The 288,358-nt window shown below is 42.6% G+C and overlaps 5 protein-coding genes and 1 long non-coding RNA gene across 17 annotated transcripts in view; 3 read left to right on the top strand and 3 right to left on the bottom strand.

The window, feature by feature from the left end:
- Positions 1-8,632: 8,632 nt before the first annotated feature.
- Positions 8,633-39,793, bottom strand: PLA2G15 (phospholipase A2 group XV). The gene is made up of 6 exons (XM_034425442.3): positions 39,554-39,793; positions 27,273-27,429; positions 24,627-24,745; positions 23,671-23,769; positions 12,853-13,077; positions 8,633-10,648 (listed from the first exon to the last, which is right to left on the bottom strand). The coding sequence occupies exons 1-6, from the start codon at positions 39,759-39,761 to the stop codon at positions 10,137-10,139; spliced, it is 1,320 nt and encodes a 439-aa protein (XP_034281333.1). The 5' UTR covers positions 39,762-39,793; the 3' UTR covers positions 8,633-10,136.
- Positions 39,794-49,106: 9,313 nt separating this feature from the next.
- On the top strand, positions 49,107-54,002 carry LOC117670335 (uncharacterized). The gene is made up of 3 exons (XR_004592624.3): positions 49,107-49,202; positions 53,693-53,781; positions 53,884-54,002. It is a non-coding gene; the product is annotated as an uncharacterized LOC117670335 (long non-coding RNA).
- Positions 54,003-79,277: 25,275 nt separating this feature from the next.
- On the top strand, positions 79,278-81,377 carry LOC117670334 (leukotriene B4 receptor 1-like). Its single transcript, XM_034425403.3, has one exon. It carries the CDS (start codon positions 79,343-79,345, stop codon positions 80,381-80,383), a length of 1,041 nt encoding a protein of 346 aa, XP_034281294.1. The 5' UTR covers positions 79,278-79,342; the 3' UTR covers positions 80,384-81,377.
- A 6,406-nt stretch (positions 81,378-87,783) lies between these two features.
- ESRP2 (epithelial splicing regulatory protein 2) lies at positions 87,784-193,811 on the top strand. 9 transcript variants are annotated; one of them, XM_087876980.1, is made up of 19 exons: positions 87,784-87,907; positions 89,186-89,352; positions 100,597-100,991; positions 108,338-108,462; positions 113,561-113,660; positions 115,289-115,417; positions 147,119-147,232; positions 149,841-149,955; positions 151,131-151,229; positions 151,348-151,402; positions 153,308-153,418; positions 155,236-155,368; positions 156,555-156,597; positions 157,513-157,814; positions 162,793-163,014; positions 164,474-164,672; positions 167,721-167,940; positions 170,713-170,890; positions 183,510-183,818. In XM_087876980.1, the coding sequence occupies exons 1-19, from the start codon at positions 87,894-87,896 to the stop codon at positions 183,666-183,668; spliced, it is 2,880 nt and encodes a 959-aa protein (XP_087733106.1). In that variant the 5' UTR covers positions 87,784-87,893; the 3' UTR covers positions 183,669-183,818. The 9 variants fall into 9 exon arrangements, with proteins under 9 accessions (XP_087733106.1, XP_087733110.1, XP_087733109.1 ...); XM_087876983.1 differs by lacking the exons at positions 100,597-100,991; positions 108,338-108,462 and adding an exon at positions 113,982-114,144 and having other exon boundaries at positions 87,848-87,907; XM_087876982.1 differs by lacking the exons at positions 87,784-87,907; positions 89,186-89,352; positions 100,597-100,991; positions 183,510-183,818 and adding exons at positions 178,331-178,445; positions 193,473-193,491 and having other exon boundaries at positions 108,444-108,462.
- NFATC3 (nuclear factor of activated T cells 3) lies at positions 193,184-249,884 on the bottom strand. Of its 3 annotated transcripts, XM_087876979.1 has the most exons (11): positions 249,445-249,882; positions 238,165-239,287; positions 224,935-225,097; positions 209,171-209,370; positions 206,863-207,035; positions 204,796-204,936; positions 203,034-203,089; positions 202,098-202,224; positions 200,030-200,737; positions 199,682-199,920; positions 193,184-193,733 (listed from the first exon to the last, which is right to left on the bottom strand). In XM_087876979.1, exons 1-10 carry the CDS (start codon positions 249,572-249,574, stop codon positions 199,724-199,726), a joined length of 3,018 nt encoding a protein of 1,005 aa, XP_087733105.1. In that variant the 5' UTR covers positions 249,575-249,882; the 3' UTR covers positions 193,184-193,733; positions 199,682-199,723. The 3 variants fall into 3 exon arrangements, with proteins under 3 accessions (XP_087733105.1, XP_034281328.2, XP_034281330.2); XM_034425437.3 differs by having other exon boundaries at positions 199,682-200,737; positions 249,445-249,884; XM_034425439.3 differs by lacking the exon at positions 199,682-199,920 and having other exon boundaries at positions 193,428-193,733.
- A 6,213-nt stretch (positions 249,885-256,097) lies between these two features.
- Positions 256,098-288,358, bottom strand: part of DUS2 (dihydrouridine synthase 2) — a 63,401-nt gene continuing 31,140 nt past the window's right edge. Inside the window, exon 16 of one of the 2 annotated variants that reach the window (XM_060681575.2) lies at positions 256,098-256,218. In XM_060681575.2, coding sequence (XP_060537558.1) covers positions 256,176-256,218 — 43 coding nt within the window. In that variant the 3' untranslated portion in view covers positions 256,098-256,175. Of the gene's footprint in view, positions 256,219-275,545; positions 275,569-288,358 lie in introns of those variants that run through there. The other variant, XM_087877122.1, reaches the window with a different exon arrangement.

Genomic DNA, 288,358 nt, shown 5'->3' with positions numbered 1-288,358 from the left:
AAATGGGATAGAACAGATTACCAGAACTTTTACAATATAAAGTATCCCTCTAAAGCTGCAAAATAAAATGTGATTTCTTTTAAGTACATGACATAAACTAAGATTCTAAGACGGGAGTAGGCAAAAAGTATTATCAATCTATAAGTAACAGTTTTGCTCTAGAAATGTTCTTTGATTTAAAGCCAGACACTTAAGAAAGGATTGTTTAATGATAGCCTGGGCAAAATACTTTGGACATTCAATTGAATTGGATAAATGGCAACAATTATGGGAAAGAAATTATGAATTAACAATGTCCACTGCATGTAAGGAAAATCTATATGAAATGTTTTATAGATGGTATATGCCCCCTGAGAAACTGGCAAAAATGTTTACAGATAAATCAGCTAAATGTTAGAAATGCCACCAGTTACCAGGTTCATATTAGCACATGTGGTGGACATGTCCTGAAGTGAAAAACTATTGGAATAAAATTAAATTATGGGTGGAGGAAATGATACAGCAATGTATAGATTTAAAACCAGAGCTATTCCTATTGGGTATCTTACCAGAGAAAACTAGTAAAGATAATATATATTTGATTATACATGTAATAACAGCAGCAAGGATTGTTTATGCACAAAAGTGGAAAGCAGAGAATATATCTTCGGAGGGAGAAGAAATAAAAAAAAAATTTAGATTGTGCAGAAATAAATAGATTAACTATAATGATAAAGGAAAGAGAAGATACAGAATATTTTAAGACATGGAATAAATTTTATTATTGGTTAGAAAAGAGATACAAATAAGTTTTTTAAAGAGATTTTTAAAAAAATTTGGTGGTAATTAGAATAATATATTAGTGGAAAATCTTTGTAATGGATTTGGTGAGCTTGAAGACAGAAGAGAAGAAACTTTTGAAGAGAACACCGAAATGTCATATGGAAAAAATGAATGATGTACTGAATGTTTGTTGTCTTAAAAAAGAAAAGAAAAGAAAAGAAAAGAAAAGAAAAGAAAAGAAAAGAAAAGAAAAGAAAAGAAGAGGAAAGGATTGTTTAGGGTTTAACCTTATTCCTTGATGATAAGATACCAGAGTGTGACCCCAGAAAAACTAGTTTGGAATTCAAAAGATCATTATGATAGGATGATCTGTGCTTTTCAGATCTTCATATAATCACTGAAATGTGATGGCCATTGCTAAATGCAAGTGTGTTTATTTGTAGCTCTATCTGCAGTTAACACAGATGTTCTGTCCCCCAACAATATATGGAGAGAACACTAACCCTAACCCATCTTCTGAGGATTGTCATGCATGATCTCAGTATCCATGTATGAAAGGTATTTTATATTCTGGTACACATTTTTATGTGCTGTTGTTCTGAGTTTTCTGCATTCATGCTGTTTTCTGTTTTGCCATATGAAATAATAATAATCTGAATAAATATTAGCTTCTGGACTGGAGTGGGACAGTTTTGAGAGAGAGGGGGGGAAGAGAGAGAGAGAGAGGAAAGAGAGAAGGAAGGAAGGAAAGAGAGAAAGAAAGAGAGAGAGAGAGAGAGAGAGAGAGAAGGAAGGAAGGAAGGAAAAAGAAAGGAAAAAGAGAGAGAGAGAGAAAGAAGGAAGGAAAGAAAGAAGAAAGAGAGAGAAAGAGAGAGAGAAAGAAAGGAAAGAAAGGAAGAAAGAAAGAAAGAAAGAAAGAAAGAAAGAAAGAAAGAAAGAAAGAAAGAAAGAAAGAAAGAAGGAAGGAAAGAAGGAAAGAAGGAAAGAAGGAAAAAGAAAGAGAAAGAAAGACAGTTGTAGCCTTTCCAATGTGTTTGGAGCCGATTGTGGGCGTACAAATATGCCTCCATCTCCTTTTGTCTCTTGAAAAAGGAAGGCTATGAAATATGTTGCTCAGTCATTATTTTTTTAGCCTTCTGACATGCTGGGTCTTTTCCCAATGTTTGATTTTACACTTTTGTCAGAATCACTGAGCCAGAAGGAGCAGAAACAGACGCTGATTGGAAGAGAAACTTCCCGGAGGACCAACCCTCCTAGTTGGTCTGTTGGACTATGTAACGTTTGCCTTTTGTAGCAGTTTTATTTTTAAAAAATACCCCTGAGCTGTAAAAAAAAAAAAAAAAAAAAAAAAAAACAGGTTTGGTTTTGTTTTTTTCACAAGAAAAATGCTGGAGGGCTGCGATCTGGTGCTTTCTGGGAAACGTCGCCCATTTTCCTGGAAGAAAAGTCCAAAAATAAACCAGAATAACTGTGGACATTGTAGAGTCCTAGGCGCCCTCTGATCTCGGTTGTTTGCTTGCAGGTCGTTACCCAACTGGGTATCATCTTCATCTTTGTTTACCCTAGTTGAGTAATGGAATGTCTGCAAGAGAACCAAGGACTCCACAGTTCAACCCTGAGTTAACATCAAGATCGCGAGAAAGCTGTAGTACCGGCTTTATACTGCGCTACTGAGACTACGCTCGGAATACTCCATCCCAAAATGAGGACCCAGATTGTTAGGGGGAATACACGGACTCTGTAAACTGCTTAGAGAGGGATGTAAAGGACTGTCAGCAGTATATAAGTCTAAGTGCTAGTGCTAAGAGAAATTTGGAAGAAATTACTAAACACACTGAGAATATGGATAGGCTGAGAGGGAAGGACGCCCCCAAAAAATCAGCTTCCATGGTTGAGCAGACTTGAATCTGAGTCTCTGCGGCCCCAGTTCAACACTTTAACCCTTAGGCAACATCTGCTGTTACCTAGGGTGCAAATTCAGGAAATCAGTAAGAAATTAGGCTTTTTTAAAAAAAATACAAAGAATCTGAAAGCAAAACTATGGAGTTAAACATAATTCTTGACTTATGACCATTTGTTTGGTGAACGTCAGGAGTGGGCTCCTACGGGTTCGGCAAGGTTCGCGGGATCCGCTAACCAAGGATCGCTAGGGTTCAGCGAACCCCCAAATGCCACCCAGGCTAGCCACACCCACTCCACCTTTCCCAGGAGTCCCCAAGCGGCCTGTTCATCATTCCAGGTAAGTGCAGGGGCTGCGTGGAGGGTCTGGGAGAATGAAAAATGGGCCTCCAAAGGTTCCAGAAGTCCAGAAACGGGCCTGTTTCCAGCCTCCGGAGGGCCTCCAGACCCCAGGGAAGGAGTTTTCGCCCTTCCGGAGACTCGAGGAAAGCCTCCAGAGCCTGGGGAGGGTGAAAAACACCCCCTTCCGCCATGGTGCAGCCGGCCGACTAGGCCACACCCACTATGGCCACGCCCACCCAGCAACAGGGCAGCAAACCCATTGCTAAAGGATCTGAAGCCCTGAATCCTGGTGAACCTTCAAGTTTACAATGGTACTAAAAATAGGTCCGGTCTTACGACCAGTCTTGGTACATATGACCGTTGCAAAGTTGTTGCAAGCAAAGTTAGCAGGTGGATTCGCTTAACGACAGTGGCACAAAAAAAAAAGTTGTAAAATTGAATACGGTTATGTGATGACTTATTTAACAACCTCATCATATGAAGATTGGCTTTTTGTATTCTAGAATTTGGAATCTAGAATTCTTTCTTTCTTGTGGTTTCTCTCATGGGGCATTCTTTCTGAAAGGACATGTCTACAGTTGAGGCATGCATTTATTAATTTTTGGACGGAAGAAAGCGGTAGGCACAACATAGATAATATAAGCAGTAATCTCATCTTGACACTTTTCACAGCTGAAGGTTGAAAAAGTGAGTTCAGTTTGGATAGCAAACATTCCAGGAGAAGCCCTACCCTCTGCTGGCTAGAGAAGGAAATTCATTTTAGCTACTGATTAAACCAAGTTTAATTCTCTCGGTTTATTTCCAGAAGAGAGAAAAAAAATCCCAGATCAAATATAGCTCTTTAGGATCAGAGCTATGATCACGTCTCCGTGGTCATGTGGCCGGCATGACTCAATGCCAAAGGGGCACGGAACGCTGTTACCTTCCCACCAAAGGTGGTCCCTATTTTTCTACTTGCATTTTTTACGTGCTTTTGAACTGCTAAGATTGGCAGAAGCTGGGACAAGTAACAGGAGCTCACCCCATTACGCGGCACTAGGGATTCGAACCGCTGAACTGCTGACCTTTCGATCGACAATCTCAGTGTCTTAGCCACTGAGCCACCGCGTCCCTGCACTTTCAGATTAGTTCCATTATTGTTAGTAGGAAAGAGGGCATATTTCCTCTTCTTTGGTGATGCATAAGAAGTCACTGTTGTTATTGTTGCACAACCAGGTGTCGAGTGTGAATCCAAAGAGATTTCAGCCGATCAAAAACTGTAATCTCCTCTTGGAGAGGTTCCTAAGAAACGGGAGAGTGTAACACAAGCTTGACACACCCCATAAGAAAGTGAGAACATTGCATAAAACAATTATGGATGTTGGGCAGGTGTTGTTGTGGCCCGTCAGTGGCCTGTGCAGTTTGTAGCTGAATCTGACAACGAGGAGGCTGGTGTGGTGCTGCACCAGCAGCCTGTGCAGCTGGCACTCAAGTCAGACAATGAGGAGGCTGGAGAAGATGTGGTGCCAGAGGCAGGGACTCAGCCAGGGCCTTCAGAACCTCCAGAAGCTCCTTTAAGTGAAGAGGATGAAGAGGAGGAACCTCTTCTCAATGCATGGGTGCACAGAGCTGCCAAAAGGCAGGAGTGGTTCCTCAGGAGGAGGTCTCCTCGAGAGTAAGGCTTGGGGCCAATTGGCCACTCCCTTAGCCTATTTAAGGAGGAATGCTATCTGAAGCAATTTGTAGGGAATAACTTTAGTTCACTCTCCTTCGTGTCTGGATTCTCTGCAAACTGCTTCTGGGCTTTCTGCCAACCATAGTAAGATTGTGATTACTTTATCTTTGGTTTCTTGTAGGCTGTTAAGAAAGTTTATTAACAGCCTTTGTTTGAAAAAGACTGAGTTATTTTAGTAAATTAAGTTTTATACAGACTTTGTGTGTGCTGCATTCTTTGGGGTCCGTAGCTGGGGCAGAACAGGTGTTGTGAGGTTCTTGCAAGATTTCCCCACTTTACATAGATGCCACATTGATGTCTGGAATCATGGAGATTTGTCACACTAAGCCAGAGAAGATCTTTAGCTGGATTGAGGTTCTACTCAAGTCCTTGTGTCTAATCGAAGAACTTCATGTCTACCAATTTCAGTGAATTACACACACAAACCCTTTATTTGGCCAACCCAGGGGAGGTCCACTCGGTTGCTTATCTCATCTGAAATTTGATTTTAGTTGTTTATCACAGGTCAATCCTCTACTACACCCAGGCCCTCCATATTCACTTTACATCCAAACACAAGAAAGCCATAGCGAGTTATCATCCTTGAAAATCAAAACACATTGGTGTTATCTGTAGCACTTCATCAACTTTTATTAAGTTATTAAAATACGACAAATGTGGAAAAAAGAAATCTACTCGTTTATACACAAAAAGAAATGGTTTATAAAAACAAGGAGCCTTGGCAGACAGCGTTCTGTACAAAATACTGTTAAACCGAAGAGCAACGTGGTTACTCTGCTTCTGAAACTCTCGAGTGTCTCAACACACCCAACTCAAACAAGCTTAATAGCAAGAACTCTCTCAATTTGCACTTATTGCTTCTTACACGGAGTGACCTCTGAACTTTGCTGCAGCAGCAACACCTTAAGTGAGGGATCAACTCCCATTTAGCATCTGCACAGTTATGGTATATACCAGTGATGACTAACCTTTTTGCCATCACGTGCCAAAAGCGGGGGTAGCGCCGTGGGGGGCCACATGTGAGTGTGCCCAGCCCCATAATTCAATGCGCCCACCCCCCTGCACCTGTGTGACCCTCCCCCGAGCTCCCAGCGTTTTTGGCATGTGATGGCACAGTGGGCCTGGTAGGGCTGTTTTTTGCTCTCGGAGTGGGGCGGGGAAGGCGGAAACGGCCTTCCCCGCTCCTCCGGAGGCCAGAAACAGCCTGTTTCCCAACTTCCGGTGGGCCCGGAAGGCCCAAAAATCAGCTGGCCGGCACACGCATGCACACTGGAGCTGACCTAGGGCAACATTCACGTGCCCACAGATATGGCTCTGTGTGCCACCTGTGGCATGCGTGCCATAGGTTCGCCATCATGGGTATATACATTCATACATCTACATACATACATGTGGGTATATGTACATATATATATATATATATATATACATACATACATACATATGTACACACATACATATACATACATACACACACATACACATATATACATATACAGACACATACATACATACATACATACATACATACATATATACATATATATATATATATACCAGGAGTGGGATTCAGCTGTTTTGGGCAAACCGTTAGTGCCGATGATCAGCTGAGAGCGAACCGGCTCGCTCCAATGATCAGCTGGGCCTGCCGCCTGCCCCTGCATTATACTGACCTATATTTCCTGTGTTTGGAGCCCAGCTGATAGGCGCGGCAGAGCGGATTTCCACGCCTCAGCTGTTTTACTCACCGGGGCTGCAGTAGAAGATAAGTGTTAGAGCTGTTTCCAAACATACTGCGCACGCGCGGAATGTGTGTTTGGCGCGTGTGCTTAGCGAACCAATTTTTGCACCGGTTGAATCCCACCATTGATATATTCATATATATATATATATATCTATAAACACACATACACACTCGTTCATTCACACACACATACAGATGCTGGATTATATATATAATCTCAGTACTATATTTGGTCCTCAGAAAGTATTTGGGTTTTCAAAAAGCCAAATATCTGTGTGGATTAAAAACTGTTTATAAGCACTTGTGATTTGCAAGACACACCTTGAGCCTAGCGAGGGAACCCAACCCTCAGATGCTCTTGGTAACTAATAAAACCAAGAAATACATCCTAGGGCGGGGCCTCCAGCCAAAATCATCTTTAGCCAGTGAAAAACATGATTCTTGAGTACTTAATTCCATAAGCTATTAAAAAAGCCATTGTGGCTGTTAACACTTGGTTCGGAAAAGCAAGTTTTGTACAACTAATCCTCTACTTGAGGTTCATTTGTGGCCGTGACTCACTGATAAATTAAGACACGGGGCAAGTTGGAATCTACTTAGAGGTTACAAGCCAACATAATTCTCAATATTAAGTGGTAAGGACAAACACTTTTTCATTGATCCTGGATGGCCGCATGTATAAACTGTGGGTTGTCAGAGTAAGAAAGACCACACAAATGGTCCAAAGATGAATTTTCAGAGGATGACACCAAAAAGGCACCACATTGACAAGAGTAAAATTTCTTGAAAGAACAAAAAAAAAAAACCAACAACAAACATTTATAGAAGCACCAACAAGATAGCTAAGGAAGTTTTGCCTAATCGTATTTGACAGCTAGCAGTGGATACAAACATTGATATGAAAACTGTCACTTACCTGGCAGGGCAGTGCCCAACCTTGGCCACTTTCAAAACCTGTGGACTTTCAACTTCCAAAATTCCACAGCCAGCATGTTGGGAAATTCTGGGAGTTGAAGTCCATAGGTCTTAAAGTGGCCAAGGTTGGACAGCTCTAGCCTATATGGATCGAGGATCAGAGGGGAAAATTCTGACAGCACGATGAAATTGGATTGAGGCACGCACAGAAGTGTCGCTTGGTCTACCGAGCAACCGATTCCTCTATGGACGTGTGTGCAATCACTGGATTAATATTAGGATTTAAGTATCAACTGAGATTAGCGGTGGGCATCTGCACATTTGGGGAGGGAGAGCCACTTAGATGCCCGCTTCCTGCGCCATGCATCTTGTAAACAGTGTCAAGAGAGGCAAACACTGAAGGAAATTTCGCATCCTTCTGCCAACATGGAGTTTCATATCCCATTCTCGGCACCAACGAGCTCAGCAGAATTTGCTATCGAGGCCAAACGAAGGATCTACCCTTAAAAGGAGCTTAGAAAAGTGCTTTTTTTTGGCCCCAGTGCTTCACCTACCACTTAATGGTACCTTGAGGCTTTAAATGTAGGCTAGACACGATGCAATGATTCCTATGAAACATTTCACTCTCTAATCAAGGCCACGGGAAGGTGGCTTTTCAGGTTAAAGGGCCACTGTGATCCCAAAGAACCAACAATTATAACTATATTAAAAAAAGAGAAATTTCCTGACAATGTCGAGAGGCGTGGCTTCGCAGAGTTCTCCTCACAGAAGAAAGTGGTGGAAAGTTCGAGAAGTTGTAAACCGGTTCACCGCGATGCTCAGCAACCTTTCAACAAAGTACGGGCATGATTGAACAAAGAAACCAACACCGATTCGATGCTAAAAATGCTTTTCTCGACTTGGATAATAGGATGGGTTATAAACCCTGATCCCCTTTGCAGGCAATCGGCTTGCGAGTCCGTCCTAAAAACATAATGAACTGAACAGCGCAAAATTTTACAATCTAGGAAAAAGAGGCAGAAACATATTACATGTTAGTGACGGAGCAGATGTTTTCTGCCGATTCCATGGGTGTGTTTTCTCAGGCCCCGCAGGCCAAGGTCTTAGAATCAGGAACAATAATACCATTTGCTCAAGGAGTCTTCAAGTGGTGCTCCGCATTCCGGTCAGAGAAGGCCTGATTTGAAATCACGACGTGGAAACATTACAGATTTGTTCTGATATTCCAGCTGGGAGGTTTGGCACAGATCTCAAGGTTTTTGTTTTTGGGGGTTTGTTTTTGTTTTTGTTTTTGGTTTTTTTTGCATTCAAAGCATTCGATGAAACCACCAATTTGGAAAAGGTCCAATTTATCATTCAAACGTCCGCAACTACATTCAACAGACAGGAAGTCTGGGTGGAATAGGACAATGCAAGCTGAAATCAGCAACAGGCTGCATTCCTCTAAAGCAAGAATTCAACTTCGGCAGTTTGTGGACTTCCAGCTCCCAGAATTCCACAACCAGCACGGCCGGCTGAAGAATTCTGGAAGTTGAAGTCCACAGGTCTTAAAACTGCCAAAGTTGGACGCTCCTGTTGTATAAAGAGACTCAGGTTATTTGCTATCGATCAGATGACTGCAGATGACTACAGCTAGGAATACCAAATGGCAGCCTTTGAAACATTCGTCTTCTCCAGCTCCAGATAATTTTAGGTGTTGTTTCTTCAAAGGACTCCCTCACAAGCGCTTGCTGCAGATCCGAGGGATGCCCTTCTATTTTATTTTATTTTATTTGAGCTTTATGCAAGACGATACAATCAAAGGAATAGGCTGGAGAATTGACACCCCCAGGAGAAACACCAGAAGAAGAGAAAACATGTGTATCGAGTGTACATCTGGATTTGAGGAGAGATGCTACTGAAACCGACTCCAGTGGCAATATGTGCAACAGCAAAAAATAATGGGATTAGTATCTCACTTCAAAAAAAAAACAAAAAACACAAAACGGGTTGTTAAGAGAATCCCTCCAGATCTCAAAAGCGAAAGGCATCTGGCTAAAATAATTCTTATCTGAACACTGGCCCTTTGTGACCATATTGACGCCGTCAAAAAGTATTGAAGTCGCAGCTCCTGTAATTGATGATCTAGATCACCGGCTTAAAATATAATGTGAAAGTCATTGATGGCGAGCAACTTTGGCCTTCCTCTTGTCAAGTAGGAATCAAATGAAAACACTCGTCTCATTTTAGGAAACCTTGTTAAGTTCCTGCGTTGCCTTCAAGAACGGTTCACATTTGGGCTGGTGAGGCTAATCTAAGGTTAAACCCATGCCTGTCTAGTCAAACACCCTTTGCAGGGGGGGGCTTCACAATTCCCAGGTTTATACTGGCAACAACGACCCAGTATTGGTGACCTTTTGGCGAGGACATCCTAAGGCCCTGTCCGTGACATTCTAGCTCAATAAATATAGAAAGAGGAACGTTGTTCTCTGCATCCCAGAGAAGTGGCACACCGCCTTCATACAGATGGGCACCGAGACGTGGCACCTTGTGCATTTTGTCAGGCCTGTTACCAATGTTACTCTAAAAAAACAAGTAACCCTTAACTGATTTCCAACGAGATTCGATAAGCCCGAGGGAAAAGAAAAAAAAAAAGAAACAGCAGCAGCTTTAAAAATAGAATTCCAAAACATTCTTTTGTGCTTCCCCGTTGGAAAAGGAAAAAAAAAAAAGGGAAGAGTCTTCAATCCTCTTGGAGGAAAAAGTGAAACTCTTACTGCATCATGAGCCGAAAAGAACTTTTTTAACGTAGGAAATGGTTAAGTTATTATAGAGCATCTCGATATGTTCACTTCCTGGCAGCTCGTAAAGCATCACCTTTTGTTCCTGCTGACCTATCCACTTCTGGCACTGTAAGGCACTTTCTAAGTTTACTGTTCCGTCTCCGTTCCCGTAAAAGATCTTCGGCTCTTTATCTGGTAAACTGTCGTAGAAAAACGAATCCGGGGTATTGACCCCAGTGCCGTAAAGGCAGTGCGTGCGTACGCCCGGGGGATTCATGCTGTAAATCAACGCTTCCGTAGCTTTTCTCATCAGCCAACCGTCTTCGAAACCGATGTCCGTGTAAAACTTCTGGAAATCCCGAATCGTGTAGTTTGCGGAAGGCGTGCTGACGAAGATCTTCCCCGGGGACCAGGTGTAATTGTAAGGAAGCAACCAGTTGGTGGAAACGGCGGATCTCTGCTGGTCCCTGATCTTGAAGGAGCTGATCACGGGGATCCGGTTGTTGTCCCCTGTGACATTAAAGCAAGGACTCGTTAGGAATTCAACTGATCATATAAACACGTTAATTCCAGTTTAAGCAACCAGAAAAGAGAAGGGAAAAAAAGCACAACTTGGAACTTAAGAGTATTTTCTAAGAAATTACATAAGGACCCTTTTCCTCAACAAATAATGTGGAGAGGAGTACTCATATTGCAAAAGTTGGAAATAACAGCTTGAAGCATGTTAAGAAAAGCAGCTCTCCTTCAGTAACAGAATTGGAAGGGACCCTGGAGGTCATCAAATCCAACCCCCTGCTCACGCGGGAGACCTGTACTAGGGATTCGAACCACCAAACCGCCCACCTTTCTGATCGACAAGCTCAGAGAGATTATATCAGATGAGTTTTGAAGATATTGTTTGATAGCGTCTTATCGAGACCATTTCTCAACACGGACAGGGCAAGCCATTAGTACATAAAATGAGAGGGAAACCCCACCCCCTTCTAGTACTGACGATGTTGCCTAGTGTGCTAATAAAACGTCTGCAAGAAAACAACCAAATGAGAGAGCCCCAAGGATCCCACATGATGTTACCTATGTTTCCTAATCTCTTAAAATTAGGAAAAGCACCAATGGACCTTTAATTATCAGTCAACTTCTCACAATTACGGAATCCATCAAGAAAAACTCAAAAGCATTTTTGTTCTCTTGAGATCCATTCATTCTTTTCATGGGTGTTTCTGGGCAGTCATGGAAGTTGCTTTTTCGTACACAGCTAATTTCCATCTCTGAGGTACAGATAGTTCTCAATTTACAACAGTTCACTTAGTGACTGCTTGAAATGGTGGCTTCCATTTTCAGTACATGAAACACTATTCCAGGCACAGGACATTCTGGTTTAATTCTGAATCATACTTATGTTCTGGTGGTACTCCACACATCAATTTACTGTATTTTTCGGAGTATAAGACGCACCTTCCCCCCCTCCAACCCAAAAGAGGCTGAAAATTTGGGTGCGTCTTATACTCCGAATGTAGCTTTTTCGAAGCTTTTTTTTCCAGCCCTAACGAGGCGCTAGCGAGTGAAGCAATTTCCATGCTTTGCTCCGATTCTCAGCTGTTCTTTAGAAGCTTTTTTTCAGCCCTAACTAGGCGCTAGCCAAGTGAAGCGATCTCCCTGTGCTTTGCCTGCTTTTCTCATTGCTGCTTCCTCTCAGCTGTGCCTTAGAAGCTGTTTTTTTATCCCCAAGCAGGGGATAAAAAACCAGCAAACTAATGTGCTGAAGCTGACCAGACTAAGGACGCTAGCCAGATGAATACTTGGTAGGCAGATTTTTTTTTTCCTATTTTCCTCCCCAAAAACTAAGCTGCGTCTTATACTCCGGTGCGTCTTATACTCCGAAAAATATGGTACTTGGCTAGGAAGATTTCTGTCCCATTTCAGACCTCATCCTCAACCGCACTGAATTTTCCCAGGCTTGGTGTTTTGCACACAATGACATACAACTAAATGTATGTTTTCCAAGGCTACAGTGTGTAGTATTAACCTCATGGTGAGAACAAAACACCCTTTCTTCTAAATGCAGATTGTCTGGAGTATTTAAATCCCACCATTATTATTTGGATAACTAACTCGAGTTGGTGTATATACTGAATAGTCCCCTCCTCCTGTTTTCCCCACAACAACTCTGTGAATTGTGTTGGGCTGAGAAAGAGAGCAAGAGCAAGAGCAAGACAAGACAGACTGACCCCAATTCACCCAGGCTTTCATGGCTAAGCCGGGACTAGAACTCCCAGTCTCCTGGTAATTGACCCAAAGTCAACCAATTGGCTTTCATGCCTAAGGTGGGACTAGAATTCCCACTCTCCTGGTAATTGACCCAAAGTCAACCAATTGGCTTTCATGCCTAAGGTGGGACTAGAATTCCCACTCTCCTGGTAATTGGCCCAAAGTCAACCAATTGGCTTTCATGCCTAAGGTGGGACTAGAATTCCCAGTCTCCTGGTAATTGACCCAAAGTCAACCAATTGGCTTTCATGCCTAAGGTGGGACTAGAACTCCCAGTCTCCTGGTAATTGGCCAAAAAAGCCCCCAGCTGTCTCCTGATTTCTAACCTGGTGCCTTCATCACCAAACAAGAATTATAGTATTGCCCAAATTACTCTTTGAGGATCAAAGTATGCTGAACATATCCAGCTGTACCATAGTTCCTCATATCCCTCTAAACCCACCTACCTGATGCCAACACTCGGAAAGCTTTAGCTACTCCTCCCCACGGAGCCCCCAAGGAGACGAAGTCCCTGATGTATTTGTCTTTCCATTCCTGGGGCTGACGGCTGAGGAAGTACAGAGAATACATATTCCCCATGCTGTGGGCAATTAGGACCACCGGTTCGCCATACTCTTCGTACATGATCTCGATCAGCTTCTGGAGAGCTTCAAAATATTCTCCATTCTCGTCTGCAAGGATGAAGACACAGGAGTTATCCAGCGGAAAGAAGGAAGTCATTACCTTCGTTCGGTTGACCTGTCAATAGATTACTAACTTTCAGATTGGCTATTGCACAAGCTGAAACTGCCAGGGAAAGGATGCAAGAATTATTAATAGAGTAATGATTTATTTCGGGGTAGCTTTATATGGTAACGCAAAGGCTCTGCCCAAGGAAATGTAAGAAAGGTGAACGGTTTAATCAATCAATCAATCAATCAATCAATCAATCAATCACAAACACTTCCGAGGGATGTTGCTCAAGTTCTGAATTGGTTATTTGCTAAGTAATTCCTTTTAATTAGGGAGATGTCTTTACCTGAGACTCAAGATAAAGGTAAAGGTTCCCCTTGCACATATGTGCTAGTCGTTCCCAACTCTAGGGGGCGGTGCTCATCTCCATTTCAAAGCCAAAGAGCCGGATCAGCTATTTTCAGAGTAGTTATGGACAAACCAAGGAGATATAGCCACAGATTTAAATGGTATTAAACAACAGAATAGAATATTTTATTGGCCAAGCGTGATAGACACACAAGGAATTTGTCTCCGATACATAAGCTCATAGTGTACATGCAAAACAACAAAGTAATAATAATTATAATAATGATATCAATAAGAGAAGGCAGTGGAACAGATAAGAAGAATAAAAGTAATACAGCCATAAAATAAAGGTAAAAGTACAGGTAAAGGTTCCCCTCGCACATATGTGCTAGTCGTTCCTGACTCTAGGGGGCAGTGCTGATCTCTGTTTCAAAGCCGAAGAGCCAGCGCTGTCCGAAGACGTCTCCGTGGTCATGTGGCCGGCATGATTCAACGCCAAAGGCGCACGGAACGCTGTGACCTTCCCACCAAAGGTGGTCCCTATTTATCTACTTGCATTTTTTTTTTTAATGTGCTTTCGAACTGCTAGGTTGACAGAAGCTGGGACAAGTAACGGGAGCTCACCCCATTGTGCGGCACTAGGGATTCGAACCGCTGAGCTGCCGGCCTTTCGATCGACAAACTCAGCGTCTTAGCCACTGAGCCACTGCATCCCTCAAGAAAGGGATGAGGCTCAAGAAATCCCATTTAATTATCATTCGAAGAAATGTGTTGGAAGTTTAGAAGATCCCCTAAATCAGGGGTGTCCAACTTTAAACTTGTCAACTTTAAGCTTTGTGGACTTCAACTCCCAGAATTCTCCAGCCAGCATGGGGAATTCTGGGAGCATGTTGGCTGGGGAATTCCGGGAGTTGAAGTCCACAGGTCTTAAAATTGCCACGGTGGGACACCCCTATCCTAAATGAAGGAATCCTTTCCTCCTGTGTCTCACACTTTCTAAAGGACACAAATATTCCTAGGGTAGATCCCATGATCTGAGAGTAAGATGTTGCAACTGCAAATGATATAATAACTGCAACACACCCAGAAAATACATATATATATTTACACAATGACTTTATGAAGGATATGCACTCTAGCACATTTTCAGGGAGGCCCTAAAGTTAATCTTGATTTCAACAATATTTATAAAACTATGAAGACATACTTGCATTTCAACTTCTGATATAATCACAGAATAAGGACTAAGTCTGGCTAAGACTTCAGTGCTGTCCTTATTTTCTGACACTCCTCCAGCGAATAACAATCACAGAAGTGAAGCCTGACATTTCTGATAAAAACTAATTTTGAAAAAATTCTTTTTTAGAACTGCAAAGTTTTTATTCTTTACGTGACTGCCTTTAACCAATTTAGCATTAAAGCCCAACAGTTTGAGTTCAGTGTTGAACATCTATTTTAAAAAGAACGATATTTATATACCTTATAGATGATTTATTTAGTTTTGTGTTTTGAAAAAAAAACTTGTCATTGTTTATTGGGTGATATTTTAAAGCAGGAATTACCATATTTTTTGGAGTATAAGACACACCTTTTTCCCCCACAAAAAAGAGGGTGAAAATCTGGGTGCGTCTTATACTCCGAATGTAGCCCCACCCGGCTTCTCAAACGGAGGTTTCAGAGGCTGAAAAAAGCGTCAGAAAAAAAGCTTCAGAAAAAAAGCCTCCAAACAGAGCTTCAGAAAAAAAAGCCTTCAAACAGAGCTTTAGAGGCCGTTTTTCTGAAGCTGTTTCAGAGGCTTTCAGAGGCAGGAAAAAAAGTTTTTTCTGAAACAGAGTTTCAGAAGTTTCAGAGGCAGGAAAAAAAAGCAAAAAAAAAAAAAAAAGCAAGGCACAGCGCTCACAACCAAGGAACCTATTGCTAAAATTCACCTCTGGGAACAGCTGATTGGGGGTATTCCAGGAGGCCGATCCACCTGCCAATCAGCTTTTTTCTTATTTTCCTCCCCAAAAACTAAGGTGCATCTTATACTCCAGTGCGTCTTATACTCCGAAAAATACAGTATTCGTCTTTTCGTTAGTAGCACTGCACATTCTTTTAGTTATTTCTATTATTGCAGTGTGCTTGTTTAAAAGTGTAACAGTTTACACCAAAAAAACTGACAAAGAGTTTTGTCAATGGACTCAGTTTTCTAAAAGTTTCTGCCTGAAGTTCATAAATCCAAGTAAAAACTCATGTAGCAAGATGAAATATATTCTGGGCTTCGGTTAAAAAAAGTCTTGGTCTTCCAAGTAAAGGGAAACCAACTTCTATAATCTGTCATAAACAAACAGCAAAAAGCATGATTTGGTTCAAACACTTGCAAACTCCATATGTAAGATCAGCAACAGACTGGGTAAAATAGAGAGGAGCGTTACTTTCCACTGTTGGGGTGCTATTTTTTTTTCCAGCTGTTTTTATGTTTTTATCAGTCTCTCTCTCTCTAATATTTTATCGGCTTTGGCTTTCCTGCAGCATCCGATCAGTGAGGCGAGAAGACTGATTGGCAAACAGTCTCATGACATTCGGTTGCATCAGAGGCTAAACTGCTCAAGGATATTTGCATGCGGTTCTTAGGCTCTCAAATTCCTAAGGTTGCTTAAGTACAGATTAGGCGAAACCTGGCTCAAAAACAATAACTGTGAAAAGGACCTTGGAAACTTAAGTGGACGATCACTTAGACATGAGTCAGCAGTGTGCAGTAGCAGCTGCCAAAAAAGCGAATACAATCCTTGGTTGTATAAACAGGGGCATAGAATCAAAATCACGTGAAGTCTTAGTTGTGAAGTTTCCGAAAGATGCCCTAATTAATTCATGAGCCAAACTTCAAAAGAAATACAGTCATTCCATTTCGGCAATATTCGGATGCAGTTAGAACTAATCCCACGTAGATTTACATTCCCCTATGACCCTGTCTCTCCCCTCCTCTCTGGCCATGTCATAAATCACATTCTCCAATTAACCTCTTTGGCTGGCTGTGAAATCCAACACCCTCCTTCTGATTGCGGTCAGGAAGAATGTATGGAATGCGCTTCAGTTAGGGAAATCAATCAGCTCTGTCAGTTCTCCCTCCCTCCTGCTCATGGCAACTTGAAAGCTTTGCAAGTTGACATTAGTACTGTTTTATAAAGCCATAGTAAGGCCCCACTTGGAATCCTGCATCCAGTTTTGGTCACCACATTACAAAAAAGATGCGGAGACTTTGGAAAAAGTGCAAAGAAGAGCAACTAAGATGATTAAAGGCCTGGAGACTGAAACATATGAAGAACGGTTGCAGGATTTGGGTTTGGCTAATCTAGAGAAAAGAAGGACTAAGGACAGTGTTTCTCAACCTTGGAAGCTTGAAGATGGGTGGACTGCAATTCCCAGAATCCCCCAGCCAGCGCTGCTGGCTGGGGGATTCTAGGAGTTGAAGTCCACCCATCTTCAAGCTACCAAGGTTGAGAAACACTGACTAAGGGGGACATGATAGCATTATTCCAGTATTTGAGAGGCTGCCACAAAGAGGAGGGGATCAATTTATTTTCCAAAGCACCAGAGCATAGGACAAAGAAACGATGGATGGAAACTAATCCAGGAGAGAAGCAACCTGGAATTAAGGAGAAACTTCCTAACAGTGAGGACAATTAACCAGTGGAATAGCTTTCCTTCAGACCTAGTGGGTGTTTCATCACTGGGGGGGGGGGTTAAGACAACACTGGACAGAAGACAGAAGAAGCCGCTTTTCTGAAATGACATAGGTCAGTGATGACTAACCTTTTTGCCATCGTGTACCAAAAGTGAGGGGAGCATGGAGGGGTCTGGCGCATGTGTGTCCACACCCATAATTCAATGCACCCCGCCCTCCCATGCCTGCACATGCGACACCACCACCACCCCCGCGCTCCCACTTCTTTTGGCACACGATGGCACGGTGGGCCCAGTAGGCCTGTTTTTGCTCTCCCCAGGCTCCAGGGGCTTTCTAGGAGCCTGGGGAGGGCGAAAACAGCCTTCCCCACCGACCTGGAGGCCCTCCGGAAGTTGGAAAGACCCTGTTTCCTGACTTCCAGTGGGCCCGGAAGGCCCAAAAATCAGCTGGCCGGCACGCACAATGGCACTGGAGTTGAGCTAGGACAACGCTTGTGTGCCCACAGATATGGTTCCGTGTGCCACATGTGCAATAGGTTTGCCATCATGGGTATAAGTTCTCCTGCTTGAGCAGGAGGCTGGACTAGAAGACCTCCGTGGTCCCTTCCAGCTCATTCTGATTCTTAAAAGCAAAAGCAGGCATGAATTATCCCTAAAGAGTTTCAGGCATTTTATTTACAGGTATTCAGAAAAGCCACTGGAGAGAATAACTCCGCTCTATTCTGATTCTGAGGTTTTTAAGCACAAGCAGCAGTATGAACCGGTCAAGAAACTTGTGATATTTTTTATTAGGCATTTTACCAGAAATATATAACGAAGAACTGCAGTATTTAATTGTGAGTCTTCTAACAGCAACTAGAATTGTATTTGCTAAAAATTGGAAAGAAGAAATGATACCTACGGATGAAGAAATTATTAGGAAAATGTTGGACTGTGCCGAAATGAGTCAACTGACGTTTGAAATAAGAGAGCAGGAAGAAAAACAATATTATTTGATATGGGATCTATTTTACCATTAGGTAGATAATAAAAAATGGTGATATGTAAGTAAATGTAAGAAATACTTTAAATGATGATACAACCGATATATATTATATAAGAATAAATTTTGGATATGTAGTGATATTGTGAAGAGAGGAGAGGGCACTAGGGATGCAAACCGACCGATGTACTGTCTTCTCCTTGATTGAATGAGTGATGTTTATATGTTTTATTTTTATTTTATTTTATTTTTTGTTTTAAAATAAAAAATGATTTGGCAAATAAAATAAAATAAAATAAAATAAAATAAAATAATAAAATAAAATAAAATAAAATAAAATAAAATAAAATAAAATAAAATAAAATAAAATAAAATAATAAAATAATAAAATAATAAAATAAAATAAAATAAAATAAAATAAAATAAAATAAAATAAATAAAATAAAATAATAAAATAAAATAAAATAAAATAAAATAAAATAAAATAAAATAAAATAAAATAAAATAAAATAAAATAAAATAAAGAAACATGTGATTGCCTGAATCCCTTGTCAGTCTAGCAGATTAAATGTCTCGCACAGCAACAGAAATATTGGGCTCAATCGTGGTCACAAGTTGAGGACTACCTGTACTCTAGTCCTCTTTTATGTTTTTGGCTACCATATATTAACAAGGAAATTCTTTTTCTCCTGAACAAGTTGATAAGCTTCCACGCAGCATATCCAACGTTCCAAATTCTTATGAAATCTAACCCTCACGATCTTGTTTTGCAAAGATAGGTAAAGGAAGCAGCACTTTGCAAGAATGAAAGGAAGGTTCTCTCCTACACACACACACACACACACACACACACACACACACACACACTGGGGAAGTTGTTGTGGGTTTTTTTAATTTATTTTTTTTTTTTTTTGCTCTTTAGCGGTTGAAAATAAAACCTGACTGGCGAGGCAACAAAATTAAAGTCTCAACTGCAGCTGCCAAGTGCCGAAGAAGGAACAGAACCAGCAAAAATAGCATCACATCATGTGCCAAAGGGACATCTTCCACAATGGGCTGGGATTGGTTTTTGGGAGACAAATCGCAGAAGGTTCCAAACAGGGGCGGGAGAAGAGATGAGCAGCACAGCAGAAAACATCCTAGATCAGTGTTGGTGAACCTTTTCGGCACCGAGTGCCGAAACTGGAGCGTGCACATGCCGGAAACTGGAAGAGCAGCTGCCCGGCACACGCATGCGTGTCGAGCCACTGTCCTTCCGCTTTCCGGCATGCATACACGCGTGAAGACCAGATGGCCAGCGTGCATGAGCACACTGGAACGCAAAAGAGCAACTGCCGACAGCGCATGTGACCAGAGAGAGATGGCTCTGCGTGCCACTTCCAGCACGTGTGCTGTAAGTTCCCCATCACTGTCATAGATCAATGGCAAAAAGCAAAGTTTCTTAGGACAGAAAGTGGACAAAGTTTGATTCATGATGTTCAGGGGGCTTAATTATACCACAGACTTAAAAAAACAAAAACAAAATACAGACGGAATTTCAGTTGCACCATAATGATTTTTTGGGAGAATAACCTGAGAACACCTGGTCACTGTATACAAACAGAATAACAAAGCTGGAAGGGACCTTGGAGGTCTTCTAGTCCAACCCCCTGCTTAGGCAGGAAACCCTACACCACTTCAGACAAATGGTTATCCAACATCTTCTTTAAAACTTCCACTGTTGAAGCATTCACAATTCTGAAGGCAAGTTGTTCTAACTGTCAGAAAATTTCTCCTTAGTTCTAAGTTGCTTCTCTCCTTCATTAGTTTCCATCTGCTGCTTCTTCTCCTGCCTTCAGATGCTCCGGAGAATAGCTTGACTCCCTCTTCTTTGGGGCAGCCCCTGAGATATTGGAACACTGCTATCATGTCTCCCCTAGTCCTTCTTTTCATCAAACTAGACATACCCAGTTCCTGCAACCGTTCTTCATATGTTTTATCCTCCAGTCCCCTAATCATCTTGTAATCATTATCCTTTTTTTTTTCTCCCCATTTATGCATTTGAAAATTTAAAGTCAAAAGGACTGGGGGATTCATCCATTGAGAAAATAACTGCCAGGGGAGATAAAACCCCACATCAAAAACAGAGTTTTTAAGTACCAACAACATTCTGATTCTATGTCGACGAGGCGCTCCCATGTGACACCTCTCCTGCGCGAGCTGCACTGGCTCCCGGTGGTCTTCCGGGTGCGCTTCAAGGTGTTGGTGACCACCTTTAAAGCGCTCCATGGCTTAGGGCCGGGGTACTTACGAGACTGCCTTCTGCCACCAATAGCCTCCCACCGGCCAGTGCGCTCACACAGAGTGGGCCTCCTCAGGGTGCCGTCCGCCAGACAGTGCCGGCTGGCGACCCCCAGGGGGAGAGCCTTCTCTGTGGTGGCGCCCACCCTCTGGAACAACCTCCCCCCAGAGTTACGGATAATAACAGACCTCCGGATTTTTCGTCGGGCCCTGAAAACCCATTTATTTCAACTAGCTGGGCTGGCTTGAGTCAAATTTTAAACTGATTTTAAATTGGAATTGTTTTAATTACGGCCAAAAGATTTAATTATTTTAATCAGTTTTTAGATTTTGTATGTTTTGTATGTATGTCTTGTTTTATTTTGGCTGTTCACCGCCCTGAGTCCTATATTGGAGAAGGGCGGTATAGAAATTTAAACAAATAAAAAATAAAATGTCTTCTTACCTGCACAGGCTACATATGCTACTCTGCCTGCTGACATGTGACCATTTGAGGGGGACATGGGACATTTCACAACGAAGTGCCAGGTTGCCCATCATCTCGGTGGCGCAGTGGTTAGAGTGCAGTACTGCAGGCTACTCCTGTGGACTGCCGGCAGTTTGAATCTCACTAGGCTCAAGGCTGACTCAGCCTTCCATCCTTCCAAGGTGGGTAAAATGAGGACCCAAATTGTTGGGGGCAATAGGCTGACTCTGTAAACCGCTTAGAGAGGGCTGCAAAAGCACTGTGAAGCGGTATATAAGTCTAAGTGCTATTGATACTGCCCTTCGTGCGTTCGTCCTCCCTCCCTCTCCTTCACCTTCCTTTCCTTGGTGATGCTGGGGTTAGAATGCAGTAATGCAGGCTAACTCTGCCCACTGCCAGGAGTTTGATCCTGACAGGGCTCAGGGTTGACTTTGGCTTCCATCCTTCCGTGGTGAGTAAAACGAGGATGCAGATTGTTGGGGGCAATAGGCTGACTCTGTAAACTGCTTAGAGAGGGCTATAAAAGCACTGTGAAGCGGTACATAAGTCTAAGTGCTATTGCTATCTTGCTTTTTAATTGTAACTTTAAACTTTTTATTCTATTTTTATTGTTTTTTACACGTTTAAGCTTTGATTATTTATTTAGAACGTTTATATAGCCGTGAATTTGTTCACAGTGACTCTAAGAGGCTTGCAAACAATAAAAAAATACAGTATAGAAAAAGCAATAAAAATAATCAATAACCGCCATTCCAGTGACAACACATGGTCAAATAAGCCACTTGATGGCCTTCATCCCACTTTGGGTTCCCCAGGCCCACTGACAAAACCAGATCTTAAAGGGTTGATATTCCAAGCTTATCCTGTAAGTTGCACAGGGTCACTGTTTTAGTGAAATAGGTACCACAGAAATTCCATCTAGATATATATATATAAAAGCGAAAAGCACTCATGCCATAATCATGAAATCTCCAGAACCGTAAAGCCTACAAACTTGAAATTTGCTATGTATGTTCCTCTTGGTGCTCACTAAGAAAAGATTTTTCAAAATGACCATCAGAGCATTAGTATCTCCTATATTATTATAACACGCCCTGATGTTAATTAGTTAGAAATTCTACTCCGCCTCCCAACTTTTTTTTTTTTAATTTGATTTATATGCCGCCCTTCTCCGGAGACTCAGGGCGGCTTATAATGCGTTAAGCAATAGCCCTCATACTTTTGTATATATTTTATACAAAGTCAGCTTATTGCCCCCACAACTGGGTCCTCAATTTACCTACCTTAGAAAGGATGGAAGGCTGAGTCAACCTTGAGCCTGGCGAGATTCGAATTTACAGTAATTGCAGACAGCTTGTGTTAAATTACAATGCTTTTAGTCTGCAAAGCCCCCAGGCCCCTGGTGGCTGCTTGAAAATAACTCTGGAGAGAACGGGATAGCATAGGACAGGCTTCTGTGGGGCAAGGCAGAGGGAGAGAAGGGGATAGGATAAGGGAGGCTTCTGTGGGGCAAGGCAGAGGGAGAGAAGGGGATAGGATAGGGGAGGCTTCTGTGGGGCAAGGCAGAGGGAGAGAAGGGGATAGGATAGGGGAGGCTTCTGAGGGGCAAGGCAGAGGGAGAGAAGGGGATAGGATAGGACAGGCTTCTGTGGGGCAAGGCAGAGGGAGAGAAGGGGATAGGATAGGGGAGGCTTCTGAGGGGCAAGGCTGAGAGAGAGAAGGGGATAGGATAAGGGAGGCTTCTGTGGGGCAAGGCAGAGGGAGAGAAGGGGATAGGATAAGGGAGGCTTCTGTGGGGCAAGGCAGAGGGAGAGAAGGGGATAGGATAGGGGAGGCTTCTGTGGGGCAAGGCAGAGGGAGAGAAGGGGATAGGATAGGGGAGGCTTCTGAGGGGCAAGGCAGAGGGAGAGAAGGGGATAGGATAGGACAGGCTTCTGTGGGGCAAGGCAGAGGGAGAGAAGGGGATAGGATAAGGGAGGCTTCTGTGGGGCAAGGCAGAGGGAGAGAAGGGGATAGGATAGGGGAGGCTTCTGTGGGGCAAGGCAGAGGGAGAGAAGGGGATAGGATAGGGGAGGCTTCTGAGGGGCAAGGCTGAGAGAGAGAAGGGGATAGGATAAGGGAGGCTTCTGTGGGGCAAGGCTGAGAGAGAGAAGGGGATAGGATAAGGGAGGCTTCTGTGGGGCAAGGCAGAGGGAGAGAAGGGGATAGGATAAGGGAGGCTTCTGTGGGGCATGGCTGAGAGAGAGAAGGGGATAGTATAAGGGAGGCTTCTGTGGGGCAAGGCAGAGGGAGAGAAGGGGATAGGATAGGGGAGGCTTCTGAGGGGCAAGGCTGAGAGAGAGAAGGGGATAGGATAGGGGAGGCTTCTGAGGGGCAAGGCTGAGAGAGAGAAGGGGATAGGATAAGGGAGGCTTCTGAGGGGCAAGGTTGAGAGAGAGAAGGGGATAGGATAAGGGAGGCTTCTGTGGGGCAAGGCAGAGGGAGAGAAGGGGAGAGGATAGGGGAGGCTTCTATGGGGCAAGGCCGAGGGAGAGAAGGGAAGAAGAGAGGCTGATCGTAACTACTAATTAAGTTTCAAGCTGTAAGTGTCAATTTATCAAGCCCCATCACATAGTTTTGTAGCGAAGCACGGGTATTCAGCTAGTAAATAAATAACCTTAATTTCCTGAGTAAAATTATCTACGAATACTTGAGGTCCAGAAGCAACCTTGTGGGGGGGGGAGGGACGACCCATTATTTAAAAGGTGGCCTTTTGCTTGATAGCACGGTAGCTTTCTTATTAAAACAAACTTTTAATAATCTTATTATCCAAAGATTTATGAGCCCAAATCCTTATAATAATGAATGTCATACTTGGTGCCTTCCGCCAATCGTAAGGGGCGCCTCTGATGCTTTCATCTCGCTCATAGCCCAGGTCTACCAGTTTTTGCACCAGCGTGTAGAAGTATGTGCCTGAAGATAAAGAGAGAATTTGTGAGTCAGCAAAAGTTCAATCAACAAATCTTCCTTTTGCACAGAGCGAGCTTAGATCAGGGATTCTTCTGCAGCCAATTCTCGTGCCTTGCTTTTCAAGGGGGCCATGGACTGAATGAGCTATTATGTGTAGAAATACATTCCTACTCACTTTGAAGCTTTTCCCTTTTTATTACTAATTTAAATTAACAAAATGTACTTATTTTTAATTTAAAAATATTCTTTTTTTTAAAAAAAATACTCAATTTCTGCAAATGTCCACACCAGGTTGCATTATCTTTCAGTTTAATGTTTCCTTAGTTGCTGAAGGCAGGGAAGGAGGGGGCGCGATGGCTCAGTGGATAAAGATGCTGAGCTTGCCAGCTGGAAAGCTGACAGTCGGGGCTCGAGTTCCGAGTGCTGCGTATATGATGGGGTGAGCTCCCGTCACTTGCTCCAGCTCCTGCCCACCTAGCAATTCAAAAACATGCAAATGCGAGTAGAACGAATTGTTTCCTACAAAAGCCCCCTCCCCGTTCACTCCTCTTTTGTTTCCTATGGGAGGGGCCAATCATCTTCAAGGTGTGGCTTTACTCCCAAGTTGACCCTGCTTTCTGAGTTGTTGTCTTCTGGCAGCTCTGCGCATGCGCACACTGGTAACGGGCTCCAGCTGTTCCTCTGCCTCACTGCTGTCTATCTCCCTCTCTGCTTCCAACTCAGAGCCCTCGTCCGAGTTTTCTCCAGCCCCCAGGACTGGCCCATGTTCCTCCCCAACCTCCTCACTGTCCGACTCTGCTGCCAGCTCTCCTGGCCGCAGGCGGGCCACAACAATACCTTGATGAAAACAGATTACGTACCAACACTTCTTTTACTAGGATCAAGGAACTCCAATGCAAAGGTCTTCCCAAATCCAGGGACTTTGATATTGACCCCATCCGGGGGAGCAGTAGCGCCGCTAGTTCGATTGTACACTAGCCTGGAGAGAAAAATCAGCATTAACTCAAACAGGAACAGAATCGTATCTCGTCGTGTATTGTAGCCTATTGTCATCCTCCGTGCCAATCTTTCTGGAAGTTTATTAGCTGGTAGCCGTCAGCATGGACTTTATGGACCTATTTTTCTGGATCTAAGTTATTTAAAAAAAGGGGGGGAGCCCGTTTGAGTTCTAGTGATCAAAATACTCAGAATATATTGAATTTTGTTGAAAAGAAGGTAGCCAACTCGTAAGGTTCTAGGGGGGTGCTTTGTTCTGAGCTGATAATAAATTGTTTGAAATTAACCATATTCTATTTAATACTTACACATCGTAGCTATCAGTTAAATAAAATCTACATCTTAAATGGAATTTGGTGAATTTGTTTCTTCAATATCGGTTTTCAGTATCATTGCATACCATTGCAGGGCAAAAAAAAGTCTAGGGAGTGATTGCCTTCCTTTAATAATTTACTGGTAAGTTGAACGTGCTGTAAACATTAGCCTGCATTTTGGCACATTCCACTTAAGAGTTGGGATGCTGTCGGTCAGCTTTGAGTAGCGTAGTTTAATGAAGTCCTTCAAGAAGACTTAATACAGCCTATGAAATTCACTTATTCACTTAACGCTGCAAGTCCAAAAAATTAAAATTTAATTGTTACAAAAGGATCCTGAGAATTACACTGTTAGTTCACCTTTCCCAATCAAAGGGGTACTGGGCTATACAGCTCTCAGAATTCAAAATCACCATGGATAGGCAACAGGCCCTAGAGATCAGAATTCTGGGAATTATTATTTCAACGCATTAGTTAATTAGGACACATTCGTTAGTTTTAAGCAAACTAATTAGGTTAAAACTTAATTGCCAGGTGGTTTTTCTTAGCCAGTGGTGTTCTCCACACCACACCTTTATAATCAAGATCAATAGAAGCATGGATGACCTACCAATCCTGAAATCTCACCGTTTTAACGGTTTCACTTAATTTTGCAATTGATATAACTAATGGCTGCAAATGGCCATTCTAACCAGTAAATGAACAAACGCCTTTGTCAACAAGAGATTTATTAACTTGCTTCTACTTTCCGGTTTGGGGAAAGTGAGGGGGGGGAGAGATTACATCATCTGTACTGTTTGTTCTTTTTGAAGTACTGCACATTCATGTGACAACTAAATTGATCATTAATTCACAGCTAACATGCAAAGAAGACAACGTAATCAGATGCTTGAAAAGCACAGTGCAAGATGGGTAACTGTTGAAACTCAAAGTGACTTGACCTCTATTTATTCGTAGTAATGTCACAAGATTTAAACCTTAAGCCTTCCTATGTCATAGTGCCACAGCTTTTGGGGGTACCTTTCTCCCAGATTCATCCACCCACCCTGGCCCTATTTAAAAGATAAAGGTTCCCCTCGCACATATGTGCTAGTCGTTCCCGACTCTAGGGGGTGGTGCTCATCTCCGTTTCAAAGCCGAAGAGCCAGCGCTGTCCGAAGACGTCTCCGTGGTCATGTGGCCGGCATGACTCAACGCCAAAGGTGCACGGAACGCTGTTACCTTCCCACCAAAGGTGGTCCCTATTTTTCTACTTGCATTTTTTACCTGCTTTCGAACTGCTAGGTTGGCAGAAGCTGGGACAAGTAACGGGAGCTCACCCCATTACGCGGCACTAGGGATCCGAACCGCTGAACTGCCGACTTTTCGATCGACAAGCTCAGCGTCTTAGCCACTGAGCCACTGCATCCCTCTGGCCCTATTTAAATGAGCCTTAAAATTTGGCTCTATCTCCAGGCGCACAGAATTGGGGATGATGGGTCCCTTAGTATGGTCTTCTCCAACCCCAGGTCCTGAATTATTGTGGGTAATGGAACCCTTGGTAGGGTTTTCTGATCAATGAGTGCTTTTTTCCCAGATTTTGGATGATTTAATTAAGTTATATACCGTATATACTCGAGTATAAGCCGACTTTTTCAGCACATTTTTTATGCTGAAAAAGCCCCCCTTATACTCGAGTAAATAAAATAAATGAAATAAATATTCAAAAACATTTAACCTACTGATGCCTCAATTAATGCTGCTCAATGTAGCTGCTGCATTTCCCACCCTAGGCTTATTACTCGGGTCAATAAGTTTTCCCAGTTTTTTGTGGTAAAATTAGGTGCCTCGGCTTATATTCGGGTCAGCTTATACTCGAGTATATACGGTAATATTGCTGTGTGGGGTCCTTGGTGCTCTCTGAGCTGGGTTGTTTTTCTTGCAGGCGTTTCACTCCCAAACAAAGTAACATCATCAGTGCTGTAATATTGCTGTACTTGGTTACCCCACCCCACCCCAGACTCATAATCAATCAGGGCAGCCTGTAAATTCAATAATAAATCCACTCAATGGTTGCAGAGCGTTTTTTTTTCCCTCTTAATTCGTGATGAGTCTTAATTTCTAGCCAGTCTTTTGACACACACACAAACACACAGAGACACACCCCTCCCACATCCCGGTGTCTGACTGAATGATACAAACAACAGTGCGGCCCACCTGATATTATCTATCCAGCAGTCAATGATAACTGGAAGCAACAATTCTAAATTCAGCCACAATGTAAAATAACTGTCTGTCTTCTTAGAGCAGAGATAGTGCACCACGGATGGTTTGTCCAACTTGGCTTCTAGCTGGTTTCCCAAATCTCCTGGCACTGTAATTATACAAGACAGGAAGACTTACATGAAATTCTGTAAAATTTAATCCAAGCCTTTTTTTTTTCTCTCAGACATTGCCTTCGATCAGGGGTCGGCAACCTTAAACACTCAGAGAGCCACAAAGGCCTTAACCGGAAGCCCCCCGTTCAATTCTGGAGCTGACCGGAAGTCCGGTTCCCCCCACCATAGAGTCTCCTCCTAGCACGGCATCGTTTTTCCTCTACCAGTCCTAACCGAAGGCCCTATCAATTGTGGAGCTACCGGAAACCCCCCCCCCTTGCCATAGAATCTCCTCCTGGCACGCCATGCTTCCCCCCCACTCCACCGCCAACCGGAAGCTCCTTTCAAAATTGTGGTGCCGACCGGCGACAGGGAGCTGCAGCAGAGGGATGAAAGAGCCACATACGGCTCCAGAGCCACAGGTTGCTGACTCCTGCCTTAGATGCTTAAGAACACGTCGTATTTTATTTTCCTACGTGAAACTCTTTCTGGTCTCTATGGGCACCGTAGAATTGTTGAAAGTTGACAGGACGGCGGCTTTTCAGAAAGCAAATCAGTGAGGTGGATTCCCAGCAACATGGGTAGCCCTCGACTTATGATAGTTCATTTAGTGACCGTCCAAAGTTACAACGGCACTGAAAAAAGTGACTTATGACCGTTTTTCACACTTACGACCAACCGTTGCAGCCTCCCCGTGGTTATGTGATCAAAATTCAGGCGCTTGGCAACGGACTCACATTTATGGCGGTTGCCTTGTCCAGGAGAGTTACATGATCCCCTTTTGTGACTTCCTTACAAGCAAAGTCAGTAGGGAAAGTTAAGCAGCTCTGCTTCTTACAAGCAAACTGTTACTCACATAACCACTGTGGCAAGAAAGGTCGTAAAACAGGGCAAAAATTCACTTAACGAAAGTTTCACTTGGCAGCAAAAAATTTTGGGCTCCATTGTGGGCCGTAAATTGAAGACTACCCGTATTCCCAGAACAGCGTTTCTTAACCCGTCTGACCCCTTTAAGAAGCCTGGACTTCAACTCCCAGAATTCCCCAGCCAGATTTAGAGTCCCAGTTTAGCATTTTTCTTCCCCTTCCTAATCAGATGGCATACTTAACAATCAAAGAACTGGATCAGCAATAACCTCCCATGTTTATTTCCTAAGCAATGTCTGTGGATTTTACTGGGCTCAAAGGTTTCCCGCTAGGCAAAGTGGATCGCTCAAAAGTTTTATTTGAGCGAAAGAGATCACATCCGCTGCCTTTGGCTAAACAGTTCTGTTAGGATTTTAACAAATATCTAACGGAGTTTCCTAAACAGCTCATATCCTTCTTAATATGAAAGGGTTTTTTTCTTAGTGAGCAATGGCCTGGCAAAAATTTCCCACAAAGATCATTAAGACAGTCATTTCCTAAGCATCCTTTTGCTAGCTCTTCGCAGGCAAATATCTCCCTCGACGAAACAGAAAAAACATATCTGCAGAATACCCCATGGTCACGTGATCAGAATTTGGAGGGTTTAGTAATTGGAATCTCTTTATGATTCCAGTTTGGCAGTTCGAATCTCAGCAGGCTCAAGGTCAATTCAGCCTTTCATATTTCCGAAGTGAGTAAAATGGGGACCCAGATTGTTGGGGGCAAGAGGCTGACTCCGTAAATTGTTTAAAGAGAGCTGTAAAACACTGTGAAATGCTATATAAGTCTAAGTGCTATTGCTATGATGTTTGCAGTCAGGGTGGATAAAAATTGATGATTTTTTTTAAATCTTTTTTTTTAAATGGATTTTTTAAAATTTAAATAGGATTTTTTTAATTTAAATCAGATTTTTTTAATTTAAATCATTTTTTTTATTTTTATCAAATTCATTTTAATAAAATGCTTTTGGAGTAAAAAGTCTATCTAAAGAGAATTTTCTATTTAAGATACATTTTTTAGTTTTTAATGGTTATTAATTGTTTAGTTTTAATTTGTTAATGGGTTTTAATTCGCACTGTTTTAATTCGGGCCAAAGTATATAATTCTTTTAATTAATTTTAAATTTTGTATTGTTATGTATTTTAGTTTTGGCTGTGCACCGCCCTGAGTCCACTAGGAGAAGGGCGGTATATAAATTGAATAAATAATAAATAATAATAATAATAATTAGCAATTTAGTTTATTCAGCATGAAACAGAGCTTAGTTATGTAGCATGAGGCTATATATTCTGCAATATTGGGACTGTTGGTGAGTCAATAGCAGGTCAGAGGAGGAGCTGCTGCGGGACAGAGATGACAGTTGCTCTTTAAAAATTATGATTTAAACCGAGTTGATTTAAATCAAGCCTTTTTATTAGTGATTTAAATAATGGCCGTCCTGTTTGCAGTGTCCTGGAATTAAATGATCACCAGTTGTGATCGTCCCACTGGACTTCTGACAAGCAATGTCAATGGGGGGGGGGCAATCACGGGACACACACACACCCCAGGATACTGAAATCCTATATGCCAGTTGCCAAGTGCCCAAATTCTGATCACATGACTGTAGGGATGCTGCAACGGTCAAGAGTTTTCTGGATCGGGACGCCTTGCACACGGTCACTCATGCCCTAGTTACCTCCCGTATGGACTACTGTAATGCTCTCTACATGGGGCTCCCCTTGAAAAGCACCCGGAGGCTCCAACTGGTCCAGAACGTAGCCGCGCGGGTGATTATGGGCGCAGCTCGTTACGCCCATGTAACACCTCTCCTATGCGAGCTGCACTGGCTCCCGGTGGTCTTCCGGGTGCGATTCAAGGTGTTAGTTATCACCTTTAAAGCGCTCCATGGCTTAGGACCTGGGTACCTACGAGACCGTCTTTTGCCACCAATAGCCTCCCACCGACCAGTTCGTTCTCACAGGGAGGGACTACTCAGGGTACCGTCAGTCAAATTATGTCGACTGGCGACTCCCAGGGGGAGGGCCTTCTCTGTGGGGGCTCCAACCCTTTGGAATGAACTGCCCCCGGAGATACGGAATATCCCTGATCTCCGTGCTTTCCGCCATGCCCTCAAGACCCTGATGTTCCAATAGGCGGGGCTAAACATATGAACATGTGAATGATTTTTTAAAATGTTATCTAATTCTGGGTTTTATTTAATTGACCAAACTAAGTAATAATTTTAATTAGCAATTTTATGATGTTTGTGTGTCTATATTTTTCTTGACTGTACACCGCCTTGAGTCCTACGGGAGAAAGGCGGTATAGAAATATAATAAATAAATAAATAATAAATAAATAAATAAATAAATAAATAAATAAATAAATAAATAAATAAATAAATAAATAAATAAGAAAGAGTGAGGTTTGGCCATAAGTCACTTGTTTCAATACCATTGTAACTTCAAATGCTAGCACTTAGCTGCCAGCTGCCTGCAATTAGTGCAAGTTCGAATCTCACCAGGCTCAAGGTTGACTCAGCCTTCCATCCTTTCGAGGTAGGTAAATTGAGGACCCAAATTGTGGGGTCAATAAGCCGACTTTGTATAGAACAACACCGCTTGGGGGGGCCCCGAAAACCCTAATAAGCAGGTATATACAAAAAAAGTATGCAGGCTATTGCTATAATGCATTGTAAACTGCCCTGAGTCTACGGAGAAGGGCAGCATATAAATTGGACTAATAATAAATAATAATAATAATAAATAAATAAATGGCCACTAAATGAGTGGCCATTAAGTCAAGTTCTACCTGTACAGCATCATATTGCAGATACTATGTAGTTGTGTTTAAAACTCTCTCTTTCGGTATGTACAAATCACAGAGGTTCTCCTGAATAGGTTTTCACCTACAATAATCTCTAGCATTTATCATTTGGCTCCAGTGAATTCAGATTTACTCTAATTAAACCTTATTAATAAAGCAGAAATAATTGTGTGTGGAAACAGGGAAAAAAAAGAGTTGGATATTGCAATACTATTTTCAAGGAGTATAAACATCATTGTTTTTGAAACAATCTAATGTAACAAGATTTGTAACAATATAGCACAAAAAAGGAAAAACGAGGGTTTTTTTTGTAACCTTCCACTAAAAGATAATTTTGTATTCCTATTTATAACTGTTGCAAAAAAAAAACAGAAGTTACTTCCGATTTCTTGCTGCACTTCTGACTTTTTTCACTTTATATTAGTTTGTGTTTCCTTTGATAAAAATTGTGCGTGTGTATGTGTGTATATACACAAAACAAAGTACAAAATGGGCAGTTAGTCAACAATTTGTTTCTCTCTGCCACAGAAACATTCCAATGGAAAATCACCATCTATCATATTTATGGCATACAGAAAGGGATTAGAAGCCAAAGAATTCTCCCAAGGAGAATTTAGACTTATATACAGTAGTGGCCAAAATTGTGGAAACTTTTTGGGAAAAGTGTATTTTTGAGGTTTGATGGCTAATAACACCACTTTTTTGGGGGAGTTTCAAGATAATCCTATTCCACTGCTGGGATGGCCTGGGAAGAGCCCAGACCTTCACCCAATTGAAAATCTATGGAGCCGACTAAAGAAACTGGTTAGTCAGAAGCGACCCAGCAATAAAACCCAGTTAATAGAAGCCATCATTCAATCTTGGTTTCACATTATAACAGCTGCAGAACTAAAAGACTTGGTTCACTCCATGAGAAGATGTTGTAAGGCCGTAATTCATGCTAAAGGTTACCCAACTGACATGGTGATAATTTTTGTATATTTCATTTTTTTTATGGTGATAATTTTTGTATATCTCATTTTTTCTATGTGTTTCACTTTTCTTCTTTATACTGTCACTGCTATTCTAATAGCAAATCCTTCATAAAAGTTATTGCATTACATTCTTGATTAAAGTATCTTTCCATTGATATATAATTTTATGGTACTACTACTCCCAAAAAAAAGTGGTGTTATTAGCTAGTTTTTAAAAAATACACTTTTCCCAAAAGGTTTTTACAATTTTGGCCACTACTGTACTGCTTCTCTTGGCAAATAAATGGTAGTGACAGATTTTATTTTCCTGGGCTCCAAGATCTCCGAAGATGGGGACTGTAGCCAAGAAATTAAAAGATGCTTGCTCCTGGGGAGGAAAGCCATGGCAAATCTAGACAGCATTCTAAAAAGCAGAGACATCACCCTGCCAACAAAAGTGTGCATAGTCAAGGCGATGGTTTTCCCAGTTGCAATGAATGGCTGTGAAAGTTGGACCATAAGGAAGGCTGAGCACCAAAGAATTGAGGCCTTTGAACTCTGGTGCTGGAGAAGACTCCTGCGAGTCCCTTGGAATGCAAGGCGATCCAACTGGTCAATCCTAGAGATCAACCCTGACTGCTCTTTAGAAGGCCAGATCCTGAAGATGAAACTCAAATGCTTTGGCCACCTAATGAGAAGGAAGGACTCCCTGGAGAAGAGCCTAATGCTCGGAAAGATTGAGGGCAAAAGAAGAAGGGGATTGTAGAGAAGGAGGTGGCTGGATGGAGTCACTGAAGCAGTCGGCGTGAGCTTCAATGGACTCCAGAGGATGGCAGAGGACAGGAAGGCCTGGAGGAACCTTGTCCATGGGGTCGCGATGGGTGGGACATGACTCTGCAACTAACAACCACAACAACAACTGTACTGCTTCACAGTACTTTACAGCCCTCTCTAAGCAGTTTACAAATGTCAGCCTATTGCCCCCAACAATCTGGGTCCTCATTTTACTCACCTCGGAAGAATGGAAGGCTAAGTCAACCGGTGTGGGTCGAACTGCTGGTGGTCAGCAATGAGTTAGCCTGCAATACTGCAATCTAATCACTGCGCCACCAAGGCTCATCTAAATGAGATTAGCAGAATAAACAGCCTTCACAGAAGAATTTATGGGTACCCCTGTCATGTTTGGGGGGGGAAGCAAGATTATTGACAGGACAGCAGCAACCACTGGCATTGCCACAACCCTATATCTCTTTTTTGGATTCCCACACAGCTCAATGGGATTTCAACATTGCAGCAACCCACACAGGATTTGCGGTTTGTATGTGTGCAAAGGGAAAGCAGAAGTGGTGACCGCGGAAAGGCAATTCATCCCCTCCTGCGTGGACTGTAATGTTTCAATCCATTTTAGAGCTTTATAAATCTCTTGGTGGCCTCCTGTCCATTTAACAAACAAGCCAGATTCCCCTTAGATTTTTTCAAGATTTGGGGCAATGCACATTCAGCTAAACTAAATGAAGAGAAGTTAGGCTTTCTATACCAATAGAAAATGACATTAACGTGTTTTGTTCTGTTAGAGAACATTGCTTCACCATATATTACTATGCAAATGGCAAAGCACCTACACACAACTCATCCTATTGGAAAAAACACTGTTGTAAATCTTCTTTAGTAGACTTTTTATACATATTGTCCTAAGGACTGCTCTGAAGATTTCTTCTTGTACTTCCAAAAGCTACTAACGGAAGCTTCCCAAAAGTCAGATGATCATAAACAGCCAGTTTAGTGTAGTAATTAAGGCACCAAACTAGAAAGCGGCAGATGGGGAGTTCTAGTCCCGCCTTAGGCTTGAAAACCGTCTGGGTGAATTTCATCCAATCAACAGGAGACAATGAGTTTTAGTCCCGCCTTAGGCATATAAGTCAGCTGGGTGACTTTGGGCCAATCATCAGGAGATGGCAAGTTCTAGTCCCGCTGGATGACTTTGGACCAATCACCAGGAGACAGTGAGTTCTAGTCCCACCTTAGGCATGAAAGTCAGCTGGGTGACTTTGGGCCAATCATCAGGAGACGGCGAGTTCTAGTCCCACGTTACGCATGAAAGTCAGCTGGATGACTTTCCGAACCAGGAGCATTTCACCCCTGAACTAAGGGTAGCCGTGTTCCAGTATTTGAGAGGCCTCCACAAAGAAGAGGTCAATTTATTTTCCAAAGCACCAGAGGACAGGGCAAGAAGAAACAATGGATGGAAACTAATTAAGGAGAAGAGCAACCTGGAATTAAGGAGAAACTTCCTAACAGTGAGAACAATTAACCAGTGGAACAGCTTGCCTTCAGAAGCTGTGGGTGCTTCATCAGTGCAGGTGTTTAAGAAAAGACTGGACAACCACTTGTCTGGAACAGTATAAGATCTCCTGCTTGAGCATGAGGCTGCACTAGAAGACCTCCAATGTCCCTTCCAGCTCTATTCTGATTGTTTTGTTTTTTTCAAGCAAAAGCAAAGTAGACATGAATTATCCCTGAAGAGTTTTATTTACCGATATTCAGAAAAGCCATTCTATAACTGGAGAGAATAACTAATGAAAACTTATTTTCAGAAAGGCTGGAAAACCTCCAGTGTGGTTAGCCAATTAGAAACATGATACAGATAATTAGAAATTGTAGACAACTATTATCTTGAAACTGATTAAGAATTTAAAGCTCCTGGGATACCTTTGCAAAGTTCAGGACAATATTGTTTTCTCTCTTTTTTTTTTTTTTCCTCTCTTGAAATTTATTCTCCCCTGGAATACTTGAATGACGTTTACTTAGGCAACAAGTCTGTTTTTCCAAGAATTGTGGAACATTGCACCCTTCACTGTCCATCAAGAACAGTTCACAGAACTACGTATGTGAATCAACATACGGTTACTCAGCAGGTTATTATTAGAACTTGGGGACAAGCATATGACATGTAGAAAAAGATATCAACAAGAAACAAAATCTAACTAGAAAGAAAATAGAAGCCCCAGAATAGAAATACCTGTGTTTCAGAATTAGATGGTAGCTGAATAACATCCACATGGGAATACAATTACATTAAAGCAACCTTAAATTTGTTCAACCATTAATTCATGCTCCCTTCTCAGATGCTCATCCCCAGTGCATGTTGTCCTCGACTTACAACAGTTCTTTTAGTGACCGCTTAAAGTTACAATGAAGTTGATTTTCACACTCACCACCTTGGTAGCATCCCCAGGATCATGTGATCAAAATTCAGATGCTTGGGAACTGGCTCGTACTTATGACCGTTGCGGTGTCCCGAGGTCATGCAATCACCTTTTATGCAATCTTCTGACCAGCAAAATTAAAGGGGAAGCCAGATTCGCTCAACAACCGTGTTAGTAACTTATCAACTGCGGTGATTCACATAACAACTGTGGCAAGGAAGGTTGTAAAATGGGGCAAAACTCACTTAACAAATGTCTCTTCACAGAAATGCTGGGCTCAATTGTGGTCGTAAGTCGAAGACTACCTGTATTATTATTTTTTCTTCCCTTTAAGCTCTAAGCAAGCAGAAGAGGGCAACCAAGAAGTGTTCATCGGAGTAAAAAAGAAAAGACAATTTTGTTCCATAAATAGGGATGAACAAAAAAATCAATGGGAAAGCCAACTCCTGCTTTTTCTTCTTGAGAAGCCCCCATACCTGAATGCCCAGCCAGACTCGCACTATGCCACAGCTCCCCCTCCACCATAGCACCCACCCAGGATCCCGCCTGCATCCATGTTGTAACACAAACACGGGTGACTCCTGAGCCACTTGTCATGGACTTCCAACTTCCCACTGGCTTCTCCACTGACTTCGTGGGAAGCCGGCAGGACATCACACAAGTCAGGTCCTCACTTAATGACAATGGAGACTTCCTCAGGATTGTTGTCGCTAAGCCATGCTGTTACATGATGCTTTATGACTGCTTTGCTCAGTGACAAACTCGGGTCTCAATTGCCATGGCAACCAGGCTAAAAAGATAAATGGAGTCCCCTACGGATTTTACTCCTCTAGTCGGTGCAAACTTTAGGGGGGGTGCTCATCTCCATTTCAAGACCATTGAGCCAGCACTGTCCAAAGACATTTCCGTGGTCACGTGACCAGCATCACATCAACATAGCGCTGTTATCTTCCCACCAAGGTGGTTAAGGAACGCATGTAGAGCTTCAGCTTAATGTTAGGTGCACTTCCTTCCAAGTCCAGGAAAGAATGACCCAAACTCCATGATTTATAGAGAAAGGTACTTTTACTAGAAAATGAAGTGAACGCAACCAAGGAAAGCTGAAATTAAAGCAATAGGCGCGAAAATTGCATATAGAAAGCATCCCCTCCCACTGTCCATCGTAAATCATCCAATCCAAAGGTCTCCCAGGGGTCAGGTGGAAGCACGTCTGGCAGCGTCATCAATCAGGAATGCCACGACGGTTGACCCGATAACTTCAAAGATTCAGTTTCGTTTCTTCCAAAGTCCTTCAGCACGCTTCCCCCCCCCAGGCCCCCTAGCTCTCCCCCCTCCCGTTTCTTATGGCAGCCAAAGCAGTAAAAGCGGAGGCTGACAGCTTCTAAGACAGCGGTCCCCAAACGTGGCCACTTTAAGGCTTGTGGACTTCAACTTCCAGAATTCTCCAGCCAGCTAAGCAGCCAAGTTTGAAGATCTCTGTTCTAAGAAGTCTCTCATCCCCTTAAAGATACCTCTTTGCTAGAGGGGTCCATGAACGGAAAGGAAGAAAACAGTGTACTCAGAATGAGGGACTCTGCAATCTCTGGCAGCACTGTGGACCTCCCACTCTAATGAGGATGCTGTCTGGCATTTTCCTTCCCCCAAATCCAGCCTCCTTTTCTTATGAAATCCACACCTTCTTCCAACAGATCAAGTTCATCCTGTTTCTCTTTTTGGGTAGTTCTACCTATTAATGGTAGTTTCTCTTATTTTATTTTTTTTCTTCCAACATTCGGTTGGTTGGAGAAATAAAACACGACTTCCCTAATGAAGCATTTAATTTAAATAAAAATAACATGACTTAAAAAACAAAGAAAGGTTTGTTTTTTTTCAGGGCTTACTTAAGCTTCGGACAAAACTCCAGATCTTGAAGTGTTCTGTTTGGGACTTGTACCCAGAACATATTTGCATATACCAACCCTTTGTCTGGGCACTCAACTATCAAGTGTTTTCTAACTCAAAAATTTGAGAGAAGAAACTAACACTGTCCCATAAATCAGTGTAAAACTTATATATTTGGATTCTTACAGAAGCCAGTTACTTTTTTTTAAAAAAAATCTAACTCATAACAGAATGCTTGGTTACTGAATTATAGTCCTATCTTGATCATCTGCCTATCACATGATGCATATAATCTTATTTTCACCATTTTCAGCCTCAGATTAAATGCCAAAGCATTTTTTTCCCATGAAGACAAAACAATAAGGAATAAATAACTGAAGAAAAGGCATCCATATATATATCTTTTTCATGAATTCAGCAGCTCATAATTTAAATATATAGTTCCTTTTATACCTAGTTTAAGGGAGAAAACAACTCTTTCTGTAAAACATTATATTTAGCAAAAAAAAAAAAAACCCAAAACATCTTAATTTTTTCTGTTCATCTCTGTACAATAAAGCCTACCAGTGAAATAAAAAAGGTGATTTCTACTTAGGGTCATAGTCTGAAAATCAACAGGCATCACACATTTCTGCAAGGAAAAACTTGTGTGATAGGAATTTCCCAATACAGAGCAGATGTTCTTATAAATCAATCGTTTCTCTTGGAAATATTGGAGCCTGGATGTAGACCGTAAGAGAAGTTAAATAGTTTAGTGGAGTTAAAAGCAGCCTTTAAACATGACACAGAAGTAACACTGATACCCAGATACCATAGACAGACTGACCTGTGTTTCACATTGCATCAATATTATAGCCATTACCAGAATTACAGACATCCGTCCCTAGCTTCAAAGATAAGCAGATCTTCCTTTTGTTTTATTTTCTGTTTTTTAACTTTAAGCACAAAAGCAAAACCAGCATTTTAAACAACCAGGGTCAAAATCAGAATGGAGCTGGAAGGGACCTAGTCCAGCCCTAAACCTGTTTTTAATGCTAGGATTAGTCCTGACTGCAGGCTTTGTTTGCCAATCAAGAAAGCATCTCATTTTTTCCTCTCTAAAGAATCCATTTCTGGATCCGGAAAGGGTAGAAGCTACTCCCAAGAAGAAATAAATGACTTGTAAAACCTGCAAGGTGTTTGGTAGAGGTAAGTAACCCTGGCTGGCTCCCCTTCCCACCATCAGTCCATCTCTCAGCCCAATTGTATACAGATTAACTTGGGTTGCTTCTTGGCTTCTGTTCCTTCCACCCACCCACTCACCTCCCCCCCCCAAAAAAAAAGTTTAAGCCATAAACCACCAAGAGATACCCATTCTGGTAGATTACACTGAACCAAATTTTTAAAAAAACCATATGCATATTAACTGCTTTCCCACCGACTTTCTTTTTGAAAAGGATGGGGAAACCCCTCCAAGTTCAACTCCAATTAAACTTAGGTTGCAACCACCGCCGCCCCCAAGAAGGTAAGGTAACAGTAACAGAGGTGGAAGGGAGCTTGGGAGGTCATCTAGTCCAACCCGCTGCTCACGCACTTGTACTAGGGATTCCAACCGCCGAACGGCCGACTTTTCTGATGTTTTTTAGCCCGAGCCACCTAGTCAGCCCCATCCATCCATCCATCCTTCCTTCCAATTACTCCATAACCCCAAATTAGCCAAATCGGCCCCAACGAATAAAATTTAAGTAGGCAAGGAGAAGAAAACAAAGAGACAAACCCAGATACCTTCACGCCCAGCCTATTTCTAGGCAAGCCGCGGTTGTTGTTCCGAAACTTGCAAAGAGCCGCGGCGTGTTTGCGGTCGGAGCGCGCGTTTCCCACGACTCCCTGCGTGCAGCTTTTTTTTTTTTTTGCCCCGAGTCAAGGCGGTCTAGTGTTTTCACCATGCACACGCGTGGGGGGGGGGCTTACCCTGACCTTATTTATTTATTTTTGTGGGGGGTGTGGGTGTTCTTTCTCACGTCGGGATCCCTCCCCCCTTTGCAAAGCAAGCAACCCAATTAAGGTAACAAAGAGTTGGAAGGGACCTCGGGAGGTCATCCAGTCCAACCCCCCCATCTCTGCTCACGCAGGAGACCTTTGTCCTAGGGATTCGAACCGCCGAAACGGCCGATCTTTCTGATGTTTTTAAGCCCCTGAGCCCCCTAGGTCGGGACTCGTTAGGGGTCGACACGCGTTATTCGCCATCCCCACGACCTGCAAACCCCGCCTGCGCTGACCCACCGGCTTGCAAAAAAAAAAAAAAAAGACACCCAAAATTGGGATGAGAAAGGAAGGTTGGAGGTCTCCTCGGAGCTACTTCGGGGACCCAGCCCTCCCGCCCCTTACCCAGCACGATGGGGGGCCCCGGGATGCCAGTCCTGCCCCGGGGCGGTCCCGGAGTCACGGCAGGCGGCTGGGAGCAAAGCAGGAGCAGCGTTAGGAAGGCCAGCGGGGCTGCCGGGGAGAGCCGCCAAGCGGACGGCGGTCGCCCCATCGCTTTCGGACTGGCGAGCGCAGCGCTAACGGAAGAGCAACGACGGAGCTCCGCCCGCATCGCCCTCCGGAGGCGAACTAAGGCGGAGCGCGCCGAAAGAAGGCGTGTCGCTCCTTAAAAGGAGAGGCGCCAGCCAATCCGCTGCTGCCCCGGCTTTCTCGAAACCAATGAGAAGCAAAAAGGGGCGTTCCGGACGGGGGTGGTGGTGGGGGAGCCTCGCCTCGCCTCGCCTCGCCTCGCCTCGCACGCGCCTTCCTCCCGCCTCTTTTTTGGAAGCCCATCCAAGATTGGCGAGTTGAATGCGGATACATCGATGGAAAGTCCCTCCTCTCCTCCCCCCCCGCCAACAATCGATCGCCGATCGAGTCGATGCGATTTGACGTCTCTGCAGGGAGATGGGATTCCTATTTTTTTTTATTTTGTTTTTCTAGGCGTCCTTAGTGCATATTATTATTATTATTATTATTATTATTATTATTATTATTATTATTATTATTATTATTATTATTATTATTATTATTATTATTATTATTATTATTATTATTATTATTATTTATGCCGCGTTAGTTTAATTCTGTGTTGGCTGGGGAAATTCTGGGAGTTGAAACTCCACCTTTCTTTGCCTGGAAATGTAATATGAAATAGGAAATTAAATATAATAATAAAATATATGAAGCGGTTTTTTATGGGAGATAAGCCATTGTTAAATAACTGTTAGATGAGAATAATAATCTAAAGGGATGTAATAAACTGTCAAATAAGAGAAATGAGATAACCTGTAAACTTTGGATAGGGGATTAAGCACAAAAGAATTGGAACCGATCGACACACTTTCTGTAATTGTAATGGATGATGTTGTTTTATGTTTTGTTTTGTTTAAAAAATAAAAAGAAATTCAAAAAAAAAAAAAGAAAGAAAATCCACCCTTCTTAAAGTAACCAAGATTGGAAAAACACAAGGTTGGTTTTTAAAAAAAATTGTTTTGCATGCCTTGTTTTCAGGCTATCACGTGCTGGTTTGTTAACCTGTTGTATCCTATTTGGTGCCTCTCTCTCTCTCTCTCTCTCTCTCTCTCAACCCCTAAGAGTTTAAAGATGCTCGGGATTGTGACCCTGCATGTGAGTGAATAGATAGAGCTCTGGAATAAACTGTGAATAGGATAGGATAGGATAGGATAGGATAGGATAGGATAGGATAGGATAGGATAGGATAGGATAGGATAGGATAGGATAACAGAGTTGGAAGGGACCTTGGAGGTCTTCTAGTCCAACCCCCTGCTTAGGCAGGAAACCCTAAATACTAAACTAAATATTTAGTTTTTCCTCCTCCTCCTCCCTCTTTCTCCCCTCCCCACCCTACTAATCTTGAAAACTTGCTCACTATGCTGGACATTTTCTGTCAGTCTCTGAATTTTGAAATTCTGGCTCAGGATCTAAGAATGCATTTTGTATTGCATGCATGCAAAATCATTCTTCCCCTGTGACTCTCATTAAGCAGCTAAAAGGAAGACTTCCTGATAAATCCGTCAAAGGGTTCATTCACTCCTTTGAGTTGAGGAAGAGTTCCAAGTATGTGGTTGGACTCAGAGCTCAACTATGCTGCAGAAGCCACATGAGACAACCTCATTTCAATTAAAACAATTGGTTGCCCCACGGAGAAAACAGATTGCATGGAATGTTACATGGACAACGATGCAACTGTTCAAGAGATAATTTTTTTCTCCAGCCTAAAAGGTAAAGGTTCCCCTCTCACATATGTGCTAGTTGTTCCCGACTCTAGGGGGCGGTGCTCATCTCCGTTCCAAAGCCGAAGAGCCAGCGCTGTCCGAAGTCGTCTCCGTGGTCATGTGGCCAGCATGACTAAATGCCAAAGGCGCACGGAACGCTGTTACCTTCCCACCAAAGGTGGTCCCAATTTTTATTTTTCTACTTGCGTTTTTTACATGCTTTCGAACTGCAAGGTTGGCAGAAGCTGGGACATTTGGCTGGTTCACAAATTTAAACAGTGTTTAGTCATTTCAATTAAATTTACAATTTCCATATTTCCTTTTTGCCATATTTATTCCTCATCTATTTTTTTTTAAAAAAACCAATATTACCCTTCATCCTCATCTCTAAATCAAATTCATTTTTCCCCTTCTATTCTATATTATACCCCTTCCCATTGTCATCTATTTTTATATCCATCCTCACATTGGTTAATTATGTAATATTACAATTGTTTAACACAAATTCAACATTTTAATATAAATCAATTAGCTATATAACAATCTTTTTTTGTATATTAATCAATATGAACATGAATATTCCAATTATTTCCATGCAATCCAATTTCTTACAAATCAATTAATTATATTTACCAATAATAACAAACCAAATAATTTTCCCCTCTTATGTTACTCATTTTCACATCTTAAACTCTCCCAATAACCCACATAGTTTTGCCCATATAATCCTCCAAATCACAATTTAATCATTTCTACTTTCATCACAATATATAATTAAAAATATTTCAATCATTACAATTTCCCATTGTTTGCACCTACCTTTTTTGGTGAGGAAAAAGAAGAAAAAGAAATCTCCCTCTGCCTCTGCCTAATTTTGCCTGGGTGCAGCAAACAGCAAACGGCCTGTTTTACTTTCAGTTTCGTTTTCAGCATAGCTTGATTAGCACAAGGGAAAAAAAATCTGCTCCAGCAATTTACCTTTTTGCAACAAGCAGCAAAGACCTGCACAAAACAGCTGAGAGCAAATCAGTTGAGAGTCGGGAGGCCGATCTAATCAACGGGCTAATTAATCTATGCTGAAGCTGAAAGGAGCTGTTTTTTCTTGCTGTTTGCTTGAAAGGAGGTAATTGCTGGGGGGCAGAGGCCAAAGGGTGGGGGCCAGTGGGTGGGCGGGGCTACATTCGGTGTATAAGACGCACCTAAATTTTCACCCCCTTTTGGGGGGTCTTATACTCCGAAAAATACGGTAATTAAAATTGTAAAAAAGTTTTTGCTTCTCATCCAAGAAGCTTCTTCAGTTTTAACTGACTGGTGGGGAATGGAAGGATTTCGTAAACCTGGGTGATTGAGAATCTCCATAGACATACAGGTAGCCCTGTTCTTATGACTACAGTTGACCCCAAAATTTATGTTGTTAAGTGACACGTTGGTTAAGTGAGTTTCCCCCCATTTTACAGCCTTTCTTGCCACGGTTGTTAAGTGAATCACTGAAGTTGAGAAGTTAGGAACATGGTTGCTAAGTGAATCTGGCTTCCCCATTCACTTGGATTGTGAGAAGGTCGCAAAAGGTGATCACATGACCTTGGGACACAGCAATGGCAGTGGTGGGATTCAGCCAGTTCGCACCACTCTGGGAGAACCGGTTGTTAACTTTCTGAGCAGTTTGGCAAACTGGTTGTTGGAAGAAATCATTAGGGCAGAGAACCGGTTGTTAAATTATTTGAATCCCACCACTGAGCAATGGTCATAAATATGAATTGCCGAGCATCTGAATTTTGATCTCATGATCCTGGGAATGCTGCAAAGGTCATAAGTGTGAAAAACGCTCATAAGTCACATTTTTCAGTGCCGTTGTAACTTTGAACGGTCACTAAACGGACTGTTGTAAGTCAGGGACTCCCTGGTATGAGCAGGCATCATCTCCAATGTGTAGGATCAAGGTAGCCAAAGACTATCAGCCAGGCTAAGAAAGGACGATAGGAGTTGTGATCCAATACATGTGAAGCAGTGATGAAATTCAGTTTTTTTTACTACCGGTTCTGTGGGCATGGCTTGATGGGCGTGGCTTGGACGTGGCAGGGGAAGGATACTGCAAAATCCCCATTCCCTTCTCCACTCCTGGGGGAAGGATATTGCAAAGTCTCCATTCCCACCCCACTCCAGGGGAAGGATACTGCAAAATCTCCATTCCCACCCCACTCCTGGGGAAGGATATTGCAAAATCTCCATTCCCTCCCCACTCCTGGGGGAAGGATGCTGCAAAATTTCCATTCCCACTCCACTCCTGGGGAAGGATATTGCAAAATCTCCATTCCCTCCCCACTCCTGGAGAAACGATATTGCAAAATCTCCATTCCCACCCCACTCTGGGGCCAGCCAGAGGTGGCATTTGCCGGTTCTCCGAACTACTCAAAATTTCCGCTACCGGTTTTCCAGAACCTGTCAGAACCTGCTGGATTTCACCCCTGATGTGAAGGGTTTGCACAAGGAGATTTCTTACCCTGATATCCTGTCTACTCCTCCTACATTTATGAGTACATACAGTTGCCTTCATGGGCCCTGAGTAAATGGGCTGCAGGAACATTTGAGATGATCTTTGTCTCTTGCATAATTTTTCATCATTCAAACAAGTTTGCACAAAAGGCGCTTGGGCTGTTTTTCGGGTCCCTCAAATGATGCAACCAAGTGGCTCCAAGTGATTCACAGGTGCCAAAACGATGTCTGTTGCCACTTGTAGTAACTGAGAAACTTCTAAAATACGCTCCTTTCCTCCAGATTGTTGGATTTATTTATTTTTTTAATTTGATTTATATGCCGCCCTTCTCCAGAGACTCAGAGCGGCTTACAATGCGTTAAGCAATAGCCTTCATCGTTTTGTATATTTATACAAAGTCAGCTTATTGCCCCCACAAACTGGGTCCTCAATTTACCTACCTTAGAAAGGATGGAAGGCTGAGTCAACCTTGAGCCTGGCGAAATTCGAACCTGCAGTAATTGCAGACAGCTGGTGTTAATCACAATGCTATCAGTCTGCTGAGCCACCAGGCCCCTTCTCCTTTGTCACGGCATTTATTTATTTATTTATTTATTTATTTATTTATTTATTTATTTATTTGTTTGTTTGTTTGTTTGTTTGTTTGTTTGTTTGTTTTGTCGCATTTGTATGCCTCCCCACTCCCAAGGGACTCTGGGCGGCTCACAACAGAAAATAAAACAATGCAACAATATCCTATACAAAAGTTAAAAAGAAGACATTAAACCATTAAAACGTTAAAACAGATACACTCCAATTTGTGGCCGGGTCTCGCAAGATCACTATAACGAGATCAACGGCCCCAGGCCTGCCGGAAGAGCCAGGTCTTCACCGCCAATAGGGTGGGGATGGTCCGGACTTCAGGAGGTAACTGGTTCCAGAGAGCTGGGGCAGCCACAGAGAAGGCCCTCCCCCGCGGGCCCCGCCAGCCGGCATTGTTTAGCTGACGGGACCCGGAGGAGACCGACTCTGTGGGATCTTACCGGTCGCTGGGAGTATGCGGTAGAAGGCGGTCTCGAAGATAGCCTGGCCCTGAGCCATGTAGGGCATGGTAGCCTCCACCCACCTCTGCATCTACATTGCTTTAAAAGTACAACTATGGGGGGGGATATAAAAATAAGGCCGTTGAAGTGCTACCCACCCATTTTTCAATCAACAGAAACTTATTCTGGCCTTCCCCAGTGTTGATCTACTCGTTCTTTGTTTCCAGTCATTCAGCTTTCTTCCAAGATAATAGGGGACAAAGCAGTGGTGAAATCCAATTTTTTTTACTACGGGTTCTGTGGGCGTGGCTTGGTGTTGCTTGGTGGGCGTGGCAGAGGAAGGATACTGCAAAATCCCCATTCCTACCCCACTCCAGGGGAAGGATACTGCAAAATCCCCATTCCCTCCCCACTCCTGGGGGAAGGATATTGCAAAATCTCCATTCCCACCCCACTTTTGGGCAAGCCAGATTTTCTGGTTCTCCGAACTACTCAAAATTTCCGCTACCGATTCTCCAGAACCTGTCAGAACCTGCTGGATTTCACCCCTGGGACAAAGCCTAACATAACATCTGTATTTTGAGGCTGGCGTAGGTCGTAATTGGCACAAGAGGTGGGGTTTTCTTTTTGTTTTTGTTTTAGAGAGGTATTACTCCTCTAGCACTCCTCCTCACTCCAGGACTCCTCCTCCAGGTTTTGCCTCGAGGTTGACTCCTGAAGACTTTCCCATAGATGGGTAATAGCCACAAGGCAGTGGAGATTTGAGATTGGAGTTTTCCTTCTCCTACATAAATTGTCTTCCAAGGCTAGTGGACACCATCTAACCGGTTTTTCCCACGCACACAGCTAACAAGACTTCCCACTTACACTCAATCAAACAGCCACTCTCCCCTCCCCGTAGAAACAAGCAGATTCATTCATGAAGTGAACTGGAGGACTTTCCTCCCTGCAGTCACATGATTCACTCACTCAAACAGACATTCCCCTTCCCCCTAAAAACAAGCAGATTTGCCCATGAGGAGAGCTGGAGCACCTTCCTCCCAGCAGTCACATGATTCCACGAGCTGGTGAAAACCGACTCTAAATGTTCCCGCGGTTTTCACCTAATTAAAAGTAAAAGTTCTTTCACTTTCTCTAAACAATCAGTCACACGGTCCAATCAGGATACAGTCCAGTTGCTAGATGACTCCAGTCCAGGGGTGAAATGCTACCGGTTCACACCGGTTCGGGCAAACCGGTAATAATAAAAACTACCGATTCGTCTGAACCGGTATTTCCGACGATCAGCTGTGCTGCGCGATTTATATACCTTCTATATACCTTCAAACGGCTCCTTTTTCCGCACGAAATGTGCGTTTGGTGTGCACTGCGTATGTACACGCAAACAGCGGGTGCTTGGCGTGCACTGCACATGCATGCACAGCGTGCATTTCGGTGGCAACCCGAAGAGAATTTCACCACTGCTCCAGTTCCCTCCTTCCGGACACCTGGTGGGAACGTCCTTGCTTCCCAAGAGAAAGTATTTTATTTTGGCTACAGCACCCCAGCTATCTCTACTTCCCCCTCCCTTTTCCACAGCTCCAGTTGTGGCAGCACTGAAGCCCCAAAACGGCCACGGCCAAGTCAGCTTCAAGGTTGACAGGATCAACATTTCAACACGAAACTTCCAAGAAATCCAGGCGAAATCTAGACGAGCTTAGTAAGTTTCTGCTTATTTTTCTTACGTTTAATGTAAAGACTTGAAACTTCTGATTTCTCATGTATAGATAATGTCACAAACTCTTGTAATAGACTCGTCTCCCTGAGTAGGCATCAGGAAATTTCGAGCTGAGGAAGCAAAATGAAATTCTGGTGAAAGGAATAATTAGGCAAATTGGGAGGAGCTCAACTTTTTTACTCAATCAACTTTTGCACTGCCATTTTAAATTAAGCAGGATCTCACGGTCTCTTGCTCAATGCAACCGAAGCATCTGCTAATCTTTCTTCTCCAGACAAACTGTTCCTTGTCAGCTCCCTAAGATGATGTTTTGGATAATGTCCCGAAAACATCTAGGTTGTAAAATAGTTCTAGGAAGATTGCTTTGTTTGGAGAGCCTGGGGGTTGAAAGAAAGGGTTTGCTAGACCCTTGGATCCTATCAAACCCAAGTCCTTCTCTGCTAATTCTTGACAATAGAATGGCTTGGCAACCTCACTACTACCTGAATCGTGAATGTTCATAGTGTGCTTATTATCTCATCTGGACTATTGTAACGCTCTCTGCATGGGGTTCCCCTTGGGGTGCACCCGGAGGCTCCAACTGGTGCAGAATGCGGCCGCGCGGGGGATTAAGGGAGCGACGGGGCGCTCCCATGTGACTTCTCTCCTGCGCGAGCTGCATTGGCTTCCAGTGGACTTCCGGGTGCGCTTCAAGGTGTTGGTGATCACCTTTAAAGTGCTCCATGGCTTAGGGCCGGGGTATTTGTGAGACCGCCTTCTGCCACCAATTGCCTCCCACCGGCCAGTTCGCTCCCACAGAGAGGGCCTCCTCAGGGTGCCGTCAGCCAGACAAGGCTGACCCCCAGGAGGAGAGCCTTCTCTGTGATGGCGCCTACTCTCTGGAACAATCTACCCCCAGAGATACGAGTGATCCCAGACCTCCGGACTTTTCGTCGGGCCCTTAAAACCTATTTCTTTCAGTTAGCCGGGCTGGCCTGATTTTATATTGGTTTTTAAAATTGATACTGATTTTAATTGAAATGTTTTAAATTATGGGCCAAACTTTATTTAATTATTTTAAAACTATTTTAACTTTTGTGTACAAATGTTTTATTTTTGGCTGTTCACCGCCCTGAGTCCAAAAGGAGAAGGGCGGTATAGAAATTTAAATAATAAATAAATAATAAATTAGACTAGGGTGAGATATATTGTCTTTGCAGTAACATGCAGAGAGCCAGTTTGGTCTATTTACTCTAATAGACTCTATTTACTGGGCTCTAATGGTAAAGGCAACTAGGCTAGAAAATCAGAGATGGTGAGTTCTAGTCCTGCCTTAGTCATGAAAACTGTCTAAATGACTTTGGGCCAATCACCAGGAGATGGTGAATTCTAGTCCCACCTTAGTCATGAAAACCAACTGGGTGATTTTGGGCCAAGCACTAGGACCGTGATGGTGAACCTGTGGCATGGGTGCCAGAGGTGGCATGCAGCGCCTTCTCTGATGGCACACGAACTGTGGCCTAGTTCAGCTTCGCCCTGCATGGGTGCACACCTCCCGCTGGCCAGCTTGGTTTTCGGGTCTCTGCCCCACGTGCACAGGGGGCAGGGTACATGAAGGGGGCCATGTGGGCATGTGTGGGGGTGAGGCACATATGGGGGTGCACATGCATGCATGGAGAGGGTGGGGCACTGTGTGGGATGCACGAGCATGCGAGTAGGGGCAGGGGGCATGCATAGAGGTGCGGGGGTGCAGGGCACATGTAGGGATGTGTGGGCATGCCCAGGGGCACAGGGTGCATACGCGGGGCATGCATGCACATTGCATTTGGAGGAGCTGGCCGCGGGTGCGCGCATTCACACATGTGCACGCTCTTTGGGCACTCAGTCCAGAAAAGGTTAGCCATCACTGCACTAGGAGATAGTGAATTCTAGTCCTGGCTTAGGCACAAAAGTTAGTTGGGTGATTTTGGATCAGTCACTTTGTCTCACCCTCACAGGGTTGTTGTTGTGGGGAAACTAGGAGGAGGAAGGGGTATTAGGTATGTTCACCACCTCTTTGTAAAAAAGCACAAAAAGACATCGAGAATTTTGTGTCCAACGTTCTTTGATAAAGTTACAGATATAAAATACACCCACTGTTGGATTTAAAATTCAACAGCACGCCGTATTTCTGTAATCATAAACACTTGCAAATTTTCAGATGGCAAAATTAATGTAGCATTTCGTTTGGTCTCTAGCAAAACTTCCAGAAGTGATTACAACATAGAAACTAAAGTTGGACAAAGTCTTTTCTTTAACCAAGATAGTTAATTTTGCCGTCTCAGCCTGTTCCAATAATTTCATCATCCATTTTTCCGATCTGTAAGCCTCTCCGCCTCTGTGCATACAAAGGTCTCTCTCTCTCTCTCTCTCTCTGCAATATTTACTGCAATTTGCTTCTTTGTTTATTCCTTAAACAAGGAATTGCTGAATAGCTGAAGCACTTTGTAAAGGAATCCAGAGCTGACCTTGGGAAAAGCAGAAGAAGGGGGAAGGGAGGAAGAAGCAAACCATTAACTGGAAGGTAAGGATCAATAATCAAAGGTTATGGGGACCTGAGATAGAAGGAAGCAGGAGAAAGAAACTCAAAATATTTCAGCTCTTTGAGGCTCACCAGTTCCCGACTCTAGGGGGTGGTGCTCATCTCCGTTTCAAAGCTGAAGAGCCAGCGCTGTCCGAAAACGTCTCCGTGGTCATGTGACCGGCATGACTCAACGCCAAAGGTGCACAGAGCGCTGTTACCTTCCCACCAAAAGTGGTCCCTATTTTTTCTACTTGCATTTTTTACATGCTTTCGAATTGTTAGGTTGGCAGAAGCTGGGACAAGTAACGGGAGCTCACTCCATTACGCACCACTGAACTGCCGACCTTTCGATCAACAAGCTCAGCGTCTTAGCCACCGAGCCACCGCATCCCGTACAACATAGAAACAAGTAATTGATGCCTAGCATCTTTCTCTCATTTCCAGTCTTCTCCTCAGGCACTGATATTTGGGATGGGTAACTGCATAATCCTTCTAGCTGTAAACTGAAGGGATTTGACCCAGATAAGAGTGAGTCACATCAGCAAGAAGGAGCCAGAGCAACTGTTGCTAAACAGTTCCTGTGCAAACAAGAAAAGCGCCATCATATTGTCCTGGCCTTGGACTGTAGCAACCACAGAACCCCCTTTCTGGTGATAAGAAGATATCTAGTTCAGAAGGAAAGAATAGAGTCAGTAGAAATAAGTTGAGATATGTAGTTCAGGGTTGAACTGTGGAGTCTTGTTCTCCACAATAGAAGCTACAACAAAACTCGGAGGGCACCAAGGATTCCACAGAAAGAAGTTATGTTGAGTTGGTCAACAAAGAAATCTTCCTGAGCTTGATCTGACTACATTTCCCATCAATAATATAATCACCAGGGATTATATAGGTTACGGTTGAACAAACCTTGCTTGGGGAATCTAGCTTCATGTACATGGAATCTGGGACCTAGTGTTGTGGTCTTCAGCAGAGCTGGTGGCAGACTCAGACAGTGAGGAGGTTGGGGAGGAACATGGGCCAGTCCTGGAGTCTGAGGAAGGCTCTGATGAGGGCTCTGCGTCTGAGGCAGAGATGGGGCCAGGGCCGTCTGACAGTTGTCAGCTGCCTTTGGAGTTGGACATCAGTGGGGCAGAAGAATAGCTGGAGCCTGTTCCCAGTGTGTGAATGTGCAGAGCAGCCAGAAGGGAACAGCTAAGGAACAAGGGCCAACTGAGGAGTAAAGGCACAGGTGGAATGGTGATTGGCCCCTCCCATAGGGAATAAAGAGGAGCGAAAGGAGAGGGGAGTTTGCAGGAGACAATTTATAAGGGGGAAGATCCGTTCCTGACTTCTTGCCAAGTAATTGCTGCTACAGCCTGGCATTTGGAAGATATCGGCCTGGCAACTCTCCAAGCCTGATAAAGATCTGTAGTTGTGAACTCTCATGAAAGACTGTTTGCCAGGACTTTGCTGGAGAGGAATTCCCTTTAACCTAAATAAAAGAGATTTTATTGGAGCGAGGAGTCTGCTTCGTGGTTTGGGGAAGCCTAGGTCAGGACACCTGGCTCAACAACAATGAGGGGCATCTAGATGTCGTAGTGGACTACCACTTGGTTATTAAGACCAGCTGCCTGCAATTACTGCAGGTTCGAATCTCGCTAAGGCTCAAGGTTGACTCAGCCTTCCATCCTTTCTAAGGTAGGTAAATTGAGGACCCAGTTGTGGGGGCAATAAGCTGACTTTGTATAAATATACAAAAAGGATGAAGGCTATTGCTGAGCACATTGTAAGCCGCCCTGAGTCTCCAGAAAAGGGCGGCATATAAATCAAATTAAAAAAAAAAAAAACTTAAGTATGAGCCACCAAGGTGCTACAGCTGCCAAAAAGGCCAATGTAAGTCCTAATGTCAAGACTGAACCACTTTGCTTCTTCCAAACCTAATGATTTTCGACTTGCCAATGAACTTTGGGGAAGAGAAATGGAACGTGGAGAACATAGGCAGAGATCGTAAGAACTTGGAGCCAGCAAGGTCACCGCTGCAGGTGCTAGGGCCTGGTGGCTCAGCAGACTGATAGCATTGTGATTAACACCAGCTGTCTGCAATTAAAAGTAAGTTCGAATCTCCCCAGGCTTAAGGTTGACTCAGCCTTCCATCCTTTCTAAGGTAGGTAAATTGAGGACCCAGTTTGTGGGGGCAATAAGCTGACTTTGTATAAAATATACAAAAGTATGAAGGCTATTGCTTAACGCATTGTAAGCCGCCCTGAGTCTCCGGAGAAGGGCGGCATATAAATCAAATTTTAAAAAAAAATGGAGCGTTCTCATAACAAAAGACTGTCTCCTAATTGGACAATGCCATTAGCCAGGGGTGGGAGAAGGAGGAAGCATTGTTTAACTGGGCAAGCACGATGTACCAAGGCTGCATCAATAGAGGGAGAGTATCAAGATCACATGAAGCATTAATACCAGTGGTGGGATTCAAAACTTTTTACTACCGGTTCTGTGGGCGTGGCATGGCTTGGTGGGCGTGGCTTGGTGGGCATGGCAGGGGAAGGATACTGTAAAATCTCCATTCCCACCTCACTCCAGGGGAAGGATACTGCAAAATTTCCATTCCCTCCTGATCAGCTGGGACTCAGGAGGCAGAGAATAGATGGGGTGGGGGACAGTCAGAGGTGGTATTTACCGGTTCTCTGAACTACTCAAAATTTTCGCTACCGGTTCTCCAGAACTGGTCAGAACCTGCTGAAACCCACCTCTGGTTAATACCGTTCTATAAAGCACTGGTAAAACCGTGCTTCCAATTCTGGTCACAACGATACAAAAAGATGTTCAGACTCTTAAAAAGAAGGCAGAGAAGAACAAGGAAGATGAGTAGGACCCTGGAGGCTAAAACATATGTGAGGGTGAGACAGAGTGACTGGCCCAAAATCACCCAACCAACTTTTGTGCCTAAGACAGGACTAGAATTCATTATCTCCTAGCGCTTGGCCCAAAGTCACCCAGATGGATTTCATGCCTAAGCCAGGACCAGGACTCATGGTTTCTCGTTTCCAAGCCTGGTTGCAGGAATTGGATATTTCTAGTCCCGTTACAGTGAACTTTTTCCAGACCAAGTGCCCAAAGTGTGTGTGCGAATGCACGCATATGTGCCCAATCCCTCAAAATGCAATGTGCATGCGACTCCAGTGCATGCACCCCACCCCGACACATGCGTGTGCCCCCCCACATACCCTGCTCCTGGATGCGCGGCCCCCCTGCACGCCCCCCCGCCCAGTGGTGGTTTGCTCCCGGTTCGGTCCGGTTCTATAGAACTGGTAGTAAAACCAGTGGGAGGCTCCGCCCACCCGCCATGACATCATTATGGGCGATCTGTGCATGAGCAGAAACTCCTACGCATGTGCAGAAATGCGTACGTGCGTTCCCACTGCGAACCGGTAGTAAAGGTAAGTGGAACCCACCCCTGATGCACGGCAGAGACCCAACAACCAGCTGGCTGGTGGGAGGCACACACGCATGCACAGCAGAGCTGAACTGGGGCAACGGATCATGTGCTCACAGAGAGGGCGCTGAGTGCCACCTGTGGCACACGTGGCATAGATTCACCATCATGGGTCTAGTCTAATGAAAAGAAGGACTAGGGTGGACAATTATAGCAGTGTTCCAATATTTCAGGGGCTACCACAAAGAAGAGGGGGTCAACTTATTCTCCAAAACACCAAGGGCAGGACAAGAAGCAATGGGTGTAAACTAAACAAAGAGAGAAGCAACCTAGAACTAAAGGGACATTTCCTGACAGTGAGAACTATCAAGTAGCGAGAATAGTGATAGTTGATAGTGAGAATCAATAGAACGGCTCGCCTTCAGAAGTTGTGAGTACTTCAACACTGGAGGTTTTTAAGATGAGATTGGTTAGCCATTTGTTTGGAATAGCAATAGAACTTAGACTTATATACCACTTCACAGTGCTTTAGAGCCCTCTCTAAGTGGTTTTACAGAGTCAGCCTCTTGCCCCCAACAATCTGGGTCCTCAATGGTATAAGGCAGGGGTCAGCAACCTATGGCTCCGGAGCCGCAAACGGCTCTTTGGGCCCTCTGTTGTGGCTCCCTGCAGGCAGAGACAGAGATACAGAGAGAGAGGGAGAGAGAGAGACATAGAGAGATAAGAGGGAGATAGGGGGGAGAGGGAGGGAGGGGAGAGAGAGAGATGTCAAAAGGATTTTGTGGTTCCTGGTGTTTTTTAACAACTGATTCTTTGCCCTAATGACCGTCTGGGTAGGCGTGGCTAGGGGGGCTGACATGTGACTAGTGGAAGTGAGTGACATCGAGTTGGCCACGCCCACCCAGGTTTTGTGGCTCCCGGTGTTTTCTTTTCTGTGGGAAACGGGTCCAAATGGCATTTTGAGTATTTAAGGTTGCAGATCCCTGGTATAAGGTCTCCCGTTCAAGGACGGGATTGAACCCCCAACTCTATCGCTCCCTTCCAACTCTGTTATTCTCCATCCTGTTAGATTTAGCAAGCAAGAAAAACCACACGGAGTCGCAGAAGCTTGAGGAAATTCATTGAATAAATGGCAAATAACCAGGCGGGCACCACATAGTAAGTCAAAATCAGACAAACCACACTTAATATGCATTCAAACAATGTGTGAATCCAGAAGTCTCTGTCAAGTCAATACGCTTTGCGCCTCTTTTCCACCAGGTCTTATTTTGTGGAGGAAAAAATAAAAATAAGCAATGGAATAAGAGCAAAACAGGAAATGAATGCTTCACCAGAGGCTCCTCCAACACGCAGACACATACCTCTCACGGATTTGAAATGATAATCAGGTATTCCAAACGATGCCTCTTTTACCTCTGTAGTTTAAATATTATAAATTTCAATCACATTTCCAACAGGGCCAAATAAAGGGATAAATATTTGTCTATTTTAAAATGAAAGAATAAAATGTTTACTTCTTACAGCAATGAAGGTGAAAGGGGAAAGATAAGAAGAAAGGAATTGTTCGCCACGTTCTAACATTCTGGGTACTTTCCCATCTCCAGTCTGGTATCACTGGCCTTTCAGAGATATGATTTAATACAGCAGATAAATAGGGCTGCTATCTAGGTAACCCTGATAACATTGTAGTCTGATGGCTGGAGAAAAGTGAGTTAAATGCCTGTGACTCATTTTCAGCACTTAAGAAGTCCTATTTAGTCTTCACAAAGGTTGGGTAAGATAGAAAAAGGCAATTGTCAAGCGCCCAGGAAATCAGGAGATCCAAGCAGTTCAAATATAGTGAACACTGCATTCAGTTTTGATCGCCACAATGTAAAAAAGATGTGGAGACTCTAGAAAGAGTGCAGAGAAGAGCAACAAAGATGATGAGGGGACTGGAGGCTAAAACATATGAGGAATGGCTGCAGGAACTGGGTATGTCTAGTTTAATGGAAAGAAGGACTAGGGGTGACATGATAGCAGTGTTCTGTGATCTCAGAGGCTGCCCCAAAGAAGAGGGAGTCAAGCTATTCTCCAAAGCACCTGAGGGCAGGACAAGAAGCAATGGGTGGAAACTAATCAGGGAGAGAAGCAACTTAGAACTAAGGAGAAATTTCCCTACAGTTAGACCAATTAATCTTGCCTCCAGAAGTTGTGAATGCTCCAACACTGGAAGTTTTTAAGAAGATGTAAAGTAAAAAAAAAAGCTTCTGATGATCACGCAGCTCAGCTGGGATCGTCAGAGGCTTTTAAAAGCATTTTTTCTACAACCTCTTCGGCCGAAAAGGTTGTGAATGCTCCAACACTGGAAGTTTTTAAGAAGATGTTAGACAACCATTTGTCTGAAGTGGTGTAAGGTTTCCTGCCTAAGCAGGGGGTTGGACTAGAAGACCTCCAAGGTCCCTTCCAATTCTGTTATTCTATTCTATTCTATTCTATTCTATTCTATTCTATTCTATTCTATTCTATTCTATTCTATTCTATTCTATTCTATTCTATTCTATTCTATTCTATTCCAATGAGTATAAAGATTTATTGCAAACTTAAGATCTCTACAAGAATCTGGCCAACTAACAATCAAGACAAATGAGCAGGAGATAAGAAAGGAATTCAAAGTGGGCTGGGCTTAGATCTCTTGTGGGCATGCAGGGACTCGTGACTTATGATGCATTTAACCCTTCCCTCGGGCTCAGCCGGGTCATCTCCTAAGCAATACTCTTTTTCTCTCCTCTGAACTGGAGCGGTTGTTGTGATTCTACAGTATGTAAACTCATCCTGTCTCATTGGTTGTGTAGTACTTCATCATTTTTGATTCATAAAAAAACACATTTTGTCTACCAAAGCCAGTTCTGCCAGAGACATCAATGGAACAAAAACAAACTGCCACTGAACACAGGATATTCATTTTTACTCAGAATGTTTCATTTCGTGTACTTGTTGACCTATTTCCACTTCCTCCAACTAGGAGCTGTGTGTCAGGCCTGGTGTCACAGTTGGAGAATTTCCTTTCCTGAAAGGAGAAAGATTTATTTGTTTGTTCCTCGTGAATCTTCGAAGTTTTCCTTGATGGAGGATGTACTACTATTGGTACATCACTATCTTCCTGTATGGTCAAGTACTTGATCCCTAAGCAACAGCGATCAGAAAACTAAGGTGCTCTCTGTTGCATTGTCTTCAGCTCCAGTTCTGTTCCAGTTCCTTAGCATGACACATAAATGCAGGGGTGAAATGCTCCTGGTTCGGACTGGATCACCTGATCCGGTAGCGATGACGGCAGGTGGTTCGGAGAACTGGTAGCAAACATCCCTGCCCCGCCCCCACATGCCCAGCTGAGTTGCACAATCATCAGAGGCTTTTTTTTTTTACTTTTAAAAGCACTTTTTCTACAACTTCTTCGGCCGAAAAAATGCTTTTAAAAGTAAAAAAAAAAAAAAGCCTCTGATGATCTCAGCTGGGATCGTCAGAGGCTTTTAAAAGCATTTTTTCTACAACCTCTTCGGCCGAAGAGGTTGTGAATGCTCCAACACTGGAAGTTTTTAAGAAGATGTTGGATAACCACTTGTCTAAAGTGGTGTAGGATTTCCTGCGTAAGCAGGGGGTTGGACTAGAAGATCTCCAAGGTCCCTTCCAACTCTGTTATTCTATTCTAATATTGTGAGCCTGGTCATAAGTGAGAACTTTGGTTTAATTTGTCCTAGGATTCATTTGTTTGTTTTCTTGATTGTCCTTGATATTCTCAATTTGTCTCTTAGATCAGGGGTCCCCAACCATGGACTGGCACCAATCTGCGACATGTCAGTAACCAGGCTGCGCAAACAAGCGAAGCCTCATCCATGGGATGCAGGCAGCACATGAAACCATGCCCTCTCCAGCCCATGGAAAAACCCTTCTTCACAGAACCAGTCACTGTCTTAAAAAGGTAAAGGTTCCCCTTGCACATATGTGCTAGTGATTCCCAACTCTAGGGGGCGGTGCTCATCTCCGTTTCAAAGCTGAAGAGCCAGCGCTGCCCGAAGACGTCTCCATGGTCATGTGGCCGGCATGACTCAACGCCAAAGGCGCACGGAACGCTGTTCCCTTCCCACCAAAGGTGGTCCCTATTTTTCTACTTGCCTTTTTTACGGGCTTTCGAACTGCTAGGTTGGCAGAAGCTGGGACAAGGAACGGGAGCTCGCCCCGTTATGCGGCCCTCGGGATTCGAACCGCCGAACTGCCGACCTTCTGATTGACAAGCTCAGCATCTTAGCCACTGAGCCACCGTGTCCCTATTTCTTAGATGGCTTTAAAAAGGTCCAAGATGGGCTAGTAGAGAAAACAGAGAGAGCATTTTGCCAGGAGGGGCAAATGAAACCTTCACAAGCGATAGAACATCGGTTGTCCAAAAAACAGAATATTGTCTTCATACCTTGCTTATAGGTTTCTCCAAAGCAACTGCTGTGGTTTGTGAGTATGTAGGTCATAAATCTGTGGGGGTTTTTTTCTTTTTTTTGCAATTCAGTAAAAAAAAAAAAGGAAGGAAGCTACCAAAATGACACAAGAGTAAACGTAGAGGAGGGTTGTGGGCAACAGGGAAGTGATGCAAAGGTGTGTAACCGGAAACAGCAGTTACGGTACTTCCACGCCTCTAACCATCAAGCTCACAAAGGCAACAGCGTGAAATAAATTTTTTTAAACAAAAAATGAAATGAAATAATACAATTAAATTGAAGCATTTTTAGAATAGTCTATTTTAGGCAGGAAGGAATATTCTTCAAAACTATCCAGTATATTTCAATCCCATATTATTATTATTATTATTATTATTATTATTATTATTATTATTATTATTATTATTATTATTATTATTATTATTATTTTATTTTATTTATTTTGTCAAGTACGTATTTATTTATTTATTGGTTCGATTTATATGCCGCCCTTCTCCGGAGACTCAGAGCAGTTTACAATGCATTAAGCAATAGCCTTCATACTTTTGTATATACCTGCTTAGTAGGGCTTTCGCCCCCCCCCCCAAGCGGTGTTCTTTTTTATACAAAGTCAGCTTATTGCCCCCACAATCCGGGTCCTCACTTTACCTACTTTGGAAGGATGGAAGGCTGAGTCAACCTTGAGCCTGGTGAGATTTCAACTTGCAGTAATTGCAGGCAGCTGGTGCTACTTAACAGTACTTTAGTCTGCTACATCACCAAGGCTCACATTAGATAATATATGTAAGTATAAGCATGAATTGAATACATAAAATGAATACAATTCAAGGGAACATTAGGACAGGTATGGTAGGCACGCTTGTCACGGATGGGTTCCACTAACCTTTATTACCGGTTCGCAGCAGGGCCGCCCACATGCGCAGAAATGTTCTGATGAGGTTGGGGTCGGTGGGCGGAGCCTCCCGCTGGTTTTACCACCAGTTCTATAGAACCAGTGCGAACCGGGGGGAACCCGCCACTGATGCTGGTGCTCTTATGCACGCCCCTTACAGACCTCACCTCCCTCGGCGAGCCTGTCTATACCTTGGCAAGCATTTTTCCAACCCAATCTTCTATGCTGATGTCCCAAACTCGACTTGCTACTTGATATAGGTTTATCTGATAATAAAAACAAAGCATTAGTAACAGAGTTGGAAGGGAGCTTGGAGGTCATCTAGTCCAACCCCCTGCTCACGCAGGAGACCTGTACTAGGGATTCAAACCGCCAAACTGCCGACCTTCCTGATCGGAAGCTCAGTGTCTTAGCCATTGAGCCACTTAGTCGGGCTAATCTAATCTAATCTAAAGCAATCTAATGCTAGGCAGGACTGGACAACTCTCTCCGACAGCAAAATTCCAGATCAAAAGAAAATGCCTTTTCCTGAACAGGACTCAACAGACACATGTAATGCTATAAGTGTTAATAATATCATTGCACCAGTCTACACCAGGGGTCAGCAACCTGTGGCCCTGGAGCCGCCATGTGGCTCTTTCACCCCTCTGCTGAGGCTCCCTGTCACTCAAAATATGTGTCACAACCACCAATGTGAGACACCCGCTGGCACGTGATTTATTGAGCTTTTCGACTCCCGGTAGGCCAACCATGGATCAATCCAAGAAAAGAAAAGTTTCAGAAGAAAACAGAACGTTTAATTCAACTACGTATACTAATTTTGTGGCCGTTTAGGAAATAGTCAGGCATGGGAAGGGTTTTGTGGCTCCCGGTGTTTTCTTTTCTGTGGGAAACGGGTCCAAATGGCTCTTTGAGTGTTTAAGGTTGCAGACTCCTGACACCATTGGCAGTCATTTCTTTTTTCTCTCTTTTTTCTGCAATCCTTCCTTCCTTCCTTCCATAAGAGAGAGACTGGCAGAGCCAAGAGGAGGAGTCAAGCAAGGCATCAATTTAGAATCTCTAAATTGTCATAAAAGAACAAAGTCCAACCCCCTCCCCCCTTGAATGCTATTGAACTGTATCTAGTTTCACCCAGATATAACTTGTCAGACTGAGAAAATTCTTGTGCATAGCCTTGAGCAATAAAATAACTAATTGAACTCTGTACATGTGGGTCTGATTGTTCCTTCCTTCCTTCCTTCCTTCCTTCCTTCCTTCCTTCCTTCCTTCCTTCCTTCCTTCCTTCCTCCCTCCCTCCCTCCCTCCCTCCCTCCCTCCTTCTTTCTTTCTTTCTTATCTTGATACAATACAGCATGGACATATTTATACACTATTAATGGAAGATGATTGATGTTCTGTTCTTTAGGTAACTCAGAGGGTTGAAAATGAAGAGCATTCAATCAATGCAGTATTAATTACAGTATATAAGATGTCAGTAGCACAAGCGTACTGTTGTTTTAACTTTTTCATTCAGAGTTGAGCAGGCCATTAAAAGAAAAAAAAGAGCTGCTGAGAATTCCATGGAAGTATTTGTTGTACACCAAAGGGATTTCTTGACAAGTTCCCTGTGTAAGTATATTGAAAAGAGAGAGGTCTATTTTACAACTTTGGAAGTCTAGGTAAAAACAAGGCAAGCTGCCAAGGCTGTCACAGCCACCCTGTTCAGCGATAATGATGTTAATGGAAACCATCATGGACTAAAGTAGTTGGAATATGATGGCTGTGTGCTCATTTCTCACTTTCATTTCATTTTCAGCTCTCTCTGGAAATCTTCAGCCTACATTAGTGGTTTGCTTGGAACGGTTCCATTATTAAAGGAAAAAGACTTGGTGTCTATGATCATGGTTTTCTTAGCAGCATTTGCCTGGGGAATCTAAGTACAATTACGAAGTGTCTCACTTGCACAGAAGTGTGAATTGATGGATTGAATGGACTTGAGGGAGGGAGCCAATGTATGTGACATCCGAATTTGGGTGCTTTCTTCTTGATATGTTTATATAACTTGGTGTTTCTCACCTGGGGCAACTTTAAGATGTGTGGACTTCAATTCCCAGAGGTCCCCAGCCAGCGTGTTCCATGAACAATTCATTAACAATACCAGTGAGTTCTGGGATCCATTTTGCATTGATATTTTACGAGAAGAGTCCTCCATTCCTCTAACCGCAATAAAATACCTTACGCCACCAGACTCCAAATTTTGGGCTTAGACAACTTAGAACTACGCTGACTTTAGTCTGATCTAAGCATAGTACATCAAATTATCTGCCACAATGTCCTTCCTGTCAATGACTACTTCAGCTTCAACCACAACAATACATGAGCAAATAATAGACACAAACTCAAGGTAAACAATTCCAAACTCGATTGCAGAAAATATGACTTCAGGAACAGAGTGGTCAATGCCTGGAATGCTCTACCTGACTCTGTAGTTTCTTCCCCAAACCCCCAAAACTTTAACCTTAAACTGTCTATTGTTGACCTCACCCTATTCCTAAGAGGTCTGTAAGGGGCGTGCATAAGTGCACCAGCGTGCCTACCGTCCCTGTCCTAATATTCCTTTTTACTTACCCTTTTCATGTATTAAAATTACGTTTATACTTTTACCTGTTATCTTATATATGCTTGACAAATAAATTTATGAAATAAAAACATAGACAATCTCGATTTTCCTGAACAGCAATGTCATGTTAATGGTATAGTTTGCCATTTATCTATTGCAATTTCCCACAAGTCTAACGATGTGTAGACAGCAGTTTCAAGGGTTTTTGTTTTTTTTTAGCTAGTGTGTGGGTTGGTCAGACACTTCCATCCTCTGTATGATGATATTATTCAAAATATTATTATTCAAAAAATCACGCACCATTTGCTACTTATTGCACATAGTTTGAGTGACAAGGAACTGCAGCAGAGGGGTGAAAGAGCCACATGCAGCTCCAGAGCCGCAGGTTGCTGACCCCTGATCTAGACAAAGACAAGTTTACAAGTGCTAGAACTTCCCCCTTTACATCTTTAACAGCGTCTGGATGTGTAAATGTTAATTTGCAGTCATTGTGTTGGCGTGAAAAGCTTTGATAGCATATGTCCTACTCATGCAGCCTTTGGAGTTTCTTCCATCAGATTCAGCATTCTGGCTATTGCTAAAGTATTTTTCCCAGCTAGGTGCCCTGCACAAATGGCGAGTTGCGCAGCCCACAGGCATGTTTCTAAATATGCAGATGGAGTAACTCGTGTGTAAGCGAGATTGTGAAATTACCATTTCTGCAAGTCTCTGGGCAAGATTTCCCAAGGCAGCGGCATATGTCTCGTCAGGCAAAGAGGTGTGTTTTGTGATGGCGTAACACACCTGTGCAATTGCAGTACTGTACTTTTTTTAAAAAAATGGCTCCCTCCATCGGCAACAGATGCTGAGTGCAAGGCATGGAAAAACAGGTGGAAGGGTAGGTGTGGGTGTGCATTTTGCAATTTAAAAACCAGCCATTAAAAACCAAGCAACATTTAGAAAAACCAGATCTCTAATTCAAGAACTTAAACCAGGAGTCAGCAACCTGTGGCTCTGGAGCCACATGTGGTTCTTTCACCCCTCTGCTGCGGCTCCCTGTCACTCAAAATATGTGTCACAACAGCCAAAGTGCGACACCCACCAGCATGCAATTTATTTATTTATTTAGTTTTAATTTGATTTATATGCTGCCCTTCTCCAGAGACTCAGGGCGTCTTACAATGCGTTAAGCAATAGCTTTCATACTTTTGTATATATTTTTACAAAGTCAGCTTATTGCCCCCACAAACTGGGTCCTCATTTCACCTACCTTAGAAAGGATGGAAGGCTGAGTCAACCTTGAGCCTGGCAAGATTCGAACTTACTAATTGCAGACAGCTGGAGTTAAATTACAATGCATTAGTCTGCTGAGCTATCCAATTCATTGACCTTTTCAACCCCCAGTAGGCCAACCATCCAAGAAAAGAAAAGTTTCAGAGGAAAACAGAACTTTTAATTCAACTACATAGGCTAGTTTTGTGGCTGCTCAGGAAATAGTCAGGCACAGGAAGGGTTTTGTGGCTCCCGGTGTTTTCTTTTCTGTGGGAAACGGGTCCAAATGGCTCTTTGAGCATTTAAGGTTGCAGACCCCTGACCTAAACTATTTAAGTGAAAGTCCTACAATATTGCAAAGTGTCCACACCCCGTCTCACAAGCACAAACAAGACCAACGTAAAAACAAACTAACCATTTTAATGATTTTACGATTTTACAATTGTTAAATTGGTTTCATTTCATAATAACTGGCTATGCCTTAATTTACGGATCAAATTAAAATCCATTTAAGCCCCTTTTGAAGCCCAAACTGCCAGAATTACACACAAACACACACACACACACACACACACACACACACACACTTCTGGATTATAAAATAGTTCTCGATTTACAAGTTTGTTTAGTGACTGTTCAAAGCAGTGGTAGGTTGCCCCGGTTCGGACCGGTTCACAAGAAACTGATGGGAGGCCCCACCCACTGCCCCGGATGTTGTCATCAGCGATCTGCGCATGCACAGAAGCTTCCTGTTGCGAACCGGTAGTAAAGGTAAGTAGAACCCACCCCGGTTCAAAGTTACAACAGCACACAAAAAAAAGTTATTTATGACCGTTTTTCACACTTATGACCGTTGCAGCATCCCCCATGGTCAAAATTCAGTTGCTTGGCAGCTGACTCATATTTATGATGGCTGCAGTGTCATGGGGTCATGGGATCCCCTTTTGAGACCCTACTGGTAAGCAAAGCCAATGGAGGAGCCAAATTCACTTAAGAAATGTGGCACAAAAGGTCATTTAAAAAGTCCTAAGTCTAAGAAAGTCTGACTAGCTCAAAATTACTCAGCTGGCTTTTGGCCTGAGGTAGATTACGGATTAAGAGAATTGGAAGAGACCTTGTAGGTCATCTAGTCCAACCCCCCGCCCAAGCAGGAGACCCTACACCATTCTGACAGATGGCAGTCCAGTCTCTTCTTGAAAGCCTCCAGTGATGAAGCTCCCACAACTTCCGAAGGCAACATCTGCTCCATGGGTTGATGGTTCTCACTGTCAGAAAATTCCTCCTTATTTCCAGGTTGAATCTCTCCTTAGTCAGTTTCCATCCATTATTCCTTGTCTGGCCTTCAGGTGCTTTGGAAAATAACTTGACCCCTTCCTCTCTGTGGCAGCCCTTCAAATGCTGGAAGACTGCTATCATGTCTCCCCTGGTCCTTCTCTTCACTAGGCTAGCCATGCCCAGTTCCTGCAACCGTTCTTTGTATGTTGTAGCCTCCAGTCCCCTCATCATCCTGGTTACTCTTCTCTGCACTCTTTCTAGAGTCTCAACATCTTTTTTATAGTGTGGTGACCAAAACTGGATGCAGTACTCTAGGTGTGACCTTACTAAGGCTTCATAGAGTGGTATTAGTACCTTAGGTAGGACCAGAACTCATGGATCCTCAGTCTCTTAACCTGATGCCTTCATCAACTTGGCTCTCTAAGTAATCTTTGGTGTTCCAAAAACTCATACAGTTTTTGGAACACAGTTGAGTACCAAGTACCTTGATACTCAACTGCTTTGAAACTCATTTAATTTGATAACCTATGCATTCTGATGTGAACAATTTTATCCCAGTATTGATCGTTTGTTTGGTACTCAACGCACGAGCTAGAACTTTTTTGTGTTGGCTTCTTTGTGACTCACTAGATTATTCCTTATGGGAAATTTTTGTTCAATACTCATTGTTTTTGGTACTCATTGTACCTCTCAGAACCAATTAGCAATGAGTACCACTCAGGGGTGAAATCTAGCAGGTTCTGGAGAACTGAGAGCGGAGATTTTGAGTAGTTTGGAGAACTGGCAAATGGAGGGAATGGAGATTTTGCAACATACTTCCCCCAGGAGTGGGGAGGGGATGGGGATTTTGCAGTATCCTTCCCCTGGAGTGGGGTGGGAATGGAGATTTTGCAGTATCCTTCCCCTGCCACATCCACCAAGCCACGCCCACCAGGCCACACCACACCCACCAGGCCACACCTACAGAACCGGTAGTAAAAAAAATTGGATTTCACCACTGGTACCACTGTATTATGAAAAAGTTATTTCGCATGACCAAGTCTGCTAACAACACCAAATTCTTTAGACAGGTTCAAACAACACCAAAAAAGAACTCTTCGAAGTAGAGGAAAGGACGTTCAAATAGCAAATAAACTTAAATGGCCTGAGCGAGCAAAGAGCAATAATCTTTGGATAAAATGCACATACAAGCCAGTCACTGGTAATAAGCAAACAAGGCAGATCCTAAGATTGCAATGGAGAGGTCAACTCAATGTAAACATCAACTCGGAGAAGAGCTGTTCTGAAAAGGGCAAACTCCAGGTTGAGGAAGGTGAGGAAAAGAATTACAAACAGAAACAGCCAGTACCATCATGTCTTTAACAACATCTGTCTTTCAGCAAAAGTGTGCATAGTGAAGAAGCAGAAAAATCAGAAGCTTGGACATATTTAAACAAGTGTGATTTCTCTATATATTGTAGGCAAATCTAGATAGAGTTTTTAACACGTATTGTTTTTAACAGAAAACAATATATTGTAATTAGAAATAATATATAGAATAGAATAGAATAGAATAGAATAGAATAGAATAGAATAGAATAGAATAGAATAGAATAGAATAGAATAGAATTTTGTATTGGCCAAGTGTGATTGGACACACAAGGAATTTGTCTTTGGTGAATACGCTCTCAGTGTACATAAAAGACAAGATACATTCGTCAAGAATCATAAGGTACAACACTTCATGATAGTCATAGGGTACAAATAAGCAATCGAATCATATGCTTGTAATTTAAGCCCTACCTCAAAAATAAGCCCCAGTTAAGATTGTCAATCAGATGGACGCATTTAGTACCGTGTTTCCCCCAAAATAAGACCTAGTTGGAAAATAAGCCCTAATGCATCTTTTGGAGCAAAAATTAACATGAGCTGGTCTTATTTTCAGGGAAACATGGTATATATACATTATATGTATATGTATATGTATATGTATATGTATGTGTATGTGTATGTGTATGTGTATGTGTATGTGTATGTGTATGTGTATATGTATGTGTGTATTTACACACAGAAACTCACATGTACACACAGAAATAAATGTGTATAGGTAGTCCTCAACTTCTTACCATAACTGAGCCCAAGATTTGTTGCTAAGCAAAACAGTTGTTAAGTGAGTTTTGCCCCATTTTATGACCTTTTTTGCTATAGCTGTTAAGCGAGTCACTGCCATTGCTAAGTGAATCATGAAGTCATTAAGCAAATCTGGCTTCCCTCATTGACTTTGCTTATCGGAAGCTGACTGGGAAGGTTACACACCTCATAACTTTGAATGGTCCCTAAACCAATGGCTGTAAGTCAAGGACCACCACCATAAGTGACCCCAAAATTTCTGTTTGTCAGATGTAAATGCCTTATTCTCTAATGTGTAAATAATATATGAACGGGGTATCAGGGGTTAACTTATTCTTCACTTCTTAATGTATTCATAATTCACCACTCCTACTTATAGCTCCACCCATTGTATATATAAGGAGCCACCTACACCCTTTTCCTCGCTTCTATCTGTGAATATTCAGTGAATATAGAATGCCTATTGTAAATAAAAGGAAATATATTTAAACCTTTAACTCTTACTAATATTATTGAGTCTGATCCTGAAAATATTGCAACAAGCTGGTAGCAGAGGATGGTTAATTGACTCAATAAAAAACTTAAAAATGTCTAAGAAAGATAGGCCCAACACCAGGGCCTACAGCAAAGAAATGGAAACAGAACAAGAAATAATCAACGAATCCACAAACGCAATTTCGAGAGAATCCGAAGAATACACCACTGAAGACGAAGAAATAATAGATGAAATTGATGACCAGAAGGAAATCGAAATAGAGAATAACGAACTCAGGTCAGAGATATTAAAACTATTAAAGAGCCAGAAGAATGATGAAAGCCTCATCGCGAAACTCCAAGATATGCTGAAGAACAGCGGAGCAGCGAGAGAGAAAAACATCACTAATGAAAAGTCTAAAGACCCAAAAATAGTGAGTGATATGACTGCAGAGAAAGTCATTACGAAGAAGAAAAACGGTGATCCCGCGCGAAATTTTGAATGGCAGCCATCTTGGTTTCAACAGGCCTCCAGGGTGAGCGAAGCAGAGCCAATCAAAATGCTCAATTCAAAATTTCTGGTGCGAAAAACGTTATCAAACAACGAAAATGAAAAAGAAGATTCAAACTCCTCAGAAGAATCAGAATCAGAAAGTGAAGATGATTCAACAAACTCCCAAATAAAATCAGCAATGAAAACGCTTTTTGCTGCATTTGGGCCAAAACTAAAAATTAACAAACAGCTACCGAAGAAGCGAGCGAGCAAGCCGATGCCTCAAGACTTGCCCGCTCCCATCCTGACTACGAGAACGCCGACGCCCGAACCCAGAGAGCCCTGCCGGTACCGCCCTACGCCACAGACCGAAGCAAGCACCAAAGCCCTCAGGGGAGGAGGAAGAGCAGCCGCCGTCGTCAAGACTCCCAAAATCGAACCAGAGACCGATTCATCTGAAGAGGAGCAGAACGAGCGAGCCACAATGGAGAGAACCTTCCACGACAACTCCAAAGAAGAAATGGACAACACGCATGCGCAAAACTACGCAGACGGTCCGGGAAGACATGAACTGGCGAGGAGACCATGCAGACTCGTTGCGAGCATCCCCATGCCGTTTTGCAATTTTCTACACTTGCGAGACCACGGACTACCTCAGGTTGTAAGTAATGGACACAATAATGTCGGAAATTTACCCAGTGACTTCCCAAAGCTAAGGGTTGATGGCGTTAATTTGCAAGAATGGTATCAACAGCTCCAGGTTGTCTTTATGAAGGAAAACTTATTATTTTTTATCACTAGTCCCCCAAAAAGACCTTGGACTCTAAAAATAGATTGTTTACACCATAGAGCATTTTTCTTAATAATATCTAGTGTGTCTCCTGCAATGTATCATAGCATTAAGCCAAATCTGACTGTTTCAGAAATCATTCAATGCATGTTTAATTTGTTTCACAGTGACAGTGTAGCTACCACCACAAGGATGTCTAAAGATTTCTTTTCATCTAGGGTAAAACCAGGGGTTTCCATAAGTGAGCATTTAATATATTTAAACAAAATAAGAGCTGAGCTGCATTTGAGGGGGGAGGTGATTTCAGACCAAACAATGAAAAGTGTTATTATCAACTCACTTGATTCATCATGGGACAATTTTATGTCACATTTAGACACTATCAATCTAGGATATTTATCCATAGAAAGTCTATCCAATAAATTGATAGCAGAAGACAATTCAAGAAGGAATCGTTCTAGCAATCACACAGAACACAAACCATATAGGAAAGTAGCTTTCCAAGAAAAATATAATGAAACATTTAAATGCCACAATTGTGGATCCAGGGAACACAATAGAAGAGACTGTCCTAAAATTTCAAGAGAAAGGCATAGGTCAGAATATAGAAACAAATACAATTATAGACAGTCTTCCATAGATAGACATAGATATAGGAGCCCACCAAATTACAAAGAGAATAGAGGGGGCAGAGATAATTCAAAGGATAGAAAATCTGGCTCACTGAACGGGCTAAATAAACAAGACAACACTAACATACAGCAAAATGAGAACAATAATTGGCTTATTGATTCTGGAGCAACTAATCACACCACTAATAACAAAAATATATTGTCTTCATTTGCAGAAGATAAATTTGTAATAAAGGTAGCTAACCAAGAAAAGGTGCAAGTATTAGGTAGAGGGAATGTAACCTTGCCTGGTCTAGGAAAAATAGAGGGGGTATTGCTAATACCTGAGATACCTCATAACATACTAAGTGCTATAAAACTAAGTAGAGATTCTGACATTAACATTGTTTTTTCAAAAGGAAAAGCGATTTTGGAGAAGAATAAAATAAATATAGGCACAGTGATGATTAAAGGAGGCCTACCTTATCTGATAACAAAGGAAAAATGGTTGCATAACATTGACTCAAATATGGAAGATTGTATTGAAGTAGATGATGAAAATATTAGCAATAGTGACAATGATGAGTGTAAAACATCTCATGATCACAAAGATGCACACAATGAAAAAAAACCAAAAATAGGTAAGCCAATTCATGATGAGTGTGCTCACATCTTACATAGGAAGTTAGGACATGCCAGTTTTCCTGTAGTACAAAAAATGACTGAACACGCAGAAGGTGTCAAAATAAAAAATTGTGAAAACTATTTGGAATGCTCAGTATGTAAATCTACAAAACTAAAAACTAGTCCCAGGCCAAGAAAATCTACTAGATCAACTAACAAAATTTTTGATTTAGTACACATGGACTTAGTTGGTCCATTAACTCCATCAATCACTTATAGAAAACGTTACTTCCTGACAATAGTGGACGATTATAGCCGCTATGGGTTTGTTTATACATTAAAACACAAAGATGAAACATTTCAAAAATTTAAAGAATTTTACAAACGCATAGAAACACAACACAACATCAAAATAAAACAAATTATGACAGATAGGGGATGCGAATTCATGTCTAAAGAATTCTCCCAATGGTTAAAAGACAAAGGAATGTTACATTACACATCTAGTCCATTTTCTGCGTTCCAGAACGGGATTGCAGAGAGGAAAAATTCCACATTACAAACCATGATTAGATGCACATTGGAAGATGCTGGCTTAAGCAAACAATTCTGGTCAGAAGCCTTACATTATTCAAATTACACACAAAATAGAACATGGTCCAGCATTGTAAATAAGACACCATATGAAGTGATGTATAATAGAAAACCAAAATTAGCACACATGCATATATTTGGAGTCACTGCAGACGTACACATACCTAAACAATTAAGAAGAAAGGGAGAAAACGTATCCAGAAGACTCAGATTTATGGGATATGAAACCGGTACTAAAGGGTACAGATTCATTGATAACAATAACAAATTTATAGTCTCCAGAACAGCTGTGTTCCATGAACAGGCTAACTGGTCTAAATTACATCTTAATGAAATATTTCCAAATAAATATAAAGGTACAAAATCTCATGAAGAAGGGATCATAGAAAAGCAAAATATCAACAAAAATAAGAACAAAACCAAAATTTGGACAAATAGCCAACACAAAATTAAGACAGACACATTAACAAAAAAGGAAGCAAGATATTTGCATGATAACGATAGTAAACCTGAAAAAACCATTAGAAACACCAGAAATCAAATGCCAAATAAATACAAGGATTACATAATGCATATGGATGGTGAGCCAACAACACCCAATACATATGAGGAAGTGTTAAAACTCCCTCGTGAAGAAAAGGAAAAATGGGAATTAGCGATGAAAAAAGAGATGGAAAGTTTACAAGGATTAAATGTATTTACACCTGCAATTGCACCTAAGGATAAAACAATTATTGGTACCAGGTGGATATATAAAATTAAGAACTTAGAGGGAGGCAATACTCTATACAAAGCTAGACTAGTTGCACAAGGTTATGCACAGAAATATCCGGAGGACTATACTGACACGTATTCCCCCACAGTAAGAACAGAGAGTGTCAAAACAGCTCTAGTGGTAGCATCAGCACTCAACCTTGATGTATTTCAATACGACATACAGACTGCGTATCTACACGCTAAACTAGATAAGGAAATATACGTAAGAGCACCTCACAGCCAATACACAAACAAAAATGAAATTTGGTTGTTAAACAAGAGTTTATACGGGTTAAAACAATCTGGTAAACGATGGTATGATTGTTTAGTGAAAGTACTTAGAACCATGGACTTCAACGCTACTACTGCTGATAACTGCTTTTTTGTCAAAAAGGATGATGATTACATTGAATTTGTATTGATTTATGTGGATGACATTTTATACATAGGAAAACATAAAGAGAGAAGAGAAACCTTTGTAACCAAACTAAATGAACATTTCTCGTTAAAATCTCTAGGTAAAGTAAACAAATATCTTGGTGTCCAAATTAATAAGACTAGAAGGAGAGATAAGATTGTAGAACTTTTAAATAAATGCAATTTAAACAATGCCAAACCTTGTGATACTCCTATGCAAACTGATTTTCTAAGAAATACTGATGAATCTTCCCCCGAATTCAAGGATAACACATTTTATAGATCAATCATAGGTTCACTTCTTTATATATCTAATTGGACTAGACCAGATATCGCCTTACCACTCAATCTATTATCCAGACATGTCAGCAAACCAACAATGTATCACTGGGAAGCTGTTAAAAGAATTCTAAGATATCTGAAAAGTACACTAGACTTTTGCTTAATATTAGAACCTAAAGACAATAAAGAACCAAAGCTTACATGTTATGCAGATGCAGACTGGGCTGGAGACACCTCATGTAGAAAAAGTACATCTGGTTATATATTTCTCTTAAATGACTGTCCAGTTTACTGGTACACTGGTAAACAAGAACTAGTGGCCACTTCAACGACAGAAGCGGAATATGTTTGTTTATCCAAAGCTGCAAATAACCTTGTATGGTTTAATGATTTAATTTCAGATGTTTGGAAAAAACCTGTTTTGCCTTTTGTTATGCATGAAGATAATAAAGCAGCCATTGAAATATCTAGATCTGATGCCATTGGACAAAGGTCCAGACATATAGATATAAAATTTAAACATGTGAGACAATTATCTCAGGATGGATTTATTAAAGCAGTGCATTGTGATACCTCAGAACAATTAGCTGACATATTGACAAAGCCTTTACCTTCTAAGCAACACAAATATTTAACTTCTAAGTTGTATGTATTGTATTGTCCTGAATCTGAGTGTAATTGGTGTTGTATAACGAATCGGCATTTAGAGGGGGATTTGTCAGATGTAAATGCCTTATTCTCTAATGTGTAAATAATATATGAACGGGGTATCAGGGGTTAACTTATTCTTCACTTCTTAATGTATTCATAATTCACCACTCCTACTTATAGCTCCACCCATTGTATATATAAGGAGCCACCTACACCCTTTTCCTCGCTTCTATCTGTGAATATTCAGTGAATATAGAATGCCTATTGTAAATAAAAGGAAATATATTTAAACCTTTAACTCTTACTAATATTATTGAGTCTGATCCTGAAAATATTGCAACACTGTTGTTAAGCAGGACATTGGTTAAGTGAGTTTTGCCCCATTTTATGACTTTTCTTGCCTCAGGTGTTAAGTGAATCACTGCAGTTGATAAATTAGTAATCCCGTTGTTAAGTGAATCTGACTTCCCCATTGACTTTGCTTGTCCAAAGGTCGCAAAAGGGGATCACATGATCTTGGGACACGGCAAAGGTCATAAAAATGAACCGGTTGCCGAGCGTCTGAATTTCGATCACGTGATCGTGGGGATGCGGCCCGGGTCTTAACAGTGAAAAATGCTCCTAAGTCCCATTTTTCAGTGCCATTGTAACTTCAAATGGTCACTAAATGAACTGTTATAAGCAGAGGTGGGTTTCAGCAGGTTCTGACCAGTTCCGGAGAACCGGTAGCGGAAATTTTGAGTAGTTCAGAGAACCGGTAGTAAAAATTCTGACTGGTCCCGCCCCCATCTCTTCTCTGCTTCCCGAGCCCCAGCTGATTAGGAGGAAATGGGGATTTTGCAGTATTCTTCCCCTGGAGTGGGGTGGGAATGGAGATTTTACAATATCCTTCCCCTGCCACGCCCACCAAGCCACGCCCACAGAACCAGTAGTAAAAAAAATTTGAAACCCACCACTGGTTATAAGTCGAGGACCTGTATTTTGTATTCTGAAACTAGCCAAAATAAATAACTACACACCCACAAAAAAAGCTTGTTATAATTTTTTGCCTTTTATTTCCCCTCGCAGGAGATACAAATCTGGAAATTTCTGAGCTGCTTTACCTGTAGTAGAATATTATTTAAAATACGGTTCATTTGCTTAACTTTTAAAGATCAGGTTCCCAGGTGAAAAACAGCTTCAAGCGAGCTACCTCTCAACTAATTGTCTCCCAAAGTCACACCAAAAAAGATAAGCAAAGCAGGACAGTCACAGGACTTCCTGCAATTTTTCAAAAGTGTCTGCTACGAGCTGAGTACCTGGACCCAACCTCCCTTATCTCCTGCATACAGGTGAGCTCCGGCTGCAGCTTCCTTATTTTGTTACTATCCTTTTTTTAGAAAAAATAGCCACCAGGAGGCAGCAGATATCCACAGCATGGAGAACAGACCACAATTGCTGGCTTTTTTGCTCAAGGTAACCTGGCTGAGCTACCTGTGCAACAGGAAGAACAGGTGTAACAGGCCACACCTGAAATGTACAGCAAATATACCATAATATTAGCATGGCAGAATATTGTGCAACAAGCTTTTCAGGGCAGAACATTTCCAAAAGGTAGTGTGTTTGGATACTTCTTCGAACATTTTGTAGTATTTCACGTACTTAACATTTTAATGTCTCGTACTTTTGCTTTACACCATCGTAAGCTGGAGTCGCCTGGCCGTGAGATGGGTGGGGTATAAATTTTATAAATAAATGAAATAAATAATAAATCAGTGGTGAAATGTAAAATTTGTTACTACCGGTTCTGTGGGTGTGGCTTGGTGGGGGGGGTAATGTGACTGAGTGGGCGTGGCCAACTCTTTTTTTTTTTTTACTTTTAAAACCATTTTTTCTACAACCTCTTCAGCCGAAGAGGTAAAAAAATGCTTTTAAAAGCCTCTGACGATCTCAGCTGAGCTGCATGATCATCAGAGGCTTTTTTTTTTACTTTTAAAAGCATTTTTTCTACAATCTCTTCAGCCGAAGAGGTAAAAAAATGCTTTTAAAAGCCTCTGACGATCCCAGCTGAGTTACCTGATTGTCAGAGGCTTTTTTTCTTTTAAAAACATTTTTTCTACAACCTCTTTAGCCAAAGAGGTTGTAGAAAAAATGCTTTTAAAAGCCTCTGACGATGTCAGCTGAGCTGCATGATCATCAGAGCCTTTTTTTTTTTTACTTTTAAAAGCATTTTTTCGGCCGAAGAGATTGTAGAAAAAATGCTTTTAAAATTTTTTTAAAAAGCCTCTGATGATCACTCGACTCAGCTGGGCATTGGGGAGGGGGGCAGGGATTTTTGCTACCGGTTCTCCGAACCACCCACCGCCATCGCTACCGGATCGGGTGATCCAGTCCGAACCGGGAGCATTTCACCCCTGTAATAAATGTTGGGGAAAGTTACTCTCACCCCATCACTTTTTTCATTTTTTAATGCATAGTCCAAGAATCACTTGAAGCTATTTTTCACCTGATCTTTAAAAGTTAAGCAAATGAAATGTATCTTAAATAATATTCTACTATCGTGTTTCCCCAAAAATAAGACCCTGTCTTATATTTTTTGAACCCTGAAATAAGCGCTTGGCCTTATTTTTGGGGAGGTCTTATTGTTTTGGGACACGTGGAGCAAGACGGGGCTCCTCTTGCCGTCTTATCAGATTTCCAGCTCTGTGTCCCTAACCCTAACCAGAGGAAATGGCGAGGACTGGCTGCGCATGTATTTAAATATTTTCGGGGAGGGCTTATTTTCGGGGAGGGCTTATATTTTGGGGAAACACGGCAGAGGTGGGTTTCAGCAGGTTCTGACCAGTTCTGAGAACCAGTAGTGGAAATTTTGAGTAGTTTGGAGAACCGGTAGTAAAAATTCTGACTGGCCCCATCCCCATCTATTCTCTGCCTCCCAAGTCCCAGCTGATTGGCAGGAAATGGGGATTTTGCAGTAACCTTCCCCTAGAGTGGGGTGGGAATGGAGATTTTATAGTATCCTTCCCCTGCCACGCCCACCAAGCCACGCCCACAGAACCGGTAGTAAAAAAATTTGAAACCCACCACTGAAACACGGTACACATAAAGCAGCTCAGAAATTTCCAGATTTGTATCTCCTGTGATGTAAAATAAAAGGCGAAAAATTGTAATTCAGGACCAGAAATTCACCAATTTTCTTTCAATAAGTATCTATGGAAATGCTCAGACATCCAATCATGGTTGTCCCAAAAGTGCTTTTTTTTTTTTTTTTTTCAAGAGGCAACTGGACTTTCTGGTTTTTCTTTGAAGACGTTTCGCTTCTCACCCAGGAAGCTTCTTCAGCTCTGAGAACCTTTGTTTCAATAAGGATGTTTAATAAGCCAGATCAGATGGGGTGATAGGTTGCAACATATGTAAATCTGTGTCGATGTGTTTACAAACCGCAATGACCTTGTTTGCAAGGCACATTAAAGCCACATCAAACAAATTGCATTATGGCTTTGCCACATGGGGTGAAACTGCACATAACCAACCGCTCCTTGTAAAAGTTGTTTAATCCTAGTATTCCTCACAGGTGGTAAAATGGCTTGCCCACCAGTCCTTCATGTCAGAATCTTCTTCTCCTTCCTAGCGTATTCCCGCAGGTACAAGGTCTGCTTTTCGGATCGTTGAACACCATGTTGCATGGTCAGTTGCATCTCCAAGGTGCAGGCCAGGGGTAGGTTCTACTTACCCTTACTACTGGTTTGCAACGGGGCCGCACATGTGCAGAAGCTTCCTGATGACATTGGGGTCGGTGGGCAGAGCTTTGTTGTGGCCCATCAGCAGCCTGTGCAGCTAGTAGCTGATTCCGACAGCAAGGAGGCTGGTGTGGTGCTGCACCAGCAGCCTGTGGAGCTGGCACTCGAGTCAGACAACGAGGAGGCTGGGATTCAGCCAGGGCCTTCAGAACCTCCAGAAGCTCCCTTAAGTGAAGAGGAAGAAGAGGAGGAGCCTCTTCTCGATGCACGGGCGCGCAGAGCTGCCAAAAGGCAGGAGTGGCTCCTCAGGAGGAGGTCTCCTCGAGAGTAAGTCTTGGGGGTAATTGGCCACTCCCTTAGCCTATTTAAGGAAGGATGACGACTGAGGCAATTTGCAGGGAACAACTTTGTTCACTGTCCTTCGCGTCCTAATCTTAGTTCTCTTATCAGTTTCCTGCAAATTGTTTCTGGGCTTTCTGCCAACCATAGTAAGATTAAGATTATTTATTCTTTGGATTCTTGTAGGCTGTTAAGAAAATTAATTAACAGCCTTTGTTTGAAAAAGGCCGATTTAATTTAGTAAACTAAGATTTGTACAGACTTTGTGTGTGCTGCATTCTTTGGGGTCCATAGCTGGGGCAGAACAAGCTTCCCGCCGGTTTTACTACTGGTTTTTGCGAACCAGTCCGAATTGGGGACAACCCACCACTGGTGCAGGCCCACGACTTGCATATCTTAGTTAGTGGTGTCTTACCATCACTGTTTTGGCTGCCCGTGAGATGGCCATGGTGGAAGGTGCTACTCTCTGGACATGTCCATACCAGTGGAGCCGGCCTTCTCTCATCCTCTCAATAATTAGTGCTACACAGTAGTGGGTTTCACTTATCTTCGCTACCATTTCGGAACTGTGAGCCTTCTGCGCATGTGCAGAGCATCCATGAGGATGTCCAGGTGGATGGGCGGAGCTTCCTCCCGCCACCGCTACTGGTTCGCCTGAACTGGGGCGAACCAGTAGAAACCCACCACTGATGCCACACCAAAATGCTGTCGAATGATATCATTTGTGATGTGGTCAAGAAGGGAGATGCCTAGAGGTGATATTCAACCCATTCAGACCGGTTCGGCCAAACCAGTAGCTCTGATGATCAGTTGGCCCCGCCCACCCGCCCAGTGGTTAAAATTCAAATTTTTATAGTAACAGTTCTGTGGGCGTGATGTGGCTTGATGGGTGTGGCTTGGTGGGCGTGGCAGGGGAAGGACATTACAAAATCTCCATTCAAAGGAAAAGTGAAGCAGAAAAATAAGGGGAAAAGATAGAAAAACCAGAAAGTAAAGAAAAAAAGCAAATTCTTCGTTGTGCTCTTTTGTTGATGTTTCTGATGCTAGCCGCCCGTTATAGATTTTGTGATATGGTAAAACCTAGAAATTTGAAGGCCCCTACTGTTGACACTGTGTAGTATTGTCTAGTATCGTAAGAATTTATTAAAGTATAAAAACGAGAAAATCGGCATGAATGATGAGAAATATATTGTAATTAAGAATGAATGGGACAAACAGTTAATGGAATAAATGTGAAGAGGAAATAAGGGGAAATGTGAATAACAAAAGAAGACCATCACGAAATAGCTGTGAAGAAAGTTTATGTTCATATGTTATTATTATTGTTATTATTATTTATTTAATTTATATACCGCCCTACTCCCAAAGGACTCAGGGCGGTGAACAGCCAAACAGTAAAAATACATAAATACAAAATTTAAAAACAAAGTAAAATCGAATTAAACAAATTTGGCCCAAACATATTAAAACCCCAATCATTTAAAAACCAATTAAAATTTACATATTAAAAGAGGGAGGAGATTAGGCCAAGCCCGCTTGATGGAATAAAAAGGTCTTCACAGCGCGGCGGAAGGTGCGCAGATCCGGGATCCTCCGTATCTCCAGGGGGAGCTCGTTCCAGATAGTAGGTGCCCCCACAGAGAAGGCTCTCCCCCTGGGGGCCGCCAGTCGACATTGTTTGGCCGACAGCACCCGGAGGAGCCCCTCTCTATGAGAGCGTACCGGCTCTCATATGTTGTATATGTTGTACGTTTTGTATTGTCATGTTTTGTTATAATAATAAAAATTTAAAAACAACAACAACAACATCTCCATTCCCATACCACTCCTGGGGCCAGCCAGAGGTTGCATTTGCCGGTTTTCCAAACTACTCAAAATTTCCGCTACCGGTTCTCCAGAACCTGTCAGAACCTGCTGGATTTCACCCCTGCACCCACTCTATCCTGTTCTTTATTTCCTGCTTTGTAGCTCATCTCAATCGCGCGGCACAGCTGATTTCCCCTCCACTCGCTGTTCTATTTACCATTGCTGACTTGGAAGGTAAGCATCTGAGCTTCTAAATGCTCCATTTCCAGTGCTGTTCACAAGCGCCTTAGGCACACTTGTCAACTCACTAAACCAGTTGTTAAACCAGCAGCCTTCCACCACTGGAGATGCCCGATATCCAACGGAGCCTTCGCATTTCCAAGGCATGGAGAGAACTTTCGGTCCCTGTTGTTGCTGCCCAGCATTCAGTGCTACACAGTGCAACAAGGCAGATGGTTGTCTTGTAAATCTTAAGATTTAATCCTTCATGTCAGAACGCACATTCTTAGCTCGAACAGGATCCATACCTTCGTGTGGGTGGAGATGTATAGTAGTCCTCGACCACAATCGAGTCCCACATTTCTGTTGCCAAAGCAAGACATGTGTTAAGTGAGTTTTGCCCCATTTTAGGACCTTTCTTGCCACAGTTGTTTAAGTGAATCCCTGCAGCTGTTAAGTTAGTAGTGTGGTTGTTAAGTGAATCTGGCAATACTATTTTGATTCCTTTTTCCCCTTAATATTCAACCAGATACTTTCAACAGAATTTTCACCCTTGGGGTCATGAAAGTGTAGGAAGAAATATCCTCCTGGGTTCAGCTCCAAGTGGGGAAAAAGACACTGGAAACATGGAGAGTGCTTGGAAGATGGTTTAATGGTGGACAGGATCACATGGTTTGAGTTTCTGAACAGAAAAAGGGCCGAGATGCTGCGAGTCCCCGGGTTTTATGCCCTCTCTGGCTTTGAACTTCCTGGGGCCTAGAAAGAGTATCCTGATTGGTTGTCAGACTCCCAGGGGGTGGGGCTCTTAGCTAGCCTTGCTGGTTGATGTAATCTTCCCAGGTGCCATGTGTTGATTTCTGTTGCTAGATGGGCCCTATTGTGTTGCAGATGATGATCCATTGACAAAGATGGGAGGGAATTGAGTTTCTGCCTCTGGCCCATTGACAAAGGGTGGGGGGGCAAGAAGGTGGGAGCTGCTTCGTCTTTAAAACATGCTTCTCCATTTCTCATCCAGGGAAACATAATATTCTGCCTTTTTAATATTTCCTAAAATATTTCATTCTTCAAGGAAAGGGGTGGGTGCTAACTTCCTACAAAAGAGAGTCCACAAGATGTATTCAATCAATCAATTAGAATTGAAGTGGAAGGAACCTTGGCGGTCTTCTAGTCCATTCCCCTGCTCAAACAGAAGATCCTGACCTATACCATTTCAGACAAGTGACTGTCCAGTCTCTTCTTAAAAACCTCCAGTGATGGAGTTCCCACGATTGCTGAAGGCAAGCTGTTTCACTGGTTAATTGTTCTCACTGTTAGGAATTTTTTCTTTAAGTCCAGGTTGCTTCTCTCCTTGATTAGTTTCCACCCATTGTTTCTTGTCTTGTCTGGTGGTTTGGAAAATAAGTTAAAACCCCTCTTCTTTGTGGCAGCCTCTCAAATATTGGAATGCTGCTTAGTCTTTCTTTTCTCTAGACTAGCCAAACCCAAATCCTACAACCGTTCTTCATATGTTTTAGTCTCCAGGCCTTTTAATCATCTTAGTTGCTCCTCTTTGCACTTTTTCCAAAGCCTCAACATCTTTTCTGTAATGAGTTAACTAAGACTGAATGCAGCATTCCAGGTGTGGCCTTACTAAGGCTTTAAAAAGGGTTACTAATACTTCCCATGATTTTGATTCTATGCCTCTGTTTGACAGTGTTGGATTAAAACTGGGGACTCGGAGTAAAAGTGAAGCCTTCGTTCAATCAAACTCAACTCCTGGTGATGACTATTGGGTTCTTCCAGGATTTTAATTCCAATTTGACAGCTAAAATCCTGGAATTTTCTGCTGGCGTCTCCAATCCTGTTTAGCTTTTTGAGATGAACAAAAGTCATCCAGAGACTGTCATCTAGTTGGGCAAAACTGGACCGTTAAAAATCTCAGCTCACAGGAGTTATTAGAAAATCATGTCATGCATTTCTCTCTGTAGCTCATATTATTGTCAATTATTAAGTCTGGAACTTGCACTGTTGATGGTCTCCTGACCATAACTTTCCGAAGGATTCAGCTTCTGCTTTCAGTTTTAAAATCTAAGACAGATCTCCGTTTTCTTTCGTAATAATTACTGGTACGTAGCTGTGTGGTTTAGTCTCTCAAAAATAGGAAAATCAAGACTCAGCAAAAGCAAAGGATGTGAAACTGTGATTGAAGATCTCTCACACTCTCTACACTCTCTTGTTGGGAGTGTAGAGAGAGTTGGGGCATTTCTGTCATCTTCTACTTGGATGAAGAGGACAGCCCTCTTGCTGCTCCAGATGTAGAGGACTATAGCCTGAGTAACAACTGGATTAATCCAGTCCACGGGCTAGATCAAAATGACTCCACCTACGGAAATCGATGATCACCTGCCGATGTCAGTTGCAAAGATTTTCATCTGTTTCATCCTGGGTTGTTCCTTTGTCCTTGGAATCCCTGGGAATTCTTTGGTCATCTGGACCATTTGTGGACGAATGAAGAAAAGGCCTCCAACCGTTGTGCTCATCCTACACCTGGCCGTGGCTGATCTCCTGATTCTTCTGACCCTGCCAATCTGGATCTATTCTTTTGCCAACCACTGGGTCTTTGGGATCGGTGCCTGCAAAGGTGTGGTGTTTGTTATTTACTGCAGCTTGTATGCCAGCATCTTCTTCATCATGTGTCTCAGTCTTGAGCGGTTTCTGGCTGTCAGCCATCCCTTTGTCCTCCAACGATGGAAGAAGACGATGGTCATTCACCTGGTTGTGGCCACGATCTGGTTCTTCTCCGTCGTCCTTGGATCAACCATCATTCCATTTCAGACCATCGATGACACTGTGGCAGTCTCTCAGTGTGCCACGCGTGAGTATGCCACTCATTCTCAAGAGGTCATCCATCTCCTGTCCGAGACCATTTTGGGTTTCGTAGTTCCCTTCACCATCATCTGCTCCTGCTACATCTGTGTGGGCAAAAGAATCGGAGTCATGGCTTGTCCATCGAAGCGGCGCTCCGCCAAGTTGATTGCATCCGTGGTAGTGATTTTTTGTCTGTGTTGGTTCCCTCACCACTTCTTTAACCTCTTAACGGTCATCTCAGTTCTGCTGGAGGACTCAAATTCAGAGGCCTCGCAAACCTTGGAGAAGATTTCAGAGGCGGGAGCCTGGATCGCAGGCGCAATTATTTTCATTAGCAGCTGCATCAATCCACTCCTCTACGCTTTTTCTGCTAGGAATATTCGAAGCAGCGCCAGGTTTACAAAGTTGTCCAAACTCTTTGAACAAGTGGGCCCTTCAGAGAGGCAAGAGTCCAGCCTGGAAACACCTTCTCCAGATGGAAAGGAGGAAAGTTTGATAAGTGCCAACACTGGGGAAAGTGAGTCCACTCTTGTCTCCTCAGCCTAAAGCAAAGACTGTTCCTGAAATTTTAGATACTGTGCTTGAGTTTTTATCAACCGTCTAAATCAGCATTCCCCAACATTTCTGAGTTGGTGGCACAGTCTGGGGCATGGAAGGGGGGGAGAAGAGGGGATAATTTTGTGTGAGGGGCACCACGAGTGTGAGTGGGGATGCGTGTGCCAGTGCCCGCCACTTGTGTGAATCAGTCTGCGTAGGCACCAGTCCGCTGCTCATGCCGCCTGGTTGTAAATAGGCCACGGCTCGGTAGTGGGCCAGTGCCCACAGGTTGGGGACCCTGATATAAATCATATGCAGATTTGTTAATATAAAAACTGCCACATTCCTCTTGATATTTTTCTAGACCCCGTTCTATGGTTGTGTGCTACTTGTGTGTAGAATTCTGTGCAGTTTTACGCAGTACACAGTTCCAAACATTGGCTAGGTTTTAGACATTCAGAAATGAGGGGTCAGAAGCCCGCACCCCAAAAGTGATTGGTGTCACGCTTGTATGAAGCCACTTGTGAATGTAACGTAATGTAATTAAATTATAAGGAGAAATTTTCTGCCCGCGAGAGCAATCGACCCATGGAACAGAAGTTGCCTTCAGAGGTTGTGGGAGCTTCATCACTGGAGGCTTTCAAGAAGAGACTGGACTGCCCTCTGTCAGAAATGGTGTAGGGTCTCCTGTTTGGACTTCCAACTCTGTTAATCTATTAAATGAACTCTGGCTTTGTCACTCCACACTCGGACGGTGTGGAGGCTTTATTCAGGCTAATAAAAATAGGAACGACTTTAAAGGTTCTTTTTCTAAAGGGGATCAGTGATGCATTATTGACTATGATACTTGACCATATCAAGATTGTTTCTCCACTCCACTATTTCCTGCTTTGGATTTAAGTTCACAAGTGCTGGAAAAATCAAAAACTTTGCTCAGTATTCTACGTTCTGTTGATTTTTATTTTTGTACTAGCTGTACCCGGCCACGCGTTGCTGTGGCCCAGTCCGGTGCTTCCGCTGGGCTAAAAGAGCGAGGCTGAAGTTCCAAACTCTCCACGAACATTTGGTGGGCGTGGCCAACTCGATGTCACTCACTTTCATCAGTCATATGACAGCCCCTGAGCCACACCTACGCAGCTGGTGATTAGGGCAGAGAACCGGTTGCTAAAAAACAATGGGAATCACAAAATCCTCCCTCTCTGTCTCCCCCTCTCTCTTTGTATCTCTCTATGTCTCTCTCTCCCCCCCTCTGTATCTCTCTATGTGTCTCTCTCTTCCCCCCTCTCTTTGTATCTCTCTCTGTCTCTCTCTCTCCCCCCTCTGTATCTCTCTATATCTCTCTCTCCCCCCCTCTGTATCTCTCTGTGTCTCTCTCTTCCCCCCTCTCTTTGTATCTCTCTCTGTCTCTCTCTCTCTCCCCCCTCTGTATCTCTCTATGTGTCTCTCTCTTCCCCCCTCTGTATCTCTCTATGTCTCTCTCCCCCCTCTGTATCTCTCTGTGTCTCTCTCTTCCCCCTCTCTTTGTATCTCTCTGTCTCTCTCTCTCCCCCCTCTGTATCTCTCTATGTCTCTCTCTCCCTCCCTGTATCTCTCTATGTCTCTCTCTCTTCCCCCCTCTCTTTGTATCTCTCTCTGTCTCTCTCTCCCCCCCTCTGTATCTCTCTATGTGTCTCTCTCTTCCCCCCTCTGTATCTCTCTATGTGTCTCTCTTCCCCCCTCTGTATCTCTCTATGTCTCTCTCTCCCTCCCTGTATCTCTCTATGTGTCTCTCTCTTCCCCCCTCTCTTTGTATCTCTCTCTGTCTCTCTCTCCCCCCCTCTGTATCTCTCTATGTCTCTCTCTCCCCCCCTGTATCTCTCTATGTGTCTCTCTCTTCCACCCTCTCTTTGTATCTCTCTCTGTCTCTCTCTCCCCCCTCTGTATCTCTCTATGTCTCTCTCCCCCCTCTGTATCTCTCTAAGTCTCTCTCCCCCCCTCTGTATCTCTCTATGTCTCTCTCCCCCTCTCTCTGTATCTCTCTATGTCTCTCTCTCCCCCCCTCTGTATCTCTCTATGTGTCTCTCTCTTCCCCTTCTCTTTGTATCTCTCTCTGTCTCTCTCTCTCCCCCCCTCTGTATCTCTCTATGTCTCTCTCTCCCCCTCTCTCTGTATCTCTCTATGTCTCTCTCTCCCCCTCCCTTTCAGAGGAGTGCTCCGAAAGACCAAATAATTTCCTATTGTATTTAAAAAGTTACTAAAATATTTTCGAAGAACAAAAAAAGAAGAAGAAAGAAATTCCCCTCCAGTTGCATAACTTTTCATTCATTACAGGAACAGAAAACTCATAGCTTGATGTATCAAATGCCACTTAGTTTGTGGTACTGCTCCTGTAAATGTTTCTTCCATAGTGACTATAGGGAGTCCTTGGCTTACAACGGTTTGTTTAATGAAGTTACAACAGCACTGAAAAAAGTGACTTACAGTATGACTATTTTTCACACCAGTGCAACCATTGCAACATCCCCATGGCTACGTGGTTTATATTTGTATCAGGGGTGGGTTCTAAATGTTTTTTACTACCAGTTCTGTGGGCGTGGCTTATTTTGTGGGTGTGGCTTTTTTTTTTTTTAATTTGATTTATATGCCGCCCTTCTCCGAAGACTCAGGGCGGCTTACAATGTGCTCAGCAATAGCCTTCATCCTTTTGTATATTTATACAAAGTCAGCTTATTGCCCCCACAAACTGGGTCCTCATTTCACCTACCTTAGAAAGGATGGAAGGCTGAGTCAACCTTGAGCCTTGGCGAGATTCGAACCCTGCAGTAATTGCAGGCAGCTGGTCTTAATAACCAGCTTAATAACAGGGTGCCTTAAACCCCTCTATCACCAAGGCTTGATGGTCATGTGACAAACAATTCTTTAGGATTTAGCAGAGGTACTAGTCTACCAGGTTTTTAACTGCTTGTAGAGTTGTACCGGTCTACCCATTTGCTCTTGGAGCGTCCTGGTCTACCACCACACTGCCTTTTAACACTAATCAGCTGTAGGGCAGCCCTTTGAAACCCCGCGGCAAGAGTTTAAACAGTTTTTTCCTTCCAGCCAATCAGCTGGGACTCGGGAGGCAGCGAAAAATTGGGGACAGAGCCAAATAAAAGTAAGAATAACGCGGGCGGGGAGGGCCCAGCTCCCGAACAAAGAGAACCGATTCAGTGACGTCATATCGTCACTGCTACCAGCTCGGCCGAACCGGGCCGAACCAGGAGGAACCCACCACTGATTCGGATGTTTGATAACTGACTCATACTTATGACTGTTGCTGTGTCCCAAGGTCATGTGATCCCCTTTTGCGACCTTGCGACAAGCAAAGTCAACGGGGAAGGCAGATTCACTTAACAACCGTGTTATTAATTTAACAATTGAAGTGATTCCCATAACAAACGTGGCAAGAAAAGTCGTAAAATGGGGGGCAAAACTCAAATAACAAATTTCTCACTTAGCGATGTAAATTTTAGGCTCAATTGTAGTCAAAAGTTGAAGATTACTTGTAGTTAATGTCTCATTTTTAGTAGGTGTTTATCCGTTTTTTTAGGTGTTGGGATTTTACTGGGAATTCTTTTATCTTGTAGTTTCATTTGGGTGGTGATTGGTTTAGATTGGATTGTTTTGTGGGTGTGTTTGTGTTTACAGGGTCTGCTTTTGTAATTTGGTGCACTGGCATTTTTTTTTTCTTTTTGTAAACTTCTGGAGATTGTGAACATCAATCTCCATTCCCACCCACCTCTGGGGCCAGCCAGAGGTGGTATTTGCCGGTTCTCCAAACTACTCAAAATTTCCGCTACCGGTTCTCCAGAACCTGCTGGATTTCACCCCAGCCTGGGAAGTTAGAAAACTCAATGGAATTATATGCCTGAGAAGGCACCTGCTTACCCAAGATAGGAAAAATACTTTCTCCAGGTCTTTGGGAAGATAAATAGTTTAGAGAAAATAGTTTACTTTTGAATCAAAGCTGTTACAGCTAGTCCTCGACTTACGACCACAATTGAGCCCAAAATTTCTGTTGCTGAGTGAGACACCTGCTAGGTGAATTTTTGCTCCCTTTTAAGATCTTTTTTTGCCATAACTGTTAAGCGAATCACTGAAGTTGTTCAGTTGTTAACACTTCAGTGGGTTTCCCCATTGACTTAGCTTGTCAGGTCGCAAAAGGGGATCACATGGCCCCAGGACACTACAACCGTCATAAATATGAACAGCTGCCAAGTGTCTGAATTTTTGACCATGTGACCATGGGGATGCTGTAAGGGTCATAAGTGTAAAAAATGCTTATAAGTCACATTTTTCAGCGCTGTTTTAACTTCAAATGGTCATTAAATAGACTGTTGAATAGAATAGAATAAAATAGAATAGAATAGAATAGAATAGAATAGAATAGAATAGAATAGAATAGAATAGAATAGAATAGAATAGAATAGAATAGAATTGGAAGGGACCTTGAAGGTCTTCTAGTCCAACCCGCTGCTTAGGCAGGAAGCCCTATACCACTTCAGACAAATAGTTTTCCAACATCTTCTTAAAAACTTCCAGTGTTGGAGCATTTACAACTTCTGGAGGCAAGTGGTTCCACTGATTAATTGTTTTCACTGTCAGGAAATTTCTCCTTAGTTCTAAGTTGCTTCTCTTCTTCATTAGTTTCCATCTGCTGCTTCTTCTCCTGCCTTCAGATGCTCTGGAGAATAGCTTGACTCCCTCTTCTTTGGGGCAGCCCCTGAGATATTGGAAGACTGCTATCATGTCTCCCCTAGTCCTTCTTTTCATCAAACTAGACATACCCAGTTCCTGCAACCGTTCTTCGTATGTTTTAGCCTCCAGTCCCCTCATGATCTTTATTGCTCTTCTCTGCACTCTTTCTAGAGTCTCCACATCTTTTTTACATTGTGGCGACCAACACTGAATGTGTTGGCCTTACCAACTGTACTTTTACTTTCAAGTTGAGTTCATCATGCAGTCTTCTGACAACAATTGAGAAGTGGTTTTTCAGTCTTCTTTGAATAGGTTTCATTTCTTTTGATTTTTTAAAACTTCTCAGTCTAACCTATCTCTCTGAAGTTTCCAATCTTTCTTATCTTTTTCAAGGTCAGTGAGGTTCAACCAGTATAGCTGGTCCCCTTTGGAAAGAATGCAGGGGTGAAATACAAATTTTTTTCCCTACCGGTTCTGTGGGCATGGCTTGGTGGGCGTTGCAGGGGAAGGATACTGCAAAATCTCCATTCCCTCCCTTCCTGGGGGAAGGATATCCATTCCCACTCCCCTCTGGGGCCAGCCAGAGGTGGTATTTGCCAGTTCTCCAAACTACTCAAAATTTCCGCTACCGGTTCTCCAGGATCTGTCAGAACCTGCTGGATTTCACCCCTGAAAGAATGCTCACTGAATTTAGGAAGACGGTTTTCTTAAATCTACTTACAAGGTCAAGGTTTGGAAGTTTCTGCATTTATATCTCAGTGAGTGTCACAGGAGAAAATGTTTGCCTGGATTTAATGTTGGGGAAATACTTTCCACTGATTTTATCAGTTGGAGTCAGAGACCGTTTTGTCCCAGAAAAAAAATCATTGGTCAGACTAAGGTCACTTAACAAGTGAATAAGCTTCAGAAAGAAAGGGGAAAAAAAGCATTGCAAAAAATATCCAAGCAACTCATTAACTTCCAAATTGTAAAGTTAACTTCCAAATGGGACTTAGAAATAACTTCCTCATTTGTACTTTACAAATAGAATTTTCTTATTTAATATAACTTCCTTAGATATTTGTACCCTACAATGTATTATTTGTATTGCATAATAAAACAATTAATTTGGGAGGGAAGGAAATATAAAATTAAGAGGGAGAAGAGGGAACTTGAAATTCCTTGCTAATTCAAAAGACACATTTGGAAGTTAGCAACCAATTCTACAGAGGAATTATTGAGTCTGTCATCTGCACCTCTATAACTGTCTGGATTGGTTCTGCAACCCAACAAGACAGACACAGACTTCAGAGGATAATTAGAACTGCAGAAAAAACAATGGCTACCAACCTGCCTTCCATTGAGGACCTGTATACTGCACGAGTCAAAAAGAGGGCTGTGAAAATATCTACAGACCCCTCGCATCCTGGACATAAATTGTTTCAACTCTTACCCTCAAAATGACGCTGTAGAGTACTGCACATCAGAACAATTAGACACAAGGACAGTTTGTTCCCAGACGCCATCATTCTGCTAAACAAATAATTCCCTCATCACTGTATTCACTAAGTCTGCATTACTATTACTGTGAGTCTTCTCATCGTTCCTATCACCCATCTCCTCCCACTTATGACTGTATGACTGTAACTTGTTGCTGGTATCCTTACGATTTATATTGATTGTTTCTTAGTATGATTTAATTGCCTATTTGTACCCTATGACTATCATTAAGTGATGTACCTTATGATTCTTGATGAATGTATCTTTTCTTTTTATATACACTGAGAGCGTATGCACCAAAGACAAATTCCTTGTGTGTCCAATCACACTTGGCCAATAAAGAATTCTGTTCTATTCTATTCTATTCTATTCAGTGGTGGGTTTCAAAACTTTTTATTACCGGTTCTGTGGGTGTGGCTTGGTGGGCGTGGCATAGCATGGCTTGGTGGGCATGGCTTGGTGGGTGTGGCAGGGGAAGGATACTGCAAAATTCCCATTTCCTCCCGATCAGCTGAGACTCGGGAGGCAGAGAATAGATGGGGACAGGACCAGTCAGAATTTTTATTACCAGTTCTCCGAACTACTCAAAATTTCCGCTACCGGTTCTACAGAACTGGTCAGAACCTGCTGAAACCCACCTCTGATTCTATTCTATTCTATTCTATTCTATTCTATTCTATTCTATTCTATTCTATTCTACTCTACTCTATTCTATTCTATTCTGTCCCCTGTTCTCCCTCTTAAATCTATTGTTGGATTGCATGGGACAGGGCTTCAAAATAAAGGCATATTTTCGAACAGAGGAGCATTCTGTTCCTGCACTGATGCTTCCCAGCCATAATTCTAACACTTGGATGTTTAGGGGAATTCTTGGGGGTTGACGTCCACTCATCTTAAAATTGCTAAGCGTGAGTAACAACTGCTATAGATCCTTACCCTTAAACAAGTGTAAGGATGCTTCATTCCTGGCCATAAAGAATTTTCCTCCAATTTTTCTTCTCCTCTGAAAGAAATTTTGAAAGCAGATGTTTTTGCAAAATCAGAGAGAAGGGGTAGAACCCCCCAAAAAATGTGTGTTTTTGTTAAGCAAGGTTGTAATTAAAGTACTTCACCGAACGATAACCCAATCAGCAGGATTTCATATCTTACCTACTCCTAGGGTGTGTTTCTCCTAGTTCTAGTACAAGTCTGGGAACAAAATCTTCTCTTCTGAACACACCCAGTTTTTTTCTTTGCACCTCTCTGGCTCCATTGAAACTATTTGCTCTTCCTGAGCCCAATCTACTGTACAATCACTCCCAAAGAGAAGGACAAGCTATCCAGGATGAGAAATCTGAGGTATGTGCTTTATTCTTCATTGCTTCACATTTCAAAATGCATGTATTTATTGTTTTATTTATCTATCCTATTTAGGAACCACCCATCTCCCTCATTGGGTGAGCAGGCAGCTATTAACATAGTGTAGGACAGAGAAAGAGAATAGCCCAAGGGTGAAATGCTACCAGTTCAGGGCGGTTCGCCTGAACCGGTAGTAAAAAAACACTTTAAATTTTTTTTAAAAAAATGTTCCCACAATAGTCCGGAATAGCTGATTGTCTGAACTTTTTTTAAAACTTTTTTAAGCATTTTTTTTACTACCGGTTTGGGCAATAGGTAGTAAAAAAATCCTTTAAAAAAGTTTTTTTTTAAAGGTTCCGACGATCATCTGTGACAATCAGCTGTGCCGTGCGATCCTCGGAACTTTTTTTATACTTTTTAAAGCATTTTTTTATTACCTATTGCCCAAACCAGTATTTTGGTGTAAAGTGCGATAGTTTGTTTTTGAGCTCTCTGTGACTCTGTGAGGTTCCTGCTTGTTGCAGGGGCCATTTTGTGCGAAGTCCAGCTGCTTTTGCATTGTGTGAGAGTCAGTTGTGTAGCTTTTGTGTTATTTTTGTGTAAAGTGTGATAGTTGGTTTTCCTGGTCATGTGACCACCAAGCCACGCCCACCCAGTCACACGCCCACCAAGCCACGCCCACAGAACCAGTAGGGAAAAATTTTGAATTTCACCACTGGAACAGCCTATCTGTCATATACAGCAAATCATTTTCTCTCTGGTTTCCATGAAACCCCAAGAAAAAACTGATATCAAGAAGATTAATTGTTTGTATTATAGGAAGGTGTTTGAGATAGCAGAGTGGTGAGAATATCAAATATGATTTAACAGAGTAACAGAGTTGGAAAAGACCTTGGAGGTCTTCTAATCCAACTCCTTGCTTCAGACAAATGGCTATCCAATATCTTCTTTAAAATCTCCAGTATGATGGCGCACCTACAACCTCTTCAGTGGTTGATTGTTCTCAGTGTCAGGAAATGTCTCCTTGCTTCTAGATCGGATCTCTCCATCCATTGCTTCTTGTCCTGCTCTCAGGTGCTTTGGAAAATAAGTCAACCCCCTTCTTCTCTGTGACAACCCCACAGGTACTGGAAGACAGTTATCATGTCTTCCTGCTCTATCACCCCTAGTCCTTCTCTTCGAAAGGCTACTCACAGCTAGGTCCTTCAAGCGTTCATCCTATGTTTTAGCCTCCAGACCCATTTTCATTCTTGTTGCTCTTCTCTCTACACTTTCTAGGGTCTCAACATCTTTTTTTTTTTTGTATCGTGGTGAGGACTGGATGCAGTATTCCAAGTGTGGCAACAAAAATCAAAACAAAGGTTCCCTGAAGAAGTTGGTACATTCAGTGCCCCGATGTTCATCCAGCATTTTTGTCCCTGTTCTTGAGTGGATTCAAGTCAGTGGTAGGTTTCAAAAATTTCTACTGCCGGTTCTGTGAGTGTGGCTTGGGCGCGGCATGGCTTGGTGGGCGTGGCAGGGGAAGGATATTGTAAAATCTCCATTCCCTCCCACTCCAGTGGAAGGTTACTGCAAAATCCCCATTTCCTCCTGATCAGCTGGGATTCAGGAGGCAGAGAATAGATGGGAGGCGGGGCCAGTCAGAATTTTTACTACCGGTTCTCTGAACTACTCAAAATTTCTGCTACCGGTTCTCCAGAACTGGTCAGAACCTGCTGAAACCCACCTCTGATTCAAGTCCTAGACGGATCAAAAGATTGTTGGCTGAGTCAAAGCTATAATTTTTGGAATCCTCTCCTCTCCCATGGGGAACTGGGATTTACCCGAGACTTTGCGCATGGGTGAGAAAACGCACTGATCCTGATCACCAGCCTGTTGCAGCCCCAACAGTATGACCTGGATTGGATTCCAGTCACCTCCAGCACAACCCATTATGCACGGGTTATTGACACAAGAAACCTGTGGAGAATGACCCTTGTGTTTTCCAGGTCATTGGACAGCTCACAAATTCTCCATTTGCTATTCATTAACACAAGACACATCTCTAAACACTGCTACTGAATAGGCGAGGCTGCCTAATACAATAATTAGGATTTAATATCATCTAAAGCGGAGGACGTGTTATCTGAAGTGACTTCTGTTCCAATTAGTAAGGCAGAGACAGTACTTTCTTAAATAAGATTGATAGGTAGAATTCTTTATTGGCCAAGTGTGATGGGACACACAAGGAATTTGTCTTTGGTGAATAAGCTCTCAGTGTACATAAAAGGAAAAGATACATTTGTCAAGAATCATAAGGTACAACCCTTAATTTATTTATTTTATTTTATTTTATTTTTCAATTTATATACCGCCCTTCTCCCTGAGGATTCAGGGCGGTGCACAGCCAGAATTAAAAACATGAAATACAAATATTAAAAACAATTAAAATCTATATAAATTTGGCCCAAAATTTAAAAAACCACAAACCAATTAAACATTTAAAAATTTTAAAAAAATTTCTTCCTAAACCAGACTAATGATAGTCATAGGGTACAAATAAGCAATCAGGAGACAATATCAATATAAATCATAAGGATACAAGCAACAAGTTACAGTCATGCAGTCATAAGTGGGAGAAGATGGGTGATAGGAACGATGAGAAGACTAATAGTAATAGTAATTAATCAAGGCTCCCCTTGAAGAGCACTCGGAGGCTCCAGCTGATCCAGAATGCGGTCGCGTGGGTGGTTATGGGTGCAAGTCGTTGTGCCCACCTGACACCCCTCCTGCCAAGCTGCACTGGCTCCCAGTGGTCTTCCGGGTGCGATTCAAGGTGTTGGTTACCACCTTTAAAGCGCTCCATGGCATAGGACCCCGGTACCTTCGAGACCGTCTTCTGCCACCAATAGCCTCCCACCGACCAGTTCGCTCCCACAGAGAGGGTCTCCTCAGGGTGCCATCAGCCAAGTTATGTCGGCTGGCGACACCCAGGGGGAGGGCCTTCTCTGTGGGAGCCCCAGTCCTGTGGAATGAACTGCCCCCGGAAATGCGCAAGATCTCCGACCTCCGTGTATTTCGCTGTGCCCTCAAGACCCTGTTGTTCTGCCAGGCCGGGCTATCAATATAATAATTTTAAATTGGGGTATTTTAATTTTTAGGGTTTTAAATCGGCCAAATCTATTTAATTATTTTAATTTTTAATTATTGTTGTGTCTTGTGTTTTTAAATTGGCTGTACACCGCCCTGAGTCCTTCGGGAGAAGGGCGGTATAGAAATAAAATTATTATTATTATTATTATTATTATTATTATTATTATTATTATTATTATTATTATTATTATTAATGCAGACTTAGTGAATAGTTTGACAGTGTTGAGGGAATTATTTGTTTAGCAGAGTGATGGCGTTCAGGAAAAAACTGTCCTTGTGTCTAGTTGTTCTGGTGTGCAGTGTTCTATAGCGTCGTTTTGAGGGTTGGAGTTGAAACAGTTTATGTCCAGGATGCGAAGGGTCTGTAAATATTTTCCCAGCCCTCTTTTTGACTCGTGCAGTATACAGGTCCTCAATGGAAGGCAGGTTGGTAGCCATTGGCCAAGATTTGAATAGGCAAGCGAGATGCTCTTAGGAATGCCTTCTGGTACGTTTTTTACTGAACCAGAGTGTTGTAATAGCAACAACATAGTCTGGCTTACACTGATTGTTAACCCTTGTTAACCCACAAAGTTTTATGTTAGTCTGCTTCGTAGCATAATCTTTCCTCTAGAGTTTCTGTAAAGACCGAGGGAAATGCAGATTCCTCACTGTGAACTAAGGGTTAACAAAAACAATAACAACAACAACATAAAGAGCAAATGAGCTCATTGGAGATAAGATGTAGATTTAGATTCAAGAGAGCACCAAATCTCAAAGGCAGGAGAATTGTGGGCTTTCAGAGTCATAGGACTGCAATTCCTCTATCCTCCCTGAGGATAGCAACAGCACTTAGACTTATATACTGCTTTACAATGCTTTTATAGCCCTCTCTAAGTCGTTTACAGAGTCAGCCTCTTGCTCCCAACAATCTGGGTTCTCATTTTACATACTCAGAAGGATGGAAGGTTGAGTCAACCTTGAACTGGTCAGGATCGAACTCCTGACAGTGGGCAGAGTTAGCCTGCAATACTGCATTCTAACCATTGCACATCATGGATGGATGGATGGATGGATGGATGGATGGATGGATGGATGGATGGAAGGAAGGACAATAGCACTTAGACTTATATACCACATCTCAGTGCTTTACAGCCCTCTCTAAGCAGTTTATAGATTCAGCCTATTGCCCCCAACAATCTGAGTCCTCATTTTACCAACCTCGGAAGGATAGAAGGCTGAGTCAATCTTGAAGCATGAGCAGTGAACTGCTGAACTCCTGGCAGCTGGCAATCAGCAGAATTAGCCTGCAGTCTAACCATTGCACCACCACGGCTCATTGGACTGTTCTGCTGGGGCTGATGGAAGAAGTTCAACCATATCTAGAATGCTACAGGTTCAGAGTTTTAAAGAGGATGCCCTCCAGATATGTCCAGAAGGTTGGGTGGGTTAAAAATGTCCAGAAGGTAGCAGATGCTGTATGATTGAAGCTGCTATCTTGCTTTTTCTGGATGCCTCTCCCAATGCTCCTGGTTGGATTTTGTTCCCTATAATCCTTTGTACCGGGGTGAAATCCAGCAGGTTCTGACAGGTTCTGGAGAACTGGTAGCAGAAATTTTGAGCAATTCGGAGAATTGGCAAATACCTCTGGCTGGCCCCAGAGTGGGGAGGGAATGGGAATTTTGCAATATCCTTCCCCTGCCATGCCCACCAAGCCATGCCCACCAAGCCACACCACACCCACCAAGCCACACCCACAGAACCAGTAGTAAAAAAATTTGGATTTCACCACTACTTTGTACCCAAAACATCTGGAGGCACCATTTTGGGAAAAGCTGATAGCCAGCAGAAGAATGTTGCACCGGAAATTATGACAGAGTCTTTCAAAAGATCCCCAAGTAGACCTTATAGATAGTCCAATTTTCATCATGACTTGTAATCATTTGTTTAGCGACCATTTTAAGTTACGACAGTGTTGAGAAATGTCTTGTCCTCCCACTTACGACTGGTCCTTGAGCTTACAATCATCACATCACACACATCCCCAAAGTTGTATATGATCACAATTCAGGCATTTGGCAACTGGCTCACATTTACAACTGGTTGCAGTGCCCTGCAGTCTTGTGATCAAAATTTGCAACCAATGGGTTTGCATTTACAACTGCGGCATTCAATTAATGACCAGTGTATTTTGCTTAGAGTGAGTTCAACTCTACTTTTGACCGCAATGGCTTAGGATGGAAAGTCCAGTCTCCATTGGGGTCAGTGGTAAAATGTAAAATTTGTTACTACTGGTTCTGTGGGCATGGCTTGGTGGGGAGGGTAATGTGACTGAGTGGGTGTGGCCAACTTCTTTTTTTTTTTTACTTTTAAAAGCACTTTTTCTACAACCTCTTTGGCCGAAGAGGTTGTTTAAAAAATGGTTTTAACAGCCTCTGCCGATCAGGCAACTCAGCTGGGATCATCAGAGGCTTTTAAAAGCATTTTTTCTACAAGCTCTTCGGCCAAAGAGGTTGTAGAAAAAGTGCTTTTAAAAATCTCTGACGATCCCAGCTGAGCTGCGCGATCATCAGAGGCTTTTTTAAAAAACTTTTTACAGCATTTTTTTTGGCCAAAGAGGTTGTAGAAAAAATGCTTTTAAAAATAATTTTTAAAAAAAGCCTCTGATGATCGCATGGCTCAGCTGGGCATGGGGGAGGGGGGCAGGGATATTTGCTACCGGTTCTCCGAACCACCCGCCGCCATCACTACTGGATCAGGTGATCTGGTCCGAACCAGGAGCATTTCACCCCTGATTGGAGTCATAAATTGAGGACTACCTATAAATAGATTTTATCTTGGATTCCAGGACAATCACTAACAGAGTGAAAGTAGATTAAAACACTAAAGTTTTCTTAAACCTGGTGTCTTCATTCTTCCATTAAAATGTTAATTTTAGGAATACCCTGTTCTGTTGTTGAGTCATATTTTCATCTGTTTCAAACACGTTTGCCGTAGGAGAATGCCATTGGAAACAGGTATGGCAACTTGCTTTTCCTCTTTCATCTTGAAATGGTGGTTCAGCAGCCAAAAAAAGGCATGAATGCATCAGCTGTACGTGGCAAATGAAACCACAGCAGGAGAAAAAAAAAACTCAGCTTTACATTTGACAAAAGAAAGCTGCTTCTCCTAAAAAGATTCAATCCAGAGATCCAGATGGAAACCTAAGCAGCTTTAAAAGAATACTGATAGGTGTGAGTCCCAACGGATTCTGAATTAATTCATCTTCCAGGTGAAGAAGACAGACAATCTTTAAATAATCTCTCTTAAAACTTGTGTCCTCCGAAGATGTTATATTGAGAACTGAGAATAAGCATGATTAATCTTGCAAGTTGCTCAATCACTTGGGATCTCCAAGTCACTGAACAACCTATAAAAAATAAGTGTGTGAAAGTGTCCAATTCAAGCTGTTCGTTTTTAGTCCACAGCTCTTTCTCTAGAACCAAGCCAGGAACTATGATCTATAGATGATTTATTACAGGTGGAGACAGAACAATCCATTATTTCTTTCATCAGAGGTCATCTTCATTCGTGGTCTCCATTCATTCTACTGCTAAAGCTGGACTCTTGCCCGATCCACCCAATTTCCCCACCTACAAATAGAGTGGAGAATTTCAAAAGGTCTCCAGCGCCTAACAGTAAGGGAAGGACATGCGTTAGGACAGCAACTCAAGACATGAGCCGGGGTGGCGCAGTGGTTAGAGTGCAGTACTGCGGGCTACTTCTGCTGCCTGCCTGCTGCCTGCAATTTGGCAGTTCGAATCTCACCAGGCTCAAGGTTGACTCAGCCTTCCATCCTTCCGAGGTGGGTAAAATGAGGACCCAGATTGTTGGGGGCAAATGGCTGACTCTGTAAACTGCTTAGAGAGGTCTGTAAAAGAACTGTGAAGAGGTATATAAGTCTAAGTGCTATTAGGAAGGAAGGAAGGAAGGAAGGAAGGAAGGAAGGAAGGAAGGAAGGAAAGAAGGAGCTTCACAGTGCTTTATAGCCCCCTCTAAGTGGTAGAGTAGAGTAGAGTAGAGTAGAGTAGAGTAGAGTAGAGTAGAGTAGAGTAGAGTAGAGTAGAGTAATAGCATGGCATGGCATGGCATGGCATGGCATAGCATAGCATAGCATAGCATAGCATAGCATAGCATAAAGGGATCTTGGAGGTCTTCTAGTCCAACCCCCTGCCTAGGCAGGATACCCTACACTACACCACTTCAGACAAATGGTTATCCAACCTCTTCTTCAAAACTTCCAGTGTTGGAGCATTCACAACCTCTGGAGGCAAGTTGTTCCACTGATTAATTGTTCTCCCTGTCAGGAAATTTCTCCTTAGTTCTAAGTTGCTTCTCTCCTGGATTAGTTTCATCAAATCATCAAAACCATGAAAAAGTGAAAGTTAGAATATTTTGGACATGTGATGCGACACCCAGAAAAATATGGCATCCTTTCACTTAATCCTCCAGGGAAAGATTGAAGGCAAATGAAGTCCAGGCAGAAGAAGAACATTGTGGCTTCAAAATCTAAGGGACTGGTTTGGACAAAACTCAGCAGCACTTTTTTTTGTGGCTGTTGATAAAAATACCCTGTTTCCCCCCAAATAAGACATCCCCTGATAATAAGCCCAATCAGGATTTTGAGGGCATGGCAATAAGGCCAAGCGCTTATTTCAGGGTTCAAAAAAATATAAGACAGAGTCTTATTTTCGGAGAAACACGGTACGATCGCCAACATGATTGCCAACGTCCGATGACGAATATGCCACAAGAAGAAGTAAACCAAGTAAAGAATCTCAGAAAAGCCTCGGACATTTTCTGAGCTTGAAAGTGACAAGGGCCCATTTCAAAAATCCTGCTAGGATTTAACAAGGGAGCACCTTGATTCAAGTGAAATCAAAGCTGCAAGGGAAAGCATGTTTTGACAAGCACATCAAATGAGGATGTTGGTGAAAGAGACCATAAATAATCCATGCTCCCATCTAACTTCGCCCAAGGGTTTACACACTGGTGGGAAATGCTCAGCTACTGTGGTTCCCAAATTTCAGGTATTTGTACATCCCCCCCACCACCACCCAAAAGGCAGTGTTGTGTCACATTTGCTCGTTTTCCAAATCCAAACAGCTGCATTTCTGGAGCAACAAGGGCTGAAAAGAAAATGAGGAAGATTCGTAGTCTAATATTAAGGTGACCAACTTTTTTACAATGAGAAGGAGGTCACAAATAAATTGAAGAAAAATGCGTGCGTGTGTGCCGTGTCGTGTTTCGGTAAGAAGTAAACAAAACCACTTGCGTGCGGCGCACTCTTGCGCATGTGCATCTCTAGAGTCAGGGATCAGACTATTTTTTGGGCCAGGGATGCAAAACAAGAGAAGCCACGTGATTATCAACTGGGACCAGGAAATATCAAGAGTTTTGCTGTGTGTGTGTGTTGGGGAGAGGAAATTCACTCAATTAGTAAGCCACCTTGAGCAATCAGAGGAAAAGGTGGAGTATAAATGCAGTAGCATCAATTAATTTTTAAGATCTGCTTGACTTGGAGTAATTTCCTGGTAAGCTGATGGACATGCCTATATTATCAACCATGTCATTGCCTTCTTCCATAATGATTTTTTTTTTTTGACTTTCCAATGAAGCCTGGTGTCTGGGAACTTTCTAGTGCTCTGTCATTCCAGAACTAGCAAAAAAAAATTGCATTTCACCACTGGACTGGACCTTGTATTTTATTTTGTTTCTTTAAGAAGCTGCCCAACTCAGATCCAATCTAAATACAAAAAAGACAGAGATAGGAAGGGTATTAATGGTGAGTTACAAGAATTAGATAAAATTTTGATGGGCCAAGAAAAAGGCATGATTTCGAAAACGTATAAATTGTTGATGAGAATAGAGATAGGTGATGAGATAATTAAGGATACAATGATCGCCTGGGGGAAAAACTTTGGTTATTCAATCCATTTAGAGAAATGGTAAGAGATTTGGTGGGAGAATATGAAATTAGTAGTTTCCACGGCATACAAAGAAAATATTTACAAGATGATATACAGATGGCATCTTCCCCCCGATAGACTAGTGAAAATGTTTACTGGACAATCAGCAGAATGCTGGAAATGTGGGTGTGAGCGTGGCACTTACTACCATCAGTGGTGGACGTGCCCGAAAGCAGTAGAATTCTGGGGGAAAATAAAAAAATGGCTGAATGAGATTCTAAATTAAACGATTGAATGGCGACCAGAGACATGCCTGCTTGGCTCCAAACCAGAAGGTGTATGGTATCTTGCATTACATATTGTCACAGCGGCGAGATTGGCGTATGCTCAACTTTGGGAAAATCAAAATATCCCATCAGAGGAAGTTATTATAAAAAAGATTTTAGACTGTGGGGAAGCAGATAAATTGACCAAAAAATTACAAGATAGAGATCAAACACAAATATGTTTATCTTGGGAAAAATTCTACAGATGACTAGAGAAAAGGAAAATATAACCCAAATTAGAAGAGGAACTATATGTACTGAGAAACTTATATTGTACAAGTAAAGTGAGGTCGGATAGACCTAATTGTTTTATAAAGATATGTAAGATGTTCTGTCTTCTCCGGATTATAATATAGATATACAGTACCGAGTACTAGGTTATCAAGGTACTGTTTATAGGTATGCTAGCTTTGTTGGTTTTTGTTGTGCTGTTTTGTATGTTTTGTTTGTTATTTATATAATATGTCGTTCTCTTTTTGTTTTTAATGGTAAAATGTAAATAAAGATTATTTAAAAAAAAAAAAAGAAGCTGCCCAACTCAAGACAACTCTGGACAACTTAGACTTAAAAATTAGAAAACCAGAGCAATAAAGAAAAAAAATGCACATCCAGACATTTTTTAAAAAACAAAAAAACAATACACACAGGAATAACTGAGAGGGGCTCTGTAACCACCCTACCCCAAGGCCTGGGAGAGAGAGAGAGCAAGTCTTCAAAGACTTTCCGAAGTATCTCAAGGGTGGCACTTCCTTAATTAGGACCGGGGAATTATTAGTCTTCTAACCCTAAGCCAAGAATGCCAAAATGCTTGCAGCCCAACTGGTTTCCTATTGACTATGACAAGTAAGAAGGCATCTACCCGTATCTCTGGTGTCTTCTAAAATAAATTTGCTTCTTAAAACAGAGGTCAGGTTTGGTCCTCTAGAAAGTAACATGGGAACTATTACCATACTTTTAGGAGTATAAGATGCACTTCCCCCACTCCCCCAAAAGTGGATGAAAATTGCGGTGCGTCTTATACACCGAATGTAGCCGAAGCTCCACCCACTGGCCGGCCCCCACCTTTCGGCCATTTTCAGCCTGCGCACATCGCCTCTGAACCAGGGGTGGGTTCTATTTATCTTTACTACCGGTTCGCAACGGGATTGCACGCATGTGCAGATGGCCGATGATGACATCCGGGGCAGTGTGCGGGGCCTCCCACCGGTTTTACTACCGGTGCTTGCGAACTGGTCCGAACCGGGGGCAACCCATGACTGCTCCACACGCCCTGTTTTAAACCCGTTCCAGGCTACAAGGATCACCACTGCACATTGCTGCCGATTGCTGCCTCAGTGCGTTGTGTTTTCGGCCTCCGCGCATTGCGTTTTTGGCCTCCCCACACCCCATTTTTGGCCCTGTGCATCGCATTTTCAGCCGGTTCCAGGCAACGGGGGACCACAATTTGGAAACAGAACTCTTTTAACACTCCAAAATTGCATCCCATTGGTTCATACTCAAGTGAATCAACTATTTTAATGTCTTTTTTTTCCCCACAATTATTACTGTCAATCCAAATATCTCCTCGTCATTATTGGTGCATTTGATTTCTGCTTCTCCTGCTCCCGCCTTTTTTTTCCCTGCTAAATTTAATTCTGTTTTAAAATATGACTTTCAAAGAAGACCATGTTTGAAAGTTGGCCCCTGGAAAGCTCTGCTATCTATGGTAGGTTTTCCGTATTAAACTTCCGTAGCCAATCACCGGGACCTACCCTTTCGCCTGACGAGATTTTATGAGGTCAACCTGTGCAGTTTGCTTTGCTCTTTCTGAGTCACCTGGGTGGGGTTCGCAAAGGTGTGGCTGCCTCTCAAACATTCCCATGGCAACCGGGGCGCAGTAAACGAAGAAGATAAAACCTCCTTCAAGCTGAGTACAGCTAAACTCCCAGGGATCGGCCTATTCCTGCCATTTTCCTGACAACAATCTTAAAGTGGCTTGCAGTTGCCACCTTCACAGAATTTTTTATTTTTTTCATTTCCCAATCTAGTCTACTTCTGTGGGATTTCTCAGTGGTCTCCTCTCCAAGCGTCAACTAGCAAACTAGCTATAATTCAAATAAATCTACTCTGTTGAAATCAACAGCAGGGAAGGCAGAGCTGCTTGCCTCTCCCATTTTCCACTCCCCTTTTAAGATGTTAGAATAGGACTAAAGGGATCTCATTTGAATTCAAATTCATCTCTAGTCATGGAAGCTGATGAAGTGATTTTGGGCCATTCTCTTTTTCTTAGTTCAATCTACTTCCCAGGGTTGCTAACGGAGACAGAATCCCATACAAATCCATTGGAGCTCCTGGGGGAAAGTGAAAATATATCTAAGAAGTAAAAGAATAAATTTGTTGGCTTGGCCAACTCTGAAGAATTGATGCCATTAGGATTAGAGTCCCAATCCATCTGAAGCAGGGGTGCTATTCAGCAGGTTCTGACAGTTTCTGGAGAACCGTTAGCAGAAATTTTGAGTAGTTTGGAGAACCAGCAAATACCACCTCTGGCTGGCCCCAGAGTGGGGTGGGAATGGAGATTTTGCAGTATCCTTCCCCCAGGAGTGGGGAGGGTATGGGGATTTTACAGTATCCTTCCCCCAGGAGGGGGGAAGGAATGGGGATTTTGCAGTATCCTTCCCCCAGGAGGGGGGAAGGAATGGGGATTTTGCAGTATCTTTCCTCTGGAGTGGGGAAGGAATGTGGATTTTGCAGTATCCTTCCCCTGGAGTAGGGAGAGAATGGGGATTTTGCAGTATCCTTCCCCTGGAGTGGGGAGGGAATGGAGATTTTGCAATATATTTCCCCTGGAGTGGGGTGGGAATGGGGATTTTGCAGTATCCTTCCCCTGCCATGCCCACCAAGCCATGCCCACCAAGCCACACCACGCCCACCAAGCCATGCCCACAGAACCGGTAGTAAAAAAATTTGAATTCCACCACTGATCTGAAGGAAACCTGACTTCGGAAGCCCAACCTAATATAGTTCCCCACCCATCTTCAAAAGAATCAGTCCTTCAGAAAGAAGTCCCAAAGGTAATTTTTTCAACAGGCAACCGGACTTATTGCTTTTTCTCTGAAGACATTTCGCTTCTCATCCAAGAAGCTTCAGCAGAAAGAAGCTACATTTTTCACTCAATCTGCTATCACCTTTTTTCCACCAGGATCAGTGGCTGTGTCTATTGTTACTCACTTTGGGGCCAACCTAAAACAGTCAGTGGGAGAGGCAGGATGAGAGAAAGAAGATTTCGGCGGGAAGGACTTGTAAACTTGTTCTATCTTCTCAGATGTAACTCTTCCCTACCAATTTCTGCTAATTGCTCCACGGTATCATCCTGGTATCTTCAAAATGAAAAAGCTCTTCTGCAGTCACGACATAAGCCTAAGATTGAAAATCAGGCTTGCCAAATGCGACATCTTTTCTATCCTGCTCTACGGAGTAGAGTTTTGGACTCTGAGAGAAAACCACTTGAAGAGACTAGGATCATTTGGAATGTGGATTGACAGGCGGCTGTTACGTATAAGCTGGGTTGACAAAATCAGAAACGAGGAGGGGATAAGTCGCCGGGGGAAGCCGAGGAAAATCATCAAAACCATTAAAAAGCGAAAGTTAGAATATTTCAGACATGTGATGCAACACCTGGAAAAATATGGCATACTTCACTTAATCCTCCAAGCGGTGGTAGGTTTCAAACATTTTTTGGTTCTACCGGTTCTGTGAATGTGGCTTGGTGGGCATGGCTTGGTGGGCATGGCGGAGGAAGGATACTGTCAAATCTCCATTCCCATCACACTCTAGGGGAAGGATATTGTAAAATCTCCATTCCTACCACACTCCAGGGTAAGGATATTGTAAAATCTCCATTCCCACCACACTCCAGGGGAAGGATACTGCAAAATCCCCATTTCCTCCAGATCAGCTGGGACTTGGGAGGCAGAGAATAGATTGGGGCCAATCAGAGGTGGTATTTACCGGTCCTCTGAACTACTCAAAATTTCCGCTACCGGTTCTCCAGAACTGGTCAGAACCTGCTGAAACCCACCTCTGCTGTGGCTTTTTCTGGATGTAAATCTGAGATGTCCCAACCCATTGAGAGAATGCCGGAGGCTGCGTCATATGCCAGGAAAGTCAAGACAAAGTTTTGTGGGGCATTTTTAAGCTGGGTACCAAAATTCTGCGGTTTCTTTGCTTTGCTTTCACAACCGAAGGTGCGCTCTTCAAAGCCAAACTATGAGCTAAAGTGGGTGGGTGTGGAGCTGGCAACTGAGGACATCTGGGAGGGCCAGGTCAGGGCATGTCCTTGTATCAAATAGGATTCTGGTAGAGAGGAGGGAAGGGCATCATATTCTGCACCTGTTGTCCGTATACTTAGCGTTTGAGGGAAAAAAAGTCAATATTGACATACAGTTCCTTGGCTAATAAAATACCACCCTCATTTGAAAATCCACTAAGTTACTGCATTACAGCACAGAATCATATGCTGCCTTCGTGGGAAAGGTGCATAAACTTGAAGGGATGGAGCTGAAGAGCTGAACTGCTTGACTTTCATGTTTTTGAAAAGCTCTGAAGACAACTTATATTTGTTCTAGGATCCCTTTATAGCAGAGGTCTTCAAACATGGCAGCTTTAAGACTTGTGGACTTCAACTCTATCTGAAGTCAACTCTATGCGAAGTTGAAGTCCACAAGTCTTTTTTTTTTAAATTTGATTTATATGCCGCCCTTCTCCGGAGACTCAGGGCGGCTTACAGTGCGTTAAGCAATAGCCTTCATCCTTTTGTATATTTATACAAAGTCAGCTTATTGCCCCCACAATCCAGGTCCTCAATTTACCTACCTTAGAAAGGATGGAAGGCTGAGTCAACCTTGAGCCTGGCGAGATTCGAACCTGCAGTAATTGCAGGCAACTGGTCTTAATAACAGGGTGCTTTAGACCACTGTACTACCAAGGCTCCTACCAAGTCTTAAAGCTGCCACGTTTGAAGACCTCTGCTTTATGGCAATAACACTTAGATTTATATACTGCCCCATTACTGCTTTACTGCACTCTCTGGACAGTTGACAATGTAAGCACTATTTGCACATTTTCCCCAACAACTTGCAGCAGCCCCTCATATATTGAAACACTGCTATCATATCACCCATAGTTCTTCTTTTCGTTAAACTTCTAAACATTGGAAGTTAGGGTTATTGCTGAGAAGGAACAGGATGGAGGGTGTGATGGAAAGGAAAGTTATGGGAGTGGTATTGGTGGATGAAGCAGATGATCTTTCTATTGTTTCAACAGTCAGCTTGTCTCAGTTCAGCCTTGCCTTTGGGCAACTAGAACCCAACATTTTTCAAGCTCGTCTCCTTGTGTCTCAAAAAATAATGCATGGTCTTTACACCTGTGCATGAGTCACCGTCTAATTCAAGAAGGAGATGGCATGAGGCCATCCCTATCCATGTAGTAGAATCTGGATGATGAACGGTTGAAGGAACTGGATATGTCTAATGAAGATAAGGATTGGGGTGTCGAGATAGCAGTCTTTCATTATTTGAGGGGCTGGCTCAAAGAAGAGGAGCTCTACCTCTTCTGAGGTTCAGGACAAGAAGTAACGGATGGAAACTTATCAAAGAGAGATCCAACCTGGAACTAAGGAGAAATTTCATGACTGTGAGAATAATTGTCTTTATTTGTAAAATTAATTGGTTGTGTAATCAATTAATTAATGACTTGCCCTCAGAAGTCGTGGATGCTCTATCACTGGAGGTTTTCAAGAAGAGATTGGACAACCATTTGACCGGGATGGTATAAGATCTTCTGCTTGAACAGTAGGTTGGACTAGAAGGCCCCTTTCAAGACTGTTATTCTGTGTTCTGGACTGAGACACCATGCTACAAATATCAAACAAGAACTACAGAAATCTAGAAGAAACTGTCTTTCTGAAGCAGAACTTGACTCGTAGACCCAGGTTATGCTGTGTGTTCCCAATTTAGGAAAACTGGAAAGTAGGAGCCTTATAGTTTTTATCCCAGAGCTATAATTGCACTCAACAATGAACTAAAGGGCCACCATCAGTGAGCTGTTGGACAGCATTACTTGGTCTGTTGTGTGGATGTTTGGGTGGGTTAGGGGTGGAGAATTGTGGTGGTGGGGAGTGTGTTTGGGGATTGTTATGTGTGTTGGACCTGATCTTTGGGTGTTAAGTGAATTTTGTTGTATGGGTATACTGTGTATACCCATACAACAATGACAATAAAGTTATTTATTTATTTATTTATTTATTTTATTTTGTTGTCCCAATATAATTAATTAAATCTGCAGAATATAATTATTTTCCTTGTTTTGGGCACCTCTGCTTTAAAGCAGCAAGACTGATCTGGTTGAGCCATTATGAATTCTGCCTCCTATAATGTTTTTATTCTGTTCAGATTCTTGCATAACCATCTTGAATTGGGACAGGACCAAATATCATAACTTGCCTCACCCATAAAGACACAAATGCACACCTGTCTGTTTCCAAGTAGGAAAGTGTTGAACATGTAAGGCATCATTAGGCTAAAAATAAAGAGAACAACTGAGTTGGAAGATACTTTGAAGGTCTTTTAATCCAGCCCTCTGCTCAAGCAGGAAACTCTATACTATTTCAGACACATGGCTGTCCAATCTCTTCTTAAAAACCTCCAGTGTTGGAGCACCTACAACTTCTAGAGATAAGCCATTCCACGGATTAATTGTTCTCACTGTCAGGAAATTTTTCCTTAGTTCTAGGTTGGTTCTCTCCTTGATTAGTTTCCATCCATTGCTTCTTGTTCTGCCTTCAGATGCTTTGGAGAATAGGATGACTTCCCCACCCCCCCCTTCTTCTTAGTGGCAACCCCTTGAGTCTGAACACTGCTATCATATCACCATGAGATGTGGTGGCTCAGTGGCTAAGACGCTGAGCCTGTCAATTGAAAGGTCGGCAATTCAGCGGTTCGAAGGAAAGGAAGTAATCTGGGGCACAGGACACGCAGACCCCATACTCAATGGTGTCACCAGGTTGGTTGGCATCTCCCCAGGGATTCAGCCAGGATTCTCCCTCCTAGTCCCATATAATTTAAAGCAACCTCGCAACTTTGGCTGAGGAATTCTGGGAGTTGAAGTCCACAAGTCTTAAAATTGCCAAGATTGGAGAGTCAACAAAAGTGTGTATAGTCAAGGCTATAGTTTTTCCAGTTGTAATGTATGGCTGTGAAAGTTGGACCATAAGAAAGACTGAGCGCCAAAGAATGGAGGCCTTTGAACTCTGGTGCTGGAGAAGACTCCTGCGAGTCCCTTGGACTGCAAGGTGATCCAACCAGTCAGTCCTAGAGGAGATCAACCCGGACTGCTCTTTCGAAGGCCAGATCCTGAAGAGGAAACTCAAAAGACTTTGGTCACTTAATGAGAAGAAAGGACTCCCTGGAGAAGAGCCTAATGCTGGGAAAGATTGAGGGCAAAAGAAGAAGGGGACAACAGAGAACAAGGTGGCTGGATGGAGTCACCGAAGCAATCGATGTGACCTTAAATGGACTCCAGAGGATGGTAGAGGACAGGAAGGCCTGGAGGAACGTTGTCCATGGGGTCGCGATGGGTTGGACACGACTGCAACTAACAACTACAACAACAACAATTTAATAAACCGAAGGGGAGGGAGTAAATCTCTTATAATTATCACATTTATTCTGATGATGCTTGAATCTCACAGAAGAACACTTTAACAGATCTGAACATTTCAGTTTCATTCTGTTTTGTCATTCCTTCTGTTTGCAAGAAGGGGGAAAGACAGAAGAGGGAGGAATATCATCAAACTGAACGATGCTCTGAAAGTTTAGCTATAGGCAATTCAATCAGTTATCACCACGCACTAACACTGACCTGGGTTATAACCCGAAAACACAGAATTTCTATAAATATGACCAAACAAGTCATGTTAAAGCAAGAATAAGTCTTTTCTTTGGCAAAATCCCAATTTCACTTAAACTTTTGCTAACTGAGTACCTGGAATCTCACATCACTGCAAAAAAAAAAAAAAAAAACCACAAAAAAAACCCCCACATCCCTAATTCAGACACAATCCAGCATCATGATAGAAAATGGCATTTTATATACCTTGACAACTTGAGAAAATGTCAAGATTGATAGTGACAACCCATTGAAGAGAATGCTATATAATCCAGATTTATGGAGGGAAAACACAATATCACCCAATTTCCAAAAATAGGACGACCATGGAAAATATCGTTTGGTAAGATAATCCTTGATTTACAACCAGTCATGTAATAACCAAAGTTATACCGGTGAGATACGACCTGTCCTCTTACTTATGGCTGTCACAGCTTCCCCACAGTCACGTGATCAAAATTTGGGTGCTTGGCAACTGGCATGCATTTAAAATAGTTGCAGCATTCTGGGTGACATGATCAAAATTTGTGATTTTTTCCAGCCGGCTTCTGACAAGCAGTCAATGAGGGAAGCTGGATTTGTTTAATCATGGCAAGATTCACTTAATAACTGCAGTGGTCCGCTTAACAACAGTGGAAAGAATGTGGTGTGATCCAGGCCCACATGGGTATTATCAGATGCAATCAGTTCGAAAACAAACAGACTTCATTAGAACAGCTGAGAATTAACTCATTCTCAGCGTAGTCCAAACTAATTCAAAACAAATTCTACATAACACAATTCTTCAGCCTTATCACCAACCTTGGTCTAATTAGGCAACCTTGCCAAAGGTTTTTCTTGGCAAATGTTCAGAAGCAGAAGACGCCAACAAGAAATAAATGCAGCAAGACCAGAAACAAATCTATCAACGTTGTTTTCCGACAAAGAGCCCAAGAGCCGTTGCTGCTCTTTTAAGCCTTATGGAAAGGGCCAATAATCTCTTGGCCTTACTCCCGAGTCGTCCTCTTTGCTTTAGCTGCTCTTGCCTTCTGGCAGCTCTTCTCATGCATGCACTAGGAACAGGCTCCTCCTGTTCCTCTGCCTCTCTGCTGTCAGCCTCCGGAGGCTCCAGAGTCCGCACATTACCCCCCGATGGCCCTGGCCCCATCTCTGCCTCTGACGCAGAGCCCTCATCCGGGCCTTCCCAGCCTCCAAGACTGGCCCATGTTCTTCCTCAGCCTCATCGCTGTCTGACTCCGCTGCCAGCTCTGCAGGCTGCTGGCAGACCACAACAGAATGGTTGTAAAATTGGAATGACTCACTTAACAATTACCTTGCTTATCAATGGAAATTCTTGCCCCAATTATGGTCATAAGTCCATGACTATTGACGTTTGAAATGACTTTCCACCAAAGGAAGCAAAATGAATCCACTTAATAGAGAAGTGAGTACAGGAGTCCTGGGGCTTTGGCCTACCTCTCTGGCCAGGCCTTTCTCTGCCCCAGGCCTTTTCCCTGTTTCCTTCGCAGCCCTGTTCACCCCAGGTGAGTTCCTCGGAGTTATGACCTGCAGGAGGAGGGCAGCTGCCGCCGGGCAGACCTTGGCAGAGCCCTTCCTGGCCTTGGGGTCAAGGAACATGGGAATTCTCCCACTTTACAAAATCCCCATGGAGGGGGTGGTGCCTCTGTCTCCCTCCATGAAGACAGGGGGGGTTGGACTAGAAGACCTCTAAGGTCCCATCCAGCTCTCTTATTCTATGAATCTTTAGGAATTGTGGGTTTTCCAACACATTTGGCCTAACTGAATTGTTGACTAGAAAGAAGTGGATTTTCTTCAGCACCGTCATAGCTTCAGATGGTCACTAAACAATCACAAGGACAACTTCTAACAGTAAACGGGTACACACTCTTATGTACATATAATTAGCTTCTTTTGACAAAAGATTCATTTCACAATAGACCACAATCTACTCCCCCATTTTCCGAAAAGCAAAAACATTATTTCATCTTTTGGCTCTAGGGTGTTGTTGTTATTTTTTTACCATTTATGTATAACTTACAACTGTTCTACTCCAATTTTCCTCTCAGGAAGAACTGCCTTAGTCTTTGATGCTTGAATTCATTTGTATTGTTCTTCATTTGTAATCTGGTCTTCCTCCCAAAGGAGCCAGGGAGATCTATCAAAAGAGAACAATGCGTTCTTTAATTAAAAGCAGGGGAAGCAATAATTTAAAAATCTGACAAGACACTTAAGAATAACAAAAATGCTATAATTAAAAACAACCTTCATTCCAAAAGGTAGCCTGAAATTTGATTGCGTGAGTGTTTGCAGGATGTAATCACAAAAGTCAAGATGGAGGTGACTGCAGTCAAAGCTCTACCTGTTGGATATATGTCTGAAAGCCTTAATAACCACCAATAGCACTGACCCCCTTGCAGAATTCCTTAGATACACTAGATCTAGAGCCTTGGTAGTACAGTGGTTTAATGCACCCTGTTATTAACACAGCTGCCTGCAATTTCTGCAGGTTCGATTCTTACCAGGCTCAAGGTTGACTCAGCCTTCCATCCTTTCTAAGGTAGGTGAAATGAGGACCCAGTTTGTGGGGGCAATAAGCTGACTTTGTATAAATATACAAAAGTATGAAGGCTATTGCTTAACGCATTGTAAGCCGCCCTGAGTCTCCGGAGAAGGGTGGCATATAAATCAAATTAAAAAAAAAAAAAAGAGGAGTACAGAGATAACTTGGGAGAAAATATGTGGTGAGCCTGGGAAAACAGGAAAGCATAATAAAGAAGCTTCAAGATTGCATTGCCTTGATTCTCTTTGATATAAAAAGGAGGGAAACGTAAACAGAAAAGGAGCCAGTTTGGTCTAGTGGTAAAGGAATCAGGCCAGAAACCAGGAGGTGGCGAGTTTTAGTCCTGCCTTAGCCAGGAAAGCCAACTGGATGACCTTGGGTCAGCCACTTTCTCTCAGCCAATCCTACCTCACAGGGTTGTTGTTGTGGGGAAAGGAGAAAGAGGAGGAAAGAGTATTTGGTATATTTGCCACAAGTTATTTATGAACATATTATATAAATAAATAAGTAAAGGTAAAGGTTCCCCTCACGCATATGTGCTAATCGTTCCCAACTCTAGGGGGCGGTGCTTATCTCCGTTACAAAGCCGAAGAGCCAGCGCTGTTCGAAGATGTCTCCGTGGTCATGTGGCCGGCATGACGCAACGCCAAAGGCGCACGGAACGCTGTTACCTTCCCACCAAAGGTGGTCCCTATTTTTCTACTTGCCTTTTTTACGTGCTTTTGAACTGCTAGGTTGGCAGAAGCTGGGACAAATAACAGGAGCTCACCCCATTATGTGGCACTAGGGATTCGAACCGCTGAACTGCTGACCTTTCGATCAACAAGCTCAGCATCTTAGCCACTGAGCCACCACATCCCTATGAACATATTAAATGGATATAAATAAAATATTCTGTTACGATCGTTTCTATCAGTGTTTCTCAAACCCAGTAACTCTAAGACTTGCGGACTTCAATTCACAGAATTCCTCAGCCAGTCATTTTAACAAAAATGATAAAACTGAAGAGGCAGCCTCTTAAGATTTTCAACAAATCTCTTTATTGATGCCTTCCTATCTTTTTGTCTCCATTTCAGTTTTAGCTCTTTAAAACCCAGGAGTTTTGGGTTGGGAAGAATGCTCAAAACTAGTCTCCTAAAAAAAAAAAGTCAATCCAAGAGAAAACAGGAAAGAAAATAAAACTTCAATCACTCGGAGTATAAAGTAGAAAAACAGAAGTCTCCTTTTTATATATACAGCTAGTCCCCTCAACTTACAACCCCCACGGAGTCCAAAATTTCTGTTGTTAAGCAAAACAGTTAAGTGAGTTTTGCTCCATATTACAGCCTTTCTTGCCCCCGTTGTTAAGTGAATCACTGCAGTTGTTAAGTGAGTAACACCGTTGTTAAGGGGATCGGGCTTCTCCATTTTCTCTGCTTGTCACAAGGTCACAAAAGTTGATCATATGACCCCTATCTCCCACACACACACACACATACACTGCAACTGTCATAAATATGAGTCCGTTGCCAAGTTTCTGAATTTTGATCACATGACTATTGGGATGCTGCAACGGTCGTAAGTGTGAAAAACGGTCATAAGTCAATTTTTTCAGAGCCATTGTAACTGAAACTTACAACAACATTGTCAGTTGAAGACAACCTGTACAGGAGAAGGAAACTTCTGGAGAAAGTGCCAGGCAAATTGAAGAGCCTATTCCTGGCTCCTTCCAAGATGGCTGCTTGCTATACCAATCTCCCCCTCCCAATATTTATAATACAGAGGACTGCTTTCCTCTCACCCCACCCCTCCCCATGTTGGACCAGATAACGAAGCAGCTGCTGTTAAAGGCATTTAGCAGACTCCCTTCACAGCCCACCTGTGCAAATGAGCTGTGTGTTCCAGGCAAACACTTCCATTCTCTTAGGTCCTGAAAGCCATTAATTTCCACAGGTATTCATTCTCCCAACCAGGTAAGGGAGACCCCTCCCCTTCCACCCATCTCTAGTCCAACAAACCCCCTCCGTTTTAACTTTTAGCATCGTATAAACAGAATATTTGGACGTGTTTCAAGTTATCTCTGGCCTTGCAGGTTCCCAGTTTCGTGTTTTCTTTCAGCTTTTCCAATTGTGAGGAGTCGTCGGCTCCTGTAAGGTGTGATTTGGGCAACCTCATTTCCCTCCCCCACCCCCCCATTATTTGGTCCATTTGGACTTTGGGGAATGAGAAGTGGAGGTCCACCCCACACACAAAGGGCTTCTAGGGAGACTGGTTGGTACCCTCACAAAATGGCTGCCAGGATGGGTGAGGCTGGTTTCCATTTTCCCAGAAGGCAAAATAGGTGAAATGGCTTCCTGCCTTCCGTCCCAGCCGTGCACGGTGCTTTCCTTCATATTAATTTACTTTTTTTTAATTGAGAAGTGGAGCCACTTACAGCAAATGTAATGAAGCACCCTATTATGATTAATTTCTTTTGGGTAGTTTCTATTTTCTAAGATATACGTGTCCTGTCCACCTTTTTGTGAAGGAAAGCAACTTTTCAGATTTTAAATAATAGTAACGAATAAAGAGGAAGTGTGCTGGTTTGCCTGAAAATATATAATTTATGTAATAATTCTGTTACATTGTGACCGTCTAGAAAGATATTTACCTACAGCTGAATTAAGCAAGATTCCCTTTATAACACCAAGATGGAGAATTAAAATAACAAACTCACAAGAAGGATTCTGAAATTGGAATGGAAGTTCCACCACCTTCAGAGTATTTAGCTACTCTATTTCCATTTCTCTATTTATGTGGAACATTTATAAGCAAAATGTATACACAATTTACCTATTTCGCTGAGTAGCTTGTTCTGTTCACTTAAAAAAAAAAGAATTAACCTTAAAACATGAAACCAAGAAGCTACAACAGTAGCAAAGCATAGGATATTTATTATGTGTTTATTGATGTATTAGACTCATATCTCACTTTTCATTCGGAACTGAAGTCAAGATACAGTAGGGTAGTGCAATGCTTCAAATTGGACTCTGAATTTTTTTGGGGGGAGGGGGGTTGTGGGCTGCATGGGATAGTCCCAGGGGTGAAATCTAGCAGGTTCTGACAGGTTCTGGAGAACCAGTAATGGAAATTTTGAGCAGTTCAGAGAACCAGTAGCAGAAATTTTGAGCAGTTCGGAGAATGCCACCTCTGGCTGGCCCCAAAGTGGGGTGGGAATGGAGATTTTGCAATATCCTTCCCCCAAGAGTGGGGAGGGAATGGGGATTTTGCAGTATTCTTCCCCTGCTATGCCCACCAAGCCACGCCCACCAAGCCACACCATGCCCACCAAGCCACGCCCACAGAACCGGTAGTAAAAAAAATGGATTTCACCACTGGATAGGACAAATAGTCCTCACTTAACAATGGTAATTGGGACTAGAAATTCCATCCCTAAGTGGCTCAGTCATTAAGCGCAACGTCCCATCACTGTGCCCGTTAGCAATGGCAATTCCAGCAGTCTTGGTTGTCACCATTAAGCGAATTTGCACACGGTCATTAAGTGAGGACATCACATGACCACAATTTACAACCTTCAATGCAGGTTTCTCCTTTGTTTGTACGAAGCCGGCAAGGAAAGTCACAAATTGCTGCAAAGTCATACAGATAGTCCTTGGCTTACAACCATTCATTTAGTGACCAGTCATAGTTAAAACGACACTGAAAAAGCAACTTATGGCCGTCTTTCACACCTATGATCGTTGCAGCATCCCTATGGGCACGTGATCAAAATTCAGATGCTTGGCATGTACTTATGATGGTTGAACTGTCCTGGGATCATATAATCCTCTTTTGTGACATTCTGACCAACTCTTCACTGCAGTTAATGGGGGCTGTTTTCAAATGTTTCATCCAGATGCTTTCTTTAAATAGCTATTAATTCCAAAGGATATTTCTAGAATCTGATCTCAATATTCATATCTAGAGGTAGGGGGATTTGGCTGGATCTCCCGCATTAAAATATTATTTCCCCCCCTCCCAAGGTGGTTGGTGGTTCATCCTAGGAAAATAAATGTGAGTCTAAATAGATAGGGCTCTTTTGAAAATGGGTCATGTAGTACAGTTCAGAGGTGGGTTTCAGCAGGTTCTGACCAGTTCTGGAGAACCGGTAGCAGAAATTTTGAGTAGTTCGGAGAACCGGTAGTAAGAATTCTGACTGGCCCCACCCCCCATCTATTCTCTGCCTCCCGAGTCCCAGCTGATCGGGAGGACATGGGAATTTTGCAGTAACCTTCCCCTGGAGTGGGATGGGAATGGAGATTTTACAGTATCCTTCCCTTGCCATGCCCACCAAGCCATGCCGTGCCCAAGCCACACCCACAGAACCCGTAGTAAAAAAAATTGAAACCCACCACTGGTAAAATTTCTTTTAAGAAAGGCAGTTTCCCTGCTGGTATTCATAAAAAAAAAAAAAAGGAATTGAAATTGAAAGCCATCACGGATCTAAGATAACGTCTACCATTTAAACCAAACAATTTGGGAAAAATACAGGCAATCCTCAATGTATGACAGTTCATTTACTGTTTGAAGTAACAGAGCCTTGGTAGTACAGTGGTTTAATGCACCCTGTTATTAACACAGCTGCCTGCAATTTCTGCAGGTTCGAATCTCTCCAAGGCTCAAGGTTGACTCAGCCTTCCATCCTTTCTAAGGTAGGTGAAATGAGGACCCAGTTTGTGGGGGCAATAAGCTGACTTTGTTTAAATATACAAAAGTATGAAGGCTATTGCTTAACACATTGTAAGCCGCCCTGAGTCTCCGGAGAAGGGCGGCATATAAATCAAATTAAAAAAAAAAAATAGCCAACATGTTTTCATGGAAACTGGTGAGCTGCCTTGCATTTGTCCAGTGGGTCATTATTCTTTAGAAACCTATTTTCCAAACTTGGCCACTTTTAAGAGGTGCAGAGGACTTCAACTTCCAGAATTCTGGGAGTTGAAGTCCACACCTCTTAAAGTTGCCAAGGGTGAAAATCACTGCCTTTAGAAGCCGGTTTTCCTTCAAACTAAAATGTTTTGCTTCTCAATAAACTAAAACAGAGAACTAGCCTTATAATCTGAGATTGTGGCTTTTGACTTGCACCAGCAGGGTCCTTTCATTTTACGTGACTTTTACACCGGGGTAGGATCTGATTATAACTCCCACAGTTTTAAGATTGACTCTTCCCTTCCAACGATTTTGGCCCTATACCTTGCGATTCAAAGAACTGCATTTCGGGTGACTTCGATGAGCAGGTGACCAGATGGGAAGCCAAACACAAACTATTCCAATCACACTTGCCCAATAATAAATAAATTCTATTCTATTCTATCTGGAACCAGAAATCTTTGGAAGAAGCTTGTCCTGGGAAGCTTGTTGTGTATTTTTGCAGAGGATTGTGGCAAGGAGACAGCATTCTGCTTGCTGATAAAAGGACTCCTGAAATAGAGGAGAGAGAGAGAGAGAGAGAGAAAGGGTGAGAGGGAAAAAAAAAAACAGAACAGGTTAAGGCACTTCCTGAAATTAAAGTTAAAATTGAGAAAGGGAGTTTCCCTCCTGATCTCTCTGTCTCCCTCCCTTCCCAACCAAACACACACAAACCCAATCAGGTAGACTCAACTGGGCGTGGATTTTACTCCAAGTCCCCGCCTCTACCTTTCCTGCAGGCCCAATGGCCTCGCCTGTTGGGAAATTGACTCAGGTCATGTGCTTCCACCGAGGGGCAGGTAACTCAGGAAAAAGAGAGCAAGGGGAAAAAAAGATTATTATTTTTTTTTAAACCTAGGTTGGGTTCCTGCCATGATGTCAGAGGGAGACAAACGGACTGCCTGTTAAATTTTATCCCCCAGTTAGAGCTGGGGAGAAAGAGTTCACCTAAAATACAGGTACAACAGCAAACAGATTTTGTTTTTTTTTTGTTTTCCTTTTTTGTGAAATATTATTTGAATCTTAGCTACCTTCACCCTGTTCCCTTTCCCCATAGTTCTGGCTTTTCTGAGATTGACCTTTTTATATCTTCCCTTTGATCACTTGGGGAAATGGGGGTGCCCTTTATTTGTAAGTTTTTGTGTTTGGCTTGTTTTATACTTTTTCTCTCTTTCTCTCTCTCTCCTTTTTTTTTTTTGTTCTTTTTTTTTCTTCCTTCTCTCTTCCTCCTCCTTTTTTTTTTCTCCCCCTCTTTCCTTTACCTCTGCTTTTGATTGTAGCTGTTCCCCTCCTTCTGTGGTCATGACGGCTTCCTCTCCGCACAGTGACTGTTTGGTGGTCTTGTTTGGGGCATCCGCTGGTGGAAATGGGGCTAAGCTGGGGTCCGATGAGAGGGAACTAATTCTGTTGGTGTGGCAAGTTGTGGATCTTCCCAGCAAGAAGGTATGACTTCCCAAACTCTTCCTACACCCGTTGGGCAATTTGCAAAAGAGAGGAATGAGAAAAAAAGGGAGAGAAAGGCGAAACCACTTAACCGAGATCCCTCTTCTTCTCTCATTCAACCACCTGAGGGGGATTTCTATATCTGAGCAAACATATCCAAGGCTGGAATGAGCTTTGCTCACCTCCCCCAAACTTGGCTTGGGGGGGGGGTAGGGGTGGCGGGTGGCGGGTTGGGAGAAAGCAGGGAGAAACTATTAAGTTTGGACCAGTCTCAGTTCAAAATTAAAGCTTGGTTCAAAATTTCCCTTGAAATTGGCCAGGAGAGTCAAATCCAGATTACAAAAGAATGAAGTCTCACCACTCACCCATGTTCTGGATCAATAGAAACATTTTCATGTTTGAAAGACTCTAAAAGGCCTTTGCTTCTTGTAAAAAAACAACAACAACACACAAAAACCTGGCCTTTTAAAACCATGTTTGGGATATTGGATATGTACCTTTTTGTGTTTCTGTGTTTGAAATCAGGCCTGCATGTTTGCTTGGGAAACCTGTCGCTTGATACGGGGGGAATTAAACCGGAGTGGGAGGAAAATCTGTTTTATGCAACCCAAAAGAACTAAGTCCCAATCCCCATGTTTACTTTCCCCCTCGTCCCTCCATCCCCCACCCCAAAGTGAATTTCAAATGAATAATTTGAAAAGAAAACAAAGAGAGGGAGGTTCAAGGGCTGCACCCCAGGATCCCTAAATCGAGTCTATTCTGATGGGATCGACCTGATTTTATTTTCTCTCTCCCCACCCACCCCCCACCCCCATTAGAATGATACATGAATGGCAGCCGGATCCCTTAAAAAATAATCTCTCTTTTTATGGGAAGGCTGTGAATCTCCTTGAAAAAGGCAAAAAAAGCCCAGGGGGGAAACCGAGATGCGAAGTTTGCGAAATTAGCAACTGCATCTTCCAGCCAGCCCTTCCAATTTCAAGGGGAGCCAGCTGTGATTCTAACCACCTTTTAATACACATTATTATTTTTTTTTAACAAGTCGCTCTATCCAGTTCCTGGAGTTTTACTTTACTTTTTTTTTTTCCTTTCCCCCCCCCTCCTCCCCCTTCCCTTCTGCCTTCTTTGTTAAAACATTTTCCAGGTAGGGACGTTGCACAAATGCCTGGTGAAGGCAGACAATTCGGAGCTGAGCGAGCCATGCCGAGAACTGACAGGGTTAACCCCCGAGAGCTTGGCCAAAGCGGAGCCTCTGGATCGCGTCCTCCAACAGGTGAGGGTTAACTTGTGAATGCAGGGAGCCAGGATTCCAAGTGATGCAATCGAGCAAACAAGCAGGCTTTGGCTTTGAAAATTTGTCGAGCGACCCAGTTGGTTCACCCCTTGCCAAGTAAAGCGTGTTTATTCTGCAACCGAGGCTGGCTGGCACCATCTGCCACGTGTTGCGGCCACATTGGATGGTGGCCGGCAGTGGCTGGGTCCACCCAGCACCCTTATCAGCCGTTGGCTTTTATTTCTTTTGAACTCCATCTTGGCATTTGCAGCCCATCTGAATTGCAATTAAGCCAGGGTTTGTGAAAGGAGCCCGCTGAAGTTTATTCAGTATCAGTAAACGTTAAATGCAACAATTTGTGGATTTAGTTGTGTGGAACGATCACAGTTGATAGTTTTTTGTTGACCAAGGGATGAGCGGTAGAAGTTGGCAGAGTAAGAAAGTGCAAATGTGAGGACAGTCAGTAGATAAAATTATCTCACCTTCATTATAAATTACTGGTTTACCAGCCTGTGCCCGGTCTTTCATCATCCTAGGGAGGTGTCTTTTTGGTGTCTGTCTGATATGTATCAGCTCTCTTTGTGTTACCTGTCAACTATTCAGTTTGTGTTACCTTACAACCACGCCTTTATGACTTGTCCAGAGAATCTTTTTTTAAAAAAAAAATCCTGGCTTAGCATTATGTATGAATGTAAGCCAGGGTATGAGTTATTTTTAAAACTTGGATGTCCTAAATCATTGCTGAGCATAATTATGACTGGATCTTTCGGTTAGCAAGTTCACATTTGACTCATTGAGATATGGGTTAATATCTATATTTGTTGCTTAACGTTGAACATGGTGACAAATCTGCATGTGTGAAGTCATTTGGAAAGTTTTTAGATATGTTGCGCGTTGCTGTTTGGTTTGGAAACTTTTGAGAATTTTAATAAACTTCTGAAACGTGGAATGGAGCTTTAGCATCCTCTACAGCAGGGGTCTCCAACCCACTGGGACCAGTACCGGTCTGTGACCTGTTAGGAACTGGGTCTCATGGGCAACGGGTGAGTGGGCAAAGCTTCAACTGCCCTTGCGCAGGATCTAGGTTGTACATAAAACCAACCCCGTCCCCAGTCCATGGAAAACATTTTTTCTTCCCAAACCCGTCCTTGGTGCCAGGGAGGTTAGTGATGGGATGTTGTACAGCAAAGTTATAGACATTTTTCTGGACTAAGAGCCCAGACCACAGCAAGATATCCTAAAGAACATGGGGAATGCTAAATTAATTCAACACATTTTAATAGTGTCGATTTGATTTAATCCCTTTCCTTTTTTTTAAATGATACCAGCCTTTCAAGGTAGGCCAGATTACGAAAAAGAGACCGTGTGAATTCCAACAATTTTACTCTATTGATGTGGCATAGAATAGCAGAATTTTGGAAGCCGAGAAGGACTGTCCTCAAATTGAATCAAGGCCAAGGCTATTCCGAAATACTTACTCATGCCTCCCATTTTCCCAGGACTGAGTAGATGTTTCACATCCCTTCACCAGTCCTCAAGGTCATCCCTGCGTTCCTCTACAAGTAATCTACATCCTCCAATAACATTGAACATGAGACATAAGATCTAAAGCCTTTGGAGAGAGCATCTATCCTGAGGATAATCATCCCATCTTTGGGGAAATTTTGGTATCCAGGATGTGTTGGAACATGCTTTTTCGGGTGGGAGGGTGAGAAGATTCCTATTTCTGAACAAAAATGGAGAAAGAAAGAAATGTCCCACCCCATTGGATTCAAAAGTCCTCTTGTTCTGTATCTCAGATTGAGGTAGTCCTCGATTTAAGGACCGCAACTGAGCCCAAAATGTCTGTTGATAAGCGAGACAGTTGTTAAATGAATTTTGTCCCATTCTACAACCTTTCTTGCCACATTAAGTGAATCACCCGCTGTTCTTAAGTTAGTAGCATGGTTGTTAAGTCAATCTGGCTTTCCCATTGACTTTGCTTGTCAGAAGATCGCGAAAGTGACAGAGCGACAGTCCTAAGTATCTGCCAGTTGCCAAACACTGATCACATGGCTATGGGGAAGCTGCAATGGTTGTAAGTGTGAAAAACAGTCATAAGTCACTTTTTTCAGTGCTGTTGTAACTTCCAACGGTCACTAAATGAATGGTTTTTAGGTCAAGAACTTTCTGTAGCGGGTTGGTTCCTTGTTGATCTACAGCTGACTCCTGACATTGAAAGCAAATTCCAGGACTTAAATCTGGCTTTGTAAAGTCTCTGTGAGGCTTGGAAGAGTAATTCAACCTCAACCAAAGAATTCTTTTTCACCATTTGTCTGAATTCTGCAAAGGAACGTGCCTAATAATTATCCAGTAATTCAGTGGTGTGTTTCAAAATTTTTTACTACGGGTTCTGTGGGTGTGGCTTGGTGGGCGTGGCATGGCTTGGTGGGCGTGGCATGGCTTGGTGGGCGTGGCAGGGGAAGGATACTGTAAAATCTCCATTCCTACCCCACTCCAGGGGAAGGTTACTGCAAAATCCCCATTTCCTCCCAATCAGCTGGGACTTGGGAGGCAGAGAATAGATGGGGGCGGGGCCAGTCAGAATTTTTACTACCGGTTCTCCGAACTACTCAAAATTTCCGCTACCGGTTCTCCAGAACTGGTCAGAACCTGCTGAAACCCAGAACTCTGCAGTAATTTCTCAAATATGAAACTCTCTTTGCAGAGATGGCTACTATCTTATCCAGGAGCGTCTGGAAGAAATTCCTTCCTTGGTGTTTCACATCAATGAAGAGAAGATTGTTTAAAAAAAAAAAAAAAACAATCGAACAAAAAAACCTAGAAGCCCCTCTGGCTACTTTGGGATTAAATAGATGCAAATCTCCTGCCTTCTGCCTTGGAGAGTTTCTCTGAAATACTCTTTTCTACTTTGAAAAGCAAAAGCAAATTCTTTCGGCAGACTAAATGAAGACAGATAGGAAAAACGCAAGATAATTGTTAAGATGACAAATGGGCATATTTTTACGATTGGGATCCTATTCTATTGTTTTCCTGGAAATCTGACATGTCGGTTGCTATCTTGTGCTCAGAGCTTGACTATAGAATGTGTTGGGTGCTCCTTTGCTGGAGGTTTTTAAGATGAGATTGGACAGCCATTTGTCTGAAATGGTATAGATCAGGGGTCTGCAACCTTAAACACTCAAAGAGCCATTTGGACCCGTTTCCCACAGAAAAGAAAACACCGGGAACCACAAAACCCTTCCCGTGCCTGACTATTTCTTGAGCGGCCATGAAACTAGTATAAGTAGTTGAAGTAAACGTTCTGTTTTTTTCTGAAACTTTTCTTTTGTTGGATTTATCCATGGTTGGCCTACCGGGGGTTGAAAAGCTCAATAAATCATGTGCAGGCGGGTGTCGCACATTGGCGGTTGGGATGCATGTTTTGAGTGACAGGGAGCTGCAGCAGAGGTGTGAAAGAGCCACATGCGGCTCCAGAGCCGCAAGTTGCTGACCCTTGGTATAGGTTCTCCTGATGGACCAATTGGGGTGGACTAGAAGTCCTCAAAGGTCCCTTCCAATTCGGTTATTCTGTGTCTATTGTGTATGAAACTCCATATGTTCCACCAAGGCCATCCTTGTGATAATCCAGCTGTTATCCAGTCTAGTAACTTTACTCTTTGTTTTAACCTTCACAGGGGCTAGAACTTGCTGCATTAAAATAGAACAAAAGCAAACTAAGTTGAGGACTGGGTAATACCATTCAGAAGTGCCAGATGATATTTTTCCATAATCCCCCAATAGCATAGTGGAGATGCTAATCTGGCCCTTAAAACAGGGTTTTAAATTGGCTAGATGGTTATATGGGAGTTAATTGAATATGAGGGGTCCTTGGTGGTCTCTGAGCTTGACGTTTCATGACCCAGACTAGGTAGCGTCATCCCTGCTATCAGGACTAGCACTGATGATGTTACCTAGTTGGGTAATAAAATGTCTGTAAGAAAACAACCAAGCTCAGAGACCACCAAGGACGCCTCATTTCAATCCTGAGCTATAAGTATTCTCCTTTACTCTTAATTGAATATTCTTTTGTATCAGAGGTGAAATCCAAAATTTTTCTGTGGGCGTGGCTTGGTGGGCATGGCAGGGGAAGGATATTGCAAAATCTCCATTCCCACCCCACTCCAGGGGAAGGATATTGCAAAATTTCCATTCCCACCCCACTGTTGGGCCAGCCAGAGGTGGTATTTGCCGGTTCTCTGAATTACTCAAAATTTCCGCTACCGGTTCTCCAGAACCTGCTGGATTTCACCCCTATTTTGTATGCTTTTCCACCATCTTGTTTTTAGTCATCTTTTTAATTTAAATTGGTTGCTTTTAATGGTTTTTATGGATTGTTTGATTATACATGCGTATGAGATGGGTGGCTGTACAAAATCCAATTCAGTAAATCTTACCCATGTAGGAGATCCCAGGTTCAAGAAGGCTGACCTTAGATTTTTAGGAAGTTGGCTTGCACGCTTGGTAGAATAACACGTGATTGGTCTGTTTTGGCTTTGAACAACATTTGAACATGTTCAGTACTTTTCGTTCTGGTGTTCCTTGCAGGATAATGTTGCTCTTTTTCAATGTGTTACTATAAACACGAGAAATAGCTAGCTTAGCTCGGCTAATTTAGTTCAAATCACACGTGAATGTAAATATTTCCTAACCCAGGGGTCAGCAGCCCGTGGCTCTGGAGCCACATGTGGCTCTTTCATTCCTCTGCTGCGGCTCCCTGTTGCTGCTCGGTGCCACAATTTTGAGAAGAGCTTCCGGTTTGGGGGGGGGGTGAAGCATGGCATGCCAGGAGGAGACTCTGAGCGGGTTTAATGCAGTTGGCTCCACAATTGATAGGGCTTTTGGTTAGGACAAATAGAGGAAAAAGGACACCACACTAGGAGGAGACTCTATGGTGGGGAAACTGGACTTCCGTTCAGCTCCAGAATTGAATGGGGGGGCTTCCGGTTAGGACCTTTGTGGCTCTTTGAGGGTTTGAGGTTGCCGACCCCTGTCCTAACCCTTTTTCTTCCTATGTATCTCTCCAAGCTTGGGGGTTGGAAACTGGAGGGAAAAAAAATGAGAGTAGATAAATGCCATTGCAAAGCTTTGTTGAATGTGGCTTGGGGTTTTTTTTGTATCTCCTTTGAAATCTTCTGTGAGTGTTTGCTGAGGAGGTAAAACGGGTTACTAGATTGCTGTTTCTTAAACAAGTATCTGCCTGGAAAATAAGAGCTGAAAGTGCCCTGTTGTTTCAAGGCTGCTGGGATTTTTTTCTCTCTCTCTCTTCTCCATGCTGAGCTGAATCATCCTTAATTATAGGAGAACAGAAGCCTCTGGAAAAGCTGAAGTATTTTTGAGGGAGGGGAAGGAACCCTTAGATATGATATATTTCTATTCTTTCACTCTCCAGTTGGATAAACTTCACGAAAAACCAGTTAAGATTGCAAAGTGTGTTTTGGAAGTTATTCCAAAATGAGTATTCTTGGCTGCAAGTTAGATCTTGCCCTGCTTCTTACAACCAAAGACAGCTGAAGCAGCTTAAATACACTTTGTCTGTCTCCCATCCCTCCCTCCCTCCCGGTCACACTTCTTAAGCAACACACTATAATTACGTTCGATACCTTTATGAAACAGAACCCTGTTACTGCCAATTGCAACTGTACGTTTACCCACCCTTAGCAGATCTGCCCACCTTCGCTTGCTGTGTACCAAGTCACACACTGTTGTAATCGTAAATAATGGGAAAAGCCACAGTTGGCTGGGTACACAAATTAAATTAAGCTACGGTTTTAAAAACAAGTCGTACTGCACCCGAAGAAGCCCCAGTGAATAAGCTAATTAATGCATGATGAAAATCACAAACCGTAAATCATCCTCCCCTCCACCAAAAGTTAACACAGCCTTTGAAAAGCTTGCCTTCTCTGGCCCCTTGTTTTATAAGCTCACGGTGACTGAGTTCGCACATTTAAGTTCTGAAACCTAGCTTCTTGAATAAGCCAGCTAGCTTGACAAATCGTTCCATCTGTAAATCATGATTTTCAAACCAGATTGCTGAATTCAGATGAACAGGCCAAGCCAGAAACCAAACTCTCTGATCATTGTGGGAGCTTCATCACTGGAAGCTTTCAAGAAGATACTGGACTGCCATCTGTCTGAAATGTTGTACAGTCTCCTGCTTGGGCAGGGGGTGGGGGTTGGACTAGATGACCTACAAGGACCCTTCCAACTCTGTTATTCTGTATCCTTGGGTACAACGTGATATGTGCACCGAGATGATTCAAGGCCATCTCTTTTCTGGTAGAAACCAAATGGTTCGTGACCATTTCAAGAGATCTTTGCCAGGTCTGTAGGACAGAATCAGCTGGTTTAGCATACCCGGGAATGCTAAAGGAAGGACAGCTTTCGGGAATATCGACAGAAGATCATGTTTGTAGCTCAGGGTTGAACTATGTCCTCCTTGGTGTTCTCTGAGTTTGGCTGTTTTCTTGCAGACGTTTCATTACCAAATTAGGTAACGTCTTCAGGGCTAGAAGGGAGCGGGGTTTGCTCTTGCTAGAGAATGAATGAATGCTCTCTGCTAGAGGGACGCAGCGGCTCAGTGGCTAAGACGCTGAGCTTGTCGATCGAAACTTCGGCAGTTCAGCGGTTCAAATCCCTAGTGCCGCGTATAACGGGGTGAGCTCCCGTTCCTTGTCCCAGCTTCTGCCAACCTAGCAGTTCGAAAGCACATAAAAAATGCAAATAGAAAAAATAGGGACCACCTTTGGTGGGAAGGTAACAGCGTTCCATGCGCCTTTGGCATTGAGTCATGCCGGCCACATGACCATGGAGACGTCTTCGGACAGCTCTGGCTCTTCGGCTTTGAAACAGAGATGAGCACCGCCCCCTAGAGTCGGGAACGACTAGCACATAAAACCACATAAACAGGGAATGTTACTATTCTTGGCAAGTCCCAAAAAGTGCTTTTTTTTCCCCAAGAGGCAACTGGACTTTCTTGAGTCCAGTTGCCTCTTGGGAAAAAAAAAACACCTTTGGGATAACCATAACCTGGATGGCTGAGAATCTCCATAGATTTTGTTCTTGGCCAGGGTCCCACAAAAGACCAAATACACAATGCATGACTTTGGATGGAGAAATGACAGGTATCAGGACAACGCCTAGTCCTGCAGGCATGGGTTTAAGAAAGGGAAAGTGGACCTCCAGGCCGTTCAGGTGAGCAAACCTTGGACAGACTTGAGGAAAAGCAGTCAAATGAGCCTCGCCCTTTGCACATGTCAGCAGATTGCTCTTTGTCCTGGTGAAGGAAGCCAGATTTTTGCGGAATTTGTTAACCTGAACAATGGGAGCGACATTGTATACTTTACACTGTAAACACACGGCTCCTTCATTGTGATCTGCAAAAGTATCCATTTGAGGGCAGCGTTTGAAGGTTCGCAGACATATTTCTTTGTTTTTATTAGATCGTACAGGTACTCCATTAAGGTCATCACTGCGACCAGAAGTTCCATCGCTAAGCTAGACAGCTGTGAAATGAACTGGGCCCGAATGTATGCCTTTTTTTTTTTTTTTTGGTCATGGTTGTTAAGTGAATCGCTACAGTTATTAAGTCAGGGGTATCAAACTCGATTTTATTGAGGGCCACTTCAGGGTTGTGTTTGACCTCATGGAGCTGGGATGGGTGTGGCCAGCTCGATATCACTCGTGTTGGGGGTGCCTCTGGTGGCCCGAGCCCTCTGCCAGCGAAAACAGGCTCCCGAGTTCCGTTTCTGGCTTGGACAGCCTCCTGCAACCCTTTGCCAGTGAAAACAGAGCCCGGGAGGGCTGCACACATCCCTCATGAGCTCTGTTTTCAGCTGCAATGGCCTCCATTTTCGCTGGCAGAGGCACCATGTCAGTTGCTATAAACGCATGAATTTTGATCACGTGGCTAGGCCGTGCAGGGAAAGGTCACCAGTCATTCGTTTCAGTGACGACGTAACCTCGAAAAAGTGATAAATGGCTGGTTGTAAGTTGAGAACTACCTGATCTCCTGAAAAAGGTGCCACACAGACGAAGATCGCAACCAGAATAGGTCGTCTTACCATACAAGACAGATTTATGTGGAATATAAAGAAGTGTTCCCGTCGTTGTAAAGGCAATTTGATTTATATAAGGCAGTGCGAGGTTGGTTGCCTTTCATTGTTTTCCTTCACCCTGAGTCCAGACAAACCATCTGTCTAGGAATCTATTGCAGCGGTGAAATCCCCACTACCCTCCTGGTTCTATCCGGCTCGCCGAACTGGTAGCGCCAGCAACAGAAGGCCCTGCACACTTGCCGGGATGTCATTACGTCCCATTTTTTAACCATCTGCACATGTGCAGAAGAGGCATGTGCGCGCTTAGCATGCATGCGCTCCCACACGGGAGCGCACCCGAACCGGTAGCGAAGGTAAGTAGATTTCACCGCTGATCTATTGATAGTTCCAAAGGTGCTTTTTCAAGGAGGCAACTGAACTTTCTTGTTTTTTCTTTTGAAGACGTTTCGCTTCTCATCCAAGAAGCTTCTTCAGCTCTGACTGGATGGTGGGGAATGGAAGGATTTATACTCCTTGCAGACAGCTGGTCATTTGCATCCTTTTAGAGGGTCGTTGAGGCCACCTGGAGGTTTATCTGTGTCCTCAGGGTCACCTGAATGGTGCTTCTGGTTCCTGTAGTCTGCAATTTTTTTCTCTCTGGAAATCCATTCCTACTCCCACACCATTCCAAGGGTGTTCATCTCAAATTGTATGGCTAAAAATGTGTAGAGATGTTCAGTCATCCAGGTCATGGACCTCCGTGTATTTCGCTGTGCCCTCAAGACCCTGCTGTTCCACCAGGCCGGGCTATCAATGCAATGATTTTAAATTGGGTGTTTTACATTTTTGGGGTTTTAAATCTAAGCCAAAATTATTTAATAATTTTAATTATTTTTAATTGGTGTATGTCTTTGTGCTTTTAATAGGCTGTACAGCGCCCTGAGTCCTTCGGAAAAAGGGCTGTATAGAAATAAATTTATTTATTTATTTATTTATTTATTTATTTATTTATTTATTTATTTATTTATTTATTTATTTATTTATTTATTTATTTATTTATTTATTGTTGTCCCAAAAGGTGCTTTTTCAAGGAGACAACTGGACTTTCTTGTTTTTTCTTTTGAAGACGTTTCGCTTCTCATCCCAAAAGCTTCTTCAGCTCTGACTGGATGGTGGGGAACGGAAGGATTTATACTCCTTGCAGACAGCTGGTCCTTTGCATCCTTTTACAGGGTCATTGAAGCACTTGGAGGTTTAATATCCTCCCATTCTTTCATAAATCCTTCCATTCCCCACCATCCTGTCAGTGCTGAAGAAGCTTCTTGGACGAGAAGTGAAATGTCTTCAAAAGAAAAAGCAAGAAAGTCCAGTTGCCTCCTTAAAAAAAACACCTTTGGGTCAACCATGACCTCGATGACTGAGAATCTCTACAGAATCTATTGGTAGAGTGGTAGAAAATGGCTGGTCTCTCTATTTCACATTGTTGGAAATGCTTTCTAGTGAATCTATGCGCCTATGTTTATTTAGAGATCTTGCTGAATTTCCAAGCTGGCTGCGAAGATGCTTGTAAATTTTATTTAAATGTTGTCAGCTAATTCTCCCTGGTTCTTGTAATCCCTCTTGAGGATTTTCTTGTCTGTTGACGGATAATTGAAAACACGGAAACCTGTTTCAAAATAGGAGTTGATGTAAGGACAGACCCATGTTAAAGGATGTTTCAGCATATAAAACACGGGTGCTTTGTGCTCTCAAAATAAGGTGTGGATTTTCTCTGTTTTATGGAGTGTCCTGAATGAAAGAGGTTCAAACATACAGATGCTGCTTTGGGAAGAAGATTTTTCTGGGGGGAAAAAAATTCTTGATCAAATTTGCTTTCTGCTGTCTATACGGACACAACCTTATATTGTTGGGGTTTTTTTTGGCAAGAGTAAAAGTTTGTGTATCTATTGCCGAGAGTTGTTTTTGTTTTTGTTTTTGTTTTTTGTTTTGTTTTTTAATTTGATTTATATGCCGCCCTTCTCCGGAGACTCAGGGCGGCTTACAATGCGTTAAGCAATAGCCTTCATACTTTTGTATATTTATACAAAGTCAGCTTATTGCCCCCACAAACTGGGTCCTCAATTTACCTACCTTAGAAAGGATGGAAGGCTGAGTCAACCTTGAGCCTGGCGAGATTTGAACCTGCAGTAATTTCAGGCAGCTGGTCTTAATAACCAGCTTAATAACAGGGTGCCTTAGACCACTGTACTACCAAGGCTCTTTGTTTTTGTTTTATTTTGCTTTTGTTTTTTAAAACAAAAGAACCAGTTTGGTCCAGTGGTGAAAGTGCTGACCTGGGAACCAGGAGACTGTAGTTCTAGTCCCGCCTTAGCCATGAAAGCTGGCTGGTGATTTTGGGCCAGTCACTCTCTCTCAGCCTCATAGGGTTGTTGTTGTTGTTGTGGGAAAATAGGAGGAGGAAGAAGGTGTGTTGGATATGTTCGCCAACTTGAGTTATTTGTAAAGATAATAAAGGTGGAATTTTAATAAATAAAATAGGAGGAGGAAAGAGTATTAGAAGATATATTTGCCTTCGGAAATTGTGGGAGCTTCATCACTGGAGGCTTTCAAGAAGAGACTGGACTGCCATCTGTCAGAAATGGTGTAGGCAGGGTCCCCTGCTTGGGCAGGGGGTTGGACTAGATGACCTAGAAGGTCCCTTCCAACTCTGTTATAGAATATATTTCATATATTCATATGTTTGCCACCTTGAGCTATTAAAAAATAATAATAAAGGCAGGAAATACATACATACATATATGAGCCGAGGTGGCACAGTGGTTAGAGTGCAGTACTGCAGCTACTTCAGCTGACTGCTAGTTCAGCAGATCAGCGGATCAAATCTCACCGGCTCAAGGTTGACTCAGCCTTCCATCCTTCCGAGGTGGGTAAAATGAGGACCCAGATTGTTGGGGGCAATATGCTATTTAGTATACTGTCTTTGGTGTAAGCTGCCCAGAGTCCTCGGAGAGTGGGCGGCATAGAAATATGAATAATAAAATAAATAAATAAAAATAAATATACATACATACATACGTAAAATAGGATTTCTTTGTAGTTCTATCCAGATATAAATTGTTATCCAGCCGTGCTTAGCTTTTCAAGCTCAGCTAACAAGATATTAAGTGCAAAGAAACTGTTCAGTAGGTGAAGGTGAGTATCTCAAGTGCAACGTAGTGGAGAAAAGAGGTAGAGTTGTGTCAGCACATCAATAGCAATTAGACTTATAAACTGCTTCATAGTGCTTTTATGGCCCTCTCTAAGTGGTTTACAGAGTCAGCCTATTGCCCCCCAACAATCTGGCTCCTCATTTTACCCACCTCGGAAGGATGAAAGGCTGAGTCCACAGTAACCTGAGCAAGTGAGTATTAGTTATATACGTGTATTACAAATATAGAAGTTCTTGAATCGTATCTAGTTTGAATTAGATAAATGCAGACGGCATTGGAACTGTTTACTGTTATAATGATGCATCATACTGGATTTTTTATTAGTTGTATTTTTTTTCACCCTTTAAAGTACTTTCTATATGTGTAGTTTTCTTCTGTTTGTCATTCTATCATCATTCTCTCTCTGTTTCATTCCTGTTTTGTTATTGGTTTTTTAAATAAATAAGGTAAATAAATAAACAAGGATAAATCCCCAATTAAGGAGTCAAGGATTGAGGCTGGTCTTTGTGAGACAGTTTGGTTGGGTGGTTGTTTGGCTGTGGAATCCCAGAACTGATTGGGCTCTGTAGGCTGATCTTCTGCTTGGCATGGCCTCTACCTGCCTTACCTCTTTCTATTCAACACCCTCTCTTTTGTGCCCGCTCCAAGGAACTCAGGTTGCTACAGGGAATGTAAGAAGATACTGAGGAAGTTGAATGCCTTTCTTGTTTCTCAAGTGTGTTTTTGCTCCTTCCTCAGCCTTCCTCTTCCCTCCCCAGACATCAGGCGTAATGCCTAATCAGTACAATCATTGTTGTTAGTTGCGAAGTCGTGTCCGATTCATCACGACCCCATGGACAACGTTCCTCCAGGCCTTCCTGTCCTCTACCATCCTCATGAGTCCACTTAAGCTCATGCCAACTGCTTCAGTGACTCCATCCAGCCACCTCGTTCTCTGCCGTCCCCTTCTTCTTTTGCCCTCAATCTTTCCCAGCATTAGGCTCTTCTCCAGGGAGTCCTTCCTCCTCATTAGGTGGCCAAAGTCTTTGAGTTTCCTCTTCAGGATCTGGCCTTCTAAAGAGCAGTCAGGGTTGATCTCCTCTAGGACTGACCGGTTGGATCGCCTTGCAGTCCAAGGGACTCGCAGGAGTCTTCTCCTGCACCAGAGTTCAAAGGCCTCCATTCTTTGGCGCTCAGCCTTTCTTATGGTCCAACTTTCACAGCCATCCATTGCAACTGGGAAAACCATCGCCTTGACTATACGCACTTTTGTTGGCAGGGTGATGTCTCTGCTTTTTAGAATGCTGTCTAGATTTGCCATGGCTTTCCTCCCCAGGAGCAAGCGTCTTTTAATTTCTTGGCTGCAGTCCCCATCTTCAGAGATCTTGGAGCCCAGGAAAATAAAATCTGTCACTACCTCCATTTCTTCCCCATCTATTTGCCAGGAATTGAGAGGGTCGGATCTACAATCATAGATAGTCAGTACAATCACAGGCAATGCTGTCCGCGAAGGATAGGTTGTCAATTATAATTACAAGATGTTGGTTTGAAAGACTACCATAGCAAGTGAGCTTTTGATTTGTCTGTGATAACACTGTACTTTTAAGTGACAGAATAAGAGAATTAACAGAGTTGGAAGGGACCCTGGAGGTCTTCTAGTCCAACCCCCTGTTCAAGCAGGAGACCTTATACCATTTCAGACAAATGGTTGTCCTGTCTCTTTTTAAAAGCCGCCTGGCTTTCTCCCACCAAAGCTTTTTGCATCTGGAGATGTTGAAAATTTGCTCTTTGAAACCGTTTTAGATGGACTCAATACGAGTATTGCCCATTTCTGGTTTTTAAACTGCATGCATAGAGGTGTGCCTGTACCTGTGGGGCTGATGTGGAGTTTAGTAATGCAAAACAAACTTAAGTGTCAACCATTTTCCCTTGTATGTTATTCCACTAGGGTGACAGCTGAACACTCACGAGTGGTTGGGCGAAAGTGCTCACAGTCATGCATTCCAAGCTGATGTTTTCATTGCACATGTGACAATAGCATTAGTGACAGATGCGCCTCATGAGCACAGGGAATAATACAAGTAGTCCTCGACTTACAACAGTTCATTTCGTGACCATTCAAAGTTACAACAGCGCTGAAAAATGTGACTTGTGACCGTCCCATTTACATTACGACTTTTGCAGCAATCCCCATGATCATGTGATCGAAATTCAGATGCTTGGCAACGGGTTCGTATTTATGCAGTGGTGCAGTGGTTAGAGTGCAGTATTGCATTCTTTCATCCTTCCGAGATTGGTAAAATGAGGACCCAGATTGTTGAGGGCGATAGGCTGACTCTGTAAACCGCTTAGAGAGGGCTGTAAGCACTATGAAGTGGTATATAAGTGTAAGTGCTATTGCTATTTTCCTTCCTTCCTTCCTTCCTTCCTTCCTTCCTTCCTTCCTTCCTTCCTTCCTTCCTTCCCTCCCTCCCTCCCTCCCTCCCTCCCATGGTGGCACAGTGGTTAGAATCAGTATTGCAGGCTAACTCTGCTCACTGCCAGCAGTTCGATCCTGACCGGCTCAAGGTTGACTCAGACTTTCATCCTTCCAAGGTCGGTAAAATGAAAGCCCAGATATTGGGGGGCCAATAGGCTGAGTCTGTAAACCACTTAGAGGGCTGTAAAGAACTGTGAAGTGGTATATAAGTGCTATTGCTAGTACACATAATATTTTGTGATTTTGGCGTGCATAGCTGTGGTGAGAGGTGGTGTTTATTATAGCAAGACATTTTGAGCACGTTGTTCCCTCCTTTTTTCCAGCTTCAACTCATCTAATATTCATCCTTGTACCTGCAGCAAATCATAGCTCTGAAGGGGGAAACGGGCCGGGGAAATAAAGTGTGGCACTCCAGATGTTTCTGAACTATCCTGTGCTATTTCTACAGCTGCTGGGGATTGAGATCCAGGAACATCTGGAATGTATCTAGGACTGTACCAAGGCATATTTCAATTCACACAGAAAGCAACCCAGAAAGCAGGAGTCCATTGTGATGGTCCAAGATGATAGGAACTGAATTAGAACATCTGTAGAGGTGGGACCAGGCTGGAGAAGGAAGAGATAAACATACTGCGGGTGCCAAATTAGGACATTGTCTTAAACCAACACAAAATAACATGCTTTCTTTGAGTTTTCCAGAGTGTTCCATCAGGTAGTGATGTGTAGTGTAGAAGTGGAAGAGTAGTCGTACATAAGACTGCCCTATGAAAGAAGATTGTAGGCATCCAAATTAGGTTTTAATGATTTGGCTCAGGTGTCAGGTTGCAACTTGGGTTCTATCTGAGAACCTCAGGCAAAATGAAAAACGAAAACTTGTCATCACTGATCCCCAGCTTACAAAACAACGAAATAATAGGTTTCTATCTTTAGGGGGAAAATACATTTGGGAAAACTAAAGTAAAACAAAACGGAGTGATTTTTTATTATGATAAAGAAGATAATTGTAAGCATTCGATAGAATAAAAACAAATTAATGGAAGACAGACTGGGTAGCTTCACTCAGAAGTCAGAGAGCTGTTATGCCTAAGGAATAAAGTTTTAGGGCCAGCTATTAGAAATATCTGAATATTCTTCAAGGCACTCACATACAGCAGAAAATTGTGTTTCTCTCTCTCTCTCTCTCTCTTTCTCTCTTAATATTGTAATGCCATTTCTCTCTCTCCCTTTCCTCCTCTCTCTTTCTCTCTTAATATTGTAATGCCATTTCTCTCCCCTCCCTCTCCCTCTCCCACTCTCTCTTCTCTCTTAATATTGTAATGCCATTTTTCTCTCTCTCCCTCTCCCTCTCCCCCTCCCTCCCTTTCTCTCTCTCTCCCCCCCTCTTAATTGTAATGACATTTCTCTCTCTCTCTCTTTCCCTCTCCCTCTCTCCCTCCCCCCTCTCTCTCACACACACAACCACACATAAAAGTATTTGTTATACAGGTGGCCTGATATGTTTCCATGCTAAAGAAGGATGCATAGCAAATCTTCTAATTATGACTTCCCTTTACTTAACCTGCAGTATTTGTCATCTTTCCTTCAAAAGTTGGTGTACACTAAATGTTTACAACATCGCTAATTAAATAGCTGAGTTACCAAAATGGCTGACAGCTGGTTCTTAATGAGAAAAGGGGTTATAGCAAGAAAGCTATTTGAGTTAAATTGCATGGGGGTTCTTATAGGAGACAGCAGCTTGGAACAAACGCCATAATCATCTCATTTATGAACAGGTGATTATGTTTCATTCGCCTCTTAGCATTCTCCAAGGTCCAAGCCCTACCTGGTGTTTGTTTATTTTTTTAAAAAAAATATAACTCTTTAATCAAAAATAAGTAAAGGAAAATGGTCACGCTGCACCAGAGCCACTATCAACCCTAATATTCATTTCATGCATTCAACAAAGCTTGGCATATATGCTCATTTCCTGAAGCCAAAATGAAAGACTGCCGACCTGCTCAGAAATGTAGACAAGTTGGTAGAAAAATATCCTTGGGAGAAAGGAGGAGGAGGAGGAGGGAGGGAGCAACCTGCCTAGTTGGCCTCCTTGTGAATTCTTGGCAAGTATTCCTATCCAGCACATCAGCCATTTTGTGAACAGAATTCCAGATGTGTTTGCTGTTGTCGAAAGAATGTGGCTCTGTGATTGAAGAGATGTGCAACTCGGTTTCTCAATGGACTTGAAGAGGGTCACCTCCACGCCTGTCCTAACAACTAACCACTAACCAACAGAGCTTGAGGCTTTCCTACTACCCGCTAAGTCTGCAGGCAACTGGGGGGGATGGGGGTAGAGATGCAAAGTTTTAAAACAGAACGATGTGTGGTTTCCTTCTGAGATTCCAGCAAGCTGATTAACAAGTTGCAGTTTTGTTTCAGGGCAAACCTGTTCTGCAACCTGTCCTCCTTCCTCCTGTACGAAATGGGTGTGTGTTTCCCTTCTGCCTAGCTTTTATGGTCTCACAAACCTCTTTGCAAAAACCATTTTGATGGCGTTTTGGGAAGAGGGACAAAAAAAGGGAACAGGCAGATATTTGCCACGACTCTTGGAAAAGTTCAAGGGTTTCTATCCCAAATGCAAGAGCGATTGTTTTCGGGCAATTTTTGCTTTTTTTGCCTCGGCTCAGGTCAGGAAAAAAAAAAGGAGAAAAAATTAGGCAGGAATGCTGACTCGTCTAGATTTCTTCCCTTTAGATTTGGAAACCTGATTTGGTTTGGGCAAAATGCCACGTCACCAGTTCTTTTGTAGGAAGTAGGTTATTTGGATCAGGCAGGTGGAACCCTAGATATTGAAACTTTCCTTTCCTTTCCTTTCCTTTCCTTTCCTTTCCTTTCCTTTCCTTTCCTTTCCTTTCCTTTCCTTTCCCTCTATCTTTCCTTCCCTTCCATTTCCCTCTGTTTTCCTTTCCTTTCTCCTTTCCCTTCTCCTTTCCTTTCCCCTCTGTTTTCCTTTCCCTCTGTCTTTCCTTTCCTTTCCCTTCTCCTTTCCTTTCCCTTCCCTCTGTCTTTCCTTTCCCTCTGTTTTCCTTTCCTTTCTCTTCTCCTTTCCTTTTCTTTCCTTTCCCTGCCCTCTGTCTTTCCTTCTCTTCCCTTTCCCTCTGTTTTCCTTTCCTTTCTCCTTTCTCCTTTCTCCCTTCTCCTTTCCCTTTTCCTTTCCTTTCCTTTCCTTTCCCTTCCCTTCCCTTTCCCTCTGTTTTCCTATCCCTCTTCCTTTCCTTTCCTTTCCTTTCCTTTCCTTTCCTTTCCTTTCCTTTCCTTTCCTTTCCTTTCCTTTCCTTTCCTTCCCCCTTCCCTCCCTGAGTTGGAAGAAGAATTGTGGCCTAATCTCTTCACCCCGCCCTCACCTATACACACAATAGTATAATGAGGTTTGTGTAACATGCAGTGTCAGAGTCGAGACAGCAAACATAAGTAATAGACAAAGAGTGTTACCTTAAACATAATTCAATCAATGACCCAGGTATCAATAACTTGCCAAAACTCAACCCACTGTGATTTTTGTGTCTCATGCAGACCAGATCCTTTCTGTCAAGCATAAGATCCTATCTGCTCTGACCTTTTTAAAATGCATTAAAAAAAATTAAAAATAAAGTATCTTGCTATTAAGAGAATACAATACCGAAGAATACTGGTGTAAAAATTGGCAACGAATGAATCCCTTGCATATATAATCTCCAAATTAGGATGCCCTATAGTGCAGGGGTCTCCAACCTTGGCAACTTTAAAACTTGTGGACTTCAACTCCCAGAATCCCACAAGTCTTAAAGTTGCCAAGGTTGGAGACCCCTGCTATAGTGAACCTATGCATCATCTCTCGCGCTTGAAATTGCTGCCTATTAATAATTACCGACTGCTTTCTAAATGTGGTGTCCGATACAGTTCTGTCAGAAGATAAAACGCATCCTTTGGATGATCTGGAGAAGTTGCTTTAGGAATGTGAACATGGTATCTTCTTGCAACTCATTAAAGCAGCTTCATCTTTTTTTCCCCCCCCTTTTTAAGAATCCTTTTCCCATTTCTCGTCTGAACCAAATCTAAAGATTTGCACCGCCATAGTCTAGAACAGGGGTGTCAAACTCGTGACCCGTGGGCCGGATGCATCACGTGCTGGCCACACCCACCCCTGGTTTAGCGAAGGGAAAAGTCATGATACATCAGGTGACGACAATGTGACGCCACAAGTTTGACACTCGGGGATAGTCAAGGAATAACAGAAATGGAAGGAACCTTGTAGGTCATTTACTCCAACCTCCTGCCCAATGATGACCCTACATCATTTCTGACAGGTGGCAGTCCAGTCTCTTCTTGAAAGCCTCCAGTGATGAAGCTCCCACAACTTCTGAAGGCAACTTCTGTTCCATGGATCGATTGCTCTCGCTGTCAGAAAATTTCTCTTTATTTCTAGGTTGAATCTCTCCTTGATCAGTTTCCATCCTTTATTCCTTGTCTGGCTTTTGGGTGCTTTGGAAGATAGGTTGATACCCCCCCTCTTTTCTGTGGCAGCCCCTCAAATATTGGAACACTGCTATCATGTCAAGGAAAGAGGTGGAAAGAAAAGCAAGGCTAAACAAGTTGACATGATAGCAGTGTCATTATCCACTGATTGAAAATGACACCCTTGGATGGGAAATAGAATAGAATTCTTTATTGGCCACGTGTGATTGGACACACAAGGAATTTGTCTTTGGTGCATGTGCTTTCAGTGTACATAAAGAAAAAAATAAAATATATTCGTCAAGAATCATAAGATAACAACACTTAGTGATAGTCATAGGATGCTAATAAGCAATTAAATCGTACTAGGAAACAATAAAAACAATATAAGTTGTAAAGATGCAAGCAACATGGATATAGCCATAAGTGGGAAGAGATAGGTACTAGTAAGGATGAGAAGATGAATAGTAATACAGTCTTAGTAGATAATTTGACAGTGTTGTGGGAATTAGTTGTTTAAATGGAGATAGAGTGCTTTTAAGTCTGGATCAATAGTATACATATCATTACTATGTAAATGTGTGGTCTCATATACTGTAGCCCCCATAATCTCCTACCTAGAATTCCTAACCTTCCTGGAATGATTTCTTCGAGAACAGCCCTTCTGTCCATGGTAGGAAGTCACTTGAATTATTAGGAATAGAAGAGGCCAACTATCTCAACCTGATAATCCACATCGACCAACTGCTTTTCTTGGGCCGCATTGACTCATGTTGTTCAACGGCTATTTTTATTGAGACTCGGGCTTAGCCACATCGCACAGGAAAGAACAGTATTGCAGAATCCTTGCTACTGTCTTGGCAGTTTGCTTGCAAGAGTTTCATGACCCAGCTAGGTAACATCATCAGTGCTGATATGTGTAGGGTAGTGATGGTTAACCTTTTTGGTGTCGAACGCCCAAAATGCATGTGCATATGTGCATTGTGCGTGCCACAACCACCAAAATGCAATGCGAGTGCACCCCCCCATGCATGCACGCACGTCCCCTGCGCATGCACCCCGACCCTTCGCACCCTGTTTTGGTCCTGGAAAGACGCCTTCACCAACCTGGAAGCAACCTGTGTTGTAGGGTTCTAGAGTTCCGTGGTTCTAGGATTCTATATTCTAGGGTTCTATGTTCTAGGGTTCTACATTTCTATGAAACTATGATTCTGTGGTTCTACAACACTGTGATACTATGATTCTGTGATACTATGGTCTTATGATACGATGGTTCTATGATTCTACGATCTTGATCCATATTTCTTTGACTGGCTTGATTCTTAGAGAGTACTGGGAACATGTCTGCCTATAGGCAGGGATCCTAATGCTTTTGCGAAGAAGGAGTATATGCATGGTCTACTACTTCCCTCCTTACTGGTTCAGCTTTGCACTCCAATCAGTGGAAGCGTGTTGGGTAAATACGGCAGGACGGTGCTTTGCAATCAATACCGTAGAGCCTGTGCTAAAGATCGCGGTTGCTGCAAGACCTTGTCCTTGAGGGGAGGGGAGGGTGAGGGAGGGACAGGCAACAGGCAAACAGGGAAGTGTACAACAAAGGGTTTCTCTGCCTGTGTGTACATGTGTTTCTGTGTAACGTCCTGCAAAGCCCTTTGAAACCGGTTATTATGGGGCCGTGGATGTTTTGCAAACCTGTCTCTCTCGGGTTCCTGCAGAGAGTTGGGGAAGATCTCCCTTTCCACAAAGGAAATGATAAATAGGTTTAGATATTTTCTTTTTCTCCTGTCCCCAACTCCACAGAAGGTAAAAAAGGGATGGAGGGACGAGACTGGAAAAAAAATTGAAAGGATTCTTCGCCCGGTGCTTTCATAACAACCAATGACCCAAATATGACCAGTGTCTACATTTTCAGAAAGGTCTTTCAGTATTTTATATTTTAAGTTTGACACTCATTCAACTGGGGAATGGGATAATTATGCAGCCGGAGAATCCGGTTTAGTATTCCCGCCCCTTTGTTAATTCTGAAAAAAAAGAGATGCTTGGGTCTTAAGAGAAGATTTCTGCCTGGTGGAGATTTAAGGTGAAAATACAAGAAAACAATCTCCTTGTCTAGCCAGTTTTGTAGTTTCATGCTGGACTGCCCCAAAGGTGCTTTTTTTCCAAGAAGCATCTGGAATTTCTTGTTTTTCTTTGAAGATGTTTTGCTTCTCATCCAAGAAGCTTCAGAGCTGACTCTGACTGGATGGTGGGGAATAGAAGAATGGAAATCCAGTTAGAGCTTGAAGAAGCTTCTTGGATGAGAAGCGAAACCCCGTCAGAGAAAAACCAGAGAGTCCAGTTGCCTCTTGAAAAAAGCACCTTTGGGACAACCATGATGTGGATGACTGAGAATCTCCATAGACAGACATGCTGGACTGCAATTCCCATTTTCCTGAAGCAACATGTAGGGAATAATGGAACTTGTGATTCAACACATGGAGATTGTTAGTTAAGAAGACTATAAAACGGGTCTCCAACCCTGGCAACTTTAAAACTGTCGGACTTCAACTCCCAAAGTTCCCCAGCCATCTGTCTGGGTAATTCTGGGAGTTGAAGTCCGCCAGGCTTAAAGTTGTCAAGGTTGGAGACCCCTGCTATAAAAAGGTTTTCTGTAAATACACAATATGATTTATATCAGGAAGACCAGACTGTTGAGGAGGATGGCCATTGCAAACACTATCCAAACTTGGTGTAGTTTATCATTATTTTTCGTCCTGACACCAGTGGTGGGTTGCTCCCGGTTCGGTCCGGTTCGGGCGAGCCGGTAGTGGTGATGATGTAACGTCAGCGAACCGGTTCTCTATGACTGTGAGCTGGGCCCTCCCGCCCACCCTCGCGTTATACCTACCTTTGTCATTTTTTAGCCCAGCTGATAGGCGCGGCAGAGTGGATTGCTGCCCATCAGCTGGACTAAATCTAATGCGCTTGCGCAGAGCAAAGCACATGCGCGAAGAGAACCGGTGGTAACACCGGTTGGAACCCACCACTGCCTGACACCCAAATTGAGGCTATGGTTTCAAAATCTTGCTATGGTCAGGAAAATTGGGGTTAATTCTTCTTTTTCAGCCTATCTACAACTCCTTTTGTGGTAGGGTAAGGAACGGAAGGGGAAAAAAAACTTTTCTCAATGTTTGAGTTTTCTGACGTATTTGTAGATGTCAGATCAGATGACAGCATTTAAGGGAAGAGATCTGGAACATGCCCATCCTATGTAATCAGTGGAACAGGCAGATATAGTCTGTGTGGTCTAGTGGTTAAGGCACCAGGCTAGAAACCAGGAGCCTGGGAATTCTAGTGCCACCATATAGGTATGAAGGCTAGCTGGGTGACTTTGGGCCAATCATCAGGAGATCATGAGTTTTAGTCCCACTTTAAGCATGAAAGCAATGGAGTGATTTTGGGCCAATCACCAGGCGATTGTGAGTTAGGCATGAAAGCCAGGCTGGTAACTTTGAGCCAGTCACTGGGAGATGGTGAGTTCTAGTCTTGCCTTAGGCAAGAAAACAGCTGGGTGGAACAGTCACTTTCTCTCAGTCCAACACACCTCACAGGGTTGTTGTTGTTGTTGTTGGAAAACAGGAGGAGAGAGGACCTTTAGGTTAGGTTTGCTGCCTTGAGTTATTTATAACAATAATAGAGTGTGGATTTAAAAGAAAAATCTAAAATCTACTAGCAGTAGTTGGCCCTGCAAATGGTGTGGCCCTGTACCATTCAAAGGTTTTAAAGGTGATATCCAGCACCTTGGATTGCACTTGGAAGAAGGGGGAAATCAGCAGAGCTGTAATATGGGTAAACTCTGGAGCAACCTAAACTGCTTCTGTGTATCTTTGATGAAAGGGACATGGTGGCTCAGCGGCTAAGATGCTGAGCTTGTCGATGGAAAGGTTGGCAGTTCAGCGGTTCAAATCCCTAGTGCTGCGTAACAGGGTGAGCTCCCGTTGCTTGTCCCAGCTTCTGCCAACCTAGCAGTTCAAAAGCATGTAAAAAATGCAAGTAGAAAAATAGGGACCACCTTTGGTGGGAAGGTAACAGCGTTCCATGCGCCTTTGGCGTTGAGTCATGCCGGCCACATGACCACGGAGACTTCAGACAGCGCTGGCTCTTCGGCTTTGAAACGGAGAGGAGCACTGCCCCCTAGAGTCAGGAACAATTAGCACATATGTGCGAGGGGAACCTTTACCTTTACCTTATCTATGATGAGTGGGCAGGAGCTCTCAAGGTGGCAGGCAACGCTCATATGGACGAAAGAGGCTGGTGGCAGGAAAAGGACAACTGTGCCAGTTGGGAAGGGGAGGGGGTCTTTTAATCTTAACTGTGTGGACCCCGTGACTGCAAGGGTTGGGCTGCACTGAGGCCTGTCAGAGGAGGGAATGCATAAGGCAGACAATGGCAAAGTAACCGCTTGCTGTTGACAAAAAGCAGGACTGGCCCCTGAATGGGGATTAGGTGATTCTTTTCTTGCTTGAACAGAGCTCAACAATATGGAAAGAAAGACGGCCTCAAGTCAAAAGCCCCTCGGGATAACTTCGCGGATAAAGGACAGGAGTGCTTCGCTGACTTCTGGGAGGCTTTTGAATTTTCTCCTATGGCAACATCCAGGGAAATTTTTTTGCTGATCTCCCATCTCAATACGAAGCTCTGTGAGAGGGGTTCTTGGTGCTCTCTGTGCTTCGTTGTTTTTCAAGGACCCCATAATTGTCCTTCTCCTCTTTCTCTTCCTCCCCCCCTCCTCCTCCCCAACCCCACTCCTTTCTAGCACTGATGATGTTACCTAGTTTGGGTAATGAACAGGGGTGAAATGCTACCAGTTCACATCGTTTCAGGCGAACAGGTAGTGGCGGAGGCAGATAGTTTGGCAAACTGGTAGCAGCGGCAGCGCGAAGCTCAGCCCACCCACCCGCATGTCGTTACTTCCTGGTTTTAACCAGGAAGTAACCTGTTTTTGACCCTCTGCGCATGCACAGGAGGCTTTGCGCAGAGGGTCCAAAATCGCATGTGACGCGCGCACGCACTTCCGAACCGGTAGGGAAGGTAAGTAGATTTCACCCCGGTAATAAAATGTCTACAAGAAAACCACCAAGCTCAGAGAGCACGAAGGACTCCACAGTTCTCCTCCTCCTCCTCACTCCTCCTCCTCCTCCTCACTTCCCCTCCTCTTCCTCCCCCTCCTTTCTTCCTCCCCAACTCCACTTCTTTCTAGCACTAATGATGTTAAACCACCAAGCTCAGATGAGTGAATCAATCTGCCTTCCATAACCTGGCATTCTCTAGATGTGTTTGGAGAGATTCTAGACATCAATAACTTTTGGCCAAACATATCCGAAGGGTACAGTATCAGATTAAGGGAATTTTATTTTTAAATCATAAACAAGCCACCACCAAAATCAGAAACAGCCCAAATGCGTGGATGATGGGTGACAGGAACAGAGAACTGCTGAAACAGTAGTGCCCACAGGACAGAGCTGCCTAAACAAGATGTATTGATATTTTTCATCATTTGTAGGTGTGTGTCTATATGTATGCAAATTTAATCATGATCTGCACTCTTGGTTCTATATAATACTTAATTCTGCAGAGGGTTTGATGAGTAGGCATCTGCTGTGCTAGTCTCTGTTAGGGATGAGTTATCTCTCATTTCCTGTTCTTCCCATTCCTATTCTGAAATCCAAGAAGGGCTCAGTTTGAGGTTCTAAATTTGTTGTGGGAGAAGGAGTGGCAAAATCTGAAGGTGGAGTCAAAAGAGGAACCAGCCTAGAGTTTCTACATAGCCACAAACGGACTAAATCCAACCCCTCCTGAACTCCATTGACCCTTATCCATCACCAATAACAGTGCTGTGACTTGACTAGATGACATAAGTGAAGTTCCAATTAAACGGATATATTGCTACTCATTCACAGGAATCTACTCAACTCATAGTTAGCACCAGGGGTGAAATCCAGCAGGTTCAGACAGGTTCTAGACAACCGGTAGCAGAAATTTTGAGCAGTTCAGAGAACCAGCAAATACCACCTCTGGCTGGCCCCAGGAGTGGGGAGGGAATGGGGATTTTGCAGTATCCTTCCCTTGCTATGCCCACCAAGCCACGCCCACAGAACCAGTAGTAAAAAAATGTGGATTTCACCACTGGTTAGTACTGAATGAAGGACTTCATTGCCTTCAGATGTTATGGGAGCTTCATCACTGTAGGTTTTTAAGAAGAGACTGGACAGCCACTTGTCTGAAATGATATAGGAGAGTGTTGGCGAACAGCTGGGACTCGGGAGGCAGAGAATAGATGGGGGCGGGGCCAGTCAGAATTTTTACTACCAGTTCTCCAGAACTGGTCAGAACCTGCTGAAACCCACCTCTGGATTGCGTGGAATCAACCCCTCAAAGTCAAGCTTGGATGAGGTTGTCTCTATTATTCTTTTCCCTTCCCTCCTTCACGTCTATGGCCCTGACTTGTGTCTACTTCCTCCCATAGTTACGTGTAGGTGCAAACTCCCTCTGCACAATACTGATTGCTTAAACCAAACATTGGGTGTAGCTTTTAGCTTGACATGAAAAGCCCTGTTCTCTCTTTACTTCTTTTGTTGGTTGGCCCACAGGACTAATCTTCATTCCTGCACAGTTAAGCAATAGATAAGACCTTAAAAACAAAGGAAGAACAATATAATTGTTCCATTGCGAAATTATTGATCCCTAGTCTTTCTAGGACAGCCTTCTACTGCCTTAATTTCACTTTTTAGAATTGAGTTGAGTGACAATAGTATGACTCCCTGCCCCCACTTTGGCAATGCTTTTCAGGGCTTGTCCCATTTTCAGCCCCCGAAATGACGGAGGAGGTTCATGGCACGTAGGAATACATTAAATCTGCTATTAAATCTGTCCCCACACACCTTCTCTGTCTTCTGACGACAAGGCCTACCTTTGCTCAGACAAGAATCAGCCTTAAAAACCAAGTTTTGGTGTTCCATCTAAACTTTTTACAGTCAATTCAGGGGTGCTATTTAGCAGGTTCTGACAGGTTCTGGAGAACCAGTAGTGGAAATTTTGAGCAGTTCGGAGAACCGGCAAATACCACCTCTGGCTGGCCCCAGAGTGGGGTGGGAATGGGGATTTTGCAGTATCCTTCCCCCAGGAGTGGGGAGGGAATGGGGATTTTGCAGTATCCTTCCCCCAAGAGTGGGGAGGGAATGGAGATTTTGCAGTATCCTTCCCCCAAGAGTGGGGCGAGAAGGAGGATTTTGCAATATCCTTCCCCTGGAGTGGGATGGGAATGGGGATTTTGCAGTATCCTTCCCCCAGGAGTGGGGAGGCTTTTGCAGTATCCTTCCCCCAGAAGTGGGGCGAGAATGAGGATTTTGCAATATCCTTCCCCCAGGAGTGGGGAGGGAATGGGGATTTTGCAATATCCTTCCCCCAGGAGTGGGGAGGGAATGGGGATTTTTGCACTGCCACGCCCACCAAGCCATGCCCACAGAACCGGTAGGGAAAAAATTTGAATTTCACCCCTGAGTCAATGATTATACAGCAACAACACGCAGCGAGCAGCAGAAAATACCCTTTAAAACAAGGCGAGGCAGAAACCTTTTGCAACTGCAATGGAAGTCTGCTGAGTGGCATAAAATCCGCGCTATAGTAACCTAGAAAGTGTAACACAAGGAGTTGCTTTGCCGAAAAGGTGGGTGGGTGGGGGGGAAAAGACAGGTGTTGGCCTTTTGCCAGGCTCTGACTGGCTGAACACGCCACACAGCTTCTCTCCCGCTCCCACTAAATGGCCAGAATCCTGTTTAACTGGTTTAACTGAGGCGGCTGTTCCATTAGATTTTTTTTCTCTGGGCTCAAGCGTTTCACGTAGGTTAAACTTTTTTTTTTTTAAACAGGGTTGCTTCTTGACAAATGTAAAGAATGTTGTGGATGATGTTTGGTTGGCGCTAGTCGCACCTCAGCGACTAGCACCAGCAGGTTAGGGAAGGTTGTAATGTCCTCGACTTATGACCACCACGGAGCCCAAAATTTCTCTTGCTAAGCAGGATGTTTGTTCAGGGAGTTTTGCTCTGTTTTACGACCCTTCTTGCCACGGTTGTTAAGTGAACCCCTGCAGTTAAGTTGCCCTGTTTCCCCCATAAGAAGACCTTCCCTGATAATAAGCCCAATCGGGCTTTTGAGCACATGCCAATAAGGCCAAGCGCTTATTTCAGGGTTCAGAAAAAAAGATAGGACAGGGTCTTATTTTGGGGGGAAACACGGTACTAAAATTGAATTCACTTGTCAGAAGGTCACAAAAAGGGATCACGTAACCCTGGGACACTGCAACTGTCATAAATATGAGTCAATTGCCAAGCATCTGAATTTTGATTACTTGACCATGGGGATGTTGCAGTGGTCATAAGTGTGAAAAATGGTCATAAGTCACTTTTTCCCTCACTGCTGTTGTAACTTTGAATGGTCACTAAATGAAGTGTTGTAAGTCAAGGACTACCTGTAAAGGTAGACTCAGTTAGTGAAGTACTAGTACCGCTTTACCCTAGTAAGACCACATCTGGAATACTGCAGCCAATTTTGGTCACCATATTGCAAAAAAAGATGTTGAGACTTTAGAAAAAGTTCAGAGAAGAGCAAATAAGAGGATCAAAGGCCCCTGGAGACTAAAACATATGAAGAATGGCTGCAAGATTTGGGTCTGGCTAGTCTAGAGAAAAGAAGAATTAGGGGGGGACATGATAGCAGTATTTCAGTATTTGAGGGGCTGCCACAAAGAAGAGGAGGTCAATTTATTCTCCAAAGCACCAGAGGGCAGGACAAGAAATAATGGATGGAAACTAACCAAAGAGAAGCAACCTGGAATTAAAGATAGACTTCCTAATAGTGAGGACAATTAACCAGTGGAACTGCTTGCCTTCAGAAATTGTGGATTCTCCATCAATGTGGAGAATCTGCTATTCTATTCTATTCTATTCTATTCTATTCTATTCTATTCTATTCTATTCTATTCTATTCTATTCCTTCCCATCCCATCCCATTCTATTCTATTCTATTCTATTCTATTCCATCCTATCCCCTCCCCTCCCCTCCCATTCCATTCCATTCCATTCCATTCCATTCCATTCCATTCCATTCTATTCCTTCCCATCCCATCCCATCCCATCCCATCCCATCCCATCCCATCCCATTCCATTCCATTCCATTCCATTCTATTCTATTCTATTCTATTCTATTCTATTCTATTCTATTCTATTCTATTCTATTCCATCCTATCCCCTCCCATTCCATTCCATTCTATTCTAATTCTATTTCTATTTCTATTTCTATATTTCTATTTCTATTGTAGGTTAGATACTAATTCACTGAGGCTTTTAGTGGATTGTCAGGGCAGATTTGCATTCAAACCTCCGTTTGCCCATGAACTTCACTAAACAATCTTTGGTTACTCACTGAGTTTCAAGAGGAGGCAACCTTAACATACACACATACGCACATGCTATAAAGCTCCATTCCTCTCTCCATCAAAACCTCCTTGTGGCCTCAGTGTCTAAAACCTGCTCAGTTCATCACAATGCAGTAAAAACCTGTACCGTGCAGAGGTTTTAGGCCTGCCAGAATTGCACAATTTTGAGTTCTCAACGTAAGTAGAACACAGCGGAAAAACAAAAACTGATGGTCACCTTTGAACAACCAGAGGTCCTCTGGGATGACCTTCTCTATGTTGCAACCTGTTTTTTCCCGTTTTATTTTGGTGTTTTTTTGTTTTTTTTAAAAAAACCACTTTGATTTATCAGAGATTGCAGACTTCACTATAACCCTCTCGAGCGAGTTTATTCTACGAATAATCTGGGAAGTAGAAAAAAGGGAAGGAAAGGAGGTGTTGCGTGAGGCTTTCTGAAGAAAATTTAGAAACACAACTGAAGTCACAATGTAAAATGATAATGCAACCTAACTTATACAGAGAATCCTCGCCTGAGAACCGCTCGTTTAGTGACCAAAGTTACAATGGCACTGAGAAAACGGACTTATAATTGGTCCTCGCACTTAAAACGGTTACCGTGTCCCCAAAGTTGTGTGATCAAAATTTGGGAACCTGGCAACAAGCATGTATTTGCAGCATCCCATGTGATTGATGTTTATTAGGCCAGCTTCTGCCAGGGCTGAATTGGATTTGTTTAACAACCACATGATTCTCTAAAACTACGCTGATTCACTTAACAACTGTGGTTAAAAAAAAGAGATCATAAAATGAGACGTGACTCAACACCTGCCATGCTTAGCAAGGGTCTCAATCAGAGGTGGGTTTCAGCAGGTTTTGACCAGTTCTGGAGAACAAGTAGCGGAAATTTTGAGTAGTTCGGAGAACCGGTAGTAAAAATTCTGACTGGCATCTATTCTCTGCCTCCCAAGTCCCAGCTGATCGGGAGGAAATGGGGATTTTGCAGTATCCTTCCCCTGGATTGGGGAGGGAATGGAGATTTTAGAGTATCCTTCCCCTGGAGTGGGGTGGGAATGGAGATTTTACAGTATCCTTCCCCTGCCACACCCACCATACCGTGCCACGCCCACTAAGTCACACCCATAGAACTGGTAGTAAAAAATGTTGAAACCCACCACTGGTCTCAGTTGTGGCCATAAGTCGAGGACTTCCTGTAGGCGCTCTGGTAAGACACATGAAATCCTGTTTTACTGGAAAGCAAACATCACTATTTTTCAGTAAGAACTGCTTCCCTTCCTTCCTTGTTTGCTTGTTTATTGCTTAAGGTTTTGGTGCCGCTCTAGTCAAAAACAACTCTAAGCCTTAGTAAATAAACATCATATGATGTCTAACATTGGGAGCAGTTGTTCCCGAACCTTACTGCAAGAAAGGTGTTTGAATTTCAACAGGTTAACAGATTTAGGTTGGAGATGTGCACATGTGCAGTTTGGGCACTCGGTATCTAAAAGATTTGCCATCACTGGTGTAGGGTTTCTTGCTCAAATAAGAAGTTGGACTAGAAAAGACCTCCAATAACAAATTCTGTTATTCTGTGTTCTTTTTGAATTCTCTCTATCCTAATTCAAATATACTGTAAGAGTCTTCCCAAGTTGATTATTGAAGCAATGTATCTCCCTGGGAGGAAAAAAAAAAAACCTCACCTTAATTCAAGTTATGGCTATTTGAAAGAACAGAGATCTCACTCCCGAATTCAGTTGTGTTGCATGAAAATGGCATTTCAGATACAGCAAATCCCTCCCCCCCCCCCCCGTCCTTATCACTTTCCATTCTGTGCCTGTGTTCAAATAACGCTCATATACACACCCACAAAATAAATTCCAAGGAAATGCAAGAGCTCAAATTATGTTTGTGTCAATATTGGCATTCAATTCAGACTGTTTCTCGAATGGACGATGGGTGAATTTCACTGCTTTTGCCACGAGGCAGGCACGCAAGGCGCCCTTTAAAAGTTGTACACAAGTTTCAAGTGGATTTTGCTTCCGCTTGTGAATTATTTGGGCTTTTCTTTTCTAACAGTGCAGGGCCATTTAGACCATTTCTAAAATGAAACCTGTAAGGATGACAAGGCAGTAATAAAACTGCTCATATCTGAAATGCTAAAGAAAGAAAGAAAAATATCAGGAAAGATTGGTTTTCTTGATTCTATCCAGAAATCTATAAGGTAGATTTACCTTATAGATTTACCTTATCGACACCATCTATAAGGTAAAGGTTCCCTTCACACATATATGCTAGTCGTTCCTGACTCTAGGGGGCGGTGCTCCTCTCCGTTTCAAAGCCGAAGAGCCAACGCTGTCCAAACACATCTCCGTGGTCATGTGGCTGCCATGACTCAAGGCCAAAAGCACACGGAACACTGTTGCCTTCTCACCAAAGTAGTGCCTATTTTTCTACTTGCATTTTTTATGTGCTTTAGAACTGCTAGGTTGGCAGAAGCTGGGACAAGTAACAGGAGCTCACCCTGTTACGCGGCACTAGGGATTCGAACCGCTGAACTGCCCACCTTTTGATCGACAACCTCAGTGCCTTAGCCACCGCATCCCTTGTATATAGGGACCATAAATATCTATGTATACCATCTATATGTATGTATTTTTCTTGAACCGGGTATTTTCCTACATCAACCAAGTTTTTCAACTTGCAGCCATAGCTCAGTGAAATCACATCCACTATCCTAGGCTTCTTCAGACAGCAAGCAAGCATTTTGCTGCCTATTGGGAGACTAATATAGATCTATTTTGGACTGATTGGTCCTCATCAATTAGCCACACCCTTATCATATGTGTTTTTTTAAAAAATTTGATTTATATGCCGCCCTTCTCCGGAGACTCAGGGCGGCTTACAATGTGCTAAGCAATAGCCTTCATCCTTTTGTATATTTATACAAGTCAGCTTATTGCCCCCACAAACTGGGTCCTCAATTTACCTACCTTAGAAAGGATGGAAGGCTGAGTCAACCTTGAGCCTGGCGAGATCCGAACCTGCAGTAATTGCAGGCAGCTGGTCTTAATAACAGGGTGCTTTAGACCACTGTACTACCAAGGCTCTGTTCCCTCCCCATATAGGCTAAGTATTTGCTTTCTTCTCTTATCATCAGGTTATACCATCTATAAAGAAGCTTTAATGTAATGCTAGACAAAAAGGTCCATTTGAAATAATAGAAAATACTTGTAGCTCAGGTTTTAGGTTTTGTTCTCCAAGTTTGTTTCAATTTAGTTTCTGAACATTTTTTTACCAGACTAGGTAAGATCAGGTAACAAATAGATATAGATACTGATCAACAAGAGTTGGAAGGGACTTTTTAGGTCATCTAGTCCAACCCCCCCAACCCCCCGCCCAAGCAGATGGCAATCCAGTCGCTTCTTGAAATCCTCCAGTGAGAAAGCTCTCACAACTTCTGAAGGCAACTTCTGTTCCATGGGTTGATTGTTTTCTTGTCCTATTCCCTTTCCTTGTCACCTTAGCTTATCAATGTCCATTGTCTTGAGTTAATTTAGAAATTGCAACTGGATATAGACCGTCCTCCACAATTGAGCCCAAAATTTATGTTGCTAAGCAAGGCAGTTGGTAAATGAATTTTGCTCCATTTTACAACCTTTCCTGCAGACCTTTCGAGACAGTTGTTAAGTGAATCTCCACAGTTGCGAAATTAGTAACACAGTTGTTAAGCGAATCTGGCTTTGCCATTAACTTTGCTAGTCAGAAGGCTGCCAAAGATAATCCCATGACACTCGTAAATATGAGTCAGTTGTCAAGCATTTGAATTTAGATCGTGTGACCATCGGGATGCTGCAATGGTCGTTAAGTGTGAAAAAGGGCCAGAAGCCACTTTTTTTCAGTGCCATCGTAACTTCGAACGGTCACTATAAATGAACGGTGGTAAATCGAGGACTACCTGTATTTCCAATCCTATTAAATTTGTGAGATGGGAACTTAAATTGGAGACTTCTAAGTGTGAATATTTTCCCCCTCTTTTTCCAGTTTAGCCAACTGGTTTCCAATGATCTGAAGGTTCTAGGAAGGAGCTCCTACACTTTCTGCACCGATGGCCAACCTCTCATTCGACAAGTTCTCCATCCAGAAGCATCCAAAAAGGTAAGCTACTAATGGGATCCTGACTATGACTCAGGACAACATCTTGGATCTTTTGAAATTGAAATTATCCACTACTGCTGGGGATCCTTGTTGTTGTTGTTAGTTGCGAAGTTGTGTCCAACCCATCGCGACCCCATGGACAATATTTCTCCAGGCCTTCCTGTCCTCTACCATCCTCTGGAGTCCATTTAAGCTCACGCGTACTGCTTCAGTGATTCCATCCAGCCACTTCGCTCTCTGCCATCCCCTTCTTCTTTTGCCCTCAAGATGCGTGTCAGCCTTGGAGGCCATCTTTTTCTTTGCATCTTCAGGGCTACCACACTTAGTGCTGTGGGAAACCGAGAGGAGGGAATTGCATAGAGTGGTGGAGATAGTTAGCCGTAATAACATTCCTTTCTCTGAGAGTCAAGGACATTCGGGCCTGCACCTGGAGTGGCGTGCCTGGGAGACATGTCCAGTTGGGACGGTGCATTGATTGGACCATGTGATGGACATGGGGGTGCAGGGGAAGGGACTTGGGTTTTCTTTTGGGTGTGGAAAACCTGGAAGCTCTCAGATTCGGGTTTTCCCAGACGTGCCAATAGGACTTCTCTAATAAAATGGAACTTTGAGGAACTTCTAGCCTCAGAGTCTTCTTTCGTTGGGGGTGTTACTCGGAACCCTGACATTAGTGTGGATTTCAGCTCAGTTGGCTGGGGAATTCTGGGAGTTGAAGTCCACACATCTTCAAACTGCCAAGGTTGAGAAAAACACTGCTCTACATTTTACCATTTTACCAATTAGACACAAGAACTCTTAAGTTCTTTAGATCAGGGGTCTCCAACCTTGTCAACTTTAAGACTTGTGGACTTCCAACTCCCAGAAAGCTGGCTGAGGAATTCTGAGAGTTGGAAGTCCACAAGTCTTAAAGTTGACAAGGTTGGAGACCCCTGCTTTACATCATAAAAATAACATACTACAAAAAAAACCACCCTTGACTCTTCTCTAATCTAGGACAAGGTCATGTCTTCTTCAGGTCAAAGTGAAGGAGTCCTTGTGACTTATGCAGATCATAAATCAAGGAAACAACATGTCTGAGGTTTACTATTTCCTTCTTCTGGAGATAAGTTTTTTTTTTCAAGTTTCCTGTGTGGTTCACAGCCCCAGGATATCCTAATAGGCCTGAGTAGCATTTGAACAAGACTGAAAACTTTTCCAAATTACACAAGCACAGACATATTGGTAGTATATATAAATAAGGACCTTCAATGTATGGCTGTGAAAGTTGGACCATAATGAAGGCTGAGCGTCAAAGAATTGAGACCTTTGAACAATGGTGCTGGAGAAGACTCCTGTGAGTCCCTTGGACTGCAAAGCAATCAAACCGGTCAGTCCTAGAGGAGATCAACCCTGACTGCTCTTTAAAAGGCCGGATCCTGAAGATGAAACTCAAATACTTTGGCCACCTAATGAGAAGGAAGGACTCACTGGAGAAGAGCCTAATGCTGGGAAAGATGGAGGGCAAAAGAAGAAGGGGACGGCAGAGAATGAGGTGGCTGGATGGAGTCACTGAAGCAGTCGGTGTGATCTTAAATGGACTCCAGAGGATGATAGAGGACAGGAAGGCCTGGAGGAACGTTGTCCATGGGGTCGCGCTGGGTCAGACACGACTTCGCAACTAACAACAACATAAATAAGGACAGTGCTTTTACAAACTGTACCCAGTCTGTGTGGCTTTAAGGCAATAGGATTAGCATAACTCTTGGATAAGCTTTCTAATTTGCAGGTGAAAAGGGTTGTTGAGTTGAAGACTGGGTTTTCTATAGGACAACATAGTCTTTGATATTGTCTTCAAACACATTCTAAACACTAGAAGAATCCATGACATATCTGCATCTAACGGAATCAGTCAGGGGTATGTGATTTTGATTGAATTAGGCTTCTATATTTAGTCTTAATTTAAACTTCACCAATGTCCCCTTGTCTCCTTCTCCCATCCGGAAACTCTTGGGAGTTGCAGTTTTAAATTAGCTTCGTCAACATTCTATATGTACGTTTCTATCTTTGCTGATAATTTGAGGAATTGCAGTTCCTAAAATACTAATGGGCAGATCAGATTGATAATAGAAAGGTGAGCTAAGCACCTAGAAAGCATTACACAAACAGAAATTTGAATGCACAGTTTTTAAAAAAATGACTTCCATTTACCCCTTTATTATCATATGAAAGGCATCTCTAATCTAAATTTGTAGGAAAACTTAATTTATCAGCCTGACTTGGAATTAATCCCAAATACCTTTGACTGAAGCAATCGTTATCTATCACTCCTCTGTTTAGTCAATCATCCTTTCCCCTTCTCTGCTTCTCCTATCTGAAATTGTGTGCTTGTGCACCAGACTGCACATAATATTTTGAATGTGAAATCCTTTGAGCTTGAAAGGGTCTGATCTTAACACATTGGAAGGGTTTAGGGACAGAAACAAACAACAAGGCACCCACCCAGTTTTCTAGTCCCAAGGAGGGACTAGAACTCATGGTCTCCAGTTTTTTAATCTGGTGCCTTAACTACTAGACCCAACTGGCTCTAAATATTCATTATCTCCTTTTTTTTATGTTACCTCCATTACAGAATCTTCTGCTGTCCGACTGCTTTTATTCATTTTACGATCTACGGAAAGAATTCCATGACTGCTATCCCAACTCAGCCCCCGTGAAGGATCAAACTATACAATCTATGGCAGAATGTATCCTTCGCAAAGTTTCCGCTAAAGTTGTCATAAGCGATTGGCGGTTCGAATCCCTAGTACAGGTCTCGTGCATGAACAGGGGGTTGGACTAGCCAGTGAAGGCGATGTATCCAGGGTCAAAACCGAAAGCATCCCTATTTATTTTATTTATCAAATTTATTGGCCGCCCACCTTACCACAGGGTAACTCTGGATGGTTTACACGATTAAAAAAATAAAATTATATACGAATAGAAAGCTACAAAACTATAAAATACAATAGTTAAAAGATGGAGAGGGAGGGACTAGGATGAGCAAGGGTGGGAGGCGGGATCTGATTAGCCATCTCCCAACATGAACCTTCTCTTTTGGAGCTCCAAGCCAACTGGTAGAGCCTGGACTTTAGGTGCTAGTGGAAGGTCAGGAGGGTGGGAGCCTTTATGACAGTTGCAGTGTCCCAGGTTCATGTGATCCCCTTTTTAAAATTATGGATGTTTTGGTGGCTCTGGTACTGTGATGGTGTTGTGGCCTGCACGTATTGTTGCTGATCCCAACGACGAGGAGGCTGGTGTGGTGCTACGCCAGCAGCCTGTGCAGCTGGCGCTTGAGTCGGACAGTGAGGAGGCTGAAGAAGATGTGGTGCCAGGGGTAAGGATTCAGTCAGGGCATTCAGCACCTCCAGAGGCTCCTTTAAGTGAAGTGGATGAAGAGAAGGAGCCTCTTCTTGATGCACGGGCGCGCAGAGCTGCCAAAAGGCAGGAGTGGTTCCTCTGGAGGAGGTCTCCTCGAGAGTAAGGCTTGGGGCTAATTGGCCACTCCCTTAGCCTATTTAAGGAGGAACGCCACTTGCAGCAAGCTGCAGGAAACAACTTTAGTTCGCTAATCATCGCGTTGGAATTTCTCTGCAATCTTGCTTCTGGGCTTTCTTTCAACTCCAGTAAGACTCTGACTATCTTATCTGTGGAATTCTGGCAGGCTGTTAAGAACGCTTATTAACAGCCGGCATTTGTTAAAACTGCGTTATTTGAGTAAACTAAGTTTTGTTCAGAGTTTGTGTGTGCTGTTGTTCTTTGGGATCTGTAGCTGGGGCAGAACAGATGGCGAACCACGCGTGCCACAGGTGGCTCACAGTTCATAAGCATCTCTGTGGCTGGGGAAATCCTTTCACGACCGTTTCTTAAACTTATCATCCAGATATTGGCTATGGGATAGATGAAAGCGAGGAGGACTTTGGAGTATGGCAAGTGAAAGCTATGGTAGCCATTGTTTTCAGCATGCTTCCGGATCCGTGCAGTAAGTGAAAATCCGTGTCTCGTTCTGGGCCTGTTTTTTCTCCTCCCATCTGAAGTGTTTTTTTCTCTCCTTGGTGCATTTCCAGGCTCTTGACTTCTTAAATTTTGGTCTGTTTCAGGTCACAGGTTTACCACCCCAGAAACAGTGAAGTACAAGTATGAAACGGGACCGTGGTAAGTGTTTGTTTTCTTCATAGGATGGCACCAAATGGAAGCTGGATTGGGGGGGGAGATGATTCTGGAGTCCCTGGAGCCTTTCCTATTTACAGACTTTTATTCCTGGGAGAAAAGCAAGGATAGCAAGGAAACATCCCCAGTTATATCTCAAGCTTTGTAGAAAATCCAAAGTTTGGGTCCTTGGCAGGGGTGGGCCCCTGGGGGTTCGGCAAGGTTCGGGCGATCCTCTAGCCAAGGGTCGCCAGGGTTTGGTGAAACCCCAAATGCCACCCCTGGCTGGCCACGCCCACCATGCCAAGCCCTTCCAGTTACGTACAGGGGCTGTGCAGAGGGTCTGGGAGGGCATAAAACAGGCCGATCTGATGTTCTGGAAGTCTGGAAATGGGCCTGTTCCGGACTCTGGAGGGCCTCCAGAGCCCGGGAGAAGCAGTTTTTGCCCTCCCAGAGGCTTGAAGAAAGCCTCCGGAGCTTGGGGAGGGTGAAAAAGCCCCCCCCCCCATGGTGCAGGCAGCTGACCAGGCCACACCCACTATGCCACGCCCACCCAGCAACGGGGCAGTGAACCCGTTGCTAAAGGATCTGAAGCCCATCCCTGGTCCTTGGTCACTATTTTTACTATCTTTATATTTGATTTTTCCCCCAGGGCTTCCTAATGCCAAACATGATAAACATTTTTTGGAGACAATAAGAAGGGTGAACTTGAGAGAAATATGCAAGAATCTAGGCCAAGAAGCCGAAGCATTCTTTAAGCTCTGGGGGAAAAGATGATAACCTAAAAGCAATAGAATAGAACAGAGTGGAGTGGAGTGGAGTGGAGTGGAGTGGAGTGGAGTGGAGTGGAATGGAATGGAATGGAATGGAATAGAATAGAATAGAATAGAATAGAATAGAATAGAATAGAATAGAATAGAATAGAATAGAATAGAATAGAATAGAATAGAATTCTTTATTGGCCAAGTGTGCCTGGACACACAAGGAATTTGTCTCTGGTGCATAAGCTCTCAGTGTGCATACAAACAACAAAATAATATAATCATAAGGTACCAATAAGCGAAGGCAGTAGAAAAGATGAGAAGGATAATAGTAATACAGCCAAATTATATGGTAAATATCCTTAGACACAGGACGGTAATGTGGGAATTGGATGTTCAGCAGAGTGATGGCACGAGGGAAGCAGCTTTCTCTGTGTTACAGTTCAGTTTCACAATTTTATGGTTTGTATTACAGTGCAGTTACAGTAGACAGGTAGTCCTCAATTTACAATCCTGCGTTCAGTGACCGTTCAAAATGACAAGGGCGCTGAAAAAGTGACTTATGACCAGTCCTCGCATTTACAACTGTTGCAGCATCCCACAATCATGTTGTCAAAACTGAAGAACTTGGCAACTGGCATGTATTTACAATAGTAAATCCAGTTCAAAGTAACAAGGGCACTGAAAGAAATGATTTATGACCAGTCCCCACATTTACCACCCCCAAAGCAACCTGGAGTAATGTGATCATCATTTGTGACCTTCCCAGTTCAGGGGTCTCCAGCCTTGGCAACTTTCAGACTTGTGGATTTCAATTCTCAAAATTCTGGGAATTGAAGTCCACAAGTCTGAAAGTTGCCAAAGTTGGAGACCCCTGTCCTAGCTGGCTTCTGACAATCAAAGTCAATGAGGGAATCTGGATTCACTTAACAAATATGCGATTCATTTAACAGCTGCAATAATTTGCTTAACAGCCATGGCAAAAAAAGGTCCTAAAACTAGATATGTACTCATTTCACCACCGCCTTGCTTAGCGATGGAAATCCTGATCCCAATTGTGGACAAAAGTTGAGGAACGCCTATAGGGTGGTAATGAAGAATTGTGTCAGATGAATTGCTGATTTGTATTGTCATCTCTTTCTTTTTGTAGCAGTAAATCAGAAGCAGTGGACAATGAAACGGTCATACGTGCCCGAGGTCTCCCTTGGCAGTCTTCGGACCAAGACATAGCTCGCTTTTTCAAAGGCCTTAATATTGCCAAGTAAGAAAGTTGCCTATGGAGTTTCTCAAGTTGTCCCAAAGGTGTTTTTTTTCCAAAAAGCAACTGGATTTTCTTGGTGTTTTTCATTGAAAACATTTCACTTCTCATCAGTGGTGGGATTCAGCCAGTTCGCACCACTTCGGGAGAACCGATTGTTAACTTTGTGAGCAGTTTGGCAAACTGGTTGTTAGAAGAAATTATTAGGGCAGAGAACCGGTTGTTAAATTACTTGAATCCCACCACTGCTTCTCATCTAAGAAGAACTGCAGAAGTTTCTTGAGAGGTGAGATGTTTCGAAGGAAAAAAACAAAGAAAATCCAGTTGCCTTTTAGGAAAAAAAACACTTTGGGATAAGGAAGAAGGATGGGTTAATGCTGTCTGTTTCCAGCTGGATTTCAAGGGCCATTTTACTTTTCTGTTGCTACACATTCTTTGGTCTTCTGCCTTGGTGATCTTAGCTGTAAAGGATTCGGGGTGAAATTTTTATACTTAAAATTTGGGCACCCGGATAAGTCAGTATGGACCACAAACCCCTCAAAAACATGAACAATTACTAGGTGATGTCTTTCCAGAATCATCGATGTCAACACTAGAATGTTGTTATGTTCAGCTTTCTGTTGAGTCAAGAAAGAGTGGGCAATGGCCGTTGTTTCTTCAGAATCTGGAAAGAACAGCCTCTTCTTGATTAGCTATCATCGGATACCAACAGAACTAACTGACTCTGCATTCAGCCCACAGATTCCGTCTTGGGACTGATTTCAAACTGCTGATAAATTCCCTGCGGTTGAACAATCTGGCTTAAGTTTTGTACTTTCTCAGTGCTTTGTCACCCCCACATTCGATCATTCGATGTCCTGAAAGAGTCCAAAGGCTTTTTACAACATTTCAAGTTGTTTTGGTTCATTCTAATTCAGCCAACACAAAGATGTAATCTTGTTCACATCCATTTGATTATATGATTGCTTTTTATAGGCTTCTGGAAGTTCCAAATTCTTTGTCCTGTTCCCACCACCACCACCCCACCCACTCACAATGGTCCCAACCAGTGGTGGGTTTCCACATTTTTTACTACCGGTTCTGTGGGCGTGGCTTGGTGGGCGTGGCGTGGCTTAGTGTGCATGGCTTGGTGGGCATGGCAGGGGAAGGATACTGAAAAATCTCCATTCCCTCCCCACTCCAGGGGAAGGATACTGTAAAATCTCCATTCCCTCCCCACTCCAGGGGAAGATTACTGCAAAATCCCCATTTCCTCCTGGTCAGCTGGGGAGGTAGAGAATTGATGTGGGTGGAGCCAGTCAGAATTTATACTACCTGTTCTCCGAACTACTCAAAATTTCCACTACTGGTTTTCCAGAACTGGTCAGAACCTGCTGAAACCCACCTCTGGTTCCAACATACTAAAAGAGCAAATTTTAGCTTTTACATAGTTGAAAAAGCAGTATTTCCTTACAAAATACTTGAAATGGAAATACATCTGGAACAGAGAGAATTTCACTACAGTTTAAGCCTTGTCTTCCTGTCTCCCACATTCATTGCCTCCTTTTTAAATAATAGTAATTTTAATTTGCAACCTGACAGCTCTTCCTAGTGATTTGAGAGTGCGTCCCCATTGATTTACAAGAGATGCAATTTTATTATTTTGATTGCACCATTATTGTGTGCGGCTTTAGAGCAGGATTGAAATCTTATCATCCAAAGCTCAGTTGCCTCAAAAAGCTTATCCGTATCTTTAAAAAATGACATCACTTTGGAAGAAAGCTGGATGTGGTCTGGTTCATTCTCTCTGGGGGGGTGTCTGTGTTTCCCCTTTCTTTTAGAGGTGGTGTGGCCTTGTGTCTCAATGCTCAAGGAAGGCGAAATGGAGAGGCATTGGTGCGATTTGTCAGCTCCGAACAGAGAGACTTGGCTCTGGAGAGGCACAAGCATCACATGGGAAGCCGATACATTGAGGTAGTTTACTTAGTTATAAATGATTGATTATAACTAAATATTTAGATTGATATATTGGATGTGTGCAAAGAGGATGTAACAGTCATTTACTTATTTCCTATCTACCCTTTTCCCTGAAAATAAGACCCAGCCGGAAAATAAGTCCTAGCATGATTTTTCAGGATGCTCGGAATATAAGCCCTAGCCCCAAAATAAGCCCCAGTTAATGTAGTCAGCCAGACGGATACAGTTTAGTACCGTATTTCCCCCAAAATAAGACCTAACCAGAAAATAAGCCCTAATGCATCTTTTGGAGCAAAAAATTAGTATAAGACGCAGTCTTATTTTTGGAGAAACACGGTATTTAAATAATTTACATGGCTGCCCATCTCACTACCATCTTCCTGGACAGTTGACAATGAATCAAGACTGAGATTACAATAAAAAAATATATCAATGTATCATGTGCCAGGAGGCCATATAGATCATTCCATCTTATGATCAATAATAATCACAAAGGAAAAGACAAACCAGCTAACAGGACTCCCCTAGCATCCCAGCCCAAAAGCATGAGGGAATAACCAACTTTTTATCATGACCAATTGGATGAGGCTCATCCAAATCTCCAGCTACCTTCCCTTTGTATACTGGTCTCTAGTGCCAATAAGATTGCATTGAAGGGACATAGAGCTTGACCATCCTGTCAGTGCTGGTGGGTCAAGGAGAAACATTCAGAGTGATCTTACAAATAATTTGGCCCTTGGCCATACAGGGCTTCATGGTGATAACTCAAACTACACTTGGAAACTTGATAGAAGTGTAGTGTAGATTCCTTTTGTGGTGTTGTATGAGTGTTTTAAAGATGAATCAAATGTACTATTATATGAGTACTTCCAAATCTACAAAATAAATGTTCTTGAGATCTCCTGCTATTCCATTTTCCTTATGGAGCACTGATTACTGGTTCCAGGTGGTATCACAGACCACTTCTGGAAAGCTAGATTGGTATGGGCTACAGGAGAAGTATCTCAAGATCTTCCCAAATATTATATCCAAAAATGGTTTTGCAGATATCTAGGTTTATAAAGGATATCTTGTGTCATCTTAAAAGACAAATGTGCATTTTATGCTAATATCACTCTTCAAATATCTTGACATCTATCACATTTATTGTCTTTGCCTTTTTTTGTTTGTTTGTTTGTTTCAGGTTTACAAAGCCACTGGAGAGGAATTTCTGAAAATTGCTGGTGGTAAGATCATTAGAAAAAAAATTAACCCCTATTAAGCATGTGATTGAAACTGTACTATGAGAAGGTGCTTTTAAGTTGCTATGAGAAATAATATAAAATCTGACATACCAAAATTTATTTTTGGTTCCTCAACATGCCCAACACCAGGTATGGGGTGGAGGTGGAATATAAGTCTCATAATTTTAGCTATAAATAGTTGGGAGTTTTAACTGATTCAGTGATGGAGAAGGTTATTCCAAACAGACCAGGAGACCAAATGTTTGATAATATCTTTGTTGGCATGACTTAACAAACTAGCTAACCGTACTTTAGCTTACTATGCTGTGCAAACTCAGATTCTGTGTTTAATTTCAGTCTGACATGGAAAATTGACTCAATTTTGCAAGCTAACCACAGTTGGGTGCATTGCTTATGTATTTATTAGATTATATCTTGTCTTGGTTTTGTACAACCCGTAATAGCACACTTATTGCTCACTCATTCTAATAACCCCAACACAATCACCTTGGAGATGGATTGGGCTGTGAAAACTGGCCCAAAGTCACACAACCAGCTTCTGTCCCTCAGGGAGGGACTAGAACTCACAGCCACCCATTTCCTCATCCAGCACTTTCATCATGATACCAAAACCTAGAAAGAATTCTCAATTTCAAATTTAAATTTACAGTGGTTTCTCTCTCAGGGTTAAGTATAGCATGTACACCAGGGGTGGGTTCTACTTACCTTTACTACCGGTTTGCAACGGGGCCACGCGAGCGCTTCTGTGCATGTGCAGAAGCTTCCTGATGACGTTGGGGTCAGTGGGCGGAGCCTCCCGCCAGTTTCACTACCGGTTCTTGCAACCCGGTCCAAATCGGGGGCAACCCACCACTGAAGTACACTTTCCTGTCTTTAATGGTCACCTCTTCTGTCTAGGCACCTCCAACGAAGTTGCCCAGTTCCTCTCCAAGGAGAACCAAGTCATCATCAGGATGAGGGGTCTCCCTTTCACTGCAACGCCCGAGGATGTGCTGGGCTTCTTAGGCCCCGAGTGTCCCGTCACCGGAGGCAAGGAAGGCCTCCTCTTTGTCAAGTATCCAGATGGCCGGCCAACTGGAGATGCATTTGTGCTATTTGCTTGTGAAGATTATGCACAGAACGCCCTTAAGAAACACAAGGAGATCTTGGGCAAACGCTACATCGAACTCTTCAGAAGCACAGCAGCTGAAGTCCAGCAGGTTGTAGTAGCACATATTGTATTCTGGGCATTGGGGTCTGTTTCACCTTTTTTTTTCCATTGAGCCTTCTTGGGTTTTAAGAGCCACAGGCAACTGGTGCAGAGATCCGGGAGCAATGAGAGTCATTTAATCCTAGAATAGGACATAAAACAACCTTTGGAAGTTATCCATTGATGTTCAGGGCAACAAAAATGAGTTGGATGATTGTTTCTTAACTTCTCCAGAGGGCAAGTCGGCCCCAGTAGGAAGACCAGACCATGAAATCAGCTCCACAGGAAAACCAAGACTCCTTTGATTGAGATTAGCTATCATAAGAGAATCTGGCATGTCTGATTATGTTGTACCTCCTCCTCCTCCTCCTGTTAATAATTCAGTGAGAGGAAGACGTCTGCATGAGCCGCTTCCGAACATTATCTCATCATTCCAGGCTTAAAAGATCTTCCAGCCCTTTTGCTTTGTTAGCAATTCCTATATATTTTCAGCCAGGGGTGGGCTGCTGGGGGTTTGCAGGGGTTTGGGAGAACCTCTAGCTAAGATTCTGTGGAGTTCGGAGAACCCACAAATCCCACTCCTGGCTGGCCCCGCCCATCCTGCCCCTCCCCTCCCAGGTGTCCCCACGCAGCCCATTTTGAATGCAGGTAAGTGCAGGATGCGCATGGAGGCTCAGGGAGGGTGAAAAACAGCCCTATAGGAAGTTCGGGAAGGCTGGAAATAGGCCTGTTTCTGGCCTCCAGAGGGCCTCTGGAGCCTGGGGAGGCCATTTTCGCCCTCCCAGAGGCTCAAGGAAAGCCTCCGGAGCCCGGGGAGGACAAAAATGTTTTTTCCCCCTCCCATGGTGCAGGAGGCTGACTAGGCCATGCCCACCATGGCCACACCCACCCAGCAACCAGGCAGAGAACCCCTTGCTAAAATTTTTGAAGCCCACCCCTGCTTTCAGCAAGGTCATCTTCTGTACTCTTCAGAGGGGAAAATTCTGCCCCAATTTATCAAGGGTAAAAACCCCTTCCCCTTCACATCGCCAGGAGGAATTCCTCATGATGTCTTCACTAAGCCACGAAGCAGAGTTTCCAAGCCAGAATAGCTAGATGTACTCATTGCAGTCATCCATACACACAGTATCACGGCTTAGCATGATAATGTGACCTCACTATTTTGTTAGGATTCTTCCCGGCCGTGGTTTTTGCAAAACGCTTCAAGTAGAGGGAAATCATTTGATTTCATTATGTTGATTCCAAATAGGGAATGTCATCAACCCAGAGAGGGCCAATTGAGGACCCCTCCCCATTTACAGACCTAGCAAATTAAGTCTTCTCAAAAGAGAAGAGAGGGGCAATCAAGGCTGAATTCCAGAGAGGCAGTTTTTTTTTCACCTGTTCCAATGAAAACACAAGCAAGGATCCCTTGGCACCACCTTAAACCCTGGTTGGTTCCTTGTGGCAACAGCCTTCCTAGCCAGATGGAAGGAAGATTGACCGGGTAGTCTGCAATCAACTTTAAGACAATAGTGTCACTACAGCTCCAGTTACTTCTCTCTGGCGGTTGTCTGTTGAGCAGAGCCCAAGGGGGACTTGCTAGAAATATTACCAGTGAGATTTGAAAAGCCAGGTGTGTGTGTGTGTTTGTGTGTGTGTGTGTAGAGGTTTCTCTGAGCTAGCCAGATGGAAGCTTTTCTTTGTGCCACAAAGGGGATGAGTCTGGATGGGTTTATGATACAGATGGAGACTTTTCTGGATCAGCTTGAAGCAAGCAGCAAAAGAGCGGGCTTTAAGGAATGACATTTGCATGGGCTTGCCTTTTTTTTTTTTAAATTTGATTTATATGCTGCCCTTCTCCGGAGACTCAGGGCGTCTTACAATGCGTTAAGCAATAGCCTTCATCCTTTTGTATATTTTTACAAAGTCAGTTTATTGCCCCCACAAACTGGGTCCTCAATTTACCTACCTTAGAAAGGATGGAAGGCTGAGTCAACCTTGAGCCTGGCAAGATTCGAACTTACTAATCGCAGACAGCTGGAGTTAAATTACAATGCATTAGTCTGCTGAGCTATCCAGGCTCCTTAATGTAATGTACGTTGTCCAGGCATGAATTTTTTAAGATGTGGGTCACTCATTAAACTAACCCAAGAGCCTTGAGGTGACACACAAGCCCCACACTGCAGTCTAAGGAGGGTTCTTTTGTTTATTCAGCTTATAGCCTGCCCATCTTGCAGTTTGGGGTGGTTTCTGACCACAATTTCTGCAGTGGCACGCTTCCCTGCCATTTTAATATGAAAAAGAGAGGACAGGCTTAGGGGTGAGCCCAATAATGATTCTAGCAGCTACAAAACAAAAGAACACACACAGAGAGAGAAACGCACACGCAGACAATCAATCAACCAGGCCCACTTGAGTGATGAACCCTCACATGTTTTGTCCTTCCCAGAATGTTGCAAATCCTCACCACTCCCACAAAAGGACAATGCAAGCTGATGCAAGCCTCACCTCCTATTAATCCAGAAATAAAATGCTTTCCATGGGACGCAGTGGCTCAGCGGCTAAGACGCTGAGCTTGTCAATCAAAATGTCGGCAGTTCAGCGGTTCGAATCCCTAGTGCCGCTTAATGGGGTGAGCTCCCGTTATTTGTCCCAGCTTCTGCCAACCTAGCAGTTCGAAAGCACGTAAAAAATGCAAGTAGAAAAATAGAGACCACCTTTGGTGGGAAGGTAACAGCGTTCCATGCGCCTTTGGCATTGAGTCATGCCGGCCACATGACCACGGAGACTTCTTCGGACAGCGCTGGCTCTTCGGCTTTGAAACAGAGATGAGCACCGCCCCCTAGAGTTAGGAACAATTAGTACATATGTGCAAGGGGAACCTTTATCTTTGCCTTTAAAATGCTTTGATGAGAGATAAGAACCATGTTTGGGGGGATTGCTGGGGTAGAGGGGAAAAGAGGAGGAAGGAGGCCCTGATTTTTTTTTTCATAGCTTCAGCTTGCATTATCCTGGAAAGACACAACCTCCCCTCCCCAAGCTATCTTTTGCGCTGGATACAAGGATGGATTATGTAAATAGGAGCAGGGGGAGAGATCTGCCAGAAAATAATTGAGTGGTATATATTCCTTATGGGGATGCGGTGGCTCAGTGGCTAAGACTTGTCAATCGAAAGGTCAACAGTTCAGCGGTTCGAATCCCTAGTACTGCGTAATGGAGTGAGCTCTCGTTACTTCTGCCAATCTAGCAGCTCGAAAGCACGTAAAAAATGCAAGTAGAAAAATAGGGACCACCTTTGGTGGGAAGGTAACAGCGTTCCGTGCGCCTTTGGCGTTGAGTCATGCCGGCCACATGACCACGGAGACGTCTTCGGACAGCGCTGACTCTTCGGCTTAGAAACGGAGATGAGCACCGCCCCCTAGAGTCAGGAACGACTAGCACATATGCATATTCCTTACGCTTTCCTGTCCCTGGCTTCATGATCCGTCTGGGAGAAGTATCCAGCCCTGTGTTTTATTTTTGTCATTCCTGCCTCAGGAGCTAACAAGGAATTCTGCACCAGGAATCGGTGTTTAAAGCTCTTCTCTCTCTCACTCACTTCTGGGTTAAAGAATTCAATGTAGGCCAGACGACTAGCACATTTGGAAGTATTTTGCTGAGGAAAGCTGATCTTCAGCAATTAAACAATTACAGAACCAGTTCAGCTTAATGAAGCAAAGATCAGAGGGAACCTTTTCACCTTGTGTGCGTTGCTGTTTTTTAAGACGGGTGTCTGGATTAGCCATTACCCGCATTTGTTTCGGCTGGACCAGTTTATCCTGGTTGCCCTGAACTGGCTTGCTATGGTGGATGCATTGGGGAAGGGTTGGATTCATAAGCCGAATTCAGGATGTAGTTTGATCCAGTGGTAGCAGTCAGACGGTTCCTACTGGTTTGGGTGAAACGGTAGTGGCGACCTGCGCTATGCCATCCTATTTAGCCACATTTTCTAAGCCGCGTGCAAGCCGCGTGTGCGAGCAAAGCACATGCACGGAAGGCTGCATGGATGCGTAGAAGGCGCGCACACTCACATTTTCGGTGTGCGGTGAACCAATGGTAAAATTTATTTATTTATTCATTCATTCATTCATTCATTCATTCATTTATTTATTTATTTTATTTCGTCAAGCATGTATTTTATGACAGATACAAGTGTAAATATAATTATAAATACATGACAAGGATACGAATGAAAGGAAACATTAGGACAGGGGAAAAGGATGTGCTCACCCTGCTACTTTCAGAGTAGAGAAGAGAACAGCTAGCACAAAAATGACCAAACATTAATTTCTAAATAGGTAAGTCGTGTGAATTTGGGTGGAAACCGTGCATTCACACGCACAAACCATAGGTGCCCGTAAAAGCAAATTTTCAGCATAAGCGCTCCGTTAAGTGAATTAAGTGAATTAATCAAGTTAAAGTTTAATTGAAGATGAAAGGTTGGAGAAGACTTCTCAAATACGGAGCGATTTCATAACATGTTAATACGGGTAGCCCTCAATTTATAACCATTCGTTTAATGACCGTTTGAAGGTACAGCGACACTGAAAAAAGTGACTTATGACCGCTTTCACATGACCGTGGCAGCATCCCCGTGATCACATGATTAAAATTAGGATGCTTGGCAACTGGCGTGTATTTAGGACGGTTGCAGTGTCCCGTCGTCCTGGGATCACTTTTTGCAACCTTCTGCTGAGCAAAGTCAACGAGGAAGCCAGATTTCACTTAGTGTTAACTCACTGCGATGATTCACTTAACAACGGTGGAAGAAAGATCATAAAATAGGACAAAATTAACTTAATGACAGAAAACTGATTTAACAACTGTTCTGTTAGGCAGAACAGGGGGTTTGGGGATCAGTTGTGGTCGTAAGCTGAGGACTACCTCTAGAGGCTTTCACTCTTCACTAGTCCGCATCCAGAGAGCTCTTCTGTTCTCACTCTCGGTGAACTTTCTCCTTCCACCAGGTTCTCAACCGGTACATGTCAGCCCCCCTGATTGCTACTCTTCCTACCCCGATCGTCCCTGTCATCCCGCCTCCTTACACCATCGCTACTGGCAGTTTGCGAGACTGTATCCGCCTCCGAGGCCTGCCTTACACGGCTGGGATTGATGACATTCTGGAATTCATGGGCGACGCAACTGGAGACATCAAACCGCATGGAGTCCACATGGTCCTGAACCAGCAAGTATGAAAGTGTTGCAATGTCCTCAAACTCTTGACTCCACGCAAGTGCTCAGAACCTGTTGTGGCTATCTCGCAGAAGGGTTGTCCTAGGGATAGAACGGAGCAGCCATAAAACCAGAAGGTGGACATGATGGGGTTTTCTTCCATCCCACGAGCCTTGTAGGAACCGGTTGTGGCCTGTTGGCCACCGGTCCCTCCAGCAGCCAAATCAGAGGAGGAGGAGAAGGCGTGGGAGTTTGGGTCAGCATCAGGGCAACCTGGGAGCTCCAAGAGGGAAGAGGGAATGGAGCTGGCAGAGAGAGAGAGAGACAGAGACGGAGGCGAAGCCTGGGCTGTCCGTCAAGTTTCCCAGAATGAAATTAAAAGGTAGAGACTTGGCGTTAGTCCAGAACAAAGATGAATGCAAATGAAAAGAACAGCTTCCTTTATGCTGCAAAAGATAAGCAAGTATTTTACTTTTTGTGATTCTTTTTTTAAATGCAAAAACACAAATAACAAAAACCCATAGCCAATAAGACAATGAAAAATTGGGCGTCAACTCTGGAATGTTATTCCGGGTTGGTCCCGTAATGAGCCAGATGTTTAGACTGGATTTGGCATTGTTATCTATTGAGTCCTCCTTGAGGACCCAACAGAGGCAGATGTGGATGTTTGATGGTATTACAGATATCATCACAGGATGTCAGCTGTTCCAAACAAAGCTACCTTTTGCAGTTGATTTTTTATTTTTGTCAATGCCGATGGTGGTGCTCCAGATGTGGTTCAAGTGGTGCTCCAGATGTGTCTACGGAGATTCTCAGTCATCCAGGTCATGGTTGTCCCAAAGGTGCTTTTTCAAGGGGCAACTGGACTTTCTGGTTTTTCTTTGAAGACATTGTGCTCAGATTGTGCCCAGGAGGTCTATTACTATGGGTACTACCTTTGCTATCTTTTACTGCAGTCGTTCTATTTGAAGATCTTTGTATTATATTACAATGATTATTATATCCCATCTATTTCTTATCAATCCCACCAAAACAATACAGCAGCATAAGTTGTTTATTTGGTGTATGGCATACAATGTCAGGGAAATCTACTAAACAAGACACAAGGTAGACACAATGCAGTGTGAAATACTGAATGCAGGTTTGTTCCGCTCTACTTCACGAGATCACTAATCTATCTATCTTTCTTTCTTTCTTCTTTCTTTCTTTCATTCTTTCTTTCCATTTCCTTCCTTCCTTCCCACCTCCTTTGTCCTTTCTTCCTTTCTCCCACCCTTCCACCTTCCTTGTCTTTCCTTCCCTTCCTTCCCACCTCCCTTGTCCTTCCTTCCATTCTCCCTCCCTTCCCACCTTCGTTGTCTTTCCTTCCTTCCTTCCTTCCTTCCTTCCCACCTCCCTTCCTTCCTTCCTTCCTTTCTTCCCTCCCTCCCTCCTTCCTTCCCTTCCTTCCCTCCTTCCTTCCTTCCTTCCTTCCAGGGCCGGCCCTCAGGGGATGCCTTTATCCAAATGAAATCTTCCGACCGAGCCTTCTTGGTGTCCCAGAAGTGTCACAAGAAAATGATGAAGGACCGTTACGTGGAAGTCTTCCAGTGTTCAGGAGAGGAGATGAATTTTGTTTTAATGGGTGGCACTTTAAACCGTAGTGGATTGTCTCCGCCCCCTTGTAAGTTACCATGTAAGTCTCGAATCCTTCGCGTGCCTCTGTGCTGCTGACACGCTGGTAGGTGCTGATGGACAGCAGAATCTGGCCCCTTTCTTTTGGGATCAACCCTGATCAGGAATCGGCTTTCTGGGGACAGGCTGGGATTGCAAGCTGGGCGAAAATGAGATACGATTGGCAGGCGCTTTTCTTGAAGCTGCCCACAGTATGAAGGTGCCAAACAACAACAGAGGATATCACTGATAATACTAATGTGATATTGACATTAAAGGAACCGAAAAAGTAAAAACAAAAAGTGCCCTAGAAAATTATATCACATGCAGATCTGTCCTGAAAATTGAGACTAAATTGCTTGCAAGCCACCCTTTCTGCCAAAACAGACCCTACAAATGCTGGCCTATCAAGGTATTCTCCATTCAGGGTTGCAAATCAAGTATGAGTTTATCTTTCCGTTGGGATTGAATCATTCTTTTGGCCGTCCGCTATGAATAAATAGGTCTAGACATTGTTTTCATACATTCAAAATAATAGGATTAGCGTTAAGATTATACACATTTTTCATGCACCCAGCGACAAGCCTAAAATCTTGTTTAACAGTCTGATAGATTTTATACCTTCAAAAATGGGTTATTAGTTGAAAAAACTTGCTATTTAAGGAAAAAGAGAGGAAATACAAGGTCATTTAAAACAAAACTTACCAGATGCTTCTTCTGTGCTAAAGGGGAAGGATATCTTTTCTTAGTTTTCTTTTTTTAGAACATAAAATACAAGGGCCACGATTGTCTTATGAGCGAGATAAAGTTAAGAAATAAATAAAACATGACAGGTAATTCTCAACTTACAAGCAGGTGTTTAGCAACCATTTAAAGTTACAAGGGCACTGAAAAATTAGTGGCTTACAAGAAGTCCTTGCATTTATGGACATTGTGGCGTTGCCTTGGTCACATGATCAAAATTTAGACTCTTGGTATCCAGCATGTATTTACAATGGTTAATTGACTTGGGGACATGGGATTGCCTTGTGTGACATTCCCAGCTGGCTTCCAAAAAGCAATAGGGAAATCCAGATTTATTTAACGTCCATGTGATTCGCTTAACAACTGTGGCAAAAAGAAGTTGTAAATTAAGCCACAACTCATTCAACAACCACTTTGCTTAGCAATGGGAATTCTGGTCCCAATTCTGGTCGTAAGATAAGGACTACCTACAGTAGTGGCCAAAATTGTGGAAACCTTTTGGGGAAAGTGTATTTTTGAGGTTTGATGGCTAATAACACCACTTTTGGGGGGGGAGTTTCAAGATAATCCTATTCCACTGCTGGAATGGCCTGGGAGTAGCCCAGATCTTCACCCAATTGAAAACCTATGGAGCCGACTAAAGAAACTGGTTAGTCAGAAGTGACCCAGCAATAAAACCCAGTTAATTAATAGAAGCAATCTTTCAATCTTAGTTTCACATTAGAACAGCTGCAGAACTAAAAGACTTGGTTCACTCCATGGGAAGATGTTGTAAGGCCATCATTCATGCTAAAGGTTACCCAACTAAGGATTAACTGACATGGTGATAATTTTTGTATATCTCGTTTTTTCTACATGCTTCACTTTTCTTCTTTATACTGTAACTGCTATTCTAATGGCAAATCCTTCATAAAAGTTATTGCATTACATTCTTGATTAAATTATCTTTCCATTGATACATAATTTTATGGTACTGCTCCAAAAAAACAGTGGTGTTATTATCTAGTTTTAGAAAATACAGTTTTCCCAAATGGTTTCCACAATTTTGGCCACTACTGTATATAAGAACATCCTTAGGCAGGTCCCTGTAATGGGTTAAAAACTGCAATTCCCAAAGTTTCTCATTTGTCATCCTTATTTATTTCTTCTTCTAAGAATCAAGAGGTTTTCTGGGCTGCACTTTTGCTAGTGCTAATAAACTGATCAGGATCTAATTGGTTTTAAATCCACTATAAATAAATGTCACCTTTTGCCAAATTTCAGTAGCTGCCCTGAGATTAATGTTATTTTAACCAAGGGAAGACTTAATCTACAGAGGCTGCCTGTTGTTATTGAAGACTAGAGGATCTCTAGGGACAGGCGTTCTAACAAAAACCAAGAAAGAATGATGAAATCCGTTGGGTTTACATAGCCTTGTAAACAGTATTTCTGGTTGCGTTGAATGACAATTTGTGATCTGGATTTTTTGATGGAGGGAAAGGAAAGGAAAGGAAAGGAAAGGAAAAAGGAAAGGAAAGGAAAGGAAAGGAAAGGAAAGGAAAGGAAAGGAAAGGAAAGGAAAGGAAAGAAGGAGGAAAGAAAGGTGGAAATAAGAAGGAAGAAAGGGAAAGGAAAGGAGAGGAGAGGAAAGGCACAGGAAGGAGGAAGGGAGGAAGGAAAGGAAAGGAAAGGAAAGGAAAGGAAAGGAAAGGAAAGGAAAGGAAAGGAAAGAAGGAGGAAAGAAAGGTGGAAATAAGAAGGAAGAAAGGGAAAGGAAAGGAGAGGAGAGGAAAGGCACAGGAAGGAGGAAGGGAGGAAGGAAAGGAAAGGAAAGGAAAGGAAAGGAAAGGAAAGGAAAGGAAAGGAAAGGAAGGAGATGGAAATAAGAAGGAAGAAAGGGAAAGAAAAGGAAAGGCACAGGAAGGAAGGAAAGGAAGGAAGGAAAGGAAGGAAGGAAGGAAGGAAGGAAGGAAGGAAGGAAGGAAGGAAGGAAGGAAGGAAGGAAGGAAATTCTGCCAGTCTGCATCTTGTTTTAGGCTTGGCTTTGGAAGTCAGAGCTTTGCTGCTTTCTGATACAGGAGAGATTACACTCCTCTGTTTTGAAATTGGTACAATTGCCATTCCAGAGGGACACATTTGAGCCCAGACACTTAACATTGGAGAGCCCTAAAACAATGACTCAGAACAGACTAAGCGGGCCAGGGTGCTTTGTGGGAATTTTCGCTTTTCCCTTCTTAGCTGATAGGTGCCCCGAATCCCTTGCCCATCTATTTTTTTCCAAAGCCAACAGCAGCTGCCAAACCGAATCTATGTGGCTGATTTGCTACCTGGTTTGCTTTATCTTCAGGCCTGTCTCCTCCCGCCTACGCTGCTTTTCAAACGGCAGCCACCGCAGTCATCCCAGCAGAAGCTGCAATATACCCGTCCCAAGCCCTCTTGCCTCCGACCAGGACTCAACAAGCTGCAGCCGCAGCCGCAGCGGCTGCAGCCGCTGTCACTCCAGCTGTCACTTATTACCCCACTCAGGCAGCTCAACTTTACATGAATTATACCGCTTACTATCCCAGGTACTATTGAATGTGGGCGCGTATATTTTTCTGCTACGTTTTGGGGACCCAACCTCGAGCAAAAGTCTTGCAACTCATTTCGAGTTTCAAGCGTCATTGGGATTTTTTTTTTTAAGTTTCTAGCCCTCACAGTTCTTGAAATGCATTTTTTAAGATGCTTAGCATTTAGGATCTCAGGGAATGAGGAGAATTGATGTTGTTGATCAAGGTCCCGATCAGTGGTGAAATCCAATTTATTTTATTTTATTTTAGTTCTGCGGGCATGGCTTGGTGGGTGTGGTGTGGCTTGGTGGGCGTGGCACAGGAAGGATACTGCAAAATCTCCATTTCCACCCCACACCAGGGGAAGGATAATGCAAAATCCCCATTCCCTCCCCACTCTGGGGCCAGCCAGAGGTGGTATTTGCCAGTTCTCCGAACTGCTCAAAATTTCCGCTACTGGTTCTCCAGAACCTGTCAGAACCTGCTGGATTTCACTCAGTGGTGGGATTCAGCCAGTTTGCACCTATTCAGGAGAACCGGTTGTTAACTTTCTAAGCAGTTCAGAGAACCAGTTGTTGGAAGAAATCTTATTTTGTTTTTTTCCACTTTACGGGGCTAATCCTGTAAGGAAGGAAACATTCTGCTGGTGTTTCTAGCCTAATCTTTATTGCCCTGCTTACAGAAACTGTCTCTCTGGTTTAACCCTTAATACATTGTAACAGTAAGGTGAAGTGCCCATCGATGTCAGTGATATTGAGTTGGCCACACCCACATGGTCACATGACTACCGAGCCACGCCTACCCAGCTGGTCATTAGGGCAGAGAACAGTTGTTAAATTATTTGAATCCCACCACTGATTTCATCCCTGCTGGATTTCACCCTCTGAAGAAAATGAGGCCCTCAATTAAAGACAAAATGCTGTATAAATTTGAAGCCAGGTCTTCAGTATCCTGGATTATTAACAGAATAACAGAGTTGGAAGGGACCTTGGAGGTCTTCTAGTCCCTTCTCAAGCAGGAGACTCAGTACGAATTCTGACAAGTAGTTGTCCAGTCTCTTCTTAAAAGCCTCCAGTAATGGAGCACTTGTTCTCTGCTTGAAATTCAGCTAAGGTTTTGGTCCTTTTGACCAGTTTTCTTTTCTAAACCTCAGAGGTTGAAGCCCACCCTTCTGTATAATAGCCAACGTGGCCAACATGCCAGAGTTTGAATCCTCTTGCTTGCTTTATCTTTTGGACTGGGGCTGATAATAAACTTGTAAATAAATGCAAAGCTAAAAAAGATTGTCTGAAGATCTGGAGCTGGGAAAAGCTTCCATTTGTTTGGAGGATACTTACCATATTTTTTGGAGTATAAGACGCACCTTTCCCCACCCCAAAAAAGGGTGAAAATCTGGGTGCGTCTTATACTCCGAATGTAACCCTTCCCAGCCTCTCAAACGGAGGTTTCAGAGGCTGAAAAAAGCCTCAGAAATGAAGCTTCAGAAAAAAAGCCTCCAAACAGTTTCAGAAAAAAAAAGCCTCTGAAAGGAAGTTTCAGAAAAAAAGCCTCTGAAACAGAGCTTCAGATTTTCAGAGGCAGGAAAAAAAGTTTTTTTCTGAGAGTTTCAGAAGTTTCAGAGGCTGAAAAAAAAGCAAGGCACAGAGCTCACAACCAAGGAACCTGTTGCTAAAATTCACCTCTGGGAACAGTTGATTGGCGGTATTCCGGGAGGTTGATCCACCTGCTTTTTTCTTATTTTCCTCCCCAAAAACTAAGGTGCGTCTTATACTCCAGTGCGTCTTATACTCTGAAAAATACGATATATGTCCTCAACAATTACCCTGGCCCTGTTCCAGGCCTTCCCAATCTTTTCTTCCACCACTAAGTCTGTTGGACAGAGAAAAGTTATTCAGCTGGGGTTTTTCCCCAGGATTCCATGCCTTCCTTCCACGTCTGGTGTACGGTGGAGAAAAAGCTGCGTTGAGTTTGCAGAGTTTGCAAGCCACTGCTCAACATTTGTCCTTGCGTTCTCCAAAGCCTCTTTTTTTCACCTTCAAATCCAAGCTGCAACATAGCCCTGAGACATAATTTATTTTCATGCATTCCTGTTTTGTCCTTCAAAGGGCAGAAAATGTGCTGAGGGGGTTTATTACAAGGTTAAGAAGGGAACTAGTGCTTTTAGGATCATGAAAAGGTATTTTTTTAAAAAAAACAACCAGAGGTACAAAATTAATAAAATTTGTCAAAGAGACTGGACTGTCATTTGTCAGAAATGGTGTAGTAGGGTCTCCTGCTTGGGCCTACAAGATGACCGACAAGGTCCCTTCCAACTCTGTTCATCTAGTCTAATCAATCTTCTTGACAAGCAAGTGGCTGTTGGAACCATTTATTCAATTCTCGTGGATTTAGAAGAGGGTTTATCAATCTTGGTAACTTTAAGACATGTGGATTTTAACTCCCAGAATTCCCCAACCAAGTGCTGGCTGGGGAATTCTGGGAGTTGAAATCCACACGTCTTAAAAGTTGCCACCAAAAGTTGAGAGACGTTGTTGAAGAGAATGAATTCCCAGTCCCCAGATCTTCTGATCCGAATGACATGCCAATATGTGGGAAACAGCCAGTAGTGGGTTGCAAATCCCGTCACTACCGGTTCGTTCGTGGGCACAGGCATGCGCTCACGCGACATGTGCAGAAGCGTCCAGGTGGGTGAGCGGAGCTTTCCGCCGCTACCAGTTCGCCCAATCTAACCGGTAGCAACCCACCTTCAAACAGCCCTTCGACCACCATGTTCTCTTCCTCTTTCTTCAGCCCTCCGGTGTCTCCAACCACCGTTGGCTACATCACGGCTCCACAAGCCGCTGTTGCAGCCGCTGCCTCGGCTTCCCACACTCCGATGCTCCCTCAGGCAGGCGCTCTTGTCCGGATGCAAGGATTGCCCTACAACGCAGGAATGAAGGAAATCCTCAGCTTTTTCCAAGGGTATCAGGTGAGTGTCAGGCCTTGCATCACCTTCCTCTTATAAGATAATCTATCTCGGGGTCTCCAACCTTGGCAACTATAAGCCTGGAGGACTTCAACTCCCACAATTCTGGGAATTGAAGTCCACCAGGCTTAAAATTGCCACGATTGGAGACCCCTGATCTGTCGGGATGAGTCACGGTAGGCATTTTCCAAATCTCGTTCTGGAGAGAAGCTTTCCAACGCCAGAGGGAGCCGCAGCCTTCGGGGAACTTCCAACCTTGGAAAATGGGAGACCTAACGTTAAATATTCAACGTGGATAGGTGTTTCAATGTACAAGGTAGTCCTTGATTTACGACCATTTGTTTAGGGACCGTTCAAAGGTAAAACAGCGCTGAAAAAAGTGGCTTACGACCCATTTTTTTCACACTTATGAGATGTTGCAGCATCTCCGTGGTCACGTGATCGGAATTCAGACACTTTGACTCATATTTATGACGGTTGCAGTGTCCGGGGGAGTCCTGTGAATCCCCTTTTCCGATGTTCTGACAAGCAAAGTCGAAATGGGGAAGCCGGATTCGCTTAACAACCGCAGTGACTACCTTAACAACAGCACTGACTCACTTAACAATTGTGGCGTGAGAAAGGTCATAAAATGGGTCAGGTTTCACTTAACAACTGCCTCGCTTAGCAGCAGAAATTTGGGGCTCCACTGAGGTCGTAAGTCGAGGACTATCTGTATAACCAAGTTAACAAGGACCACAAAACTTTTGTTTTATTTATCATTATTTATTATTTGGACTTATATGCTTAGTGACGTCGTCATGGGGAGAAGGCGTCTGTTATTGAAGAATGTCTGTTGATTTAGAGATTGTGCTGTTGGTGGGATGATGTCGTCACCCTGAGGACAGAAATTGGGTTTTTGGCATCATTTAGCACCACTTTTGCAATGACCTTCTTGCCCCAAAGGGTGGCTTTTCTTCATGTCCATCATTTCAGTTGCCATGGACATTTCACCCACTTAATGCAAAGTCGATCCCAACAGGATCTGGTAGAATATGTTCTGACCTAGGCTTCCTGAGTCATTAAAACACACGAGTAGTCCCCAAAACCTCTTTTATTGCAACAGCTGTGAATTCTGTTCATTCACAGATGAGTCCCAATTAGTTATAAAGAGTCCTTTGAGATAATCGCCCACCTTTATCTCCTTTGAGACGTTGCCAGAGACCTAATTGGCAAAGCCACCCAGAGTCCAGAATCAAACAGAGCTTCAGGCTTTAAGCTGAACCGAATGAACAAACGTTGCCTCCTGCAAAGGCCCACGTGCCTTTGCTCCTCTTTTAAGCCTTATGGGAGGGGCCAATCATCTCCAGGCCTTACTCCCAAGTCGTCCCTTTTGTTTTAGCTGTTCTTGCCTTCTGGCAGCTCTGCACATGCGCGCACTGGGAACAGGCTCCTCCTGTTCCTCTGCCTCGCTGAGGTCTGACTCTGGAGGTTCCGGAGGCAGCACATATCTCCCAGATGGCCCCATCTCTGCCTCCGACGCAGAGCCCTCATCCGAGCCTTCCCCAGACTCCAGGACTGGCCCATGGTCCTCCCCAGCCTCCTCACTGTCCGACTCTGCTGCCAGCTCTGCAGGCTGCTGGCAGGCCACAACAGAATACGGGTTCACTCTCTGTATGACAATTCAGGTATAATCTAAGGAAGTTGCATAACGGCAAAGAAAGTGACTTTTTCTTCTTAAAATCACTGATTTCTGGGGGTTTTTTGGGGGGTGCTGGGTCTTTTTATCTTCAAAATGGCCTTTGAAACTATGGGTTTTGATCCTCGGTAGATCACTTTTTTCCCTTGGGACACAACATGCATTCCTGTGCTCACTTATAACTAATTCTCGTTGCATCTTATCCTGGTTTAGGTTTTCTTCCCCATTTAGGGAGAAAGAGTGTCCAGTGAAGCCAGAGGATTGGGGGGCCAATGATCACAATTGACTCCCAATTCCCTGACTTCCCTGGATAACCCCTCTCCACAACTGGCCATTTCCACCAACACTGACAGGGCAAACCACTTGTATATTGATAGGGAGCAAACCCAGTGGTGGGATTCAGCCAGTTCAGGCCTGTTCGGGGAACTGGTTGTTAAATTGCTGGCTGGCCCCACCTCTCCCCATCCCTTCCAGGAGTTCCCACGCGTCCCGTTTTGGCTCCCAGATAAGTGCAGGGAGGCCTACTCGGCCCAAAGCGGGGTGCAGGGGGGTGCGGCACAAGGCCTCCGTGGCCCGTTTTTGCTCCTAAGAGGCTGCAGGGAGCATACTAGGCCCAAAACGGGGCACAGGGGGTGTGGCACCCCCACTCCACGGCCCGTTTTTCCTCCGGGGGGGTGCAGGAGTCCGACTGCTGCCTGTCACACCCCCTGGCCACACCCACCCAGCCGGTCATTAGGGCAGAGAACCGGTTGTTAAATTCTTTGAATCCCACCACTGGAGCAAATCCCACTCCCCTTCTGGCACTGATCATGTTACCCAGTTGGGTCATGAAATGTCTGCAAGAAAATCACCAAACTCAGAGAGCCCCTAGGGCAGTGGGTCTCAATCTTCCTAATGCCGCGACCCTTTAATACAGTTCCTCATGTTGTGGTGACCCCCAACCATAAAAGTATTCCTAAAACCATTGAAAATATGTGTTTTCCAATGGTCTTAGGCGACCCCTGTGAAAGGGTTGTTCGACCCCCAAAGGGGTCCTGACCCACAGGTTGAGAACCACTGCCCTAGGGACTCCACAGTTCAACCCTGAGCTGCAAATATTCTCTTCACTTGTTGGAGCAGCAGAGAAAGTAATGGGGGCTATTTCACTTCCCTGGTGTAGCTTTCTTCCTAGACCTATTTCCTTTTTCTGCCTTCCTTACACACACACACAAACCCTCATAACTGCTAAACATGCCCAGTCTTTATTGGACACTATGGGTTAAGTGTTAAAATGTTTAACATGAGTTAAATGTTTTTTACAAAGCTTGGGACTCTTTCCTGAGCTGTCCATAACCATTTTGGTTACAGAATGGTCTATGTCAGTGTTTCTCAATCTTGGTAGTGTTCTGTCCCCGTACCACGCACATACCCCCACAGACGGCCCAGAGTTAATAAGCCACATGACAAAACTCTTTGATGATAAAGCTGGCAGCAACCCAGTGGCTAGCTGCCAATTCAGACTTTACTCACACAAAACAAAGATTAGACTGCAGCATTCCGATAAAACAGGCAGAGTGTCAATAATACAAGGATTAGTCCAAATGCAGTCCAATAAAGCAGGCAAAGTCCAGTAACGCAGAGATCATGGAGTATTTCCAGTTTTTGCTCGTCACAAACTGAACCGGCCACCACACCCACATTTATACCCTGTGGGGTGTGGTCCAGTGACTCAGCTAATCTCTGGCACACCTTCCCCTCTGCTGTGCACGCTTCTCCCTGCGCCTCTGTCGAGGGTCCAGTCAGCACTTATCTTCCTCGTCGCTGTCCACCTGTGGCTGCAGGGACGTGCTTGGCTCTGAGCCTATCGTTTGGCCTTTGGTGTCCTCCGGAGGCATCGCCAGAGAGGAGGTCCTGGAGAGGGAGGCCTTGCCAACTCCTCCCCCTCACTCTCAGAGTCTGCATCTGTCGATAGCCCAGGCTCAGGCAACGGAGCCACAACAGGTAGCTTGAAGATGGGTGGACTTCAACTTCCAGAATCCCCCAGCCAGCAACGCTGGCTGGGGGATTCTGGGAGTTGAAGTCCACCCATCTTCAAGTTTCCAAGGTTGAGAAACACTGGTCTATGTTGAGATTGAGTCCATCCCTTGTGCATCGTGTGTGTGTGTGTGTGTGTGTGTGTGTGTGTGTGTGTGTGTGTTAGCAAATACGACAGTCACACATGGACAGGGGAGTTAACCTGCTGGACAAGGACTAACTCCTTGCGTTATTTCATGAAATGGACCTTGATTTCTGCTTAGCCTTTCCTCCTCCGAACAAGGACAAAACTAGCAGGATTTTTTTTTGAGATTGCTTTCTCCTCTGGGCAACCTTTAAATGTATTAGGGCTGCAACTCCGGTTCTCCCCACAGGAATTCTGGGAATTGCAGTCTCAGCACCTCTGGAAGCTAACAGAAAAGTCACCGTTCCCTCGTTCAGCCTTTTCTCTTGGAAGTTATTTACGCCCAGTTTAAAGGTGCCCTCTCGTGGCACACTCTTGTATTTACTGGTGAGGCATCTTTGCTCATGGCAAAGGAAGGATTTTTATTCTGTTTCAATCTGCCTTCAAACTTCTCACTGCCTGTACCCAATGGAGGTTGCAACCTTGCCTTGTGGTGAGGTTTCCCTGCGTGAAAAAAAACAAGGCGGGAATCAGCCGTAGATGTTGTAAAAAGACAGTTACCTTGACCAATAGGCAATGTTGTCCCTCTCGTAACCTTATGGCTGATTGGCTACTAGTGGAAATGGAGGCAGTTGAGAGCCAGTGGGGTATAGCAGTGAAGGGATTGGACTGTTACCAGGGACCAAGTTCCTCCCTCAAGCATAATGAGTGTCTTTGGTCCTGTCCCTCCCTCTCAGCCCCATAACTAGAATGGTTCAGTATGGAAGCTTCCTGGGGGATTTTGCATCAGCCTAGCCTATATTGGTTAGGGGTGCGGTGGCTCAGTGGCTAAGATGCTGAGCTTGTTGATCGAAAGGTCGGCAGTTCAGCAGTTCGAATCCCTAGTGCCGCGTAACGGAGTTAGCTCCCGTTGCTTGTCCCAGCTTCTGCCAACCTAGCAGTTTGAAAGCACGTAAAAAATGCAAGTAGAAAAAGAGGGACCACCTTTGGTGGGAAGGTAACAGCATTCCATGCGCCTTTGGCATTGAGTCATGCTGGCCACATGACCACGGAGACGTCTTCGGACAGCACTGGCTCTTCGGCTTTGAAACCGAGAGGAGCACCCCCCCCTAGAGTCGGGAACGACTAGCACATATGTGCGAGGGGAACCTTTACCTTTACCTTTTAGCCTATATTGGTATGTGGGGGTGACCATGGCAGACAGGATGAGGGGCAGTTCCCTGCTCTTGAGAAAAGATGCTGGAGAAGGAAAATAGCTGCAACCTCTTTCTGTACACTTTCCCCGAATCCTCCTTTCCTTTGTGAGTTTTAGTCTTTCTGTTCTGGGTTCTAAAGCCCTTGATCTTAATGTAAGGAGTGGGGAAGACCTTCTGCATCTTGGATTGCTTTTGAACTTAAGCCGTTCATTGCTGACATTGCTGAGTGAGTGGAGAGGGAGAAGAAACAGGAGTTTTTATTGGGGTTGGGATGTCAACTGAGGGAGGGGAAGAGCCAGGATGATGATGATGAAGATGATGATTACCCTCCCTGTGGATTTAGAGCTTATTGCAGAGCTACTTGTGAGGCAACCAGCCCAGGAAACATCTGCATCAAGCACTTATGTTCTTCTGCTCTCTTGTTGTTGTACCTCATTATCTGGGTGGGCATCAAGAAGGTCACACACCAAGCAAGAATGGTGTCACCAAAAGCAACGTTGTGGGTGGGGAAGTGATCTCAAGTCATCTGCCCTGTACGCTGGTGTCCATCGTCCTATGGTTTGTGTTGAAGAAGCTGCTAGGCTGGGACCCATGGGACGGACATGTGTATGTCCGTATCTCCTTTTTCTGGAAAATGGGTGGGGAGGCCAGGTTCGTTCTTAAGGTATTTTCACCTGTCTTCTTCCTTTTATCCCTAATTAGAAGGCAAATCTTGGTAGGCCTTAACTTCCTTTCTCTCTCCTTTGTTCTAGAGATGTTCCTGCTTTCCTTCTCCTCTTTTCTATTCATTATAGATAAAAGCGATATTTCTTTTGCTCTCTCATCTTCTCTTCCTCCTCTTCCAACCCATTCTGAAATAAAACCACCAGGAAGTCCTCAACTTATTGCCTAGATATTTTGTCTCCAGGGTAAGTTTCCAGAGACTGGAAAAAACACAATGGTCTGTATTCGCTTTGCAATCGGCAACAGAATGCAACACGCTGTATTCACCAACACCTGGGAAAAAATAAAATTAAATAGAAAAATTAAAATTTATTAGAATTAGAATTAGAAGTGCTCTGTATTAACCTTATGTCCCACCAATCTCACTATCAAGCAACTTTGAATACAACAGAATTTCACTATCAAGCAATTAGAATAGAGTAGACAATAGGGTAGGGTAGGGTAGGGTAGGGTAGGCTACAGTACGGTAGGGTACGGTACACTACACTACACTACACTACACAATACAATACAATACACAGAATACAATACACTACAATACAATACAATACACAGAATACAATACACTACACTACACTACACCACTACAATACATCAAATACAATACAATACAATACACAGAATACAATACAATACAATACAATACAATACAATACAATAGACCGAATATACACAGAATACAATACAATACAATACACAGAATACAATACAATACACAGAATACAGAATACAATACAATACACAGAATACACAAAATACAGAATAGAATCCATCAACACTGGCTTATGGCTTTGATGTATTTATCAGACCATTATGGAAACAGAACCTTAGATTAGATGAGCCCCAATCGAATCTAAGATTGGAATTCTTGTGTTCGTCGTGATAAAATGGCCTGCCTCAGATGCAATAGGAAATCACGGTTTCTCAAGGAATGAGTTCTCCTGATTTCCTTCTCTGAAAGCATTTTTCATCCTGGCTTGTTGTTTTCAACTTACAATGCAGCTTTAGTTTCGGATCTCTCCACTTTCTTCTGAAACATAAATCTGCCAGAAGCCTAGGCAGCACCGATCCTGGGTGGTGTTTAAAGGCCAACGCAATCATCTCGAATCTTCTTGTGGGCATGAGAAAAACCTGCTAATAGGAAGCTCGTTGTAGCTGGTTTCCATTTCTTCCAGTTGTTGTCTAAGTCGCTCTAGGACTTCATCACTATACAGCCGGTGTGGGAGAACACTGGGGGTGATCTGGATGCAATGGCCATGTGGTACTTTCCATTGGTTTTCCCATCTTCGTTGCTCTTCACACTTCTAGTTGCATTTTCCCACAGCTTTTCTTAAGCGCTGGCTAAGCCTGACACATCAACCAACCAAGGTGAAATCAACTTGCTTCTAGGAAGACGTACCTATTAACACATGAACTTTTTCGCAGATGTTTTTCTCCAAAGTCAGGTCTTAAGCGATGGCCAATAGCTTGCTTTAACGCTTTGCTGGCCACTCTCTCTGGAAATTTTGGAAGCTCATTCCAACAGATTTGCTGTTGGATTTAGCTCTTGAGGCCGGGATCCCTCACTTCCTTTTGCTGATGGAAACTGTAAAGCCCCTGTCCCTTAAAGAAAAAAATGGCAAGTGCTGATGGGGGGGAAGGGTGGCTTTCTGGTTCAAGACCACCTACTCCTTCTCTTGCTGATCTTCTGTATCACACTTGTACTGTAGTATGCTCCCGACGACTACAATGGCCTCATTCAGCTCAACGACCAAGCAAGGGGCGTGTTACAAGCACCGAAAGACTGGGTTTGCTTGTAAAGTGTTAGTAACCAACACAGAGAAGGTAAGCTTGGATTGGCTGAAGCGGAACTCTTTGGTGGCGAATGGAAATGATTCTGCGGGGAGATGATTTTTGTTCCCTTTTGTTCCCTTTCTTTCAAAAACAAAAAACCACCCACCCCCCAAACCAACCAATCACATTTCATCCTCCTTTCCTAGCTCGCGATGGGATTTTGCTTGCTTAACACTTCCTCGCTTGGGCACTTCGCATGACTCCACTAACCCAAGGGTGATGCTGAACATCTCAATGTGCTTGCGCTTCGGGATGAACGTTTAGGAGAATGTGGGGAGGTTGGGAAGTTTTGAAGTTTGTGTGGCATTCAGGGTTTTTTTGGGGAGGTGGGTGCCACAGCTGTCATCAGCTCTGCAGGGCCCCTCTCCATTGATCCTATGGTCAGACTTGGAGCAGGAAAAGCAAAATACGGGACAGATGGAATTGGGACAGATGGAAGAGGAAGCATCATTTAATTGGCGTCCTGATTGATTCTTCCATTTGTCACAGTCCACTTGGAGACCTCAAGAGATTTTGAGAATGCTTAAGGCCCAGCTACCATCTGTGGGGTACCAGTTCAGGAAGGACATTGTGAGACTAGTTAAGACCTGGGGATTTATTTGCCTAGGTTTTGAATCTGCTTCAGGTAGTCCAGCTGCTAACTAGTCAAGGTAGAAGTGTTCGTGGCCCTCAGCTTCTTCAAAAGAATGAACCTAAGGATTTGGAGTCTGTTGCCTCAAACATGCTGGGATGTTTCTGTAGAAAGCTGACCATCTTCAGACCAGTTATTTGATGACTGTTACATTTCTACTAAATCTCTGCCCATCAGACCCAGGACAACAGATGTCCATGGCGGACCCAATGCTGAGCATGTGTGGACAAATTCCCTCCCCCTTTCCAAAGCAGCTACCATAGAGAGATATTGTTTTTGTTGCTCTGTTTTCTTTTAGTGTTAGCTCCAGGGACCAGCCATGAGTAATGTTCAACCTAGGGTCAGGGGTGGGCAACTGTGGCCCTTTTACAACCTGTGGACTTCAACTCCCAGAATTCCTGAGACAGCCAAGCTGTGGACTTCAACTCCCAGAATTCCTGAGACAGCCAAGCTGTGCTTGCGTGCATTATATCCTTGTGGGCTATTTGAAAGAAACACGGCAGGCTACATTTAAGATATCCAAGCATCCATATCTGCAGTTATTTCTATAATACAGGAACTTCCCATGGTTTGTTTTCCCTATTGTACTAGCTCAGTGTTTCTCAACATGGCAACTTTAAGAGGCGTGGGCTTCTTCTAACACATCTTAAAAGTTACTAAGGTTGAGAAACACTGCCCCTAGCTTGTCAAATGGATCTTGGAACATGCATAGTCAGCATGGATTCAAGTTGTACTTTCCTTCAATCAAAATAACTGCAAACTCAGCTTGCTTACTAATATGGTAGACAAGCCATCTTCACCATACGGGAACATAGTTTAGCACAGGGGTGTCAAACTCTTATCGTCATGGCATCGTCACGTGACGTATCACAACTTTTTCCCCTCCTTCGCTAAACCAGGCGTGGGCGTGGACAGCGTGTGACGCATCTGGTTCGCGGGGCCGGAAGTTTGACAGCCCTGGTTTAGCACATATACCATGAAGCCAGGTTTCGGGGTTAGCTTTTGGTTCAGTGTATTGCAGAAACTCAGGAAATGGGCTAATTCTTAGACAGATTAAATACAGGACTTACACGAGTGCAGCCTTGTCTCATATGATCCTCCCAAATAAGCCGATTTCAGTTCTGGGGAGATCGCCAATGAGGCCTAGACGGGCCTTTCTGCTTTTGTGTTTTGCTAAATAATTATGCCTTACAGGGACTGTTGAATAGATGCAAAATGAGCTACTTCCCTGGAAAAAAACCAACAACATTGCATTACAGGTAATCCTCAGTTTACGACCTCAATTGGGACCAGAATTTCCATTGTTAAAGGAGTTGCACTCGATTTAGCAACCTTTTTCTTTTTGCCATGGTTGCTAAGTGAATCATATAGTCACTAATTGAATCCGGCTTCCTTCTTATGATTTGGATTGTTGGAAGCCAGCTGGGAAGGTTGCAAATGACAATCGCACAACTCCTTCCTGGACACTACAACCCTTGTAACTTGTAACATGACGGTTGAGAAATGCCTGAATTTTGATCGCATGATTGTGGAGAGGCTGCAATGGTCGTAAGTGCAAGGACCAGTTTGTAAGTCACTTTTCCAGTGTTTTTTTTTTTTTTAATTTGATTTATATGCCGCCCTTCTCCGGAGACTCAGGGCGGCTTACAATGTGTTAAGCAATAGCCTTCATACTTTTGTATATTTATACAAAGTCAGCTTATTGCCCCCACAAATTGGGTCCTCATTTCACCTACCTTAGAAAGGATGGAAGGCTGAGTCAACCTTGAGCCTGGTAAGATTCGAACCTGCAGAAATTGCAGGCAGCTGTGTTAATAACAGGGTGCATTAAACCACTGTACTACCAAGGCTCTGTTACTTCAAACAGTAAATGAACCGTCGTACATTGAGGATTGCCTGTATTTTTCCCAAATTGTTTGGTTTAAATGGTAGACATTATCTTAGATCCGTGATGGCGAACCTATGGCACGCGTGCCACAGGTGGCATGCGAAGCCATATCTGTGAGCACGTGAGCATTGCCCTAGGTCAGTTCCAAAGCACCAGCCAGCTGATTTTTGAGCCTTCCGGGCCCACCGGAAGTTGGGAAATTGGCTGTTTCCGGCCTCTAGAGGGCCTCCAGGGAGGTGGGGAAGGCTGTTTTTGCCCTCCCCAGGCTCCAAAAAAGCCTCTGGAGCCTGGGGAGGGCAAAAAATGTAACCTTTTTGCCGTCATGTGCCAAAAGTGGGGGAAGCCCGGGGGGGATCACGTGCACATGCACAGGGGGGATGGGGCTTGGAGAATATTGAATTATGGGTGTGGGCACACACATGCACGACCCCCCTGCAGTCCCCCTGCTTTTGGCACACGACGGCGAAAAGGTTAACCATCACTGTCTAAGATCATCGGAGTGTCTAATAATGAAAACTGTTTTGGTCTAACATTTCTTTTTTGCGGGGGATGGACTATATGAAATCAGCTTTCTTCCTTCCTAAATTGATATTCATTACTGCTGGTTCTCTTCTACGCCCTTTTCAATGTTTGCTATTTGGGGTGTGGGGGGGGGGAGGTGGGACTTAAAAGTGTGTGACTAAAGATTACCAACTGGATCGCCCAGGTAAGCAATTCTAGAAATTAAAGATCAGGATAGAAAGACAAGATATAAATGAAATTGAAAGCTCCTTTCTGAGCTTAGTTGTTTTCTTGCAGACGTTTCGTGACCCAACTAGGTGGTATCATCAGTACTAGTGGGGTCATGAAACGGGTCAAGAAAACAACCAAGTTCAGAGAGCACCAAGGACCCCCTCCTTTCAAGCCTGAGCTACAAACATCCTTCTCTTATAGAGAAATGAAATTATGATCTGAAAGGGGCTGTCAGAGATACCAACCTTATAGTGGACACACCTATGGCTTGTCCAAGGCAGTTAGGGGCAGTCTGCCTGTGCGTGGTTTCCCATGGGGTTAGTTTTTGAGAGAGGGTCTGTGGCTGCTGCACCATGGTCCTCTCTGCTTCCATTTTAATTTCCAACAACATTCTGGAGCAGATCTGGGTGTTTTATGGCCCATATCTGGCTCTTTGGCAATCTCTGTCTTGCCTTCATTGAGGTCAATTGGAAACAGTGGTGAAATCCAAATTTTTTTACTACCGGTTCTGTGGGTGTGGCTTGGTGGGTGTGATGTGGCTTGGCGGGTGCGGCTGGGGAAGGATACTGCAAAATCCCCATTCCCTCCCCACTCCTGGGGGAAGGATATTGCAAAATCTCCATTCCCACTCCCATTGTGGGGCCAGCTAGAGGTGGCATTTGCCAGTTCTCCAAACTACTCAAAATTTCCGCTATTGGTTCTCCAAACAGCTCAAAATTTCCGCTACCGGTTCTGCAGAACCTGTCAGAACCTGCTGGATTTCACCCCTGATTGGAAATGAATTGAAATGGAAATAGCACTTAATTATATACCGCTTCAACAGTGCTTTAGAGCAGAGGTAAACCTTGGCAACTTTAAGTCTTGTGGACTTCCAACTCCCAGAGTTCTTCAGCTGAGGAATTCTGGGAGTTGAAGTCCACAAAGTCTTAAAGTTGCCAAGGTTGGAGACCCCTGATTTCCAGCCCCTCTCTAAGCGGTTTACAGAACATATATATGTATGCAACAGAACTGAATTGCTTTTATTTTGTAGGCAACTTTTTTTCTCCCAATGTACATATGTGTGTGCTTGCGTGCCTACACACCTTCACAGCCCTATTGGTTATCCCCAGTGGTGGGATTCAACCGGTTCGCACCACTTCTGCAGAACCGGTTGTTACAATTGCTGGCTGGCCCCACCCCTCCCCTTTCTGCCCTTTCCAGAAGTCATCCCGCGGCCCGTTTTTGCTCCCAGGAGGCTGCAGGCCCAAAACAGGGCACGGGGAGCCAGCGTCCCTCACACAACTCGTTTTTTGCTCCCAGGGAGGTGCAGGTGGCCAAATGCTGCCTGTCATACCCCCTGGCCACACCCCACCATGGCCACACCCACCCAGCCGGTCATTAGGGCAGAGAACTGGTTGTTAAATTATTTGAATCCCACCACTGGTTGTTCCCATTTTCTCATGTGGCCAGTTGGGGAAACTAATTGGCCATGCCTGCTCTGGAGTACAGATCTGGCAGGTGAACTTGAGAAGGGTCTGTGTGCCCTCCAGGTGTGAGATACAGGAGGGTTTTTTCCCAGCTCTTCTCAGGTGATCCATGGAATCCAGAGAAGGGAGCACCTATTGGCCAGGTAACTTCAGCTCCACCGTGTCTAACAGGCCCTTAGTTCACACGGCATCATCTGTCCTGGATAAGCCTCTCCAGGGAGCGTCGGTCACCTTCTCAGCTGCCTCCAGTGGGGGGAAGAGAAGCTGAGACGACCCCTTTGCTCTGTTCTCCACCTGCGCCCGGCCGACCTTTTGATCCTCTCCCTCCGTTGTTGCAGCTCCATGCAGACTCCGTCCTCCCGCTTTTCAACTTCAGCGGTCAGCCTAGCGGAGAAGCTCTGGTTTCTTTTCCCAGCCTGGACTCCGCCAAGAAAGCCGTGGCTGAGCAAAATGGAAGCCTCTTGGGGGGCCACTGTGTGGACCTCTGCCTTATCTAGACACCACCTTCCCTCCCCCCCCCAGTGGATCCGAGTGCGGGGAACAAGAACAAATCTCCTTTTTCCTCTTCAAAGCAGCCGTGTCTTCCCTGCCCATCAGCCTTTTTTCTCCTCCTGGGGGTACAAAGCCACCTCCTCCCAAAGCAGACTAGCGGGGGAGAAGGAATGACACCCACCTATTCCCGAAAAAGCATTGCTCAAATATTATCGAGACAAACTCTAACTCAGCTGAACTACTGAAGTGCTGTAGATTTTAGGTTGTGTTTTTTGTTTGTTTTTTATTTTAAAAAATATAAATATATATATACATATATATAAACAATTCTGCATTCCCCGTTTGGAGAGAAAAAAAAAATGTTTTTGTTTGAAATACAGACTTGCCAAACCTCTTTTCTCTAATTTGGAGTAGAAGGGAATTCCATCTCATCAAAAGAGAAGAATCTTTTGTTTGTTTGTTCCCCTAAAAGGTGTCAAATTGAATTATATTTTTCCTGTTCCCTTTCCTTACTTTAAAACAAAATGTCCACATGAAATGACAGAATAAGCTTTTCAGTTGAAAGGTGTCAAATCGAATTGTTTTTCTTGCTCCCTTAAAAAAAAAATATGAAATGAAATGACAAAATAAGCTTTTCGGTTTTCGTTTTAATTTTTGTTTTGTGAGGTAGAAGAACCCAAAATAAGTAAAGCCATATTTTCAAACTGCCAATCTGTAAACTAAACAAAGGTAGAATCTTAGTAGGACAATGACAGGACGGAAAGACCGAGGACTAGTAAATTATATATGTTGTTTTATTTAAACATCATAGTGCTCAGATACTGTATTTTGTTTTTGCTCTAGTTCACATGCATGCCATTTGTTTACAATATTCATTTGTATATTATGACACAGCAAAGAAGTTGAAATTTAAGTCTAATTAGTGCATGTTTTTTTAAAAAAATGTATGTATATACATGTTCAAAGAACAGTTTTATGTTGTGTAGTGTGTGCCGAAACATCTGTTGTACAAGCACTAAATAATTTTGGTTTTTAACTTGTGCCTTGATCAGGATTCTTTCGAAATGTGCAATAACAACGGAGGAAACCAGACTGAGTCGAATTGGACTCTTGGGTACCTGTGTGAATGCAGGGATTTTTTTTTGTTTGTTTGTTTGTTAAATAAAGAACTCTTGAGTAGTACTTAAAAGGGGATCAGACCTGCCCTGGCCTTGAATCGGTGTATGCTTCTTTATATGATAAGAAATAAAAGACGCTTGCAGGAAAATGGACTTGTCTCTTTAGCTTCTTGCAATTGAAACCAGCATTGCAAATAAGAACATATTTTTTGGGGGGTGGGGTTACTGGTAATTTAATTAGCACACAGCATGTATAGTATGTGCTGCACTGGCTATCGGCAAACTGAATTCCAGCACAAAGTCTGATATTTTCTTTTTCACATGAACCATAGGCAGTTGATACAATCGCCAAACTAATCTTTGGAGCGCCAATTGGGTCTGGTGGTTAAGGCATCGGGTTACAAATCGGGAGATGGTGAGTTCTAGTCCTGTCTTAGGCATGAAAAGTGCCTGGATGATTTTGGGCCAATCGCCAGGAGACAGTGAGTTCTACTCCCGCCTTAGGCATGAAAGGTGGCTGGATGATTTTGGGCCAATCACCAGGAGACAGTGAGTTCTAGTCCCGCCTTAGGCATGAAAAGTGGCTGGATGATTTTGGGCCAATCGCCAGGAAATGGTGAGTTCTAGACCTGCCTTAGGCATGAAAGCTAGCTGGGTGGCTTTGAGCCAGCTTTAATTTAATGGGGACTAAATCTTATTAAATAGAATAGGTGCACACACTTCATTGTAAAATAGGGTTGCCTATTTGACAAAATTGCCCATTCTAAGATATTCAGTCCTCTGCTTGGGATCCGCTGTACTACACAATGGATACAAGCTACTGTTGCTTGGGGATCATCTGTTCTACCAACAGACGGCTAGCTGATGGTATCTTTTATTTGAAGTGTCCTGCCTTGGCTCATTTGAAAACTCGAGAATCTGAAGACACCCAGTTCCCACCATGGGCTATGATGCAATTCTAGCTACTGTGTGTCATTCTTTACAAAAGGGTATCTTATTTGCCAGGCAAATCTTAATGCAAAACCATGTTTTTAAAGCGGTAGGCAGACCTCTGCAATGTCCACATCTCACCACTAGATGTCCCCTTCACACTGGATCTCTCAAATACCGGGCTGATCTAACCTATAACTAGAACAGATCAATAGGATTCTGGTACACGGGCTGAAGCAATGGACTTGCAATTACAGTTCAACTCACCCAATCTTCTTTGCAGCCTTGGCACAGGCAAGCAATTGTCGGGGATCATTTTCCCCTCAATTCCCATGGATTTAAAAGAGTGTTTCTTCATGTTGGCAATTTTAAGATGTGTGGATATCAACTCCCAAAATTCCCCAGCCAATGCTGGGAGTTGGAAGTCCACACATCTTAAAAAGTTACCAAGGTTGGATAGCCCGGCTTTGAAATGAAAAAGCCGCTCCTGGGTTTTCCCACAGCTTTCTTTTTCCACAAAGTGGAAAAAGTTGACTTCCAAGAAATTTTCCCAACCTGCTAGCCTAGTTTATCTCCCCCAGGCTGACCAAGTCTGAACAGCTGTTCTGAGATCAACCAGTTAGCATGATGCTTTCCTCTGCTAGGGACGCAGTGGTTCAGTGGCTAAGATGCTGAGCTTGTCAATCGAAAGGTCAGCAGTTCAGCGGTTTGAATCCCTAGCGCCGCGTAACAGGGTGAGCTCCCGTTACTTGTCCAGCTTCTGCCCAACCTAACAGTTCGAAAGCATGTAAAAAATGCAAATAGAAAAATAGGGACCACCTTTGGTGGGAAGGTAACAGTGTTCCGTGCGCCTTTGGCGTTGAGTCATGCCGGCCACATGACCACGGAGACGTCTTTGGACAGCGCTGGCTCTTTGGCTTTGAAACGGAGATGAGCACTGCCCCCTAGAGTCGGGAACGACTAGCCCATGTGTGCGAGGGGATCCTTTACCTTTACCTCCTCTGCTACAACAACTTTGTGTAGCCACATTGACCGGTAGGAATAACATAGGGAAGATGATTAAAATCCTTCAACCGAGGAGCAGAAAAAAGACATTAATCTCCTGGATACTCTCTCTGAAAGCAAGCTCCTACTTTTCTGTCAACTTCTTTGCTTGCAAATAGGAAGAAAGGCAGATGTGACAGCCTTCCGGTTGGCCGTCTCACTTCCACAATCCTTCAGGCATGTTTGCTCTGAATCCGACAACTCTCCACAATCTGTTGAGGGATTCCATCACAGACAAGGAGTGAATTCCCTGGAATTTGTAAGAATGGCAGGACCTGACAGTTGCTACTGACCTAAATAATGCAGCTGCTTGCAGCTGCTAAAATAAGCCTCTTCACTTCTATTTTTTTTTAAACAAATCTTTTTTTAAAACCCCTATTTTAAGACGACTATCTTTAAAGTGTCACAGCCAGCAGCGGCACCTAGCTGATCTCAAAAAGCTAAGTAGGGTCAGCTCTGGTTAGGAATGGAATGGGAGGCCACCAGAAAAAGCGAAACCCGAGGTGGGGCAGCCAAGGAAAGCACATTGGTGTGTCCACGTAGGCACTTGGGAGCTCAGCTCAGCTCGAAGGCTCTTGGTTATTCACCATATTCACGTAGATATTAGATAAAACTGGGTCTCTCATCCTAAAATTGTACCCTCAGCAAGATCAAACTCAGGTGCAGCTCTTTTCAGAAGGTGGAAAGACTTGTGGACTTCAATTCTCAGAATTCCCCAGCCAGCATGCCAAGTTTGAAGACCCCTGGATTAAAAGATGGATAACAACTCAAATCTCTAGCTCACTCTTTTTTTTTAACTACACCCCCTTATTAATATAAAACCATGGTGCCCAAATCAAGAATAAGAATAAGCCAGTTTTCTGTGATGTCTCCTAGCCTTAATTATTTCATGCAAGTTAAGGATGGGAGAATTTGTGATGCAACACACTTGGTAGACTCACAATTCAAAGCAGCCACAGGATATTAAGGTTCTAATTCAACTCTGATCCATCACGAATCTAAGATTGAAGTTCCCCATCTAAATTCCTGGGAGTAAATCTTATTGATTGCTATGGGACATTCTTTTTGGACCGTTGCCCTCTGGCAGAAGATACAGAACAATTAAAACTCGGACCACACGTTTTCTGAATAGTTTTTATCCCAGAGCTATAATTGCACTCAACAATGAACTAAAGGGCCACCACCAGTGATCTGTTGGACAGCATTACTTGGTCTGTTGTGTGGATGTTTGGGTGGGTTAGGGGTGGGGAATTTGTGGTGGGAGGGAGTGTGTTTGGGGATTGTTATGTGTGTTGGACCTGGTCTTTGGGTCTTAAGTGAATTTTGTTGTATGGGTATACTGTGTACACACGTACAATGACAATAAAGTTATTATTATTCCAGAATCAAAATCCACAGGAGTGGGCTATTATGTGTCCTCCCCTCCATGACCTTTTTAAAAACACACAGAATTTTTTATTGACCAAGGGTGATTTGGACACTCAAGGAATTTGTCTCTGGTGCGTAAGTTCTCAGTGTACACACAAAGTGGTAAGTCATAGATCGTAAGTCATAAGATACAATCATAATCGTAAGATACAAACAAGAAGTGATAAATCGTAAGATACCACTAATAGAAGGTAGCAGGAAAGATGAGAAGGTGAGAAAGAAAAGATGATGACGTATATCTTATTTGAATTACAGAGCTGGATCATAAAATTCATGAAGAAGTTATGCAAATTATCTTAAGCATGTCAAAAAGCTGCATTTGTTAATTTCACCTGGCCCCCACAGCTCTATGAACAAAGTAGTTATACTTATATAACCAGTGCATTCTCTTAAAAGAGACCCAACTACAAAATCTATCATATCAGAGGCCAATAGTGAGGCTTCAGTCGTATCTGAAAGCAAAAAAATCTGATTTTAAAAAAGCCTCAGCTAAGTTGTTTTTATTCATCTCCAGAAAATAGAAAAGTCCTGCTTAACAGAAAGCGCTATTAAATAGACTCTGCAGATACCTGATATCCATACAGAATAAAACTTAAGAGGGGACTCAGAAACTTAAATTAATTTAGGATTGTAGAGCTAAAATATATAAATCCAGTTCTTGGAAAATAATATCATAGCAATCCAAAGATCTCACCAATCACGGTTTTTTCTACTCGGCTGATTATAAAAAAAAATTACTCAGGCCCATCATGCCTATTCTGAGAATAGGAATTTTATAACGCCTGATTATATCAATTTTTCTGAAACAATGCCAGAGACGAAACCCACAACCTTCTGAATGAAGAATACGCACATTTTGAGCAAATGTATGGATTCTTGCAAAATAGACCATTTATGGAGCAAATCCTTTTTTTCTAACTTTTGCAATGGAAGTTAAAGGACTGGTGTCAAGTCCACTTACAATCAATCACAAAGACACATTAAAAGAAGACAAAGTCTTGTATCATTTTAGGTCTGCTAAAAAAAGGCACGACTACTGTACATCTAATAATTTTACTCTCCTCACTCTTCCGAATTAATGAGTACAGATAAATAAAGACACAGACTCTTATATGCATTTTCTTTTTTATTTCAACACTATGATTCAAGAGCCTATAATGCTTTTTCCCTTTGTACTTCTGCATGTAGCACTGCAATCATAACTTACAAAAGGTTTAATACACAAATGTACATGAAATTACAATACAAGGCTCTGTAAACATCTAGAATGTAACTTTTAGTCTTAAATCATTATTGTCCCAAACTGTTAAATAGAAAATTTCAATTTGAACAATCTTCAAACCTCAAGGAATGACATTCATTCTATGTATCAAAAATAGAGTTTCCCGCCCCACCCCAAGATTTGTTTGCATCCAAGCAATTGTTTTCTCTTTTATTCTTTGGTTTACAATGGATGGCAATTCCATTTTCTAATGAAGCGTTTATTAGAAGGAGCGCCAAATTGTGGTCAAACTTTGGTTAAACCAAAACGACTTTCAAAACGGGATATATATATATATATATCACCTCCTTTGGGTTACAAAAGCCTCCACTCTTTCTTTATGAAAGCTACCATTTGAACGCTTTCCATAACATTTATTTAAAAAAACCTGGGTGCCAGCATAGAAAGCAATTGTAAATTTGGAGAGGCAACATAGATGCCAATTGCAGGCAGAAAATTGTAAATTGCATAGTCTAACGGAGATCATGTGCTTTTATCTCTATTACATTACACAAAATTAACAGTCTTACCTAAAGCATCACACAAGCCAAAAGTGTGTGTGTGTGTGTGTGTGTGTGTGTGTGTGTGTGTGTGTGTGTGTGTGTGTGTGTGTGTGTGTATATATATATATATATATATATATATATATATATATATATATATATATATATATATATATATATATATATATATATAAAGACCCTTGTATTGAAGCTTTTACAAGGCAAAAAAACCCCACCGTTATCGTACTCAACTTCTATAAGTTTTGCTTTAAATAGGAAAGCGTTTCTACGTCTACAGGCATCGGGTATTTCAAGGCAACAGAAGGTTGAAGACAATCCACATCTCCCTCAGCATCGGCAAGAGGTTCATCTCGCCAACCAGTGGGGAGGTGCTCACACTGCAGTGCTCCGTGGATTGCTCACTTAGTGCATAGTAACTCGGGACTGTTTGGGTGCCCACATGTTAGGTACAAATACAAATTCACACTAGCCGGGAGAACTTTTAAGGGAGAAGAGGGGATACCCATCACTCTTCTCAGAGCATAAGAAAAACTCTGAAACTTCACACCTGTCGATCTTCACATCTGACCCACTCTGTCTGAGACAACGGAGATAGCCGTGAACAAAGGAATGCAAGAATCGTTAAGGGAATCTCAACTTAACTTTGGGACGGAAGAGGGGTTGGGAAAGAACCTCAAAATGATTCCACCTTGATTCTCTGGGTATAAGGGGGGAAGTTCCACCAGGCTTTCAAGACTATTATGATACCCTCTCCAACAATAAAGGAGAGTTCCTTGGAAGTCTGTTTCCTCACCTGGCCAACGTTTGGAGGCCTGACACATTTTAAGGGTTGAAAACTGTCAAAGAGACCCTGGTGATAAGCACAGAGAAGACACTAAAAGGACTGCTGAAAAAGGAATGGAGTACTCCGACATATAACTAGCCGTACTTTACTCAGCATACAATGAGTTGCATCTGTTGAACAGGAGATAGGTTTACTTCCATAGAAACCGTAACATTTGAGGTGGCAATTGTTTGGTTTCGAAAGTTCACACGTGGCCATTTTGGTTACTGTAGGCCGGACAATCGAAAGGATTGTCATTTTGGATTGTATGGGATCTCTGAAATGAAGATAAAGAAATCCACCGTGGTGGGGAGATGAGCAAGGAAAGGAAGAGGATGCTGCCTCAATTTAGGAGCGACACGTCCACTTGATCCAACACTGAAGACAACAAGTAGAATGAAGAAATCTTCCTTGCCATCTTAAAAAGTGATAATCTTTTTTTAAAAACAAACAAACATTCGTTTCAGCCATCATCTTTGTGGGGTCCTTGGGGCTCTCTGAGCTTGTTTGTTTTCTTGCAGACGTTTCGCTACCAGACTAGATAACATTATCAGTGCGTGGTGATGTTACCTAGTTTGGTAATGCAACGTCTGCTACAAAACAAACAAGCTCAGAGAGCATCAAGGACCCCACAGTTCAACCCTGAGCTACAAATATTCTTCTCTAATGGCATCGCCTTTGTATTTTGAAGAGTCAAAACTGTGCGATTAAAAAACACAAGATAAACGGTTCCAGGAACCCTCGAATACGAATGATTTTAGTGCTTGAATTTATTTTAGGTAGCTGTCTTCTGAACTGTGCAAACACATCTAAATCTCCTTTGTTTTACTTCATCCTGAGATAGTAGGGTTAGTTGTAGACTAAGCAGTAAATGCAGCCTGCAGATAATTACAGTTAAGCAGCCCTCTTAATAACTAAATTGTGGTTTAGAGTTGCCTATATTCTTTTTATTAAAAAAGTGGAGACTGCTGAAAAGCCAAGATGCTTGCTGCATGAAGACAGATACTTCACCCTCTATCAGCCCGTTGCCAGTAGTATGATGCTACAAAGCCTATCTTGTTCCTATCAGTTAAGACTTAGGTGGCTATAAAAATTAGCTAAACAGTGACAGAAAACAGTACGCCAACTATCTTAACCAACTAAGAGCCACGGTGGGGCAGTGGTTAGAGTGCAGTCCTGCAGGCTACTTCTGCTGACTGCCAGCTGCCTGCAATTTGGCAGTTCGAATCTCACCAGGCTTAAGGTGGACTCAGCCTTCCATCCTTCCAAGGTGGGTAAAATGAGGACCCAGATTGTTGGGGGCAAGAGGCTGACTCTGTAAACCGCTTAGAGAGAGGGCTGCAAAGCACTGTAAAGCAGTATATAAGTCTAAGTGCTGTTAACCCTTATGGTTCTCAAAAACTCCTTGTAAGTTACCTTTTCATTTTGCAGCCTCCTGATCCATTGGCTTATCTAAACTCAAAACATCTTGATTTCTATTTTACATTTTTCTCATTTAGTAGAAATTCTCATCCGCCGTGGTTGGCTTTTGTATCTCTCCTGTTTCGAATCAGAGATAGAGCCCACCCGCCCACCCCAAAATCACACCGTGGGAAATATTAACCTAACATGCATAGGTGGTCACAGGCAGCTTCACTCTGAGTGGTCACCATGCAGAGGTGTCCCTGTTCGGTGAGCTGCCTTGGTCAGCACTGTGAAGTCCATCTCTTACAGTAACAGGGCTTAGCTACATTCCTTTTGCTATACCAAGTTAATTTCTTAAGAGGATGAAAAAACAGTAGGATCGCTAAATCATGAAGAAAAGGTTTTAAGAAGCCCATATAAATGCCAACATACATTTTCAGACACATCTAACAGGAAAAAAAAAAAAAAAGAATAGACCGTGTGAAGTTCTCTACCTGAGAAATCTCAACAACAGCAGTTTTACAGTTTGAACAAATCGGATCAAAAGGACTCCATGTGGAACTCAGCCTTTTGACATAGTCCCCCCCCAAAAAATTGTATAATGGCTTTTGTAAAAATGAGCACATCTATAAATCGTTTTGAACAAGTGCTTCTGTTTAGAACAGGTCTGTGCTAGCAAAGGTACGAAGGTATAAAAGTCAGGTTTTGGAATGTCGTTTCTATCCCAATCTTTCCATGATGGAATGGTCTCTTTGCAGCCTACCAACATTTTTTCGGTGTCTCGAGAACACAGATCTATATTTGGCTTTGCTTCCTAAAGCTCCAAAGAAAATGGTAATCATTATTCATACGTAAGAAGGCTTCCAAAGGCATTGGCTTCAGATGATAGATACTTCTGTGCCTTTGAAAGAGAGTACTATTATATTATTATTATTATTATTTTAAAAAACTGTTTTAAACCACATATGCTTAAAGGCTCTTCAAAAAGACCGTCCAAAAGGTATACAAATTTTTATTACAATCTTAGTTATCCCTCCTAAAGAAAAGCAGCATATAAAGATGGTGTTTTTTTTAAAAAAAAAAATTACCCACATTCAGTAACTGTGCATATTGAGAGCAAAACTACGTTTCTCTGTATAATTAAGCACTTAATATAAAAGAATTATGTTAAATGCAAGACAAGCAAAGCTCATTGGTATTTTACTCAAGGTTAGAGTATCTTGGGTCACTTCTTGGTGTCCATTTTTATAAAGTAATTTTTTTTCTTTTCTTTACAGCATCCTAAAAAAATCTAGAACTCAACCTGTTTCCTGTCACCACTCTCTTTCCCGCTCTCCTAGAACAGCTCTGTAGGGATCCAGTGTCCAGGATCATCAAGGCCACATAATCGGAAGCACAGTAGATCTAAAGAGGGACATAACATTATTCAGAGGGAAAATGCAAGGCTTCCTGGGTCTCTCCAGGTTTCCGCAGGACAGCAGCTCCTGTTCCGCGGGACGCAGAGATCTGCGGCATGTCTCTTCCAATGATTTCCGTCACTACATCAGAAAAGGAGAGAAGGATCAATATGTTTTTATGTCTTCCATAAACATCGGTTTCTGAATAATCCTTATTTAGACCCTTGCAATACTGGTTACTTCCAAACAGGTTGTTGAGACATTGACTGCAATTCGCTTTTCATGCATCTGTCCCTGAAGATCATCCAAAAGCTTAAACTGACTCAACATGCAGCACAGGGGTGAAATTCGACCGGATCGGACGAACCAGTAGGGACAATTTGAATCAGTTCACCGAACCAGTAAAAATCACCCCTGGTTGGCCTCACCCACGCCCGCCCACCGCTCACCTCTTCCGGCTGCTTGCTTAGCCCTTCTGGCCTGTCCCTTTAAGGCAGTCCCTGGGAGGGAAGGGGCCGGGGGGACCATAAAGTGGGGGGGACAATAAAGGGAGCAGCAGCTCCGCTATGAATGGAGGGAGAAAAGTTTGGACTATCTCTGCCCCAGCATTCACTGTGAGCCCTTCTTGTGCTCATACACACATTTTTTCCCACTGGGTTCTGTGGGCGTGGCTTGGTGGGGGGGTCATGTGACTGAGCAGGCATGGGCATGAGTGACATCGAGTTGACCATGCCCACTCAGTCACAGGACCACCATCACCAAGCCACGCCCACAGAACTGGTGGGGGGGGAAAATCAAATGCACTGATGCAGCATATACATTGAATAAATAAATACAATGCAGCAGCCCAGGGAGTGACGGGCACAACTAGGTTAGTCCCTGTAGTATCGTTATTCCTGGAGCTACATCAGCTGCCAGTTGGCTTCGGGCTACGATTTCAGGGGGCAATTATCACCTTTAAAGCCCTGGGTGGCTCAGAACCTACTGAAGTTCAAGATAGCCTGCTCCAAAATGCCAATTCTGAAAGATTTAGCTGAAAGGTCTTCTCATCCCTAAGAAATGCCATCATAAGAGACTCCATAACATGGCCTTCTCCATGCATACAGATTACCCCACTGAGCTTCCACAGAAAAGTAACAACTTCTGGAAGAGGGCATTTGGAAGGTGCTAAGGTTGGGATCTGCCCCAGTTAAACAGCACTTTTATGGCTTAAAGAAATAATCTTTGAGTTATATCCAGTCACTTAATAACAGTTCGAAGTTACACCGGATCTTCAAATCAAGAAGTAAGAGTCCAGGCAAAACATTTCAAAATTGGTGGTTGAAGAAGATGCTGCAAAACTGACCTGCTCACAAAACAACTAGAGTTAGGTAAAGTTTCCTCTTTCACTGTCATTCTTTAAAAGCCATTATCCAAATCTAGTTAGGGATACGAAAAAAAACTCGTAAAAAAACTAAGTATTGACAAGAAGCAAGAAGCATGGCTATTTCAGGTTGGAGAAACATCTGTATGTTCAGCTCAGTACTGGGTTTCAAATCCCATCGCTATCAGTTTGCTCATGGGCGCATATGCGCTCGTGTGCATGATGCTTCCGGGCAGGAAGGGCGACCTCTCACCGCCACTACCAATTCACCCAATCCGGGGCGAACCGGTAGCAACTGGTTTAGCTCCCCTTCTCCCCTCCTTTTCACAAGATCGTCTAGTCGGCTGAAAACTAACCGTTTCCATAAGCATTTGAGGCAACCAAAACAGAGTTATACATTTAGCAGCTTTCTTTTTAAAAGCTGATCACCACTGCTCATTGTTTGCAACTTACATATGCAATTAAGAAATGGCTCGTCTCAAGAGGGGTCAGTTCTCTCTCCAGCTGCAACGCCTCTTAGCAGAGTGGATTTGATTTAAAACAAGTCTATTTAAATCACGATTTAAATCATGATTTAAATCAGTAGTAAAAAGGCTTGACTGAAATCAACTCGATTTAAATCATAATTTTTAAAGAGCAACTGTTATCTCTGTCCTGCAGCGGCTCCACCTCTGACCTGCTGCTGACTCACCGACAGTCCGAACACTGCAGAATATACAGCCACATGCTACACAACTAAGCTCCATTTCATGCTGAATAAACTAATTTATTAACGTATCTTAAATAGAAAACTACCTTTAGATAGATTTTTACTCCAAAAGCATTTTATTAAAATAAATTTGATAAACATAAAAAAAATCTGATTTAAATTTTTTAAAAAATCAGATTTACATCAAAACAATTTTTTTTTAAATGATTGATTTTTATCCATCCTGCCCCTTAACCATCAGATGCAGACAACCAACAGTGAGGTCTCCTGGGAACATCTCCCAAAATAGATGTGGACAACACTCTGAGCTGTGCAGCACATATGATTACATTCCCTATCCTGAACCCTCTTCTGCCTCTGCTTAGTTATCACTGATCCCAAACACTTGGCAACACCTAGGAGAAAGATTTTGTTCTTTGTTCTTCAAAGGACTGATAGCTTTGTGATTTTTAAAAGGGTCACATCTGTATTTGCCAAGCTCAGGATTTAGAAGAAACTCTGTTTCTCATCTTATCTTTTTGGCCTTTCCTAAATTTCCTGGGACGTGGTGGCTCAGAGGCTAAGACGCTGAGCTTTTCGATCGAAAGTTTGGTAGTTCAGCGGTTCGAATCCCTAGTGCCGCATAACGGGGTGAGCTCCCGTTACTTGTCCCAGCTTCTGCCAACCTAGCAGTTCGAAAGCACGTAAAAAATGCAAGTAGAAAAATAGGGACCACCTTTGGTGGGAAGGTAACAGCGTTCTGTGCGCCTTTGGTGTTGAGTCATGCCGGCCACATGACCACGGAGACGTCCTCAGACAGCGCTGGCTCTTCAGCTTAGAAAAGGAGATGAGCACCGCCCCCTAGAGTCATTAACGACTAGCACATATGTGCGAGGGGAACCTTTACCTTTTTAAGTTTCCTGGACCACAAGCTAATTTCCTTTTAGTCTAGTTCCACCATTTCTTAAATCTTCCTTAAAATCGTATGAATCTTTCAGTCCAGATGCACGAAAACATTGAAGCGGTATGTAAGTCTAAGTGCTAGTACTAGTGGTATTCTCAAACTGAACTCACTCAACAAAGGCTTGTCCATACAAAAATCTAACCGCCCACACAATGCAAAGACAGGAAGATGCAAAGTGGCGCAGGGTGAAAGCCTGAAATTTCTTCCACTCAAAAAAGTCTTTTGAGGAAAAAAAAACTAAATATGCCCAAAGAGCCCAGAAACACGAAGAGCTAATCTATTCAGTGGGATTCCGGAATTCTACTTGCAGGCTATGCTGCCTTGAAATTTATTCTATTTGCACACACTTGAACACTTGAGGTGTTAATGTGTTCTTGGCAGAGTTTGGTATCAGTGATGAGCTTTCAGGAGCTCCACCGTACATAACGGATCACATGACATATTCTTCTGGGATTAAATGTCTTTGTTTGGGGTTTATGACACGTCGTTGATGTCTCCATCCGATACCAATATTAATTTTCTTATTCTCTTCACAACTCCTATCCCTATGGAGTTGCAACCCAACTCTGAAAGACTGCTGCTAATCTGAATTTGGATCAATGTTGTTATATTATACAACACGCTATTTACTGCAAAATATTCAACCGGATTGATTTCAGGCGGAGTTTTTTTTTAAAAAAAAAAAAACCAAAACAAAACAAAACACCGATATGTCTTCAGTTGGTTTTAGTTTTCTCTTGCAAGAAGAAGGGGGGAGGGGCGGGGAAGCAAGTGCTATAAAATTAACCGTGTGAAGATTAAAGCCTTCACTGCATTTTTAACGTCCACTTTCCACTGAAGGCATCTTGCAAACTCCATGCCTTCTTAGTCGTGCATCCACGTCGGTCTTTATAAATTATGTGCATTTTTTAAACCCCAAAGAGAAACGGGGCTTATAAATAGTTCTTCCACTAGAAGTGAACCAGCTATCTCGGGAAACATTTGAACTGTGACCTCTGCTGCCAAACTGGAGAGCTGTTTTTCTTTTTTCTTTTTTTTTCCTTTTTAAATGCTGGAGCATGTCTCACAAATCCAGAAAAACATGTTTGGCGAAAACCTGGTAAATATGACCTTGCCCGGGAGAAAGACAAAACCAACAGCTATTCAAGTTTGCTGCTCAGCTTCTTGTCCCCCAACCAATTAGGAGAAAGGAAAAAGCAGGGCTGTGGTTTTGGAGTCTAGTATCTTGCTAATAAATATAGCAGGGAAACTTAAATGGCATTGTAAATATATAGTAACACCACATGAATAAGTACCGGGCAGATATAGAGGCTTATTTTGAGAAGAAAATATAATCAGATGGGTATGGCTGAAGCTGGAAGGAGGATCTCAGAACTAACCCTAACCCTTAAATAATATCTTCCTTTCTGCACAAACAAACAGAAAAGAAAGGTGTGTGTGTGTGTGTGTGTGTGTGTGTGTGTATGTATGTATGTATGTATGTATGTATGTATGTGTGTGTGTGTGTATATATATATATATATATATATATATATATATATATATATATATATATATAAAAATATAAATGCACACATCTACCCAGAACTCTGATAAAAGAAATCTAGGAAAGATGGGAGGAAAACGCTAAAAACGATGAAACTGTAATCATGTACTAATCAAAAAACACAGGTGTTTAAACAATTTAACCAAAACATTTAATCAAGCCACAACAGCAGCAATGGGGGATTTTAATCAGTTTGTTACCTAAACAGAGACTATGAAGGTGTCATACTACATTCATATCCTGCGTAATACCTGTTGTACCACGCAGAAGCTGGACTGAATGATCTTTGGCATGTCTTCTCATTCCCATCATAAGACTGTAAGCCACAATGAGTTAAGTTGTTTGATTTTGCCTTGTCATGTGAGGATGGACCCCATGCTGTGGTTTCTAACCATGACCCATGACGATGACATGAAGCAGAAAGCTTGCCAATGGTTAAACATGATGACATATTTGTTAAGTCAACCAGATGCAGCACTTTGAACTAACTTTGGAATGAGATTTCTTTCCCCCCCAGGAAATTATTTATTCAGTCATAGTCATAACAAGGACTTCAACCACTCCAGGTAATCATCAGAAGGTCACCGGCTCACCAGGTCCCAAAGAAGGAACAATGGCACAGGCACACACAGAACACCTGTCAAAAATACTTTAAACCAATGTTTCTGAAACTTGGCAATTTGAAGGTGTTCCTAAATAGCCAAAGGAAAATGTTATTTGACAACTAATTAATAAAGCATCATAGATGGAAGTCCTTACCCAATCTTTCTCAAGCTTCATATTTGTATTCTTCACAACAACAACAAAAAGATGGCACATGCTCATTCACAAATGACTGAGAATGGATGTAATGGGCATAACTGACAGTACAAATCACAGATCATATCCATCACAGATCGGCCACTGAATGAATATATCTGGGGTTGCTCTTCCTGAATTCTTGCTATTTTGTTGATATTAGCTGAATAGTTGTCCCAAGGGTTCTTTTATTTTAAAGGCAACTGGACTTTCTGATTTTTCTTTTAAGACATTTCGCTTCTCATCCAAGAAGCTTCTTCTTCGTTTCTATCTGAGTTCAGGCAAGGACAACTTTAAGAAAGATTGTGACCAGTCCCCTAACAATGAAAGAAACAATGGTTTTTCCAATAATGATAATGTATGGCTATGAAAGCTAGGCACTAAGAAAGAGTAAGAGAAAGAAAATAAATGTATTTAAACAATTTGGATTTGGATATACTTATTCTACTAAAAGTACCCTATAAACAAAATAGAACAATTTTAAAAGATTGTCCAACGTACTTTTATACAAGTCCGATGTGCACCAAATTTTAAATGGGGAAGGACATTCCTATAGTCACACAATGTTCAAGTGTTCTACATTCCCAGATGAACAAGATATTACAATGGTCTGGAAAATAGGACACACACATATACAGTATATATGGGATCCATGATAATCCTTCCTTATATGGTGCTTCTGAAAGTACTAAGCTATTTAACCATATTCTCCTAACATAGCATCACTTACCATCATCTAAAGTGATGTCTTCCAATCCCATTGTCTGAAAATTTAACTCTTGATCTTCTGGTTCAGGCTTAATATTAACAGTTGACCCTTCTGATGGAAATGGAGATGTGTCACATATGTTATGATGCAGCAAAGATGAAGCTGTAGCGATTCCTCCCAAACCTGGGCTATGCTCCTGTGGGGACTGTTGCCCAGGCTGACTGACAGAGGCTGGAGGAGGAGATGAGGCAGATCCCGAGCTAGAAAGATGGTAAGGTAGAGGTTGCAACTGTGGCGAAGATGGCCCAGATCGAGGTGAATGGACTAAAGAATGAGAAGATTTGGGGGATGATGATGATGAGGAATTACCTGGATTTGAAGAATAAGTCATTGGCTGCAACTGTGTGGAAGGGTGTCCAAGGGACTGAGTCACTGCAGAAGAGACAGGACTTTGCTGAGGATCGGGACAATGGTATCGCATGGATTGCAAATGAGGCGAGGAGTGTCTCGATTGAGCTAGGTGTGCTGAAGTAAGTCCTCCTGTTGCAACGGAAGTTGACACGGAACATGAACTCGAAGAATGATATGGGATTGGTGGCAGAGACTGGCAGCTGAGGTTTATCAGTGGAGGTACAGGTGCGTCTTGCTGAAATGACATTGCCTCATATCCTTGACTAGAAGAGGCAGGATCCATGGGAAGACCAGACTGTCCATTAAACATAACATTAGGTTGCATAGACTGGTAGGAAGGCCCCACAGAAGTCGCTGCTGTGACCTGAAAAGACGGATGGACTACAGCTGAAGACAGAACAGGATGCTGCTCTTCCCCTGGACTAATGTTTCTGCCTTGTATGTGTGACAACTGAGTTACTGTTGAGGATACCATGGATGTGAAGGGCGACTGTATGGGGCAGACAAGGTTCCTGGAGGAAGGAGGAAGTAAACTATCATGTGAAAGCCCTGGATCAGGTGAAGGCAACTGGGTTTGGACAGGAGACAGTCCTTTACAGTGAGTCAGGGACAACGATGGGACCGAAGACAAATCCATTTCATCTCTGTTCTCTTGTTTCAATACAACTGCGTAACAAGAAAACAAGAATCAGCTAAAATTCACAGATGAAATGATAAACATCAGAACTCTAAATTGAATAAAGAGCTGTTCTACCCCCACATCAAAACTAGCATGTACATGAATGGCAGTGAATATACATGGAAAATGCAGTTAACCTTGGAAAGTTATGATATGAAATATACTCGCTTATTCTGGGATAATGCAGATAAGGGTTTTCTCATTATAGCAACGGGAATTAAAGAGTAAAATTCTAGAATTGAGAATTTTGAGTTTGAGTTGAGTCTCATTCAAAAAGAAGTTTGTAATCTATGATTGTTCATTAGTCTGGAATGTTCATTTTCTGACATGGTTCCAGGGGTGAAATCTAGCCGGTTCTGACCAGTTCTGGAGAACCGGTAGCAGAAATTTTGAGTAGTTCAGAGAACCAGCAAATACCACCTCTGGCTGGTCCCAGAATAGGGTGGGAATGGAGATTTTGCAATATCCTTCCCCTGCCACGCCCACCAAGCCATGCCCACAGAACCGGTAGGGACAATTTTTGAATTTCACCCCTGATGGTTCATAAGAGAACTGAGAACCACAATACATAGGCTATCATGGCTTATTATGGCTCAAAGAATGCAGCAAAGACCTTCAGCTCCATGGAGCTGAAGACTTTTCTTATTTCTAATGTTCAAACAATAATTTATTCACTCAGAATAAGTATTAGAATATGCAAAGTTGCATTTTTCCTCATTTGCAGTCCTAGTTAGAAACTTGAAAGTAAACAGAAATACTTTTTTTTTAGTTTTTTTATCCTATCTTTATTAATTTATTTCATAAGTAACTCAAGGAAGCAACGTACATAATACTCCTTCCTCCTTCTATTTTCTCCATAACAACAGTTCTCTGAAGTGGGCTGGGCTGAGTGAAAAGTCATCTAGCTAGCTTTCATGCCTAAGGCAGAACTAGAACTCATTGTCTCCTGGTTTCTAGCCTAGTGCCTTAAAAAAAACAAAACAGGTCAATTGATGCTAAATTAAAAACTTCTTAGCTGTCAGGAAAAGCATTGAAAAATTCCTCATTAAATATTTTTTTCTCCAATTCATGCCTAATTTTCTATGTTAACTGAAGCCGTTTCTCTCAAGTGTCTCTGCTGGGCGAAGACTGAGTCAAAACTGGGGAACTGCCAGACAAGGGAGGCATGTCCAGAAGATTGACAGGCTCAGTTTCTGGGCAGAGAAGCAGAGTTAACACCAATTCCTTGGATTCTCTACTCAGCACACTGGAGAATAACTAACATTTTTCAGAATCTGGGCAATGGACTAGAGACATTTGAAAGAAAAGGCCATTGTCACTCATGATTTCTTTGCCAATAATCAGTACCTGGAGTATATGTAAAACGCTGAGCCTGGCTTTTTTTCCTTTTGCCGTTGCAAACATAGAACTGTACGTGGACAGCTGCTGTAATTGCTTTGTTGTGATATGGAGGAACTTCAAGAATGAGCGCAGCCTGTGTAAAAATGAATAAAATGATAGAAAAAGACCAGGTGTGTCTCAGAAGGCTTTTTTTCATCATCTTCATTAGACCTGATAAATTACATGCTCCATTTCCTGAAGCAATTTTTTTAAAGATAAGGAACAGAGATTCTCAGTGGTGACACCTTTCTACAAGCCACTTTTCCTAAGAATGAGTGGCAGGATATTTGAGTTTTCTGCCTATGAGTCCTATTTCAAAAGGGAAGATACCTCAGGAAGTAGTTGTCTTAAGTGGAGGACGATGCTTTTGTTGTGGAATATTTACATATACTAGAATACTTACATAGAATATTTATATGTCCTAATCATTATAATTTTCCAAAATGTTATCTTACTAAGCTAACATCTGCACCATTGGTGCTGAAGACATCAATGGAGAAAAGGGAAAGAGTTGGCACTTCATTTGCTGAAAAAAGTTTTACTTCTAAGTTCCCAAATTTGTGAATCAAATCTGGCAGCTGCTGTAACTTTCTTGTATTATTTATATTCTTCCTCTTCTTTCCTTTCCCACAATCCCTACGTTATTAGTGTTTACTTTCTGCACATCATTTCGCCCTTTCTAGTCTCTCAAGACTGAAGGTTAATTTTTTCTATTTAATATTACATCACTCACCACTTTAGCATTCCTCCCCTATAAATCTGGCTCAAATTCTGCTAATATTTTTGCACATTTGATATAAGTGCTAAGAAAAAAAAATAGCTGCCTACGTTATGTTTAGTTTTCCACCAGGATCTTTACAGAAATCAACAAAATAATTTTGTGCTTTAAAAAATAAATCTTACCTCTTGACTCCTATCTCTAATTATTTTGCCTTCCACTTCCCACTGGGGCCGTCCATCTACAAAGATAAAGATTTCAGATCAGGTATCAGCTCGTTCTAAAGTAATTCAATTATTAAATATAAACAAAACACACAGTGTACAACTCTTAATAGTTTTCATTTGACTTTCAAGACTTTATTCATTGTAGACATGTTAAATATTTGGCCATGCAATACCTACCTTGTTCAAAGATAACTGGCCAGAGGGAATTGAGCTTTGATTAATTAACCCCAAATGAGAAGTGAACTATGGATAAAGTGAGTTTTGAATTGTTCGTTTTAAGAAGGGAGGAAAATGATGTTCTGGGTAAAGATATTTGCATAATTCATAGGATAGTTGCTGTTGCATGTGTGTGAAACATGAAATTGAATATTCATAGGTAGAAAGATTTGGGCTGTTTCATGGGCCACCAGAATCAAACCAGAAGCTGGAGAAAAATCTGAGCAAAATGTAACACTAGATACTGCATTTACAAGTATATTATATTAATTTATATCCTATGTTTCTATTTAAATGAATATTTAAGGCACTATGCAGAAAGCTAAAAGAAATAAAATACCTACCAAATAAAAGGCTTGGAAAAAACATTATTTACAGTTTTTTAAAAAAAAAATTAAAAAGGGAGGGAAACTTGAGATTCATTCCATTGCCCAACAGAAAAAGATTTCTCCCTCCATGAATATGATTGGCCCTAACTCTACAAATTTTTCAAGTCAAAGAGAAGTTAAATCTGTCCAGTTTAATCAAGCAATAAGAAGAAATGAATCTACAGACAGCAGTCCTTCCTGCTGCACAAGTTGTGTCCTATCGTGAAATCTACAAACTGAAAAATAACCCAGAATAACAAGGCAAGCAGATTCTTATAATCTACCCTAACACTGGAATCCAAAGTCATCGGGATCTGATTAATTTCCTCTGCAAACGATATGCAAATGAGAAGGCATCACTGACTGCTCTGGCACTAAACTGCGATAAAAGAAATGCTGCCTATTGCAAATGTGATCATTTTCTGCAAAGAAGCAGAAGTGGAGTAGAGGACTAAAAACTGAAATGACAACAGTTTCCAGTGCTGCAGAAGAGAACTTCAAATAGATTTCACCCTATGTTTGATCTGAGCCATCTTGAAAAGTCCTCAACTTATACTTGCACCATCAGTTCCACAGTTAAAAATGGGGCTGATCTGGCCTTATGAGAGGGGTCAGCAACCCGCGGCTCTGGAGCCGCATGTGGGTCTTTCATCCCTCTGCTGTGGCTCCCTGTTGCCAGTCGGTTCCACAATTGATAGGACTTTTGGTTAGGAAAGGTAGAGGAAAAAGGATGCCGTGCTAGGAGGAGACTCTATGGTGGGGGAACCGGACTTCCGGTCGGCTCCAGAATTGAAAGGGGGGGGGGCCTTCCGGTTAGGACCTTTGTGGCTCTTTGAGTGTTTAAGATTGCCGACCCATTCCCTATGAGAAGAGAGTGCTTACAAGCAATAATGCCAACTGGGTATACTAGCAGTGTACTTAAATACAGATTCCTACATTTTTCTCCACTGACTTACATTTTCTTGGACAGGCAGACTCTCTCAAGATTCTTTTGAATTCAAACAGAATTTGCACTTGCATCTCAGGGTAAAAGGACACTGTGTAGGCAACGTGACTGAATGCAGCATAGGCACTCCGATATGTTCCTTCAGCCCCACAAATAAACCTTTTCTGTCCGTTGAAACAGGTTGACTTACCTTGCCCCTTTTCCAGAAATAAAATTTTCGATTCTGGAAGGAAGTTACAGCCTGTAACCATCATTTCATGGCCTCCGTTGACGGAGCAACTGCTGATGCTGTATTTCTCTATCTGAGGAAGTTCCTGAGCTGATCTCTGAGCTTTATGAAAGAGAAATACAAAAATGCATTAGAACATACACACATCATGTGATTCTTATCGTGTTTTCTTCCCTGCCTTCTCTGTTTTTATTTCACATATGCAACACATTTCCCTATGTTTACTTGAACTATAGTTTAATCTGTTAACTCAAAAAAAAAATTGTGAAATTGCTTGGCACACCATTAACTAACCACACAGGCTGGATTTGCTAAACACCCTAGACCAGTCTAACTCAAGGCCTGCAGGCCCCATCTGGCCCGTAGGGTGCTTAGCTCTGGCCCACGGGGCCACCCTGGAAACAGCAAAGGACCGACCCGCTACCAGAGAAAACGAGGCTCGGGAGGGCTGCATGCAGCAGGAAGCCATTGCAGCCAAAAACGGAGTAGGGAGCCCGTTTTCGTTGGCAGAGTGCTCAGGCCACCACAGGCACCCGACACGAGTGATATCAAGCTGGCCATGCCCATTCTGGCCCTCCCACCCCCTCCCCCGAGGTCAAACACAACACTGATGTAGCCCTCAATGAAATTGAGTTTGACACCCCTGCCCTAGTCTAAAATGTGTCTTGTGAGTGCAGTAACTTGGTTGCAACATTTTTATATCCCTGTATCATTCGTTTCGAAACTCTTTCAGAATCATTAGAAGATGGGCTCCAGCACGAGTCTGAAAGCTCAGAAGACAAAACCAACCCAGATTGGATTCTGCAACATTATCCTGGGACATGTATATTCGCCTCCATTCATGAAAATCATTATGCTCCATCCAATTTAACTGTGAAATTACAACCAATGCTAAGCATAACTTAATGCTGCTGCTTTTGTGTCGGAAGCAATGAGGCACTTCCAGGTTGAAAGGGTTAACCTGTGACATCACCGTTACCCGGGGGATGTCCAGTTGGAGGCATCTTTCATGTCCCCTTTAATGAGCCCACCAAAGTGGTACTTATTTATCTACTCACATTTGCTCCTTTTGAACAGCTAGGTGGGCAGGAGCTGGAGCTAATGATGGGAACTCACCCCATTACACAGCAGCACTCAGGTCTCGAATGTGAGCTTGCTGATTGTCATCACTTACTTAATATAATCTGTAACTTTGGCTATTGATATGGGCTACAAACTCTCAATAAATACTGGTGCAATAAAAGTATAATTTTATAGAAAATGAAATATAATTATAAGCTTTCAGAAGCCGTAGAAAGACTTCCACACACACACACACACACATTCACATTTTGATCTTGAAAAGGGGTTTGATCTAGCAATAGCAATAGCACTTAGACTTATATACCGCTTCATAGTGCTTTACAGCCCTCTCTAAGCAGTTCACAGAGTCAGCCTATTGCCCCCCAACAATCTGGCTCCTCATTTTACCAACCTCGGAAGGATGGAAGGCTGAGTCACCCTTGAGCCAGTGAGATTTGAACTGCCGAACTGCAGCTAGCAGTCAGCTGAAGTAGCCTGCAGTGCTGCACTCTAACCACTGCGCCACCTCGGCTCTTAAAGCAGTTCCATAAAAATTGCCAACATTTTTGTTCAGCATACATCCTAATCTTTCCTTCTAATCAAAGCTGCTGATAATGTGCCCAAATAAGTAATATAAAAGTTATCAAGTTCCAATCAGCTCTAAGATACCAGAGACCTCTAAGTATTAAATATAATGCCATAACAATTCATTTACCAGTTACAGCAAATAAAGCATTTCATGATTAGTAGCATTTGACAAAAGGAAGAGATTAAAACTACCTGTCTCAGAAGCAAAGTCCGCAGACGAATATACCAGAATAAGTAAAGGGAGCTTTCTAAAAGTCCCAGCGCAAGAAGGTAAAAAGCTGCCTCAATGCAATATTTCTCATGAAATACAAGCTTAATTCCTGAAATATTTATGGATATAAATATTTCCCACACCAGCCAAAAAATGAGCAAACTTACAGCATTCAACTGGTATAGAGGCAACTTGAAGGGACAAGACCTTCCCACTAGGCTGTGGGATATGGACACGAAATACGAGCCTCACTCTTGTGTTTTTTCTTCCAATATCCGTCTCCCCCTTCCGAAGCTCTATGTCTGAATTGCGGAGTTTCAGAATACCTGCACAGTCAATGCTGGAGAAAACAGAAGACATAAACCAAGTAATTACAGATGCATTTTTCTTGTCTGAATATTTGCAAACACAGCAGCCACTCATTTATAACAATAGCAATAGCACTTAAGACGAATATACCGCTTCATAGTGCTTCATAGGATGCGGTGGCTCAGTAGTTAAGACACTGAGCTTGTCGATCGAAAGGTTGGCAGTTCAGCGGTTTGAATCCCTAGTGCTGCGTAACGAGGTGAGCCCCCGTTACTTGTCCCAGCTTCTGCCAACTTAGCAGTTCGAAAGCACGTAAAAAAATGCAAGTAGAAAAATAGGTACCACCTTTGGTGGGAAGGTAACAGCGTTCCATGTGCCTTTGGCATTTAGTCATGCCGGCCACATGACCACGGAGACATCTTTGGACAGCGCTGGTTCTTCGGCTTTGAAATGGAGATAAGCACCGCCCCCTAGAGTCGGGAACGACTAGCACATATATTCAAGGGGAACCTTTACCTTTAGTGCTTGATAGCTCTCTCTGACAGGTTTACAATGTCAGCCTATTTCCCTCAACAATCTGAGTCCTCATTTTACAGACCTCGGAAGCATGGAATGCTGAGTCAACCCTGAGCCAGTCAGGATCGAACTCCATGTTGTGGGGAGAGTTAGCCTGCAATACAGCATTCTAACCACTGTGACACCAGGGCTCCTTATCATGTTAAGACTGCAAACTAGACATTGTACTTTTGTACTAGAACAAGTGGGAAAGCATTTATTTTGTGTGCAGCAATGGAGCTGTGGGATGGCAAAAACCACAGCAAGCTGCTGACAATACAAGCAATCATATAAATTCTGCTTGGTTCCTAGCCGTAGAGATCATCAGACATAGCACAATGCTGCAGGTTGGGCAGAGAAAAAGTGAAAAAGGCACATCTCCAGGACTGATCTGAAAGGATCATGACTATAAACAACTGACAGAAGTTAACAGCTGTGAAGTCTGCAAAGTAATTCTCTTGAAAACCATGTCTAGCAAAAATGGTCTTGAAAAATGGTCACTTCGTACAACAGCGGATCACCAGTTTTCAGGGACCATTTTTTAAAATAAAAAAAAAAAAACATATATAATAAACTGACTCTTCCTGGGTCAGTCAGTAGCAGATGTGCAGTGTTCCTAGTCATCAAAAGCATTGCTTGCAGTGTCATAAAACCCTCTCATTTCACATCCTCCCTCTACACAAATGAAGGCAAATGAGGAAGAGGGAGGAAGTCTCCCTCGTCCTCATTCAAGCAAACCATCACTTAACAACACCTGCAAATAGAGCCATGTTTGTGCCCACAAGAGGCAGAAGGGAGGAGTGGGAGTGGAAAATAAAGGTTGAAAGAACAGAATTGAGACAGACAAATGTGTTTTGGGAAACCACCGAGACTACATTGAAATAAATCCATTTTAGCCTACTTTGCTGATCTTAGTACTTCACTACCTCAGAGACAATACATTTTGCCTTATTTGGAACAGACCTGACATTTTTTAAGAATCAACATTAGTTCAAGGATAACAGACAAATATTAGTGTGTGTGTGTGTGTGTGTGTGTGTGTGTGTGAGAGAGAGAGAGAGAGAGAGAGAGAGAGAGAGAGAGAGAGAGAGAGAGAGAGAGAGAGGGAGGGAGAGGGCGCAGAGGAGTTGTTATGAATGTGTCTGAAGGTCAGTGAAGAGTTGCTTCAGATAGTTGTAAATACTCAAACACAAACTAAAGCTAAGACCTTTTGTATATACTCTTCGTGAATGTTCCCGTAGATGTGTCTGCGTGTGAGTCGGTACGTGCATACACAAGCATGTACATATATTTACACCGATATAAAGCAACTCATTCCAGGATACAAAAGCCACCTGCAGCTGCAGAATCTTATTCGTACTGCATCATGAAACACTTGCACTCCAGGTGTCAGCCAGCCGTTTTTGTTCTCTTAGTGTGTCCACTTCAAACCGGAAGAATCACATCCCAAACAGATGTTGCAATGAGCTGCACTCGGAAGTTGATATATGAAGATTATAGTATAATATACTTTTTTAAAAAAAAAAATACCGCATATCCTGAAACCCACAAAAGCCTATGAATTCTGGGATACAACGTATTGAATTTGCTAGGCAGAATCCTCGGACCTACCTGGCAGTCATGTTGTTTTCAGGTAAAAGAGGAATTTCCAAAACCTTTGTGCTGGCAAGGATTATTTCTTGACTTGCCGTGGCAACAGTTTTTCCTGTGATTCTGTGCACTTGGTAAAAAGCATGTGGCCGTAAATAACGATCATCTGCTGTCCCAATAAACATCTGAAGATTGACAGGTTTTTCATTGTAACCTAGGAGCTGAAAAGAAACCAAAAAAAACTGTTAAAAATTAACGATTAGCTTTTCAGAGTGAAAGTGTTAAAACTGCAGACGTGATTTCAGATACAGATGCATATTTGCAGCATATTTGTTTTCCCCAAAACATAGCTCACAAGCATATGATGCCTATAATAAAAATTAAAAATGGCAAACCTTACAATCAAACCACTCTGCTGCACTTGGCTTTTAAAACTGTGTCACAAAAATAATTTATTATTACATAGTTTCCTTTTCTAAAATAACTTTTTTTTGACCTCATTCAAATCTCAGAGGTGCTTTTTCAGGAGGCAACTGGATTCTCGTGTTTTTCTTTGGAAGGCGTTTCGCTTCTCATCCAAGAAGCTTCTTCAGCTCTGACAGGATAGTGGGGAATGTATAGTGGGGAACTCTGAAAACCGCTCAGAGCTGAAGAAGCTTCTTGGATGAGAAGTGAAACATCTTCAGAACAAAAACATAAAAGTCCAGTTGCCCCCTGAAAAAGCACCTTTGGGACAACCATGACTTGGATGATCTACAGACCTCATTCAAAGTGTTAATTTTTACCTAGATCCGTCCTAGAATTAGACAGATATTTCCTGTCAATGAGAATGATTAATCAGTGGAACAGTTTGCCTCCAGTAGTTGCGGATGCTCCATCACTGGAGGTTTTTAAGAAGAGATTGGACAACCGTGTGTCTCCTTCTTAAGCAGGGGGGATCTATTAGAAGACTGCCAACATCCCTTCCAACTCTGTTATTCAGTTACCTTAGAAATCCTAACTAACTGGTATCCCCAAATATTTTAGATATTGCTCCTGTATATGTGGTCCCCAATGAATTACCTAAAGCCATAATACAAACTCTTTTTTAAAAAGTCAAATACTATAATAGGAGCCTTATCTTCCACTAGAAAAGATTTTGTCGTGAAACAGCCTTTCTACAAGTCCATCCTATTGCAGTCTACTGGGAACGCAGTGGCTCAAGGTTAGGATGCTGGGCTGATGATTGATTGGCAGGCTCAAGACCCGGTTGCTACCTTGTGGTGAGGTGCCCTCTCATCATTCACTTCAGTGGGCAACTTAATGGAGACACAAAAGGAGACCTCACCTTGAGTCTCTCAAGCAATGGTGCTGTCACTGGTTGATTCTTTCACCACTGAAGCTCTTCCAAAACAGAAGTCTGGTATTGCAGTCCAATTATTAAAGTAGAAAGGGGTAAGGAATGGGTATCCCTCCAGTTGTTTGAAACTACGACTCTCAGATTCTATTTCCATTGGCCATGATGAATGGGACTGACAGAATCCAAAACAGCTGGAGGGTGCCAGATTGCCTCACCCTTAAAACAGAAGCATGGTGACTTTGCTTGCCAAGCCTTTTGACGATTTTTGATTAACTGCTTCCCGATCCGTTCCAATGTAATTCAGCAGTGGTTTTAAGCTATAATTTTATTTAGGGGAAACACTATTACTGCACTTAGAAGAAGAACTCTGTGGGTGTGAATGCAAGCAGCAATAAAATGCAATAAGTCTGTCAAAATCAAAACCATCAAGGTATAATCCCACATGGAAACCATTTAGATCATTAAAATAAAAGTCCCACTTTAAATTGCAACATTCAATTTACATTTAATTCATTTCAGCTCTTATTACCAAGGAATATCCTTCCTCCCTATCCAGCTTAATCATATTCATATTTGGCGAGAAGCATCTATATTCAATTAATAACACCCAAGATCATTACCAAGCCTGCTTTGGAGGCTTCCCATTCTGCAGCAAAGTCAGCTGATTTGTGTGTGTGTGTGTGTGTGTGTGTGTGTGTGTAATTTTTATTAAGAATTTTGATTACAATAATTGATGATACAGTAAATGTCTTTCTGGGATGTGCTCCCTTCTTCCTAAGAAGCTGCTGCTTCTCTGTAATCCATCACACCAGCTTCCCCTCCGTGGGCATCCTATCTCTCAGCATCAGATGTTTCACTTATAATAATTCCAAATAAGAAAAACTGCTCTTTTTAAAAGGAATAATAATAATAAAAAGCAACCCAAGATTTCACTCTGCACTTGTAAGTAGCAATAAATTGTGCATTCTTTTAAAAATAAAATCTACTCGTATTATTTCAAACTAGCTGGAACAGTCAGTGCTGGCTGTTATTGAAATTGCACAGATCAATTAGCTTTAATTATAAAACTCACTGGAATAACCTGGACTGGCGAGTGGCTCTCAAAATCTCAACGCTGTTTAAAATAAAATTGGAGCAGACGGAGAGCATCAGCCTAGCTATAAGATCCAGAAGATCAAAGACGGCTGCTGCTCTGCCCTAAATTGTCCTGAAAGCCCAACATCACAAATCAGCACCTAGTGGTCAGACATTAAGAACACGTTGCCATATATATTAGCAGAATCAGCAAAAAAACCTACTGGGTTTTCAGGAATTCAAAGTGTATGTGTTGTGGTCTGCCAGCAGCCTGCGGAGCTGGCAGCAGAGTCGGACAGTGAGGAGGCTGGGGAGGAACATGGACCAGTCCTGGAGTCTGGGGAAGGCCTGGACAAGGGCTCTGCATCGGAGGCAGAGATGGGGCCAGGGCCATCTGGGAGTTATGTGCGGACTCCGGAGCCTCCGGAGTCGGACATCAGAGAGGCAGAGGAACAGGGGGAGCCTGTTCCTAGTGCACACATGCGCAGAAGCACCTGAAGGCAAGAACATTTAAAACAAAAGGGACGACTCAGGAGTAAGGCTTGGAGATGTTTGGCCCTCCCATAAGACATAAAGGAAGAGCAAAGGCACGTGGGTCTTTGCAGGAAGCAACATTGTGGATGGTGTTGGTTTGCACTTTGAAGCTCTGTTTTTGACTCTCTGTTTCCGTGTGGCCTTGCCAAGATAATTGCCAATTTGGCAGCATGTCAAAGATAAAGGTGGGTGTTTACCAGCCTTATCCAAAGGACTGTGGCAGACCTCTGTTGGAGTATTTATAAACTCTTGGTGATTCAGTATGTGCTGTGAATGAAAGGAATTCACAGCTGTTAAAATTTTTAAAAATGGTTTTTGGGACTAATTGTGTGCTTTTTACTATATCAGAAAGCCTAGGTCAGAATCGTATGTTTTCTTCCTGTTACAAACAAAGCTATTCTCCATTCCCAAATATATTACAGCAGCTAAGTATTATATGTATAATGTCATATTCTCATCATTCCACCAGAACTGAACAGATATGGTGTTTTATTTTTCCCCGTTATATTTATGAGTTTAGTTCCTTCCCTCATTTTAACTGGTTTGCTATAATTCCACTAATCTCTCAATGAAACTTCCCCATCTCAAGAACGCCAATACTCTCCTTCCATATATGCGCTAACAATGGTGGCAGTGAAGAAAATACGATACGAAAGATTAACCAACTAATTTATGGTAAGTGAATCAATCAAGCATAAATTACTCTGATTGGAGAAACATTTTATATTCCTTGGAGGTCAGCTGTGACCCCCACAATCCACAAAAAACCTATCAAGTCACAAAAAGCTAAGGAAATGATCACTGATGAAAAGTGAAGCGAAAACTCCTTACGAATGAAGGCGAATATGTCTCCTGGCAGGATAAAGTTGCACGATCCAATCTGGTTCATGCTGAAGATGAGCTCCAGCATGAGGCCGAAAGCTTGGAAGAGAAAACCTCTGGTCCCAGTGACCGACCCACATTGGATCCCGAAAACACCTTATATTAATTTATTCAAATGAAGAAAATAAGGTAACCAATAAGCAAACCAAACATAATAATAATAAAAAAAACACTTAAAAATACCTAGATGCTTTGATCCTTCAATTCTCAATGGCCAAGGAAATTTGGCTGTGGATCCATATGCAGTTTATAAACCACTGGCTGCTGATCTCTATACCAGAAGATGAGACTGATCCACCAGAACATTTTCAGAGTATGTCTAGTAAATGCAGGATTAATTTCTAGTTTCCAATACGCTTTCCTTTTCTGAATACTTCAAAGCAAAAATGAATCTATCCCAACTCTTTTATGCCACCCAATGGGACATGCAGGCTTTTAATTCTCAATAAACAGGAAATTTGCAGGAGCTATTTTTTTCCTTGAGATTCTGAGATCCTTACAACAGTCACGGTAGACAGTGAATCTCTCTGGCCTGATTTAAGACACTTTTCTATTTAACCATTTCCCCTGCTAAAAGGTATCCCAGTTCAGGGGGAAAGTCTTCTGGTTTTGTTTTGAACAGAATATGTGCTCCGATTTAAAACAAAAAAAACAAAAAAAAAAACAAAAAATACTGCAGCTACATGCTGACTGACTGTGCAATCCAAAATATTAATACAAATGGGACCTTGATAAACCTTCCAATGGATATTATATTAAATGGCTGACATTAATGCCAGTCTGTGTCCTTTACACAGATACTACACTCTAGTGGTTGCGTTATAAAAGGGAACAAAACATGTTTAAAATACATTTACAGTTCCTGCAGTTGCCCAAATATAGGCATGCTTATATGCGACGTATTTTTAATTCCATCAATATAATCACATACTCTTCACACGAGGCATCATACAGAATATTGTAAATAATGAAAAGTTACAGCACCATCTCATGACTGACCTCTAAAAACCCTCCACCCGTAACTATATACTGTGACACACAACCCACTGCTTTGCAGATGAAACTCTGCCAAGCTGTTTGTGTTTCTGTATCGTTTCCATAGCAAAGGTCAGTGTATGCGTAAGTTAAACTAAAGCTGGAAGGCTAAGGAGAGAAGGTCACTACAGGATAAGCTACAGTAGCCTCTCTCTAAAACACCTCGAATTGTGGTAGTGTGTTGTCACAGGTAGGTTTCCTTAAATGTGGATGCAATGCAGAAATAAAAGATGAGGTTAGGGAAAGGAGTATTTATTCGCTTTTTTTTCATATTTTAAAACCTTTCTCCGAAACCCATGCCTTGCAACTAATTTCAAGGTCAAACCTTTGGCTCCATCAGCTATACAACTATTTTAGAATGGTGTGACCATCCAAAATCCCATTAGGTTCCTTTCAATTAGACTTTTAACACTTTTTTTTTACTCTATTCTTTGATGGAGCATTAACAAACCCCTTGACTGAATTGGGTGCCTGACTGTCAGCAGTAGGTGGCACAATCCATCACATTCATTCATACCACCGATTAATGCAACAACAACATCCCAATTTTAAAAGGCGAGAGTTTTCTTTCAGAGCAAAGCAGAAAGTGTTTGCTTTTCATTTGTCCTTCCGTCTGTATTTGCCCTTCTTTGATCTTGAGCTGCTTTTTGTTTGCAGTTTATAAGCACAGAGATCAAAGGAATTATGGATAAGGGAAATGAGAACATGTGTTCTGATCTGACGTAAAAAGCAGTCTGCAAAGGCAGGCCCACCTCTTGCTTTCTTTCGCTGGGCCGTTGTTGTTTATTTGTAATGTAATCAGCGAATGCTAATCAATGTTCCAGATTCAAATTCCATTTCTTGATGTCTAGAACATTTCATAAACTCACCTAAAACACACGAATGATAGAGACAATTTTTTAAAAAAGGATGAAAGAGTTGATATTAATTCGACCATCGTTTTGGCCGGGCAGAAAGTATCTCATGACCAAATATAGCAGTTGCTCGTATTAAATAATATAACTTGTCTGTACTTGAGACTTCTGTGTTATAAAGTTCTAGAATCTTTTAGGTGCACAGAATTGAGACAGCATTGATTGCTTTTGCTGATGACCTTTGGAAGAGCCAGGATCAGAGGTGGGTTTCAGCAGGTTCTAACCAGTTCTGGAGAACCGGTAGCGGAAATTTTGAGTAGTTTGGAGAACAGGTAGTAACAATTCTGATTGGCCCTGCACCCATCTATTCTCGGCCTCCCAAGTCCCAGCTGATCGGGAGGAAATGGGGATTTTGCAATAACCTTCCTCTGGAGTGGGGAGGGAATGAGATTTTACAGTATCCTTCCCCTGCCATGCCCACCAAGCCATGCCCACCAAGCAATGCCACGCCCACCAAGCCACACCCACAGAACCGGTAGTAAAAAAATTTAAAACACACCACTGGCCAGGATGAAGATTGTATGTCGATCCTGGTTCTTCCTGAAGTCAGAGATCATAGCATACTTCTAAAGAGACTGTAACTGAAGAGCACCATGTAGCAGTAGTCCTCCTTCTTTCTCTGCAGGTTAATGCCAGTTGGTGTTGACAAGTCAGAGAGATGGAGTCTGTCATCCTTACTTGAGAGGTGCCTCAAGACTCAAAGCCCTCGACCCTTTTTTTTAACCTTCACATGAAACCATTGAATGAGGCTATCTTGGATGTCAACTATGCATCTTAACCCTAGGGTACCCTAGAGATTCTGCCAATGTCTTGTCCCGGTGTCTGGAGGTTGTGCGGGTCTGAATGGTAAAATTGATTCAGATTCAAACTTGACAAGACCAAGTAGCTGTGTGTATTTGTATCTCGCAGTGCTGGGAACTCTTCGTCTTTAATCTTGGACAGGGATACAATCCCAATTTGAGGTTGGTATGCACTTTGGGGAGAATGGAATTGAAAAGTACAATGGGGGGGGGGGGGAGGAAGGACTACTCAAAGTAAGGTAAAGGTAAAGGTTCCCCTCGCACATATGTGCTCGTCGTTCCCGACTCTAGGGGGCGGTGCTCATGTCCATTTCAAAGCTGAAGAGCCAGCGCTGTCCAAAGATGTCTCCGTGGTCATGTGGCCAGCATGACTAAACGCCAAAGGTGCATGGAACGCTGTTACCTTCCCACCAAAGGTGGTCCCTATTTTTCTACTTGCATTTTTTTTTTACGTGTTTTCGAACTGCTAGGTTGGCAGAAACTTTGACAAGTAACGGGAGCTCACCCCGTTACGCAGCATAGGGTCAGTTGTTAAGTGAGTTTTGCCCCTGTTTATGATCTTTGTTGCCACATCTCTTAAGTGAATCACTGCAGTTGTTAAATTAATACCCGGTTGTTAAGCGAATCTGGGGATCACGTGACTCCAGGACACTGCAATCATCATAAATATGAGTCAATTTCCAAGCGGCTGAATTTTGATCATGTGACCATGGGAATGCTGCAACGGTCGTGAAAAGGGGTCATTAAGTCATTTTTTCCAGTGCTGTTGTAACTTTGAACAGACATTACATGAACTGTTGTAAGTTGAGGACTACCTGTGTAAGGCAGCATTAAAGAAAAAAAATGATCTTGAAAACATAAAAGGCAAGTCAGGAAAAAGCAAGCTAATATTTAAACACTGGGGTTCCACATAAAACAGTTCCCTCAGCATCGCTCTGTCAATTCTCTTGCAAACTCCCTAGCTATCTGTGAGGCATTTCAAACTGGCTATATTCTAATCCCATACCTACAGAGTCCAACCACCAAAAATCCCAACGACATGTATGTGGGGCAGGGGAAAAGGTAGGATCAAATGCAAAATGGGAAAATGAAAGAAAAGCAGAAGAGATTTTGCTAAAAACTATTTTTTTTTAAAAAAAATTGTAAGGCAAATAGTAACAGGAATGAAAACAGAGAAAACAAAGAAAAGAAAACAGAAAAGGTATAGGGCCATGATGGCGAACCTATGGAACGCGTGCCAGTGGTGGCACGCAGAGCCCTCTCTGTGAGCACGTGTGCGGTCACCAGCTCCTCTTCCAGGTTTCATCGTGCGCATACGTGCCGGATCAGCTTGGCACACATGCCCACTCTGTGGGTATGCGCTCCGGCTAGCTGCTCTCTTCAGGGTTCCGTCGAGTGCATGTGCACCCGCCAGCTGGTCTTCGAGACCAGCTGGCCAACGCACGTGCGCGTCCCGGAACCCGGAAGAGAGCAGCTGGCCAGTGCACGTGCGTGCAATGGAACCCGGAAGAGAGCAGCTGGCCAGTGCACGTGCGTGCAATGGAACCCGGAAGAGCAGCTGGCTGACGCGCACATGTGCACTGGCCAGCTACACTCTTCCGTGGTCCGGGGCGTATGCATGTGCATGGGCACGCGCACACACGTGCGCTCCAGTTTCACCACTTGGTGCCGAAAAAGTTAACCATTACTGGTATAGGGTCTCCTGTTTGAGCAAGTGGCTGGACTAGAAGACCTCCAAGGTCCCTCCCAGCTCTATTCTACTCTAAAATAGGTTAGGGTTTACATATTACACTCTGATTGCAATAATGTCTTTTCAAGACACTCAAGAAAGCCTACTTTTAAATTTTAAGAAACGTGCACATAGCAGGTATGTGTTTCAAACTTGCATCATACCTATTTAGCCCTAAAATAGAGTTCAGTTATGGAGCTTTTAGATATCTCTAGAGGGGAAAAATATGAGATGAATTACCACCAAAAAGCAAGAGCAACTAGAGATAAGATCCACTTTGTAGCACTATATCAAAATTATCTGAAGAATGAACACTAAATGTGACAGAGAAGCTAATTAATAAAGGAACTGTTTGAACATATAACAAAGAGCTGTGATAAGGTACGTGCTACATTCAATTCTAAGTTAAAATTTCCGTTAAGTCCTCCATTACACTTCTGGTCACATATCAAGCATTTCACACTAGGTTCTCTCGTTTTACAATACTCTGTCTTTTTCTCCTGACATACCCAGTTCTCACTTGCATACCACAAAGCAGGAGAAGTGTGGTATTACACTGACTGTTTCTCAATTAGCTAACATAGCACAAGCTTTCTCCCTGACAGAAATTTTTCAATGATTCGTTGAACAGTAAAAATCAAACCTGCCTAACGCTTGCCCAATATAAAAATTCACTGGGTTCTCAAATCTGGATCACTGTTACATCTTGTACATTTTTTCCAGACGCTCGAAAGAAACTGATCTGTGAGAAGAGTTTTGCATTTTCTTTTTTGGACTAGTGTCGGGGAATATCATGAGTTTCTTCTAACTGTCTGGAACGGATGCTGTCTTCACACGTTTGAAAATAGTCACATACGGTGTTTCTCCGAAAATAAGACATCCCCTGATAATAAGCCCAATTGAGCTTTTGAGCACATGCGCTAAAATAAGTCCTCCTCTGAAAATAACCCCTCCCAAAAAAATAACAACCCTCCCGAAAATAAACCCTCCCCCAAAATAAGCCCTCCCCAAAAATATTTAAACATATGTGCAGCCAGTCCCCACCATTTCCTCTGGTTAGGGTTAGGGAGACGGATCTGGAAATCAGGTAAGACGGCAAGAGGAGCCCCATCTTGCTCCACGTGCCCCAAAGTAATAAGACCTCCCCGAAAATAAGACCAAAACTTATTTCGGGATTCAAAAAAATATAAGACAGGGTCTTATTTTCGGGGAAACATGGTAGTAATGCCATAAGCAAACTATCCATCTTTTACTATCTTCCATATTTTACTACCTTCCAGTTTTGCTATCAATGCCTGAAATCTTTCAAAAGATTTTCAAAACTTTCAGGGGAGTTAAGGCTTATTTTTCTATACTCTTTTTCTTGAAGATTGATAGGGGTATATGAGGAAAGGATGCCACCGCTGGTGGAGGGGCTTGCTGCGCCCTTTTTAAGGCTGCTGGTTCAACTTTGGTCCCCACCTGACACTCAGCTCTCACCTGTGGCTCCAAGTACCTGTAACACACAGAGGCCACAATCCAGTCAACGTCTCGGCAGACAGGTCAAACCAGGTGAGGGTAATTGATAAGTCTTTGAGTCTCGGTGAGATAGAGAAGATTTGTCTATCGCAATATGTGAAATCTGGCCCTAGCTGTGTGTGTTGAGGAGATTGATCAACATTTTAACAGTCAAGAAGGCAGGTCCAGCAGACGTTGTGAAGAACTAACAGTATATCCCAAAGGTGCTTTTTCAAGAGGCAACTGGATTTTCTTTGTTTTTCCTTGAAGACGTTTCGCTTCTCATCCAAGAAGCTTCTTCAGTTCAGTTGGATGAGAAGCGAAATGTCTTCAAGGAAAAACAAAGAAAATCCAGTTGCCTCTTGAAAAAACACCTTTGGGACTACCATGACCTGGATGACTGAGAATCTCAATAGACATTTAGCTAAGAATATGACAAGACACTAAAATAGCCACTGCAGCAACAGACGTCCCAGCCGTAACAGTTCTCCTTGCACTAAATTAAGGTCTCTTTCTGCCAAGAGAGTGGGACTGCCCCTGTGCAACAGCTCTTCCACTTAAAACTCCACCAAGCATAGGTTTCTGTTGTGCAGTTCATACTTATAAAATCCGTTTCAATTTCACTGTTTGATTCGCTACTATTATACCCTACACATTTCTAAAATATGCCTTCCGGCACTTTTTCAGTACGGTTTTCTATGACTAACTAATACAGAACAGAATTATATTTTTTATTAATCCTGCTTCAGAATTTACAAATAATTCTGAAAGGTTTCCTGTAAGTGCTATGGGTGAGTTATGCTTTGCTGGTTTTGCTGGGTATCAAGGCAGCTTTTGCAAGGTGACTCATCACTGGATGCTGGATCCATGATCACTTGGGAACAAACAAAGGAGAGGTCCTTAAGATCACCCACCTGATTCTGGACAGCAGATCACAGAAACTGCTGTTTTCACTGTCAATTGATTAATGGAGTGGCTGAGAGTCAAGACCACATCAAAGTCACATTCACAAAGCAGCCTTTTCAGACATTAAGCTTGATTGACTCTTACATCTTAAACACTTCTTTGGAATTTTACTTCTTGCATATTGAAGATGATTAAGACTCTTTGGACTGGCAAGATATTACTGTGTTCATTGGGTGAGTTTCCATCTCCTTAAAAGGTGATGGTGTACATTTGGTTTTAAAATTTTTAAAAATATGATTATTTTTTTTTTACTCTGCAGCAAAAGGCTGCTCAGTATATGGATTTTGGAAAGTCAACAATGAATTAAGATGCCAGAAGAATTTGGAATTATAATTTTGAATTATTTAGAAGATATTGTCTCTTTAATTGTTTGGTTTATTGTTTTAATTAATGGGGCCAAATTTATATATATATTTTTAACTGTATTTTAATATTTGTATTTGATGTTTTTATTTGGCTGTTCACCGCCCTGAGTCCTCAGGGAGAAGGGCGGTATACAAATTCAAAAATAAATAAATAAATGGGAAAATAGAGTTTGCTTTCATTTTTTTAGGATAAGAAAACCTTAAAGGCTGGACATTAAAATTGGAGGATAAAGAAAAAAAGAGAAGAAATCCTCAGGACCAATCTTTGAATACCTTTCAGCTATGTTCTTGGACAGAATGGGTCAAAGGTTTGATAAAATTAAAAGAGCACATTCTAATAAAATTGCAGAACAAGAGTGGCTGCAATCAATCTCTAATTTTAAAGAAAATTATTTTATAAAAAGAAAATTATTTTATAAAAAGAATTTGTTAACTATTCTAACAGTCACATTATGCTGGTGATTCATATTAGTTACGTGCCCATTAAGATTTTGCCCAATAAATTTTACCCAATAAATAAGATTTTTCCCTCTATTGAATTTTATCTTGACTGACTCTGTAAACCGCTTAGAGAGGGCTGTAAAAGCACTATGAAGCAGTATATAAGTCTAAGTGCTATTGCTAGTGCTATTGCTATCTTGTTTGTTGCTTGTTTTTCCCCAGTTTCAAAAGCCTTTTTAAAATGTGAGTCTGTTTTCAATAATGTTGACAGGCCTTGCTACTTCTGTGTTGTATGTACATTTGATAAGCAACCCATCCATATCTTCTGCCACATTATTTATTTTAATACACAGGACCGATTGACATAGATCAATTAATGAGCATTGGTTTACTACAGCTGCTTTACCATCCATCGCTCCAAATACTGTAGCAAACTTAACCCCCTTATCAATAATGAGGCCACTTTTATTTTTTAAAAAACAGAGGGTGTTAAATGCTTTGCTAGTACAATATTAAAGAACTATGCTTAAGCCATTCTCATTATCTGAGATCAGAGAGAGACCTGGCCTGGAATATTTTTTTTCTAAGAAAGTTTTAATTCTTGTAATCAATACAATGATTCACACATGAACATTGATATTTTATTCTAAAATGCTGCCAGGCTTTCTAAAATTTCCCACATTCGTACTTATCCCATTTTTAAAGTTGGAGACATAACTTATTCTCCAATGTTTCTCATGCATTATAGATAATGGTTCTGAGATAATATTTGAACCTAAGTGTATAATCAAACTCTTAAGAGGCATGAAATCATCTCTTTGCTTATAATGGGTACAAATCGCCCTTTAGGTTGGCAAAGCTTGTCTTTGCCACAGTTGACATAAATTATCTTCTTTAAGCATCATCTTCCTCAAACATCATCTTCCTTCTAATATAGCCAAGGAAGGACTTTTTCTTACTTTCTTATTCACAATCATTATTCATGATAAGCTTTGGTCTTCCTAATATTTTTATTTGGAAGATATCTGTCAAGAATTCAGGAACCAGGATAGAGTTCAAAAGTATTACAAGTTTATTTCACGCTACCTATACACAAGAATCTGATCCACTAACAGTTAAGGCAAATTGGCCCCAGATAAGTCAACGGACTTCAACGGAGGGGCTGGACTTGATGTAGAGATTCCAAACTGATGATGCATTTGACCCCAACTAGGGGTGAAATGCTACTGGTTCCGGCGAACCAGTAGTGATAAAAACTACTGATTTGGTTGAACTGGTATTTCCGACGGTCAGCTGTGCCGCGTGGTTTAGCTTTGCTAGAATTTGTATCTATGCTATGCTAGGATTTCCTGCTTTCTAGCAAAGCTAAATCATGCGGCACAACGGACCCCCCCACGCTGTTCTACTTACCTTCTCACACGTCCTTTTGGCTCATACTGCGTATGTATGTGTGCACAGCGCGTGCACTGCATGTGCACACTGCGCATGCAGCACACTTGGTGCGCACTGTCTGCACCAGCGAACTGGTACCAAACCGGTTCAGATTTCACCACTGATCCCAACCTTAGGCTCAACCTAGTCATCTCCTACAATACCTGACTTTTTTTTTTCCTCCATGTTTTTTGACTTTCCTTAATGTGACACAGACCTTTTTAAGTTCTACCAGTTCAGTGGTTCTTGCTAAGCGATCATATACTGGCTTCTTTAAACATCCTCAGTTTTACTCTCATGGGAACAATTTGCAGCTGTACCTTCACATATTCCAATTTTCATGATTCTTTCTGAATTTCTCACCAAGGGTTTTCCTTGTACTTTTGTAAACAGATATCCAAAGTCTTTAATATCCAACTCCAACACCTTCTATATTTTGAGCTTCACACAACATGGTCACATTTTCCTTTAATATTCCTGACAATTATATATCATCAATCAATTCTTCCCTCTCAACCAGGATTACATTCAAGATATCATATCCTCTTTCCATTTTCAACAATATTTCCTATACATTTATTAGATATTCCATTTATGCAGTTATGACTTCTGATTATATTAGATCATTAAAAATCTCCATTATTACTACAGCTCTGTGAAGGTTTCATCAACTGCTCCAGAAAAGAACTATTCATGCCTATCAGTTACTTAGCAGTCCCTGCAATATTACCTTTTTCCCCCAAAGAAAACTTTCATTTTTAAAATCAAAGATTTTTTATGGAGAAAAACATACTATTGACGTGTAATTTCTCTCCCTCAATTCTAAGCATTTCTTTTGAGCAATATATACAATATATACACATACCTGCACATGTCAAGCACCTGTTATATATGAGGTTCAGTTTATTGTATAAACCTTGCAAAACCACTACATCTCATAAATTATGGTATTCCCACCTGAAATCTTGCAAGATTCAGGCTGGAATTCCCAGATTTCTTCAGATTCTCTACAAGAACACCAAAATAATAAACAAAATTGCAATATAAAAAAGATTTGCATGCATTGTTTATCTTAAAATACCTATTTCACAACATTTAAGTAGCTCAATCACTATTACATAAAAGAAAATCCTTAAAACTGTTGATTCAGTCTTGTAAATGAACTGCCCTGTTTTACAAAATTACTGCATTTATATATAAATGTGACTTGCAGTGTTGCATGTCCCAACTTCCTTCTAGATGAACTACAATACTCAGTTTTCCATCAAAAGGAGAAATGGAAAATATATATACTGTGTACTGTATACAACACATAAATGTTGGCCTTCACGTGAGTGAAAATACCCCAGTCCAACTGCAAACTTTAATAACCATTTATTGCAAATTTCACAAAAAAAAATAACGATAAAGGTTCAGGAAAAATGAGCAATGTGACAATGATTTAAATTAAATGAGCAACGTTAACTATGAATCATCAAGATCCTCAGGCTAAAAGAGCATTTACTGTCAAGATCCAAGATAAATCATTTTTAGTATATTAAAATTTTAATACTCTAATAAAAGCAGCAGCATTTCATTTTCCAATTTTTTTTTCAATGATTACATAACAAGGTAGCTCAGATTTGGCCACAATCTACACTGAGTACCAGGCTCATATATAAGGGAATAAACTCCAGTGAACAAAACTGAACTTACTTCCAAGTACCGTAAAGTTGTACTGGATTATGTATTAAACCAATTCAGTGCAGTATGTCTAAAAGCCCATGCCTACACCAAAACTATGCACCGTGTACAAAAATACTGCCTGCAATCACTGGCTATTTTAATGCTTGCCTGAATATTACATACCGTGTTAATGTTTAGCACATACAAACTAAGTATTTGTTTGGCATTCACCAACTTACCTCATTTTACGATCAAGGGAACATGTGCTTTACACTCTAGTTTATACCTAATGTCTTACTTAAACATTATGAAAAAATATTCAATCTCCTGTTTACGCACATAGGTAAAAGGATGTTAAATCTGTTGGCTAGTGCTTGTCAAGAAACTTGCACCCTACTCTGCTAAATACCACTTGTGTGCAGACTATAATCATGCTACCGTATCTTTCCATTTCCCTCTCATGTGTTGGAACAAGGGAAAGTATCACAGTAATAAAAGTGCACTTGTCCCTGGAAACAACCACCATTTGCATTGACTGACTGTGATAATACAAGTCTGCTAATGCCTACACAAAATATCAATAACCAAATAAGCACAAATCAGAAGTTTGGTTTTTCATTCATCGCAAGTATACTGTTGTGCCCAAGAATGACTCCAGCTTAGTGTTATGTCCAAATTTCTTGTCATTTCTAAGCAAGCCATCAACTGTAAGTACAGTAAATAAACTTTAGACCATAGCTTCTGATACTGTCAGCAACAAGCAAGGAGATCTGGCTATGTTCCTAGAAAATGAAGTTTTTTTAAATGAAGTCCACTAAAAGAAACAAGACGTTAGAAACAATTAGCAGGCCTAACTGCTCATGAATATAAGCTAGCACTCATCACAGTTCTGACACAATTCTATTCAAACTATGTTCATTCCTGTAAACAATTATTTTTATTATAACCAAGACCGTGTAGGTATAATGATAGTCGGGGATGACTTTGGAAGCAGGAGAAAGGCCACTGCTTAGGCTGCAGAGTCTTCATCCTGCCTCCCAAGGCCAGTCCCACATACCATTACAGCAGGAGAAAATGTGGTTCACAGAAAAGACACACATTATCATCTCTTACCTTGACTACAGGATGTCCACCAGTAGATGCTTTTACTGCTCCTCTGCTGCCTTCCGTTTCATAATGTGCTCTGTGATGAGTTTTTGGTTGTACTTCTATTTTCAGTTCACATTGCCCATATTGTATGGGTAAAGGCCAGTCTAGAGGCGGCAATGAAGATGTGCTAAAACCAAGAAGTGCATATATTTCAATATAAATATAATCTTTTTCTAACCTCCCTTTCAATATCCACTTTTTTTTGGAGGTCACACTATAAATATAGTAAAAAAGCCGTGAAGTGTTTTAAACAAAGATTTAAACAGACTGTCTTTTCCACATTAAAATTTAATTTTTAAAAAAAAAAAATCAGTTATAATTGTTTTGTTAACAAATATTAAACTAATTATCAGCAAGGAGAAAGCAGATGTGAAGGACCAAGGGAAAAAAAATAGAAAAAAATTTGCATCAACTGTTTTTCCCCCCCAGACTCTAATAGTTCTCCTACGCATGAAGAGGCACAGTTATGGCTAAAGCTCTATTATAAAAGTGTGACATATTTCATAAACCTGCACCATCTGCATGCATGATACTCTGCATGACCTAACTCATAACTTTCCAGAAGCGTTTAAGCCCTTTGTTGAGCACACCAAAGTGAACTATCTGTGGAATTCCTTTCATTCAGTTTTACTATCCCTCCACAAAGATCCAATATGAATTGCAGTATTGTTGTTATGCACACACATTAAACATGTGTTAATGGAACATCAAGCTACCACCAGCTACACAGGAATTCTTATTGCAGGGAAAGATAAATATTAAAAATAAAAAGATTAGCTAGAAAGCTAGGATTTAAGCATATTGTACTGTGATAACATGAGAAAAAGTGCCTAATGCAACCTTAGCAAAGGAGGCAGATAAACATTTCAAGTCCATTTTTTAAAAGAAACAGTTTAAACACAGTGTGGCACGAACAATGAGCTTGCATTCAAATTCTGATAGTTAGCAGGAACAATCATTACTGAAGAACATTTCACACTACAAAGACAATAAATACAGAGGGCCACTTCACTGAGAAAACATTCTGTATTATTCCAAAATATTTATGACTAGATTGTAAGACTCCTATTTCTGAAGTAATGGAAAGATTACTGCTAATGAATGTATAACCCTTAATTTCAGAGCATAAGCAGGCACTGGCTAGCAATAATCTATTCTGAATCTGTACAAGATCGACTTTTCCCCCAATAAATCCTAAACTGCTACAGCTTGGCTTTCATAGTTGTCTCGATTATTTAAATTTATCTTCTAAAATTAAGCGATGTCCTCTTTATTTAACACAATGAACAGAGAGTTTTTCCAGGTTAAAAGTAGTTCTTCTACCAATTCAAGGAACTTGAATTTCTTACCAATTAATGCACTTACCAATTCAAGGAACTAGTCAATCATTCACCCTTTTCCAAACTGCAGAAGATGGAAAATCAAAGAGGATTTCAAATATATCTTTAAAAAGAAAGCTGGGGGGGGGCGGGGGCATCTGGACTGCTAGGGCATGAAAGATGATCCAAGATCTGCTTTATAAACTAGTGGGAAAAAGAGCACTGGTACAGATATAGTGGCTGTATTAATAGTAACACGTAATATTCACCATTGCTTGGAGAATGGAACTTCCAAAAGGTCAAAAAAAGCCAATAAAAACTAATAAATAGAGGTGCCAAAACAAAGGTACAAAAAGAATTTGCCAATAAAGATGATGCAATCAGGTTCTTTTCACAGGGGAGGCCCTGTTCGTAAGATAACCACCAGGTATAACATTGATGTGGCTTTATTGTTATTGATATTTCTTGTGCCCAAGATTAGAGAAATCAGTAATGATGGGCTGGTGTACTATTGAGAAACTGGTAATTACACTGAAACTGATACATTAAGTTAGGCAAAACAAACAAAACATTCCTACTGAACTGGTTCTTTTAGATATCTAGCTAATGGATTGTACCAATCAAAGGTAAGTAAGATTAGATTTTTCAGGCATCCGTCGCATAACATCTAAAAGAAAATTAATCAGTAAATCCTTCATTTTAAAAAAAGGGATATGATTTGACCGAGTAAAAACAGTAAGTTGCCTGCACCTGCACATCACTGTACCATTTTCTTGTGACAGATTTAACTTCAGTTAATTATGGTTAGTACTGAAAGAAGCTGTTTACAGATGCTAATGGGTAGCCCCTGCGGTGAAACTAACCGAAAAGGACATTGCAGAATGATTGCAGAGAGCCTGCTACGCTTCAGCAAAATATCTGGGGCAGCCACAAAACTTTTCCTCGTTCAAGATTTCTAATCTTCTTGCTTCGAGCCATGCTATTTCTTGGCTTGTTAAGCCAGGGTTGTTTTGCCAAAGTTTGCCAATTGTAAGAAACAAACTGAAACCATATCGGTAGCTCAAAACCCATAGCAAGTGAGATCTTTCACGTTTCTGAAGTTTTTCTTAAATGGACCAATTTTAAAGGGTCAAATGCCAGGTTGCTTTTTATTGATATTGGAAACTTTAGCCAAGTAAAATGTTGAGGTTTTAAGAACTGATTAGTAACTAGCTCTTTGGGGGTACTTTTAACTGAATAAAAGTTCGTTTCAAACATAATTAGAGACGATGGAACCATGGTACAAAAAATGTTAGGGGAACTCAGTTGGGAAACATAGGCAGGATAAAATAAAAGAAACTCCTGCTTCATAAGGAATCTAGGAAAACTTAATTGTGGCTTTAAAATCAAAAGCCAATGTTTAGTGAGTCAATGTTTTATCGCAACTTTAAAATGTTAATAAGTTTGCCACTAATAAGGAACTGAATTAAAACACTAGGTGAACAAATATAGCTGTGTGTAAATGTTTTAACTTAATATCTATATACTTTAAAATGTTTATTTTTCTAACACATATTGTAGGCACTTTGAAAGTCCTCATCTTGTATGAGTGCTTATCCCTTGGTCAACAAATATATTTGTAGGCTACGTTTACTCAACATGGCTGACTAATTTATATACATTATTGGTGAATAATCTAGATATGAAATTTTTGTTCAGGTTTCTTTCTGTAGACACAGCTACTAATAGCTTTCTATTGTAATGTCATAGGAAATATTTGAGTTGCTAACTCAAAATTTGGAGTACTGTTTAAAAGGATTATTTGAAAACTCTGAAACAGCCTAGCCAGAATGGATTATAAAAAAAATACCACCAGTTTCAACCTCCTTAACCAAAAGTATACTTAGAAGAACTGTATAGTTAGTAGCCAATATTGTTTTTTTTTTCTGGTTGCCCAATCCTTTTTCTCTTCTTGGCCTTTACATTGCAAACTTTCCTTCTCTTCTTTCCTTCTAGTATCTTCCAATAGTCTTTTTTTTTTTTTTTTTTTTACTAAAGAGCAATTAACAATTTTTAAAGTAGTAAATAACAGTTAACTCCCCACACACTTCTGATAAAAGGAGAACATCTGTTGGGTATCACTTGTGGTACTCCCCTTTCCTTATCATGCACATCAGAAGGATATTCGCTGGCTGAATCTCTTTTGAACTTTCTAGATTTGGGGAGTGAAGAAGAGGAAAAGGAGAAAAGAAAAATTTTTTGACAACTTTACAGGGAGTCAAAAACCAGACTTCTCAACAGCAGAGGAGAAGTTAAAACTAAGCTTGGTTAGTTTTAACTTTACAGGACTAGGGGAGGGGTCTTAGCCTTTGATATGAACCTAACGTTATGGTGATAGTTCTGTTATGTGAAACTCCAGAATTAGGTTAATGGAGTAAACCAAGACTGTGGTAACGATAGTTTGGATATCAACACAGTCTGTGTATGTTTAACAGAATCCTAATAAAACAGTAAAGGGGACATGGTGGCTCAGTGGCTAAGACACTGAGCTTGTCAATCGAAAAGTCGGCAGTTCAGTGGTTCGAATCCCTAGTGCCGCATAACGGGGTAAGCTCCCGTTACTTGTCCCAGCTTCCACCAACGTAGCAGTTCGAAAGCACGTAAAAAATGCAAGTAGAAAAATAGGGACCACCTTTGGTGGGAAGGTAACAGCATTCTGTGCGCCTTCGGCATTTAGTCATGCTGGCTACATGACCACAGAGACGTCTTCAGACAGTGCTGGCTCTTCGGCTTTGAAACGGAGAGGAGCACGGCCCCCTAGAGTCAGGACTGACTAGCACATATGTGTGAGGAGATCCTTTACCTTTACCTTTTAATAGAACAGTAGATACCCTCCAACATGCAGAACTAACAGAAATAAAATGTCACATATGCAGAGATACTTTCAACCACTGTGTTCAAAGATAATACACATAAATATGCACAATGCAGAATTTGCGTTTTGAGTGCAGAGACTAGGGACGCTGGCTTTTGAGTCTAAGGGGAAATGTTCGATTCTGCAGCATGTTTTCAACTGCAACTCTACCACTGTTTTTGAGAACAACTGAAACTGCTGATTTTCATCTCTAAGTCCATCAATTCTCTTTCATTTCCTTTCTTTTGTTACAGATATATACTGTTTCCCCCAAAATAAGACATCCCCTGATAATAAGCCCAATCGGGCTTTTGAGCGCATGGCAATAAGGCCAAGCGCTTATTTTAGGGTTCAAAAAAATATAAAACAGGGTCTTATTTTCGGGGAAACACGGTAGAACATAGAGTATTAGAGTTGGAAGGGACCTTGGAGATCTTCTAGTCCAACCTCTACTCAAGCAGGAAAACCCTTTACCATTTCAGACAGGTTGCTCAAAAGCCACCTCTTAAAAGCCACTTCTTCTTAAAAGCCTGCAGTGATGCAGCATCCATAACTTCTGAGGACAAGCCATTCTACTTATACATATACTGTTTCTTTTCCCCCCCCCCCCATTGCATTTGTTAAACAATCCTGTTCCATATTCTTTAATATAAAGATGCTATAGCTCCCCTCCCCCCCTTATTTTTTTTTTATTTATTTATTTATTGCCTGCAGGCTGCTGTTTTAAACAGAAGGTTTTATCCTTGCTTGATGCTTTTCTCTTTGACAGCTGGCTTACTGTCTCTCATAGTTCACTTCTAGGGGACAAAGTTCTGTCTACAAATGCTTGTCATTCTATACCCCTGTTTGTAAAGCACTTCAATGCAATTTTTCTGTGTTGCTTCAATCTTATTTCCGTGCATAAACCTCTACAATGATTAATCTCATTAGCTGAAAGTTTACCTCTGATATCTCTGTTCTTAAAACATCTCTCTCATTTTCTTGTTTTTAATTTAATATGTGTCAGTTCCACTGTGACAATTTTATGTTTTCCTAACTCCTTCCTTCCTTCCTTCCTTCCTTCCTTCCTTCCTTCCTTCCTTCCTTCCTTCCTTCCTTCCTTCCTTCTTTCTTTCTTTCTTTCTTTCTTTCTTTCTTTCTTTCTTTCTTTCTTCCTTCCTTCCTTCCTTCCTTCCTTCCTTCCTTCCTTCCTTCCTTCCTTCCTTCCTTCCTCTTTCTTTCTTTCTTTCTTTCTTTCTTTTTTTCTTTCTTTGAATATTCTGGGAGGAATGAGGAATTCCTCTTTTATTACTATCACCAGCAGGGAGCAAATCTCACCACAACATTGTTCTAACTGTCTCATCATTTCCAGAACTATTTCTGAAGTGTCAATGTACTCATTAACTTGGGCAACACATTCTAACCTGAGGATCTCATTATCTGCCACACAAACGTGTTCACATGTCTGAGTCATGCCCACAGTTTTCTGTATAAGAATTCAAAAGTGACTTGCCACTGCCTTCTTCCAGGTTTAATTGTGGAGTTCCCTGTCCTAGGAGCATTGGCTTCCTATGCTTTCACGCTTCTGATGGATAATTTTAAACGTTACTCCTTCCCTTAGGATGTTAACATCAAGTGTGATCTTACTAGAAGCTCATTTCTACTGACATTAGGCTCACTAGAGCAGGGGTCAGCAACCTGCGGCCCTGGAGCCATATGTGGCTCTTTCATCCCTCTGCTGTGGCTCCCTGTTGCCAGTCAGCTCCACAATTGATAGGGCTTTCGGTTAGGACAGGTAGAGGAAAAAGGATGCCGTGCTAGGAGGAGACTCTATGGTGGGGGAACCGGACTTCCGGTTGGCCCCAGAATTAAACGGGGGGCTTCCGGTTGTGGCTCTTTGAGTGTTTAAGGTTGCCGACCACTGCACTAGAGTTACAGAACCTCCTTACCCATGTCAATTAGTTGTGTTAATTAAAATAATTAGAATTACCTCCCAAGTACGGATTGGAGGCACTGCCTTATAATAGTTTAGTTCTTCCTTGGGTGGCCAATTCCAGCTTGTGGGGTGGGAGGAGGAGGGAGCTTTGGATTTTGTCACTTCTTTAACATGGACACAAAGCCACCTGAGTAGGTCATCCATCAGTTTACAGGTTATGGTATCCTCAGTATGCTGGTGGTATCCCATTATACACTGCTACATCAGGGATGCTGACAATGCCTTGACTCAGAATCTGCAACCTGTGGTAGGCTGAAGTTGAACCCAAACATATCAGTTACTATCTGTCCATCAATGTTTCTTGAACTCCCTGGTACTATATTTGGATAGATTAGTACTCCCCCTTGAAAAAGTAGGTCTACAAGATATTGGTCCTCCTAGACTTGTGGTTACTACTGGATGGACAGAAGGGGACAATGGACAAGGGGTATGATTTAGGCGGGGTAATAACTGTGACTCTGTTTGGAGCGTAAAGACCTTGCAAGGCTAATCCACACCCTTATCACCTCTTACCTAAACTACTGTAACCTATATGCTACAAAACCCTTCATTGTCATGACTTTCAAATGGGCAAAATGGTGCATCACAGGGCAACAATTTTGGAACTAAGGCACTTCAAATAGGCTAACTTACAGAATGTATCCAAAATCTGGGACCTATGACTGCCAATGACAGTTTCCCAGCCAGTCTCGCAATCCCTTGTTCCTTTCCCCAACCCAGCAGCAGCCACTAACCTGCCTGAAGGTTCCTACAAGGAAATTCAGCAGGGAAGCCGGAAAGAAGTCAGAAGTCACTCCTGTTCCCTCTGCTTTTTTGCCTGCCCCAAGTCTTTCTGCTTCACTGTTTCGATAAAGAAAAACAGGGCATGGATTGCCTAGACTGCTCTATATGGGACTGCCTTTGAAGATCACTTGGAACATTCGGTTGGTACAAATGAAGAAACCAAGATACTGGCTTGGTACTTGCTGACACAAGCAGGTTTGTTTGTTTATACTATTTATGTGGCCACTCATAACAGTTATTTTGGGCAGCATAGAAAGTTAAAACGTCAGCTAGCAGACCCTACTTAACCCTCCTGTCCCAAGCACCTGGGGTGAATAGTCTTTAAGGCCTTGCAAAAGGCCAACAGGGTTGAGATATCCAGATTATCTGGAGGGATGTTGTTTTAAAAGGCAGGTGTTGCACAAAGTGATGTTTCTTACCTTTAAAGTTCTACACAGCTTGGAAATGAAGTAAGGCCCATGTTCCCCAGCTGGTTTCAACCACTTAACTCATTTTTTCCATACATGGTCATAGATCTTTATGAACTAAGGAAAATGGAGGCTCACAGTTGTTGTTTTTCTGTTGATGCTCTTGCGTTCTCAAATTTATTTATTTTTATTTTTTTAGCATTACTGGGCACTAATTTCAGGTTTGGGAGAATACTTCAGTGTCTTTCCATGTGATGTTTAAAGTCTTTAAATCATCTATGAATGTTCTTCACTGTGTATTTAGAGGGTGTCTCTTGGTTGATTATTCTCCATAAAGAGGATATGACCTGCATTCTTAAATGCATCTCAGAAATTTAATCAACTCCTAAACTAGCTTTCCATAAGCTATTGGAAACCAACTATTTGGTTTCTCTTTGGACTGGATGAAATTAAAATATTGGTCATTGATTTAAGTTTTAGGTAGAGTTGTTTCGATGGGGAGGGTGATTTGCTCCATGGATATTTGAATGTATTCTTTTTAATGTATTCTCTTATGGATGTTCTGTACCTTGAGTCTTTTTTACTGCAGCAAGTAAAAGTCAATAAATATGTAAATTTATATATATTTATATTAAGTATAGATTCTAGTTATATTTCTGATAAGATTCCTACCCTGTTTCCTAACATCTCCGGATAATAAGCCCAATCGGGCTTTTGAGCACATGCGCTAAAATAAACCCTCCCCTGAAAATAAGCCCTCCCGAAAACAAGCCCTCCCTGAAAATATTTAAACGCATGCACAGCCAATCCCCACCATTTCCCCTGGTTAGGGTTATGGAGACAGAGCTGGAAATCAGGTGAGTTAGCAAGAGGAGCCCCGTCTTGCTCCACGCACCCCAAAATAATAAGACCTCCCTGAAAATAAGGCCAAGCACTTATTTTGGGGTTCAAAATAAAGTATAAGACAGGGTCTTATTTTTGGGGAAACTGTAGATATGTTTTGGGTGCAGAAGATATACAGGATCATAAATCCACATACACAAGAGGAAGAACAAGGGACATTACAAAATGAACACTACTAGAGCAAAGACTAATTTGGTCAAAAGAATCTAGCAGGCAAAATTACTTGAAGTTGGAAAGGAGGAAGGAAGTAGAAGGAAGAGCACAGAAAGATAAATTTCCCAGAGGAAGGCAATGGCAAATCACTTGCATATTGTTGCCAAGAAATTTCATGTGGTCACCAGGAGTCAAGATCAACTCAAGACAGGCTTTAATATCTTAAAAAATAGATTCTCAGTCCCTAGTATTCACTACCCTGTAATCTCCATAGCCTGAATATCTCTGATCACACACATCAGTGTTTCCCAACTCCGCTATTTCCCAGCTGGCTTGGGAATTCTGGGAGTTGAAGTCCACACTTTAAAACTTAAAAGTTGCCAAGATTGGGAACCGCTGATGTATTTTAACAACAGTAAAATGAAAGAAAAAAGCAGGCAAAACAAGTATAGTTAGAACAAGCATGAAACAAAAATCAGGAGCTATTTATGTGAACAGAAACTAGAGCAGAAGATAAAGAAAACATCATGAAAAAATTAGAAAAGAATACTCCTCTAACAACATCTGTGAAGACACCAATGCAAAGTTTTGATTTATCTGCACTCTCCTTGATTTTAATATTCCTTTTACACAAATACCATTTGACAATCCCAATTACAGTATTATGCAAGTTTGAAGGACAGCTGGTAAAATTATATGTTTCGAGGAACCCCTGTGTACTGTTTCCACAGATTCTATATGTTCAAGTAAAACATGACATTTTTAGCAAATTTGAATGCATGCTTACTATTTATGTGCAGCTATTTAGAAGTTCAAAATAAGAAATAGTTTTTTATAATGGCACTTGTAAAAGTTTGGACACTTTTTCAGCCAGCAGTTTTCTAATGCTTCCTTTCTCAGAAATAATAGTTTGCAAATACGTTTCCTTATATCCTTTCTATTCTTCTGTTATTTATTTTCTCCCACTCTTTATTAGTAGAAATTTTATATTTTATAGAAATATTCTTAGGTCTACCTACATGCTTGAGATCTCCACAGAGACTTTTAATTATATTCAAGTTTGAGAACTGTGGAGGCCTTTTTCTTTTTATTTCTTTTAAGTATTTCTGCTTGAAGGCAGGGGTGAAATCCAGCAGGTTCTGGAGAACTGGTAGCGGGAATTTTGAGTAGTTCGGAGAACCAGCAAATACCACTTCTGGCTGGCCCTAGAGTGGGGTGGGAATGGAGATTTTGCAGTATCCTTCCCTTACCATGCCCCCCAAGCCACGCCCACAGATCCAGTAGTAAAACCACTGCTTGAAGGTACATTTCACATCACTGCTTTGCTGCAGACACCAACCTCTTTTCACCTTCAGTTTTTTTTACGGACAGTGGGACACTGCAAGATTTTCCTTCTTTTAACTATGGCCTAAATGGATGTTAATTACTGTTTGCATCTTTCTTGACTCCGCTTTTATGTTGATATCATTGTTCTTCTTTTTTAAGGCTAAAAAAACTTATCCCTAGGAATTCCACAAAATTGCTTTGACTTTTAACGTATTTTTTGTTTCAACTTTTCTTACCTTCTGAATTTTTTCTGAAGACTGTGTTTAAACACGGCACAAATATGTAATCATTAAAAGAGAAGCTGATACATTGATTCCAAATATCCTCTCCTTAATTATATGCCCAATACTTGATACCAATGAAACAAACAACTGAACTAGGGTAAGAGTATGTTCACAGCCTGTGGTTAATGAACCATATTAAAGCTAACATATTTTAACTAATACTATGCCACAGAGAGGTGTGAAAGTATGGAAGAGTCACATGAATGAATGGGTTTTAAGTTCTGAAAGTGAGCAATAAAAGTTCCCTGAATTTATTTCTATGAAACCCATTTCCTAGATTAAAAAAAAAACAAAAACAAGCAGCACTGGAGATGTTGCCTGGCCTTCAGTGCGACAGCAGTGCAACTCTGATTGCACCTCTTATTAAAATATAATATATTCTGTGAGTCTTCCTTATCTTTCAATTTCAACGTTAGTCTATCCATTTCTGCACATGTGTAAATTTTTTGAATTATTTGCTGCTCCGTTGGCAATTGATCTGTATTTTAAGGAATGGGACAGTTGGTATGAGTGGATAAACCAATGGAAAAGAAGGTAAAGTCAAAATTTAGTAAGAAATTAAAAGTAATAATTATACACCGTCATTAAGGAAAAAAAGGAAAAGAAGTTTTTGTATATATGTGTACTTATATACATTATATATATTTTGTTTGTTGTTTGTTGATACTGTTGATTGTATTTTAAGGTTGTTTTATACAATTTTATTTTTTTTAAATCTAATAAAGTTTGTTTTTTAAGAAGAAAATATGTATATATATAATATATTCAATCTTTTCCAAGGAGCAGAAACCAATTGTTTGAAGAAAGGTATTCATACAGCTAACTACCCTGTTTCCACGAAAATAAAATCCAACTAGAAAATAAGTCCTAGCATGAGTTTTCAGGATGTTGTAATATAAGCCCTACCCCCAAAATAAACCCCATTAAGATTGCCAGCCAGATAGGTGCATTTAGTAGCGTATTTCCCCCAAAATAAGACCTAACCAGAAAATAAGCCCTAATGCGTCTTTTGGAGCAAAAATTAATATAAGACCTGGTCTTATTTTCAGGGAAACATGGTATATTTCCTACCATGCCACCCAAGCATCCAAATACAGAATCTGACAAGAATGAACCATGTAAAGAAGTAAGAAAAACTGAGAGGCAAAGCTAAAAACACACAGCTCGGCAATTATTGCTTTGCCTTGCTACTTATTGCAAGTTAAGAAAATATTAACCACCCATGCCAACCATGCTGTTTTAGAGTATTCTCACTCCAGAGAGGCTAAAACAAAGAGTCAGATTTCTAAGCAGCTTTCATATACTATTTTGAGATGGGGGTCACTAACCCAGCTTATCCTAGAGAGAATTAGCAAGCACATTTAATCTTATTTAAGATCAAATGGCTACTCATCCTATTTCACACTTAAGACCTTATATGAATGAGAATAATGTAAGCCGAAAATTCCTGGAGAACATCTATATATGTAGTCACTACGAGTCAATGTTGACTTCATGGCACAAAAGCAATCCATCAACTTGTAACTATTATTTTTTTTAAAATACTGAAAGTGATTATTAAATACACATGTCTGATAAATATGAGTACGCCCACAATTTTTGCTTAGCTCTCTGCAAGTGACAATTCAATATATTTCAAAGAAACCCTGTGACCATCTTGATCACAAATTCTTACAATTTAAAGGTAGGTTCTTGGTTTATTTTAAAATGCTAAAGTTAAGAGATCTGAATCAATGGTGGAATTCAAATTTTTTTACTACTGTTCTGTGGGCGTGGCTTGGTGGGCATGGTGTGGTTTGGTGGGCGTGGCTTGGTGGGCGTGGCAGGGGAAGGATACTGCAAAATCTCCATTCCCATCCCACTCTGGGGCCAGCCAGAGGTGGTATTTGCCGGTTCTCCAAACTACTCAAAATTTCCGCTACCGGTTCTCCAGAACCTGCTGGATTTCACCCCTGATCTAAATGCTTTCCATGCAAGAATGCATTCACATAACTAACCAGATTTCCTGGGTATTGCAGGAATTGCATCCTAAAGTTTCTAGAAGATAACTTGTGACAAAAGTACAAAAACTCTTATAAATTATTTTACTGTTAGTTTAATAACTCTGCAAAAGAATATTGGGTGCATGAAAATCTTCCCCATCCAACAATGCCAACACACACACACACACACACACACACACACACACACACACACACACACACACACAAAATCCCCTAGTGCTTTCATTTCCATATCAAATAACAAGAGTTGCTTCCAAATCTAAAAATATAGCTAACTGTAACTATGGCTTACATAGAAAAAGAGCCAAGATCATAGACACTTCTTTGAATTGGCTTCTTTCATGAGACCACTGTTAAGAAGGACCATAAACTGATTAGTAAAGAAAGCAAATGAAAGCCTTTTAAATATATAGCCATGCAGAAGATGCCACAGCTGTGAAGTGAATCACTGCAGTTGTTAAATGACTGTTAAGTGAATCTCACTTTCCCATTGACTTTGTTTCTTGGAAGCCAGCTGGGAAGTTCCCAAATGGTGATCACGTGACCCAGACACCACAGCCACTGTAAATATATATATATCAGTTGCAAAGTGCCCAAATTCTGATCTTGTGACCATGGAGATGCTGCAATTGCTGTAAGTGCGAGGACTGGTTGTAATTCACTTTTTTCAGTGCCACTCAGAGGTGGGTTTCAGCAGGTTCTGACCAGTTCTGGAGAACCGGTAGCGGAAATTTTGAGTAGTTTGGAGAACCGGTAATAAAAATTCTGACTGGCCCCACCCACATCTATTCTCTGCCTCCCAAGTCCCAGCTGATCGGGAGGAAATGGGGATTTTGCAGTAACCTTCCCCTGGATTGGGGAGGGAATGGAGATTTTACAGTATCCTTCCCCTGGAGTGGGGTGGGAATGGAAATTTTACAGTATCCTTCCCCTGCCATGCCCATCAAGCCATGCCACACCCACCAAGCCACATCCACAGAACTGGTAGTAAAAAAATTTGAAACCCACCACTGGTGCCCCTTTAAAATTTGAATGGTTGCTGAAGAAATGGTTATAAGTCAAGCACTACCGGAATTCATCACATTGTATATCAACAGAAAAAGGCAGAAGATAGAAAATCTCAATTTCATTATCTTTAATCTACTTACCGAAATATAGGAGTATGGCCAGGCTTTGGTTTATTCCAGGTAAAATGTGAAGGAACAGAAAGAAATTGTTCACCAGGCAAATCTTTTTTTAACATATGCTGGGATACAGAGCTATCGTCTATTGCAGTTTCAAGGGATGGAGATAAGTTGCCCAGGTCTTCAGAACAAAGCTCCGCTTTCCCAGAAATAATTGCAGTTTGATCCTCGGAGGTCTTCCTTGTCTTAAGAGGGATGTCGGTATCTCCGCAGCACTGGAAAGCCGAAAGGCCGGGACTGAGACCATGGAGAGAAGAATTCAACCACGTGTCTTCCGTGATACTGCCCCTAGGAGAATGCCCTGGTGATGGAGCGGGAGAATGATGAGGAGAAAGGGAACCGAGGTAACAGATTTCAGCGCTAGAATGTCGGCGCTTCCCACATGGTGATGTAGGCCTTGATGAGGGCCTGGAGGTTGGTCTTGGGCTAAGCCAATTCTCATCTGTGATACTAGTCCTGGGAGAATGACAAGGAGATTGTCTTGGTGACAAGGCATGCCCGAATCCGTACGATTGTTGCCAAGGATCGTCAACTGGGCAGCCTCTTGGGGAACCTCCAGGAGATGCCAAAGGTGACCCGAGGGTGAAACGAGCGGCAGCTTCATTCAGTTCCGAATCCACGTCATCGTAAATATGAGAGACTGACTCACAAGAGGAAGCATCTGAGAACCAGCTCCGAGAGGAAATGCTGCTGGCAGGGCTCGGGCTAAGGGATGACTCTCGGTAAGATGGCTCAAGAGGAAGGTACAAGTGGTCCCTTGAAGGCCTTTCCATATATTCATTGTGAGGGCCGTTGGTGCGCAATTCATTTTCACTGGCTTCTATTCCATGATGACAGTTTGGAGAGATGGATGTAATTTGAATACTAGGACATTCAAAAGGCTTAGGCCCACCAACTGGACTGTACTTAGAAGCTGGTATTTCACAGGTTCCTTCGTAGCTTTTGTGGCTCTGCAATTTAGCAGGCGAAGACAAAGGGGAAGGGTGTGTTTGAAATCCATGACACGGGATACAGATAGGGTGATTTACCGATGAAGAGTGGTCGACACTGAAAATGCATAAAGATGCGCAGTCATCAGGTTCGAGATCTGGAAAAAAAGAAAAAGGAAAACAGATGGAGATTAAAATATTGGGTTGTAAGGATCTTGCTCTTTTAAGACATTTGGATCTTGGAACGCTTCTACTTGCTGCATTGTGAAACAGCGCAATTATGGTTTCAAAACATTTGTTAGCCCACTTTTCTATAAAAGGTCTGGAGTTTGCAATAGTGTTCAAAACATTAAAATAGCAGTAGTATATAAAAAATTGAGATATAGCAGAGATCAGGGGTGGGTTCTAAAATTTTTTACTACCGGTTCTGTGGGCGTGGCTTATTTTGTGGGCGTGGTTTGATGGTCATGTGACAATTCTTTAGGATTTAGCAGAGGTACTGGTCTACCAGGCTTTTAACTGCTTGCAGAGCTGTACCGATCTACCCATTTGTTTTTGGAGGCACCGGTCTACCCATTTGTTTTTGGAGGCAGTGGTCTACCACCACACTGCCTTTTAACACTGATCAGCTGTAGAGCAGCCCTCTGAAGCCCCAGGGCAAGAGTTTAAACAGTTTTTTTCCTTCCAGCCGATCAGCTGGGACTCAGAGGCAGCGAATAGATTGGGGGCAGGGCCAAATAAAAGGTACGAATAATGTGGGGGAGGGAGGGCCTAGCTCCCGAACAAAGAGAACTGATTCGGTGACGTCATATTGTCACCGCTACTGGCTCGGCAGAACCGGGCCGAACCAGGAGGAACTCACCACTGGCAGAGATGCTAAAAAAAAAAAATCCAGGAACGAGCACAGTAATATCACTATAAAAACCATCTGGTACTATGGGCTGTGAGTTCATTTGGCATCAAGACTCAACCGGACAACGGCAGGGGTCAAGCTGGGGTAAATGAGTCCACCTATAACTTGCTATGTCTCCAATGTGAAATCCTTCACAAAGGCCATCTCTGAAATCTAACCACTAGTACAGTAATTCAACAGCACTTTTTCGTGCGGCTGTTGATAAAAATAGGATCGCCAACATGATCGCCAACGTCCGATGACGGATATGACACAAGAAGAAGTACAGTAACTACAGATAGTCTTCAACTCACAGCCACAATTGAGACTAGAACTGTGGTTGCTAAGCAAGATGCTTGTTAAGTGAGTCACAGCTGAGTTTACAGCCTTTTTTGCCATGGTTGTTAAGTGAATCAGTCTTCCCCCACTGACTTTGTTTGTTGAAAGCAGCTGTGAAGGTCACAAATAGTATTCACGTGACTCCAGGATGCTGCAATCATCATAAATATATGCCAGTTGCCAAGCATCCAAATTTTGATCACATGCCTGTGGGGATGCTATGAGAATCGTAAGGACTGGTTGTAAGTCATTTTTTTCAGTGCTTTTTGTAACTTCAAATGATTGCTCAATGGATGATTGCAAGTCAAGGACTATCTGTATCTGCATTAATCCAGTATCAAAATAACATCAAGCTTTCTTCATTTATACGAATGAAGCCACAGTTATATAGTGCTGGTTAACTAGATACCCAGATGTGAGGTTATGCTAATTCAGCTTGAGACACAAAACAGCTGTGATAACAAAGGAGACAGATCCATGTCTTCTATTTTATACATACATAACTGTATTACTGATTATGCATGTAACTATGTATTATTAAACTTCTATGCCACCCATCTCACTGAGGTGACTATTATTTAATAAAGGCTTCATAATATTAGAAGTAAAAATACTCTGATCCTAAACAAAAAATCCTAAATCATTGTGAAGTGAACTTTAAAAAAAAAATTGCTGTATAATAAGTTGATATTTAAAACCTTTCCTCTAAATTGAGCATTTGAGAGGAAAGCAAACTACACTGAGTAAAAGAACATAGGCAATGGCTTCTGACCATGATTCATAGGCCACTCATATGTTCATAGATAGTCAAGTTTTTTGTTTTATTCTTAGCTTATCACCACTTATCTGGCTGTAGCTGGTGAGTCTCAGATTTTTAAGAAAAGATCAAGATACCGTAATCCTATAAGGACAGAATAACTGGATAACTTGCAAATGGATTTTGATAAAGTGGACAAGTTCTATGCAGTCACCATCACAATAGCTGTTGGCCAAAACATATCTAAAAAGCACCATGGAATGGAAATATTGAATTAGGCTTACATTGTATTCATTCATACAATGAATGTGTTACTTCAGTTACAAAGATGCTAACAAAATAGATACATTTTGTTTTCAAAAGAATTCAGAAACTTTCTCAGTTTTTTACATCAAATGTCCATAAAGCCATGGTTATCTTGAATAATCTTGTCATGTGATAGAGTTTGATAAATATCAAACCGCTGTTCTTGCAGACTATGCCGCTTTTTGTGTATGAAGTCCTTTATCAAGATCAATTCACATATTTGTGCCTCTCAGCAACCTCAATATCAAATATGCCAACTGTCTCTTTCTCTGTTGCTTTAATTTTTGCTCACCATTATTTTTGCACCCTTTTTTTCTCTCCCTATGCTTGATGGAGATTGACTGACCCAAAGCCACCGAGCTGGCTTTGATAGACTAAGGCGGGACTTGAACTCATGGTCTCCTGTTTTCTAGCCTGGTGCCTTAACCACTAGAACAAACTGGCTCTTTTAACTTAATAAACTTTTAACAGCTACATCTTATTCTGTTGGTATAGGACCGTGATGGCGAACCTATGGCACGCGTGCCACAGGTGGCACACGGAGCCATGTCTCCTGGCACGCCAGCTCAGCTCCAGCGCTAGGAATCTCTGGAGGCTGGGGACAGCAAAAAAGTCACTTCCTGTCCAACCGGATGTTGGGAAATGGGCCATTTCGGGCCTCCGGGGGGCCTCCAAGGGGGTGGGGAAGGTTGTTTTCACCCTCCCCTGATGCATAGAGAGAATCTGGAGCCAGGTAAGAAAGAAAAATGGGCCTACTGGGCCATCGCGTGCCAGGAGCGGGAGGGAGGGGGGTCATGATCACATCCGCGGAGCGGGACTCATAGAATTATGGGTGTGGGCACATGCGTGCGCAAACCTCCCCTGCCCCCCCACTTCCTGGCACGCGATGGCAAAAAGGTTAGCCATCACTGGTATAGGAGAAAGCCACTCAGCCTTTGGAGAGAATCATTCAAATCAAAAAAAACTTTTTAAGTTTCTTGTACTGGCTTGGCTGAAAATATCTACTCTCCATTTAATAAACAACACAGTTTTATCAATAAACTGTTAAGACAAAAGAGTTTAAATTCATCAATAATCTCCATCCTTCTAACAATCATGCCAAAAGCTACCACCTTTCAGAAATGTCCAGAAAATATTTAAAATGCGGCACTTGTGAATATGAGTCCCAACAGTAAAGAGGCTCCACCTAGTTCTGGCCTAAATTAGTATCAATAGAATTATGTTCTTAAAACTACAAATACTTCAGATTTCACTGTATGGCATAGAGACCAAGAAGAAATAATAATTTAAAAATTCATTCAGTGATACATCTGCTCTGCACGGTAATAGCTTTTTAAAAACTGATAATGGCAGCACAGCTCCATCTAGAACCAAATGTGATCCCCATAAAGAAGAAAGCAATTTAGATTAAATACAGTAGAAGCTATTTTCCTCTCCTCTCAGCTGAAGTTATCTAAGGTGGAGCAAGAGAGTGAATACTGCAATCCATTTACAGGGCTCACACTCCATTCTAAAGGAGAGGTCCTTTTGATGCTTCAGTTTCAGACAGCACAATTTGCCAAGCTTAATTTAATAATATGCTATTTCAGGAACTTATTAAAAATACAAATTGTTTTGACAGCAATTGTTGCAAATTTGTTTTGATTTAGCAAAATATGAGACATCTCCCAGGGGTGAAATTCACTTACTTTCCCTACCGGTTCGCAAATGTGCTCATGCGCACCATCATCTGCGCATGCACAAAGCCTTCTGTACATGCACAGAGGCTTAAAATGTCGCAAAAGTGACATCATGACGTTCACGCAGGTGGGCGGGGCCTCCCGCAGCCGCCGCTATCGGTTCGCCCAAGCCGGATAGAACCAGCTGAATTTCACCCCTAACATCTCCCGTGCTTTCAGAACCCCAAGAAGCTTTATATAACAAAGCCTAAAATGAATGAATATACTTTTGTTAATTCTGTTAGTTAAACAGTCATTTAGACTTAAATGCAAAGGATTTTTAGATTTTAAAAAAATCAAGCAGATAATAATACATCTGCAAACAAGATTAGTGTTGGAGCCTGTTCTGCTTTAAGTCAAATAGCTGCACGAAGAAAACCAGTACACAGATTCAACTACAATAAATTACAGTTTGAATTTTGCAAAGTCTTAATAGATAAACCCATTTTGAATATATAAGTATTAGCATCAGCACTGGTGGTAATGGGGCACTTTCTACACTTCAAACCTTTGACATTTCAAATGATGGACTAGGAGAGCCACCTGATTTTAGCAGCAATATAAATTTCATATCCAATATAATTACATTAAGAACATATATTTAACAAGAACAAAGTAAGACATAAAGATTGGTAGCCCCAGCTAGTCCTTTCTAGTGTAATCACAGTGGCTAAACTACTGTAGAATCCTTTCTATGGGTTTATAATGTTACTATATGCAACTTATTCATGCCCTTTTATTTGTAGGATGGAATCTAAAATCCTGGTTACAGCACCCAGGAATCATAAGTCCTTCTTTTCTACCATGTTTCTCTGAAATAAGACCCTGTTTTATATTTTTTTGAACCCTGAAATAAGCGCTTGGCCTTATTGCTATGCGCTCAAAAGCCCAATTGGGCTTATTATCAGGGGATGTCTTATTATGCCTCTAATTCAATTGTACTTTCATATGAATTTAATTCTATGTCCTATAGACAGCCAGTCTGTGCTAGAAATAGAATTTCCAAATTTTAGAGTTTTTCTGTTAGTTATTTTGAAACCCATGCGTACCAAAACAGTTCAGTTTTCTGTAATGACTTCTATCCAGATACATCTTAATTTTGCCTATTCCCACAAGTTCCTTTCCAACACATACTTCCTGTCCACATACTCAGCAGGTGCACTCTAGAAAACTGAGAAAAAAATATTAAAAAATAAGATTAAGCTAACAAGGCAAAATTTGATGAGAAAAACATTTGCAACACGAGTAAAACTGAACAGCAAGATGGGGTACAACCTCTCAAACGCTTTAAAAATGCTAGGGGATATTACAAAATAGCTCAAGCATGAAGAAGATGGGGCAATCACATCACTAACCATAGTTATGTGTCAGGCTATTTTAAGCAGACGCCTGCAATAATTGGTGCAAATATATAAACACAGGAATTAAAGGCTGGTTTCAAAATCATCCCTTGAAGGGGGACATTATGTCAATAACTGCCAAGGAAGGAATGTTGACCATATGTACTAAATTAGAAATAAATGTACATTGGCCAAGCAAGAAACTACATAGTTACACAGCAAGATGTAAAACACATCAAACCTATATAACAAACAAGTAAACCACTCCGAAAAGTATCCTAACAAATGCTACTAATACAGGCAAAGAAATACTTAAAGGTCTTGAGAAATGTGTGTAAATGAAATATATTTTATCTTAACTAAAACACTCAGTCCGATTGGCAATATACTATTATTGCTATTTCATTCAAGCATGGCTGAATTGACATTCTCCAACTACAGCTTCTGACTTTGCTCAGAACCCTAGTGAAATATGATCAATTTTTTTAATCAGAAAGTACTCTTTCCCAAAAGTGTGTTACATTTTTGTTTTCTATCTTCAATAAAATCTTTTGCCTTAATGTTTGCTTTCTGCAGGTGTCCAGGGAATATTTGTTGTACTTTAAGAGCACAATTGTTATTTAAATCAGGAGATCTCAAACCCTATTAAAGGCACTATTTTCTTCTTTTAGAAACACATCATTAATATGCACATAAAATGCACAAATAAGGATCTTTTCTAGGGCTTTTTTAAAGTATTGGATGTTCAAGAAAAGCGCAAACATTTAAATCAAAGTTTCTGCAACAGATGCATACATTACTACAATCTTTTTTTCCATTCAGAACTTTTTAATCCTAGAAAAAAAGCTTCAATATTACTATGGTCAGCAGTAAGAATATTACTTAGTCTTATACTATAGTAATTAACATAGAGACTTGTCAAAAATTGCTTCTAAAACACAAGGCCCTTTCTACATTTTACACTAAGCCATTCTCTAAAAATAAATCTGCCTTACGAGCCTGGAAATCTACACGGAGGTCCCCAGTAAAATAATGTCAATCTTTTATACACTTATGTTTATTTTCTTTAGTATAAGGTAGGTCTTTACTATAATTAACAGGCATGCAGTGCTACTGAAATTATGTTGTCACTTTTTTAAAAAGCATTTTAAAGTTTCTGCATTCCTGACAGGCCACTTTCCATTTAGTGGGATGGGCAGAGGGAACAGATGTAATACCAAATTTTTGGGGCAGCTGATTCAATATGCAGATATCTATTCCCTGCTTTTCAAGGCTCTTGTCCACTTCTGTACTTCACAGCCAGGCAATAAATGACCACACAGCCGTAGATTTCCACAAGGCCCAGACGAGGCTTTTAGCTTTGGACAATGTCTCCAGGCTTTTGTTTTCTTTTTTCCTTAGTAACACAAATCTTTGATTTTATATATAGGGTTTTAATCACTTATTTCTGTATGCCATCTTAAGCCTTGAAAAGGAGAATGGCCATGAGCAGGCAGATCTCTCCTGCTCTCTGTTAAGTTCAGTCTTTGCTTGTTTAGAGCTGCCAAGACCACACACACACACACACACACAATTACATCAGGAACCCACGTCCATTATCTACAATAAAATGCTTCCAAAAACCAGACCCATCTCTACCAAGTAAGTTTCCAGAAATTCACATCATTCATCGACCTTATTCTAAAGCCAAGAGACATCTGGTTTTGAGGTTTCTAATGAAAATATTGCAGTACAACTTGATATAACTTCAAACTAGCAGCAACTACTCAGAGAAAAGCCAGCTGCAGGATCTCCAATTAAAATCTTGCTTGATAGCCTAGGTAAATCATTTGAAATCTGCTACCACTTCCTTACTCTTGCCAAGAAAATTGTCTGGTGTTCATGAAATCACCAAGTGCCAAGTCTGACTTCAAGAAACTAATTTTTTTTTTTGTATTACTAGAGTCTTAGTAATGTATTATTACCAGATTTTGCACATGTGAACGATAAAGACAACTTGCAACTAAAAAGAATCAGAGTTTATCCCAGTCGTTATCCAATCTATTCTAGTCTTTTTAAAGTTTAGGATGCTGGCCCAAATGCCTTTAAATAAGCTAGAAACCTCCAACCAGTACTAACCAGATTTGCTTTGATGCTAAATTCAATCCTTGACAATTAAGAGGATCTCTGATGATAAGACTAGGAAAAGACATGAGCCATCCATCCCTTCCCAATTATCTATAACAATACCAAGTCAGAGGGACCAATAGCCTGGTTTAGTTTAAGGCAATTTAGTAGGTTCAGTAAAGCAGTAATACAGTATCATTATCAGGAAGATAATTATTATAAAAGATAATCATCTTTTATGAAGCCCGCTGAACTCCAGAAAGGGTACATTTTCTGTCCCTAAAAATTCCAAATTGCAGGGAACGTCTCTCTGGGACTTAGGTGGTTGATTAAAGAGTCCATGCAGTCACAATGTAGCACATCAAATCAAAACATTTGAATACACATTCATCTTTTTTGACTGAGTCTCAAACTATCCCGAAGTCCTTTTGGAAGGTCCATCAGATTTTAAATACATAGGAGAAATAATCCTCATCCCTTTGGTTTTATATATATATACAATACCAACCACCCAGAAGTCAATCAGATTCTAAATTCATATTAAAATAAGCCACATTCCCTTTGAGTTTTTTTAAAAAAATACATTAACCCTTTTTCTGACCGAGTCCCAACCAACTCATCCATCAGGTTCTTAATGCATGTTAGAAATAATCCTCATTCCCTTTTATTAAAAATGTTTTTTATACATTAACCCTTTCTGAAAGAGTCCCAACTATACCTGTCAGAAAATTCATCATGTTCTAAATGGAGGTTAGAAGCGTCATTCCCTTTTATTAGATTATAGATAGATAGATAGATAGATAGATAGATAGATAGATAGATAGATAGGTAGGTAGGTAGGTAGGTAGGTAGGTAGGTAGGTAGGTAGGTAGGTAGGTAGAGATAGATAGATAGATAGATAGATAGATAGATAGAGAGAGAGAGAGAGAGAGAGAGAGAGAGAGAGAGAGAGAGAGAGAGAGAGAGAGATGAGAGAGAGATGAGAGAGAGGGAGAGGGAGGGAGGGAATTTGCTTTTTATATATATTAACCCTTTCCGACCAAGTCCCAAATGCTTCACCTGCCCGGTTGGGAGATTTCTAATGAAAAAAAAAATATTGCCGTATCATTTGATATCACTTCACACCGGCACCAACTGCTCAGAGAAAAGCCAGCTGCAGCATCTCCGATTAAAGAAACCCTGCTGGATAGATCGCCTTAGGGAAATCATTGGAGAACTGCTACTACCCCTTCCTTTACTCTTTGGAAAGGGTTTCTCTCCATGCCTGTGAGAAACAAAAGCTTTCCAAGCAAGGAGCAAAGAGAAGGGGGGGGGATCAAGCCAAGCCAAGCCAAAGGAGGGGAGGAGGAGGAGGTCCAGCCCCTTAACCAAAGGATAAAGTTCAGGCTGTCACCCCACCAGGCACTGGGTGGCAAATGATCCCGCCGACACCAAGGGGGGGAGGAGGAGGCTTCAGAATGCTGTCTGCAAACCCAAAACAGGGTTAGGGTCTCCTCGGCCAAGGATCTCCCCCTCCACCCTCTCCTCGGGGAAGGGCCCTCCGAGGGCAGCCATATGGCCCCAGCCAGCAGGCAGGCTCAGAGGCAGCCCAGAGAGATCGGGGACCGGGGTGTGGGGGAGAGAAGGGGGAGAAACCCGTTTCTCTCTCCCCCCCTCCCCTCGCCCCCCAGCCTGACCCGCAAAACCACTTTTGCACGTCTGAACGCGCGTCAGCGCTCCTGGCCAAGCAAGGCAAAGTATGGAGAGAAAGGGAGGGGGGGGAAAGGAAGCACCTCTCCTTCTTGGTCCGCCACCCCTACCCAGGCCTGGCTGCGGAGCATGGGAGTTAGAGGGAGTCTCTCCGGCTGCGGAGCATGGGAGTTTATTTATTTATTTATTATTTATTACATGTATTTATATGCCGCCATTCCCCCGAAGGACTCAGGGCGGCGAACACAAGTTAAGAAACAAGTACAATAAAATCCCATTTTAAACCAAATAACTAATTAATAGTAAATAATAAAACCCAGAATCAGAGTCAGCCTATTTGTTTGAACAGCCAAGTCTTCAAGTTGGAGGGAGTCCCTCCGGCTGTGGAGCATGGGAGTTGGGGGCAGTCCTTTCGACTGCGGAGCATGGGAGTTGGGGGTAGTCCCTGCAGCTGTGGAGCATGGGAGTTGGGGAGTCCCTCCGGCTATGGAGCATGCAAGTTGGGGGCAGTCCTTTCGACTGCGGAGCATGGGAGTTGGGGGTAGTCCCTCCAGCTGTGGAGCATGGGAGTTGGGGAGTCCCTCCGGCTGTGGAGCATGCAAGTTGGGGTAGTCCCTCCGGCTGTGGAGCATGGGAGTTGGGGGCAGTCCTTTCGACTGCGGAGCATGGGAGTTGGGGAGTCCCTCCGGCTGCGGAGCATGCAAGTTGGGGTAGTCCCTCCGGCTGTGGAGCATGGGAGTTGGGGGCAGTCCTTTCGACTGCGGAGCATGGGAGTTGGGGGTAGTCCCTCCAGCTGTGGAGCATGGGAGTTGGGGGTAGTCCCTCCGGCTGCGGAGCATGGGAGTTGGGGTAGTCCCTCCAGCTGCGGAGCATGGGAGTTTGGGGGAGTCCCTCCAGCTGCGGAGCATGGGAGTTTGGGGGAGTCCCTCCAGCTGCGGCGCATGGGAGTTAGGGAGAGTCCCTCCGGCTGTGGAGCATGGGAGTTGGGGGCAGTCCTTTCGACTGCGGAGCATGGGAATTGGAGGGGAGTCCCTCCGGCTGCGGAGCATGGGAGCTGGAGTCCTTCCGGCGTTCTCCACATTCACATTTCCCCTCCCAACCAACCACCCACCCAAACGACCCCTCTTAAAAAGCCCCGCCACGGCCTTGCGAGGCTGGGCAGGCACACCTGCTGCTGCTGCTGCTGAGGAGGCGGCGGCGGCGGCGGCGACAGGCCCCGGCGGGTCTCCGTCTTCCTCGCCGAAGATGAGCCTGAAGTCGAAGTCGTCGTGGGCGCCTCCGCCGTTTGCCGCAGTCATCGGGGGGCGGGTGAGGAGCCCGGACCCCGCCGCCGTCGCCGCTGCTGCTGTGGTGGTCGTGGTGGTGGCGGCGGTCTTGAGGGCCGGGGTCGGGGGGGGGGGGTCTTGCCCGGGGAGGGTCGTCGGAGCGAGCCAGAAAAAAGGGGAACCGGGCGGGCCGCGCTGCCCCGTCAGGGCCGCCTCGTCGCTCGCACGCGCGGGGGGCGCTCGACGTCCTCGCCTCTCCTCAGCGCCCGCCTGTCACTCACCCGCCGCGGGGGAAGGAGGGGGCAGAGAGGCGCGCAGGCCACGCCCACCAACCCCCCCCTCAGCTCCGTTAGCGGCCGCTCGGACGCTGATTGGCCAGCCGGAGGGGAAAGGCGGGACTTTCCTTTCGAACGCGGCGGTGGAAGCCCACACCTCCGGTTCTCCGTCGGTCGCAGCGACCGCCGAGGGGGTGGAAGTCCGCTCCGCTCTTTGGAAGGGGCGGCGGGGACAGGAGGGAAGACGCCACTCCGGTTCTCGCCCGTTGGGGAGTCAGTGCGTTGGTCCGAAAGGGGCCTTCCCCCTCCCTCTCCCCCACGACAGGTGTTTCCCAAACCCCAAGATAGTTTGGGGGGGAGGGTTCAACAACCCACCCCCCCAGGATGCACAAGCGCACCAGCGTTCCTACCGTCCCTGTCCTAATATTCCCTTTTTTACATGTATTCAAATTATATTGCTGAGCACATTGTAAGCCGCCCTGAGTCTCCGGAGAAGGGCGGCATACAAATCAAATTAAAAAATAAAAATAAAAAAAAATTATGTTTATTTTATTTTATTTCGAATTTATATACCGCACCTTCTCCCGAGGGACTCAGGGCGGTGTACAGCCAGCTAAAAACATACAATACAAACATTAAAAACAATTCAAAAGATATATATTTAATTTGGCCCCAATTTAAAATGACAAAACAAGTTAAAAAATGTTTTTTAAAAAATGTTATGTTTAAAAAAATGTTATAATTTTACCTGTTATATATGCTTGACAAATTTAGGAAGAGATTTCTTAGGAAGAAATTTTTAAAAGTTTTAATTTGGTTTGTGATTTTTAATTTTGGGGCCAAATTTATATATATTTTAATTGTTTTTTAATATTTGTATTTCATGTTCTTAATTCTGGCTGTACACCGCCCTGAGTCCTCAGGGAGAAGGGCGGTATATAAATTGGAAATAAAATAAAATAAAATAAAAAATAAAATGTGCAAAGAAGAGCACCTAACTATAAGATGAGCAAAAGACCCAGCTGCAATGAGTCAATTGACGTTTGAATTTAGAGAACGGGAAGATACAACAATATTATTTGAGATGGGATTTGTTTTATCAATGGATAGACAATAAAACATGGAGATGAAATATGAGGTTGATGTAAAGATAAAATATGTGAAGTTCTTTTTTATGAGAAATAAGCTCTTGTCACAAATTGGTACTTTGGAAATGGGATTAAGCACAAAAGAATGTTAACCGATCGACATACCGTCTGTAATTGTTTGGAATGATGACAGTTTTATGTTTTGTTTCTCTTTTTAAAATAAAAAATTATTTAAAAAAAAAAAAAAAGATGAGCAAAGACCCAGAGGCTAAAAGACGTGAAAAATGGTTGCAGGAATTGGGTTTTGGTTAGTCTAGCGAAAAAGAAAGACCAGGAGAGAGAGTTAACAGAGTTGGAAGGGACCTTGGGAGGTCATCTAGTCTAACCCCCTGCTCACCCAGGAGACCTGTACTAGGGATTCGAACCGCCGACTTTTCTGACCGACAAGCTCAATGTCTCAGCCACTGAGCCACCTAGCAATGTTCCAATCAGTGGTGGGTTTCAAATTTTTTTACTACTGTGGGTGTTGCTTGGTGGATGTGGCAGGGGAAGGATACTGTAAAATCTCCATTCCCACCCCACTCCAGGGGAAGGTTACTGCAAAATCCCTATTTCCTCCCGATCAGCTGGGACTCAGGAGGCAGAGAATAGATGGGGCTGGGGCCAGGCAGAATTTTTACTACCGGTTCTCCAAACTACTCAAAATTTCCGCTACCGGTTCTCCAGAACTGGTCAGAACCTGCTGAAATCCCACCTCTGGTTCCAATGTTTGAGGGGCTTCCGCAAAGAAAGAGGGAGGGGAGGGCTCCACTTATTTGCCAAAGAAACTGAAAGGCAAAGACGAGAAGCAAATGGATGGGAACTAATCAAAAGAGAGAAGCAACCTGGAATTAAGGAGAAATTTCCTGACAGTGAGGACAATCCATCAGTGGGACAGCTTTGCCTCCAGAAGTTGTAGCTGCTCCATCTGTCACTGGAGGCTTTTTAATTAAGAAGAAACTGGACACTCACTTGTCTGAAATAGTCCAGGGTCTACAGGATCCAATCTGGGTCGCTCACTGGGACCAAAGCTTTTTGTCTTCCATGCTTTCTAGCAAGTTCCCTGAAGATGGGTTCCAACACGAGTCCGAATTAAGCTTGGAAGACAAAAACCTCTGGTCCCGGTGACTGACCCAGATTCGATCCTGCAACATTATCCTGGGACATTTATATTTGCCTTCATTTGCTGTATAGGGTCTTCTGCTTGAGCAGGGGGTTGGACTAGAAGACCTCCAAGATCCCTTCCAGCTCTGTTCTGATTGAATTTCTCAACCAACATGATTAAATTCTGTGAAGAAGGCAGAGAAGAGGCTGTGCTTCCTGAGAATGCTCAGGAAGATAAATCTATCTCAGCATCTACTTCTGTCCTACTATCGCAGCACCATTGAGAGTGTCCCGACATACGGCATTCTTGCATGGTATGGGAGCAACTCTGCAGTGGACAAAAAAGCTCTACAGAGAATCATTAAAACTGCCCAGAATATCATCGGGCTCCAGCTACCAGCCCTGGACGACATCTTCGAATCTCGCTGTTTGAGAAAGTTGCATAACATTCTCAGAGACTCTTCCCAGCCTGCTTACAATCTTTTTGGACTGTTGCCCTCTGGCAGAAGATACAGAACAATTAAAACTCGGACCACACACCTTCTGAATAGTTTTTATCCCAGAGCTATAATTGCACTCAACAATGAACTAAAGGGCCACCATCAGTGAGCTGTTGGACAGCATTACTTGGTCTGTTGTGTGGATGTTTGGGTAGTTTAGGGGTGGGGAATTGTGGTGGGTGGGGGTGTGTTTGAGGATTGTTATGTGTGTTGGACCTGGTCATTGGGTCTTAAGTGAATTTCGTCGTATGGGTATACTGTGTCTACACGTACCATGTCAATAAAGTTATTTATTTATTTATTAACCTAGACGAAAGCAGCTCTCCTGTTGCCGTAGCAACCCACCAGGTTAACCCACTTACCTCCCCCCCCCTTACTGGTCCAGCATCCTCCCCACTGCCCCAATCCAAACCCACCCACCCCTCATGTGTGAGTTGCAAGCAATGAACGAGGCAATCCTGCCCCTTAGGAATACATGGACCATACATACACTAATGGTAGGTAGCCCTCCGCTTACAACCATCCATTTAGCCACAGTCCAAAGTTGCGACATCATTGGAATAAAAAGGTTGCGACCGGTCCTCGTACTTAACGACCGTCATAGCATTTTCCCACAGTCACGTGATCAAAATTCAGGTGCTCGGCAACCGGTATTCTTTCCAACAAGTTGCAGCATCCCGGAGTCACATGACTGCCGTTTGGGACCTTACCAGCGGGTTTCCGACAAACAAATTCAGTTAGGGGGGGAGCCCGATCCACTTAATGACCTTGTGCTTCACTTAACAACTGTGGTGATTTACTTCATCGCAGCGGGGAAGAAAAAGGCTGCAAAATCAGGCCCACCGAACCAGCTTAAAAATGGAAATTCTGGTTCCAGTCGCAGTCAAGGATTACCTTGTACGTCTTTGGACTTTGATGCTTGTCGTTCTGCATTACCAAACTACACAACAGAAAGATGCAAGTGTTGTGATTCTTTGTTGTAATTGTTAATATTCCAATCCAGGTTTGTCTGGGTTGTTTTTGTTTTGTTTTTTAATATTTCCATCGTTTGGGGATTCTTGAAGCTACCCTGAATCTGCCCATCCGGGGGGGCTAACAACCCATTGAAAGCAATAATAACAACAGCAGCCATAATACGCAGGCCATTCCATTCACATGAGACCATCCCGTTATTAGTGGCGGCGGCAGCCCTTCGAGATAACGAGTTGCTACCGGTTGTGCAAACATCCTGAAACTGCTTCACACCCAGCACTAAGTTGGTAATTCGATTCCACCCACGCCCAGCGGCGCAGGGCAGGCTTCCCTTCGCATTTCTGGCAGGTTTTATTGGCAAAGCCGGGTTGGAGAACAAGATGGAGCAAGGGAATCCGTAAAGCAAGGAGCGACTCTACTCTGCACCGCCAATAAAGGAGATGACAAGAAGGGCAAGAGATCGATACTTCCATTTATTTTATTTATTCATGTATTTATTTATTTCGTCAAGCATGTATTTTATGACAGATACAAGTGTAAACATAATTATAAATACATGAAAAGGATACGAAGAAAAGAAAACATTAGGACAGGGACGGTAGGTACACTGGTGCGCTTATGCATGCCCCTTAAAGTATGAAATAAAGTGAATTATTTAAAGTATGAAATGCTGTCATATTTCAAGATAAATTTAAAATCTTTTAAAAACTGCCACAGGGCCTCCTTTTATATAGCCTGTTACCGTCTTACAGGTATGTGTCTCCAAACCGGGGAGGGGGGGGGGTTCTCAGCCTCAATTTTGCAAAAAATAAATAAATAAAATGCAAACTCTGCATTCTCTGCAAGTCATCGGATGTTTCTTAACCGTAACTACTTTAAGATGCATGGACTTCAACTCCCAGAATTCCCCAGCCTGCTGGCTGGGGAATTCTGGGAGTTGAAGTCCATGCATCTTAAAGTGGTTGTGGTTGAGAAATACTGCTCTAAATCATGACTAAACGACTTCCAAAGTCCCTTCCTACCCAATTATTCTATAACAATTCTATGTTGTGGTGCAACAAGCGGAAGCCGGAAGTTCAGTTGTTCAACCATACCATTTTAGCCTCTTGGCTGGCAAGGGTCATCGTCTCCCAGCGGCTCCGTCTGATACTGTAACCAGCCACGCCTCCCGTCTACGTCACGGGCTCGTCATTTGTCCTCCATGGCCCCTGGCTTAGCCACGCCCAGCGGCCCCGGCTCCTCACCCAAAGCCAGGCTTGTTTGTCCGATGACGTCAAGACCCTTTCCACTCCGAACGAGGGAGGAAGGCGGGGCCCGGCGAGTCACGTGGTGCGAGCGCCCTCCCTCCAGGATGGGATGCGTGTGCCGAGTTCTGCGCAACTTTTTGGGAAAAAGCGCAACTTTTTGGAAAACAGATTTATTTTATTTTTATCAATGAGGGTGGGAGGAAAAGGCAAACCCTTAATTAACTGATTAATTTAATTTCTTAATTTAAATTTAATTATATAAATTTAATTATATAAATTTAATTAATTAATTTATAAATTTAATTAATTTATAAATTTAATTGATTTATATAATTTAATTAATTAATTAATTTAATTAATTAATTAATTTCGGCTCCAGAGCCCTTAAAGAGAAAAGGCTTCTGTGTATGGCCATCTGGAATTCTTGCATTCTTTGCACCAAACCGAATGTGTTTTTTAGTGCACAAAAATTTAAATTCCCACCAATGTGACAGTTTGAATGACGTTTTGCATGTTGTTTTGACTTTTGAGCCCGAGCTTGGTGATAAGGGGAGCAGTTGGATTAGTGTTTTAAATGAATAAAATAAATGCCCTTAACCCAGCCATTTGAGGAGGTGGTCTTATTTCATATTAAGACGTTAACAGATTAACAGAGTTGGAAGGGACCTTGTAGGTCATCTAGTCCAACCCCCCTCTCCCTGCCCAAGCAGGAGACTCTACACCATTTTTGACAGATGGCAATCCAATCTTTTCTTGAAAGCCTCCAGGGATGAAGCTCCCACAACTTCCGAAAGCAACTTCTGTTCCATGGGTTGATTGCTCTCACTGTCAGAAAATTCCTCCTTATTTCCAGGTTGAATCTCTCCTTGTTCAGTTTCCATCCTTTATTTCTTGTCTGGCCTTTGGAAAATAGCTTGACCGCTCCTCTCTGTGGCAGCCCTTCAAATACTGGAAGGTTGCTATCCTTTCTCCCCTGGTCCTTCTCTTCACTAGAGTGATTATGCTCAGTTCCTGCAACCGTTCATTGCATGTTTTAGCCTAATCATCCTGTTTGCTCTTCTCTGCTCTCTTTCTAGAGTCTCAACATCTTTTTTATAGTGTGGTGACCAAAACTAAATGCATTATTCTAGGTGTGGTCTTATTAAGGCTTTATAGAGTGGTATTAGTACCTCACATGATCTTGATTGTATCACTCTGTAAACTAAAACATAAACTATAATGGTTTGGCTCTACCTCCCAAGTACAACAGACATAAATCAATCTTGTCTGGAGTGGATATCTATCTGGTAGACAGATCTTTCCTTAGGTAGATCTATTCTATTATTTATCTTTACTTTTTAATTTACTGTTTAACTTTACTTTTCAGTTTCTCTTATGCTTAACTTTTACTTCACTTCATTTTACTTTACTCATAGAGCCATGGATCTTGCATCTGGGACTTTTAAGTGGCTGCTGTAATGGAAACAACCACACAAAAACAAAATACAGATATCAGTGAACATAACCCCATTAAAACCATAGTAAAACCAGATTAACAAAAACTGGAACTCTCCATGCATGATGACAGAGCCCTATTCTGAGATCCTTTTGGAAAACCAAAACCTAATGCAGTCACTTGGACTTCCACAGCACACTAACCATAATCTCAACATGTTCCTTTAGCACAGCGTTTTTCAACTTCGGCCACTTTAAGATGTGCGAATTTCAACTCCCCAAATTCCCAATCCTGGGGAATTCTGAATCCTGATGTCCACGTGTCTTAAATTGATCATGGTTGAAAAACACTGCTCTAACATAGAATTCTTTATTGGCCAAGTGTGATTGGACACACATGGAATTTGTCTTTGGTGCATAAGTTCACATTGTACATAAAAGCTATAAGTGATAAATCATGATCATAGCCATTATAAAATACATTCATCATAAATCATAAGATGCAACACTTAGTGATAGTCATAGGATGCTAAATAAACAATCAACATAAATCATACTAGGAAACTAAATAAAACAATATAAATCGTAAAGATACAAGCAACAAAATGATCGTCATAAGTAGAAAGGGAGATAGGTAATAGGAATGATGCACGGATGAAATTCAGCTGGACCAGACCAGTTCTGGTGAACCGGATGTTAATTTTAATCTGGTTCGCCAAACTTTTAATTGCAAGGACTGGCTGACCCCGCCCACCCCACCCCGCCCCTCCCAGGAGTCTCCACACGGCCTGTTTTGGATGCCAGGTAAGTGCAGCGCCCACGTGGAGGTTCTGGGAGGGCGAAAAACGGGCCTCCTGGAAGTTCCAGAAGTCCGGAAATGGGCTTATTTCTGACCTCCAGAGGGCTTCTGGAGCCCGGGAGAGGCCATTTTCACCCACCTGGAGGCTCAAGAAAAGCCTCCGGAGCCTGGGAAGGGTGAAAATTTCATCACCACCACCCCACCATGATGCAAGAGGCCAAGTAGGCGATGCCTACCATGGCCACACGCACCCAGCAACAGGGCAAAGAACCGTTTGCTAAAAATTTTGAATCTCACCCCTGGAAAGTTGAGAATAATAACAGTAATACATGTTCTATATGTCAGAACAGATTTACGACCGTAATTGCCAGGCTCAGTTATGGTTATAAGTTGAGGGCCACCAGTAGATAGATTTTCTCCGTTGAGTACGGTGTCTTCTTCTGTCATAATTCCAGCACGTGCCACATAGTTTTGAAGCTGAGCATAACAAGCTGATGGAATTTGATGTCACGAAATTATCATAATGGTTTTTAAAAGAATTAGACTAAGACCAGGCCAACAACCTTTAATGATTTTAGGTGACCTTCCGGTTCAGAAAATTCCATTTTAATCAATTACATTACTGTACTCTCTTCCTCGTTCCCTCCGATCTTCCTGTGAATTTGTCAGTAGTGCCAAATGACTTTCAATAAGTACATTAACCCGCAATTGATTTAACACATTTCTCTCTCGTTTTGATTTGTTCAAATGTATTGAAATGGGTTCAGGATGAAAATAAGTGAATGAACGGGGCGCTCTCTGTTAGGAATTTATCCTTAACTATTTTAAACAAATTTAAAAGGAATGCCTGTAGCCTCTTGGTCACCGAATCAATTATTCTTCGCATTCAACCTTCATAACATGGCATAAAGCATAAAATGTAAGCATATAAAATATATATAAATGCAGGGGTGGGCTTCAAAAATTTTAGCAAGGGGTTCTCTGCCTGGCTGCTGGGTGGGCATGGCCATGGTGGGCGTGGCCTAGGGGGGCATTTTTGAGGGGCATTTTTGCCCTCCCCGGGCTCCGGAGGCTTCTCTCGAGCCTCCGGACGGGCGAAAACAGCCTCCCCGGGCTCCGGAGGCCCTCTGGAGGCCAGAAATGGCCCCGTTTCCAGCCTTCCCGAACTTCCAGTAGGCCTATTTTTCACTCTCCCCTAGTCTCTACATGCGCCCTGCACTTACCTGCATCCAAAATGGGCCACGTGACATGGGGACGTTCACCCCTGGTTTTGCCCCATTTTAATGACCTTTCTTTCCACGCTTGTTAAATGAATCACTGAAGTCGTGAAAGTTAGTAAGACGGCTTTTAAGTGAACCCGGCTTCCCCCTTGACTGCTTGTCAGAAGGTCACAAGAGTCGATCACGTGACCTGGAGGACACTGCAACCGTCATAAATAGGAGCCAGTGGCCAAACGTCTGAATTTTGATGACGTGGACATGAGAGGGGGGGAATGCTGCAATGGTCCTACGTGTGAAAAACGGCCGTAAGTCACTTTTTTCAGTGGCGTCGTAACTTCAAACGGTCACTAAACGAACTGTTGTAAGTCAAGGACTACCTGGAGCCACGGGAGACAAAGCGGGCTGTAAATGCATCAAACGGAATAAATAAATTAAAGTTCTAATTCCTATCACAAAGCTGGTTTCTCTTTGCCGCATTCCTGAATTGTAAGTGGCCATTTGCAAACCATAGTGACTATCTTTCATAAATATAAATTCATATAATTCATTCGTATAAATGAATTTCTTTCATTTATAACTTTTTCTGTGAATCCAGCTAAATCTAGAGACTAACCACTGCAGGAGCTCCAGGCAACATTCGTCTACAAGCCATGATTTTTGACTTTTAATGGCTTTTCTAATCAGTAACATCTCTCACAAAAATTCCAGAACTTCAATGTTCATTCTAAAACAGGCCCAGCACCATTGTTAACATTCCTGAACACTCTGGAATATTCCCTAGGAAAAAAACCGAAACCTCACTCTTATAACCTACCAACCCCACCCCAAATTCTGGGTCATCGGTTTTGCATTGTGCTGAGAGATTTTCAAGGCAGGTTTAGCCCCGTGAAGCCGACCGATCGCAGGGAAAAATACTGCAGAATCAGGAATCCGCCATTTTTCTGTCCGTTGCCAAGGTGACAACGGGCAATCCAAATGGTGCCTCTGGTTTAAGAGAAAGTTGATCGGATATCCGAAAGAAGGGGAAGACATTGGATTAATTAAGAATTAAAAATGAAGAAGAGGTTAGACAGCTGTTTGTCTGGAATGGTATAGGATCTCCCACTTGGAGGGTTGGACTAGAAGACCTCCAAAATCCCTTCCAGCTCTTGTTATTCTGTATTCTGCAAATGCGGTAAGTGGAGTCCCGAATAACACTCAAATTAGGGGAAGAGCTCTAAACAATATAAATTTAATCAATCAAAAACAAAAGCACTAAGCAATGGGAAAGAAAAAAAAGTAAAGGTTTGGGTTTTAGAGTAGAATAATAATATAGAATAGAATAGAATAGAATAGAATAGAATAGAATAGAATAGAATAGAATAGAATAGAATAGAATAGAATAGAATAGAATAGAATTAGAGTAGAGTAGAGTAGAGTAGAGTAGAGTAGAGTAGAGTAGAATAATATAGAATAGAATAGAATAGAATTAGAGTAGAGTAGAGTAGAGTAGAGTAGAGTAGAGTAGAGTAGAGTAGAGTAGAGTAGAATAATATAGAATAGAATAGAATGGAATAGAATAGAATAGAATAGAATTAGAGTAGAGTAGAGTAGAATAATAATATAGAATGGAATGGAGTGGAGTGGAGTAGAGTAGAGTAGAGTAGAGTAGAGTAGAGTAGAGTAGAGTAGAGTAGAGTAGAGTAGAGTAGAGTAGAGTAGAGTAGAGTAGAGTAATAGAATAGAATAGAATAGAATAGAATAGAATAGAATAGAATAGAATAGAATAGAACAGAACATTCACGTGTGCACACTTTGGGCACTTAGCATGTGTTTGGTGCACACTGCACATGCGCATGCAGAGAACCGGTGGCAAACCTCAGAAGATTTCACACTGGACTGTCAGTTTAGCAAGGAGGAAAAAAATGTGAAAGACATTGCTGCAAGAATGCCTCTGCCATTCACTTCTCCTGACAGATAGAGAGAGACAGAGACAGAGAGACAGAGAGAGACAGAGAGAGAGAGACAGACAGAGAGACAGAGACAGAGACAGAGACAGAGAGAGAGACAGAGAGAGAGAGAGAGAGAGACAAAGAAAGAGACAGAGAGAGACACACACAGAGAGAGACAGAGACAGAGACAGGAGAGAGACAGAGAGAGAGAGAGAAAGACAGAGAGACAAAGAAAGAGACAGAGAGAGACAGAGACAGGAGAGAGACAGAGAGAGAGACAGACAGAGAGAGAGAGAGAAAAGACAGAGAGACAAAGAAAGAGACAGAGAGAGACACACACAGAGAGAGACAGAGACAGAGACAGGAGAGAGACAGAGAGAGAGAGACACACACAGAGAAGAGACAGACAGAGAGACAGAGACAGACAGAGAGAGAGATTTTAAATCAGGAGAATATTTGTCCAACAGCTGACATGTTTGCCCACAAGGTGAGCCCAGGTGGAAATATGACCCACATAAAAACTCACAGGAGCCGGGACAATCTTTTGTCAGCAATTCTATAAGCAGTTTTAAGGACTCCTCAGAACTTTTGGGATTGAGATGAAACTATTTCAATGCTGTTTTTCCCTCTTCAAAGGACCTCTGAAAAAACCAATGCAACTTCTGTTTGTTGCTAGTTTAGCGTTCCACCTCAAAAAGCAGAAATAATCTTGTTAAGTTCTCCGTTAATTTTTGGGAATTTGTTTAAAGGGAATAGAAAAACTGTTGCCTCCTACAGATTCCGCTTGTCTGCAAGCTTTGACTGAGTACATCAAATGCTTAGCCGTCTTTTAATTCAAACCAGGATTAGCCTGATGAAGAAAACATGCCGAACCAAACCATAAACTGACTGCAAAGGTTAAGTTGTACGAATTGCAAAGTTCATGCAAAATGTAGAATGAAATGATGAATGTCAAAAACCGCCTCAGCTATCGCCTTCCACTAATCTGAGGTAGCAAGGAAGGAAATATTGAGATGTTGGACAGAAAAACTACGCTGAACCTTTTAGGAATAAAAGATATTGTTTTATGGAATTCTTAGTCACCTCTCTTGCTAAGCCGACTATTGCTTGATCTACAAAGGAACATTTTGTTCTGCAAAATTTAATTTGCATATTTCGTTCTGCAAAATTTAATTTGCATCGATTTTATTCTACCACATTTCATAAATAAATAAAGTCACGATAATAAATTATGATATTTCTACGTCATAGTGAATATCCCAAAGGTGCTTTTTTTGAGAGGCAACTGGACTTTCTGGTTTTTTCTTTGTAGATGTTTCGCTTCTCATCCAAGAAGCTTCTTCAGCTCTGAAGAAGCTTCTTCAGCTCTCTCATCAGCAGAGTTGAAGAAGCTTCTTGGATGAGAAGCGAAATGTCTTCAAAGAAAAAACCAGAAAGTCCAGTTGCTTCTTGAAAAAGCATCTTTGAGGCAACCATGATCTGGATGACTGAGAATCTCCATAGTCATAGTGGATACTTTAGTTTAGTTTACTTTATTGTCATTGCACCTTGTACAACGAAATTAAATGCCACCTTCAGTATACATTATAATTATAAAAATAAAACTCAAGCATGCATCCTTCACATTCTATACCAGTGATGGCTAACCTTTTTGCCATCGCGTGCCAAAAGCAGGGGGAGGGCAGGGGGTCACGCGCATGCATGCCCCACCCATAATTCAGTGTGTCCCACCACCACCACCCCGGGCATGCGCACATGACCCCTCGTGCTCCCCCGAGCACGAAGGGCCTCCAGAGCCTCGGGAGGTCATTTTCACCCTCCCGGAGGCTCGAAGAAAGCCTCCAGAGCCTGGGGAGGACAAAAACGACCTCCTATCCATGGTGCAGGAGGCTGATAAGGCTACGCCCACCATGGCCATGCCCACCATGGCCACGCCCACCCAGCAACCAGGCAGAGAACCCCTTGCTAAAAATTTTGAAGCCCACCCCCCCCCGGGCCAGACTATTCTACATAACAAAGATCTACCTCCTTAAGGTAGAGTCATTTAATTGCCCTTCATTGCATCACCCAGCAAGATTCAACCAACGGTAACACAGAGACAACCTAATAAGTTATGACCTCTGACAGCAACCAATCACGTGCTGCAGGAAGTTCAAAGCCAGAGAGGGTATAAAACTCAGGGGCTCTCAACATCTCTTCCCTTTTTTCGCCCAAGATCTCCAAGGCATATGATCCTGTTCATCAATAAACCTTCTTTCCAAGCAACTTCCATGAATCCAGTGTCTTTTTTCCCCACTTGGAACTGCATCCAGATGGACATTTCTTCCAACAATGGTTACCACCAAAGTTCCCACTCAAGGCAGAAATGTCCTAGCTGAAATTATCCTTCTCTGGACACATTATGCACAGATCAAACTCTCTAGAGAAAGCGCTGATGTTGAGAAAGGTGGAAGGAAAAAAAAGAAGAGGATAACTAACAGCCAGGTGGATGGATTCAATTACAGGCGATGAAGGTGCTATTGGAAGACTTGAAGGATCAAGTTAAGAATACAACATCATGGAGAAAATATATGTTAACGCTAAGAGTTGACACCAACTTAATAGCATGTAAACAATTAATGATCTATCTTGGAGGCCTTCTAGTTGTGCAAAGCTACTAGATCTAAGCTGCAAAAATACAAATGCCCCACTAGGTGGCAGGGAAGAGATACAGCACATTTTAAGTTTTTGCTGCCATCTTGTGATCAATGGTATTTTTGCAGCCCTAAAATCTGTCTCAACGTTATCCAATAGGCTTTGTGGTTGAGCTGAAATTCCAAGCCATGTTTCCACGCTTGACTTTGAATATTTATTTTCTTCTAAAAATGAAAACATATTTGATTATTATTGCCGGTATCATATTACAACTTACAACATCCATCCCATTTGTCATTAATGGAAAAGCAGAGAATTGGTGTGTTTCTCAACGTCCAATACATTCTTCAAATGCTTAAAGAAGTTCTGAGAATTCTAGACGTTAACCACATGAAGGAAGATATGCAAAACGAAAAACTCTTGAGTAAGAGATTTCATTAATTCCAGCTGGAATAGCTAACATACCAACTTACTTTAATGTTTCATTCAGAAACAAGTTATTTAGTGATTGAATTCATGTGTTGCATTATATTAAACAAGGATATGTTTGGTGAAACTCAAATACTTTGGCCGCCTAATGAGAAGGAAGGACTCACTGGAGAAGAGCCTAATGCTGGGAAAGGTTGATGGCAAAAGAAGAAAGGGATGACAGAGAATGAGGTGACTGGATGGAGTCACTGAAGCAGTCGGCGTGAGCTTAAATGGACTCCAGGGGATGGTAGAGTGAAGGAAGGCCTGGAGGAACGTTGTCCATGGGGTCGCGATGGGTTGGACACAGGGGTGAAATGCTCCCAGTTCGGACCGGATTGCCCAAGCCGGTAGTGATGGAGGCGGGTGGTTCGGAGAACGGGTAGCAAAAATCCCTGCCCCCACCCCACTCCCATGCCCAGCTGAGCCACGCAATCATTAGAAGCTTTTTTTTTTTTTTTAACTTTTAAAATCATTTTTTTCTACAACCTCTTTGGCCGAAAAATGCTTTTAAAAGTAAAAAAAAAAAAGCCTCTGATGATCGCACGGCTCAGCTGGGATCGTCAGAGCCTTTTAATAGCATTTTTTCTACAACCTCTTCAGCCAACACTTTTTGTCAGCAAAAAGTGATTTGTTCCTTATAAGTCTTCCAGCGGTGTGTTTCAATTTTTTTTTTACTACTGGTTCTGTGGGTGTGGCTTGGTGGGCATGGCATGGCTTGGTGGGCGTGGCTTGGTGGGCGTGGCAGGGGAAGGATACTGTAAAATCTCCATTCCCACTCCACTCCAGGGGAAGGTTACTACAAAATCCCCATTTCCTCCCGATCAGCTGGGACTCTGGAGGCAGAGAATAGATGGGGGCGGGCCCAAGCAGAGGTGGTATTTAGCGGTTCTCCGAACTACTCAAAATTTCCACTACCGGTTCCTCAGAACTGGTCAGAACCTGCTGAAACCCACCTCTGAAGTCTTCCAAGATGTTCTCAACTTCCCATTCTGGCTCCCAACTTTCTCCCCCATTAGAAGTGGAAACCTGGCCTGATGCTATAAAGCTTCCAGGCCCCAGCCAGCTGCAGATATTTGATGGCACAGCATCATGATATATGCATATGCATCCAGTTGGCTATTCTTTGGATTTCATGATTCAGGTAGGTTCCAACCAATTAAGCAAAGTGCTTTGAAGCAAAATGCTGTTCAGGACACAAAACAATGCATTTTAATGCCTTCTATCGAGTAAATGGTCCCTTGGTTATTTTAATCATGGGTCTCTCTACGTTGGAGCCAACCAAGAAGTTCACATGAGGTAAAGATAAAGGAGACCTTGAGAAATTAAAAGGAGAGAGAGAAAAAGAAAACAAGGAAGGGGGAAAAAAACAGTATTTGGAAATTATAAATTAACTAAATAGAGATAACAGAATTGGTATATATAGTTCACCTTCTCTTAAGATCTCCCCTCCTGTTCTTATCTGTTGACTCAGCCTTCCATCCTTCCAAGCTGGGTAAAATGAGGACCCAGATTGATAGGGGCAATATGCTGACTCTGTAAACTGCTTAGAGAGGGCTGTAAAAGCACTATGAAGCGGTATATAAGTCTAAGTGCTATTGCTATTGCCCTTCCTTCCTTCCTTCCTTCCTTCCTTCCTTCCTTCCTTCCTTCCTTCCTTCCTTCCTTCCTTCCCTCCCTCCCTCCCTCCCTCCCATCCATCCATCCATCCATCCATCCATCCATCCATCCAGTATTGCAAGCTGACTCTGCCCACTGCCAGGAGTTTGATCCTGACTGGCTCAAGGTTGACTCAGCCTTCCATCCGAGGTGGGTAAAATGAGGACCCAGATTGTTGGGGGCAATAGGCTGACTCTGTAAACTGCTTAGAGAGGGCTGTAAAAGCACTATGAAGCGGTATATAAGTCTAAGTGCTATTGCTATTGCCCTTCCTTCCTTCCTTCCTTCCTTCCTTCCTTCCTTCCTTCCTTCCTTCCATCCATCCATCCATCCATCCATCCATCCATGGTGTGCAGTGGTTAAAATGCAGTATTGCAGGCTAACGCTGCCCACTGCCAGCAGTTTGATCATGACCATCTCAAGGTTGACTCAGCTATCCATCCTTCCGAGGTCAGTAAAATGAGGACCCAGATTGTTGGAGGCAATAGGCTGACTCTGTAAACCGCTTAGAGAGGGCTGTAAAGTGGTATATAAGTCCAAGTGCTATTGCTATCTGGAGAGGTTCCAAGGAACCAATCTTTTCACCAGGTCCTTGGTCTTTGGCATGTTTATTGGTTCAGTTTTTGCAAAGCCATCTTCGGTTTGCTACACCTTCCCCCAAACCTACCCTAATACATTAGCATTATGGCAGGGGAAACTATCCATGGATGTCTCTGGCGACATCAATTGGTTGAAAGGGCTAGGACAGGATAGCATGCGAGGTGGGCTTCCTTGCTACCAGAATCTATACTATTTTTTTTTTCTAAAGTTCCTGGAATAAGTAATGGGGGAAAAAATCCTCTAGGACAGAGCTTAATCTTGATCTTGATGTCCTGTAGTACCAACCCTTATAGGTAGTCTAGACAGGAAACATGCCCAGATGAACGAATTCTATTCTATTGTAAGGTCGCATCAATAGAATCTTGCAAGACTGAATGTCCATGTCTCTCCCTAGAAACTAGGAGGATTCCTTCTGAGATGTTTGCCATGCTTAGGGTCCCATTACTTCCGTGGGCTCAGCTGCCTCTTATCTGACCATTGCCCAGATTCTTCCTCCTTCTCCTCCTCTTCCCCCTCCTTCACCTCCTCCTCCTCTTCCTCCTTCACCTCGTCCTCTTCCTCCTCCTCCCACCTCTTCCTCCTCCTCCTCTTTGTCCTCCTCCTTCACTTCTTCCTTCACTTCCTCCTTCACCTCCTCCTCTTCCTCCTCCTCCCATCTCTTCCTTCACCTCCTCCTCCCACCTCTTCCTCCTCCTCCACCTCCTCCTTCACTTCCTCCTTCACCTCCTCCTCCTCCCACCTCTTCCTCCTCCTCCCACCTCCTCCTTCACTTCCTCCTTTACCTCCTCCTCCTTCACCTCCTCCTCTTCCTCCTCCTACCTCTTCCTCCTCTTTCACCTCCTCCTTCATTTCCCCCTCTTCCTCCTCCCACCCTGTTCCTCCCATTCAGCTCCTCCTCCTCCCACCTCCTCCTTCACCTCCTCCTCTTCCTCCTCCTCCCACCTCTTCCTCCTCTTTCACCTCCTCCTTCATTTCCCCCTCTTCCTCCTCCCCCCCTCTTCCTCCCATTCAGCTCCTCCTCCTCCCACCTTTTCCACCTCCATCTCCTCCTTCATCTCCTCCCCCCCTCCTCCTCCTGTCTCAAGAACATTCTCACAGACCATTACACCTGGCCACCTCCAGGGATGTTGACTGATTCACTTCTTCCATCTTCTTCCATGATGCACTGAACCATTGACTGACTACAGAAGCTGGATTCATGCAGCAAAGCTAAAACACAAAGGTCTCGCTGGCACTTCAGAGTGTGCCATTCAAACATAGTCAGCGTGGAGTAGTAGACTTGTCTTCAGACAGTTTGAAGATTGCAAACTCACAAAAACAGTGTAAAGAGCGTGGTGTGATGAAAGACAGGAACACGGGAAGAAACGTACCGCAGAACAGTTTTGATTGCACACACCAATGAAGCATTCTACCGAAGGTGGCTTTTGCAACCTGTCTCATTGATAAAAATAATTCTGGACGATTAAAGGTGAAAGACTGACAGCCCAAGCAAGGCAATCAAACTATATACAATTGGTGGAACTGCTTTCTACAGAGTGAGGATGCTGGATTCTATCTGATATGGAAGAAGCAATGTTTCTACATTTGGGTGTTGATCCTTCCTTCCTTCCGTCCGTCCTTCCTTCCTTCTTCCTTCTTCCCTCCATCCCTCCCCTTCTCTTTCTCCTCCCTTCCTAAGTCCCTCCTTCCCTTTCTCTCTCTTTCTCCCTCCTTCCTTCCTCCCTCCCTTTCTCTCTCTTTCTCCTTCCTCCCTCCCTTTCTCTTCCTTGCTTCCTTCCTTCCTTGCTTCCTTCCTTCCCTTTCTTTCTTTCTCCTTCCTTCCTTCCTTCTTTCCTTCCTCCCTCCCTCCCTCCCTCCTTCCCTCCCTCTTTCTTTCTCCTTCCTTCCTTCTTCCCTCCCTCCTTCCCTCCCTCCCTCCACGTACCATAAGTCAAGGACTATCTGTAACTACCGTTTTTGGCCAGTAAGCAATTCTTCTTCGTGTTTGGGCAGCTAATGCATCCATCCATTTAACTCGTAACTTCCTTTTCTTCTACTACAGGTAGTCCTTGACTTACGACCGCAATTGAGCCCCAAATTTATGCTTCTAAGTGAAACATTCATTAAGCGGGATTGCCCCATTTTACAACTTTTCTCACCACAGTTGTTAAGTGAATCATTGAAGTTGTTAAGTTAGCCAGCTGGTGGTTAAGTGAATCCGGCTTCCCCCTTGACTTCGCTTGTCAGATGGTCACAAGAGTCTATCACGTGACCTGGAGGACACTGCAACCGTCATAAATAGGAGCCAGTGGCCAAACATCTGAATTTTGATCACATGGACATGGGGGGGGATGCTGCAATGGTCGTAAGTGTGAAAAACAGCAGTAAGTCACTTTTTTCAGGGCCGTCATAACTTCAAACAGTCACTAAACGAACTGTTGTAAGTCAAGGACTACCTGGAGCCACGGGAGAAAAAGTGGGCTGTAAATGCATCAAATTGAATAAATAAATTAAAAGTCTAATCCCTATCACAAAGCTGGTTTCTCTTTGCCGCATTCCTGAATTGTAAGTGGCCATTTGCAAAGCCGCAGTGACTTTCTTTCATAAATATAAATTCATATAATTCATTCATATAAATGAATTTCTTTCGTTTATAACTTTTTCTGCGAATCCCGCTAAGGCTTCCAACCACTGCAGCAGCTTTACAGAAGCTCGGAGCTCCAGGCAACGTCGGTCTACAAGCCATGAATTTTGACCTTTAGTGGCCTTTATTTTTTTTTGCAACTTTGAACGGTCACTAAACGGACCGTTGTAAGTCAAGGACTACCAGTCATTCTTCTACCACTTACGTTCGGAGAGTTTTCCCTGCACAATCGCAGTCGGAGATCTTTCGGCAGGAGCCTGGCAGTCACAGCCCTCGTTGGCACCTTGGACCCTGCTGCAGGAGTGAACGGAGGGCAACGGGGGTTTGTTCAGGAAAAGAACCCAGCTGGGAAAACGTGCCAGGGCTGGGAACTCGATGTACCCAGAAACACCAGCCAGGCAAGGGCACCGGGTGATCTTCGGCTGGGACATGTTTCTGCTCAGCAGGAGAATGCCAGAGCCCGCGACAGCTGCCTTCTCCCGGTGCCCCCTCGCCTGCAGGGTCTAATCCTCTGCATGTACGGTAGACAGTCCTTGCGTGGTTAAAGAGAAGAGCGAGGGAAGGGAAAGGAAGGGAAGGGCAAGGAGGAGAAAGGGAGGGGAGGGGAGGAGAAGAGAAAGAGAAGGGGAGGGAGGGAAGGGAAGGAGAGGGAAGGAGAAGGGCAAGGAGGAGAAAGGGAGGGAAGGGAAGAGGAGGGGAGGAGAAGGGGAAGAGAAAGGGAGAGGAGGGAAGGGAAGGAGAGGGAAGGAGAAGGGCAAGGAGGAGAAAGGGAGGGAAGGGAAGAGGAGGGGAGGAGAAGGGCAAGGAGGCGAAGGGGAGGGGAGGGAAGAGAAGGGGAGGGAAGGGGAGGGAGGGAGGGAGGGAGGGAGGGAGGAAGGAAGGAAGGAAGGAAGGAAGGAAGGAAGGAAGGAAGGAAGGAAGGAAGGAAGGAAGGAAGGAAGGAAGGAAGGAAGGGACAGTGCTGATTGTTGGGGAAAATCTTTCCCATTATCCAAGAAAATAAATCGGTGTTTTTTTTACTCTTCCACCCTGCCTTTCTCCTGTAACTGCCCTGTAAAATAAGGAAGCTCTTCCATTTCTTTTTGTGCCTTTGATTCTCCCAATGATAAGCTGCTAGCATCTGCGTCCCTGAAGCTGCCGGGCTGAACATCCTGCCTGTGCTCACAGAAGAGTTTGTAACCAGGTGAACCAAAGATCGAAGCGATGTTCTAAAGCTTGCTTGGTTGGTTTTTTTTATTTATTTTTTTTTAGTCACAGTTTTGTGCCAAGCAGCCTTGGCGGGAGTGTCTGCACAACGGAAATAGGATAAGAAAGTCCAGATGGCACAGGCAACTGCACACCAGCCCCTTTGCTCTGTGTGTGTGTGTGTGTGTGTGTGTGTGTGTGTGTGTGTGTGTGTGTGTGTGCGCCAGTGCTGGGATTCAGCCGGTTCTGTCCAAATCGTGTGAACCGGTAGCGGCGACTGCAGGAGGCTGCGCCCACCCACCCAGACATAATGCGCGACTACTGCGCATAAGCAGAAGGCCTTACGCATGCACAGAGGTGGCGCGTGCGGTCACATTTATGAACCGGTAGGGAAGGTAAGTGAATCCCACCTCTGGTGCGTGGCCGTCATCTTAACTCCATCTGAAGACACCCCTATTGGTTAGCTATGGACTATTAGTATTTTGGCAACTGCCATACCTTCCTCCCTCTCTCTCTTCTCTCTCTGTCTCTCCCTCTCTCTCTCTCCCTCCCTCCCTCTCCTCTCTCTCTCTTTCCCTCTCTCCCCCTCTCTCTCCCTCCCTCTCTCTCTTCTCTCTCCCCCTCTCCCTCCCTCTTCTCTCTCTTTCCCTCTCTCCCCCTCTCTCCCTCCCTCTCTTTTCTCTCTCCCCCTCTCCCTTTCTCCCTCCCTTCCTCTTCTCTCTCTTTCCCTCTCTCCCCCTCTCTCCCTCCCTCTCTCTCTCTCTCCCCCTCTCCCTCCCTCTTCTCTCTCTTTCCCTCTCTCCCCCTCTCTCCCTCCCTCTCTCTTTTCTCTCTCCCCCTCTCCCTTTCTCCCTCCCTTCCTCTTCTCTCTCTCTTTCCCTCTCTCCCCCTCTCTCTCCCTCCCTCTCTCTCTTCTCTCTCTGTCTCTCCCTCTCCCTCCCTCCCTCCCTCTCCTCTCTCTCTCTTTCCCTCTCTCCCCCTCTCTCCCCCTCTCCCTCCCTCTTCTCTCTTTCCCTCTCTCCCCCTCTCCCTCCCTCTCTCTTTTCTCTCTCCCCCTCTCCCTTTCTCCCTCCCTTCCTCTTCTCTCTCTTTCCCTCTCTCTCTCCCCCCTCTCCCTCCCTCCCTCCTTCTTTCTCACCCTCTCTCTCTCCCTCCCTCTCTCCCCCTCTCCCTCCCGCTTTCCCTCTCTCTCTCCCCCTCTCCCCCCCTCTCATCTACATGTGCATCTATCATGTGGAAGGACTAACCAGACCGTGGGCTGCAACAGATTCTCTTAGAAGCAGCTACTTCTGAAGGAGGCTGACCCACAAATTAGAATTGTGGCATCCTATACATTTGCATTTTCTGATTATTTTTTCTGTCCATAAATAACACTATTTTTTTTTTTTAAAAAAAATTGCCCTTCCCTTAAGGAAGGCAACAAGCAGTCGAATAATGCCGAAAATAAATCTATTCGGTTCAAGCAACAGTTGTGTCCCTAGTAGGGTTTGTAGAATAAACTACATTTTCCTAGAGCTTTCAAGACCCCACACTAGAAATCATGGTTTGCAAACCATAGCAGCCAGTTTCAAATAAGACGCAAAGCCACAAATAAGTAAACTGCAGTTTGAGCTTAGGATGTGGTGTTTTTGGACCGACTTGTCAAAAAATATTAACCCCCCCAAAAAATCGCTCTCGTTCTTTTGCTCTGATTGGCTAGAAAACGATTCATGAGTAAAGAGAATATATTTATCCATCTTAGACTGGAATCTGATGTAACTCAACCTGGGAATTAATTCTTCTGAGCACAACAAGGTTGTGGCTGAAGTAAACATACACAGCTTGGTATCTTTAGTAACACGTGCAAAGAAAACAACCAAAGTATTTTCGCTTATTATTATTATTACATACATTCCACCCCCACACACACCAAATATGTCTGCTGGAAACACCTATCTCCCTCAGCCACTTGGTTGAGGTGATAAAGCTATATTTAACACATTTGAAGAAACAGGTTAATTTCTCTCTCTTTTTTTTTTCTTCTTCTTCCAGGATGAAATAAAATAGAAATCCTGGGAAAACATTGGTATATCTTCTCTATTTTAGTCAGAGGAAAATCTTTCCTTCCATCTTAATGGATGGGATGAGATCAGTGCAGAGGTGGGTTTCAGCAGGTTCTGACCAGTTCTGGAGAACCGGTAGAGGAAATTTTGAGTAGTTCGGAGACCCAGTAAATATCACATCTGACTGACCCCCCCCCCATATATTCTCTGAATCCCAGCTGATCAGGAGGAAATGGGCATTTTGCAGTATCCTTCCCATGGAGTGGGGTGAGAATGGAGATTTTACAGTATCCTTCCCCTGCCACGCCCACCAAGCCACGTCACGTCCACCAAGCCACACCCACAGAACCGGTAGTAAAAAATTTTGAAACCCACCACTGATCGGGCGAACCGGTAGCGGTGGCAGTGGGAGGCTCTGCGCATGCACAGAAGTGTCACGCACGCCCACGAGCGTGCGAGCACCCATGAGCAAACCAGTAGCAAACAAAATTGAAACCCACTACTGGATGGGATGGGATGGGATAGGGTAGGGTAGGGTAGCATAGTGTAAGGTAGGGTAGCATAGCGTAGCGTAAGGTAGGGCAGGGCAGGGCAGGGCAAAACAGAACAGAACAGAATACAGGTAGTCCTTGACTTATGACAACTGAGCCCAAAATTTCTGTTCTGAGACATTTGTTAAGTGTGTTTTGCCCCATTTTATGACTTTTCCTGCCACAGTTGTTCAGTGAATCACTGCAGCTGATAAGTTAGTAACCTGGTTGCTAAGTGAATCTGGCTTCCCCCATTGACTTTGCTTGTCAGAAGGTCGCAAAAGGAGAATCACGTGACCCCGGGACACTGCGACCGTCATAAATATGAATCCGTTGCCAAGTACCCAAATGTTGAGCACAGGATCATGGGGATGCTGCCAAGGTCGTAACTATGAAAAATGATCATAAATCACATTTTCCAGTGCTGTTGTAACTTTGAACGGTCACTAAACGAACTGGACCCAGGGACCGGAAAATTCATCGTTAAGTGGAATGGTCATTAAACAAGACAAAGCACGACCAGGACTTGTGACCTTCCATTGATTTGCTTTGGATTTCAACCCAGATGAAATCCAAAATGGAATAATTCTACAAATGGAATGGAATCGTTCGGTTTCGATGTTGTATTTCTTGGCTCTTCTCTCTTGTTGTCACAAGGTTGGTTTGTTTTTGCCGTGCCTTTGCCTTGTACTACAAAGCCATGAGTGCATGATGCAACATGGGGCTTGGGGTTAGGTTTATCTGCTTGTCACGGAGCCTGATGCTGATTAGCCGGGAAGGAGCGGTTGCCCCAAGGACACCCAAACGTTTTCTGTGCCAAATAGAGAATAGAGCATGGCTGTTGTTATTATTGTTGTTGAGTCACTAAGTCATGTCCAACTTTTTGTGACCTCATGGATACACACGCCAGGCCCTCCTGTCCTCCACTGCCTCCCAGTGTTTGTCCAAATTCACGTTCATTGCGTTGATGTCACCATCTAACCATCTCATCTTCTCTTGTCCCCTTCAACTTCCATCAGGGGTGGACTTCAAAAAGTTTAGCAAGGGGTTCTCTGCCCAGTTGCTGGGTGGGCATGGCCATAGTGGGCATGGCTTAGTTGGCCTCCTGCACCATGACAGGGTGGCATTTTTGCCCTCCCCGGGCTCCAGAAGCTTTCTCCGAGCCTCTGGGCAAAAATGGCCTCCCCAGACTCTGGAGGCCCTCTGGAGGCCGTTTCCAGCCTTCCTGAACTTCCGGTAGGCCCATTTTTTGGCCTCCCCGAGCCTCCACACGCACCCTACACTTACCTGCATCCAAAATGGGCTGCGTGGGGATTCCTGGGAGGGACGGGGCAGGATGGGCAGGGCCAGCCAGGAGTGGGATTTGGGGGTTCTCCAATCTGCACAGAATCTTATTTATTTTTTATTTTATTTCAAATTTATATACCGCACCTTCTCCCAAGGGACTCAGGGCGGCGTACAGCCAGATAAAAACATACAATACAAACATTAAGAACAATTAAAAGAATATATATTAATTTGGCCCCAGTTTAAAATTTAAAATTTAAAAATATGTTAAGCCAGCCCGGCTTGATGAAAAAAGGAAGTTTTAAGGGCACGGCGGAAGGCACCAAGGTCTTAGATTCTCCTTATCTCAGGGGGCAGCTGGTTCCATAGGGTAGGTGCCCCCACAGAGAAGGCCCTCCCCCTGGGGGTCACCAGCCTATATTGTTTGGCTGATGGCACCCCGAGGAGGCCATCTTAGAGATTCTCCTGAACCCCTGCGAACCCCCAGCAGCCCACCCCTGCCTTCCATCTTTCTCAGCATCAGGGTCTTCTCCAAGGAATCCTCTCTTCTCATGTGGTGGCCAAAGTATTTGAGCTTCAGTTTCAGGATCTGTCCTTCCAAAGGACAGTCAGGATTGATTTCCTTTAGGATCGACTGAATTGATCTCCCTGCAGACCAAGGAGCTCTCAAGATGGTCACCTTTTAATAAATCTGCTAACAAGGTTCTGTGAAAACCCAGCTTGTTTGATGGGGAGCAAGGCAATCCCCCTTTTCCAAGAGATCAGTGACTTTGCCCCAATTTTATCAAGGTACAGATAAATGAGGTGCTAACAGGCATAGAGACTAGCTGGCCAATTTATATTTCTCAGCCATGTCTGCTGTTGTCATTCAGTCGTTAAGCATGTCCAACTCTTTGCAACCCCTTAGACTACAGCAGGCCAGCACCCCCGCTCTTCCCTGTGCTCCAGTGTCTCCTGGAATTTGCACAAATTCATGTTCACTGCAGTGTGGACACTATCTAATCATCTCATCCTCTTCCATCTCTTTCTCCTTTCGCCTTCCATCTTTCTCAACATCAGGGTCTTTTCCAAGGAGTCCTTTCTTCTCGTTTGGTGGCCAAAGTATTTGAGCTCCGACTTCTGGATCTGTCCTTCCAAAGGACACTTGGGTTGATTTCCTTTAAGGTTGACTAACAGAAAGTAACCCAAACATTAAGAATGTTTACACAGAATAAAAGACTAATGAAAAGGAAAAAGAAAGAAAGAAAGAAAGAAAGAAAGAAAGAAAGAAAGAAAGAAAGAAAGAAAGAAAGAAAGAAAGAAAGAAAGAAAAGTGCAAGAAACAAAAAAAGGGGAAAAGAACAAAACTAAACTTTAGAAATTTAGGACTTCCTTCTTTTCCACAGAAAATTACAATGTTATTTTCTTTCCTTTTTCTTAGATGTTATGAAAATCCCTTCAGTGCCTCTTTACAAGGGAAATCTCTTAATGCTATAAATGTTAATGTAAAATTACATGCAAAAATGTGGAATTTATTTTTTCAGGAAGTTATTTTCAAGAAATGGAAGAATTATTATTATTATTATTCCAGGCTTCGTGACATTGTACAACAATAGTCTAGTTTTCTTTTCAATCTGAAATGTTCCTTCCTTGTGTAACACTTTCCCATATAGGTGATGTGCTGAGATGCTTTATAATTTTCCTTTCCCCATTTTTGTCTCTCGTTTGCTATCATTAATTCCTTTTTCTTTTCTTTTCTTCTTCTTCTTAGTTTGATTCCTTATGCTTTTGGTGGGTAATTTGTTTCTTTTTCTATCTCTCTCTATTTTTTTTTCTTTAAACGCCATGGAATGGAATGGAGTGGAGTGGAGTGGAGTGGAGTGGAGTGGAGTGGAGTGGAATGGAATACAGTACAGTACAGTACAGTACAGTACAGTACAGTACAGTACAGTACAGTACAGTACAGTACAGTACAATACAATACAGTACAATACAATACAATACAATACAATACAATACAATACAATACAATACAATACAATACAATACAATAGAATTCTTTATTGGCCAAGTGTGATTGGACACACAAGGAATTTGTCTTTATAACATAACATTATAAAAATATTTAAAACTCTTTATCTATTAACAACAACAAAAAGCCTTCCATTTGAACACCCAAACTGAAAACAGATATTTTGCTGCTCTGGGCCAGATGACATCTTTGAAACTCAAGATTACATCTGGTGGTCACAATTTGGCGAGAGGGATTAATTGCTTAGGGTGGGCCTTTAAAAGACCCCTCCAGGACTTTCCCTACTCATGTGATATTGTTGCTGCGGTACTTTCTTCTTCTTCTTCAGATCGCCTATTTTGGTTTCAGCTCGGGAACATCTGCAAGCATCTGCAGAGATCTGACAACAAGATGACCTTTTAAACTTAATCAAGCTGAAGGCTCACAGCTACCCTGGCGTGGGAGTTAGAAGATGTGGTCAGAGATATTTTGGCATAGAGGAAGCTAATGGAGTTGTGCAGCTTCCTTATCACCCACCCACCCTCTTCCTAAAGAAAGCTACAGAAATTTTGTTTCTCAAGTTACTCAAAAATAAGAGGAGGTAATGGCCACATTAGACTTTGATATTAGACTCTGAAGTGAGGGCAAGGGGAAAAAATCAGTTCGTTTCTGAGTCTTCTCCATGGTAGCAAGTCCTCTGGGGTAAAAGTAATCCTCAATTTATAACCATTCATTTAAGGTAAAGGTAAAGGTTCCCCTCGCACATATGTGCTAGTCGTTCCCAATTCTAGGGGGAGGTGCTCATCTCCGTTTCAAAGCCGAAGAGCCAGCGCTGTCCGAAGACGTCTCCGTGGTCATGTGGCCAACATGACTCAATGCCGAAGACGCATGGAGCGCTGTTACCTTTCCAACAAAGTGGTCCCTATTTTTCTCCTTGCATTTTTTATTAAATAATTTTTTTTATTATAGTTGAAAAAAAAAATCAAAAACAAATATATAATAATTTTTCTATCACAGTGTAACATCGCCAAAATATCCATATATATATATACGCCAATAATCAGAGAGTAAAAATAGAAAATATTTACAGATTCTTGTCTACAAATTTACCTTTCCAATACTTATTAATTACCATAAATATACCATCATCTATAATTATAATCTGCTTTCGAACTGCTAGGTTGGCAGAAGCTGGGACAAATAACGGAAGCTCACCCCATTCTGCGAGTAGAGTAGAGTAGAGTAGAGTAGAGTAGAGTAGAGTAGAGTAGAGTAGAATAGAATAGAATAGAATAGAATAGAATAGAATAGAATAGAATAGAATAGAATAGAATAGAATAGAATAGAATAGAATAGAATAGAATAGAATAGAATTCTTTATTGGCCAAGTGGGATTGGACACACAAAGAATTTGTCTTGGTCCATATGCTCTCAGTCTACATAAAAGAAAAGATACTTTCATCAAGAATCGTAAGGTACAACACTTAATGATAGTCATAGGGTACAAATAAGCAATCAGGAAGCAATATCAATATAAATCGTAAGGATACCAGCAACAAGGTTACAGTCATACAGTCATTAAGTGGAAGGAGATGGGTGATGGGAATGATGAGAAGATTAATAGTAGTGCAGACTTAGTAAATAGTTTGACAGTGTTGAGGGAATTATTTGTTTAGCAGAGTGATGGCATTCGGGAAAAAACTGTCCTTGTGTCTAGTTGTTCAGGTGTGCAATGCTCTATAGTGTAGGGTAGGAGTTGAAACAATTTATGTCCAGGATGTGAAGGGTCTATAGATAATGGTGAGAAGGTTCATATGGCTTTCAGTAGGTGGTCACCCATTTCTATCTAACCCACCCAAGCTTTGAGTAGGTCAGGCTAGCTGCGAAACCACCATTCGGTGAAAATCACCAGATGTGAGCTGGGATTTACAGCCAACATTAGTATGTCCACTAGGTACCTCCCAGTATCCAAAGCTTTGGCAACCTCTTCATTTATTTTATTTATTTATTTATTCAACTGAAGAAATCCACCCTGCGTGAGTCAGTTGGTTGAAAGTATCCATCAACACACCCATCGCTGTTCACCAGCACTGGGTCAGCAAAAAAAAAAAAAAAATAGCGCACACACAGCGCATCAGCAAAACAAAAGCCTGCTTCTCCCCGAACGGGTGTGAAGTGTGTAGGCGAGCTGTTCTCAACCTCATCCTACACAAGATCCTGGATGGGGACTTTGCAACTTGGGGCAAAAGGGTTTGTGTTGTACATCTAAACAGGATGAGGTTAGAATGTTCTGCATCACAGCAACGCGGCAAATTTTTTTAGGACAGCTCATTTTGCCCTTGATTTATTTATGCGTCACATGATTTAGCTGTGTTTGGAGGGGCAGAGAGAGAGAGAGAGAGAGAGAGAGAGAGAAGTGTGAGTGGACAGAACCCTTAAAACAACAACAACAACAACAACAACAACAACAACAACAACTGGAAGACACACTTTCTTCTCTATTTTGCTTCCATGAAAACTGTAAATTTGGGTCTTGGAGATTCAGGGAATATAAGGCACCAAGGTTGGCTGACCCATAGTCCATGCCATATATTTCTGCAACATATCGCAGGGTGCTGAGGTTTTCTTGCAAACAAATCACCAGGGTCTCCCAAGTTACCTTCCCTCAAAAAGCAACAAGTTGGAAACTGATCCATTAAAGAATTTGTTGGTCTCCAAACCATAAGTTTCATGCAGCCCCCTCCCGTCAGATGTTGTTGGGATACAGTTGGTTTATGCAACGTGCTATGAATGCCCAAGCTGTTAGTGAATGTGGTATCTCTCTCTCTCTCTCTCTCTCTCTCTTTCATATCTATCTTCCATATCTCCATCTTCCATCTCTCTCTATCTATCTATCTATCCTGTTTCCCCCAAAATAAGACATCCCTTGATAATAAGCCCAATTGGGCTTTTGAGCACATGGCAATAAGGCCAAGCGCTTATTTCAGGGTTCAAAAAAATATAAGACAGGGTCTTATTTTCAGGGAAACACGGTATCTATCTATCTATCTATCATATCTTCCGTATCTATCTTCCATCTCTACATCTATCTTTCATATCTTCCATCTCTCTCTCTCATATCTCCTGCATTTATCTTCCATCTCTCTCTCTCATATCTTCCATATCTATCTTCCATCTCTCTATCTTTCATATCTTCCATCTCTCTCTCTCATATCTTCCACATTTATCTTCCATCTATCTTTCATATCTTCCATCTCTTTCTCTCTTTCTCTCATATCTTCCATATCTATCTTCCATCTACTCTGTCTATTCATCCATCTACCAACCCACCCACCCATCCATCTATCCATGTTCCAGCATACATTGTCAAGGAATTTTTTGTCTCAATTGTTTTCTAAACTGTTATTATATACAACAACCTCCATTCCTTTTGTATCTCAACCTCCTCCAGGTACATAATGACCAAACCAAGACATTATGTATTTGCCCTATAAAGAAGATACTGCATATCTGATTACATCAGAAGACAATGAACAAAGCGATTGGAGGTGGCTTATTCATACTCGGACAAAGTCTTCCCCAACCAAGGACCTTCCTGATGTCTTCGAACCCAGATTTCTTAGCTTAGATGGCCTTGACTTCATTTAGGCACATGATAGTTGGGAACACAGCGCTACCATAAAAGTGCGGTTGGTTTCTCTTCTAATCTATAATGATTAAGCCCAGGTGGGATTCAAATAATTTAACAACTGGTTCTCTGCCCTAATGACTGGCTGGGTGGGCGTGGCCATGGTGGCCATGGCCAGGGGGTGTGACAGGCAGCACTCGGCCGCCTGCACCCCCCCGGGAGCAAAAATGGGTCGCGGGGGGAGTGCGCTGCACCCCCCCCATGCCTCGTTTTGGGCCTGGTAGGCTTCCCTGCACTTACCTGGGATCTGAAATGTGGTGGGTGGGGACTCCTGGAAGGGGCGGGGTGGGGAAGGGAGGGGCCAGCCAGCAATTTAACAACCGGTTCCCCCAAATCGATGAGAACCGGCTGAATCCCACCACTGATTAAGCCCCACACTGCTCCATCTATTTGCAGGTTCCCTCGACTGTAGGAGAAGGAGTGGCAGAACCTGGGGCGGAGTTAAAAGAGGAATCAGCCTAGAATCGCTATGTAGCCACAAGCAAACTAAGTTCAACCTCCCTTGAACTCCATGGACCTTTATCTACCTCCTAGCAGGTGCTAACAGTTAGTTGAATAGATTCCTGTGCATCAGCATGATTAGCAATAAATCAATTTAACTGGACCTCACGTGTGGATCTGGTCTTTTGTACCTGACATTGACTGGCTTATATTAGCTTCCTCAAGGAAACTTCAAAACATCTACAAATAGGCGGATCTAAAGAAGCACATTTCACTCCCACTGAAGCAAACTGTTTCTGCTTCCTCTTTTTCTCCCTTAGCTGACAACTCGGTCACTCTCGACTTCCTCACTTGCTTCCGGAAAGCAACCATTTCCAGCTACACCCAAACTCAAGACAGCCTCTATCGGCGTTATCATCCAATACATTTGCATTACCCTTTCACAACATCTAACACTCTCCCAGCAAAACAAAGTCCTTCAGAGGACTTTGGCAGACAAAAAAAAAGGGGGGGGGACATTGCTAGGTCCAGCCCTGTCAGCCCTGGAAGCCATCTTTTCCTGATGTGGAAGCCACATCAACACAAACATATTTTTAACACTCATCTGGCTCCTTTAAATTGACAGTTCTTCCATTATCTTGTTAATGTAGAACAAGGGTCTCCAACCTTGGCAACTTTACAACTTGTGGACTTCAACTCCCAGAATTCCTCAGCCAGCGTATGCATCTGAGAGTTGAAGCCCACAAGTCCTAAAGTTGCCAAGGTTGGAGACCCCTGGTATAGAACATTGAGAACATTGAGATACAGGGTTGTGAGAAGAGTTGTGAGTCAACATCACAAGAACTGTGCATGAACAGAGTTTTGAACCCTATCCAAATACCAAGGCACGCAGCTGCTACACCCAGAATTTGTCATCAGTTCTCGGAATACCAGGTGTGGTGGGTGGGAATTCTAGGGTTTGCACACCCAAGAACTTTTGAGAAGGTCAGGTTTTCATCCTTTATTGGTTGAAGAAACTTCAAAGATCATCCCGAGTAGAGTGATTCACTCAACAGCCTAATCTGGTTTAAATTAGGTTGCAGGGATTTGTCTGAAATGGTATAGGGTTTCCTGCCTGAGCAGGGGGTTGGGGTTGAAGACCTCCAAGGTCCCTTCCAATTCTGTTAGATAGGTGCTATCTCAGTTCCAAACTTAGCAAGAGGCTAAGAAGTAGGTACATGCCAGAATGGAGGTTGGTCAGCAGTGGTGAGTCTTGATGCTTTACATCAGGGGTGTCAAACTGAGGTGGCGCAGTGGTTAGGGTGCAGTACTGCAGCTATTTCAGCTGACTGCTAGTTCAGCAGATCAGCGGATCAAATCTCACCGGCTCAAGGTTGACTCAGCCTTTCGTCCTTCCGAGATGGGTAAAATGAGGACCCAGATTTTTGGGGGCAATATGCTATTTAGTATACTCTCTTTGGTGTAAGCCGCCCAGAGTCCTCGGAGAGTGGGCGGCATAGAAATATGAATAATAAAACAAATTAAATAAATAAATAAACTCAAGGCCCACGGGCCAGATCCGGCCCACGGGGGGTTGAGATCTGGCCTGTAGGGCCGCCCTGGAAACAGTGAAGGACTGGCTGGTGGTGCCTCTGCCAGCAAAAACAGAGTTCAGGAGGGCTGCCGGTGGCTTTCCCGAGCTGTTTTCGCTAGCAGAGGGTTACAGGAGGCCATTGCAGCCAAAAATGGAGCTCAGGAGCCTGTTTCTGCTGGCAGAGCACCCGGGCCACCACAGGCGCCCCTGACATGAGTGACGTCAGGCTGGCCATGCCCCCTGGCCCACCGAGGTCAAACACAACCCTGATGCGGCCCTCAATGAAACCAAGTTTGACACCCCTGCTTTACATGATATGAAGAAGTACTTGATTAAATGGATTCATACTATATGTTGCCATCTTTAGTAAATTTTTATCATTATTTTTATAAATAACTCAAATTGGCAAACATGCTTCATACTTCTTCCTCCTATTTTCTCCACAACAACAACCTTGTGAGATGGGTTGGGTTAAAAAAGAGAGTAAGTGGCCCAAAGATACCCAGTCAGCTTTCATGCCCAAGGTGGAACTAGAACTCACCATCTCCTGGTGATTGGCCCAAAGTTACCCACCCGGCTTTCCTGGCTAAGGTGGGAATAGAACTCACCGTTGATTTGTGATTGGCCCAAAGTCATCCATGTCTAAGACAGGACTTGAACTCATGGTCTCCTTGTTTTCTAACCTGGTGCTTTCATCACTAGACCGAACTGGCTCAGGTTATGTTTTTTGACAACTGATTTTAAATGATCATTGATGTTATATCCATGATTTTTATAAGACATTTTTTTAAAAAAGGCCCTTTTAATAGGAAAATACAAAATTGTAAGATACTTTTATTGTGTCACGAATGCAAAATTTAAGACATTTTATGTATCTATATCTATATATCAGTGGTGAAATCTAAAAATTTGGTACTACCGGTTCTGTGGGCGTGGTTTGGGGAGGGGGTAATGTGACTGGGTGGGCGTGGCCAATTTTTTTTTTACTTTTAAAACCATTTTTTCTACATTTTTTCTTCTTTTCGGCAAAGAGGTTGTAAAAAAAAAGCTTTTAAAAGGCTCTGACAATCCCAGCTGAGTTGCCTGATCGGCGGAGACTTTTTTTCTTTTAAATGCCTCTGAGGATCCCAGCTGAGCCACGCGACCATCAGAGGCTTTTTTTTTTTACTTTTAAAAACATTTTTTCGGCCGAAGAGGTTGTAGAAAAAATGCTTTTAAAAGTAAAAAATAAGCCTTTGATGATTGTGCAGCTCAGCCGGGCAGGGGTGGGGGGCCAGGGATTTTTGCTACCGGTTCTCCGAACCACCCGCCTCCATCGCTACCGGATCGGGCGATCCAGTCCGAATTGGGAGCATTTCACTCCTGATCTATGTCTATGTCTATGTCTATGTCTATGTCTGTCTATGTCTATGTCCATCCACCCATCATCTATCTATCTATCTATCTATCTATCTATCTATCTATCTATCTATCTATCTATCTATCATCTATCTATCTATCTATCTATCTATCTATAAATTGATCCAGTCGGGCAACCCAGCTTTGGGTTTTAAAACAAAGTTAGGTAAAAAGGGTTGAAAACAATCTTGAGGGAGAAGTGGCTTAACGCGCAAAAGACCTGGTTTGCTGTGCCAAAACACGCCAAGCAGTTTCTGACTACAGTACACACTTTTTTTTTTTCAATTGGGAATTGCTGGACCAATTAGTTGCTCGCGGAGTATTCGCTGTCACCAAGGGATGCAGCAAAATCCCTGCTGGCAAGCTATGTTCTCTGTGTGTAATTCGTTATAAGCAAATAAACAGAAGTGCTCAGGAAGGAGGTATTACTTCAGGGTTAACCCTGTAGTCGCTGAAGAGTACAGGAGCCTGACTGGCAGGAACCGGAGACTCTCAAATCCGCTTCCAAACTTGTCGAGAAACTTCTGAGCGAGCGTGGCTTACAGGAGGAAGGGCAGGGTTTGAACTGGCGGCCTTGGGTTATTATACAAAGGAGAAATGATTCTGTTTTTCTTAGTAGTCACTGGTTCTTCCTTGCCACTTTTTAGGTCAGTGTTTCTCAATCTTGGAAACTTAAAAATGTGTGGAATTGAAATGTGAAATGTGTTCTGGGAATTGAAGTCCAGACATCTTCAAGTTGCCAAGGTTGAGAAATACTGTTCTAGATTCTCATCAAAGGACTCACTTACTGGATTTATCTTTTTCTTTCTCTTTCTTTCTTTCTTTCCTTTCTTTCTTTCTTTCTTTTTTTCTTCTTCTTTCCTTCCTTCTCTTTCCTTTCTTCTTTCTTTCTTTTTCTTTTCTTTCTTTCCTTTCTCTTCCTTTCTTCCTTCTTTTTCCTTTTTCTTTCCTTTCTCTCTCTCTTTTCCTTCCTTTCTCTTTTCTTTTTTCTTTTTCTTCCTTTCTCTTTTCTTTCTCTTTCTTTTTCTTCCTTCCTCTTTTCTTCCTTTTCTTTTTTCTTTTCTTTCTTTTCCCTTTTCCTTTCTTTTCCATGTTTCTTTCCATGTACTCCAACCGTAATTTAATTCGGAAATGTGGTTAAATACTAGTACATATTTTACTTCCAACACTTCTGAAAAAAATAGCAGCCTCTGCTTACTGGCACAACTTTTTTTTTTTTTTTTTACAAAGTTTGAAAGTTGGCAGGGAAGGCAGCTCCCAGTCATGCATACAAACTGAACTCAACACCCTAGTGAGGCTCAGACCCAGGAGTTTAATTTTCCCAAGGCCATTCACGCAAAGCTGCTCCGGTGGCGTCACCGAAGCCAGCAGCAGCCTAGCAGAAACCCTGCAGAGACTCAAAAGACAGAGCTCGGCTTTCGCTCCAAAATATGCAGCTCCCATCCTGCTCGATTAACTTAAATGAACTTGAGGTGGAAGGCCGCTTTAGCACAATCGATGGAAGAGTAAGGGAAAGCAAGCCACTGTGTCTATTTTAAAAAAAGAAACTTTACAGTAGTCCTTGACTTAGGACAATTAGCATCAGAACACAAAATATAAGCTGGGCAGATATGACCTAGTATATGACCCTCACTCTGTCAAGGACCTTGGAGTACTCATCTCAAACGATCTAAGTGCCAAAGCTCACTGTAACAGCATTGCCAAAAAGGCATTAAGAGTTGTTAACCTAATCTTGCGAAGCTTCTTCTCCGGTAATATTGAACTGCAAACTAGGGCATACAAAACCTTTGCTAGACCAATTCTCGAATACAGCTCATCTGTCTGGAACCCGCACTGCATATTGGACATTAATACAATTGAGCGAGTCCAGAGATCTTTCACGAGAAGAGTCCTCCACTCCTCTACTCGCAATAGAATCCCTTATGCCACCAGGCTTGAAATTTTGGGCTTAGACAACTTAGAACTACGCCGCCTTCGGTCTGATCTAAGCGTAGTACATAAAATTTTCTGCCACAATGTCCTTCCTGTCAATGACTACTTCAGCTTCAACCGCAATAATACATGAGCACCCAATAGATACAAACTTAAAGTAAATAGCTCCAAACTCGATTGTAGAAAATACAAAAAAAAGAGCCTTGGTAGGACAGTGGACTAATGCACTGTTATTAACATCTGCTGCTTGCAATTACTGCTAGTTCAAATCCCACCAGACTCAAGGTTGACTCAGTCTTCCATCCTTTCAAAGGTAGGTAAAATGAGGACCCAGATTGTGGGGGCAATAAGCTGACTTTGTATAAATATACAAAAGTATGAAGGCTATTGCTTAACGCTCGGAGAAGGGCGGCATATAAATTAAAGCAAAAAAAAAAGACGACTTCAGCAACAGAGTGATCAATGCCTGGAATGCACTACCTGACTCTGTGGTTTCTTCCCCAAACCCCCAAAACTTTAACCTTAGACTGTCTACTGTTAACCTCTCCCCATTCCTAAGAGGTCTGTAAGGGGCGTGCATAAGCGCTCCAACGTGCCTTCCGTCCCTGTCCTAATGTCCCCTTTTATTCATATCCATTTTATATATTCATAATCTTGTTTATATTTATTTATTTATTTTATTTTATTAGATTTCTATACCGCCCTTCTCCCGAAGGACTCAGGGCGGTGAACAGCCAAAGGATAAAACACAAGAGTACAAAATTTAAAATAAATTAAAACAGATTAAACAATTTGGCTCAATTTTAAAAATATCCCATCATTAAACAAATTAAAATTAGTATTTAAAATTTAAATTTTAAAATTTTAAAAAGGAGATGATTATACTTATATCTGTTATCTAATATATGCTTGATGAAATAAATAACTTATATCTGTTATCTAATACATGCTTGATGAAATAAATAACTAAAAATAAATAAATAAATAGATTTCCATTGGTAACAAAAGCAGTTGTTACGCAAGTCACACTCAATTTTAAGTCCTTTTTTTTTAACCCTAGTTGTTATGCAAATCACTATAATTAAGTGAATGACATGGCTGTTAAGCAAATCCAGTTTTCCCCCTTTCACTTTTCTTCTTGGAAGCTGGCTAGGATCTCAGGAGGCTGCCACGGTCATAAATAGATTCCAATTGCCAAACTCCTGAATTTCAGTCATGTGTTCTCAGTCATCCAAGTCAGTGTTGTCCCAAAGGTGCTTTTTCACGAGGCAGCTGGGTGTTGGTTTTTCTTGGAAGATGTCTCGTTTCTCATCCAAGAAGCTCTCATTCTAGCAAGCCACTCGAAGAGTTCTCCGTAGGACTCCAGCAAATGCTAACCAGGTTGACCCTGTTGGGTTTTTCCAAGATCAGCCAAGTGTGAGCTGAATGGTAACCCCCTACAGCTCTACAGAGAATCATTAAAACTGCCCAGAACATCATCGGGCTCCAGCTACCAGCCCTGGACGACATCTTCGAATCTCGCTGTTTGAGGAAGTTGCATAACATTCTCAGAGACTCTTCCCAGCCTGCTTACCATCTTTTTGGACTGTTGCCTTCTGGCAGAAGATTCAGAACAATTAAAACTCGGACCACACTGTCTTCTGAATAGTTTTTATCCCAGAGCTATAATTGCACTCAATAATGAACTAAAGGGCCAACAACAGTGAGCTGTTGGACAGCATTACTTGGTCTGTTGTGTGGATGTTTGGGTAGTTTAGGGGTGGGGAATTGTGGTGGGTGGGAGTGTGTTTGGGGATTGTTATGTGTGTTGGACCTGGTCTTTGGATGTTAAGTGAATTTTGTTGTATGGGTATACTGGGTATACACGTACAATGACAATGAAGTATTATTATTATTATATTCTATATTCTATTCTCATTCCATTTCTATTCTATTCCTGTCCTATTCGATTCGATTGTCAAATCTAGTCTAGTCTAGTCTAGTCTAGTCTAGTCTAGTCTAGTCTAGTCTAGTCTACTCTACTCTACTCTACTCTACTGTCTCTGTTTGAGCCTGCCAGGTATGCGAATTTAGGATTTCTCCTTATGATATATTTAACTTAAAACACTGTCATACACCAACCGCCATGAAGACAAAGAGCTCCCGTGATCTGAATAGTATACTAGGACAACATCTTGACACAGCAAGATAGAACCTAACTCAACGTTCACTCAAATCTGGGAAACGGTTCAACGTTCAAACGTTTAAGCTTCCTGTTCTATTTTTTTTTTTTTTTAAATCATGGAGCATCTTTGCATGCAATCTGCTTCTGGAGGACTGACACAGGCAGGAGGAAACGAGTCCGAATGGCAGCTTGGTTCTTCCCATACGCACAGAAGTCCTCTGAGCGCACATCCTCGGAAGAACTTGTTCCTTCTTCCCGTCTTCTGCCTTGGCTGCAGGGGAGACGGGGGTGGGGAGGGCAGAAAGACCAATAGCTCCCACAGAAGCCTGTGCACCCGGCAAAGACGACGTTGGTGCCAGCCCCAGACCACACCCACTAACGGAGCCCTTTCTGGGTCTCAAGTTAGCACGACAGCATCTCCGGACATCTGGTGTTTTGTTTTTTTTCCTGATAGGGTGACAAAACCCCTTTTTGTCAATGAGTGTTGCCTTGGAACGAACACCTGTTTTTCATGACATTAAAGACTTGCTGAAAAGCATCCTGCAAAGTGCATTCACTGCAGGCCACGGTGGGGGAGGGGGTAAGTTAAAAAGGAAAAGAAACAACCAGCACAGCATTTCTGAAGTCTGGAACGGAACAGCTGAGCTGTCCCGCAGCCACAGCCACAGTGCTCTCCGAGCCAGAGTCCCAGGGAAGCACTGGATCTGCTGCTATTCCGACGGCATCGAGTCCGACATTAAGCCTGACATTCCAGGGCAAGGCTCGGCTCCATGCCCGGGACATTCCAAAATATGTTCTGCTAACATCTCCTCCGGAGAAGGAAGTCCCGAATGCAGGAGTATCTAAGGTCAAGGGGCATTCAAGACTCTTCTTTTGGAGGTGCCCACGAGTGTCCTGAGAGGAGGACGAGGACATGGCAGGCGTGTCATGCACGGAGCTCTTTTGCAAAGCATGGAGGTGCCAGCTCGAACGGGAGAGGGCAGGTTTAAAAAAAAAAAAAGATTAGGGGGGAAATAAAAGGAAATCCAGAAAAATCTTGACGGCGGGGTCCTTGGTGCTCTCTGAGCTTGGGTTGTTTTCTTGCAGAACTTTCATCACCCAACTAGGTAACGTCGTCAGTGCTAGAAGGGTATGGGGTGTGTGGAGAGGAAGAGGAGGAGAATAAGCCTGTTGGGTCCTCAGTGCTGAGCTTGGTTGTTTTCTTGCAGACGCTTCATTAGCCAAATAGATAAAATCATTAATGCTAGAAGGGGGTGGGGTTTGTGGGAGGAGGAGGAGGAGGAGGAGGAAGAGGAGAGGAGGAGGAGGAAGCATGTTGGGTCCTTAATGCTCTTTGAGCTTGTTTTCTTGCAGATGTTTCATTAGACAACTAGGTAACATCATCAGAGCTAGAAGGGGGTGGGGTTTGTGGAGAGGAGGAGGAGAAGGAAGTAGTAGTCCGTTGGGTCCTTAATGCTCTCAGAGCTTAGTGGTTTTCTTACAGACGTTTCATTACCCAAGTGGGTTATGTCATCAGTGCCATAAAGTCCTTAGTGCTCTCTGAACTTGGCTTTTTTCTCGCAGACATTTCGTTACCCCAATAAGTAACATCATCAGTGCTAGAAGGGAGAAGGGCTTGCTTTCTTATTTATAAGCAAGCGCCTTGCCCTGTCAATGATGGTGGAAGTGATCTTAGCGGTTCCTTGATTAGGCTGGGGTTTTTTTATTTCTTTTTCTTTTTTGATACTCTCCAACAGGGAATATTGTTCAAAAGACAATCCTCATGGCTTTCAGAAACCGGCATAAAGCTGGTTAATAAAATGTCCATTCTGTAAGAAGAAATTCCCAGGATCTCTAAAAAGCAATGCAGAAATTAAAATCGATAGCGCTTTATTTGAGGCTACCCGGCTTTCATCCCTGAAAATAAAGACTGCAAATAACGTCATGGATGACTATGTAGTTTCTATGCCGGACTAGCTGGATTCTTACAAACAGGAGTCAAGTAAACAATCCAG

Source organism: Pantherophis guttatus, chromosome 11, assembly GCF_059756535.1.
Source record: "Pantherophis guttatus breed Tessera chromosome 11, ASM5975653v1, whole genome shotgun sequence".
NCBI classification, from domain to species: Eukaryota; Metazoa; Chordata; class Lepidosauria; order Squamata; family Colubridae; genus Pantherophis; species Pantherophis guttatus.
This window is presented reverse-complemented; position numbering and strand designations above follow the sequence as displayed.

Excerpts from the sequence above, each read along its gene's own strand:
- PLA2G15 (XM_034425442.3), bottom strand. The coding sequence starts at position 39,761 with ATGCGGGCGGAGCTCCGTCGTTGCTCTTCCGTTAGCGCTGCGCTCGCC. Across the intron at positions 27,430-39,553 it reads GGGGCCCCCCATCGTGCTGG|TGCCAGGAGATTTGGGAAAC; the intron begins GTAAGGGGCGGG and ends GTATAATTACAG. Across the intron at positions 10,649-12,852 it reads TTTCCGAGTGTTGGCATCAG|GGGACAACAACCGGATCCCC; the intron begins GTAGGTGGGTTT and ends TTAATGTCACAG.
- LOC117670334 (XM_034425403.3), top strand. The coding sequence starts at position 79,343 with ATGACTCCACCTACGGAAATCGATGATCACCTGCCGATGTCAGTTGCA.
- ESRP2 (XM_087876980.1), top strand. Across the intron at positions 167,941-170,712 it reads TATACCGCTTACTATCCCAG|CCCTCCGGTGTCTCCAACCA; the intron begins GTACTATTGAAT and ends CTCTTTCTTCAG. Across the intron at positions 170,891-183,509 it reads GCTTTTTCCAAGGGTATCAG|CTCCATGCAGACTCCGTCCT; the intron begins GTGAGTGTCAGG and ends CCGTTGTTGCAG.
- NFATC3 (XM_034425437.3), bottom strand. The coding sequence starts at position 249,574 with ATGACTGCGGCAAACGGCGGAGGCGCCCACGACGACTTCGACTTCAGG. Across the intron at positions 203,090-204,795 it reads ATTTCTGGAAAAGGGGCAAG|ATGGACGGCCCCAGTGGGAA; the intron begins GTAAGTCAACCT and ends TTATCTTTGTAG. Across the intron at positions 193,734-199,681 it reads AGACATCACTTTAGATGATG|TGACGGAAATCATTGGAAGA; the intron begins GTAAGTGATGCT and ends TTTCTGATGTAG.